The sequence below is a fragment of the Hippopotamus amphibius genome, chromosome 16 (genome assembly GCF_030028045.1).
Source record: "Hippopotamus amphibius kiboko isolate mHipAmp2 chromosome 16, mHipAmp2.hap2, whole genome shotgun sequence".
Lineage (NCBI taxonomy): Eukaryota > Metazoa > Chordata > Mammalia > Artiodactyla > Hippopotamidae > Hippopotamus > Hippopotamus amphibius.
Window position 1 is genome coordinate 63,591,738 of NC_080201.1, and position 245,768 is coordinate 63,837,505.

The following is a 245,768-nucleotide window of genomic DNA, read 5'->3' on the forward strand; positions in this document are numbered from 1 at the left end:
CTGGCTGCTGTAACAAATACCATCACCTTGGTGACTTAGAACAACATCAATGTATTCTCTCACAATTCCAGAGGCCAGAAGTCCAAATTCAAGGTGGCAGGGTGGGGGCGGAGGTGGGGGAGGCACTGTCCAGAAGCTCTGGGGGAGAGTCTGTTCCTCGCCTTTTGCAGCTTCTGGGAGCTCCAGCCGTTCCTCGATCTGGGGCTGCATCGTCCCTGCCTCTGCCCTCAACTCCCTCATCGCCTCTTATGGACTCTTGTTGGATTTAGGGTCCACCTGGATAATCTAGGACAATCTCATCTCGAGAGCCCTAATTACATCTGCAAAGAACCTTTTTCCAATAGCCCCATTCACAGGTACTGGGGGTTAGTACCTGGACGTATCTTTTAGGGGGAGGCACCACCATTCAACCTGCTACAGAGACCCAGCCTTGGGATGATGGTGGTAATTGTCAGACTGTCGTCCTGCAGAAGGAATCTTGACGATGTCACCGAACTCAAAGCCTGCCTCGCCCCTGGGCTTCTGCTTCTGTGTGAAGGTCAGCTCAGCTTACATCCTTTAAGTATGTCTTCCCATCAGCAGCCCAAGGCATCCGGACAGAATTCCCAAGTCCCAAAAGGCTGTGTGAAGGATTTAACCCCAACTTGGTTTCTGTTTGTGAAGAGTCCACCCCCTGAAGCATCCGCCTTTCACACTGGGCTCCTGAGTCAGTTTATTACTTTACCACCATCTCCTCTCTGGGATTCCGTGGCTTTGGGTTTTGTTTTGCACTGTTTTGTTTGAGATGGGTTTTTATCATCTTCCATCTGTCTGAAGGTTGTAGCTAGGTTTGTAGACCACCTCAAAGCCTTCGGAGAAGCAGGCAGGGATTCGGTTGATTTGTGAGTCAACGTTTGTGGTCCTTGGGGTTTCTCAGTTTCGGAAAGGAAGCGGATTTGGGTTGTGAAGGTTTGTGGTTAGAATTAGCCCTGAGCCACAGTGCATACATCTACATAACAGACAAATCCCCGCGTGGTCAGCTGTTCTCATGGGCATTTAGATCTCTAACGCTCCCCCCAAAAAGAGAGTGGGTTCTAGAAACAGACTTTGAATTCCAAGTCCTCTTCTTGCTAAAACTCCCCCCAAGTTTTGTTTTGTTTTTTTTAAGCAGATTGTGGGGAGTTTGTGATTTTAAAAATCTGTTCGTTTTAGTTGATTTGCTTGCAAGCAACACTGGTGAAGCTGACACCCTTTTTTTTTTTAAACTTATAAAAAAAATATTTTGGGGCCTCGACACTCGGCATGTAGGATCTTAGTTTCCTGACCAGGGATCAAACCCGCGCCCCCTACAGTGGAAGCATGGAGTCCTAACCCCTGGACTGCCAGGGAAGTCCCTGAAGCTGATTCCTCTTCATTTAAGCAGAAAGGAATGGATGGGAAGTATATTAGGGGTGCTAAGGAAGCAGATTTTGAAAAGGAGAGTGTGGTAGGCAGAAAAGTGGGTCCCCCGCCAAAGATGTCCACATCCTAATCCCTGGAATCCTGTTACGTTACATGGAAAAGGGGAGTTAAGGTGGATGATGGCATTAAAGTTCCTAATCAGTTGACTTTAAAGGAGGGAGATGACCCCAGATTATCTGGATGGGCCACGCGATATCACAAGTCTTAAAAACAGGAGACGGAGGCAGAAGAGGGAGAAACAGAGAGTCGGCAGCGTGAGAAGGACCTGGTCTGCCTGCCGTTGCCGGCTCTGCAGATGAAGGGGCCACGGCCAAGGAATGCAGGCGCCTCTAGAAGCTGCAAAAGTAAGGAAGCGGATTCTCCCCTGGAGCCTCCAGAAGGAACCACACCTGTCCACTCCTTTTTCTTTTTTTAATTTTATTGGCGTACAGTTGATTTACAATGTTGTGTTTCAGGTGTACAGCAAAGTGATTCAGTTTTATATGTATATACACACACACATATATTCATTCTTTTTCAGATATTTTTCTCATATAGGTTATCACAGTATATAGAGTTCCCTGTGCTATACAGCAGGTCCTGGGTGGTTATTTATCTTATATATAGCAGTGTGGTTATGTCAGTCCCAAGCTCCTCATTTACCCCTCCCCCTCCCACCACCACCTTTCCCCTTGTTTCTTGATGTCTGTAACTCTATATCTGTTTTGTAAATAAGTTCATTTGTATTATTTTTTATTAGATTCCACATATGAGTGATACCATATATTTCTTTCTCTCAGACCTGTTCCCTCGATTTCAGCCCAAAGGTACCCATTTCAGGTCCCTCCAAGGCCCCCCACAGCATGGCACCGGCGAGGGGGGATGGGGTGGGGGTGGGGCAGGCAGCCACACAGAAGTCAGGCTTTTGGAGCCTAATCCGGGGTTGACATCCATCCCCTTTGCCCTATTCTGTTTGCTAGACATGAGTCTCTAGGTCCAGCCCACAGAGTGAGAAGACGCCAGGCACAAACGGGGAGATGGGGTCCATACAAAGTTGTCTGCCAGGGCCAGGTCACCCCACACTGTGTCCTTTGGCTGCTTTCCATCTGATGCGGTAACAGAGGTAAAACTCACCGTGCTTATGAAGCGTTTGGGGCATCTTTAGTTCCTCCTCCACGGCTTCCCCCCCCCACCCCTCCCCCACCCCCGGCACTGGTGGCATTTGCGACAGGATCATTCTGTCGTCCTGTGTATCGTAGGATGTGGAGCAGCATCCCTGGCCTCCACAATTATCTCAAATGTTACATTTTTTGTTGTTGATACTGTTATCTTGGTTACTGAGCTTTGCGATGTCCCCCTCGATGCTGTGCGCACGCGGGAGTGTCAGCCCTGTCTCTAACATGGAAGACGCCCAGACTTCAACGACTGCACCTTTCGTCTCTAAAAGTCTGAACTATTTTTTTTTGGCTGCCCTGCACAGCATGCAGGATCTTAGTTCCCCAACCAGGGATCGAACCCATGCCCCCTGCAGTGGAAGCATGGAGCCCTGACCACTGCACCACCAGGGAAGTCCCCAAAAGCCTGAACTTCTGAGCGGTTTACTGCACTATTTAAACCAATGACCCAGTTTCCTAAACGCAATAACTATAAGGTCTTTCTGTTCAGCTCACTGGCACTTCCCCCGCCAACCCCGGGCCCTCCCCCCCTCCACACACACACACACACACACACACACACAGAGGATGAAAATAAAAGCTATGAATCAGTATTAACTTTTTTATTCTTAGTATTAAAGATCAAGTTTGAGCGTCTATGGCTGAAATCCCTGCAGGAGCTGGAGGGAAGGTCGTGATCCCAGGCATCCTGGTTCCTCAGTGGTTCCTCCCCTGTGCTGTCCCTGGCACGACTCGGAGGTAAAAGGCCAGATCTGAGTCCAGTCTATTCCTGGGGGGGCATCCCCAGCACCTCACCAGGGTCTGGCACACGGAAGGTCCACCGGCAAGGAATGCACAGCCGCCACCTGATGAGGTAGTCAGGTCATTCTGCAGAGTTTACAGCTGCAGAAACCAGGGCTCAGAGAAGAGACTGGAGGCGTGCAAGGTACCACAGTGGACCATGAACTCAAGCATGAGACAGCTTGCCCACTGGCCATCCAGTCCCTGACATGGCCCACACCAGAGGGAGCTGGTGCCGCCCCCCCCAAAGTTCCTGGCTTGGATTCCCAAAGGAGGCATCTGATGGCCCAGCTCACCTGCTGGCAGCAGGATGCACTGTACCTGCCAGCCCCTGGGTCAGGTGCTCACCTGTTGTCCAATCCACTGTGGCCAGAAAAGAGCCAGTACTGCCACCTAGAGGGTGCTGCTGGCATGGCAGCCACCACTCCTTGGCCAATACTGCCACCTAGAGGGTGCTGCGAGCATGGCAGCCAGCTTTGGTTGGTTGCTGCTTGATCCCAGTGACTCTGTCTCCCTGATGGCTTTCACACCTGCCCCCAGAGGTTATTTGTGGAGGGGCTGTCCCCTCTCAGAGGACCCAAGGGGCATCTCCAAGCCCACCAGGCGAGCACTTTCAGCCCAGAGTTTCCAGGCTACCTCCTCATCCTCAGCTTCCGGGGCTGGAGCCTTCTCTTTGAGTCCATCAAAGTACTTTCCAGAAATGCCCTCCAATTCCTCCGCTACGGCCAGGTAGGTGCTGGGCTGGGCCGCCAGCTGGGGGCTCTTGACCAGCAACCAGAAGATGGGCCCTGCAATCGGCCCACAGAGAGTTCAGCCCACACATTCAGAGAGGAAGATACAGAAAGCCCACCTCCACCCCAGGTTGCCCAGGGCCCACCAAGACCAGAAGTTTCTCTAGAGTCCCAGAGAGCTCACCTCCAGGCCTCTGCCCCTCTGGTTCCCTACACCAGGAGTTCCCTTCCTTGGCACTGCCCAGACAAATAATTCCAGATGCAGGGACCAGCTTGAAAGCTGCCTCCTCCAGGAAGCCCTTCTGGCTTTTCCCAGGCAAATGGAAGGTCCCCCTCCTCTATGTCAGCCCCAAGTCTTCACCCCACCCGATCTTCCTTTAAAATAAATTTTTTGTATTGAATGTCTCCAGTGCCAACCTCAGCTTAAGACCCGTGATACCTAGCCCCCACCGACTAACGGCTTTTCAGGATGATAAACACTAGCTATAAAGCTCAAATTATTTATTCAGCCTAAATCTGAATAACTGCCTGACCCTTTTAAGGGAGGTCTCATCTAATCCTCCCCACTGTGAGACAGGTACTACTACAACCCTCGCTTTGCAAATAAGTAAAGAGGTTCAAAGAGAAGTCACTTTGCTGGGTGGCCCAGCTAGTTTGGGGTGAAACTGGAGTTACCCCAAGCATGGCCGGACTCCAGGAAGTCCGCTCCATGACCTCCACCTCTGAAACAGGCTCATCAAACAGGCTCTGGCCTGTTTCCCCAGGGCTATTTTGAGGCTGGCAGACTGGGTAGACATAGTGAAAGTGACTCAGTAGCAGGGAAGATGCAGGGGAGGGGGCAGAGCAAAGCCCCCGAGATAGTTTCTGAGTGTGACGTTAATTTTATGTGTGAACTTGACAGGGCTAAGCAATGCCCAGAGAGCAGGTAAAACATTATTTCTGGGGTGTCTGTGAGGGTGTGAGAGCAGAAGAGCTTAACATTTGAATCAACAGACTATGTAAAATCCACCCTCACTAACGTGGGTGGGCACCATGCAATTAGTTGGGGGTGAGAACAGAACAAAAAGGTGGAGAAAGGGCGGCTTCTCTTTCTCTCCTTGAGCCGGGACATCCATCTCCCCTTGCCCTCAGACACTGGCGCTCCTGCCCTTCCGACTCGGACTGGGATTTACACCATCAGTTCTCCTGGTCCTCAGGCCTTTATACCGCCAGTTTCCCTGGGCCTCTGGCCTACAGATCAGGTCCCAGGACTTCTCAGCCCCCAGACACATGAGCCAATCCCTCCTAATAAATCTCTCTAAATAGCTACGCATATCTTATTGGTTCTGTTTCTCTGGAAAACCCTAACACACTGAGGGAGGGTCCTGCGCCCCAAGCTGGGAGGACAGAGGGTCAGTTAAGGGACCCCGGACTGGGAGAGGACTTACCGAGTGTGAAGCTGGAGAAGGTGGAGCTGTGCATGCCCGTGTGTCTGCCCAGCTCTGTCCTGGCCACGCCAGGGTGCAAGGCATTGACAGTCACGCCCGTGCCTGGGAAGACAAGGGGAAAGTGAGGCAGGCACGTCAGTTTCACCCCTTACCAGGAAGGCTGAGGCAACCCACCCTAGGGTGAATCCACGCTGCCCTCTTGCTCTGAGACCTCCACATCAGTGGTTTCATCTTGCAAGGCAATTCTGTCTCACGGCTGCCCAGGGCGGAGCCTCTGAACCTGAGTGTGTAACAATCACCCGGAGGGCTTGAGAAGCCCGGACCACTGGGCTCCACCCCCCAGAGTCTGAAGCAGTGGGTCAGGGTGGGGGTCTGAGATGCTGCAGTTATGACAAACACCCAGGTGAGCTGGAACTGCTGGCCCACAGACCCTCTTTGAGAAGCAAAGGCAAAGGGCAGACTTTTCAACTTCACCGCGATGGACGCTGAGGTTGGATCATTCTTTATCCTGTGCCTTGTAGGATGTTGAGCAGCACCCCTGACCACTGGACGCCAGAAACATCCCCAACCCGCCCCGCTCCCCAAACTGACGGCCAAAAATGTCTCCAGATACTGCCAAAGGGTCACTGGTCCAGAGCACCAAAGGCTCAGATGCCTGTCCAGGATGCGCAGAGAATGCTGGGATTGATTAGTGATGTCTGCCTCAGGCACCAGTGGGGAGTGAGGTGGTAAGTGTGTCATATGTTTGCCTACCCTGTCCTGGAGCCAATGCTTGACCTCCCACCCACCCAGGGTCACAGCAGGACTGTTTCAGGCTCGGACCTAAAGGAAAGGGGAGACGAGCGAGGCTCGCCACACACACCTTGCAGCCGCCGGCTCAGCTCCTTGGTGAAGAGCACAGTGGCCAGCTTGCTCTGGCAGTAGGCTGCCTTAGTGTTATACTTCTTCTTCTCCCAGTTCAAGTCCTCGAAGTCTATGTGCCCAGCAACATGGGCCAAGGACGAGAGGTTAATGATCCGTGAAGGAGCGGAGGCTTTCAGCTTGTCCAGCAGCAAGTTTGTCAAAAGAAAGTGACCTAGGCACATGAAAAGCTGTTCAACATCACTAATTATTAGAGAAATGCAAATCAAAACTACAATGAGGTATCACCTCACACCGGTTAGAATGGCCATCATCAGAAAATCTACAAACAGTAAATGCTGGAGAGGGTGTGGAGAAAAGGAAACGGTCTTGCACTGTTGGTGGGAATGTAAACTGGTACAGCCACTATGGAGAACAGTATGGAGGTTCCTTGAAAAACTAAAAATAGAGTTACCGTATGACCCAGCAATCCCACTACTGGGCATATACCCAGAGAACACCATAATTCAAAAAGACACATGCACTCCAATGTTCACTGCAGCACTATTTACAATAGCCAGGACATGGAAGCAACCGAAATGTCCATCAACAGATGAATGGATCAAGAAGATGTGGTACATACATACAATGGAATATTACTCAGCTGTAAAAAGGAATGAAATTGGGACATTTGTAGAGACATGGATGGACCTAGAGACTGTCGTACAGAGTGAAGTGAGTCAGAAAGAGAAAAACAAATATTGTATATTAACACATATATGTGGAATATAGAAAAATGGTACAAATCAACCAGTTTGCAAGGCAGAAACAGAGACACAGATGTAGAGAACAAACATATGGACACCAAGTGGGGAAAGTGGGGGTGGGGGGGGAATGAATTGGGAGATTGGGATTGCCATATATACATTACTAATAAGAAAAAAAAAATCAAATGGTACACTTTAAATATATGCAGATTATTGTGTGTCAACTGTATCTCAATAAAAGTTCTTAAAGAAAAAAAAAACAGAACAAAACAAAACAAACAAAAATAAAGTGACCTAAATGAAGGAAAACAAAAAGATAACTTTTACTGAATTCTTGTCCCATGCATAGGACTGTACTGAGACCATCACCTTACTGCATCCTCCCATAACCCATGTTTCTCAACAGGGTCCGACTCTGCCCCACCAGGGGACATCTGGCAACGTCTGGAGACTATTTTGACCATCACAACTGTGGACGGTAGAAGGAGTGCTACTGCCACCTAGTGGGTAGAGGCCAGGGATGCTGCTAAAAATCCTGCAATGCAGGAGTGCCCTGGTGTGGTCAGGATCCTGGGCTTTCACTGCTGCAGCCTCGGATTTACCCTCAGTGAGCAAACTGAGATCCCACAAACCATGTGGCATGGCCAAAAAAAATTAAAAAAAAAAAAAAAAAAAAAGTCCTGGACTTCCCTGGCGGTCCAGTGGTTAAGACTCCATGCTTCCAAGGCAAGGGGCGCAGGTTCAATCCCTGGTCGGGGAACTAAGATCCCACATGCCACATGCGTGGCCAAAAAATTAGCACAAAGCCCTGTGATAACCCTCTACAAGGTCAGCTGGAGAAGAGAATTTCTCTCTCCCCAAACCCTCTCTCCATTTCTCCTCCAGTGATAGAATTCTGGGTTATGCATGAGACTGCCTAGGGAAAGACTACATTTCCCAGACTCCCTTGCAGTTTCATCAGGTCACATGACTGAGTCCCAGCCAGCAGGGGGTGAAGGGTAGTCACATGTGTGTTGTGGGTAAATTATGTCAGCCCCCAAACCCCCCTAAAAAAAATATGCCCTACCCTCCAGTACCTCAGCATGTGACCTTCTTTGGAGAGAGGGTCTTTAGAGAGGTGATCAAGGTAAAATGAGGTCATTAGGGTGGGCCCTAATCCTATATGATTGGTGTCCACCCAACGTCCATCACCCTTACTAATGGGCTACAGATGCATTCAGGGTGATAGCAGATACACTGACACAGTGAGGGAAGGGCAGAGACGGAGGACAGACGAAGGGACAAAAGGCCAAGAGGCTGATGGAAGGTCCAAAGGACTGAGGGTCCAGCGATGAACAGGAGACTCCCTGAGCACGGCCGCCTGGCGCCTTAGAGAGTGGAGGAAGACCCCTCCCGGAGCCTGTGTCTGGCCCACGGAGGCTCCACTCACGTCCCCGGCCGATGCCACACGGCCCGCAGCCTCACCCAGGTAGTTAACGCCAAGCTGCATCTCAAAGCCATCCTCAGTGGTCCAGTGAGGGCACCGCATCACAGCTGCGTTGTTGATCAGGATGTGCACGTGCTCCTCCTCTGGAAGACAGGGGTGAGGACAAATTGTGACGCAGTCTTCCCCTCTGTAAAAGGGGTGATAACAGAATCTGCCGGGAAGAGCGGCTTCATTATTACCCATTCCACAAGCACTGTCTGTAGCCTAAGGGTCCACTGTCAGAGGAAAGGATAGAGAGGTGGTGTATATACGGTGGAATATTACTCAGCCATAAAAAAGAACAAAATAATGCCATCTGCAGCCACATGGATGGACCCAGAGATGGTCATACTGAGTGATGTCAGTCAGACAGAGAAGGACAAACACCATAGGATGTCATATGTGGAATCTAAAAAAACAAGTGATCTTATTTACAAAATAGAAATAGACTCACAGACATAGAAAACAAAGTTACGGTTACCAACGGGGAAGAGGGGGAGGGATAAATTAGGAGTTTGGGATTAAAATATACACACCACTATATATAAAATACATAACCAACAAGGACCTACTGTACACCACAGGGAACTATATTCAATATCTTGTAATAACCTATAATGGAAAAGAATCTAAAAAAGAATATGTGTGTGTGAGCATATGTATATATAACTGAATCACTTTGCTATACATCTGAAACTAACAAAATACTGTAAACCAACTACACTCCAATAAAAATTTAAACACACACACACACACACACACACACACAGGAATACCCTGGTTGTCCAGTGGTTAGGACTCCAAGCTCCGACTGCAGGAGGCACAGCTCAATCCCTGGTCAGGGAGCTAAGACCCCACAAGCCGCACGGTGGCCAAAAAAAACCCAAAAGACAAAAAACAACACACAAGCTAGCCACAAGAAAAGAAGAAAATAGTTCTGCCTGCAACGATCTCTAAGAGAGAACCAGGGAGAAAAAGCAAGGGGCAGCACCAGGTGTATAACAGGCTCCGCTTTGTACAAAAATGCCAAGAGGAGGTGTATCCCCTGTTTGCTTTATAAATGCATCAACGGTCCCCAAAAGGGCACACAAGAGGTGGAGCACTGAACACATCTGAGGACGGCATCCTGGGGCTGGTGGCAAGCTTGGCAGGAAGATGTTTTGCTGTATCCCTGTTTGCACTTTCTCAATATTTAATCCTACAAATGTTATTCCTGTTCAAAAATAAATAAATATGGAAGCGGTTCTGAGGCCACGTGATAGGAAGCAAAAAGAGTGAGTCGGCCGTCAATGTGATGGACGTGCAGAGAAATGCCAGCCTGATCCCTGGATTTGTGAAAGGAAACACCCAACAAAGAAGGCAGGAGTTCCTGGTACTCTGCACTAACCCTTAGTCACCTATTGTCACGGCCGGTCCCCCGCCCCGGCCCAGGTGCTCCTTGGAAGCAGAGCCTGAATCTGACTCATGTCTGTGTCCCCAGTGTCACCTGAGTCAGAGAGCCTCAGGAAATGTTGGCTGAATCAGTGTTTCTGCCCTTCTCCACCTGGCTAACTCTTCCTCCCTTCTTGGCCTCTGCTTCTTGTAGGATCCAAGCTCATACAGAAGGACTTAGTTTTCCTAGAGAGTAGGAGTCAGTTATCTTCTTCTGTAAAGCACCAGGCAGTAAATATTTTTGACTTTGCAGGCAATGTGGTCTGTCTCTACTGCACTCTGCCCTCACAGGACTAAAGCAGCCACAGACAATACGTAAACCAGTGGGCATGGCTGTGTGCCAGTAAAACTTTATGGGAATTAAAATCTGAATTCTGGGAACTCCCTGGTGGTCCAGTGTTTAGGACTCTGCACTTTCACTGCCAAGGGCATGGGTTCAATCCTTGGTCTGGGAACCAAGATCCCACAAGCCGTGCGGCTCGGCCAAAATAAAATAAAATAAAATCTGAATTCCATATAATGGTCATGTCTCATGAAATGTTATTCTTTTAATTTTCTTTCCCCCATGTAAAAATGAAAAATATGCAAACGTGAAAACGTCAGAAAAGAAAAAAACTCTAAAATCTTTCCCCAAAGGCTAAATGAAAACAGGCGGCGGCCAACACTGGGCTCTAGGACCTGCCTGGTATAACTTGCTCCTCACAGCCTGGCCGCCCAAGTCCTCGCCCCACAGGGCCAGCGTCCTCCCTCTCACCGTCAATGATCTTCGCCGCAAACTCTCGAATGGACTTAAGGGAGGCCAAGTCCAGCTGCCGGGCATTGACGTGGTGATTAAGGGTCTCCCCTCGAATTTCCTTGGCCGCCACCTCACACTTCTCCATGTCTCGACAGGCCAGAATGATGTTGCCTCCTGCAAGAGCCAGACAAAAAAAAATTTTTTATAAAAATTTTTTTTAAAATTTCCACTCATGGAGCAACCTAAACGTCCATCAAGAGAGGAATGGATAAAGAAGACGTGGTACACATATACAATGGAATATTATTCAGCCATAAAAAAAGAACAAAATAATGCCATTTGTGACAACATGGATGGACCTAGAGATGGTCATACTGAGCGAAGTAAGTCAGACAGAGAAAGACAAATATCATGTGACATCACTTGCATGTGGAATCTTTAAAAAAGGGTACAAAAGAACATATTTACAAAACAGAAGTAGAGTCATGGGTATAGAGAACAAACTTATGGTTACCAGGGGATAAGGGTGGGAGGGATAAACTGGGAGACTGGGAATGACATATACACACTACTACATATATTGATAAAATAGATAACTACTAAGGACCTGCTGTACAGCACACAGAACTCTACTGAACACTCTGTAATGGCCTATATGGGAAAAGCATCTAAAAAAGAGTAGATATATGTCTATGTATAACTGATTCACTTTGCTATACACCTGAAAGTAACACATTATAAATCAACTACACTCCAATAAAAATTTTTTTTAAATTAAAGAAAAAAAAAGATCCACTCCTAAGTATAGATACTCAAGATAAATGAAAACATAAGTCCACACAAAAAATGTGTACTCAAATGTACACAGCAGGGCTAGTCACAACAGCCAGAGGTGGAAACAACCAAATGTCCATCAAGGGATAAATGAATATTGGGGGGAGGGATAAACTGGGAGTTTGGGATTGACATGTACACACTACTATAAATAAAACAGATAACCAACAAGGACCTACTGTGTAGCACAGGGAACTCCACTCAATAATATGTAACAACCTAAATGGGAAAAGAACCTGAAAAAAAACAGATACATGTATATATACAACTGAATCAGTTAGCTGTACAGCTGAAACTAACACAACATTGTAAATCAACTATAGTCCGATATAAAATAAAAACAAAAAATGTATTTAAAAAAAAATTTTTAAGGGATGAATGAATAAGTAAAATGTGGTCTATCCATCAGTGGAATATTACTCAGCCATGAAAAGGAAAGAAATTCCAACGCATCTGCACCATGGATGAACCTCACGAATACGCTCAGTGAAAGAAGCTGGACACAAAAGGACACAGAGTGTATGATTCCATTTATCTGAAATGTCCAGAAGAGGCAAATTCACAGAAGACGATTAGTGGTTTCCTAGCTTTGGGCGGTGGGGTGGGGCGGGGTATTAAAAGCTGATGGCTGATGGCTTAGAGGACCCAGGTTTCATTTTGGGGTGATAAGTGTTCCAAAATGGAAAGTGATGACAATTGCACAATTCTCTGAATATACTAAAAGTCATCAACGTATATACCTTCAACGTGTGAATTAAATCTTAATACAGCTTTTAAAAAGAAAACCTTTCCAGGAATTCCCTGGGGGTCCAGTGGGTTAAGACTCTGCGCTTCCACTGTAGGCGGCAGGTTCAGTCCCTCGTTGGGGAACTAAGATCCTGCATGCTGAGCAGCACAGCCAACATTTTTAAAAAAATAATAATAATTTTTTTAAACTATTTTTTTCAAATTAGAAAAGTGAGCAGGAAGAGGGACTGAGGGGAGGATGGGCAGCAACAACGCCGACCGTGTGGGTACACAGGGGTCACCCCCCACAGCGGGACCCGCTGCTCCTGCACATCCGGCCGCCCCATCGCACGGTCCAGAGCAGGCTCATCGAGCCCCGCATCCGTCTGTCCTCCCAGCGAAGCCCAGCCCTCAGGACCATGGTGGGTGTGTCGGCCCAATTTCCCTTCTCACTTTTTCCTGGAAGGAGCACCTGTCCCTCCCTTGGTGGGGGTGGGGGGGCGGGGGCGGGGGGCTGCCCGTCACGGCCCCCACCGCTCTGACGTCGGGGTGAACAGGCAGCTCAGGCCTGGGCGGTCCATCAGGGACCCACTTACCGGCCACCACGACTCGACCAGCCCTAGAAGAGTTTCCGGGTTCCCCCAGCCCTCGCCCCTGCCCTGCCCCGGCCTCCCCATCCCAGCCAAGGCAGCACTGGTCTCCCAGTTGTTCAGACAAAAACCCTGACTCCTCCCTGTGTGCCTGGCCCCACAGGAAATCCCACTGACTCTAAGTTCAAAGCAGATCTCTGTGTCCTGAGGAGGGCACTTCTCCTCCGTAAGTCCAGCCTGACCATGAGAAAAATGTCAAAGAGACCCAAATTGAAGGGCGTTCTTTCTACAACATGTCTGACCAGGAAGCTTGGAAGAGCCTGAAGCCAACCATCGACCCCCTAATCTCTGACCCGGGCCCCGACCCAGCCATTAGGACTGAGTCCAACTACAGCAGGAAAGGGTGCAGCTGACGCAAAGAGAAAAACCCAAACCCAAACCTGCTCAGCGCCCACGGCCTCCTCTGAGACCCTGAACCGGCCCTTCCCTCCTCCAGGGACAGGAGGCGTTGGGGCTTAAGCCGGCTCGAGTTTGTTTCTGCCATTTGCAACCAAAAGAATTAGATGCCTTCACATCCCCGGGGAAATCAAACCATCGAGCGGCAGATCTTGCACCCCAGCCTCAGGGAGAGATGCAGGTGCCCAGCAGACCTCACCTCTTTTGGCCAGTTCCAAGGCGGTCTGCTTCCCGATGCCCGTGTTGGCGCCCGTCACAATGACTGTCTTCCCGGGAATGGTGGTCTTGCTGGGACAAGCCCCGCCGGCAACAAAGTCCCTGGAGGTAAGAGACGGCAGGTCAGTTCCGTCTCTCTGTGCTCTCCCACCACAGGTACCCTGACTGCTGTGATCTCAGGGAGATGACAGTTCTGAGCTTGTGTTCCCCCAACAGAAAGATGGAAATGTCATCACATAACTCCAAAGGACTGTTGCCACGTTACAGGTAAAGGTCTCAGCACGGCCTGGTGTGGAGGAGCCTGCACAACGAGACGATCGTTACTTTGTAAAGACCCCCTGTATTTCCTATGGCTGCTCTAACAAGTCACCACAAGCTCAGTGGGTTAAAACCATGCATCGGTATTTTCCTACAGTCTGCAGGTCAGAGTCCAAAGCGGGCCTCACTGGGATAAAATCGAGGTATCCGCAGAGCTGTGTTCCTTCTAGAGGCCCAAGGGAGAATTGAGAATTGTTCCCGTGCCTTTTCCAGATTCTAGGGGCCCCCAAATTCCTTGGCTAGTGGTCCCTTCCTCCATCTTCAAAGTCAGCAACGCAGCCTCTTCAAGTCCTGACTCTGATCCTTCGCCTCCCTCTAATAAGGACCGTTGTGGTGACGATGGACCCACCTGGACGACCCAGACCATCTCCCATCTCACGATCCTAATGACATCTGCAAAGTCCCCCTTGACAGGTTCTGGGAATGAGGACGTGCACATCCTGGGGGCCCTTATTCTGCTACTATGCCCATATTCCAGAGGCTAAACACTGGAAACAACCAAACGTCACCGACAGGAAAATGGCCACATAAGCAACGTCATCGCCACACAAGAGAAGGGCACTGTACAACACGGTAGCCACCAGCCACCAGAGGCTAATTTTTAATTTAAGTTAATTAAAAATAAATAGTCCTCCCCCCCACACCCAAGGCATGCAGTTTTCTCTCATTCTTCCCACACTGGCACTTTTTTTATGTTTAAGCTTTTTCAGAACTGACAGACATCAGCATGAATAAAAGTAAAAACAGCAGCCAATGGTTTTGTTTGGCCACATTACGTGGCTTGCAGGATCTTACTTCCCCAACCAGGGATTGAACCTGGCCTGGGCAGTAAAAGCACAGAGTCCTAACCACTAGACCACCAGGGAACCCCCCCGATTAATTTTATTATAAGGAAAAATTATTTCCATTTTCTAGAGCTTTCAAAAAAAAATGTGGTTAATATTTACAAAGCAGGGACTTCCCTGGTGGCGCAGTGGCTAAGAATCCACCTGCCAATGCAGGAGACACGGGTTCAATCCCTACTCCAGGAAGATCCCACATGCCGTGGAGCAACGAAGCCCATACACCACAACTACTGAGCCTGCGCTCCGGAGCCCGTGAGCCACAACTATTGAGCCTGTGTGCCGCAACTACTGAAGCTCATGTGCCTGAAGCCCATGCTCCGCAACAAGAGAAGCCACTGCATTGAGAAACCCACACATTGCAATGAAGAGTAGCCCCTGCTCGCCACAACCAGAGAAAGCCCGTGCCCAGCAACAAAGACCCAATGCAGCCAAAAATAAAAAATAATAATAAAATAAAAATCTTTTAAAAATAAATAAAATCACTGCTTTAAAAAAAAAAAAATCTGCCTGCCAATGCAGGGGACTGTACAGGTTCGAGCCCTGGTCTGAGAAGATCCCACATGCCGCAGAGCAACTAAGCGCGTGAGCCACAACTACTGAGCCCACGTGCTGCAATTACTGAAGCCTGCGAGCCTAGAGCCCGAGCTCCACAACAAGAGAAGCCACCACACTGAGAAGCCTGTGCACCGCAATGAAGAGTAGCCCCAGCTCACAACTAGAGAAAGCCTGCGCGCAGCAACAAAGACGAAATGTAGACAAATAAATAAATGCGACAATATAAAAAAAAATTTACAAAGCAGGAGTTTAATGATTATAAATGACAAGAAACCAGCCAGCTAAACAAAAAAGACTTCATCAGATCAAGAGGAACAAGTTCAAAATGAAGCCTCATCACAGAGCAGATAAACAAACCCAAAGGTATTTATTCAATGAGATCTACAGTCTATCTTTCAATCCCTTAAGGGGAAAAAGAAAAAAAGAAAGGTATTTCAATACTACAATCACCCTCTGGCCTAACTCCCAGCTACTCTCTTGTGTAATTAATAAAATACTTATTGCTAACCCTGAACACTTAACATGAGATCTACCCTCTTAACAAATTTTTAAGTGTACGATACAATATTGTTACCACAGCCATAACATGGTCATACTTTTAAGTGCTCAATAGTCACATGGTATATGGCTCTAACGGACACCGCAAATGTAAAAACATTTCAATGATCACAGAAAGTTCTACTGAACAGTGCTGCTATAGAATATCTGGTAGCTGTTTTTTGGTTGGGGGGTACTTTTATATTGAAGTATAGTTGACAGACAATATTATATAAGGCACCGGTGTACAATATAGTGATTTACAAATTTTGAAGCTTATATTCCATTTATATTTATTATAAAATATTGGCTATAATCCCCAGGTTGTACAATATATCCTTGCAGCTTATTTTATACCTAATAGTTTGTACCTCTCAGTCCCCTGTTTTGTCTTGTTATTATTAAGCAAATTAGCCTAGGAAAGACAAGAAAGAACTACAGTATGTCTATATCCCACGCGGTACGATCTTTTCATTTACTGAGTTGGACAATTCTAATTTGTTTCTCTAATTCTGGACAACGAGAGCTTGTGAAGTATACACTTTCCTTGCATCTGGGCCAGGACGTGACATATGGGACGTGCTCAATAAGTGTCTGCTGAACCAATGAATTAATCCATTAAAAGTCCGGAAGCAACTAGACCAAGATGCTTACCAGGGCCCGGATCCGCCCCTTTCTCTGGGTGACCTTGGGCCGTGACCTGCCCTCTCGGGGCCCAGGCTTGCCCCCGCACTCTCCAGGAGCACTGCTGGACGGCCGAGCTGGAGGATTCCTGGGTGGGCCAGGGGCCGGCGATCACCACCCGGCTTTCCCTCCCTCGTCCTTGCCCACCGGCCCGCCGTTACTGCGCCTGCGGGATCGGTACGTACTCACTTGAGCAGCACGGCGCCACCCACCGCCGTGCCCAGCACGGACAGCGGCAGAATGTAGCGGTTCATGCCGGGCAGGAGCGGGGGTCCAACCGCAGCCGGCCGCAGACCGGCGCCCTGGGTCCGTCCTAGGAGCGCGCCGCCTGGCATCCACGTGCGGAAGGGCAGGCGCAGCTGGAACCCGCGGCTTCCGGGAAGGGGCGGGGCTGGGGGGGGCGGGGATTCCAGGGGAGGGACCTATGGGGACGGGGCCGCGAGCGCAGCTGCAGATGGGAATGGTAGTTTCCGGGGCCGGGCCGTGGCCGTGGCCTCGGGGGCGGGGCCTACGCACAGTTCCAATAACTTCACACTCGCACTGCTGCTGGCGGGAGCCCAAGGTCCCAATCCTGCAGCTGCCGCTCTGGACTTCGGCCCTCTGTGTCTTTCAGATGTATCAGCCTGTTCCCTCATCTAAAACTATATGTGCCTTACAAACTACTTTGTATAAAATAAATAAGCTACAGGGATATATTGTACAACACAGGGACTATAGCCAATATTTTATAAAAACTTTAAACGGAACTTAATCTATAAAAATTTTGAATCGCTGTGTTGTACACCTGAAACTAATACAATGCTGTAAATCAACTATCCCTCAATAAAAATAAATAGGTATCATAAACGTCTGTGCTCCTCGTAGACTTTCTGGGACAATTTGGTGATCTCATTGCTCAGAATCCAAGACCTACTAGCCTGGGAGGTTCCCAAACTCCTGGGGGCCTGAGGGAGGAGGACACCAGGGTGTGTACACTCTGGGTCTAAAGAGGGGGGGGGACCTGGACTCCCAGGTCTGAGGGGGGTGGGGCTGGGGGCCTGGACTTCTGGGTCTGAGGAGAGGCCCACCCTAATTCAAAAGGACCTCATGTTAATTAATTACATCTGCAAAGACCCTATTTCCGAATGAGGTCACATTCTGAGATCTACTGCAGATTAGGATTTCAACATATGAATGTGGGGGGGGAGAGGGGAGAGGCAATTCAACCCATCCCACTTACAATACCCAAAAGCTGAAAGCAACCCAATTTTGTAGTCGATATACCCATCAACAGCTAAAAGAAAAAGTTATTTATAGTAAATTCATACAAAGGACTCTTAATAAAAAGGAATGAACTACTGGTATTTGCACAGTATATATGATTCCAGTTATGTGACAGTCTAGGAAAAACAAAACTATAGTGAGAGAATGAAGATCAGTGGTTACCAAGGGCAGAGGGCGTGGGGGAAGTGATTACTGCAAAAGGAAATTTGGGGGGGCTTGGAAAGAGTCTCTATCTTAATCACACTGGTGTTTACATACATGACGAAATACATTTGTCAAATCTCATCAGCATGTTCACTTAAAAATAGTGAATTTGGGGGACTTCCCTGGCAGTCCACTGGTTGGGACTGCGCACTTCCACTGCAGGGGGCATGGGTTCGATCCCTGGTCAGGGAACTAAGATCCCGCATGCCACACAGTGCAGCAAAAAAATTAAATTAAAAATATATATAGGGCTTCCTAGGGGGCGCAGTGGTTGACAATCCTCCTGCCAATGCAGGGGACACAGGTTGGATCCCTGCTCCAGGAAGATCCCACATGCCGCGGCGCAACTAAGCCCGTGCGCCACAACTATTGAGCCCATGTGCTGCAACTACTGAAGCCCACGTGCCTAGAGCCCATGCTCCTCAACAAGAGGAGCCACGGCAATGAGGAGCCCCCACACCACAATGAAGAGTAGCCCCCACCTACTGCAACTAAAAAGAAAGCCCGTGCACAGCAAAAAAGACCCAACACAGCCAATAAAATAAATAAATAAATAAATTTATTAAAAATATATTTTTTAAATTTATTTGTATATATAGTGAATTTTATTGTATGTAAATTATACTGTAGTAATGCAATAAAGCTGACGAAAAGAGAAAAAACACTGACAAGATTTTCATAATTTTGTTTTGGAAACCATTTGACCCCAAGTAACTCCTTTGATTTATGATGGGATCGGGTTTGCCAAAAACCCACAGACATACTTCAGAATACTTACGAAATGACAAGTATCTGACTGATGAATTGTTTCCAAATGTCCCAACAGGTTTTTTTTTTTTAACAAGACAAAACATGCTTATTTAGTTTAAACTGGTGAGTGAGGGCAGGACATGGCAGAAGTGTACAGGGCTGGGACGAGAGGGTCAGGGGTCAGCACAGCACTCAGAGTGAAGGAGCCAGAAGTCTTGGAGGTGGGCAGGTCTTATCACCAGCTCTCCTCGGAGCTACGTGAGGCTCAAGAGCCCCTGGGGGTTCCAGAGTCCTCACCAGTGAGGGAAGGCTTGTCCCCACAAGTCTAGGGAGGCCCTTTCCCCAGCAACATCAGGAACTCTTGGGGACAGGATGAAAGTACCAGGACAGCAAGCTCCAGGCTGGTCTCTAAGATGGGGATGTCCAGGGTGGAGAAAGATCTAGAAACTCAGAAGCATCACTTGGTTCCATCATCCAGAGGTGAAGAATACCAGTAGCAGAGTCCAAGTGGCTTATCAAGTGGAATAACCACACACACACACACACACACACACGCAAAATAAAAAGCAGAAGCAAAAGATAAAAACAACCCCAAAGCTGTCACAAACCACCATCTCATAGAGAGCAAACTAGTGGTTACCAGTGGTGGGGGGGGGGGGGTGTTGGCAGGGGCAATATAGGGGTCAGGGAGTGGGAGGTACAAAATGTTGGGTGTAAGATAGCTACAGGGATGTATTTCTTGTACAACATGGGGAATATAGTCAATATTTTGTAATAACTGCAAATGCAGCACAGCCTTTAAAAAATGTATTTTAAAAACTGTGTAAAAAATAAAGAAAATGGATGCAACTAGAGATTATCATACTAAGTGACCTAAGTCAGAAAGAGAAAGACAAATACCATATGATATCACTTAATACATGTGGAATCTAATATATGACACAAATGAACCTATCTATGAAACAGGAACAGAATCACAGACATAGAGAACAGACTGATGGTTGCCAAGGATGAGGTGGTTGGGGAAGGGATGGAGTGGGAGGTTGGGGTGAGCAGATGTAAGCTTTTATATATAGAATGGACAAACAACAAGGTCCTACTGTATAGCACAGGGAACTATATTCAATATCCTGTAATAAACCATAATGGAAAAGAATGTATTAAAAAATATATATATATATATATTCTTATATATATATATCTGAATCACTTTGCTATACAGCAGAAATTAACACAACAGTGTAAATCAACAATGCTTCAATTTAAATTTTTTAAATAAAATTAAATAAATTTAAATAAATACAATTTTTTAAAATAAATTAATTTTTTTAAAAAGTTTCCCATCTCGACGGCTTCAGCTCAGAGTTAGGCTCCACTGTCAAGGAAGCCCCTGCTCCCTGACCCAAATTGGCATAATTCTTAGTGGAGTCCTCAGAGGGACCCCAAGAGGAGGTATGTGGGGCAGATGCCAAGTCTCAAGCCATGTAATGGTTGGAGCCCCTGGACCCCACAAAGGGGTAGCTGCAGCATGGTATGCCCCCACCCAGCAACAAAAGGCCAGAGGCTGCCCAGCCCAGACAGAGGGAGGCTCCCAGCTCCTGCTTTGAGGTCTCAGTCAGCAGGGAGGGGTGGGCAGAAGTCCTGGATGATGGTGTGGGCTGTCCAGCCCACGGGGATCAGGGTCATGACCCCTGAGACAACAAAGATGATCCTGGAAGTGAGCACCAGATGGGCCTGGGAGTCCTTGTTCTCCACACAGGCAGTGCACTTGGCCCCAGCAAGGTAGACCAGCAGACTGAGCAAGGCCACAAGAAAGGTGATGACACAGAGGGCAGACACAGCCTGCAGGTCCTGGGGCAACAGTGCCAGCAGCAAGTCATATAATCCCTCCTGGACACAGGAAACATAACAGGGCACCCAAAGGGAAAGCAACAGCCAGGATCCAGGATCTGTGACTGGAGACTCAGCCTAGGAGTGAGGGAAGACTTCTCAGAGGAGGGGAAACCTAAATAGGGCTTTGAAGGATGAGTAGGAGTTCTTCAAGTGGATTAAGTGGAGAGAAACAACTAGACCAGTGTAACATATACATATACATAGGCTAGGAGTCATGAGGCAAGTTGCTTGGGATGGTAGGCAGTTCGTTTGAAGGGGTAGGCAGAGGGCAAGAGATGTGGCTGAAGAGAAGATTAAAAAACAAGCAATAATACCAGCTACTGTTTATTGAGTACCTAGTATATGACAAATATTTAATCTACACAACAAATCAAAGAGGGATTTCCCCGGTGGTCCAGCAGTTAAGACTCTGCGCTCCCAATGCAGGGAGCCCAGGTTTGATCCCTGGTCAGGGAACCAGATCCCGCATGCTGCAACTAAAGATCCCACACGCAGCAACAAAGATCCTAACTGCTGCAACTAAGACCTGGTGCAGCCAAATAAATAAATAAATATTAAAACAACAACAACAACAAGTCAAAGGATAGGTCTGCTGCTGGGGATGTAGCAGGGGTGGCTGGGTCTGGCAAGAGGTTTCTCCCTTTCCTGAGATTGCAGTAACCCAGGGCTCCTGGGCCATGGAGTGGGCAGCACCTGGGAAAGGGGAAGGTTCCATGGAGGCTGTACAAAACCCCAGGCATGGATCTAGACATATCTTGTTTCAAATTCCTGCTCCACCTTTTCTTAAGTGTATACCTTGAGCAGTGACTTCCCCTCTGTCAACTTCTGTCTCCTCTTACCCACCAAAATGACAGTTAGTATCCTTCACATGTAAAGAGCTCTTACCAATCAATAAGAAGAAAAAAGTCTCACCGCCACCCCCAACAGGGAGAGAGGGGAACATAGGCAAAGGATATGAGTGGCATTTTGCAAAGAAAGAAAGTCAACAAACACATGAAACTACTCAGCCTTACTGGGAATCAAAAAAACACTCATTAGGATAATAAGGTAATATTTTTACCTATCAGATTGCCAGGATCAAAGCAATGATAATACCCAGTGTTGGCAAAGATGTGGTAAAACAGGTACACATACCTGCTGGTGGGCGTGTCAATCAGTACAGCCTTCTGAAAAGACCGTTCAGTAATACATGGCAAAACCATCTGTGCCAATCTTTGACCAAGCCATGACCCTTGGAAGAATTTATGTTAAGAGAATAATTGGCCATTGGGAAAGAAACATACGTAAGAAAATGTTCCTCACAGCCCTGTCTCTCTGTAACAGTGAGACACTGGCACAAATAAAATCAACCTCTATGTCTATCAGAAAGAGAATGATCCTATTCTCTCAGATTCCTATTTCTACAGTCCTTCTAAAAAATTATTTAATGAGCACACACTGTGTCCCAAGCACTGAACTGGGAATTCGGCAACAAGTCAGACAAGGTCCCTTTCCTCACAGATCCCCTGATACTGACAGTAAAAGTTAATTCATCTATACGTGTTCCTGGACCGACTCTGTCTACAGCTTTATGAGGCTCAAATATTTAAGAACATCCAGAATTCCTTCATTAAATACCAATACGGGGGAGGGGGGAGGCAGGCTTATATATTAATGTGCATATTTTAAAAGCAAAAAAAAAAAAAAACTATAATCTTCTGCATGGGGTCTCTGCCAGGCAGGATGATGGGTGATTTTATTACTTTTTGCTTTTTATTCATCTGCATTTTCTTGTTCTGGAAAATGATTTATTCCTCATTCAGGTGAAAGCATCCATGAGGAACAGAGGGCAAAGGTACAAAGCACAAGCATTGCAACCCAAGTGTCCATGAGTGGGTGAATGGACTGACAAAACATAATACACACAGTGTAATATGATTCAGCCTTAAAAGGGAGGCAGGGCTGCCTAGGTGGCGCAGTGGTTAAGAATCCACCTGCCAATAGTGGGGACACGGGTTCAATCCCTGCTCCAGGGAGATCCCACATGCCGCGGAGCAACTAAGCCTGTGTGCCACAACTACTGAGCCCACGCGCCACAGCTACTGAAGCCCACACGCCTGGAGCCCATGCTCCGCAACAAGGGAAGCCACAGCAACAAGGAGCCACAACAAAGAGTAGCCCCCGCTCACTGCAACTAGAGAAAGCCCGTGTGCAGCAACGAAGACCCAACGCAGCCAATAAATAAATAAATAAATTTATTTAAAAAAATAAAAAAATAAAAGCTATGGAATCATTTTTAAAAAAAAGGGGGGGAGGCAAATTCTGACACAGGCTACAACATGGATGAACCTTGAGGACGTTATGCTAAGTGAAATGAGCCAGTCACAGAAAGACAAACAGTGTACAATTCCACTTATATGAGGTCCCTAGAGTCGTCAATGTCATAGAGACAGAAAGTAGAATAGTGGTTGCCAGGGGCTGGGGCGGTGGAGATATGGGGAGATGTTTTTTAATGTGGACAGAGTTTCAGTTTTGCAAGACAAAAAAAGTTCTGGAGATGGTGGTGGTGATGGCTGCACAACAGTGTGAATGCCATAAAACTGTACACTTAAAGATGGTTAAAATGGTAAATTTTATGGCATGTGTGGCTTACCACAATTAAAAATAAGGGAAAATTTTTATTTAAATACAAAATATGGATGCTGGCTCTCTCAACCTCAAATAAGGCATCCCCTCTCTGAGCCTTTTTCTTCTCTTCTATAAACTGGTCTCCTAATATCAACTACCTCTAGGGCAGAAGTTAACAAACTTTTTCTTTGAAGGGCCAAATAGCAAATAATTTCAGCTTTTTGGGTCATCTAGTCCCTGGTGGAACTACTCTGCCATTATAGCAGGAAAGCAGCCACAGACAACACACAAACGAATGAGCAGAACTGTGTTCCAATAAAACTTTGTTTACAAAAACAAGCGGCGGGCCACCGTTTGCTGGCCCCGTCAGAATCTGGAAGGATGGCAGAAAGCACGTCATGACAAAGACCTAACCCACACTAAATGCCAGAGCACTGATGGCTGCAATGTTATTATAAGCAGAACAACACATCCAAATTCCTTCCTCTGAGGACCTCCTACTTGATTCCCAGTCACACCCAAGGGGTTTCGAATATCTCTTCAGGCTACCAGGTACGCTATGCGCCCCTTCATCATTGTTGATGTTTTCATAAATTCCTGATAAACACTGGGCGCTGTCCCAGGTACTGAGGGAAATCTCCCCCATCAGAGGGCTTATCACACCCAAGTCATCCTCTCTGTCTCTGTCTCTGTCTCTCTCTCTCCCTCTCTCTGTATTTTCAGAGCCCCTAACTGTCATGTAAGAAACCCGTTTCACTACCTTGAACCTATCATGCTGGACACACAACACACAGGAAAGGTCAGATGGTGGAGGAGCCCTGAATGGTCCAAGCTCCAGCTGTTTGAGCCTTTCCAGCCAAGACACCACCCCAGCTTCCAATCCACCCCAGATGTCACCAAGTAGAGCAGAGATATGTCACCTCCACCAAGCCGTGTGCAGAGGGCAGACTCGTGAGCAACTGAATGTGGTTCTTGTCTGAAGCCACTAGGTCTTGGAATGATGTGATACGTGGCCCTAGTAACTGGAACAATTGATTGTTTGTTTGTTTAGTACAGGTGCTGGCTGCAGTACCTTCAAGCTCCGTGACTGGGAGGAAAGGAGGGGAAAAGGGAGGAGAGGCAGAGCATGGACAGGAGGGAAGGGTGGTGAGAAGGAAGGAAGACAGGAAAGGAGAGACTTGGTGAGAGTGCCTGGAGTAAGGCAGGCACCATGCAAGTAGCTGACCTCTCTGCTAGGATGCGGTGAGGGAGACTCTGAGAGTGTGTGAGAGGCAGAGGACCCTGCCGTACGAAGGCTAGGCAAGTTTTCTGCAGGAAGTGGTGTCAATCACAGTGACATGAACAGAAAGGATTTCCTCAGACCAGAAAGGAAGCTCCAGACTGTGGGATCAGTTTAAGCAAAAGATAGCACACAGGTATGTGCAGGTATTGTGGGAGCGTAGGCTGCGGGAGGAGCAGAAAGAATGAGGTTGGAGTGGTTGGAAGATGGAGCCAGATTACAGCTCAAATGCCAGGCTGAGAAGCTTGGCTTTAATTCAGAGGGTACTGGGGAGCCACGGAAGAGTAAGAGCCATGGAAGGTCACAAGAAGTTCTGTGTTTTAGGAATTTTGTTTCCAGGTGAGATGTAGAATATGGACTGGAGAGGGACATCAGGTATGTAGGAAGAGCAGCATTCAGCACCCATTAGGGAAAGTTGACTAGCTGTTCCTCCACCATCCATTCTTCCTTTCTTGTTCATAATATTAGATCCACTGGTTTATAGCTAGCCACGTGAGCACCTAGAACAAAGAATCATTTCCTGGCATCCTCTGCACCTAGCTGTGGCCATGTATCTAAGTTCTGACCAACAAGATGTGAGCAAAAAGAACATGTGTACTCAAAAGGAAAAGGCACTTCCCCCCTTTCTTCCTCTCTTCTGGCTGGAAGGCGGATCTGATGGCAGGACCTGAGGCAGCCATTTTGGACCATGAGGTGGAAGCCCTATTTTGGCAGAGCAATGAGATGGAAGGAGCCTGGGACCCTGATGATTTATGGAGCTGCCAAATAGGCCCTGGATCAACTGCAAGAAATAAACCTTCAACATGACTTAAGCCACTAATAGTCCAGGTTTTCTGTTAGAGCAGCAATCTTCCCCCTCTCAGAAAATGGCAACTCCACTCTTCCAATTGCCTAGAGTAAAACATGGAGCCATGCTTATCTCCTCTTTTTCTCTCACAACCTGCCAGCTCTTCCTTCAAAATATATCCAAAAATCTGACCGTGTCTCAGCATCTCCATTGCTACTATCTCTCACTGGATCAGTGTGAAAGCCTCCTAGCTGGTTTCCCTGCTTCCCCCTGTTCTCCACACAGAATTAGGGGATCCTTTTGAAACTTAATTGCCATTGGGGAACCATCTTGGTCATAATCATTTCAGGCAGGAAGTATCAATAGGTGCCAAAACTAATGAGTGGGACTTCCCTGGTGGTGCAGTGGTTAAGAATCCACCTGCCATTGCAGGGGACACAGGTTCAATGCCTACTCCAGGAAGATCCCACATGTTGTGGAGCAACTAAGCCCATGGGCCACAACTACTGAGCCCACGTGCCTAGAGCCTATGCTCTGCAACAAGAGAGGCCACCGCACGGAGAAGCCCAGGCACTGCAACAAAGAGTAGCCCCCACTCACCGCAACTAGAGAAAGCCCACGTGCAGCAACGAAGACCTGACATAACCAAAAAAATAAATAAATAAAATAAGTTAAAAAAAACACTAAAGAGTGAAAGTTTTATGACACACAGGATATTCACTTAGTCTCAAAATAGCTCTCCACAAGATACTTATTAATTACAGAGGAAAAAATGTACAGAAACAAATCACAGAGATTTTCTTTGTATGCTTTTGCAACTTTTCTACGGGTCTGAAATTATTTCAACACTCGACCAATGCAATATAGATGAACCTCAAAAATACTACGAGGTCACATATTTTATTATTCCACTTATATAAAATGTCCAGAACAAGCAAATCCACAGAGACAAAAAGCAAACGGTAATTTTCAGGGCCTGGGGGGAGGAAGGAATGGGGAGTAACTTCTGATGGGTATGGACTTTATTTGGAGGATGAAAATGTTTGGGAATTAGATGGAGATGACGGTTGCATAACATTGTCGATGTACTAAACCCTATTCAGTTGTTCAATTTAAGATAATTAATTTCAGGGACTTCCCTGGCAGTGCAGTGGTTAAGACTTCACCTTGCAATGCAGGGGGCACAGGTTCAATCCCTGGTCAGGGAGCTAGGATCCCACATGCCTCCAGGCCAAGCAATATTGTAACAAATTCAATAAAGACTTTAAAAATGGTCCACATCAAAAAAAAAATCTTAAAAACAAAAAAGATGGTTAGTTTCAAGTCAATTTTTTTTAAAAAGCTTGATGAAAACACTTCTATAGCACTGTCAGTTTCTCATCCTTACAATGACCCCGGGAACCCACAATCCACCCCCATCACCTTTCTGACTTCAAGTCCCACCCCTCTGTCCCCAGCACTGCTCCAGAAACACTAGCCTTCACCTCAGGACCTTTGCACTGGTCCTTGCCCCGGCCTGAAAATCTTTCCCTAGATATGTTCATACCTCACTCCCTCCAGGGCTTCACTCAAGTATCACGGTCTCAAGGAGGATTTCCCCAACCAATAAAACCCCCAAAGCACCTGCTGGACCTCCCTGGCCCTCTTCCCTGCTTTATCACCAGATTTACTTTTTTATTTTTTTCTCTACAGGAATGTAAATTCCATAAGGGCAGCTTTGGGGCCATTGAGTTCCCTGGCACCTAGAACAGTGCCTGGTGTAGAGTAGACACTTAATAAACATTTGTTGAATGAATGGATAAATATCCTGAATAAATGAACAGTCATCGGAAGCTTAGGACTGAGGCTGTCCGTTGCTCAAGATGTCAGAGCAGGCACTGGGATGCAGAGCTGTTTGTCTGCAGAACCAGCCCCTGTCACCACATGCGGATCCGGTCATTTAGTTATTGATTCATTCCTTTGTCTATTTTTCATCCATCAGCTGAGCACTGAGCTGCACGAAGCACTTTACACGTCTTTTCACACCTTATCTTCCCACCAGCCTTTACAGCAGGTACCAGGGCTTGTGCTCCTTTTAGCGAGGAAGAAATGAGAATAGAGACTTCCCTGGTGGTGCAGTGGTTAAGAATCTGCCTGCCCGGGGCGGGGGGCGGGGAGTCAAGGGAGGGAGGGAATACGGGGATATGTGTATAAAAACAGATGATTGAACTTGGTGTATCCCCAAAAAAATAATAAATAAATAAATAAAATTAAAAAAAGACAAGTATAGGCAAAAAAAAAAAAAAAAAAAAGAATCTGCCTGCCAATGCAGGGGACATGGGTTCGGTACCTGGTCCAGGAAGATCTCACATGCCACGGAGCAACTAAGCCCGTGCTCCACAACTAGAGAAAGCCGGCACACAGCAACAAAGACCCAATGCAGCCAATAAATAAATAAATAAATGTGGGGTTTTTTTAATTAAAAAAAAAAAGAACTGAGAATAATCTGAGAGTCACTTGCTCAGAGAGCAAAGTCACTCGCTCCAACCCAGCATCCAAACTCTAGTCTGTGTGGAGTCCTTTCGGAACACCACTGCCCCCTGGACCCAGCCCCCCAGCCTGGGAGCCAAGTGCCTGCAGCTTCAGGAGAGGAATCCGCCCTGGGTCCCTCCCGGAGAATAAACAGCTCGCCACCAGCCTCCCTCCTCCGGCCAGGCCAGTTCCCAGACTCGCCCGCCCAGTGTTTCTCCCTGCCCCCTGTCCAGGGCTCGCCAGTCTCAGAGCAACGTCAAGGAACAAACTTTCCTAAACCCTCAGGCCCTGGGAAGAACTCCTCTGAGCTTCCACACTGCCAGAGCAACCTCTGTTTACAGCACGTTTCAGGTAACCCACGTTTGAGTCACCTCCCCAGCCAGACAGGGAGCTTCTTGAGACTCAGGCTTAGGGCAGATCCATTTGAGTTGGAGTTTGGTCATCCTGTCCTTTGCAATTCTCATGGTCAACACCACCACCATGCCCATCCTCATAGCTGTCTCCAGTGTCATCTCCTCGGGCCAGCCACACCCCCACCTGCCCAGCCTCTGCATCTACCTGAAACCCTCTCTGTATTTCTGGCTCTGTCTTGAAATTTAGGTCAAGGCTCCCATGCCACCTCGTCAGAAAGGCCTTCCCTGACCACCAGAAGTGGCCACACCTACGTGCCACTCAGTCACTCCATCTCTTCACCTTTGTTTTACTTCCTGCACAACAATTATGACAATCTGAAAGTCTTATTCACGTGTGTGTGTCCCTACCTGTTTATCTTCTGTTTCCCCGCCACAACCAATAGAATGACAACACAAGGGCAGGGGTTTTGTCTGTTCAGCACTTAGAATGTGCTTGGCACACAGTAGATGCTTGAGTATTTGCTCTTTCATGACTTTGGGACTTTGCATGTGCTACTCCCCAAGCTTAGAATATCACTCCTGATCGAATCTTCCTTGATGAACTCCTATGCATCCTTCAGAACCCCATCCAGTTATCACTTAACCTGGGTAGTCTTCTTTTTTTTTTTTTTTTTTTTTAATTTATTTATTTATTGGCTGCGTTGGGTCTTTGTTGCTGCACACGGGCTTTCTCCAGTTGCTGCGAGCAGGGGCTACTCTTCATTGTGGTGCACAGGCTCCTCACTGTAGTGGCCTCCCTTGTTGTGGAGCACGGGCTCCAGGCGGGTGAGCTTCAATAGTTATGGCTCATGGGCTCAGTAGTTGTGGCTCACGGGCTCCAGAGCACAGGCTCAATAGCTGTGGAGCTCAGGCTTAGTTGCTCCATGGCACATGGAATCCCCCCAGGGCAGGGCTCGAACCCGTGTCCCCTGCATTAGCAGGCGGATTCTTTACCACTGCGCCACCTAGGAAGTCCTGGGTAGTCTTCTTTGACGGCCTCACATGCCCACCAGAAAGTTGGACTAAGGGTCTCCTCTGGGGCCACTCAGTGCCCTGTTACCACCTCCAGTAGTGCACTTGTCACAGTGAATTACTACCCTGGATACCAGCTACTGCAGGTGTCAGCACCCTGAAGGGTCCCTTCTTGAGGGCAAAGAATGAGGCACAATTAGGTCTCAGGGACCATTTATTGAGTGAACAAATTAATTAACAAATACGTAAGTAAATATATCTCCCCGAGACCCAGCTCCCATCTTATTTATATGCCCTGCCCCCAAAACCTGCCAGACCTGCGAACTTGACCTCCCTCCATGTCCTAAGAATTCATCAGCAAATCCTACATTCGGGGGACGGAGGTGCGGGGCATGCCTTGGGAGAGCACGATGAGGGAAGAGATGGGGTGGTTTCAGATATGACACACAGGGGATCTTAGCTTAACAAGCAGCAGTGAGAATTCTGTTTGGTTCCTGGGATCTCTCAATGGACAGAATAAACAGTCCAGTTCCCCAATGACCAAAACTATCCCAGTTCGGGGCCAGAGGCAAATTCAGACCCAGAGTCCGAAAGTTCACGCAATAAAAAGTGCTTTTGGCGGCGCGCTCCCCGCGCTGAACGCCTCCGCCCGGGACTTACTGAGTCAGCCTGTGCAGGGATGTGAGCCGCCACCGGCATTTGCGAACCACGTGTTACGGTTTGGAGAGAGGGAGGCGCCTCCTTCGTGGCCGGGGAAGGAGGAAGGAGGCCCTGGGCCCTGAACGCGGGCGGAGGCTCGAGTTTCGGTCTCACCTGCGGCTCCGGAGCACAAAGGAGCTGCGGTGGGTGGGGCCTGGGGGCGCCTGCGCTCCACCCGCCCTCCTCCCTCGGACCCCGGGTCCAGGCCCCCAGCCCTTGCTCCCTCAGACCCAGGGCTCCTGGCCCTTGAGTCCCAGTGAGTGTCCTCACAACACTTCTGTCCACCTGCACGTGAAGAAAGGGCCGGGCTCAGCCAGATCTGCCCTGGTCACGGCCCAGAGCCGTTGAGACTCGGCCTAGTGGCCTCCCCACTCCGAGCCCCTGTCTTCTCTATCACTGGGGTACCAGTCCCAGCCCTGCCTGCCTCACGGAGGGTGAAGGGTCTGCCCCTTCCCTCGGACCCCAAACCAAGCTGAGAAAACACTTGCGGCATAGATGTGCCAAGGACACGGAGAGGCAGAAGCTGGACGCAGAAGAGCACAGGACCCTCCCCCCGCGGCACGGAGGAGGGCAGCGACCACTCGCCCAGCAATGTCGCTGGGTCTCCGTGCCCAGCAGTGCCCAGCTCACCCGCTGGCTAGTCGGCCCTCCCCTCCATGGCTCAGGTAGCTCCTGGCCTGGAACACTCCTCCCTCATCTTCCAGACCACCTGGGGCTGCCAAACTCGTCCTTCAGGTTTAACTCTGGCCACACCGCCCCTCCTCCTCCAAGAAGCCTGCCCCGAGCCGCTGCGCGGCCACTTCTGGGCCCCGGAGGTACCCTTAGCATCTGCCATTATAGGACCTGTGGAAAGAAAGACCTCATCTATGTGGTTGCTAACACTTCTTCTGTAGCATTTTCTCATTGCCAGGTACTGTACTAAGAGCTCTCTATAACCTCCTTTAATTCTCCCAATGCTGTAATCCCCATTTTACAGTTGGGGGACTGGAGCACAGAGAGGTTAAGTAATTTGCTCAGGGTCACACAGCTAGAAAGGGGCCCAGATCATGAAGTGGTGGCACAGAGTCACAACATAGGATGCAGGGTCTCAACTGTATGGCCTGGGTTCAAACACCTCCATCACTTGCTAGCTGTGTGACTGTAGACAAATTACTCGAATATGCCTCAGTTTCTTCATGTATAAAACGGGGATAATCAAACCCGTTTCGTACAATGTTGTGAGGCTGATACAAACACACACACACACACACACACACACACACACACAGATATAACATACTCAGAAGAGGATGTAAGCACACAGTAAGTATTACCAAAATTATTAAGTGGCAAAGCCACGACTCAAACCCACAGTCACCTGGGCTCTTTGCCATCACACAATACCATATGATTCTCTCTCTTTCTGTCTGTTCTTTCCTCCCCATCAATCCAGGACAAGGATGTGCCTTCTCTGCTTTCCAGCCTCGCTTAGTATAGACTGTGGGGTCAACGTGTGTTCAATGAAGCAATAATGCATGAGTGCACCAAATGCAAAAATTCAGTAATTCAACAAATGTCATGTACGACGTGCAAGACCCTATTCTATATGCTGCAGATAGACTGGGGGACGGAATGTACAGTCTTTGTCTGCATGAAGTTTACATTCTAATGGGGGAGACTATACAAAATGAAAATACAGTGTGTTACAGGGTGATAAATGACCTGGAGAAAAACTAAGTGTTGGTCTGGGGGGAAGAGACTCTGAAGGAGGGAAGGGTCAGAGGTGCTGCCATGTTAAATAAGGTGGCCAGCCAGGCCTCCCTGAGGTGATGCCATCCGAACAAAGCCCTGCAGAAGGTGAGGGTCTTAGCCATGAGGATATGAGAAGAGCTTTCCAGGCAAAGGGTACAGCAAGTGCAAAGGCCCTGAGGCAGAATGGCATCTGAGTACTCAAGGAGCAAAGGAAGAGATGAGGTAGGGTACCGAAGGTCTTCTCTTTTATCCAGAGAAATGGGGAGCCCGCTGAAGGCTTCTGAGAGTGGAGTGACGTGAGCTGACTTCGGTTTCTATGGGGTCGGTGCATTGAGACTGGATCAGGGGAGGAAGAGAGCAGGGAGACCAGTCACTGCATGTATAACTTTGAGCAAGTCTCTGCGCCCTTGTGAGCCTCGGTTTCCTCATCTGTGAAATGGAGACAGCCCAACACTCACCTCACTGGGTTCGGGGAAGAAGCGGTGTGTATAACTCAGTTAGGGAGGACTACGGCACAGGGGAAGTCCTCCAAAGGAGACTTTTATGCCTGAGGAGACTGTTCATTTCTGTGATGCCCTTGGAGCTGTGCTGGGCATTGAGTCTTAGCTGTCATCGTCATCAGGAATTACTGAGGGATGTTTCCAAAGAAAGAGGGAAGGGCGTGGCTGGGGGCTGAGGGCGCCAGTGGAGAAGAGGAACTCCAGAGAGGAGGTGTGCACAGAGCAAGGATGGACACCAGCCCTGGAGACAGAAAGGCAGCCCCGGGTTCAAAGCCCACCCTTCCACACTGCCCACAAACAAGCAGCACCCAACTTTGCAGACACCAGGATAACTCAAAGGGGGTAATTCTGAAACGTGAAGGAGTGTGACATCAAGTTACTGTAGTTCTTGGTCTCCTGCTGTGATGGAGACAACCAGGGTTCTGGCTCCCCTGAGGACATCCCAGCCCCCACCCTGGGTCTGTCTGCCAGCCCCGCCCAGGGGCCACTCCAGCAGGGCTGCACCAGGTGAGTGCTCAGGTATGCGGAGGAGGGAGGGCCCAGGGAGCCAGCAGGAAGGAGAGGCCCGTGTCTGGAAGGGAGAGAAGAGCTCAGAGCCTCCCATCTGACAGAGCCTGAGCAGCAGGTGAGGAAGGGGCCCAGGTAAGACAGCTGGGTCCTAGTGAGGGGCTGGAGGTGGGGACCACTGGGTCTGGGGGCGGGAAGCAGGGGTCCAGACACAGGAAAGGCTGGGGGAACTAAACTCTAGGTCTGAAGAGCTAAGGGCTGGAAGACTGGATCCCAATACCTAAAGGATGACTAAGAGGTCACAGGGGTTGAAGAATTGGATGAATGTTTCTCTGGGGAGACGTGGGGTCAAAACCCTTTAGTTCCAAGGGACAAGGAGCTCTGAGTCTGGGCTCCTGGGTGCCTGTGAAGGTAAAGGCTGGGAGATGGGGAGACAGGATCCTTGCACAGAGAGAGGAAAATGGAGTACACATAGATTAGCGAGCTATGGGTCCCTGAGGAATGGGGGGTGGGGGGCAGTGTACTAGGTGTGAAGGAGGAGGGGCTGGGGGCCGGACCCCTGGGTCTGAGGGAGGAGGGGCTGGGGGCTTGGACCCCTGGGTCTGAGGGAGGAGGGGCTGGGGGCTTGGACCCCTGGGTCTGAGGGAGGAGGGGCTGGGGGCCTGGATTTCTGGTCTGAGGGAGGAGGGCCTGCAGGTCTAGATTCCTGGTCTGAGGGACAAGGCCCTGAGGGCCTGGACATCTGAATCAGAAGGAGGAGGGGCTGGAGGCCTGGATTCCTGTTCTGAGGGAGGAGGGGCTGAGGCCAGGACTCATAGGTCCTGCGACCAGGTCAGGCCTCACCTCTTCGCTGGCTTCCAGGGCTCCGGGTGGCAGGAGCTCCCAGTTCTTGGCGCCATGAGCACCACCGCTGGGTAAGTACCCCTGTCCAACAGCCCCCCCCCCCACCCCGGCCCCTCGCCCTCCCCCCATGCTTGCATGCACACCAGCAGGAGGCACTCCCAGCAGCGCAGGCCTGCACACTCTGAAGACCGTCTGAGCGGCCTCCTTCCTGCTCCCAAGTGGACAGACCTGGGTTCAAATCCAGGTGCCAACTTTCAGCAGCGGTGTGGCCCTGGCCAAAGGACATCACCTCTTCAAGCCTCAGTCCCTCGTCTGTGAAACAGGGCCAATTTTGAGAGCTTGACAGGGTAATGCAAATATAGGACTTAGCAGAGTATCTAACCAACACCAGGTGCTCAACTCGTGGGAACTGCCAGGCTATTGTCGTTCTCTTATTATTAAATATTGACTCTCTGCTAGAAACTCAGGGCTGTTTCTAACAAAGGGCCAAGTCTCCTGGAGTTGAGCAAAGAGAAGGACAAAGAGAGAAGCATGGGAATAGCTGTATGGGAGATGGAAGGGAATGAGTTCTCCAGCCCAGAGGTAATCAAATTATGGGGAGATTTGACTGACGAGAGCAGGATGAGGGGCAGAGGTTTGACTGAAAGGGTTTTTCATCCTTCATCTCTCATCCCCGACCCCAACCAAGCTCTGAGCTTCTGTTATTTCTGTGGACACGGGGACTCAGGAATTCTCGGAGAAACTGACCTTGAAAAGGAGGTGGAGGGCAAGAGACAGAGAAGGATTTGGCTGAAAAGAACCTGACCTGTGGGGGTAGGAGACGCAGAAGGTAACTTTCCATCTCCTCCCACTACTAATGCTATTGTAAAAAAAAAAAAAATCCCGTTTATTGGGAGTTCCCTGGCAGTCTAGTGGTTAGGATTTGGTACTTTCATTGCCATGGCTCAGGTTGAATCCCTGGTCAGGGAACTGACATCTTACAAGCCAAGCCAGTGCAGCAAAAAAAAAAAAAAAAAAAAAAAAAAAAAAAAAAGCCATTTATTGGGCAACTACTGTGTGTTAAGCTCTTTGCATCATCATCATCATCATAATAACAATCACTGAGGCTGCAAAACATTCCAACTGCATCATCTCATTGAATTTGCCCAAGAGCCCTACCAGACGCAGGCTATTAGGTAACTAACCCCTGTCTTACGGAAAGGGAAACTGAAGCAGGAGAGATTGTCTCCCACCCAGGGTCTTATAGCAAAGCAGTAGCTGACAGGGCATTCGAACCCAGGTCTGTATGACAGCAGAGACCACACTCCCCAGCACCACCCAGAACCACTGCCACACTTGTCTTATTGAAGTCCAGCTCTGACCCTGCCCTCCCCTGCTCAAAACCCTCCATGCCTCCCCACTGCGCTCACAAGCTCTACTTGGCACTCAAACCCCCGTGATCTGCCCCCGGTTCCCACCGCCCCTCTCACCTCTCTTTTCCTTCACTAGCCCAGAAGCTTCCCCAAAACGGAGTGCCAAGTCTATCTATGGTGAGTTTAGGGGCAAGAAAACCTCAGGGCAAGAGAAACTAGGTCTGAGGGAGGAGGTAACTGAGGACCTGAACTCCTGGATCTGATGGAGGAGGGGGCTGGCGGTCAGGACTCCTGGGTCTGGAGGGGAGGGGCTGGGGGTCTGGACTCCTGGGTCTGAGGGAGGAGGGGCCATTGGACTCCTGGGTCTGAGGGAGGAGGGGCCATTGGACTCCTGGGTCTTGGGGGAGAAGGGCTGGGGGCTGGGTCTTCTGCAAGCATTCTCTTCCCCAACAGAACAGAGGAAGCGTTACTCCACTGAGGTTATGGCCGACGTTTCCCACTATCCAGTCAATGTGAGTCTGGGGTGCCTGTTGCCACGGGGAATCTTGTGGGAGGAAAGGCAGGCCTGAGGAGATGCCGGTGTTGAAAGCAGTTGGACCTCCAAGCAGAAAGAACTTGGGAAACTCAGTGTGCTCACCTGCAAAGTGGACTTCTTCTGCCTTGCATCAGATGTAGGGACTCAGTGGAGGAACTCAGTGCCACTTGAATCTGCCCACTTTTCCTCTGCACCAGCTCTTGTGCGGGACAGTTGGATCTCAGAGACAAATCAGATGCAATCCTGGATGAGTAGGGGTCAGACAAGGTCCAGAGGTACCAGCAAAAGGTGCCAGGTGCTCTCATGGAGGCAGAGGTACTTAGAAGGATCTAGAAATAATATAGACCCTTCCCTGCCTTCCAGGGGTCTAGCTGGAGAGCCAGACCCAGGTGTTAGTCATTCAGATGGAAGACACACAAAGGGCACTGGGAGGAGGTGGAGCAGGGGATCCGGGAAGGCTTCCTGGAGGAGGTGTGGTTAGTCACAGGCTGGAAGGCTGATTCCAGGGGATTCTGAGCCCACCTGGCTTCACCCTGGGACTCACTGCTTTCTCCATGGCCCGTGCCAGCACCTGGTGACCTTCTGCCTGGGTGAGGAGGATGGTGTGCACACAGTGGAGGACGCCGCCCGCAAGCTGGCCCTCATGGACAGCCAAGGCCGCGTCTGGGCCCAGGACATGCTGTTGCAAGTGTCTCCCAAACACGTGGCACTGCTGGACCCGGTCTCCAAGGTGCCACGGGGCACATGGGTGGAAGGAGCGGCTGGTCTGAGCGGCCGGGGCATGGAGAGCCCAGGGACGTCAGGAATCTGAGTGTGAATCCTGACTCTTGCTCATCCCTCCTCTGGGAACTTTGGCAAGAGACCCCCCCCCTCTTTTTGAGGCTCGCTAGCCTCATCTAGGAAACAGGGGTGTTATCCCTAACCCTCGAAACTTGGGGGGGTGCCCTGCGCAGTGCCTGTACCTGCTGGCACTGCTGTCATCACTTAGGAGTATCCTTGGCTCTGGGCCTCAGTTTACCCACGGTGCCACCCCCCACCCCACAGGAGGAGCTGGAGTCGTACCCGCTGAGCGCCATCGTGCGCTGCGACACGGTGACACCGCCGGGCCAGAGCTGCTCACTGCTGCTGCTGGTGTGTCAGGAGCCCGAGCGCACGCAGCCCGACGTGCACTTCTTCCAGGGCCTGCGTCTGGGGGTGAGCGAGCCGGGTCAGGGCCGCAACCCCGGGTCGGGGCTGGGACCCTGCGGATTCCAGGGGCGGAGCTGGAACTGGGCGGAGTCCGGAGCCGGAGGCCCAGCGCGGGTGGGGGGCGGGACCGCTAAGATTGGGGGCAAGGTCTGCGGCCCAAGAGGCGTCAGGACCCGCGGAGGGGGCGTGACCCGGAGAGGAGTTCTGGAAGGGAGGGGCGTTTGGGGGCAGGTTGGACGTAGGGTCGGGAAAGAACGTGAGTGCGGAATGGAGACGGAGGCTAAGCGCTCGGACAGAAGGTGGACAGAACAGGGAAGTGAGGGTCCGGGGGAGCAGCCAGAACTAGGACGGGAGTGAGTGTGGTCTAGGGGCGAGGTGCCGCCTGGACGGGGCCCCCGTGGCTGGCGGAGTGGCCTAGGGCAGGGACAGTTTCAGGGCCTGGGTATGAGTCCGGGGCGTGGGCGCAGCGCGTTGGTGCTGACTGGACGTGGTCTGGGGCAGAGCCGAGGGGTGGATCCCGAGCGCCGCTTGGGCGGGCAGAGGGGGGTGGGGTCGTGGCCTGACGGCGTGATTGACAGGCGGAGTTGATCCGAGAGGACATCCAGGGGGCTCTGCTCAACTACCGCTCCGGCCGCGGGGAGCTCAGGGCGGCTGCGCTCAGGTAAGGGGGCTGGACTGGAAGCGGGGGGAGAAAGGACGAGGAGGTCTCTGGGGGGCCGGCTCCCCCTCTTTGGGCCTCAGTCTCCCCATCCGCGAAATCGGTTGGTACCACTAGCCTAGAGCGGAACGAGTTTTAAATGGAGTCAAACATACCCTGCTACAAGTCTTGTCTACACCAAGTGTACAACTCCCCTCGGTTTCTCCTCCCGTTGCCTCAGTTTCCCTCCAGAGAGGTGCTCCCCCCCCCAATATAGGGGATTTCTCCCTACCACTGTGAGCCTAGGTTTGACCCCTTTGGACTGAAGCCCCGAATTTCTCCCCTCCCTGGACCCCTCGCTGTGCCCAGACTCAGTTTCCCCTTCTTCCCCCGCAGGGCCACGCGAAAGGAGCTGCAGCGCCACCCCTCGCCCGCCGCCGAGACCGCACCCCTGCAGCACCGCCCTTCGGTCCGCGCCGCGATCAGCACGGTGGAGCCGGCCGCGGGCCGCGGGCGACCCCAGGCGGAGCCCATCCCAGAGGCGCAAGAGAAGCGAAGGCCCGGCCGGGCGGAGGTCTGCAGCAGCGCCGACCCAGCCTCTCGGGACCTGGACCCCCGCGGCCCGGACCTGGCCAGTCTGCAGGCGGAGCGGGAGGTGGTGAGCGAGGCGGGGCTAGGGCCAGAGGCGGGACCGGCGGCAGGTGTGAATCTTCCGTTGGGGGGCGGGGCTTGCTTCTGGGGACTTGGTCAGACTTCTTGCGCTGAGGCCGGCGGTGACAGAATGGGGGCAGAGTCAAGCATCAGGGGGCGTGGCCTGGCCTGAGTGTGCCTAAGCGCTCTTGGTTTGAGGGGGCTTGGACGGGGGGACGAGGGTCCGGGATTCAGGGGTCCCACGCATCCCCCTGCTCCGCCCCCCAGGACATCCTGAACCACGTGTTCGACGACGTGGAGAGCTTCATATTGAGGCTGCAGAAGTCCGCCGAGGCGACCCGAGTGCTGGAGCACCGAGAGCGCAGCCGCAGGACCCGGCACCGGGAGGCCGGGGGTGAGGGGGCGCCACCGAGTGGGAATCCTGAACACCCCCTCCCCGGCTCTCCCTGGCCACTCCCAAACATCCCCTCTCCCTTGAGCCTCCCCTTGCACGCCCTGCCCGTTTGACTCCCTATCGCGATCTCACTGGGTCTCCCGCTCTCTCTCTGACCCTGTCCGGCGCTGTCCTCGTGTCGCCCGTCACCGCGCCCGCCCCTCCGCCCACAGAGGGCCTCCTGACGCTGCGGGCTAAGCAGCCCTCAGAGGCCGAGTACACCGACGTGCTTCAGAAAATCAAGTACGCCTTCAGCCTGCTGGTGAGGACGCGTCCATCCCGGGGCGCCAGGGGGCGAGGGGAGTAGCAAACCTGACCTGCCCGCGCGCTAACCCCAGCACCTCCCCGGCTTCGCAGGCCCGGCTGCGCGGCAACATCGCCAACCCGTCCTCCGCGGAGCTGCTGCACTCCCTGTTCGCACCCCTGCAGATGGTGAGACACCCCCGGCCCTCGCCCTCAGGGCTGCCTGCGGCAGGAGGGTTCCACTCCAGGAAGGCCTGATAGCCTGCCCACTCCTGCGCCCCTGCCAGATTGTGGACACCTCGGGCGGCCCCCAGTTGGCGAGCGGCGTGCGGCGGCCGCATCTGACTTCCGAGGCTGTGGCGCTGCTGCGGGACAACGTCACCCAACGTGAAAACACGCTCTGGACCTCGCTGGGGGATGCCTGGACCCGCCCTGGGTGAGGGGCGGGGCTGGGACGCAGGGGGCGTGGTGGTTTAGGGCGGGGCTGGGAGGCTGCGGGCCTTGTGATGGGAGGAACAGGGCTGGGAAGCAGGAGGCGTGGTGGCTTGGGGCGGGGTTGGGAGGCAGGAGGCGTGGTGATTTAGGGGCGGGGCGGGGAGGGAGGGGCGGGGCTGTTGGAAAGACAGGTCTAGGAGGGAAGGTTAGTTGTGGGGCTTAGTTAGAGGGTCTCGCCAAAGAAATTGAAGTTCAGGTGGGACTAAGACAAATGCCAGGATCCGACTGGAGGAAAGACCAGCAGCTTTGCGTGTCCTGTGAAACAGTCTGCTGGGCCGTGCCCGTGGTTCTCTCCTAGGCACTCATATCAACTCCAGGCCCTGTCGTTATAATTTGTACCCAGGACCTGTCCTCTCAATCCCTCACCTTTCCCCAAGGAGTGTGTTGTTTTCTCTGTTTAAAAAAGTTGCAAAAATAAATCTTAAAGTTAGGTTTTTTTGGTAGCATGATTTAAAAAGAAGGAAGGAAGGAGGGGAGGGAGGGAGGAAGGAAGGAGGAAGGAATTCCCTGGCGGTCCAGGGGTTAGGACTCAGCGCTTTCACTGACGAGGGACCGGGTTCAATCCCTGGTCGGGGAACTGGCATCTCACAAGCTACGCAGCGTGGCCAAAAAATAGTAAACAACAACAACAATAATAATAATAATGATGACTGAACCAGAGCTAGAACCGGAATAAAAAGCAGGACTTAGAGCAACGGGGTGGACCCACAGGGCAAGGGCGGGCTTAGAGGAATGGGGCGGGGCTATACCGAAGGGGCAGGCTTAGGAAACTTGAAATGTGTTTTTGGAAAGGGGCCACAGTCTGTGCACTTGGAGGCTGAGAGCTTCAAGGGAGTAGGTGCAGAGCTAGATGCTGGGCTTAGGGGAAAGGGGCGGGTTGTGTGTAGCTAGAAACCCGGTTTGGAATCAGAGGTGAGATTCGGAGGACGGGGCGGAGCAAGAGTGGAGTCAGGGTATTTACAAATATAGTTGATGTCGTGGATGCAGCTTAGAGTCAGGCGCGGGGCTTGGCAAAAAAAAAGGCAAGTTTACAATTGTTGGGATACAACGAGGCTTAAGAAAAGAGGGAAAACTTCGTGAGGTTACTGACAGGGCCAAGTTGGAGGTCAGAGCAGGATCCCTGAGCCCTCGGCCCCTCCTTGGCCTCAGGATGGAGCTGCCCCTAGAGGAGGGACCTCCATACAGACCTGAGTTCTACAGCGGCTGGGAGCCCTCAGCCATGGACCCACAGGGCTGCGCCTGGGAGGACCCAGTAGAGAAGCAACTACAGCATGAGCGGCGGCGCTGGCAGGTGAGCCCTTAGCTTAAGCTTCCCCAGGTGACACAGAGGGGCCATGACTGGGAATTCTGGGGTGCAGGCCGGGCCCCACCTGACCTACTGCTCTCATCTCCTGCAGCAAAGCGCTCCCCAGGTCGCTGTCAATGGGTGAGTGTCAATGGGTGAGTGGAGTCCGTGGGGTCCAGGAGGGGTATGTCCTGGGGGCTCCCAGTGCTGACTCCTTTTCCCCTTTTTTCTTTTTCCTTTTGTCTTCCCGGCTCTTCGCAGGTGGGTGAGGTGGCGATGAGGCAGGGGCTGGGGCTGGGAGGGGGGGAGGATCAGGGAGGGAGGGAGTGGGGCCCAGAGTTCTGGGTCCAAGGGAGGAGGGAACTGGAGGCTCAGATTGCAGGGTCTAAGGGAGGAGGGTGCTGGGAGTGGGTAAAGTCTAAGAAGGATCCCTGGATCCCCAAAGGTCTAGAAGAAGGCAGTTTGGTTTCCCAGCGCCTGAGAAGCTCCCTGCCTGGGTCCCTGTGAGGACAGAGTCCTGGGTGTTGGAGAGAAGAGTCTGGGGAATTGAACATTTGGGTTTTGAAGAAGAGCTCGTCTGGTGCTTAGGACTTTGGAGATCCAGGGAAGTAGGCTTGCGACTTAAAGGGACAAGGGGCAAGTTTCCAGGAAAGTTATGAAGTGGTAGTATCTCTGGGCTCCTGAGAGAGGTAAAGGCTGGGAGGCTGGATCTTCGCTTTCCCAAGGTTCGAAAGCAATTGTCTCAGTCCCTGAACTTTTAAGCATTAAAATGTAGAGGAAATTAGAGCTTGAGATCTGGACTGCTAGGTTTCTGGAGGAGGAAAGAACTGGGGATGCAAGTTCATAGTTCCAACAAGCAATGGGGCTGCAGACTCTTGGGTCCTGAGGGAAGAAGGGCCTAGAGGAACCAGGATTCCCTGGGCAAGTCAGGGGCAGATGGGAGGGAAGCCATGGGGGATAAGAAGAAAACAAAGCAGCAGGTCTGGAGGAGCGGAAGGGGGTCTGGGTGAGGGCTCGGCAGAGTCTCGGCAGAGGCGGCGTGCTGGGGGCTGCCGGCCCCACACAGGGGGTGCCTCGGCCCTGAAGACCCCCCTCTCCCTTGCACAGGTAGGCCTGATTCGGGCTGAGGTGCCTTTTACTGGGGTGTCGGAGCTAAAAGTCTGCTCACCCTCCCCCCAGCTGCCTGGTCTAGCGGACCCCCCTCTCCCTGCGCTTCTAAATCTTGAGCTTGACACCCACAACTTTTAACTTTTTTTTTTTTTTTTTTGCACTTCAAGTGCTTTGTGGAGGGAAAATGGAAATAATAATAATCCCTCCCTAAAAGAGTGAGAGGTCTGTGAGGTTGTACAGGCTAGCAGTTAAGAGCTTACAGTCATGGGTGCACTCAGGTTCACAGCCAGCTGTGTGCAAGTAGAATGGAATAACTCAGGACATGAGCTCTGGGGCCAGCCTGCCTGGGGCCCAGTCTGACTACACCTCTTTCTTGCTCTGTGACGTTTACATCACTGTGTCACTTTATATCACTGTTCCTCTCCTCTGGTAAAATGAAGACCAATAATTGGGTCTCTGGGGGCAGAAAGGAAATAGGGGGTCCAAACTCATGGCTCTACCAAGGGTTGTCTCTAGTATCAAATCAATTAATACACGTAACAGACTTTGAACTGTGTCTGGCATGTAGTAAGTGCTGTGTGTTAACTGTTGTTTCTATTATGCTTATGATGTATCATTATACATGAGTCCAGTACGTAGTAGATGCTCAATAAATAGTAGCTGTCTCTAGCTGTATGATCTGGGGAAAGTGATTTTATTTCTCTGAGCCTGAATGTTCTCATCTATAAAATGGAGCTGATGCTAGTACTTATACCATGTGCTTACTGCATGGTGCCAGGCACGTACATAAGAAGCACAATACAGTAAAACCTTGGTTTGCGAGCATAATTCATTCTGGAAACATGCTTGTAATCCAAAGCACTTGTATTTCAAAGCAAATTTCCCCATAAGAAATAATGGTAACTCAGATGATTCGTTCCACAACCCAAAAATATTCATATAAAAATGATTACAATACTGTAATATAATACAAAATAATAAAGAAAATACAAAATATAAAGAAAAATAAACAAATTAACCTGCACTTACCTTTTAAAACCTTCATGGCTGGTGAGAGGGAGACAAGAGAGGAGGGTTATTGTGTAGGAGGACTTTCACTATCGCTAACGGAATCATTGCTGTCTGTTGGCTCAATGGAATCTTTTTCTTTTCGTGCAATTTTAGCAAGGAACCTATCCAATGACACTTGCTTTTGCCTCCTTTTGAGGATTTTGCGGAAATGTGACACTGCATTGTCGTTACACAGATTCATCGCTCGCACTGCTACAGGCTTATTGGGTGGTGCTTTTCTACAAAATTTTGCATTGTTTCCCACATTTCACACGTCTCCCTAATCTCATTTGAAGTGAGGTATTCCTCCGCCGTTTTCTCCTCCTTCTCTGCAGAGGAGATCTCCTCCATAACCTCTTGCTGTTGCTCGCGATGCGGATCCATCTGTTTGTCGGTGGTCAGCTCCATTGGCTGATCGTGTGACGTTTGGCATCACGTACTACTCGTATTGCAAGACACCGCTGGTTTATCAAATTAAAATTTATTAGAAATGTTTGCTCGTCTTGCGGAACACTCGCAGAACAAGTTACTCGCAATCCAAGGTTTTACTGTATATTCAAACTGGTATTCCAATTTCAAACCTCTGTTAACAGTATTAACCCGCCCCCCCCCCCCCCCCCGCCTTGATCCCTGCTTGGCTTTAACCCCAGCTGACACCAACACCCTACAGCCCAGCACAGGTTGGGGGGTAAGGCTGCCTCTTTACTCCCCAACCCTTCCCTTTCTCCTCAGTCACCAAGACCAGGAACCAGAAGCTGAGCCCCCGGGGCCAGAGCCGGCGGGAAAGTGGGTCCTAAGTAATTATGACTTCCAGGCGCGCAACAGCAGCGAGCTGCCCGTCAAGCAGTGGGACATACTAGAGGTCAGGGGAGTGGGGGGCGGCGGGGGGGGGGTGGTGGCTGAGGGGTTGGAGTTCACCCAGCTCTAGCTACAGACGCAGCCTCTGAACCCTCCCCTGTGCCTCTTCCAGGTCCTGGATGACCAGCGCAAGTGGTGGAAGGTTCGGGACCAGCGGGGGCAGGAGGGATATGTACCCTATAATATCCTGACACCCCACCCGGGGCCGCAGGGCGGCCGCAGCCTGGTGAGCCAGGGCCGACTCCTGGGTCTTGAGGGAAGAGGGGCTGGGGTCAGATCCTGGACCCTGGGAACAAGGGGCATGGGGGATAAGGGGTCAAAGTCACTGGCAGAGGAAGTGACTGGGGATTCAGAAATTTACCTCCAGGCGAAGGGACTGGGACTCAGTCCTTCTGATCCAGGTGCTCTCCGCTTTTTCCGCTCTTTAGGAGAATAGCACTCCCTTTCCCCCTCCACCACCAATGTCAGCCCCGGCTCCGACTCCCCCTCCCCCACCTGCGCCAGTCCTGGCTCCGGCTCCCCCTCCCCTACCAGCGCCGGCCCTGGCCCCGGCTCCCCGACCCCGACCACCGCAGACCCAGGCTCCGGCTCCGGCTCGGTCTCCCTGGGACAGCTGCGAAAGCCTCAACAACTCGGACTCTGGCAAGAAGGGTGAGTGGTGGGGGCACCCCTTCGAGCGAGCGGTCCTTGCCTCGCTTTCCAGGCAGAGAAACCGAGGCTCATAAAGAGTGAGCGGACTCCCGACCCATCACGAGGACGCTGGAGGTCCCCTGACCTTCTGGGCCCAGGGCCTTTCGCCCTGAGTCCGCCCTTCCCCCCGGTTTCCCGCCTGCAGAGAAGTTCTCCCAGATGCTCAGTATCAACGAGGAGCTGCAGGCACGCCTGGCCCAGGGCCTCACGGGCCCCATCCGCGCAGCCCCTGGGCCCCGCACCCCGGAGCCGCAGCTTAGCCCGCGCTCCAGCGCCTCAGAGGTCCGCGCCTGGCTGCAGGCCAAGGGCTTTAGTTCAGGGTGAGTGCGGCAGGTGCCGGCTAGGCCCCCTGAGATAACCTGCGCTAGAAGCGGAACGCTCTGATTGGCCCGGAGGGGGCGCGGCAGACCACGGGGGATCGGGATTGGTCCAAAGTGGGGGGGGGCCGGTCAGGCTGTGATTGGCATGCCTTTCCAGGCCCTGATTGGATTCTACGCGTAACCCCGCCCCCCCTGGAGCGCTACGATTGGTAGACGGGGATTCAGGAGTCTTCCGCAGCGGCCCCCCCATCCTTCGCCCAACCCCCCCCCCCCCCGTCCGGCTTGAGAGCTAGAGTGGTGCTCTGATTGGACAAAGGGCTGGGCGGGAGTCAAGTGGTTGGTGGGGCTGCGGAGGCTTGAGCCGTGATAGGCCGGCAGCCTTGACCTTGCCCTCGGGCCTCTGCTCAGGACCGTGGCCGCGGTGGGCGCGCTGACAGGCGCGCAGCTGTTCTCGCTGCAGAAGGAGAAGTTCCGGGCGCTGAGCCCCGAGGAGGGGGCGCGCGTGTACAGCCAGGTCACGGTGCGGCGCTCGCTGCTGGAGGTGAGCCGGGACGCTCGTCCCCGGGCCCGGACCCCGGAGGGCGCTGAGGGCTCGGACGCCAAGGTCCTGACTTCCGCCCCGCCCTCCAGGACGAAGAAAAAGTATCAGAGCTGGAGGCGGTGATGAAGAAGCAGAAGAAGAGGATGGAAGAGGAGGTGGGAACGGAAGTCATTTGATCCTTACTCGCCCCTCCGCTAAAAGTTTCGAGGCAGCCCCGCGAGAGAACGGACTCTGCAGACTGTCCCCACCCATGGAAGTAGATCCCTCCGGGGATCGCCGACCTGTTCCAGCCGCGGTCTTACCCCGTCCTTGCTGGAGTCTCCTGAGGGAGCGCTTGGAGTGGCCCAGAGCGGGCATAGACAATTTAGGGGAAGCCCTGTGCAATGTGGTAATGCTGCCCGGTCTATAAACAGCCTCCTCTCAGTAGGTGGTGTCAACTTCTGTCCCTTCTCCAACCGGGTACCAGCGGCCAGGAATCTGCCTCTCACCCCAGCTACAGCCTCCCAGAAAAGGAATACAGGAGATGTCCCCACTCTCTTTGGTTTCTTTTCCTGAATCCTCCTCTCCCTCCCTGGGGCTCCGACTCAGGCTTCCTCCTGACCTCCCAGCCGCCAGTCTATCCTCTAGTTCACTCCAGAGGGATCTTCTGAACACCCAATGTCCCAGTCCACCCCCTGCTCAAAACCCTTTCCTGGCTCCCCATCACCGTCTTAGCCCCATAGCCAGGTGTTTGAGGTCCTGAGTGGTTTTGTCCCTCTCTCTCCAACCTCATCTCTCACCTCCTTTGTGCCCCATGCATTCTGGTCCTGCCCTTTTCCACACACTCCCCAAAGCCCTTCAACCACTGGGGTTTTAACAACTGCTAGCTTCTGGTGGCTGGAACGAGTCTCCGCCTGTTGAACTCATATTCAGCTGTCCCGACCCAGTTCAAATACCCTCTTTAGAAAAGCCTGCCCTCATCCCCCAGGTTAGTCTGCCAGCATCCACTTCCACACCTTGTCCCTCACCTCCAGCCAGAGGTCCAGCTACAGAGAAGTGGCTGCCTCCTGAACATGTCACAGGCTTCCTGGCCATTCTTCATCCTGTGAGACAGCCTAACAGGAAGCTTCCTACCTCCTCAGGAACAACCAGTTCCTCTTCCCTCTGGCCAGCTAGCAACTTTTTCCCATCATCTGGGTGGCTGGAGAGGCTGGTTTGGGACTGGTTTTCTTTGGATCCCAACCTCGTTCATACTGGACGCTTCTCCTACTTCCCCAGAACGCCCCCTGACAGGCCCCGCTCCCCACCCCAACCAGTTCCTGCGGGCCTCTCCACCTGGAGCGCGGCCTCTATATGAGCCACCACATGGCGCCCTCCAAAATCAGACGGCAAGCGACCAGAGGCACAGCGCGGGGCCGCCAGGAGCTGATCCGCAGCCCGTTTAGCCCCCTCACGCCTCCTTCTAGAACCGGACGTATCGGCTCTCCAAGATCCCTCCCCACCTCAATCCCACCCTCTCCCCTGCTCACACACCTCCCTTGGCTCCCCATGTCCCACAGATAAAGTCCAAGCTCCAGTTCGGCATCTGAGGACCTGTGGCCGGCCAGGCTTACCAGCTTCTTGGGTGCAGTTCTCTGGTCCCCTCTTCCTGCCTCCACGCCTAGGTGCGTGCTGTTCGTTAAGCCCAGAATGCCCTTGGCCCTAGCAAGTGTCTAATCGTCCTTCAACCTCTCGCCTGGTGCCCCAGCCCGTTTCTAATCAAAGAACCACAGAGACAAGCAGTTCTCCAAAACAAAAGTTTTCCTCTGGGAATTCCCTAGGGGGGGTCCAGTGGTTAGGACTCTGTGCTTCCACTGCAGGGGGCACAGGTTTGATCCCTGGTTGGGGAACTAAGATCCCTCAGACCTCAGCCTGACAAAAAAAAAAAAGGCCTTACAAGGCCAGCCCTTACGTCTCCAGCCTCATCTCCTGCTACTTCCCTACGTTTCAGTCACATTTTTACCCCTTTGCCCACGCTGTTCTCATCCGGAAGACTCTTTCCTCAAATACCTACATGGCTCGTCACCTGACACCTTCAAGGATCTGCCTGTGCAGGCTTTCCAGTGAGGCCTGTTCTGACCACCCTATACAAAGTGTCACAGCCTGACATCTGTTGTTACAGTCAGTGGGGCCCCCGTTTTAGACCAATCCCTGTCCCCCGTGGGCTGCCACGCCCCGTCAGGGCCAATGAGAGCGCTGGGCCAGACATGGCTCCTGCACTCGCGCACACCCACCCGGACCCCCGCCGCCTGGCTTTCTCTCCGCCGCACCACCACCAGCAACACATTTTGTCACTGGATGCCTCATGCCTCTCCTCCTAAAATGTACCGGATCTTCACCTGCCTCATTCACTACTGTACCACCAACAGGTAGGCCAGGGCCTGGCAAGGAGAATAGCAGTGAAGGAGCGGGTGAAGGAACGAATGCCCCCAACTTAGGGGATGTGGCTCCTGCTCGGCTCCAGCCAACTGCTGCCGCGCGGGGCTGGACAGCGCACAGCCAGACGCCTATGTATTCACTTAAGTCCAAACCCCAGACTCTGATACGTGAACGACCCCAAATTTTACCTGTTGGCAACTGACTCAAATTTGATTTAAAAGCGGTGATGGCAAGACCCAAGCTCCTCGGCCCATATTCACAGCCCCTCCTCCCTCGCCCGCTGACCCTGCCTGCTCCGCACCAAGCCAACTTGTGGCCACGTGAGCCCTGGTTCGGGGCCCTGCTCCGACTGGCCACTCTTCCTGAAGCCCCTTCCCATCCCTCAGCAACCCCCCCCCCCCCATCACACACACATATACACACACACGGTCGAGTGGCCTGCTCACGGGCACCCACAGCCCCAGCACAGAAGCGGGAAGTGGCGCCCCACCTCCAGCCAAGGATGCAGTCACTCGGTGGCAACTTCACGACTTTTATTTGTGGTGCCTGTGCTTTGTCTCGAAAATACCTTCTCCCCCTGCCCCGGACGGTGGGCGGGGAGGGGGCAGCAAAAAATAGAAGACATCCCTCCCTATTGCACACGGACCCTATATACAGGCCCGCCTGGCCGAGGCCGGCGGGACTCTTGGCACATTCTCGGATCCCTGTTTAGGAGCGGGAGGAGTGACGAGGGTGGCATCACACGTGAGAGGGGGACCTCTGGGCAGCCACTCTTGTCCTGGTGCTTCTTGGTCCTCGGTTCCTTCCTGGTCCCACCTCCAGCCCCAGTCCCCCCTCAGCGACGTCCCCCTACCTGGCTCGGCCTCCCGCCTCCATCCTGGCCTCGGATGGCCCCCCTTGGCTCCTGGGGACTCTGCATTCCCCTCCCAGTCTGGAGGTCCCAAGGGGAGGTTATGGCTTCTCAGAGACTCCCCCGGGAGCCCTGTCACTCGTGTTCACGCAAGGGAAAGGGTGCGTGTGGCAGAAGCAGCTGTATAAATATGGGTGCGGGGGAAGGGCCTCCTCCAGAGTCACTTGGAGAGTTTGCTGATGACGCGAATCAGGGCTGCGTTCTCGTCCTTGAGCCGCTGGTTGTCAGCCCGGAGGTCGGACAGGGCCTGCGGGGTGGGACGGGTCAGCCGGGCGGCCCTGGGCAGGCGGCAGCCACCGCCCACCCCTCAGCTCCCAGTAACATTCACCTTCAGCTCCTCCTCCAGCTCCGCTGCCTTTCGCTCCAGGGCCCTGCGCTCCTGGAATAAACGGGGGAAGGTGAGGGCGAGGGACTGGGGGTCGGGGCAGGCCAGAGGTCAAGTATGGCTGAGAGAGGTCGGGAAAGGGCAAAGGAGCAGGTTAGGAGGTCCTTGTGGCCCTCTTCATCCACACCCGCATGGGCTTGTAAGGCTGGGGACACATCGGGCCCCACCCCAGCCACCCTTACTCACAAATCTCTCCAGCTCTAGAAGGGCAGGCCTCTCTGCAAATCGCTCCTGCCTCTGGTGGGGACAGAAAAAGAGCAGGGGTCAGAAAAGCATCCAAACTGCAACAGCCAGAAGGGGAAACCAGCAGCGGGGGGGCGGGGGAGAGGCCCCTGCTCAGGACCACAAGCCCAGCCCCTCTCGGGCCAGGCCCCGCCTCTGAGGCCCCAGCCCCGCCCCTAATCCCCCCTCATTGCCAGGGTCCTCCGCCTCCTGAGGGTCCTAGCCCACCACTCAGGCCCCTCCCCCGGCCGCTCTGGCCCCGCCTCCCAGCGATCCGGAGGCAGCCCTGGCACATCCGGCCAGTTCCCACCACCTCCAGGGCCTGGGCGTCCTCACCTGCGTGGCGCGCTCCAGCGCCACCTTGAGCTGCGCCAGCTGCAGCGTGGTCTCGGTCAGGGCCTCACGAAGTCGTTCGTTCTCACTGCGCAACTCTGCGTACAGCTGGGGGCCCCGGGAGGAGGGACACTGGGGTCAGCTTGTCGGCGGTCAGATTCGGCGTATGTGTGGGGGCGGGTGGGGGGGAGGTGAATGCGGCTCAGGCGAAGCCGGAAAGGAGCAGGATGCCCGGCTCGGTCAGGCAGAGCCACTAATTAGGGGGAGCAGGCAGCTACAGTAAAGCCAACTTGTGGGGGTGAGTTAATGGCATCATCATGGGGGTGGGGTCGCGAACCTTCCTGAAGCCTCCGTCAGCCTCTTCCGATTCCGGCTCCGGTTCTGGGTTGAGGTCCGGCTGCCTGCGGGATGAGGGGCCGCCCTCGGGAGTGCTGGGGTGGGGGCGAGGCGGGCGTCATGGGAGGCGCCGCGGCCCCACAGACAGCCCAAACCCTTCCTGCCCGCCCCGTACCTGGACTCTGGGCTGCGGTCGGCAGGCGCCGGCTCCGCCTCCTCCCCCTGTGGGCGGAGGTGGGTTCAGCCCGAGGCCGGGACGGGAGCTCGGCCCCACCCCCCGCCTGCCTCCAAGGCCCGCCCACAGCCCCCGCTCGCCCCGCCTGGGACCCCCCCTCACCTCCGCTGGTCCCCTCCGCTCCCTGCCCACTTTGCGGTGCTCCTTGGCGGCCTGTGGTCCCTGCCCTTGCCCGTCGGGCGCCTCTGCTGGGGGAGGGGCAGGAATCAGCCCAGTGACCCGTGGCGGGGTCCCCTCGGCAGGGTCAGGGTCCCTGTGCCCCACCCCCAGGAAAACGGGAAGACCGCAGCGGGAGGGATCCGGTCGGCCCAGGAGGACGACCTCCCAGAGACCAGACCTCACCTCTCTGGGCAGGGCCATCAGAGTCCTCGACCCCAGGGACTCGGGGTCGCCGGGAAGGGTCCTGTGGGAAAGGGGTACGGGGGTCAGAGGACAAGGGCATCTTGTACCACTCCCTGCCGGGTCACCGGACCCCTCTCACCAGGCCCTGTAGGCACGGCTTCTCTGGCTCTGGGGCCTTTCCTGCGGCCTTCTCTGCTTCTTTAAGGTCTGTCAGAGTCACACCCTGGCATGGAGAGGGGTCCAGGACTCAGGGCCCAGCCCCTTCAAGACACAGTCTAGGTCCCCCGGCCCCTCCTCCCTCAGACCCAGGGGTCCGGGCCCCCGGCCCCTCCTCCCTCAGACCCAGGGGTCCGGGCCCCCGGCCCCTCCTCCCTCAGACCCAGGGGTCCGGGCCCCCGGCCCCTCCTCCCTCAGACCCAGGGGTCCGGGCCCCCCGCCCCTCCTCCCTCAGACCCAGGGGTCCGGGCCCCCGGCCCCTCCTCCCTCAGACCCAGGGGTCCGGGCCCCCGGCCCCTCCTCCCTCAGACCCAGGGGTCCGGGCCCCCGGCCCTTCCTCCCTCAGACCCAGGGGTCCGGGCCCCCCGCCCCTCCTCCCTCAGACCCAGGGGTCCGGGCCCCCGGCCCCTCCTCCCTCAGACCCAGGGGTCCGGGCCCCCGGCCCCTCCTCCCTCAGACCCAGGGGTCCGGGCCCCCGGCCCCTCCTCCCTCAGACCCAGGGGTCCGGGCCCCCGGCCCCTCCTCCCTCAGACCCAGGGGTCCGGGCCCCCGGCCCCTCCTCCCTCAGACCCAGGGGTCCGGGCCCCCGGCCCCTCCTCCCTCAGACCCAGGGGTCCGGGCCCCCGGCCCCTCCTCCCTCAGACCCAGGGGTCCGGACCCCCGGCCCTTCCTCCCTCAGACCCAGGGGTCCGGGCCCCCCGCCCCTCCTCCCTCAGACCCAGGGGTCCGGGCCCCCGGCCCCTCCTCCCTCAGACCCAGGGGTCCGGGCCCCCGGCCCCTCCTCCCTCAGACCCAGGGGTCCGGGCCCCCGGCCCCTCCTCCCTCAGACCCAGGGGTCCGGGCCCCCGGCCCCTCCTCCCTCAGACGCAGGGGTCCGGGCCCCCGGCCCCTCCTCCCTCAGACCCAGGGGTCCGGGCCCCATCCCACACCTGTGTGGACCTCCGAGACTGGCGCATGAGGCGGGAGCGAGCTTTCCGCTGAGATTCAGACTCCTCATCCCGCACGGGCATCTGGTAGGACCTGAGTGAAGGGCCCTGACCTCAGAGAGGGTTCCCATCCCATGGATGACACCCTCGGGAGAGTCAGGTTCGGCCAGAGAACCTCAACACCGACGCTGGGACACACTCTCCCTTGGGAGCTACCCCACAAGCCCTGGGACTCCGGGGTGATGCAGTTGTCTCCCAGCTGGGGAGACAGTGGCTTCCCGCCCCCGGGCCTCTTCCCCTCACCTCCGGCGGTCCCGGGAGTCCGCTGGGGGCGCTGCAGAGGCTACGGGGACATTTGGCTTCACTGGGGACTCAGGCTCCGGAATCCTGGAGGGAGGAGTGGAGTTATCCAAGGGAGGAGGAGGCCTGGAGAGCTCAGACCTGTGTGAATTCATTCAATCAGCAAATATTACTCGAGCTCGTGCGACGTGGCAGGCACCAGACACACGGCAAGAAGCAAAAGAAATAAACTGTCTCTGCCCCGTGAGTCAAATCTGAACAGAAAAGATGCAAGCAAAAGAAACAATAACCACAGAAAGATCCGTGCATCTCATAATACATCAGGAGGATAAAGTACTCTGGAGAAAAAAAGACACAGCAAGGATGGGAGACCAGAGGTGTGCAAGCCCGGACGCTGGGGCAGGGAGCACAGTGGGGGGTGGGCCTCCCTGAGACACTGACGTTTAAACAGACCTGAGAGAGGGAGGAAGGCAGCCGTGTGGGTGTGAGGGGAGCCGCAGTGAAGGGCCCAGGCAGGAGCCAGCCGGTGTCAGAAAGGAGGGTAGGAGAGGGCGTGGGGGCCATGGGGGGCCGGATCACCGTGGCCTCGGAAGGTTCACTGTGCGCTTTTACTGGATGCACCAAAGGGGAAACTGAGGCCAAGCGTGGCGGGAGGCAGGCACCAGACCCCCGAGAGCAAAGGTGACAAGACAGGAACGCAGCCCGGCCCCCAGCCCGAGGGGCCCTGCCGTCAGACTCACGGGGCGGAGGACTCCGGCACCTGCTGGGAGGCGGTGGGGGTAATTCTGGCCGGACGGGGCTCCCTGGCCTGCGGAGAGAGGAGGGGGGCTACTCTCCTGGACGAGGCAGGGCCTGGCCCCCCGGCCCTCATCCCGCTCACCTGAGAGGAGGCCCCTTCCAGCCGCGAGGACGAGGCTGAGCGCTGCGGCCCAGCCCCTGCGGCGCCCTCGGCCCCCCGCCTCTCCGGGGGACCTAGGGCCCCAGAGCTCCCCGTCTTCTGGAGGCCAACGCGCCTGAAGAAGGGGGCCTCTGGAGGGGTCTGGAGAAGAGAAAGGTCTCAGTTACAGGGAAAGGGTCCTAGTTCTCAGGAACTTCAAGGGTTACCCTGAGAAGGACCACAACAGACGACAATGGGGGGGGGGGCCAGAAAAAGGCAGTCGGTTGTCCCAGAGGATTCTGGGAACTGCAGTCTTCACCCCACCTGCCCTGACACGAGGTTTCCAGGCTTTATAGCGCCCCCCAAGCCCCCAGGCCAGCGCGGCCTCCAGGCATCCCGACTCACCATGGGGCTCTTGGGGGTACAGGGTGGCGGGGAGGAGACCCCATTGAGCGTTCTGGATTCTGCAGGGGGTGGCTCTACAGTGTAGTAAGAGGGAGAAGTCACAAGAATTGGGCCAGCTGCCTCTGAGCACCAGCCCCTCCTCCCGCAGACCCAGGGTCCAGGCCCCCAACCCTCCTCCCTCAGACCCAGGGGTCCAGGACCCCAACCCTCCTCCCTCAGACCCAGGGGTCCAGGACCCCAACCCTCCTCCCTCAGACCCAGGGGTCCAGGACCCCAACCCTCCTCCCTCAGACCCAGGGGTCCAGGCCCCCAACCCTCCTCCCTCAGACCCAGGGGTCCAGGCCCCCAACCCTCCTCCCTCAGACCCAGGGGTCCAGGCCCCCAACCCTCCTCCCTCAGACCCAGGGGTCCAGGCCCCCAGCCCCTCCTCCCGCAGACCCAGGGGTCCAGGCCCCCAGCCCCTCCTCCCGCAGACCCAGGGGTCCAGGCCCCCAGCCCCTCCTCCCTCAGACCCAGGGGTCCAGGCCCCCAGCCCCTCCTCCCGCAGACCCAGGGGTCCAGGACCCTAGCCCACCTCTCTCCAGATTCAGGACCCCAGCCCCCAGCTCCTCACCTGAGAGGCAATCTTCTCCCTCATCCTCATCCCGGATGGGGGGCCCCCCTGCCCCCCCAGGCCGGCGCTCCTTGGACAGGTCCTGGAGGGAGATCTTCTCACGGCTGCTCAGACGACATACAGAACTCCTGGTGGGAAGGGGAGGGCGTTGGGGTCCAAGCCCTGGGGAGCCTCCAGCCCACCTGCCCCCCGGGCACCTCTCCCCTACCTTCGATGTCTGCTGCTGGAGGGTCCCTGGGGCTCCTGAGCCCTGCTCTGGGAGGCTTCCTTTTGGTTCCGAAGCTGCAAGGGGGAAGGGGGCTGCTGGGAGCAGCAGAACACGCAGGCCCTGCGGAGTCCCACGCACAGCTGTGCTGGGGGCGGGGCGGCACGGGGGGACTCGGACGATTCGTGGGCTCACTGAGTTTTCCTACACACGGTGCCCTGGTCTCAAGTGAGTCGTCCAGTACTCACAGGGCCTCCGGGCTTCCTGGCCTCCACCTCCCTGGGGCAACATGCCCACACTGCTCCCTGACCCCTCAGCACACCCAGACACGGGCCGCCAGGCCCCTGCTTCCGGCCTGCTCGCGGGCACAGGGCGGGGCGCAGTTCCGGGCCTGCCCTGTCCTCACACCTCGAAGCCTGCACAGCCGTTCCCCCGCCCCTGCTAGCAAACCTCGTGTGCTGCAGGTCTCCCTTCCCAGACACCCTCGGGCCTTGTCTGTGCCCCGCCTTTCAGAGGCCCGGCCTCCCCCACTAAACCCGCCCTCCAGGGCCCCGCGCCCCACTCTCCCACTGCTCCTCCCTGGCGTTCCAGCCCTTCAGGGTCTGCCCCTCTCCCGACCCGGGTACCACACAATCCCCCACCCCCGAGCCTCTGCACGGCTGCTCCCTCAACGGTGCGAGCCCTGGCCCCCGGGGAAGCTGCCTGAGTCCACCAAGCCGGAAGCACGACCATCTATCTCCCTCAACGTCGCCACAGCCAAGCTTTAAACAGAGGATCTGGCCCTGTCTACTTGCCGCTCACCAGAAGCTCCAGGTAGAGGGCCTGGCCCCCAGAAGGCCTCAAGAGACGCTTCCTGCTACCTAAGAGCGCTTCCTGTGTGCCAGGCAGGGTTCTGAATGCTTTTGTTTGGTTACACATATACCACTCATAGCATAATACATACTCCACGTAACAGCACACGTAACTCATAAAGTGCACATGCTATTATCCCCATTTTACAGATGAGGCAACTGAGGCCCAGAGAGGTTAAGTGATTGACCTGAGCTCACACAGCAAATCCATGGCAGAGCTGGGATTGAGACCCCAAGTCCACACCACCCACCCCTTCATTCTGCGTTTTTCCAGCAACAAGGCCCGGCCCAGTGCTGGTTGCAGGGCATCCCAGGGGTGACGAGGCCCCGCCCAAGCCTGGATAGACGACTCCCATCTGTATCCCAAGGTCCCCCTGGGCCCCAGGCCCCGCCTCCCCCTAGGGCCCGGCTGTGGCCCTCCTCATGGCTCCCCGCTGGGCAGCAGTCACCAACCGGGGAAGAGCAGGTCCCCAGGGATGTGGAGGCCCCCCCTCCCGGCTGTGGACAGAGACTCACGTCCTCCTGCTTCCGGGCCAGCTCCTCCAGCAGACTCAGCACCTCCTCGTCCGCCAGGTCACAGGGACGCTGCCCCTGAGTGGGGAGGGGGAGAAGGGCAGGTAAGGAGGAGGTGGGGGGCCCTCTCGCCCCCTCACCGGTCTCCCCACCCAGGCCTGGCCCTCACCGCGTGCGTCAGTGAGTCCATGCCACCACCGTGCTCCGCCAGCAGGCGGCAGGCGTCCTCCACGCCCCAGTGGGCCGCGGCGTGCAGCGGTGTCCAGCCGTCCCCGTCCCGCAGCTCTGGATCGTAGCCGGCCTGAAGGAGCAGCCTGGGGGCCAGGGAGGCTCAAGTCAAGGACCAGGACAGGGGCTCGGGGTCAAGGGCTGAGGTCGGCCAGCTGTGCTGTGGTGGCAGTACCAGCTGTGACAGTACCGAAAACAGTCCTGGGCCGGGGGTAAAGAGCCACAGCCCCGAGGCACCCCCTCCCAAAGTGACCCCCTCTGCCACTGGCTCTGACCCCTCCCTGGCCTAGCAGGGGGCCTCTGGAACCCTGCTCCTTGTACCTGCAGGGGTCAACTCTTTTGACCATCACCCCTGGCTGTGGGACAGCCCCAGAGGAGGTGGGGGCGGGGGTTCCCCAGCACCCAAGCCTCGGGAAAGGATGAGACCCCAGAAGCGGTGGCCTGGGGGCAACACTGTTCCAAGAACCCGCCAGCTCAGAGCAGCGGTTCTCAACCGGGACCATGTTGCCGCCTGGGGACATCTGGCCAACGTCTGGAGGTGCTTCTGGCTGTCACAACGTAGGGGTGCGTGCCAGAAGCATCCGTGGGTCAGTGCCAGGGATGCTGCTGAACACGCCACCGCGCGGAGGCCGGCCCCACAGCCAGGAACAATCTGGTCCAAATGCCACCAGTGCCAAGACGGAACCCCTGCTTAGACAATTCTCTCCCGGGAGAGGACCGCCACCTTAGATCACACCATCTGGCTAGAAGTCCAGGGCAATTCTGCAAACTCAGCTAAGAGTAGACACGCCTGCTTTTAGAGAACTGCATTCAGGTTCTGTGTCAGTGAGAAAGAGCTAAAGCAAAGTGGGAAAGACCGAGAGATGAGGTATCTTGTAAAGAACCGTTTTAAACAAAAGCTCCTCGGTGGGGCCCCAGAGCTCACTCTGCTGCAGCCACGCTGGGCGTCCCGCTCCTTCTCCAAGCACACGCCCACCTCGCCCGCCCTGCTGTTCTCTCTGCCCGGTGAGTGTTCTCGGGGCATCACAGCAATTCACGCGGCCAGTGTGGCCAGCGTGTGACCACCGCTTGGCGGTCACAAGCTCCTCACCAAATCTCGCAGAGGGACCCCCCCACCACACTCGCCTTCCCCTACTGCCCTGTTTATGTCCCTCTAGGCCAGTGGTTCTCAAGTGCGGACAACGCTGACCCCCAGGGGACACTGGGCAATGTCCAGAGATGTGCCTGGTCGTCATGGCTGCGGTGGGGTGTGGCTCCTGGCATCTTAGTGGGTGAAGGTCAGGGACGCTGCTCAATGTCCCACCATCAACAGGACAGGCCCCCAGGGTTATCCAGCCCCATGTCACCAGGGTGGAGGCTGAGGACCCCTCTCTGAGCACTCAGGGCCACGTGGGGTGACCTGCTTCCTCGGTCACTCATCTGTCTGTCTCCTCGACAAGGCTGCGAACTGCACATGGGCCCAGATCTGTCTCATTTGCCGCTGTACCCCCAGCACCTAAAAGACGGCCTGGCATACAGCTGGTGCTCAGTAAGTGTTGAGTGAAATGTAAACCTCTCCTCTGCCACTCATCTTTAATGAGGAGAATGTCAGTTACATTCTTCCAAAACTGCAGTCATAGATCTAGCTGTAAACCCATACTAAGAGGCGGAAATGAAATTATAGTCCATAAGTATCTCTAAGTCCAGAGCGTTTCAGTTCTACGGCAGAGAATGAGGCTGCCCATGAATACTGACACTCCTTCCCCCTTTAATAACGGCACCCAGCTTTCAGTGGGTCACCTGCCGAAGGGGAATCTCCCAGTCTCCCTCACAGCTAGGAATGGCCAGCTGAGTGGTGTTTGGCAAGTGGGATGTCAGTATTAAGTGTGTATACCACTTCTGAATTGTTCTTTTAAAAGAAAGGGACATTTGCTCCTTTTGCCCCCTCCTCCCTGCTGGCTGAGATGGAGATGCAATGGCAGGAGCTGAAGCAGCCACCTGAGACTCAGGAGTGGAAGCCATGGGCAGAAGATGGCACAGCCTCCAGGGCTGGGCACATCACTGGGACTGACCATGCACAGTGTCCCATCCTCCTTGCCACAGGGATCGGCCCTAGGATGAGCAGGTGTGCAAGGCAACCCAGTGAGTATGAGACCTAGGACTTCCACTGGAACTATGGAAAATGAGACACTCTACCTTTAAATTAGAGGAAGCAGCCAGGACTTGAGCCTGGAGTTGTTAGGGCTCTTCTTAAGTTCTTCACTGGAAAACCTTCCCTTTTTTTGTTTTTTCTTGGCTGCACCCCACAGCTTGCGGGATCTCAGTTCCCTGATCAGGGATTGAACCCAGGCCATAGCAATGAAAGCCAGGAATCCTAATCACTAGACCACCAGGGAGCTCCCCTGGATAACCTTTCTAAAAATTCATTAACAGAGCTGAGCAGAGACAAAGGGATTCATCTGAACTCCATTTACATACTAAATACAAAATATACCATCGCATAAGAGAGAGAGAAAATAAAGAGAGAGTAGGGGAGCCTCATGATAAGAAGTAGAACCAACTACTCCAACAGGAAGGGGTGGGGCAGTGAGAAATGGACAAGACCAAGGTGAGGAGGAGAGGAAGGGAGTACACACTACAATTTAAAATATATATGCACCAAATAACCTGGCCTTGAAATTCACAGCACAGAAGCTGACACAGCTACAGGATAAATCCACAATCACAGTGGGACATTTTACTACACCTCTCACAGCAAATGACGGAATAAGCAGATGGGAAAAAAAAATCACTAAGGATACAGAAGATTTAAATAGCATGAGTACAAAGTTGACCTAATAACCTACATAGGACGCTGTACTTGACAACACAATTCTTTTCCAGCTTACACAGACTGGGGTATAAAACAAACCTCCACAAATTTCAGAAATTTGGAACCATAGAGAACCCATTCTCAGACCACAGTGCAAGTAAGCCAGGAAGTGAGTATTGGGGTTCAGACCATGGAAATAAAGCAAATATTGCAATAAGTGAGTCACATGAATTTTTCAGTTTGCCAGTGCCTATCAAAGTTGTCTATTAAGTGTGCAACAGCATTATGTCTGAAAATAAAATAACAATGTACATATGGTAAAAAAAAAAATACTTTATTGCTAAAAAACGTTCACCATGATCTGACAACACAGGGTTGACACAAATCTTAAATTTGTGAAAAAAAAAACACTGTTGGTGAAGCACACTAAAATGAGGCCTGCCTGTAATGAAACTATGACTAGAAAAATCCCATGTATTTGGAAATTAACAACGCACTTCTAAATGATCCCTGGGTCAAGGAAAATTACAAGTTGGAAAATGTTTTAAATTGAAGGACAGTGAGAAGCCTGCACAACAAGACGTGTGGATGCAGCTAAGGCTGTTATGTAGAGGGAAATGCACGGCCTTAGGGACATAAATTAGAATAGGGCAGCAATGAACAAAACCCACAGGAAGGTGTAAGACAGTGAGAAGGAAGAGGCTGGCCCAGCGCAAGGGGCAGGGAGAGGAGGAAGGTCTGCACAAGCCTGGCTCACCTCATCACTTCGATGTAGCCCTTGGCGGCGGCCACATGCAGAGCAGAGGCCCCCGTGCGGGGATGCCGGGCCTCTGGCATGGCCCCCCCGTTCAGCCAGCACCTTGTGTCATGAAGCAGCAATTCCTCCTCGGCCCGTCTGGCTGCCCCGACATCCACACCTGCGAGGACGAGAAGGGGAAGTAGGTGGGACCCCCACCCCGAGATCCAGGAAGCACAGGGGGGCAGCTGGCCTGGTCCCTCTTCTCCACGTGCTCTTCAGAGTCTCAGAGGACCTGGACTAGTTCTGTCACTTCCCAACGGTGCTCCGTGCAGCCCTGGGCTCCACTAAGGGTTCTCCGAGTCACTGCTGGGGGCTGGGAGGCCGGAGGTACAGGAGTCTTACATCTTGTCTTTCCTGTCACTACTGATACAGTCCTTAACCCCGCATCTTCGTGTGTTCTGTCACGTTATCACTTTTATCACTCGTGAGTAGGATAAAGCCGGCAGAAAGCCACTAAACAGTGTCCGTACTACTGGGGCAATGGCGCCTTCCCACCCACTGCTGTTCCCCGCTGTCACCCGCACACTCCGGTGAGAGGCAAGCATGCCTCCTCACTCGCTGTAGCCAACTGGTTTCATGGAAAAGTGGCACTGCACTTACGGAAGCAAAAGGCAAGTTACGACCTTAAATATAAGTTGATCTTGGATCAAAACAGGCAGCCTTGTTGAGGCTGGAATATTACCTTTTGACGGTCGCTGAGAGTCTGTACTTTGCATGATATGAACTATTGAGACAGGTCAAAACGGTTTCTTCTAGGGAATGTGTGCTCTTTCTCCTGGGAAGTTTATTACTGTCTGCTATTTTTTCGATTGTGAAATTTCTCACTCGCCCTAGTGCTGCACAGAGCTGAGCCGTCCTGCTGAACAGCCGTCAGGAGCGTGCAGCTACGGAGCACCTGAACTGTGGCTACTGAGACGTGTTACAAATATAGAATACACCAGATTTCGAAGTGTAGAACAAAGGAATGTGTGGCAGCTCACGCATAGTTTTTCACACTGATTTCATATTGAAATGATAATGTCTTAGACATACTGGTTTAAGTAAAATATATTACTAAAATTATCTTCACCTGTTTTTATTTTTAAAACCACCTTACTTGGAAATCCTCGATCACACCTGTGATTCACTGGCTTTCCACTGGGCAAAGAACCCTGTGTCCGGCCACTCGGCTTACAGCAGTAGAAGGCAACAGAGGCAACGGTGTGCCCTGCCCTGGGGCCCCCGAGGTAACCACCATCACGAATTTCCTTTCATAAAGGGGAACTTGTTACATCCTTACTATAAGGTTGCAAATGCTGTCCCGGGGCTACACGTAGGACCCCAGAAATCAGCTCCGTCCAGGTCCAGCTGCGCACTGGTGCCACCCCATAGCACCTGCGGACTCGGACTAACCTCCAATGGGATCACCTTAGGGTGCCCTGGCTGGCGGGGACTCCCAGAGGCAGCTACTCCAGGAGTGTCTCGTCGGTTAGGGCCCATCCCGCAGGCCCAGGCTGGGATGGAGGCCAGGAGTGTGCTGGGGACTTGGGGACCTGCCCTCCCTCTCTCCTCCCCGACCTCCTTAAAGGGAATCACCTACATGCAATCCTATTATAGATGCAGGCGCCTGGCGGCGGCCGGGAAGGGAGGAGTTTGCCAACCTAGTATTCAGCAGCCACAGTTAGTACCCTGCACGTTCAAATGCATCCTCCTTCAGCTTTGCTTTTTGCCAAGATTTGCCTGGGGTGGTTTTTTTGGTTTGGTTTTGGTTTTTTTCCTTTTTGGGGCTGGGGGTGGGGCACAACAAGGCCCACAGGCTCTTAGTTCCCAGACCAGGGATGGAGCACGTGCCCCCCGCCGTGGGAGTGCGGACTCTGAACCACCAGACCCCCCAGGGAAGCTCCCGCCTGTGTTTATTGGCAGAGCTCTTGACAAAGGGGGCTGGCAAACTGGGGCCTGTGCCTGCAGGCCACCTATTTGGCTCACATAAAAAAATTTACCAATTTCACTATTTTAAGACGTACAATTCAATGGCTTTTCGGACATTAACAATGTGCAACCATCAGCCCTATCCGTACCCAAACCTTTTCATCACCCCGTTAAGCAGTCCTTCCGCAGCCCCTGGCAACCACCAATCTACTTCCTGTCACTGCGGATGTGCCTCTTCTGGGCGACCACCTGTGTTTGTAAATAAAGTTTTATTGGAACACGGCCACACCCACTCGTTTACACATCCTCCCCAGCTGTTTTCCCCAGCACAGCAGCAGGGTAGAGTGGTTGCAACATGACAGCATGTCCCACAAAGCCTAAAATATTTACTGCTTACAGACTTCCTCGGTGGTCCAGGGGTTAAGATGCCGAGCTTCCACTGCAAGGAGAACGGGTTCCGTCCCTGGTCAGGGAACTAAGATCCTGCAAGCCATGCGGCACAGCCAAAAACAAAAAAAAAAGTACTGCCTAAAACGTTTGGATCACTCCATTACATATTACTGAATGATCCGTTCTCCCTTTGGTGTTGGCCACTTCCTCTCAATACTGAGGAGTCGAGGTGGGAAGGCTCCACTGGAGGGCCTAGGAGTGACTACTGGACCACTGGGAATGAGGGTCTCCAGCTAAAATCCACGCTGTCCCGCTGGCTCCCACAGGGGCTGGGCTCACCGGCACCCCGCCGGCCAGAGATGGGTGCTGTGGCTCTGCCTGGCCAGCACTGGAACTGACCGTCAAAGCTGCCCACCTCTGAGAGTAACCGCCCCACTTCCGCTGTCCTGATGTTGGGATTCCACGTGGGATTGCTCCAGATGCTTCAGAAACACTTCACGTGTCCTTCCTGCCCAGTTCCAAGTCTCTGTGGGTCTGACCACGGCCCTCTGAGTGAAGTGGCCAGAGTGTCCTGTGCGGGACTGTGCCCAGGGACAGCAGGAACACCACCTGCAGCAGAGCTGTTGCTTGGACCTGTCGACATCCAGTCTCCCTCCTCCGTGATGACGTCCTCCTTTTCCTCACCTCTGCTTTCACCCGACGTGGTTCCAACAGGACGAAGCCCACTGCCCGGCTCCGCAGACGGCCACATCACCCGGCCTGACCATCCTCCTTGCCCCTGTGACTGGCTCAGGGGCAGGTCTGTGACCCAGGGGGCCCTAACAGCGTCAAGCAGAAGACTGTGGCTGGGACTGAGGAATTGAGTTCTAGTCCCACTGGGGTATCAGCCTGCACTGCCAGGAGACACGCTACGTATCATCACCTCATGGAGGGAACCCGCCTAAGAATGAAGTCAATGGAGAGCTCGGCAGAGTGGTGCAAGGATGCCCTGGACTTTGTACCCCTGGATCAAACCATGCCTAAAGTCCATGTAAGTCCTAGACCTCAGTTCCATAAAGCCCATAAATCATCTTCTTCTTTAAACTGTGGTAAAATACACAGATTCTGCCAACCACTCTCCACTGAGACTTCCGTATGAAGGCAAGCATCGTGGAGCTATGTTGCAGAGGTCTCCCGATTCCAGAGGCAGTGGCTGCAGTGGTCTTGGTGGCTGCGTCCCACCCACAGCAGCACAGCAGAGGCTCTTCCCAGTAGTACCGCAGGCTTTTGTGCCTGGTCAGTCCTACAAGACAACATCCCTCAACCTTCCCCTCGCCCCACACAAGGGGAGTATCAGCCGCTGTGAGAAGATGTGAGCTCTGGGCAGTTCCTGCAGAAACACACAGGATGTCCAGATCACTCACCCCCTGCTGGCCTCCAAGCACTGCCCTGCAGACTACTTTGTAACTACAAAGGGAGGACGATGCCTTCATGGTAGAGCCACCTGGGCGACCCCCCTGAACGAGGTTCACGGTGAACAGGGCAGACAGACAGAGCTTGTCTCCCGGAGGGACTTGCTGAGAAGTTTCTACCAAAAATGTGGAACTGAAGAAATAACCAGGTCCAGGCTGAGGGACCTGTGTGTGAAACAAGGGACCTGGCGGTGGGGGGGGGGAGGGCGGCAGGTCGCTAGGGCTGATCCAGGTGGCGGGAGCCCGAGGTGACACGCGGACCAGAGGACCAGGTGCAGGCAGGGACCAGGGGCAGGTCCACTCCCAGGGGAGAGGGAGGGAGTACAGGCAATTGTGCCAAAAAGTTGAAAAACCCCATGAGTCCTTATTTTATGATTCCATGTATACAAAACGTCCAGAATAGGCAAATCCAGAGACACAAAGTCAGTGAGTGATTTCCCAGGGCTGAGGGAGATGGGGGGGTCAGGGGTGACAGCTCAGGGGTGTGGGGTTTCTCTGGGGGTGACCAAAGCAATCTAAAATCAGTGTGGTGATGGATGCACCACATTTAGTGTGGATACACTGTAAACAACAACAAGAAACAAAACACCAGAGCGTACACTTCCCAAGGGTGAACTGTACACACTGAACTGTGTCTCCATAAAGCTGCTAAAAACCCCAGGTAAACCTCAGCGAAGGTCATGCGGGCGCTCACCGGACTGCTGTCAAAACCCGCGGCTGAGTCTGAAGTTGTTCAAGATGAAAACGCGGAGGAGAGGAGAGAGAAAGCCCCGGTTCCGCCTTTGCTTTGCTTCCCGCCTCCATCCACCTGAACCAAAGCAGGGCTCCCAGCCCTCAGCCGCCCACCTCAGCTCGCCCGCCAGCGCCGCCATGCCCTGCGTGGCTCCCACGGCCACCAGCACACAACCTGCCCGAGGGCGGGCCCTCGTCCCACCCAGCCAGAGCCAAGCCGGGTATCTGGGCGTCACCTCGGACGCCCCGGCATCTCTTCTTCGCTGGCCTCCCTGCACCTCCTACCCGCCAGACCCACCAGCCCTGTGCTCCCACCTTCTCATCCGCTGAGCCCCGCCCACACCCCACCAGGCGGCGCTGCCACCAGCCTCGCTCTGGGGACGAGACAGTCACAAGCACAGCCAGGCTCCAGAAGCGACAGCAGTGACCCAGGGCTCGGGTGGGGGGCTGGGTGAAGCAGCAGAGCCGTTTGCTGTCCCGCACGCGACCCGCCCCCACGCCCCCCACCCGCGGGTCAGCCAGGCAACGGCCGTCCCCACCCACGCTGCATACCAACCGGTCCCAGGTGCCTATTTTTAGGGGGGCGGGGGGAAGGTGAGAACCTGCTAGAAGCTACACACACTTCCCCTAGAAAAATGAGCATGGCCAGACACAGAGTTCAGGGGGTCCTGGGCCCCACAGTGAGGACCCTGGGGCTACCAGGCCCCCAGAAGCCTCTGCATTCCTCTACCCCCCTCCCCCCAGCAAAATTCCTGAGATGCCCTGCAACCTCACAGTAAGGGACCCCTGGACGAGCCTCCACCTCAACTTCCTCAGGCACGCAGAGGATAAAATGACACTTTGGGTCAACATTGGTCTGAGCTCTTATCCTGTGCCAAGCACTTCCTCCAATTACTCATTAAATGTTTCAAGCAACCCTGGGGGTAGGGACTCACACCTCCGCGTCCCGAGTAGGGACACGGAGGCACAGAGTCAGGGCCCTCGAAAACGGAGGGCCTGCCCCAGAGCAGCCACCGAGGCTCACCTCGGCGGGTGATCTCCGCCTTCAGCAGCCCCTCCATGGCATCGGACTCGGCCAGGTCCAGAGGCAGGTCCCCATCGCTGTTCACTGCTGCGATGTTGGCCCCGTGGCTCAGGAGGTACCTGGGGGCAGGACGAGGTCAGGGCGGAGGGGTCCGGGCCCCGCCCCCGTCAGGCCCCGCCCACCCTCCCCGCCTCACCTGGCAATGTCCAGGTAACCACAGGAGGCGGCCACATGCAGAGGCGTCCAGCCCTCGTTGTCCGCCTGGTTCACCGTGGCGCCCTGCTCCACCAGGAAGCGCACCACCTCCAGGTTCTCATCTATGCAGGCCTGGGGGCAGGACAGGGTGTCACCCTCATCCGGTGGTCCAGACTCCGCACGCGCGGCAGCCAGGACCCCGGCCGGGACCTCGAGACAGCTCCAGGGACAAGCGGCCCTGACATTCAAGGAGAAGACCCTGATGGTCCTGGAAGGCACCAACTCTGCCCCCAGAGGCCCCTCCAGCCACCCAGCTGTTTAAGAACCACCCCACCCGGCCCCCAGTGGTTAGGTTAGCATGAGAGGAGGAGCTGGACAGAGAAGAGAGGGGCTTCGCATCCAGGTGTGGGAATCCTGAACGGTGCTTGTTAGGTGAGAGGCAGCCCACAGTCACCACCGAAGGATGGGGCTTCCAGTGATGAACCAAAGGGAAGAGGCCCAGCCCCTCCTCCTTCAGACCCAGGGGTCCAAGCCCAGCCCCTCCTCCCTCAGATCCAACAGATACTCTACAAGAACTGACCATGGCCCTGCCTTGTACCCGGAGGGGAGACTGCTGGACCCCTGGGGCCCAAGGCTGTGCAGAGCTGGTAAAGTTACCAGATCCCTGGGAACCTGGGGCAGAGTGAGTGAGGGTCCCGGGCAGGACTCCTACACCAGGAGAGATGCTGAGTTAGTGTGTCCAGGGCCTGGGCCCTAGGAGATGCAGCTCCCCTGCCCTGAGGGCCTCCTAGGCACAAGGTGCTGCACTGAGCAGCTTCAACAGGCATCTTCCCCAGTTGTACGGCTGTCACAGTCCTGTTTGATGGAGGAAGAACCAAAGCTCCAGGAGACAAAGCCCTTACCCAAGCTGGCACACCACGTGGGGGCCAGAGAAGCGATTTAGCCCAGGGTGCATGCGAGCACTGGATGGGCATTGGGACCTGAGCAGGGGCTGAAGGACAGGAGTGGGCCTGGACTCACGGGCCCTCAGGGTAGCTTACCCTCCAGCTCCCTCACCTCTCCAAAACCGTCCATCTGGAGAAGGGGGAGGGAGCTACGAGGGCCAAGAGCATGAAGTCATGGAAACTCAGGCTGTGAAAGGGGGGCCACACGTGCCCTGGGAACGGGATGAACTCTGGGCTCCGTTTATTTCCACTCCGTTGTCATGGTGATGGGGGAGGGGGGCAAGGAGGGAGATGGGCCTTTCCCTTTCAAGGACCTGGCCGGGCATAGGCATCTGTGTGAAAGATGCCTGAGGCCTGGGCACCAGGGATCCAAGAATCCAGGCCCCCCCTCCTCCCTCAGACCCAGGAGTCCAGGCCCCCAGCCCCTCCTCCCTCAGACCCAGGAGCCCAGCCCCCCAGCCCCTCATCCCTCAGACCCAGGGGTCCAGACTCCCTCATCCTTCCCTGTTTAGACCTAAGAAACCTGGCTCACAGGCCACTAATTACAAAGTGATTTCAGGGAGGGGATAGAGTATACCAGCCTCATCAAGCAGTTGACAAAGCGACCTGAGGTAGGGGCTGAGGCTCGAGAACTCCTATGGACATGACCAGAGCAGCGAGCTGATGCCTGAGGACTTGGTCCATGCAGAACAGATACCACAGCTGCAGGGCTCACCCAGACAATGTGAGCAACTGTCCCAGTTTGCATGTCTGGGGGCTTTCTGGGACCTGGGACTTTCAATGCTAAAACCAGGCCAGTCTTGGGCAAATCAGCACGAGTTGGTCCCAGACACCCAGACCTGACCCAAACCCCAGCTCCCCCTGGCTTGCTGGCTGTGTGACCTGAGGCGGGGACTTCCTCTCTCTGAACTTGGGTACCCTAATCCTTCACGCCTCCTGCAAAGCCCAGGCAAGGGAGTTTATCAAGTGCTCGCCTGTACAGGGAGTGGGAGAGGGATCCCACCTGACAGGCCAGGCTGGGGTGGCCTCCTGCAGGGTCTGGGCCAAGGGAGAGGCTGGGGAATGGGGCTTGGATGAAAAGCAGGGTCAGGGGGCTTCCTAGGTGGCGCGGTGGTTAAGAATCTGCCTGCCAATGCAGGGGACACGGGTTTGATCCCTGCTCCAGGAAGATCCCACATGCCACGGAGCAACTAAGCCTCTGTGCCACAACTATTGAGCCTGCGCTTTAGAGCCCGTGAGCCACAACTATTGAGCCCATGCGCCACTGCAACTACTGAAGCCCACGTGCCTAGAGCCTGTGCTCCACAACAGGAGTAGCCATGGCAATGAGGAGACCGTGCACCACAACGATATAAATAAATAAATTTATGGGGGGTGGGGGAAGAAAAGCAGGGCCAGGAACCCCTTTGGGAAGGTTCGGAAGGGGGACAGTGAAACCTGAGGCCCCTTTCCTGGGTGTGCCACGCTCGGAGACCCTGCAAGGCCTCAAGAAGTGGGACCCTCCTCTAGATGGAAGAAAATGTCCCAGAGAACACTAGGACCTCTGCAGGGCACAGGCCTGGGGGTGGGGAAAGTGAAAGGAGGGAGGGGTAGCACTTGGACCAGGAGCTGCAACTCCCCAACTGGATGCCCACGGAGGTTCCTGAGGGGTGTTTTCCCTCCTTCGCCAGAGCCCTGCCAGGGAGGGGCCGACTACTGGCCCCATTAACAGATGACAAACTTGAGGCACAGAGGAAAAAGACACTAACTTAAGGCCACAACGTTGAGGAGCTGAGATCAGAACTCAGGACTATTCTACTTTGCTGAGCTGCCCTTATCCCCAGGAATCTAAGAAGTGGGCCTCTTCCTGCTCCTCCCCACTTCCCTGCCCCCTGTCAAGGTTTCCTTCCCAGGGTCCTCTCTGGGCCCCAAAGTAACCAAACCCTAAGGTTTCTGGCAGGGAAGAGAGGGTTGGGGACTGGACCAATTCGAGAAAACTGGAAGGGACGCAGCCTCAGGGATAGAGGGAGGGGGCAGAGGCTCTTCTATAGCTTGTGCCTCATGGTCCCACTGGAGAAAGAGTAGTGATAAAAGCACCCAGAACTAGGAGAACCCTGGTTGTAGGAAATATGCTGACCCTGGTTCACGAGAACCCTGGAGGCAGCAGTCAGAGTGTTTTGGAAAGGCATGGGGGCCCCGCTGCGGAAAGAGAGGAGTAACAGGGTTCTAGACCCCTTGGGAAGGTGATATGACAGGGGGCTGGGAGAGACGGCACAGGCTATGGGAGGAAGAAGCTGCCCAAATCCACAGCAGGAGATCCAGGCCGAAAACACAAGGTGACCAGAAGATAGAGAGGTGGCCCAAAGCCAAGAAGAGGTGGGTACTTTGAGTTTGCCCAGAAATAAAGGGTGATGATGCAGGCCTGGCCAAGGCAAGAGGAGAGGGAGAGGAGGTGCCTGGGGAAGAAGAAACATCCCTGAGAGAAGGCCTACAGTGGGAAACAAGAGGTGGCACAGGCCCCAGAAGGAGAATGAAGAGGGCATGAGAGTGAAGGGGGGCAGACGAGACAGCATGAGGTGACCCAGACAAGGGGAGCATCCACTTCAAGAATACAGAGCCGGAACTTCCCGGCTTCCCAGTGGTTAGGGCTCCGCACTTCCACTGCAGCGGGCACGGGATCCATCCCTGTCAGGGAACTAAAATCCCACATGATGCGTGACACGGCCAAAAAAAAGAATACAGAGCCTTGAAGGCAGGGGCTCGGGAAAGAGCATCCTTAGACAGCAACAGATGACCCAGACCAAGAACGAAAGAAGTGGCATGGAAGGCCCTGGGCCTAGCCAAAGACTTGGCCCAAACCAGAGACCAAGGGAGGAAGCAGCACAGGCCCAAGAAGGAGGATGCTGCTACTACAGGAGAGTGGTACCTGCCTGGAAGGGGGAAACGGCGGACACGGGTGGAGCTGGCAATGGCACAGACTCAGGCAAGAGGTCCAGCATGAGATGACAGAGTAAAGGTGGCACCGGTGGAGGTGGCACAGGCGAGACTAGGACAGAGCGCTCAAGGCCGGGACAGAGCAGCGCGAAGGGACAAGACGAGGCTGGACCAGACTGAGGCCGTCAGCAGTGGCTCGGGTCCAGGGAGAGGGCGGCGCAGGGTGGCAAAGACCAGGGTCAGTTCAAGCGACTCGGGATCGGAAGAAGGGAGCCGGAGATAGGTGGGACTGAAAACAGGGCCGGCACGGGATGGCAAGGGTCGGGGCAGCAGCGACGGCGCGGGCCGGGGCCGGCAGCGGCGACTCCGGACTGGGCAGGGAGGCTGCTCGAGGCGGCGCAGGTCCCCGGGAGGGGCCCGGGCGGGGGCGCTGACCTGGTGCAGGGCGCTGATGCCGTCGGCGTTGGTGGAGTCGAGCACCGCGCGGGCGGGCGGCGGGGCGGCGGGGTCGAGCTCGGCGCCCGGGCCCGGGTCGGCCGCGCGCAGCATCAGGCGCGCCTCGTCCAGGTCGCCGCCCGCGCAGGCCGCCAGGAACTCGGCGGCGCGCTCGAAGCGCACGGTGCGGGCGCGCCTCTCCCGGGGGCCCGGCTCGGCGCCCGCCCGCGCCCCCCACTGCCGCAGCTGCTCCCGCCGCCGCTCGCGGGCCGCCGCCGCCGCCGCCCCCGGGCCCGTCCCCGGGCCGTCCTCGCCCGACATCGCGCCGCCCGCCCGCCCGCGAACGAACGAGCGAGCGAGCGCCGAGCCCCCAGCCGCCGCCGCCGCCGCCGCCGCCCGCCAGCCCCCGGGCCGCCGGGAACTGCCGCCCGCCCCGCGCCGCCCGGCGCCGCCGAAGGATCTACCGGCCCCCGCCCGGCGCGTGACGTCAGCACGCTGCCCCGGGGTGCGCTGGGAAACGGAGTCCGCAGCCTGGAGAGGCTCACGGCGACCGCCTCGGGGAAGGCTGCAGGGAGGGGTGGGAAATGGAGTCCATAAGCGGAAACTGCTCTTGGCAACGTTCCGGCCGCCGTCTGCCCCGAGGCACGCTGGGAAATTCGCGGCTCCGAGGCCTCGAAATGCAGCAAGATGGAGAGGATGCTCCTGGGGGTACTGGGAAATGGAGTCCAAAGGCTACAGGTGTGCCCCGGGGCATGCTGGGAAGTTCACGGCCTCCAAGGGACGAGGACCTGGCCCCTGGGGACCTAGCAGGACATAGACTCGAGAGCGCGGGAATCCTAGAAGATATAGAACTAATTTCTCCCTACACCCTACCCGCTTTTCTCATACCACGTAATTTGTTTATTTTGAGTTAGTGTGCTCCTTTCAACTAGAAATAAGCCCCAAGAGGACGGGGATTTTTGTCTTCTCAGCGCCAAGAACTGAGCCTGATGAAATAGTGACGCGATGGGAAGTAGTATTTTGAATGAATGCATGCATGAATGAATGAAAGACCTCCCCAGGCGGTAGGAGACGCCAGGACACCGTGGGAAACTGAGTCCGCCACCCTTAAACCGAGACAGCCCGTGGGTGACCGCCCAGGGCATTCCGGGAAGTAAAGACTGCGGTACAAAGGTCACGGCAGCGGCCGCTGGGCACGCTGGAAAACGTAGTCCTCGGGGCCACGCCCTCAAAGGCACATGTGGTCCCAGGCAGAGACCCAGGGCACCCCAAGTCCCCGATGGAACCCCTGGATCACATCAGGAAAGGAACCCAAGAGGCGGGGTCTGCGATGACACCTCCTCCGGAGCCTGCACCGGCCCTCCCTGCTGCCGGCTAGCCCTCTGGGGCGTGGAGCACGCTGGGAAATGTAGTCCAGGCTGTGCATCCTCGCAAAGCACGCTGGGGTTTGTAGTCTAGGGCGAGGCGTTCGACTAGACGTGGGGGGCGAGTTGCCCCACATAGAGCACCGTCAAGCTCGAAATAATTCTCATCTTAAGTACCCTGCACTTAAAGCCTCACTGGGAAGGAGGCAGGCACTTTGAGACCGGAACAAACACCCATAAAAAGCGCAAAGAACGGCACTCAAGTCCAGAGGCGAGATTTCTTTTTTTCCCAAAGGATGTCGGAGCAGCCCTACCCACTCTGAAGTCCTTGGGCTTGCGTAAAGAAATAAACTGCACATCCCCTGAGGCCCGGAGACCCTCGGGGATGGACACAAAGGGGATAGCAGTTCCGGTGGCTCCTGGGGTGTGCAGTCCCTAAATCGCACACCCCCCTCGACGTACACACCCACCTCCTTCTCCGGGGAGCTTAAATTATGCTTACACTGTCGTGGTGCCTGTATTTATGTGTGTTTCTGTGCCTGTGCGTAACTGTGGTAACTGTGGGTATTGGTGATCACGTCTGTGGCTCGGCGTATGCTGTTTTTGGATGCTTGTGTTTATTGTGTCTGTAAGCCTTGGTGTAAATAGATCTACATTTTTGTGACTTTTCTTTATGGGAGACACAATTTGGGGGTATCTGCTCAACCCACACATCCTGCTATGGGACGTGCTCGCACCAGAAGTTCTACTCGCAATCTTTAGGTCGACTGCTATATGTAGACTTTAACCTCTACTTAAATTCTATCCTACTGCAATGGTTAAGAATTCCTGCTCTGGTTTAGGCAGTCCTGGATTTGATCCTGTCTCTGCCCACTTTCTAGCTCTGCGACCTGGGCTCAGTCTCCTTATCTCTTCTTCCTGGGTCTGCGACGGTGTACATGGCTTGTCTCATAGATGTTGGCTCTGTACAGGCACTTTTATATTCCACTCATTACAATTCTCTTCTGCCCTTCTCTTTTCCGTGATGAAGGTTTTTTCACTTCTCAAGCCTACTGTTTTCTCTCAATGCTAGCTGGAATTTTGATGCTGAACCTTGGAATTGCAGGCCCTCCTCATGGATGGTGAAAATAACCTCAGAAAGATAAGAAGATGTTCCCTTTCCCCCTGCAACAGGCAGAAAAACAGACATCATAAAGATGGTTCAAGTAAAGGGATGCATGGAGAACATTCACAAAGTATCAAGCTGACTCTCCCATTCTGTGAGAAAACAGGGGTAAGCATATTAGAAGTCAGTTCTGACTTCTGTTACTTCCACTGTCCTTGGAAGAGTTATTTGCACAAAGGAACCTTTTACATTTAAGAGAGAATTACATTGTGAAAGACATCTCATGGCTGACCTGCTTGTGACTGTCAACACACTGAAATATCCACTGTGTCCTTAAACTCATGCCACTGCGCTTTGAAATTGTCAGTCATCCCAAGAATGGCATCTTCCCAAATGTCATCCTTGGACATGGGCACGGAAAGAAGCCGTCCCCCAAAAGCAGTGTCAGGGGCCACGGTGCTTAGAGAAAAATGATTTTATCCTAGTGTCTAGAACCAGCTTTCCAGATTTTCCAGATCTGTTAACCTATGATCTCTGTTCCTACCCAATGACTTCTATATGCTTCTCTTTCTGCTCTTTCCCACGAGAAGGTTTTTTTTTTTTCCCTTTTTTTTTTTTAAAATTGCCACACCGTGTGTTTGTGGGCTCTTAGTTCCCCAACCAGGGATTGAACCTGGGCCCTCGGCTGTGAAAGCACCAAGTCCTAACCACTGGACTGCCAGGGAATTCCCTGGGAGGGTTTTTTCTAAATTATTAATATTACAACATCCCTGCTCCTTCTCCACCATTGTGGGTTAGTTAGGGAGGGAGAATTTGTCTTTGTGTTTATAGGATGCCAAACCACCCAAAGACACACCCAAGCCTGACTGATAGAGCTGGTCTGCCCCCAAAATGCTGCGCTACTGTCCTTGGGGGGTGGGGGAGTGTGTTCCCTGCCTGGGATCTCTATATGTGGGTTGGAGGAGACTGGGTCAGAGACAGCTAACTGCCTGCCCGGCACTCTTGCCTCCTTCCTCAAAAAGAGAAGCCTGCTTTTGCTTGGAGCAGCAAAGCACCCAGCCAGCTAAAGAGCAAGTAGGAGACCTAGTCATCTTTGCACTTAGGGTTGGCTGATAAGATGTAAGTGAGCATTGCTGGATGGGGCATCCAGAAAGGCTTTGGAAAGGGGTTTGATTCAGCTGAGAGGTGCACATTTCTGGCTTCTCATCTTCTGCTTTCTTGCTTCCTGGAAGCAGATGTGATGGCTCAGAGCTCCAGAAATCACATTGTGACCCATCTGTGACCTCACAGACAGAGGCAGAGCAGAAAGGCGGGAAGCGTCTCAGTTCCTGATGGCAGTTTTGGTTTGGGTTTTGTTTTTTTAGGTTTATCCACTTTTGGCTTTCTGTTTTGTCTTGTTTTCAAAAGCCACAGTGCCTTTATTTTTTCTCTTTCAGATTCTTTTCCCTTATAGGTTATTACATTTTTTTTTTTTTTTTTTTTTTTGGCTGTGCCCCACAGCTTGCGGGATCTTAGTTCCCCAACCAGGGATCGAACCTGGGCCCCTGGCAGTGGAAGCTCGGAGTCCTAACCACTGGACAGCCCTATTACAAAATATTGAGTAGAGTTCCCTGTGCTATACAGTAGGTCCTTGTTGGTTATCTGTTTTATATATAGTAGTGTGATCAGTGGCTTTTTTTTTCAGTCTGTTCCCAAGGTTGTGCAACCATCAGTACTGTCTAATTCCAGAACATTCTCATCACCCCCAAAAAGAAACACCTTTCCCTTTAGCCATTACCCACCCACCCCCACCGCCCATTCCTTCCTTCCCCTGAGTCCCTGGAGACCACTACTCTACTCCATGCCTCTATGGATTTGCCTTCTAGAAATTTCCCGTCAATGGAATCACACAATGTGTGGCCTTCTGTGTCTGGCTTCTTTCATTATGATTTGGAGACTCATCTGCACTGTGGCCTGTGTCAGCCTCATTGCTTTTACGATTGAATGGTATGCCCTCACAGCCATTCACCGCTGGATGGGCGTTTGGGCTGTTTCCACCTCTTGGCTCTCACGAGTCATGCTACTGCCAAGATTCCTGCACAAGTTTTTGAGAGCACAGAGATTTTCCGTTCTCTTGGGGCGGAATGGCAGGGTCCTGTGGTAACTCTATATGTAACTTTGTGAGGACCCACTGGACTGTTTCCCACAGCGGCCGCCCCATTTTACATTCCCGCCAGCTGTGTGTGAGGGTTCGACCTTTCACATCTTCGTCAGGACTCTTGAGGATTCCAATAATGACAGTCCAAAAACTCTATACATACGCTGCAGGGGGAGCATTTATTTCAAGCCACAGATGGGACGCACGCTCCAAGGGCTCCCGGGTGCCTGGGAGGGGGCAGCACCCAGCTCCTCACTTCCAGCGGCCTCCGACGCGGCCCTTCCCGGCCCCTTTCCGGCTGGAGGAGAAGAAGGGGTGTCAGGAAGGAGGGCCTCCATGACCCACCTCTGAGATGGGCCCCGGCTCTCACCTCAGGGAGTCTGTTCCCCCAAATCCCCGCCCTCCCCGCCCGAGGAAGAGGCTGGCAAGTGTCTGCTCATTGGGTTCACTGCCTGGGGTGGCGCGATTAGCGGTCTCAGGCCCACAGGCGGGTGGGAGTTGATGTCAGTGGGGAAGCTCAGGATGTTCGTGTTGGCGCTGATAAATGTTTATGGGTACAGGGACCGGGCGAAGGAAGGGTGAGTGATTGAGAGAGGGTCGGGGGTGCTGGGGTGAAAGACACAGAAAGATGGAAAATGCAACAGAGAGAGAAGATGAAGCGAAGGCAGAGGAGGTGGAGGGAGGGGAGGAGAGCAGGGAGACAGAGCAAGAACCAGGAAAAGCCGGGCTTCTCCGCCTCAGCAAGAGTGACAGTTGGGGGCGGGATCGCTCTGTGGTGGGGGCCGGGGGCCAGACACCAGTCGTGGACCAGCAGCCCTGGGCTCCACCCACCAGAGGCCCGTAGCATCCCCTCCCCAAACCTGTTCCAGACGCACCCAGATGTCCCCTGAGGTGGGGGGGCAAGATCACCCCTGCCCCCAGAACTAGCGATTTAGAGGGATGTACCAAAAGGGATTGAGACCCCAGAAGGGAGGTGGAGACGGAGAGAAAAGGACAGATTATGAGAATGCCCCAGAGAAAGAGGGACAAAGACAGAGCCCCCAAGAAGGGGTGGGGGACTGAAATTCACAAAGTGGGGAAGGAAGAGGGAAGGAAAGAGAGGCCCCGAGAGTTAGAGGGAGGGGTATGGGCTCAGGACCCCCAGTTCACACTTACAACTTCTGGGCATGGCTGATGCGATTGTACAGAACATTGATCTGCGGAGACAGGAGGGAGGTGCTGGCACAGCCAGAGGGACAGGCCTGCCCACCCCCTACCCAGCCATCCCCAGCCCAGGCCCCCACCCAGCCACCCCCAGCCCAGCCTGGCCTGGCCTCCAGCAGAGATGGGTCTCACCTCATATTTCTGCTGCTTCATCTTGGCCATCAGGTCAAACTTCTCGGACTCCAGCTGGTGGATCCAGTCCGACAGTTCCTGGGCCTTCTCCCTGGCAGGGCAGAAGGGCTGTCATGGAAGGCAGCCAGGCCATGCCCTGGGCCCAGAGAGGCTGAGGGAACTGTTCAAAGCCACACAGCAAGTCTCTGAGTTCGACATTATTGGTGCCGTTTTGTTAATATTCAAAGTGAATTGCAGCAGGGGTTTTTAAATCTCCGCCCACTTCTCCATATCCAAAACAGAGAGCTCACATTTCTCTCAGGGAGGATGATGGTATGATTGAGGGCCCAGGCCCTGGAGTCAGAAAGTCTTGGTTCAAATGCCAGCTTTGGAATTCTCTGATTTGTGACTATGGCCAAGTGACTCCCCCTAGGATCCTGTTTCCCTCTCCAGAAAAATGTAGAAATAAAATGGTGAAAGAAATGGCTGGTTGCCCACCCAATATCCCTTCTCCTTTTCTTCCTTAGATTTTTGCAATAGGCTCAGCTACAAAGCTACCCTCCTCAGCCTCCCTTCCAAGTAGGGTGGCCAGTGGGATGAAAGTAGGTCATTGGGTGGAGCTTCCAGGTAAGCCTTTGTGGGTCTTGCCTTTCAATTTCTTTCCGCTGCTTGGATGTGATGGCTGGAATTCCAGCAGTCACATTGGACCAGGAAGTGATTTTGAGGATGGAAATATTGGGCTAAAAGTAGTGGAGCAGAAAAATAGGATTTTGCATCTCTAATGATTTTGTAGAGTTGCCATACCAGCTACAGACTACAGATTTCTTCCATGTGAAAAAACAAACCTCTATGTTTTGAGCTGCTATAGTCAGATCTCGGTTATTAAAGGCCAAACTTATTCTGAACTGATAAAAATCTACTGCCTTGAGCTGTTATAGGATGAGAGAAAAGGTATAAAGTGCCTGGCACATAGTAAACACTCAATAAAGCTAGTGGTTACTATTCTTTTTATTCCTACTAGCATTCTTTGTTTTCTGTTGCCAGCAAATGGTTTTCAAATGCTCTCTCTTCCATGCTGTATTTTATCTTAAAATTTTATATACCATCATATGACCTCTCTCTAATAAATAAACCTTAAGTAACTTGAGCTTCTCCGAAAATATTGGTGGACCTAAATTATGAGCGGATGTGTGGTGGGGGAAGGAAAGAGGAGGAAAAAGGAACATTAGCGAAATGTTATTTAGTGCCAGGCCCTGCGATAACGTGACTGGGGAATGGAGGGCGCATCACCTGTGGTGGGCTGGAGCCAATTCTGTGCATGCGTTCCCAACTCCAAGTGCACGGTCCTCATGCTGATAGTTTGAAATCAGCAAAGTGGGAGCATCTACACCGTGGAAATGAGCAGATGCTAAGATGTGGGCTTTTAGGCCCTGGAGATCCACTTGTTGAGCATTTACCATCACACCACTTTGTAAAACAGTGATGAAGAGCACAGACTACCGCACCAAACTGCCTGGGTTTAAAATCCCCACTCTTCCACGTGGCGCTGTGCAACCCTGGAAAGGTTACTTAACCTCTCTGTGCCTAGGGTTGCTCTTTTTTTTTTTTTTTTTTTTTAATGTTTTGGCTGCTTTGCTTATCTGTAACCTGAGGGTGACAATAGTATAACAGTATCTCCCTCGTAGACCTGTAAGCCTCCACAGGGGCTGCTGCCGCCACCGTGACGACTGACCTCTCCCCTCTGTGACGCAGATTCTGCTACCATGGCCTCATTTACCAGTGAGGAAAGCAAGGCTCAGAGGAGGTGAACAACGTGCACAGGTTCACACAGCGTGGAGCCGGCACCGAGCCCCGCGCAAGTGGTTTCAGATGTTGAGCTCCAAATCCCATCACTGTGCCACCTCTGAGGTGATGGATGCTTCTGACTTTAAAGGCTGTGCCTGGGCCAGAAAGTGCCAACACGCACTTGAGGCCCCTGAAGGAAAGACCCTCCCTAGTCTTCCCTCAGCAGTGAGCTGCGAAGGGCGAGATAGAGCCCCATCTGGAAGAGATTTGGCTGGAAAAGTGTCACCAGTGCGTCTGGCTTTAATTCAGGTAAAAGATGGGGCCCATCTGGAGTTCCCAGGAGACATCACTAAGACAACAGAATCTCCTACATTTTGGTCAGACCTGTTGTCTGGCTTCTGCATTATCTCCCAGACTCTACAGGTCTTGTCACCCACAAAACGTGGGTCCTATATCAGTGAAACATTCCACAGGGGAGACTCCAGGGACCCAGAGAGGGAGAGACACTTGCCCAAAGTCAGACAGCACCAGGGCTTCCGCCCACTCGGGTCTGGGCCAGGGGTCCCCTTATCTGCCTGTCTCACACCCGGGCCCCTCCCGCCTACCGGAGCTGTTCCTCTCCCATGTGGTCGATGTTCAGAGGCTTTTTACGCTCAGACAGGATGCGCACTTTCATCTCACGCCCCGTCTGGCGCTTACCCCGCTTCTGTTCCGCCTGAGGGTTGGAAGGGGACATCGTGAGCTGGGGGCTGGATCCTCCAGATGTCTCCCCACCTCAGGACTAGGGTCTACGCTCCCAGCCACCATCTCCCCCAGGACCCCAGGAATCTAGGCCCCCAGCCCCTCCTCCCTCAGACCCAGGGATCTGGGCCCCCAGCCCCTCCTCCCTCAGAAACCAGAATTCTGGTCTCCCAGTCACTTCCTCCCTGGGAACCCAGACCTCAGGCCCCAGCAGGCTGAACTCACCTTGACCAGGTAACCCCCAAAATGGGCTCCCATGTTGGACAGAACCTTCTTCTTTTTGGCATCATCCTCAGCCCGCTTCTTGGCCTCTTCCTCTTCCTTCCTCATCTTCTCCTCCTGCGGGAAGAAAGGGGTTAATCCCTGGGCCTCCCTCCAGCCCCCTGGACTGAGAGGGGAGGGGGTCTGAGATGGGCACATGGGAGGTTCAGTGAAGCAGGGAGCAATCAGACCCAAGCAGGAGAGACAAGGTCAACCTCGGAACAGGCAAGGATGTAGATGCTCCCCTCCTGGCCCTTCCAGGCCTGGCTGTGTGACCACCTGCAGGTCCTTCCTCTTCTCTGGGCCTTTATGTCCCCTCCTCCCCAGGAAAAAATTAAACTGGGGGTGGGATGTGCTTACATTTTTCTGCATGCTCCAGCCTGAAATGACCAATGGTGATCTTTGTTGTGTGACCTCAGTGCAGACACGTATCCTCTCTGGGACTTAGTCGCCCTTAGTCTCATGAGAGGAGAATGACTGTCCTCAGAGGGTCAAGGAGGGTAACTGGTGATGGGAGGCTGGGGGACTTGGGGTAGTCAAGAGGCTCTTGGCCCTCAGCCTAAGGAAGGGGTTCTAGAATGCCTTCACTAAGGCATTACCACATCCAAAAAGTCTGCTTTACATGTTCCAGAATTAGCGGCTTGTCCAGACCAAAGCCCCCGCCCCGCCCCCCCCACTAGAGGGGCAGGTGAGGGGGGCTGTTGAGGACGGGCAGGTGAGGAGGGGCAGGTGAGGACGGGCAGGTGAGGTGGGGCAGGTGAGGAGGGGCAGGTGAGGTGGGGCAGGTGAGGAGGGGCAGGTGAGGACGGGCAGGTGAGGTGGGGCAGGTGAGGAGGGGCAGGTGAGGTGGGGCAGGTGAGGAGGGGCAGGTGAGGAGGGGCAGGTGAGGAGGGGCAGGTGAGGTGGGGCAGGTGAGGAGGGGCAGGTGAGGACGGGCAGGTGAGGAGGGGCAGGTGAGGAGGGGCAGGTGAGGAGGGGCAGGTGAGGACGGGCAGGTGAGGTGGGGCAGGTGAGGAGGGGCAGGTGAGGAGGGGCAGGTGAGGTGGGGCAGGTGAGGTGGGGCAGGTGAGGAGGGGCAGGTGAGGATGGGCAGGTGAGGACGGGCAGGTGAGGAGGGGCAGGTGAGGAGGGGCAGGTGAGGAGGGGCAGGTGAGGACGGGCAGGTGAGGTGGGGCAGGTGAGGAGGGGCAGGTGAGGAGGGGCAGGTGAGGACGGGCAGGTGAGGACGGGCAGGTGAGGACGGGCAGGTGAGGTGGGGCAGGTGAGGAGCGGCAGGTGAGGACGGGCAGGTGAGGTGGGGCAGGTGAGGAGGGGCAGGTGAGGTGGGGCAGGTGAGGAGGGGCAGGTGAGGACGGGCAGGTGAGGACGGGCAGGTGAGGAGGGGCAGGTGAGGAGGGGCAGGTGAGGACGGGCAGGTGAGGACGGGCAGGTGAGGTGGGGCAGGTGAGGAGGGGCAGGTGAGGAGGGGCAGGTGAGGACGGGCAGGTGAGGTGGGGCAGGTGAGGAGGGGCAGGTGAGGAGGGGCAGGTGAGGAGGGGCAGGTGAGGACGGGCAGGTGAGGACGGGCAGGTGAGGACGGGCAGGTGAGGTGGGGCAGGTGAGGAGCGGCAGGTGAGGACGGGCAGGTGAGGTGGGGCAGGTGAGGAGGGGCAGGTGAGGACGGGCAGGTGAGGACGGGCAGGTGAGGTGGGGCAGGTGAGGACGGGCAGGTGAGGACGGGCAGGTGAGGACGGGCAGGTGAGGTGGGGCAGGTGAGGAGGGGCAGGTGAGGAGGGGCAGGTGAGGACGGGCAGGTGAGGACGGGCAGGTGAGGTGGGGCAGGTGAGGACGGGCAGGTGAGGAGGGGCAGGTGAGGAGGGGCAGGTGAGGAGGGGCAGGTGAGGACGGGCAGGTGAGGAGGGGCAGGTGAGGAGGGGCAGGTGAGGACGGGCAGGTGAGGACGGGCAGGTGAGGTGGGGCAGGTGAGGACGGGCAGGTGAGGACGGGCAGGTGAGGTGGGGCAGGTGAGGAGGGGCAGGTGAGGACGGGCAGGTGAGGACGGGCAGGTGAGGTGGGGCAGGTGAGGACGGGCAGGTGAGGACGGGCAGGTGAGGAGGGGCAGGTGAGGAGGGGCAGGTGAGGTGGGGCAGGTGAGGACGGGCAGGTGAGGAGGGGCAGGTGAGGACGGGCAGGTGAGGACGGGCAGGTGAGGTGGGGCAGGTGAGGACGGGCAGGTGAGGACGGGCAGGTGAGGAGGGGCAGGTGAGGAGGGGCAGGTGAGGAGGGGCAGGTGAGGACAGGCAGGTGAGGTGGGGCAGGTGAGGACGGGCAGGTGAGGTGGGGCAGGTGAGGAGGGGCAGGTGAGGTGGGGCAGGTGAGGAGGGGCAGGTGAGGACAGGCAGGTGAGGTGGGGCAGGTGAGGAGGGGCAGGTGAGGAGGGGCAGGTGAGGAGGGGCAGGTGAGGACAGACAGGTGAGGTGGGGCAGGTGAGGTGGGGCAGGTGAGGACGGGCAGGTGAGGAGCGGCAGGTGAGGACGGGCAGGTGAGGAGGGGCAGGTGAGGTGGGGCAGTTGAGGAGGGGCAGGTGAGGACGGGCAGGTGAGGAGCGGCAGGTGAGGACGGGCAGGTGAGGAGGGGCAGGTGAGGTGGGGCAGGTGAGGAGGGGCAGGTGAGGAGGGCATGATGGGTTTTCACTTGCCCAGGATTCCCCACCTGAGTTTCCTCTCGCTGCTGTAATTTGCAGAGTGGCTTAAAACAATACAAGTTCATCAGCTTAGAGCTCTGCAGGTCAGATGTCCAAAATGGGTCTCGTGGGCTAAGTCAAGGTGTGGACAGGGCTGGGTCCTGGGGCATGCTCTAGGGGAGATCTACTCCCTCTGCTTTTCCAGCTTATATGGGCTGCCTGCATCCCTTGGCTCAGAGCCCCTACCTCCATCTTCAAAGGTCCTCCCACTTACAAGGACCTTGTGATAACATTGGGCTCACCCAGAAACGTAAGGAGAATCTCCCCATCTCAAGATCCTTAACTTAATCATCTCTACAAAGTCCCTTTTGCCATGTAGGTTCCCATGTTCATCGTCTCTGGGAATTAGGATGTGGATATCTTTGGGAGACCAGTCCTTTGCCTACCACACCACCTGATTCCTGTTCATTAAAAGTGGTTTGAGGGACTTCCCTAGTGGTCCAGTGGTTAAGACTCTATGCTCTCACTGCAGGGGGCATAGGTTCGATCCCTGGTCGGGGAACGGAGATCCCACATGCCGCAAGGCGCAGCCAAAAAAAAAAAAAGATTGGTTCGAGTGAGTCACTCAGTGCTAAGTCAGGTCATGTTTCCAAGGCCTAAACCAATGGGAGCATTCTAGCCACTCTCTCCCAACTAGCCAGCGATTCACTCCACAATGGACAGGTGAACAATCTGTAAACATCCCGAGATTTGTGCAGGAAACAGAGGAAAGAAGAGTTTAAGCCAGAACTGCTGGTGGCATGTGCCAACCCCACCTGGGAACTATCTAGTTTGCCTGGGATTGATGGGGCGCAGGATTTTCAGGGCTCAGACCAGGAAAGTGCCAGGCAAACCAGAATGAGTTGGTCACCCTCCTGGACACAGTGGCCACAGAAATATTGGCTAAGGGATAGGAAGAGAAAAGCTGCGTCTTTGTGATATTATTTGAGTCGCTTGATCCAGCTATGCCAGAAGCAAGCCATGCCCTAGACCTTTTAGTTATATGAGCCAATAAAGTTCTCTTTCTGCTAAGTTCAATTTGGGCTGGGGTTTCTGTTCCTCCCAACAGAAAGACCCTTCAATAATATAGCATGAGGACCTTCATGGGATCACAGAGAATATCACGAGTGGAAAACTGCAGTGTGCCGCTGAAAAAGTAACATCTGGGCTTCCGCGAGGAGGGGAAGCACCCACCACCAGCTTAGCCTGACGCTCGCGCTCCTTCTCGGTTCTGAAGCGCTGTTGCTCAGCTCTCTCTGCCCGGCGCCGCTCCTGGGGGAGGGAGAAGAATGAGGAGGTGCAGGGACCACCATGCACCCCCTTATCCCTTCCCAGGGTAGGTCAAGAGTGGCGATGGGCACCAATATGGGTACATTCTCAAAGTTTCAGCCTTGGGTCAGTACTGCGCGGGAACCATTCTCGCTATCCCCCAAGACCCAGAGGATGAAAGGAGGGGGGAGAATTGGCGGGACCCCACCTCCCCCGACTCACAATGCGCTCTTTCAGCGCCACGAGCTCCTCTTCCTCTTTCTTCCGCTGTTCAAAATGCACATCAATGAGTGTCTGCAGCTCCAGCAGATCTTTTTCCATGCGCTTCCTGTGGATGTCCTAGGGGACAGACGGTGGGAGCCCGGTCATTCGGTGGGAGCCCGGTCATTTCCAGGTGGTGCCCCGAGAAGGCGCCAACCTCTCAGCACTTCTGAGACGCCTCGGGGGTGGGGGGGCTCGGGGAGGGCCTCCACAGCAAGCGTTGGTGGGGCTGACAGTCAGCTGGGACAGACAGCTGCCATGCCCTGTGTTTCCAGCAGATGACAGCAAAGCCTCATGTTCTGACACTAGGGGGCTGTCAGGACACAATTCCAAAAGAAGGGGGTAGGAAACACACAAAAGGAAAAAGACAAAAACAAACAAAAAAGAGTGGGTAGGGAAGGGCGCCTATTCGCAACTTGCACCCTACAGGCTAGCAGACCCTCCTGGGGTAGGGTGTCTGTTACTTACATCGAAATCCACACGCTCCCCCTCTGGGATCTTTGGGGGGATCAGTGGAGGCACCACCGGCCGGCTGAGTGGACAGAAGAGAAGAAACACTGAGTAGTCTGACCTCCCTGCAGGGCCCCAGCAGCCACACTTGGGTCCTGAGCACCTGGAACGTGGCTGGTCAGGTCAGAGGGGCTGTCACTGAAATGCGCTCACTGGATTCCACAGACTAGGTTGGAACAGAAGAATGGAAGCTATTTCACTCACAACGTTTTATGTGGATTAATGCTGAAACTATAAGATTTCAACTGTAACAGGCTGAGTAAAATATGCTATTGAGATTAATTTTACCTGTTTCGTTTTACTTTTTAAAATGCTGCTAGTGGGACTTCCTAGGTGGCGCAGTGATTAAGAATCCGCCTGCCTATGCAGGGGACACAGGTTCGAGCCCTGCTCCGGGAAGATCCCACATGCCGTGGCGCAAATAAGCCCGTGCGCCACAACGACTGAGCCTGCGCTCTAGAGCCCGCGCTCCTCAACAAGAGAAGCCACTACAATGAGGAGCCCACGCACCACAATGGAGAGTAGCCCCTGCTCACCACAACTAGAGAAAGCCCACGTGCAGCAATGAAGACCCAACGCAGCCAAGAAATAGATAATAAATAAATAAATAAATTTATAAAATAAAATAAAATGCTGCTAGTAAAAAAAAAATGAAGTTACTACCCGTGTGGGTTGCATTGTATTTGCATTGGGTGGTGCTGCCCTTGTCTTTCCTCCCCCTGATTTCCTGCCTCAGGCCCTCCCACTTCTTGGAATTTTATCTTTCTTTGGTTTCTAAGACAGCACTTTTTTTTTTTTTTCTTTTTTTGGCCACCCCACACAGCTTGTAGGGTCTTAGTGCCCCGACCTGCGAGTGTGGAGTCCTAGCCACTGGACCTCCAGGGAAGGCCCTAAGACAGCACCTTCTTCTGATTTGCTTCCTACTTCTCTGCCTGTCCCATCTCTGCCTCCGGGTGAGAGTTTTGCCCTTTGGTTCATTCGTGATTAATGTCATTCACTCCCGAGACGTCAATGATCATCAATTACTAAGGAGTCACCAACGTTCTCTCCAGCCCAGACGCTCCCCCAAACCCCAGACTCCAGTTAACAGCTGCCTCCTGAACATTTCCTGCCTTTGCACACACAATGTGCCCCAACTGAGCTTATCAACCTAGGGGTCTCTCAGTCTATGGCCCCTTTCCACCCTAAGCCCTCTGTCCCAGCTTAGGCCTTTTCCCCTTGAAAACTCACCACGTCCCACATTTCCCTGGCCATGTCATGTGCCTGCATGCCCCAGGCCTTTACACATGCTGTTCACGCTGCCTGCAATGCCCTTTCCTTGATATATCCCACCCCTGAGACTGTCCCTCCTCCAACAAGCCTTCCCTGACACTGAAGCACACCTGTGCTTTCCTGTGCCCCGTGTTCTCACCCAGATTGGATCCTCTGCCCTCTCTACTCAAAACCCTTCCGTGGCTCCCCAGTGCCCTCTAGCCACAGTGAAATTCACACCACTGTCCACACAGGCCCAGAGAATTTCTGCTTCTCATGCTCAGATTGCTGCCTCCTTGCATCTCCAAGTTTTGGTCCCAATATCACACCCTCTGGGGGTCCTCTCCCCTCTATGAGCTTCTAAGGCCTCCACTGGTCTGCCTAGTTTGGATCTTCCTCATCCGAATGTCCCGTGTCTGCATCTGTTCCCTGAAAAACTGGGCTAGATCCAACCTCTGGACCTTGCACACATCACTCTGCTTCCCCATCTACAAGCTCCCTTCTTCCTCCTTCAGCTAGCAAGCTCCTCGTCCTTCAGGACTCAGCCTTACCTCCCCAGGGAGCATTTCTTGATTGCTTAGGGCACAGATAGGACCCTCTTCTGTGCTACCATCGCTGTATCTGGGCCTATTTCACCCACGGGACAGGCAGAGTCTGACTCTCGCCAAACACAGTGGGAAGTTCACCAGAAATGTTTGCAGAAAGAAGGAATCACTGTCCTTTTCTATGTTTCCATTTCCCCACTCTCCCTCTCTGCTTTCTTGCACCCTGTCTCTGGAGGTGGGGGATATATTTAAGAGGACGCCCACCCCCTAGGATCTCACCTTGGTTTGGGGCGCTCCTCTTCTGGTGGAGGGATACAAAAAGACAATTAGCAAGAGTTCCTTGGGTGGGCATGACACATTCAAGGAGGGACTCCCCCAAGCCTTGGTCCCCACAAGCCCAGTTCCCTTGTCCTGCAGCTCTGGGGGAGGAGTATGAGGGGAGGGGGAAGAGGATAAGGCAAATCGGGTGGCCATAAAGAAGGGAGAGGGTCACACGCATCAGATATACATTCAGAACTGGTGTGGGGATCCCCCGCCCCGCCCCCCACTTCTCTGGGAACCGAGGCGTCCGAACCCCCAGACCATAAGGAGGGAAAAAAGCAAACCTCCAGACCCTCGTTCTACACACCCAGAGCCCCTGCCCTCCTCCTAGCAGTGCAGGGAGGCCCCCAGCCCTCTCGTCACTCGTCCCTCGGTGACCCGCCGGAAGCTGTGTCCCCAGCCCCTTCCCCTCGGGGACACCCCGGAATCCGGACGCCCACCGCTAGCCCTTTCTGCAACCCAGGCCCCAACCTTTGAATGTATATGAAGGAGACAAGTAACAGACAGGCGAAGGTGCGAGGGGGTAGGGGTGCCTCTCCGCAAACACCCAACCCTTCTATAAGTATTCCTCCAAACTGGGGAAGAAGGCTTGGGTGTCGGTCCCTTTAAGAAGGAAGGGAACGGGTTAAAGCCGCTGCGAGGCTGTTTCCCTTCTTGGCACCAGAGGGCGTGAGAGCTCTCGGCGCTTAAAGGACCGGGCCTTGGGCAGGGTATGGGCGCGAGGAGCGAGTCATCGTGGAGATCAGGGCCCCGAGGACCCCCGAAATCGGTCTCAGGAAGCGAAGCAGCCGCGGTTACCTCGCTCAGCCAACGGCTCCGGCTCCTCGGGGGCTGGGGAGGGGGCAGGAGGAGAAGCGAGGATTTGGGGAGCCGGGGGAGGGGAGCAGCCACGCCCGGATGCGGGAAGGGGAGAGAGGGGAGAGAGGGGAGAGGCTGTTAAAGGAACTGAGGCCGGGGCCACCGAGATGCCCGTCCCCCGCCCGGCCTGCGCCCCGTGGACGAGCGTCCCCACCCCATCCAGCTCCCCCGGTCCTGCGTCCAGCTCCAGACCTGCGGAGTCCAGGGCCTCACCTTCCTCCTCCTCCTCAGCAGCCTCCTCTTCTGGAAGGGGTGGGGAGGAGAAGAGGAGGCATTAGGAGCCCAGCGGGGCCGGGACGGAAGGGGCTTCAGGTGGGGATCGGAGTGGGTGAGTGGGCAGAGACCCGGGTTCGGGTTCGAGTCTCGGGGACCCGTCTGGGCCTCAGCTGCAAATGGGCCCAATGAGCTTTTCGCTCGGGCTGTGCGAACCGGGAGGGTGGGCGTCGGGCAGGGTGGGCAAAGATCCGCCAGGGTGTCCCGACCCCTCCCTCCCAAGGCCAGCCCACTCTCCACTCACCTTCAGGCTGCTCCCTGAGCACCGCGGTGGGAAGGAAAGAGGGAGGGGAGGGTTAGACGCCTTGGAGGCGGGAGGTGTCTCCATCGCCCCAGGCCCCCAGCCCTCCCGCCGACATCACTCACTCTTCATATTCCTGCTCTTCGGCGTCGGACATCCTGGTGTCCTGGTGTGACCTACGTACAGCAGAGAACAGGAGGAGTTGGGGGGGGGTCCAGAAGGAGGAGGGGCTAGGACTCCTAAGTCTGAGGGAGGAGGGGCTGGGGGCCCGGACCCCTGGGTCTGAGGGAGGAGGGCTGGGGGCCTGGACCCCTGGGTCTGAGGGAGGAGGGCTGGGGGCCCGGACCCCTGGGTCTGAGGGAGGAGGGTGGGGGTCCGGACCCCTGGGTCTGAGGGAGGAGGGTGGGGAGGCCCCAACAACTAAAGGCCTGTGAAGGGCGGCGGGTGAAGACGCAGCACTGGGAGACGCCTGGGCAGAGCCCCAGGGCTGCAGCCCGCACCCCTCAGCACAGCTGTCCCCTTCTGTCTTCTGACAAGTCCTTAGGAACCTGATCTGAGCGGGGATTAGGGGAAGGTATGTGGGAAGGGACAGTGGCCTGAAGACAATAGCTGCCCCACCCCCAGGGTCTATTTCGGGGGGATGTCATACAGGGTGACACAGAGAACATTTCCTGAGACGTATTCAAGGACGGGGGGCGGTTCTAGGAGAATCCATCACACCCGCTGTCCTCTCCCACCTCCGGGCCCCCCTCCCCTTTGGCTGGTTATCTGCCCACCTGTCGCCTCCTTTCACCTTCACCCACGGCTGTGGAGGGGGCAGGACGCCTAACAGCAGCTTCTGTCCGCAGACCTCATCCTGACCCTTAAATACTAAGACCCCCCAATCTCTGAAATCCCCAAGGTGCCCAGGTTAAGAGACCCCCCAAAATCCCCATATCCACAGATTCCAATTTATGAATTCTGAAAACAAGTGAGTCCTCATATCTCCAGATTCTGAGGCCCCAGCTGTTGAGACTCCAGATCATGGGCACCCTTGACCCCCGAGGTCTTGACATCCCCTAAATTCTGAAACCTCAAGACTGTGAGATCCCCAAATCTGGATGCCTAAACTCAGGGGCCTGATTGATGATACCCCAAAATATAACACTACAAATTCTAATACCTCCAATCATGAGACCTCAGATTCTGCGACCTCCGTTCCTGAATCCCCAGATTCTGAGACACTGCTCCCCAGTCCTGACACCCAGACTGTCTGCCATCCAAGCTCAGGGACTCCCAATTTCTGAGATTCCCTCAGACTCAGACCTCCGAGGTCCTAAAGGGTTATCTTCTGAGACACCCAAACCCTGGCACTCCCAGCTTCTATAACCCCCAAATCCTAATACATTCCACTCCATCCCCAGTTCCTCTGAAGCCTGGCCCCCTCAAATTCTCAGACCTTCATTTTCATGCCCCCCGCCTCCATACCTCTCCTCTACACCGCCCACATTTCCCACACTTGCCCCCCTCCTCCAAGGACACCCCTAGAGATCACAGGGCCTGTTACCTGAGACTGGGTCTGCAGAGGCGTGAGCGCTGGGACAGAGTCTTGCAGGGCAAGCAGAAGCACCCCCGGTTTATAGCAGGAGGCTCAGCCCCGCCCCAGGGGAAGAGGGAGGGGGAGAGAATTCCTTTCCTCAAACTCTCAGCCCAGCTCAGAGGCTGCCCTGCCCCCACTCTGGCTCCACTTTCAGGATCGAGGCACCTCCTGGCTGTTCCAAGACCTCTCCCCCATCCGAAAAGCATTGTCCGGGAATCCCGGACTGGATCGGGCCACCCTCAGGCTCCCCACCTCCCAGAGCGCACGCACCCTATGCTCTGAAGCCCCTGGTTCAGCACACAGTAGGTCCTTGGAGGATGCTTATTGATGAAAGGGGTACAAGGGACCCTTTCTCGCTCCATGAGAGGGCCCCTTTCTCTGTCTCTCTCCTATATGCACCTCCCATACCCTGTTTATCTGTCTCTGTCCCCACTGTGACTCCCCGTCTGTTTCTCTGTGTGTCTGCCTCAGCTTCTCTGTCATAGCTTCTCTTCTCCCCTCCTCTGTCCCTGTCCATCTCTCCATCCCTCCTCCCCACCCCCATCCCTTTGTCTGCCACCAGGATTCCACCGTGGTGACAACAGGCGCTAAAGCGGGGAAGCAGGTGTGTGAGGGGGAGGGGGAGAGTGGTGTGTCAGGCCCGCAGGACCTCACACCCCCCACCTCCATCTGACACTGATCTTTTTTGGTATCCACTTCCCCTTCCCAGCCAAGCCACGACCTTGAACCCCTGGGGATTCCTCACCCCTCCGTGCCTCTCAATGTCTGCCTCTCTCCATGTTTTTGATTCTATGCATTTCTCAGGGGTCGACTTTGGGGCTCTCTTGGGTCTCTCTCTGCATCTCTGAGTTCTTCCCTCTGCTTGTCTCTTGGCCGGCTTTTCTCTCTGCATTTCTGTGCCTGTCTCTGCATATCTGGCTATTGGTGTCTGTGTCTCCAGGTCTCCCTGTGTTTGTCTGTGACTCGGTTTCCGTCTGTCTTTAGCTCTGTGTCTGTCTTTATCTTTCTAGCTCTTGTGTGTGTGTGTGTGGGGGGGGGTCTCTTTGTATCTGCAGTCCTCCCTCTGTAGGTCCTCATTTCCGTCTCTTCCAGAGTGAGGTCATCTCTGTGTCTCGTGTATATCTGTCTACTTCCCTTTTCTGTGCACTTTTCTTTCTCCTTTTTGTTTCTTTGTTTCTTTGTTTCTTTCTTTTATTTATTTATTTTGACTGTGCTGGGTCTTAGTTGCAGCACATGGGATCTTTAGTTGTGGCATGGATGCGGGATCCAGTTCTCCAACCAGGGATTGAACCCCGGCCCCCTGCATTGGGAGCGTGGAGCCTTACCCACTGGACCACCAGGGAAGTTCCCTGTGCACTTCTTTCTGTGAATCGCTGCCTGTTTCCCTCCCTCTGGGTCTCTGCCTGGCTCTCTCCCTGTGTCTCTGACTCAGTCTGTCTATGACTCCACGTGTCTGTCTTTGGGCCTTGGTGCACTCCCACGTGGAGACTCAGCTCTGTTCCTGATGTGCGCTGTGGATTTGGGGGAGCCCTGCCCTCAGTTCTTCTGCCTCTTTCACACCCAAGCCCCACCCCCCACCAATGGGTAGTAGTCACACAGCCACTCCCAGCACAGAGAGAAGCTTTATTCCTCGGGGCCATCCTCAGGGCCACGGCCAGGGCCGTGGGCAGGTCAGCTCAGCCCTCAAACTTTTTCTTGCGGCCTTCCATTCCACTCAGCGCATCGATGTTCTTGCGCCAGTCTCCCACCTCCCGGTTTTCCTGGAGGGACAGGTCACAGGTTAGGGCTAGGGTGTCTTCCTGGCCTACAGGCTCCCAAATTTATCTTCCACTTGGCCTCCCACCTGCTGGGCCACTCTGTTCTGGATGACCATCAGAGAGTCTTCTTCTGGAACACTTCTTGTCTCCTCAGATGATCCCTTCCAATTTGCCCCACTTCCTGTCTCCCTGCTGCATTTCTTGTCTCCTTCATGCTCTTCCTGTCTCCCTCCTGCACTTCCTGTCTCCTTCATGCTCTTCCTGTCTCCCTCCTGCACTTCCTGTCTCCTTCATGCTCTTCCTGTCTCCCTCACGCAGTCCTTTTCTCTCTCATGGACTTCCTGGAGATCTCATGCACTTCCTGACTCCTTGCTACTTCCATTCTCCTTAATGCACTTCCTGTCTTCCCCTTCTACATCCTGTCTCCCTCCTGCACTTCCTGTCTCCCTCCTGCACTTGCTGTGGAGGACCCTTACCAGATACTTCTCCCCACAACTCGAAGTGCCACCTGCCCTCAGGCTAGGCCCTACGATTTCTGCCCCCCGCCCAACACACACACACACATTCTCCCCTAAGCACGCCCTTTCCTGGACCTAGCCACACTCACCTTCTCTGTGTCCTCCTTCTTCACCTGCTTGAGGTGGGCCCGCAGGTCTAAGGACTCCTTGGCCCTGGCCCCCAGCAGTGCCTGCATCATGGCATCCGCAGAGATCCGCACTCTACGCAGAGTGGGCCGCTTAAACTTGCCCCGAAGGTCAAAGATCTTCTGGGTCAGATCTGCGATCTGGGGGCAGCCATTAAGGGAGGTGGAGACACTTCCCTCCACTTCCTGCTTGCCTCACTCTTCCACCCGACACTCCCCTCCTATACTGATCCATGCTCTCCCTAGCTCAGGCTCCTACCAACTTAGGAGCAAAACCCAGGCTCCCCGTCCTGGAACTGGAACCCAGTCTGCCCCAGCCTCATCTCTAAAAATTACTGACACATTCCAGGGCAGCTACATGCATCTCACAGTTCCCTGGCCCACACCTGAACTCACTGACCGACACTTGAGGCACCAGCCACACATTTTCACAAACGTATTTTCTGCTTTCCCACCTCCTGGCTTTTGCATGTGCTGTTCCCTCTGCCTGGAACAGCATTCCCTGACCGTATTGTACTCATCCTTCTGCCCTCTCCCTGCCAGGCTCAGAGAGTTGTCCTGAGTCTCCTGGTGTGTGCAACCAGAAGCAGTTGCAAGGGTCCAGACTGAGACCAGAGCCCCAGGCATCGCCCCTTACGGTGAAGGGACCCAGATGGCCCAGTGCCTCCCACCTCCGTGATGTTCTTAGTGACTTTCGCCTCCACGTCGTATCTCTCCTCATCCACCTTGTCCACGCGGGCATGGAGCTGTCGGCACAAGTCCTGGTGGAGGAATGCAGTGTGTGTGGTGATGGGAAGGCTGGGAATCTGGGCTCCTGGGGCCTAAGGGAGAAGGGGCTGCGGACCTGGACATCTGGTCCTGAAGGAGTAGATTGAAGCCAGACCCTGGGGAACTGCGAACAAAACAGAACTCCAGAGCCAGGTGTCCTGAGAAACTGGACTGGAGTGGGCTGGAGGAACCAGCCTCTGGGTTTTGAGATTGTGGGCAGCTGCAGGCCACATTTCTGAACTCCTGAGGGTAGGGATTGGGAGATTGGACCCGAAGGTCCTGAGCGGAAAGGGGGCTTACTAACTGTACCCCTGAGTCCTAAGGAATGCAAGATCCAACACCAGGAAATTCGGATCCCGGGCTGGGCAGGAGTCCCAGATTAGAGCCGGTACCTGCAGCTCCGCGAAGCCCAACCCGGCCAACTCCAGAGGCTGGCACCGCGTGCTCAGAGCACGCCCCTTCTCTCCTCGCCGCTCCTCTGCCTCTCGCTCCAGCTCCTGCTTCGCAATCTGCAGCATCAGGGTCTGGGGAGGGGACGCCAGGAACCACAGCACAGGTATCGGGATGAGGACAGTGCAGGATAGCCACCCACGCTGGGCCCCGCCCGCTAATCCCAGGCCTGCTCCCAGAGACACGCTCCCTCAAGGTTCATGTCCATCATTCCAAGGCCCCGCCCCTCCCTGGTAGGGCCTGCGGGCCGCAAAACTTCCCAGGTCCCGCCCACTTGCTCATCCGAAGCCCCACCCCAACTTCCAAATCCCGTCCCGTGAAGACACCCAGGCGCACTCCCCAGGTTCATCAGCACCTTCAGCTGCAGTTTTCTGGAGGCGGAGATCTTAGACTTTTTCTGCCGGAGTGAGACAGAGCAAGGAAGGGTGAGGGAGAAGGTTCCGAAGGAGGACGGCAGGAGGGGCTTCAGAACCCGCCCCCTTAAGCCAGGTACAAATTTAGTCCCGCCTCCAACTCCAGCCTTCTGTCTACGGGAAGCCACGCCCCTCATCCCCATCCACCAATCTGGTTCTCGGGCTAGGCACAGCCCCCGCCGTCTCTAAGCAATCTCATTTCCCACGGGCAGCGGGACTCCGCCCACAGGTAAGCTTTCACCAATCAGAGCCCGGCCCTCTGATAAACCCCGCCCCTGAAGCCCCCTTCATCCGCTTCGGCTCCGCCCACGACCAAAGTCCCTTTAAGGCCCTGGCTCCTCCTCTCCTCCCCAAGCTGCGGGTACCCTCCGAATCTGAATCCTGACCCTGCGAAGCCCCGCCCGGCCCCGCCCACCGCGCTGGCCCCGCCCTCACCTTGGCGTGCGGCTCGGTGGCGTAGGCGCGGTAATTGGCGGAGGAGCGGCGTCGAACAGGAGGCGGTGCGGGGCGCGGGTCCCCCGCCTGGGGTTGGGGGAACGCAGTCGAGTCACCACGAGGACCCCCCTCCCCAGGCCCTCTCCGTGCCTCCTTTCAGGGCTGCAGCGTCTCGCCCTAGAGCCCTCCCGGCAGCGACCTCCCCCGCCAGGTGGGTCCAGCCCACGCCCTCTCTCACCGCATCGCCGCTCCTGGAGGGAGAGAAACCAGGAAAGGGGGTTAATGTCGGGCCTGGGTCCTGTTCACGCCGTGTCCTGAGAGACCCCGGGGGCCCCTCTGACCCACACGTCCGGCCCACCAGCTCCCCCATCTCAGCTCCTAGGGGTCGGATTCCCAAACTCTCATTCCGACGCCCAGGAGTCCGGTCCCTACCTCCCTTCTCAGGCCGGGAGTCCCAGCTCGCAGCCCTCACCCCTCACGGGAACCCGGGAGATCACCCCCCACCCGCCACCGCCTCGGGCCTCAGGAGGGCAGGTTACCCGTCTTCACGCACCTGTCCGCCATGCTGAGTCTCAGGCCAGGAGTTGCGGGAGGCAGAGCAGGGGGCCAAGGGGCTCTTGGAGGGTCAGTGAGGGGGCGTCCCGAGTGACCTTGAAGGCCCCTGGGACTCCTGTCTCGTCCGGTCTGCTCAAGCCTCACTGAGGACACTGAGATAAAGGGCGAGGACAGAGACTAAATATATTGCTGCCCCCTCCTCCCCCTGCCCCGGATTCGAGATAACAGGGCGCGTGAGGGGTGGGGCGGGCCATGCTCCAGCTGGATCACCCCTCCACCTTGGCGGCCTGGGAATCCAGCCCCTCCTCCCTCCCACCTAGGAGTCCAGACCCCCAGCCCCTCCACCCGCAGACCCAGATGGGTGTCCAAGTCCCCACACCCCTCCTCCCTCAGATCCAGGAGTCCAGACCCCCAGCCCCTCTTCCCTCTGACAGGAGTCCGGACCCCCAGGTCCTCCACCCTCAGACCCAGGAGTCTAGGCCCCGCCCCCTCACTAAATTGCAATCTCCTTGAGGGCTGGAACTTTTTCACCCTGTTACGGTCAGTTTCAGTGCCCCAAACCTGTTAGCCAATCCATAAATTTTGATGATTTATTTGAGGATCCAGGTGTGGGGTGCCCAGGCTCTCAGCAGGCAGCACGGAGAAACTCACCCCTAGCCCGCTTGGAGACCCAGAAATCTGGTCTCCCGTCTCCTCTCTTGAACACTCCTGCCCCTCCCCTCTCCCAGCCCTGGAGACAGACTGAGGGCAGGAAAGACACACGGACCCATGAAGAGGACCTGGCTCTCTTTACTTGGACCACCAGAGTGTTGACCAGCCTGTGAGAGGTGACAGCCCCAGCCCCCAGTTAGGGATGGGACACTTGGGGACAAGGGGACCACACAGAGGGCCTGAGCCCCAGGGCTGGATCTCCAGGCTGCTTTTAGAGTCTCGGGAGTGGAATGTAGAACTCGTGAGAACAGTCTAGAATTCTAGGAATAAAATATAGAATCCCAGGAATGGAATCTGAAATGCTAGCGACACCTCTGGCGCTGAGAGAGACTGTTGAGAGTATAATTGAGTATTCTAGGGGTGCGTTCTGATTCTAGGACCCGACTTTAGAAGTTAGGGATGGGGGACTTGGTCTCTGGAGGTACAGGCAGACTCTCTGGTTTTGGGCTCTGACTCCCTGTGGGCGGAACTAAAGCCTCTGAGAGCGACGCCTGAGACTCTGAGGGCAGTTTGAGGGGTTCAGAGTGTGGGGTCCCGCCTTCAAGGGGCTGGGTCAGGTTCTCAGAGGGTGGGTTGGTTGCCTCACGGAGTGGGGCCAGGACTTCAGGGGGCAGAGTCCCAGATTCTGCAGCCGGGTGCTTGTGGCTGCAAGCAGAATCTCCCGCCTTGTAGAAGCGTGCGAAGGTCTCCGAGGGCCTGCCCCCCGGCTGTGGGGCAAATCCAGCCGACTGTGCTAGCTCCCGGACCCGGGTGGAGAACCCCTGCAGCTGCTCCTGCCGCAGGTCCACTAGGAACCTGGAACCAGGAAGCGGTGTGTTAGGGGACCTGGCATTCCGCCCCCAGCCTGGAAGTTCCCCACCCTGTTCTCCTGGCTCACTGGGCTAGTTCCACAATCAGGCGTCCTCCGGGGGCCACGCAGGCTCCGAGCTCAGGGCTGAGAAGATGGACCATCCTGCAGAGAGAAAAGGGGAGGGCTGAGGCTCAGCCTTTAAGGTCCCGAGGGAAGAGGGGGGCTGGGGACCTGGGCACTGATTGAGGAGGGTCTGGGGGCCTGGATTCCTGGGTCTGAGGGAGGAGGGTTTGGGGGAGGGAAATCTGGGAGCCTCCCAGGCCCTCTTACCCACAGGCCACGTAGAGAAGCTGAAACCGTCCCTTGTAGCAGCTCTTGTGGTGGAGGGTCTGGGCAGAACCGAGGGACAGGAAGTGGACAGTGAAGGATTTCAGGGCAGGGGCTGCTGGGGAAGGGAAGATTAGCAGGGTTAGGCAGACAGACAAAGCCTGGAGATGACTCTCCTTGTCCGTCTTCAAGCCCTTTTCATATTTTCTCTCAGGTGGATTCTCGGAAAATTCTGGGAAGATTGGCCTGGCAGGCAGAGACCCATTTTACAGACCAGGCAACTGAGATTCAAGAGAAGAAAAGAGAGTGGGTGGCCCTTGGCCACATAAGACATCCATTCACCCGGGAGGGCCAAGGGGTTGGGTAGAAGGAGACACCATCAGATTAGGAAGGGAGTGGGGGGCTCCAGCGTGAGCTGGGACGCAGCACTTTGTTAAAATGGTCTCAGCCTCAGACTTCTGCAGGTAGGATTAGAATTCTACCACTGGGATTTAGAATGCTAATAATGGTGTCAGGATTTAGGAAAGGCAGAGAAACTCAAAGAGAACAGGGAAACATAGACCAGATATCGGGAAGGGGATGTCATTTGCCCAGGCTATAGGGACCATATCAGTCCATACTTGGACTTGAAATACTTGGAGCCTGAAGCCCGGGACGGGGGTCCGGGTCCCACTCTCTCCCAGACATGAACACCCGAGCCTCACTTCCCATCTCAAGGGAGAAGGCTGAGTCGGTCGCTTACCAGGCTCCGGGCTTGCGTCCGCGTCGCCTGGCACCTGCTCGGCTTCTCCCTGGGCGGCTCCCGGGCGCCCCCAGGCGGCCACCTCTCGGAACAGCTGCGTCACGTTGTGCTGAGTGATCTCGCCCGCGGTCTTCGGGGGACAGGGGGCGTGGCCGGGTGCCGGACTAGGACCGCGGGGCCGGGGTGGCAGGGCGGAGGTTTGGGGTACGCCACCCTCACCACTCCCCCACCCCCAGAGCTAGCGTCTGGCGGGCAGACTTAGATTTCAGGGCTGGGCCTAGGAAGCGGAGGGCGGGGTGGGGGCATAGGGGGCGGGGCCTGGACAGCGGAGGGCGGGGCCTCCCCTCTCCCCCCACCCCCACCCGCCACAGCACCTCCACCCGCGAACCTTGACCGGCTGCCCGTTGCTGGTCCTCAGGAGGGTCTCGTCGTCCGCTTCAATGCCGAAGGCCACGAAGGGCCCCGTGGCGATGTCCCCCCAGTACCCGCGCACTGCTACGCGCTCCCCACGCTGGGAAACCAGAGAGAGGAGACGGGTGAGGTCGATGTTGGGGACCCCGGCTCCTGGGCCCCCGAAAAGCAGCAGCAGCAGCAGCCAGGGCAGGGCGTGGACACGCACGTGGCTCAGGAGGCGACCGGACGCCAGGGTGCGGTTGGGCAAGTGATAGGCACTGGAGTCTCTGAGTTCAAAGGCGACGCCTGTGTCCCTCCAGCGCCGGAACTCAGTGGTGTGGATGCCTCGGGCCTGGGAGGGGGCGGGGGGGCGGGAGGGCAAGCAAAGAGGCCTCAGTGAGCCTGGTGTTTTGATCCCAGGACCTGCTCCCAAAGACCCAGGCTTCTGGCCCCCCCCCCCCCCGCCCCGCAGCTTCCTCAGGCCCCAGCCCCGCCTCCTTCACACTCGCAGCGGGGACCCCGGCCGCCTCCTCCCGGCCCTCACCCCGCGGTCGTGCAGCTTCATGTGCAGGTCCCAGTCGCTGACACCACGCCGGGCGTCGTACCGCGAGCCCAGGTAGTGGCGCAGCCTCGAGTCCCACAGGCGGCTCATGGGGAAAGCCTCGGGCCCCTGCTCCCCTCCGGCCCAGAAACGGAACACGGCCTCCAGGGCATCGCGCTCGCGGAACTGCGCGGCCAGGCCCCGCGGAGAGAGATCGAGGGAGACAGGGGCTGCAGGGGCGGCGGCCTCTCCTACCTAACCCTTCCCTCCCTCCCAGGGCGTGGGAACTATTGAAGAAGCTGAACCTCCGAGAGCAGAAGCCACCCCCTGGGCCATATCCCACCGTGGGAGCCAGGGAGCCCTCAGGCCCATCAATCTACGCAGTCCCTTTTGGACTGCCCGTCCCCATTCTTCCTGCCGCCACCCGGATTCCCGGCAGCGACGGTCGCAGGCCCAGCGGTGGCACCTTGAGGGCGCCCAGGCTGAGCCAGGGCAACTGCTCCGCCAGGCGGTCGGGCTCCGGGACCAGGTGAGCCAGGCGGTCGGCCTGGGCGCGCACGAAGGCGGCGACAGGGGGGCGCAGCAACGCGTTCCCCCACACCTCCAGGAAGGTCTCGCTCTTCTCTGCGGGGAGGGGGGAGAAAATCAGTTGGGGGAGCAGAGGAGTGAGCCCGGAAATGAGCAAACTCCCCACCCATCCTGATAGCTAGAACACAAAGAATAACTTACACCTCACCTAGGTCTCCTCGCCTATTCCTTCCCACCGCCGCAGGTAACCCCAAACCCCAATCCTGAATTCCGTGTTTAAGTTTCCCTTGCCTTAAAAAAGAAAAGATTGTAGATATAGATATATAGACATAGAGAGGTTTTAAGAGATTTCAATATATAGACGGAGATGAAGATTTATGTGTGCTAAAGTGTTAGTGTTAAATTGCTTCATTTTAGTTAAGAATCTTATAGGAGAGAGCCATATATCTTTAGTTGTACACACACATATATCTACATCCATACATAAGTTGTTTCATTTTAGTTGTTTAAGAACCTTATAAGAGAGAACGATATACCTTTAGTTAGATTAGGTAAAATTAGTCCAAGTTTAAGAGCCTTTTACGAGGTGCACTAAGAAATCTGTGCAATGTCTTCTGAAAGCCCTGGGCTATTAATGACACCTACAGTCCATACAGCCTGCCTGAGTCTGGACTCTGCTCTAGGCACTAACCTGCAGTTTATGTTACTGGGAAATAATCAATTTCCCTCCCAAATCTTCTTTCTCCCCCTCCTCCTGAGATTATAATCTCACTTCCAAAGCTGCTTCTTCCAGGCAGATTCCCTGGGGTTCACACCTCTAACTAGTGGTGAATCAGGCCTGAGGGAGGCTTGGGGCAGGACTGAGCTCAGTTCAGTCAACCCCTCCCCACATCTGGGGGACTCACTACCTCTCAGGAAGCCCCTTGATGTCTTTTGGGCTTCTCCATCGCTAGGAGGTTTTCAATGCTTACCCTGTGTCATGCACAGTTCTGAGATTTTTATGTGGATTTCCCCCTGGAATTCTCTAAAAGATTCTAGGAAGTATTATTTTTTAGCCCCATTTCAAAGGTGGGAAAAGCTCTAAGGCTACCAAACGGGTGAGCAAGTGATGAAATAGGGAACAACGTCCAAAATGTTTAATTGCACCACTGAAATGCTAGAATTCCTGCAGGGAGGGGGAAGGGGCTGGGGGCCAGATTGCCTGGGTCTTTGCTGACCTTGTAGCCCCATCTTCTTAGGATCCTCCAGGGCTAGGCTGAAGATCAGCATGTGTCGGGCTACAGCTTCCAGATTATTCTCCAGCACATAAAACTGGAAGGATGGATGGGGAAGAATGATTCTGAGATCTGTGTCCCTGCCTCCTAAGAGACCCAGGAGTGGGAAAACTCAACCCCCTTCTTCCACAGGACCCAGGAGACCTCTACACCAGCCCCACTCCTTCAAACACAGGAGTGTGGGCCCTCAGAACCCTCCTCCCCATCACTACTCAGGAGACCCGATCCTTAGGCTCTTCTTCTCACTTCAAACCAGGAGTCCCCAACCTCAGCCCCTTCCTTCCCCAGGACCTAGGAGTCTGGGTCCCCAGCTCCCTCCTCCCTCAAGGACTCAGGAATCTGTGCTCTTATCTTCATCCCCCTCCTTCCAGGACCCCATAATCCCAGCTCACGTGGAACCTCCTTTGAGGCCAAAGAGCCGCCCGGGCCAGGGTCCGTAGCAGGTGCCGCCCATCCACGGACCCCAACAGCAGCACATTTAGCTCGGGGGTCCCGTGCTCTGTATCGGCCTGAGAGTCTGGGCCCACAGGAGGACCTGACAGGAAGAAAGCGGGCTAGGGTTGGTGGTCTGGAGAGAGCCTCCTGCAGCCACACCCCACCCCCAGCACGATAGACTACGACTCCCAGCAGGACTTGCACTCCTGATCTCGGTTTTAAAGGGAGCTGTGCCTCTATGCATTCTGGAACTCGTAGTCCGAAAAAGTATCTAGACTGTCCACTGGGGACGCCCCCTGCCCCCCGCCCTTGGAGCCTCAGAGAACGTTAGCGCGCTGTCTGCCAGGCTGTGAAGGCAGCCGCTGTGTCGGGTGATTTGTGGTCCTGAGTGGGGGGACTCACTCTCAGCCTGCAGGTCCACCGCTGGGGACAGGCCCCACCAGGACACAGAGCCGAAGCCCGTGCCCGAGCCCGCCGGCGTGGTCATCGTCCTGCAGGACAAATAACCTGGGAATCCCCAAACATCGTGTCTGCATTGCCCACCCATTCCCCTCTCACCTCCTCTGCCTTCTTTCCCCTTTCACATCCCCCTCACCTTTATCCTTCCAAATAACCCGAGACACCCCCTCCCTCCCAGGTCGGTGCCGCACCGACGTCAAAAGCCCCTCCACAACTGCCGCTCATAGTCCCCGCCTTTTCAATCAGTTGTCCAATGGGAGTGTGCGGGCTGGCACCTCCGCGATCAACTGACCAATGAGAGCGAGGGAGACACGCAGGCTGAGAATTTTTGGCCAATGAGAGTGCTAAGGGCCGACTACAACCATTTGTGGGAATCCTAGGCGTGGGACGCGGTTGTCATGACGACGGCGCTGGCGGAGAAGGGGCGGGACCGGAAGAGGCTGGGGCGGAGCCTGGGGCGGTCCAATTTTTTTGGAAGCTAGAGGCCTGGGCTCATTCAAATTTAGGGAGGTCGGAACAGAGGGCCTTCCCCTGGTGGTCCAGTGGCTGAGACTCTGTGCTCCCAATGCAAGGGGGCCTGGGTTCATCCCTGGTCAGGGAACTAGATCCCACATTTTGCAATTAAGACCTGGCACAGCCAAATCAATTTAAAAAAAAAAAAGAATGGAACAGAATCTTGATAAACCCAAATTAAACTGAGGTGGCCTGGACTCTAAACTATAGACCTCTATGTCCCCATTTCCCCTCACACCCTGGCTCTACCACACAGCGCTTCTCACCAGGTGAGAAACACAGAGAAGTGCTGGGGCCGGCTAGCACGGGCCTCTCGTTAAATTTTCAGGAATTTTTTGACCTGGTTGTTACACACAATCATTACTAAAAGTTAAACTTTTTACTAAGTTAATTACCAAAAATTAAATTCCAATAAAATAAACCCATTAAAATACAGGCAATCATACTCAAAACTCATCACTTCCTATTTTATTATATTTTACTAGTATTGATGATCTTAAGGTTATTTACAATTATTGCACCTGTAGGAAGGAAGTGCTATTTTAATGCAATAGCTTAAAAAATGAAATTGGCAAACTACGACCATGGGCTATTTTTGCAAATAAAGTTTTATTAGAACAACGGCCAGGATTAAGATAAGGCAGAGTGGTCCAAGCGAAGGGTCAGATCCTGTCTTTAAATTTTTTATATTTTATATATTTTTCCATCTTGTATTTCTTTTTTGCATTAGTTTTGAATTTTTAAAAAATATTGCATTAAAATACTATCTATCTTGATTACCAGGTGCTTTAGTTTTGGGGGCTTTGTTTTTGTTTTTGTTTTGGTTTTGCCTTAAATTTTGGGACCTTCATTCTGCTCTGGGAAATACTATATGGTGGTGTGGTAGTAGGCATCTCTTCCCAACTCTATATTCAGTGACTTCACATTGGTGGCTTGAAATCAGCCATGATGGGAGTATTTACCCCATGGAAAGGGGCAAACTACACACCAGGGCTTCAGGTAGTTGGTAACAGCACACCTCAGGAACCACACCAGTCCTCTGTTGTCTCCGGGTCTATATGGCTTGTGTTTTTGTTTGTTTGTTTGTTTGGCTGTGGTGGGTCTTAGCTGCGGCACACAGGATCTTTTAGTTGCAGCATGCGAACTCTTAGTTGAGGCATGTGGGATCTAGTTCCCTGACTAGGGATGAAACTCGGGCCCCCTGCACTGGAAGCGTGGAGTCTTAGCCACTGAACCACCATGGAAGTCCCTATATGGCTTGTATTGTTCCCTCTAACATTCTTCCCTTCTCCCGCTGGAAAAGTCCAACTCATCTTTTCAACCCTCGCTGGGCATCTTCCTGAGTTCTGCTCCTGCCTCTCAGCAGATGGCCACTGTAGTGACCCTGTGACTCCCAGAACTTCATATTTGGGGTTGAGCACGCTTGAGTACATGGCTTTTGGTGCCAGACGTGGCTGGGTTTACACCTTGTCCCGTCACTTGCTGGCTAAGAGGCCTCAGCCCGATGACTTAACCTGTCTGTGAGTTCCACAAGGGCAGGGACTCCAGTGAGACACATCTCCAGATCATCCCCAGTGCCCAGCCCTGGGCACAGCATCCAAGGAATTTTGACTCTGCACCTCTTCTCCTCACCCAGCTACATGAACTTAGACAAATCAGTCATCCTTTCTGTGCCTCAGTTTCCTGCTCTGTGAAATGGGAAAGGTAACACACAGTTAGCAGGAGTGTGGTAGATTGAAAGGAGGTCCACCTGCCTGCTGAGGACAGTTCTCGGCACTTGAAAGGAAGTGAAGGCTGAGATTTCAGCAGTCCCTCCAGGAGTGGGCCAGTCAACCCTGGGGCCCTCCTGAGTCAGCCTTCAGCCTACTAGAGCCCCAGATCCTGACTTTCCCCAGTGAGGCTTAAAACCTTTCATCCCCATCACCACCACTCCCCAAAAGACTTCCTCCACGGAGGAGCCAGAGTAATCTTAAAAGTAAACCAAGCCATGCCACTTCCCTCTAAAACCTTCTTGAGGACTCTCACTGCAGGTTGATACAATTCCAGTTCCTTAGCTTCACCTCCTAGTTCCTATATGATCAGGCTCTTGGCTGTGTCTCTTAAATCACGCCCCCACCCCCACCCCTGTACCTCCCCCTTCATGCTCCTCTCCAGCCACACTGGCCCCTGGCTCTTTTGAGAATACATCAAGCCTGTTCTTGCCCCAGGGCCTTGGCAAGGAACTTGGGGTTCCCTCTGTCTGGAATTTCCTTCTCCCTCATCTGTGTGTGTGTGTGTGTGTATGTATGTGTGTGTTAAAATATACAAAATATGAAGCTTACTATTAATGACATTCAGAGTATGGTGCAAAAATCACCACTATCTAGTTTCAGAAATTTCTCATCGCTCCATAAGGAGACCCCCCACTGCCCATCTCTCCCTCTCCTTAGTCCCTGGAAACCACCACTTTTTTCCTCTATGGATTTTCCTATTGTAGATAGTTCATATAGATGGAATCATACAATACGTGGCCTTTTATGTCTGGCTTCTTTCACTTAAAATCGTGTTTTCAAGGTTCATCTATGCTACAGCATGATCCAGTACTTTATTCATTTTTATGACTGCATCATATTCCACTGTATTTCCCCTTCATCTATGGAAGCCTCTTGCCTTCGTCATTCAAATCACAGCCTAAGGACTTCCCTGGTTGTCCAGTAGCTAAGGCTTCGTGCTCCCAATGCAGGGGGCCCAGGTTCAATCCCTGGTCAGGGAATTAGATCCCACATGCCGCAGCTAAGAGTTCTCATGCCGCAGCTAAGAGTTCTCCTGCCACAACTAAAGATTCCACATGCCACAGTGAAGATCCTGCATGTCACAGCTAAGACCCAGCATAGCCAAATAAATAAACATTTTTTAAAAATCATGCCACTTAAAACAAACAAATAGGGACTTCCTAGGTGGCGCAGTGGTTAAGAATCCACCTGCCAATGCAGGGTACACAGGTTTGAACCCTGCTCCGGGAAGATCCCACATGCCGCGGAGCAACTAAGCTCTGTGCACCACAACTACTGAGTCTGCGTTCTAGAGCCTATGAGTCACAAGTATTGAACCCGTGTGCCACAACTACTGAAGCCTGTGCACCTAGAGCCTGTGCTCCGCAACAAGAGAAGCCACCACGATGAGGAGCCCGTGCACCACAATGAAGAGTAGCCCGCGCTCACTGCAGCTAGAGAAAGCCCGTGTGCAGCAACGAAGACCCAACAAAGACCCAGCCGATAAAAATTAATTAATTTAAAAAAATAAAACAAAGAAACAAATCAAGCCTAAACACTACTTCATCACGGAAGCTGTCCCTGACAACTCTTTTAAGATGATCTCAGCCCTTACTGGTTTCCTTCCCAGTTTGGTTGCCTTTTTTAATGGTTTTATACTTCTTTCTCATTTGTCTGCTTACTTGTGGAGACATGGACCCAGGGACCCCAATGTCATCATCTAACTCTGAACAGATTCAGTCCCTGGATTTAGAGAAGGACTTTCTGGCTGTATGATCCTGAGCAGGTCATGTGAATTTCCTGAAGCACAGTTTCCTCATTTGTCCACTGGGAATAATAACTGTCGGTTTCATTAGGTTGCTGTGGGGGTTATTATCAAAAGTAGTGGCAGTAACAGTAATAATATTGATAGGAATATTGATACATAGTACTGTCTTTATAAAGATGCCCCCCACTCACTCACACATGAGAAATTACTGCATTCCTTTGGAGAAATTTTTTAAATCTCACGGACCTCACATCCTAGGTAACTGACCAGATTTCCTTTTTCCCATTGGCTACCAGGAAGCTCAGGGGTAAGTTTATACTCTGTCCCTTTCCATAGCATGTGGGGGTACTTGTTGGCTCATTTACCACTTTACCTGATGCTCAGAGAGCTCTCTTGCCAAATGTTATGGACCTTTGTTCGTCACTTGAAATTCTGTCTGGCATGAGATGGGGGAGAAGCCAATGAAATGATCACCTTTCCTAGACACAGACTGAGAGAAAGAATTTGTTGAAAAAAGAATGAGGTGTAGCTGAAACTACTGTCTCTCCTTGAGGAAATCTTGCCCTTTCTCTCATTCTCTGGGGATTTCATTCCCAGACTCTGCATATCTACTTTGTTTCCTTGATGATAATAAGTTGCTTGGAAGTAAAGTCTAGATTTGCATCTATTCGGGGGTTCCCAGCATCCAGCAGAAGCTGGCTCACAGAAGACCTTGGGGAATATAGAATGGGTGGATGATACAAAGAAGACAGAAGGGGAGGGAGGGAAATATGGGTAAGAAAGTCTATGTAAATCATGGGTGAGGGGGGAGATAAACTCATGAATAACTAAGTGAATTCTCATTGACTCCTCACAGTAAATGTGCAGTAGGTGTTACTCTTATCACGATTTCTTCTGATGAGGAAACTGAAGCTTGGAGGGGTGAGTGAATGAATAAGTGAAGGAGTGAGAGGGAGGGTGAGTGGGTGAAAGGATGGATGGATGAGTGGGTGGGTGAGTTTCCATGTGTGTTTCCAGGATAGGCAGCCCTGTCCCTGCTCTTGTGTGATCCCGCCCCTGGAGGGTCCCTCCTGGGTTCCCAGCCCCCACCCCTGCCCATCCCCATCAAGGAGCACCGGTCCAGGCCAGCAAAGTTGCTGAGTGTTTATTTGGTCCCAGCAGTGGTGCAGGAATCAGACTGGGGACAGAAGTGGGTGATCCTGTTCAGAAAAAGGGGCGTTGGGAGCCAAGGGAATAGGAGGCTGGGATCACTGATTGTCAAAGCAGAGGGCGGGACCCTGGGGTGGGGCGTGCCCAGACCGCTCCCCTCCCCCAGGGGTCCCTGGGGCTTCTGGGTATGTGCCGTACTGGGGGAGTTGGCAAGTTATCATGATTGGCATAATGGAGGGGAGGGGGGGAGAAGGCAGGACTGGGTAGAGTTGGGTGGGGGTGGCAGTTCATGTTCAGAGAAGGCTTAAACGTGGGCATGGGCATGGAATCTGGCCAGGAGTCTGGGGTCAGGGGCTGGAGGGTGGGGATCAGGGTGCGGGCGGTGGCCTCACTCGGTCAGGGGGCCGCAGCGAGTGCCACTGGGCGATGGGCCGCCGCGGGTTGGCCAGCATGTCCGCCCAGTGCCGCAGCCCAGCCCCCCCGGCGGCCGCCCCTACAGCCACCCTCCCGATGGCCTCATTCTTGCCCAGCTTGTCATAGTCCAGCACAGTCAGCTCCACCTGGACCTTCTGGGGTGGGCAGGGGAGGAAGAGGAGACAGAGCGGGGAAAGGAGGCAACAGGAGGGATTGGGGTATCATCGCTAAGGAGACGCTCTCCCTCACAACCAGAGTTCTGGGGGGGGGGCCTTGCTAGGCCCCCGGCTAAGGCTTCCTCTGGAGCTTGGATTGGGGAGGGGGGCAGAGGACGCTGCGGCTGCTTAGAGGGATGCGCTGGAGCCTTCCTGGGATCAGATTTCAAGAGATAAATCCTCAGGACCCTGGTTGCTCAGGAGCTGTGAGGAGGCTCCTTAAGGAGCAGCCTCGTAAGGGGGCAAATCTTCAAGACTGTTAAATGGGGGGGGGAGCCAGGCCTTAGGGGAAGTCTCTTTTTCTCAGTAACTTGAGCTCCTGAGGGCACCACACACCCCTGTCTTGCTTGGGGGCGGGGTTTCCTGGTCCTCATAGGGAGAAACTGAGATTGAGGACACAATCAGACCCCCCAAGACCTGGCTTCTAGGGGTTGCTAAGGAGTCTCCCTTCCCTTAGCAACAGGGGTTTCTAAGGGCCTGGGACTCTGGGGGAAGGGCTGCTCTGGCAGGGGCTATGGGCAGGTCTGAGCTCACCTGGACCTGGTCACAGGGCACCTCGAAGCTGAAGGCCTCGTTGTAATAGGGGTTCAGAGTGTTCTTCTTGATGGTCGTTTTCTTCTTCCGCACCTTTTTGCCGCCCTGCAGCAGGTGGACCTTGACATACGGATCTGGGGAGAAGAAGGAGGAATCTTATAACCCCCTCACTCTGCTGAGTCCAAGGGGATCAGACTGAGGGGAATGCATGAGACTCTTCTTTGGAACAATATAGAGACACCCCACGGACCCCTCAGGTCTCCCTATCTCTGTGTCAAATAGGATCTAAATCCTCCATGGCAGTCTGGACCTCCCTCTCCCCTACGGGCCCCGCGGGGCCCAGAAACTGACAGAATCTTAGCCAGAGAACCTCCCCCTCCCACCACCACCACCATTTCCTTGCTTCACACACCTGACAGCCCTGCCACATCCATCTTCTTCAGGTTTTTAGCCTCCAGGACGATGACAGTGAGCTTCCCGGCCGTGGGGACATAGCGGAGGGAGAAGCAGATGTCGCCTAGTTTCTCCTGCTAGAAGATGGAGAGGGACCCGTCACGGAAACCTTGGATCCGCATCCAACCCCTTTACGACCTTTCTTCCCTCCCCCTCGTCTTGGAATGGTATGGTGCAGAGTGAAGACCCCCGGTGGTACAGTCCGGGTGGTAGTGTCGAGGGGAGCCGTCCATCTACCAGGCGAGACCTGGGAGCTAGTCCTCTGCAGCAGGTGGAAGGGTGGAGCCTGTGATCTGATTGGCCCGGGGTTGCGGTGGGCGGGCCCAGCCGTGGGACCATGGTCATGCGCGCTCACCTCCTCCCAAGGAGCCGCCTGCAGCTCCCGCCAGGCCAGCACTGGCCGCCCCAGGTCCACGGAGCTCATGGGGACCCGCACCTCCCCGATGGCGTCGTTGCGGGAGAAGCGGTCAAAGTCGTACACCGCCATGACCAGTACCCTGCCCCCCAGCTCCACGTAGGGGACCTGGGTGAGGGGTGGGCGCAAAGAAAGCACAAGGTGAGAGTAGGAAGTGGGACCCAGCATATCCAGGTGGAAGGCGATGAGTGGGGGCAGCAAGGGTCCCAAGGAACAGATGGGGGGGCTGTCCATGGACCCCCAATGGGACAGCCCAAGGACCAACGCGGCAGTCCAGTAGTGGCCCCAAAGGGACAACACAGGGTCCAGTGGAATAGTGCCTAGAGCTGGTAGCTGCCACCAGTAAAAGCTGAAGAGATCAGTCCCCAGTGTCCCAGAGACTGGGCACAGGCAGCTGGGCACAAAGCACTGAGGCCACGAGCTCACCTTGAAGGCAAAATTCTCCCCGAAGTGGGGGTTCAGCGTCTGCCGATGCACCCTGGTCTCATGCCGCCTCCGTTTGTCTGGCAGCAGGTAAACCCGCACGTAGGGGTCAGAGGAGCCACCGAGGTCCAAGGCTGCCAATCCCTCAGCTTGCACGATGCCTACCAGCAGCTGTACAGTGATGAGGGGACCCTAGTCTTAGCTTCCCTTCTGCAGCTTCCTCCAAGAAGGGGATAGAACCCCTGGGGCCCTCCCGTCCAGAGCATCCCCCCTCCTCCACACCCACCTGGCCACTCTGGAAATCATAATCCAGTGAGTACTGTAGTCGTCCTAGTTCATGCTTCTCTGCCACCTGCTGCCCTGGCCCAGATGGTGTTGGCTCCAGCTCCTCCACCTCTGGCTGCACCTTAGGGAGCCAGGGGCAAGGACAGGTGAACTCTTCCCCTGATAGTGATATCTTCCCACGCCCAGAAGCCAAGGGAGACTCACAGATCCCTTGGGCTATATATGAACACTAGCAAGCTAAGCAGAGTCGGTGTTTGATTAGTGATGTCTGTCACAGGCAGGGACTAGCCATGGCAACACACAGTGTGGTATCTTTGTCAATGTTTGATTAGTGATGTCTGCTATGGGTGGGACATAGATGTGGTGATGGCACATGCAGTGTGCTTGTCATGCCTAGACTAGAAGAACATGCTCTGACAGTGTCTCATTGCCTACAGGATGGATGCAAATTTTAGTTCACACATTAATGGATGTATTGGGGTGATTGTCCAAATTGCCACGTTGATGAGTGATCTTCCCACAGGAAAACATGGAGGAGAAGTGGCATATTTATTGTGTATTTGCCATCCTAAACTAGAACAACAAAGTCAGAAGTCTTCTTAATCTAAGCCACTGATTTTCAAAATGTATGAGTCAGAATTCCCCTGAGGAGTGTGGTAAAATGCCTTCACTTCAGAGATTCTGATTCAGTAGGTCTGGCACAAGATCCAGGATTTGCATTTCAACAAGTACCCAAGGTGATTCTGATGCTGATGGTCTTTGGAGTCACTGGCTTAGGGGAGAGGGATGGAGACTGGATACCAGGACCCTAAAGGGCATTCCTTATGGGTAATAATTATAACAGCTATTTTTGTTGAAAAGGAAGGAGAGGAAATACTAGTTATGGTCCACAAACTTGAGGCTCAGAGACAGACAGTGACTTTCCCAAGGTCACAGAGCTGGTTGCCCTGGGCTGGAAACCTAGGACTCTCTGGCTCCCAGGCAAGCCTCAATTTGCTCTGCATTCAGAGGCCTGTGCTCAGATACTTACACCTCTAGCTTTCCACATCAGTGGCCTCTTCCAATTCATGTTTGCTTCAACCTCTCAAGGCTGTCATACAGCCTCCTCCCTTGTCTCCTTGCCCCAGACCTGTCCTCCACACGGGTTCCGGGGGATTCATCCTAAAGCCCACGTGAACTTGTCCCTCTCCCGCTCAAAACTTCTGTGGCTCCCAGTCACCCAGTACATGGGTACTGCTGAGCTCTCCAGAAGCCTCACCCTAGAGCACAGGATATTTGTACTCTATACCCTAGCTATTGTGAAAAATGACTCTTTGTTCTCTAAATATTCCTCAGAATCTGGATTCCAGGCCTCAACACTTTCTCTGCCTTTGAGGTAGAATGTCCTTCTCTGCTCTCAGTTAATTCTGAGTTCCTTTGGGTCTCAACAGAGAAATCACCTCCTCCAGCAGGCCTTCTCAGACCCCCAGGCTGTCAGGTGGTTTCTCTGTGCTCCCATATGCCCTGTACTGCCTCTAATATGGCACAAACCACCCTGTATTGTGAATGTCTGTGTAAGCATCTGATTTCCCCATCAGACTGCAGGTTCTTGTGACTGTCTGGTCCATCTCCAGGTCCCCAGGTCCAGTTTAGCGCTAGCCACACAGGGATGATGAGCAAATAAGGTGGGTGTAGGAGGGGCAGAGCAGGGGTTGAGGCTGCTGGGCCATCGAGAGGAGTAAGGGTGCAGGAAGGAGCAGGGCTGAGGGGCTGGGCCAGGCCACACCTTATCTATGTAACTCCGGCCCAGCACCTTCACTTCCTGAAGGTGGACCTGGGCTTGAGCCTGGCTCTTCTTGCCCATCCGCCTCCGACAACGCTTCCGGTAGAGACAGAAACAGCAGCTGAAGACAAGGAAGCCTGAGACCAGCACGATGGTGGCCAGAGCCCATGGGGGCACTGCAGAGGACATGGAAACAGCAAGCATTGAAGCCCTGCGAAACGAGCCGGCTGATTCATTCTGGATAACACGTGTTAGCTGAAATCCTGGCCCTGTTTTTCCTCCAGCCATTTCCATTCCATTTTAATCCCATGTTTTCCTTCCAGCTGATCTCACATATAAAACCATTTGAAGCCCTAAAGCAGGATGACACCATCTAGATTTTCTTGCCTATTAGTTCCACTTCCTCTTCTATCCCCATTCTAATTTATCTGCTCAACCTCTGTGCTTTTAGAAGGCTTAACCCCTCCCTGAGCCTGTTTTCCTATCTTTAAAAGAAGGGAGAGGTGGACGTTCCAATTCACCAATCCAAGGTTCCATTCCATTCCACACCCCTTGATTTGGTTCTCGATTTTCTTGCAAACCTGTTCCTTTTCATTTCATTTAGATTCCAGTTCAGGATTCCGACTATGATCTCCCCCGTATTTTCCAGCCCGCCAGCCTGAACACACCCGTTCGAATCCCGCCCCTGGGAATCCTGGCCGGGCTTCCCCTCCGCTCCATCCCGGGTCTCGCTCACCAGGGCTGTGGCTGATGCGACTCGAGTCAGGAGGCGTGTCGGGCGCTGGAGGCCCGGGTGTTGGGGGCTCCGGGAACATGGCGGCGGGGTCTTACTGTTCTTTCTGCGAAGACACCCAAAAGCCCTAGCCCCCCACACCCACGCGGTGCTTCCATTGAACCAGCCGAACAATAAAAGAACTCCAACTCCCATCGGCACCCTGGGCGGCAGGCCGTAGGGGACTCGGCCAGCCGCCGCGAGGCATGCTGGGGGTTGTAGTTTCAGGCTTCCTGCGACGGAGGGCGGTGGCCGGGGAGTGGATTCCGGGACCAAGTTCAATCCCAAGGGTCCCCCCATCCCTTCAAGGCCTCCAGGAATCCAATCCCGCTGACTTCTGTCCCTTCCTTGCACTTCCCCGGGGCCTGAACCAGAAGTGGGTGAAGGCAGGCGTGGGGACCAACCCACCGGTTTGCCCAGAGCAACGGCTGGCTCCGCTCCTGCTGGGTGAAGGTACTTCTGGTTGCCCCGGCAACGGCGTGTTGCCAGGACAACGGGCGGAGCTGACGCACAGAAGCCGAGTCCCAGGGGGGCAAGCTGGTTCGGTGCCCCGTCCCGCCTGGGACCCCCGACCCAGATACCAGGGACAAGACAAGGTGGGGAGGACGCGGCCTTGCCCGTCCGTCTGTCCACGCGCCCACAGCTCGCTCCTCCCTCCACATCTGGCCCTGGAAGTGAAGACTCAGGCTGCCCTCCCTCTCCCACTGTTGCTGGGAATGTAGGGGGCGGGCGGCTGCCCCACTGCCTTGGCTGGGCCCCCACATCTTTTTCAGCCTGTTTGTCTCTCCCGCGCACCCCGAGCTCTGTCTTCACACCTGTCCTCGTGACAGCCTCGGCCTCCATTCCTCCCTCGACTCCAAATCAAGGTCTTCCCTATTTCCGTCCGTCTCCCAGTCGGCTTCTCGCCTCTCCTCCGTCTGGGTTGTCTGGCCTCTGCCTGTTGTCTGGTCCCTGCCTGTTGTCTGGTTCCAGTGTACCGGGGTCTCGCACCCTCTCCCCCTGCCTGCTCCTCCCTTCCCTCTGGCTCTTTGTCTCCACACCCGTCTCTAAATCCCATTCTCCCCGTTTCAGGCTCCAGCCCTCCCATTCCATCTGTTGGTCTCTCCCTGTGTCCCCCCCCCCACACACACACACACACCCCGTCTCTCTAGGATGGGAATGAGGATGGGGCTCAGGGAGGGGGTCCCAGCGGCTCCTACCTGCTCAGCGGCTAGACAGGACCCTCCAGGGAGACGCCCAGGCGCCTGCCCGGCCCGGACCCCGCCCCCGCACGCGGGTGGCTGGCGCTGTCCTGGGTGCTGATCGTCGAGCACTTTGGGGAGCTGGCGAGGCCGAACGGAGCCGGCCCGGGGTGTGTATATATGCGTGTGCTTGTGTGTGAGTATGTGTATATGTGTGTGGGAGTGTGTGTGTGTGCGCGCGTGCGTGTTCTGAGGTGGAGAGCCTGCCCCGCCCTGCCCCTCGCCCCGCCCCCAGCCTGGAACCCTGGATATTTACGCTGGTCCGGAGGATTTTCTGCCTTCTAGTCCAGATCCCTAGCATCCAGCCGCCTCTCCCCCACTCCAGCCCCCAGGACTACTCACAGAACCAAGCGCCAGAATATCGGGTTCTAGGACCCAGAAGACCCTCTCCGGAAACCCAGGTATTCAGATATCCAGGCAGGAGACTAAGCGTGAAATTCTCCTGCACAACTGCTCCAGACTTCACTCCACCCTCTAAGTTCCCCTAAGGCCAGGCCCAGAAGGCAAGCCCCCGTGCTCCTAGCTCCAGGGAACCGAGTCCACACTGCCCAGACCCTAGACCTTTTCAGAGAGGCTCAACTGTCCAAACCTACATTTTTCACGTGCAAATTGTGAGTCCCTTTGGTTTCCTCCCTAGGACGTTGGCCTCAGTACCTAAACATCAGGAACCCACCCCAATATTATTTCCAGACCCAGAAATCCACTGGAGCAAGTGTCTCTGGGGAGATAGTGATTTAATAAATTATGGGATAAAAGAAAAAAATATGTACAGGCAGTGGGGTGCAAGGAAACCTCAGATCCTCAAAGACTGATTTCTGGAGTAAAAGATGGGCAAGATCCTGCCTGCCCCTGCTCCTTGGGTGGCCAGAATTCTGGACCCTCATTACTTCCTTTCTTCCTCAGAATTCAGCTTGTTTCCTTGAGACCCTGCAGCCTGCTCCTCCCTCAAAAAAACAAAACAAACAACAAAAAAAAAAAAACCCCAAGAAAATCCCACCCCTCTCCTTCTTCAAGGAACTGGAAATCCAGGCTCTGGGCTCCCACCTGACCTCTCTCCCCCTCCGGAAAGCAGGAGTTTAGGCTGCCAGTCCCCTCTTCCTGCAGGGCCCAGGAATCTGGGACCCCAGCCCTCTGCTGTCCCAGGGGTCCAGGTATCTGGGCTAAAGTAGGGATGCAGAATTTGAGTCTAATTGGGCTAGCGTCCCAGCCCTCCCCCGGCTTAGGCCTCTGTAGCAGCGACATTCTCAAAAAGCAGGTTCTCATACATGACCTCCTCCTCAGCGGGCGCTGGGGATGGCTGTTGCAGAAACCGAAGGATGCACCAGTGCAGGAACACATACTGGGCCTGGGGATGAAGCATGGGCAGGTGAGGGGTGCCCTCCTGAGCCTCGGCCTGCTATCCTCTGGGGCCCCACCCCACCCCACCCACCCTGTGCCCGAGGATTCCCATCACCTCAGTCTGCACCATCAGTGGCCGGCTTTCTCGCATCTTCTTCACGTAGCTGAAGGGCCCAATGAAACCCTCACACTCCAGCTGCCGCAGCAGGACATCCAAAGCAATGAGGGTGCCCGTGCGGCCCACACCAGCACTAGGCAGGGACAAGAAGGGGTCAGACCATGGGGGGGGGGTCTCGGCTGACTGGGGGGATCTGTCTTTGGAGCAACCAGGGGTCAGGGTATTCAGCGAAGCTATTCTGGAGGATACAGTGTAAGTGGGGGTTACTAAATTAAGTAGGAAGTTATAACAAATGACTATGCTCTGAGTTCTATCTATCTGCTAGGCCCTGTTCCAGGTGCCTGTGAGCTTTTTTCACTCCTCCCACTCCTAAGTGGTAGGAACTATTAGTTGAGAAGGCCCATTTTACAGATGGGGCAATGGAGGCTGAACGAGGGGAAGTCGATTGTCCCAGGCCACTCAACTAGTACGTGACAGAGCTAGGGTTCACATATGGGAAGATGAATTCCCAAGCTGGTCATTTTTTTAAATTTTAAACATAAAATTAATCTTTAAAAAAAAATTTATTTTGGACGCACTGTGCTGCTTGCAGGATCTTAGTTCCCCGACCAGGGATTGAACCCGGGCCCCCTGCGGTGGAAGCACCAAGTTCTAACCACCGGATCGCCAGGCAAGTCCCCAAATAAACCATTTTAAAGTGAACAATCAGTGGCATTTAGTACATTCACTACATTGTGTGACAGCCACTGCTATCTAGTTCCAAAAGACTTTCATTCCCCCAAAGAAGACCCCTATACCCATTAACCAGTTACTCCCCATCCCCCATCCCTCCCAGCCCCAGTTGCCAGCCACCAATCTGTGGATTTACCTATTCCAAATATTTCATCTAAACAGACCCATGCAATACGTGGCCTTTCCTGCCTGGCTTCTCTCACTCGGCATACTGCTTTTGAGGTCCATCCATGTGGTCCCATGAATCAGTGGTTCATAACTTTCTGTGGTTCAAGCTAACAGCCTTGACCACTAGGGCAAGACTCCCCTCTGCGCTTGGGGGAACTGGTGACAGGGCCGGTGTCAGGACACAGCTCAGCAGAGAGGTTAGGAACTCCACCCTGGGCATCAGCTCAGCCATTCACTACAGACCGTGAACCCAGGGACTTAAGCTTTCTGACTCGGTTTCCCCTTTGGTCCCGAGGCTGCACGGAGGATCAGCAGACCGTGCCTGTGAAGTACAGGATGTGGCCCGTCACTGCCGACCAGCATGGAAACCAAAGCCCCCACTCCAGAGGCTGTCTGTCCCTCTGGAGTAAGCCCCTTCCTCATCCCTCACATTTACACTTAGGGAAGTCTCACCTGCAGAGGCTGCAGCACAAATATCGGGAAGGAAATTACGGGGTGAGGCCCAGCACGCGAGCCCAGGGAGGTGGTTTGCTGTTGGTGGTGGTGGTGCTGGTGTTGGCCATGCCACATGACTCGTGGGAGCTTGGTTCCCCAACCAGGGAATGAACCTGGGCCCGGTAGTGAAAGTGCCGTGCCCTAACCACTGGACCGCCAAGAGTTCCCCCAAGGAGGTGTTTAAATGTTTCTTGAAACCTTTGGCTGCTTCTCCCTCCTGCTCTTCACCCCTTCCTCCCTCCTTCTCCCCACACATGCCTCCTCCTTTACCTCTTTTTCTTTCTTTCTCGTCTCTTCACCTTTATCCTCATTCTTAGCCTACATCAACACCCCTTCACCTTCTGCCTCCATCTTCTCCATCCCCTCCCCATCTCTTCTACCTCTTCTAGAAGTTTCTAAGGACTCAGATAACCTGGTTTCTGAATCCCAAGGGGGCGGTTCCCTCACAGGGAGAGGGCTCTGGCCAGTCCTCACCTGCAGTGCACAATGGGGGGGCCTCCCCCCACGGTCTGGTCCAGCCACTGCCGGAGCATCTTCCAGAAGGCCAGCAAGGGGTCTGGGGAGTGGGGGACGCCGTGGTCTGGCCAGGTCACATAGTGGAACTGATGCACGGATAAAGTCTCCTGCTCTTGCATCTGGTGGGTGGGGGGTGTTTGGGGAGCTCAGGACCCAGGGGACTGATTTCTGACTGGTGGGGCATTCCTGGGGCACACTGCGGTCCCTTGTGCGGGGGACAGAACATAGACTTTATGGGGGGTTGTGGGGAGGGGGCTGCCTGGAATATCATGGGGGAGGAATTGAGGGTCAAGGTGGGGCTGATCGGTGGGGTAGGGGCTTACATGCCGGAGCTTCAGGTTTCGTACTGTCCAGTTCTCCATCACCTCCTCATCCACCAGGGTCACTTGTAGGTGCCCATGGGTGCAGGGCTGGGCATCTAGAGGCCAGTAATTCTCACACTTCACCTGGGGGAAGACTGGGTTGGTCAGAGTAAAGGAGGCCCCTGAGAACCTACCCCGATGCCCCTCCGCAGGGTGGCTCTCGTATTCAGTGCCGGGGGAACCCCCCTCCCCCGCCCTGGTGACCAGGGGGGACCCACGGGCAGCCGGGTGTAGATTCATCCCAACCAGGAGGACTCCTCCTTCCCAAGGTCCTTGAGATCAGCTTCACCCTGTATGTGGACCCGTGGCTGGACTGGGGGAGATGGGAAGGTTGGGGTCATGGTGGAGGGAATCAGTGAGGTCTGGATCAAGGTCTACCCTGGGATCGGTTCTGGGGCAGGGTCACGGGCTTCAGGGATCAGCACCCAGGACCAGGTCTCCTCTCACCCGGCCGGACTCCACGCAGTTGGTCAGCATGACCAGGGTGTGGCTCTGCTGCTCCCACACCAGGCGCCAGAAGTCGCCCACGGTCTGGGGAAGGGGGCCCTGGGTTGCAATGAACTCCTGGGGGCTCCAGAGACCCTGGTTGAGGAAAGCAGGCGGGTCATGTCCTCCCTCCCTCTGGCCCTCATCTCCCGAGGCTCACTCAGCATCCTCCCGGCTCCCGACCACAGCCTTACAGGGATGAAGCTGGCGTTGATGTACTCGGAGCCTGGCTCCCCAGGGAGGGGCTTGAGGGGCACGCGGGACCAGTCATCTAGGGGAAGAGGCCAGCATTAGCGATGCAGAGCGGGGGGCGGGAGAGCGGGGACAGAGGTCACGCCCAGGTGCACACAGACACAGGGAGCTGGGAGAGGGGCCGAGGGACCTCGGCTGGGAGGAGCCAGCCAGGGGGCTCCCAGCTGACAGGGACCAGGAGCTTTGTCCCTCACCGCGAATAAGGGGGGAGTAAAGGGCGAGGGCCAGGCTTGAGGTGTTGACAAAGTCATGGCTGAGCACAAAGTCAGCAGAGGCTTACGACTCACAGGGCAGCACATTTCTGTAACGATTCTTGGCGCTGTTCTCCGGAGCTGAGGCCACTGTCTGGGACTGCCTGTGGTCCTCCAGGGCCAGTTGCTGGGGGTGGGGGGAGCGGAGGGGTTCATGGACGCTGGATTTTTCTCTGCCCTCCCCCAAGGATACCCATGTTGCTCCCTCTGTCTTCCTAAGTGCCACCCCCTCACCCCTTGCACCCACAGAACTAGGACGAGTGTGTGCACCATCCCTGAGGGGCATCTGGGAGGATGGGTGGGAGGACCGGGACAGGAGAGGTAGGCAAGAGAGGAGGGGTCAGGGGAAAACCAGGGTATTGCTTTAGGACTGACCCATGGGCCTGTCACTAGGGTAAGAGTTCAGTGAGTCAAGAAGGTGGATAACCATGGCTGAGAATTTCTGCATGAGCCAACCAAGCAAGCATCCCTGCTTCTGTTCAATCCCAAAAGGGTGGAAAGGTCTGGGTGGGCTTGTGGGGCTCAGCTCAGCCCCCCCCTGTTCTCACCCCACCTGGTACTCCTTGGCAAAGCCACGGCAGCTGTCCTTCTCATTGTTCCTGACGTGAGTGGCAAACTCTTCAGCCAGGATGTCCCGTGGGATGCTGTCGGGGCTGGGGGGGGGGGCAAATAGTTTAACCTCCTTTAACCTTGCGCTCTTGGGATGGAAAAAAAAAAAGAGGGTTTTGTTTTGTTTTTTAAGTCCCTAGGACTTATTTATCTTTTAAGTGGAAGTTTATACCTTTTGACCACCTTCACCCATTTCACCCTCCTGATCTGCCTCTGGAAACCACCGATCTGTTCTCTGTATCTATGAGTTCGAGGTTTTTAAAATTTTCATTTTGGCTGCACCACACGGTTTGCAGGATCTTAGTCCCCCCACCAGGGATCGAACCTGGGCCCCTGGCAGTGAAAACACCGAGTCCTAACCACTGGACCCCCCAGGGAATTCCCTCGAGTGTTTATTCAGATTCCACATATAAGTGATATCATACAATATCTGTCTTTCTCTCTCTGACTTATCTCACTTAGCATAATGCCCTCAAGGTCCATCCCTGTTGTCACAAATGGCCTTATTTCATTCTTTTTTCACAGCTGAATAATATTCCATTGTATATAAATACCACATCTTCTTTATCCATTCCTCTGTGGATGGACGTTTAGGGTGTCACCCTATCTTGGCTACTGTGGATAATGCTGCTATGAACAGGGGAGGTGCAGATATCGTTTCAAGTTAGTGATTTTGTTTCTGATTCAGTAATTCCACTTGTGGGTATATACCAAAAGAAATGAAAGCAAGATCTCAGATATTTTACACTCATGCTCATAGCAGTATTATTGACAATAGCTAAAAAGTGGAAACAAGCCAAGTGTCCACGGATAGACGAACGGATAAAGAAGATGTGGTCAATCCATACGACGGAACATGATTCATCCTTAGGAAGGAAGGGCATTCCGACACAGATGGCAATATGGGTGAACCTGGAGGGCATTATGCTGAGTGAAAAGGGCCAGTCACAAGAGGACAAATAAAAGGACAAATACGATTCCCCTTATATGAGGCACCTGGAGTCATCAAATTCATGCAACCAGAACATAGAAGGGTAGTTTCCAGGGGCTGGGAGATGGGGGAAATGGGGAGTTAGTGTTTAATGGGTACAGAGTTTCAGTTTTGCAAGATGAAAAGAGTTTTACGGGGAATTCCCTGGCTGTCCAGTGGTTAGGACTCTAAGCTTTCACTGCCGAGGGTGCAGGTTCAATCCCTGGTCGGGGAACTAGGATCTGACAAGCCATATGGTGTGGCCAAAATAAATAAATAAATAAATAAAGTTGTTTTCTTTTTTTAAAACAGTTCTATGGATGGATGGTGGTGACAGTTGCACAACAGTGTGAATGGACCGAATGCCACCGAACTGCCCACTTAAAAATGGTTGAGGTGGTAAATTTTAGGTTATCTATTTTTATACCGCAATCAAAATTTGTTCTGACTCAAAAAAAAGGAAAAAGTGCTTCTTCTCCCATTTCGGCCACGACCCTTCTCTGGGCCCCAATTCCCCGCAGCCCTCGCTAGCCAGGGTTCTTTCCTCTCTGCTGTGTCTCTCCTGTCCCCTCTTTCCCTTTTGTGTGTAAACATGCTAATGTTGCTTTTGTATTAAAAAAAGAATCCTTGACCTCCTGTGGCTCCAGCTCCAGCTCTCTGCCCCTCCTCTCCTTACAGTGTCATGTTAGACGCACAGTCTTGACTCAGTTTTGAGACCCTGGTTGGAGCCTCCTCAGCTCTCCCTCTTCTTTTGGGTGATTGATTTTCCCTTTCTTTCTTTCGTTTTCTTTCTTTCTTTCTTTTCTTTCTTTCCTTCTTTCTTTCATTTTTACATTCTTATCTATTTATTTGGCCACGCCAAGGGTCTTGTGGAGAGATCCCCAACCAGGGGTTGAACCCAGGCCCCGGCAGTGAAAGCCCGGAATGTTAACCACTGCACCGCCAGGGATTTCCCCAGTTCTCCTTCTTGAGAAGCTGATTAAATCCACACCCTCATCACCTCCCCTTTCGGGATCTCACACTCTGGGCCACCATCCATCTGCTGGAATCCCTGACAGGAACAGAGGACAGCTCCTGTGCCTCAGAGTCCACTGAAATGATTCAAACTAAACCTGTTTGCCTTGGATCACCCATTTCTCCCTGCAGAAACCCCAATAAAGCCTCTTCCTCAGGTGTCCCCCCACCTCCCAGCCAACCTGGTGCTTCTCTGCGTGGCCCTGCCCGGGGTAATGTGTAATCCCTCTCTTGGGATCTATGACTGTGATGAACTGTCTTTGAATGCTGTCTGTTTCCAGATCCACTGGCCTTATCACACCTAAACACTAATAAGACCTATGAAAACACCCCTTCACGTTCACACTTCTCACGCAGGCCGGCTTTCTCTGCTTGCTTCCCACCTGTCACCGTGGCCTGATGCCTACACCACGACTCCAGGGCAACAAGGACTTTTTTCAAAGTCCCCTCTCTTATTTGCCTCCTTATCACCAATTCCGGAGCCTGCCTCTCAGTCCATCTTTCACATGAGTGTTCGGCAGCCTTCAGCGCCTTTGACCTCACCCTCCTTTTCTCCAGATCCACCCTCTTCCTGAACACCCTCTCCTGGTTTGCACCATCACCGCCTCTCTGGCTGCTGTGGGGAGCTGCCCTGAACAGGGGTCCTGGTTTCCGTAGTTGCCCCCAACAAGGGCCTTGGTCTCCAGGACATAGCCCTGGGAGCTGCCTTACTGTAAGGGCTTGCCTAGGCAAGCATAGCTCTCTGTCCCGCCACCCCTGACCTTTGAGTAAGTGCTTAAACAAACAGCATGTGATCCCCTGGGCTGCACGATGTGCGCCCACAGGTCTGTGATCTCGCTAGTACATCTAGAAACAATCAACAGGAGGTCTTATGCTCGCTACGGTAGATGGTTATGGGAAAAACACTTTGTTCTCTACAGTAAGAATCATTTTTCTGTTAGCCTTGTTGTCAATGACTCCTCTGATCTAATCTGTATAAAAAGCCACTGTAAAATAAAGACGTTTGTCAGTTGCCTATGAGCTTCTGGCCCTCTCGACCCCATCTTTTGTGTGTCTGTCTGTCTGTCTTTCTTAGCCGCGTCGTGTTTGCCTAAGGACCTGATCGATCTTGCCGGCAGGCTCCGGCAAGTGGCGCCCGAACAGGGACCTGAAGGAACACGGTGACGGCCGCTGCCCAGGTAAAAAGCGGTACCCGAGAAAAAGCCGTTAAGGTAAGTGTGTGGGCAGGGAGAGTATTGTCGAGAGTAAGAAATTATGGGGCAAGGTAATAGTAAACAGCTGTTTGTATCTTTGTTAAAGACTATGCTAAATGACCGCGGAGTTCATGTAAATAAAGCACAATTAGAAAAATTTCTATCTTTTGTTGAAGAAGTCTGTCCTTGGTTTCCTGAAGAAGGACCTGTAAATAGTAATACTTGGGGAAAGGTGGGAGAACGGTTGAGAGATTATTATTCTGTTCATGGTCCTAGTAAAGTACCTATAGATGCATTTTCCTTATGGACCTTATACGAGATTGTTTAGATCCCACTCACGAAAATCTGAAACTAGAATCTAAGCTAAAAAATGGCTCTTCAGGGATTGAATCGGGGATTCCCCAGCTTTCAGCGCCGCCTGCTGATCCTTTACAGGTAGGTATAAATAATGATGATGAATTAAGTGAGGGGGAGCAATTGGATTTAGAAGATCAGGCGGCTCATTATCATGACAGGGAGCCTCCATGGGAGGTCCTCATGGGATTGGAACAGTCCCCTCAAAGAACTAATTCGGAAAAATTAGGTTTTAATTTACAACAAATACGAGACTTACTGCAGGAAATAAGTCAGAGACTACCTAAGGCAATTATTGATGATTTAAGTAAGCAACATTCTTCTGAGCAACCTCCCTCTGTGATCGCAGGACTAGATCCTCCTCGAAACACTGTGATGAACTCTGGTGTGAATGTGTGTGTGAGTGAGCGCCCTGGTTCGTCCTCGTTCCAGGGCGATTGTGTGGCTCCACGGCCTTCGTGGCTACGGAGTCCGAGTGGGCCCTAACCTGCGGTTCCGTGGTGACCTCATATGGCTCAGGGCGGTATCTGTCTCTGGGGGACCCAGTCCCTCTCTACGAGTCAGATTCAAGTGGGACTCTACACCACCCGCCAAAGCTAAGAGGCACCTAAGTTCCCCACGGGGACACGGCCAGGTGGGCACCTGAGTGGTCTTCTCCTTGGAGGGGATACCCATCCTTGTTTGTCTTTGTGTCACTGACACAGGGGGGAATTGGTTACTGATTTGATTTAGCAATTGTGCATGTCCAAATGGCCCTTTTGCCCTAGGGCCCTCCACCAAAATTTTCTTAAAATTTTAAGGCTCACTCACCCCTTCCGTCAGCTGACTCTTTGAGCCGACTTACTGAGAAATTAGATTCTCCCCCAAAGACTTGCCCCTTTTGCCAGACAGATCTGCAGGATTTGTGCTGATATCGGCCCATCTTATGTACAAGGGATCACTTTGGCTGCTGCCCTACAAGGAAAATCTATCAATGAAGTTTTATATCAGCAGCTTAGGAAAGGCAAGTCCCAGGGGCAACCACGCGTCCCTGGCCCTCCGGGAAGTTGTTACGCTTGTGGTCCAATGGGTCATCGAATAGCACAATGCCCACAGCGTTCTAAACAACCACAGGAAGGGGGGCCTAGTTTGTGCCCCAGATGTAAGAAGGGAAAACACGGGGCCAAGGATTGTCGATCTAAGACAGATATCAATAGGAAAACCCTGCCACTGCTGCAGGGAACCTGGGTGAGGGGCCAGCCCCAGGCCCCAAAACAATGTTATGGGGCAATGCAGAGCCCAGCCCTGCCAGGAATGAATCACAATTACAAAGAAGGACTGTTAGGGAATTGTTCAGAGCCACCCCAGGAAGCGCAGGACTGGACCTCCGTTCCTCCGCCTACACAGTATTAACTCCTGAGATGGGCATGCAGGCCCTACCAACTGGTGTCTTTGGTCCTTTGCCTGAGGCAACTGTAGGCTTACTTCTAGGACGAAGCAGTGTCACCATGAAAGGGTTACATGTGGCACCTGGTGTGATTGATTCAGACTACACAGGAGAAATAAAAATTATGGCTCATTCTCCTCAAACAATTACTACAATTCAACCTCAACACAGAATTGCTCAATTAATTCTTTTACCCCTTGTGAAAACTGGAATTTCTCGTTCCTCTAGACAACGAGACCAACAGGGATTTGGGTCTTCCGACGCCTATTGGCTACAAGCCATAGGAAAAGATCGACCTGAATTAACTTTGTTAATTAATGAAAAAAGATTTAAGGGAATATTGGATACAGGTGCTGATATTTCTGTGATTTCTCAGCAATTCTGGCCTAAATCTTGGCCCAAGCAAGTGGCTATATCCACCCTACAGGGAATAGGGCAAATGACTAATCCTGAAAAGAGTTCCGCTCTCTTAACCTGGAAAGATGCCGACGGGCATGAAGGTCAGTTCCAACCATATATTCTCCCTGAATTACCTGTTAATTTGTGGGGAAGAGACATTATGTCTCACATGGGAGTATACATATATAGCCCCAACAAAACGGTGACTAATCAGATGATGAATCAAGGATTGTTGCCCTGTCAAGGATTAGGTATTGCATCACAGGGGCCTAAAGAGCCAGTACAACCTGAAGTAAGACCTCATCGAGCCGGTCTGGGGTATTTTTAGGAGGGACCATTGATTCTCCTGTGACTCATGCGGATTCCATTGTTTGGAAAACTGGGGAACCAGTATGGGTCGATCAATGGCCCCTTAGTGCTGAAAAAATAGAAGCTGCTACACAACTGGTGCAGGAACAGTTAAATAGTGGTCATATAGTCCCCTCTACCTCTCCTTGGAATTCTCCTATATTTGTGATCAAGAAAAAATCTGGAAAATGGAGGTTATTACAGGATCTTAGAAAAGTTAATGAAACCATGGAAATTATGGGTCCCTTACAGCCAGGATTGCCTTCTCCAATGGCTATTCCTAAGGACACATTTAAGATTATCATTGATTTAAAAGATTGTTTTTTCACTATTCCTCTGGCTCCACAAGACTGTAAGCACTTTGCTTTCAGTGTTCCTTCTATAAATCTGAAAGAGCCAATGAAAAGATATCAATGGCGTGTCTTACCTCAAGGCATGGCTAATAGCCCAACCTTATGTCAAAAATTTGTGGCACAAGCCTTACAGGCAGTCAGGCAGAAGTATCCTCAGCTATATCTTGTTCATTACATGGATGATATTCTTTTGGCTTATAAATCTGAAGGCATATTACTGTCTGCTTTTGCAGATATGAAAGGAGACTTAGAACGCTTTGGTCTTATAATTTCTCAAGAAAAAATACAGCGTTTTCCTCCTTTTGCATACTTGGGTTTTCGTTTAGAAGGAGAACATTTTCATACTCAGAAAATTGAAATCCGTAAAGATAAATTATCCACATTGAATGATTTTCAGAAATTATTGGGAGATATAAATTGGATACGTCCATATTTGAAGCTTACCACAGGAGAGCTTAAACCTGTCCTTGATATCTTAAAGGGAGATCCAGATCCTACATCTCCTAGAGCAATAACAGAAGAAGGCCAAAAGGCCTTGGCAAAAGTTGAAGCAGCACTGAGTGCTCAAAAGGCCTCATACTGTGACTATACAAAAGAATGGGGTCTTTATGTTTTAGCTACATCACACACTCCAACCGCTGTGTTATATCAAAATGGTCCACTGCTATGGTTGCACCTTCCAACATCCCCTTCAAGAGTCTTAACCCCTTATCATGAATTAGTAGCCACCCTGATTGCTATGGGGCGCACTGACTCTGTTCGTTACTTAGGAAGGGATCCTCATTTCATCTGTGTTCCTTTCTCTAAGTTACAGCAAGAATGGTTGATGCAATTCAGTGACATTTGGGCTGCATCATTAGCTAATTATTCTGGCAAAATTGATAATCATTATCCCTCAGACAAATTGTTGCAGTTTGCTACATTGCATCAATTCCTTTTTCCATCAAAGGTAAGTTCACAACCACTTAATGATGCAGTTCTGATTTTCACTGACGGTTCCTCCAATGGAATCGCAGCATTTTCCATTAATAACCATGTAACATCCTGGAATACAGGATGTTCTTCCGCTCAAGAAGTAGAATTGCAAGCAGTGTATACTGCCCTAAAGAGAAGCAAGAATGAAAATGTTAACCTATATTCAGATAGTCATTATATACTCAGAGCATTAAATGCAATAGAAACAGTTCCTTTCATAGGAACCACAAATTCATTAATTCAACAGTTATTCAGGGAAATTCAAAAAATAATTAGGACTCGAACTGCAAAATGTTATTTTGGGCATATTCGTGCTCATTCAGGTCTATCAGGCCCTCTTGCAGAAGGCAATAATAAGGTTGATCTTGCTACACAAATATTTACTACTGCAGAATTAACCCCTGAAGAATTAGCTGTTCAATCACATAAATTACATCATCAAAATAGTAACAGTTTAAGACTGCAATTTAAAATCTCCAGAGAGGCTGCTAGACAAATTGTAAAACAGTGTGATACATGCCCACATTTAATTTCTGTTCCCCATTTGGGAGTAAACCCCCGTGGGCTCTTACTTAATCACATCTGGCAAATGGATGTAACTCATATTGCAGAATTTGGAAAACAGAAATATGTTCATGTTACTATAGATACTTTTTCTGGCTTCATTCATGCTACGCTTCAGCCAGGAGAAGCTAGTAAACATTGCATTGCACATTGTTTACGGTGTTTTGCCATTATGGGCCAACCTAAGGAGATTAAAACTGACAATGGCCCAGGCTACACAGGTAAGAACTTCCAAACATTCTGTAAGCAACTGTGCATACTGCACAAAACAGGAATTCCTTATAATCCACAGGGTCAAGGTATTGTGGAAAGAGCACATCAAACGCTTAAAAATCAACTTTTTAAAATAAAAAGGGGGGAATTATACCCCTGGACGCCACAGAATTATCTTAATCATGCTTTATTTGTTTTAAATTTTTTGCAATTAGATATTCAGGGTCATTCTGCAGCACAAAGACTGTGGAATCCAAATTGTTCCCAAAAGCCATTAGTAAAATGGAAAGATCCCCTTACTAACAACTGGCATGGGCCAGATCCAGTCCTCATATGGGGACGAGGACATGTTTGTGTATTTCCTCAGGATGCCGAAACGCCGCGCTGGCTGCCAGAGAGGCTGGTACGGACGGCAGAGAAAATCCCTGGTGAATCAGGTGAGAGGATTGACTCTGCAGGAGAGGAATCATCCACCCACGGAGGAACAGCTGAGAGCCTTTGTGACTGAAGCACAGCGCCTCTCCGGATCTGTCGATGTCTCACCTCCTAAAAACAATAATTCTATGGTTCTATTGCTCAATTTGTTAACCCTTTTCACTCAATTGCCTCTCACTTACAGAGGGAACTTACTGGGCTTATGTTCCTGATCCTCCTATCTTACAACCTGTTGGTTGGGAATTTCAAATCATTCCTGTATATACAAATGATACTGAACTTTTAGGAAGTTTATCTGATAATCATATTCGGCCTATTGCCAAGAGATTTAATTACACTGGAATGAGTGATCAATTACCTATTTGCTTTTCTTGGAAAACAAATAAGTCAGGATGCATTTCTATTGATCGTATGACCTATTGGGATCATAATTCAAGCATATGGTTGACTGGTTCTGGGTTGACAGATGGAATAGGGATCCCTCAACGTAAACATGGAATGGGACCCTCTGATATTCCATTTTGTGAGTGGACAGTTCGCCGCAAAGGAATTGCTGTTCCTTGGAAGCAGTGCCGTGGTGAGGTTGCCTCCGTATATAACATAACAGGATCATCAGAGATGTTGTGGGACTGGTCTCCAGTTACACCCCCTAACTCAGGAGGCACCATTCGACCATTTGTTTCCAGAATCTGGAATATTGGTGGTCCTCGAGTTTTTCAGACTGAACTTTGGAGACTCACGGCAGCCATGAATAAAAAGGCTTCCATTTTACGAATTGGTACCCAATATTTGCGGTTTAAGTACATCCGCTCGTGGAATAACACATGTCATTATCCCAGAGCTTGTGTTCCAACGCCTTTTGCCTTATTAGTTGGGGAAATAAATATTAGTTTTCATGATTACCCTGGGGGGAGAAAATATTATGTTAATTGTGTTGATTGCTCATTGACTAATTGTGTTAGAGGATTAGTAGAAGGAAGGCAAATAATAGTGCTTCGACAGCCTGCTTTTATAATGCTTCCTGTTTATATTAATGAAACTTGGTATGATGAGAAAGGATTGGAATTATGGAAAAATGTTGAAAAAGCTTTAATGCGTTCCCGTAGAGCAATAGGATTAATTATTTTAGGAATTATATCTTTAATAACTCTCATTACCACTGCTACTATGGCTGCTATCTCTTTATCAGAAACAGTGCATACAGCCACTTTTGTAGATAAATTGGCGAAAGATGTTTCTACGGCTTTGGGAACTCAGGAGAATATTGATCAAAAATTAGAGAAACGTTTGAATGCTCTTTATGATGTTGTCATGTATTGGGGAGATGAAATTCAAGGGTTAAAGCTAAGAGGACAATTACGGTGTCACAGCAATTATAATTGGATTTGTGTCACCCCAAAGCAATATAATATTAGTATGACGACTTGGGAAAGGGTGAAAAATCATCTGCAAGGAATATGGTTTAACAGTAATATTTCTTTGGACTTGGCATCTTTGCATAAGGAGATATTAAACATACAAGATGCTCCTCCACCTGATGAGGATTTGGGAAAAAGAGCAGAAAATTTCATACAAGAATTTCTGAAACACGTCCCTTCTTTAAAACATTTTAAATATTTAGGTTTTACTGTTATTGGCCTACTAATCTTGTTTTTTATTATTTTGGCACTTATCCCGTGTTTTATGAGAATGTTAATGCAGCGCCTGTGGGCTATCAAGGCTGCAGTCCACGGGGCTCACGTGCGTTTGCAGGAGCACAGGAATGTGCTCTTTTCAAGATAAAGAAGGGGGAGCTGCAGGGAGCTGTCCTGAACAGGGGTCCCGGTTTCCGTAGTTGCCCCCAACAAGGGCCTTGGTCTCCAGGACATAGCCCTGGGAGCTGCCTTACTGTAAGGGCTTGCCTAGGCAAGCATAGCTCTCTGTCCCGCCACCCCTGACCTTTGAGTAAGTGCTTAAACAAACAGCATGTGATCCCCTGGGCTGCACGATGTGCGCCCACAGGTCTGTGATCTCGCTAGTACACCTAGAAACAATCAACAGGAGGTCTTATGCTCGCTACGGTAGATGGTTATGGGAAAAACACATTGTTCTCTACAGTAAGAATCATTTTTCTGTTAGCCTTGTTGTCAATGACTCCTCTGATCTAATCTGTATAAAAAGCCACTGTAAAATAAAGACTTTGTCAGTTGCCTATGAGCTTCTGGCCCTCTCGACCCCATCTTTTGTGTGTCTGTCTGTCTGTCTCTCTTAGCCGCGTCGTGTTTGCCTAAGGACCTGACCGATTTTGCCGGCAGGCTCCGGCAGGCTGCTGCTTTTGCATCTCCTCGGTGGGCCCCTGGTCCTCTGCCCATCCTAAAAGGTGGGCGTTCCCAGGAGTCTGTCCTCAAGCCCGCCTTTCTCACTGGACACACACGTCTTACAGGGTCTGTCCACTTCCTAGCTTCCCTTTCCATCCGTTCATCTGCAATTTTTGAATCTCCGTCTCCAGTCCTTACTTCTCCCCCTCCTGAGCCTCAGACCTGTTTTCCCACCTGCCTCCTGGAATCTCCACCTGTGTGTCCTCGAGGGTCTTCGCTGGGACATCCAAACTCACACGTTGAGCTTGAGGATGGCAAAATGCTCAACGTACAGGTGGGGCCAGACTTGGAATCCAGTTGGTACAGTGATTTGCTGCAGATGCCGTATAATGGCACAGGGTAAGGAGGAAGGGTCACTGGGTGAGTGGGGCGGCACGCCGGCCAGCACAGAGCCTATGGCGGGGAAAGTGGACACCGTCGTATTTACTCTCCTAATGCCCCTGCCTCTGATGGCCGCGCCCTCAGGTTACACCTCTTTCTTTTGTGTCTAGGCCATCACAGCTAGTCTCCCAACTTCGCTTAATTCCCTGGTCCGTCTCGCCTCTATTGGTCCCTTGGGAATGTTCTAACAGAGAGAGTTGACTATCATTGACCCAGCCTAAAGGGGACTCAGAGTAATGAAGACATTTGCACACATGTCCTCTTGAACCACAGAACGCTTTATCCAAAGGCCCATTCAGCACTGTCTTCACTTGCACGTCCAACAAGCATCTCAAACTCAGTGTGTCCACCACTGAGCTCCCGATACTTTCCCCCAAACCTGCTCCTCCCCTCCCCCCAACAGTCATTCCATCTCAAGTCATGGTGTTCCGGCCTTCCTGGGCTCAGGCTACATTCCTTGGGGACATCCTCGAGCTCTCTCTGAATCCACACATCCATTCTTTAACCAGATCTGCTGCTTAACCACTCAAACGACATCTTGAATCTGATCCCCTCTAACCATCTCCTGCTCCCAGACATAACCACCTCTTGTTTGGATTATTACTGACGTCTTCCTTTGCTTCCTGTTTTTGCCTTTGCTTCTTAAAAATGTGAGATTCTGTCACAGGTCTATTCAAAACCTCCAAAAACTGCCATCTCAGGATAAAACCAAAGTCCTCACTCTTGTCTATAAGGTTCTACCTGATCTGATCTCACCTGGTAACTCTCTGACCTCACTTCCTACCCACCTTGCCTTATCCACTCTGCTCAGCCTCCGAGACACATTACCTTCTCCAAATACGCCAGGTGTGTGACTGCCTTGGGGCCTTTGCCCTTCTTGGTCCCTCTGCCTGGAATGCATATTCTCCAGATGGGCACAGGGCTCTTCCCCTACTTGCTTCAGATCTGTCCTCAAATGACTTTCTCTTAGTCATCTTCTTAGTAAGGCTTCTCCTGGACACTTTATTTAAAATATTCCTCTACCCTTCCTACCCCCACCTCTTGCTTTATTTGTCTCCAAGTAAGCATCACATTTTTTATCATCTTGGTTTTGTTTTTTGTTTGTGGGTTTTTTCCTTTTGTTCTGTTGCTGTTGTTTGGCTGTGCCACATGGCTTGCGGGATTTTAGTTCCCTGACCAGGAATTGAATCAGTGCCCCCTGTAGTGGAAGCACGGAGTCCTAACCACTGGACTGCCAGGGAACTCCCAATCATCTTGTTTATTAATGGCTCCTTGTGCTAGAAGGTAAGCTCCACAAGAGAAGGAATCTTTGTTTCAGTCACTGTTTCCTTGGCACCTAGAACAGTGCCTGACACTTACCGGGCTTTAGTGAATGTCTTATTGGATGAATGATTGGAAGTCCCAGAGCTGAGGATGAGAGAGATTCCACAGCCACTGGCCCAGGCTGCTTAGGGAGTGGGCCCTGGTGAAAGCATCTCCATCCCTGCTGCAAGGGGGATCTGAGGCTTGTGTGGGTGGACTCCCTGGTCCTGCCCTCTGACCCATCCAGTGACCAGCCGGATTTGACCTGAGAGTGAGTGTGTCGGATGCTCCCCAAACCCGCTCACCTGCACACCAGATCCCAGGGTGCTGGTTGCTTCTCTCTCTTCTTATGCCTGGGAAAAGAACATGCAGATGAAAGGCTCAGGGAGCAGGGCCGGAACCGGGGAGCCCCCTCCTTCCTCTGCCCCCACGGCCCAGGTGCCTGGCGTGTCTGGCGCTGAGTCTCACCTCCTCTTCAGGAAGAAAACCAGCAGGCCCACCAGGATGAGAAACAGGAGGACGCCGACTGTGACTCCGGCGACAACCCCTGGGGGAAGGAGGCACGGGGGGCTTTCTGAGCCTGGGTCCGCTCTCCTGCTGTCCCACCTCCCCTACCTCTGTCCTCAGACAGACTGTGATCAGAAGGCTTATATGGTAGGTTCGAGGGCAGAGGAGGGAAAGGAGAAAGCTTCTGGATAGAGCCCCACCTCCCACCCAAACTTTGGCCCCCAGGCGCTCAGCTCCCAAGGAGCCTGATCCAAAGACATCACTTTCTCAAGTGACCTGGTTGTTAGAGAGTGGCTCTCCCTCAACTTGGCCTAGACTAGTGCTTCTCAGCGAGGGCGATTTTTCTTTTTCTTTCTCCTTTTTTTTTTTTTTTGGCTGTGCTGTGTCTTCAGTGCGGCACCCCGACTCTCTAGTTGGGGCACAAGGGCTTAGCTGTGGCATGTGGGATCTTAGTTTCCTGACCAAGGATGGAACCCTGGTCCCTGCATTGGGAGCTCGGAGTCTTACCCACTGGACCACCAAGGAAGTCCCTCAGCAAGGGTGATTTTGCCCCCCAGGTGATATCAGGCAATGTCTGGAGACACTTTTGGTTGTTTCAGCTGTGGCGGTGGTGCCTCGGGCATCTAGCGGGTGGAGGCCGCGGACACTGTTCGACATACTACAATGTCCAGGACAGCCCCTCCCCCACCACAAAGAGTGATCCAGTCCAAGATCCAGGAGGAACTGTCTTCTCAGAGACCCTTTCTGCTACACAAGAGAATCCTGGGACTTCCATGGTGGTCCAGTGGGTAAGACTCTGTGCTCCCAATGCAGGGGCCCAGTCTGATCCCTGGTCGGGGAACTAGATTCCGCATGCATGCCACAACGAACACCCAGCGCAGCCTGAATACATAAGTAAACAACAACAACAACAAACAAGAACCCTGGACAGTGGGACCCACTGAGCCCAGTTTGGAGACGCATCCACTTGTCAGTACACAAACCTACCAGTGTAGGAGGGGACAGCACAGAAATATGACAGCCAGGAAGTGCGGGTCCCCGGGGGTCATCTCAGATGCAGGCAGCTACCCCATCACACTCACACATAGTCCTCATGTAATAAACACTGGCCTTATTTTGCCACTTTCAGTAACATCAGTCCCCACTTGTCAAGCACACGTCACGAAATGGGACGGGAGGGGAGGGAACCAGCACTTACTGAGCTGTTCCGGATGCACCTCAGTTCTCTGACCTTGTCCCCATTCAGAGGAGGAAACTGGGGCCCAGTTTTGAGACCCTACTGTCTTATCAGCCTGTGTCTTATTTATTTATATTTTTTGGTCATGCTGAGAGGCTTGTGGGATCTTAGTTCCCCAACCAGGGATCGAATCCAGGCCATCGGCAGTGAAAGCGCAGAGTCCTAACCACTGGACCGCCAAGGAATTCCCAGCCTGTTTCTTTTAGGATGAGTCTTCTGACAAATGTGTTTCCAAAGTACCCAGTGAATCTGCACCTTCCCCACGCCTAAGGACCATCGCCTTGACAGTAGGGCTCGGCTAACTGTTCTTTCCAGGTTCCTGTCCCCGTGGGGCTCTGTTCACCTGTGTTCCCAGTGTGGCAGGTCACGGAGGCAGACCGGGCCCTCATTCCATCCCAGACGGTCATGACGGTGGCTGAGTACGACTGAGCGGGCCTGAGTCCTGACACCTTCACGCCCCTCCCACAGGAGGAGTTGTCCTGGGAGGTCTGCTGCCTGCCCACTTCCAACTCAAAGGCCTCATAGCCTCCTCGGGGGCAGGACCAGGTCAGGATGACCCCATGGTCCCCCGAGGCACTGATGCAGGAGGTGATGGTGACGGGATCCGGGGCTGTGTGGGCGGAAAGGGGAATCGGTCGGCTCCATCCAAGGGGGCTTTCCACCTCCGCGCTCCCCACCTGTCAGGCCAGTGTTCTGAGAACCAGCTCACCCCTTCCTTCCCCCAAACCAAAGTACCCCTTCATCCCTCATTTTCTGTTGTCCCCAGATGGACATGCCCACTTAAACTACAATTCCCATGAGCCCTCAGACTTTGTGTCACTGCAGCTGATGACGTCATGGCCTGATGGGATTTGGAGTCCACTCACCCCTCACTGCCCCCAGATCTGACCTAAGCCCCCACCAGGTAAAAGCGGGGCCCATCTCACCTGTGGATGCCTGGAGACTCTGTGTGGAACTGATTACACTGTTGCTCTCTGCCCGGACGCTGAAGTTGTACAGAGTTCCGGGTTCCAGGGCCTCCACCTTATACCAAGTCTCATTGGTCCTGCCCGTCTGGTTGTCCTGATGTCCTTGGGGATCTCGTTCCCTCTGGGGATGCCCTCCACCGGCCCACTGGACCCAGTATGCATAGAACTGAGAGTGGGGGTCTGTGGGGGCCTCCCACCGCAGGGTGACTGAGTTGTTGGTCTGAGTTTCATTTCGCAGGTGCATGACCTCATTGGGAGCTGAAAAATGAGAACAGAGGCTGAAGGAGCTGGATCCGCAAGGACCCCCATGGCGGAGCCTCCCCCTCCTCAGAGCAATGCAGAGGTGCCCAGCCACGGGATGGGCCTACTTACTAAGGAGTGTGGACCATGCAAAAGCAGCCTGGTGGGGACCAAGACTGCCCAGACCCTCTGCCCTGTGTCCACAGCCCTGGGTCCCACCCATCACGTTCCCCTACGTTGTCTCTCACAAGCTGCCCAAGGAAAAGAACCGTCTCACTTCTGGAGAGACGTATCAACTTTCTAGATGGAGCTGTTGACATTGGTCTTCATAAGCCCAAACAGCCAAAGACTAATGAGTTTCAGGCTCTGTCTCTCAAGAGCAGACCTCGTTTCTGGGATTGTTTTGGTCCCTCTCATACTTGGGACCTTCCATGTGTAGGCTCTCTTGGTTCAGCTAATTCAGCAGGACAAGCTGTGGACCACTGTCTAGCTGAAGACGTAGTTAGTTTCTGAGAGGTAGGTGCTGCTTTGTCCCCAAAGACAGACCCCATAATTGGAAAGTCCTGGTTGCTGAGGACAGACACCCCTTAGGAAGTAGACCTACAAGTTCAAGATCCAGTGGGGCTGGAGAGAGTCACCAAGTATAGTTCATCTCCCAGGAAGCCCCCAAAGTCTCCCCATGTCTCCTTCCCCCATCCCAAGAGTGCTGGGTCCAGAACTGGATTGTGTCTCAACAGTGGCCCCTGTGGGGGTCCTGGTGTCACTGCTGACCCTGTTCTTCTCTGCCCGGATGGTGAAGGTGTACAGGCTCCAGCATGATCTGGTATCTGGGGTGTTATGGGTCCCAGGGACAAGAATGCCCTCCTCCTGACTATCTCCAGTCCATAATGATTTCTGCCACATCTTAGCATCTATACCAGTTACTGTCTGAATAACCCATGGCTTGTTCATTTACACATGTGATGGTTAATTTTACAGGTTAACTTGGCTAAACCGTGGTGCCCTGCCCACTTCCAACTCAAAGGCCTCATAGCCTCCTCGGGGGCAGGACCAGGTCAGGATGACCCCATGGTCCCCCGAGGCACTGATGCAGGAGGTGATGGTGACGGGATCCGGGGCTGTGTGGAGGGGACAAGAGGAATCGGTCGGCTCCATCCAAGGGGGCTTTCCACCTCCCCGCTCCCCACCTGTCAGGCCAGTGTTCTGAGAACCAGCTCACCCCTTCCTTCCCCCAAACCAAAGTACCCCTTCATCCCTCATTTTCTGTTGTCCCCAGATGGACATGCCCACTTAAACTACAATTCCCATGAGCCCTCAGACTTTGTGTCACTGCAGCTGATGACGTCATGGCCTGATGGGATTTGGAGTCCACTCACCCCTCACTGCCCCCAGATCTGACCTAAGCCCCCACCAGGTAAAAGCGGGGCCCATCTCACCTGTGGATGCCTGGAGACTCTGTGTGGAACTGTTTACACTGTTGCTCTCTGCCCAGACGCTGAAGTTGTACAGAGTTCCGGGTTCCAGGGCCTCCACCTCATACCAAGTCTCATTGGTCCTGCCCGTCTGGTTGTCCTGATGTCCTTGGGGATCTCGTTCCCTCTGGGGATGCCCTCCACCGGCCCACTGGACCCAGTATGCATAGAACTGAGAGTGGGGGTCTGTGGGGGCCTCCCACCGCAGGGTGACTGAGTTGTTGGTCTGAGTTTCATTTCGCAGGTGCATGACCTCATTGGGAGCTGAAAAATGAGAACAGAGGCTGAAGGAGCTGGATCCGCAAGGACCCCCATGGCGGAGCCTCCCCCTCCTCAGAGCAATGCAGAGGTGCCCAGCCACGGGATGGGCCTACTTACTAAGGAGTGTGGACCATGCAAAAGCAGCCTGGTGGGGACCAAGACTGCCCAGACCCTCTGCCCTGTGTCCACAGCCCTGGGTCCCACCCATCACGTTCCCCTACGTTGTCTCTCACAAGCTGCCCAAGGAAAAGAACCGTCTCACTTCTGGAGAGACGTATCAACTTTCTAGATGGAGCTGTTGACATTGGTCTTCATAAGCCCAAACAGCCAAAGACTAATGAGTTTCAGGCTCTGTCTCTCAAGAGCAGACCTCGTTTCTGGGATTGTTTTGGTCCCTCTCATACTTGGGACCTTCCATGTGTAGGCTCTCTTGGTTCAGCTAATTCAGCAGGACAAGCTGTGGACCACTGTCTAGCTGAAGACTTAGTTTCTGAGAGGTAGGTGCTGCTTTGTCCCCAAAGACAGACCCCATAATTGGAAAGTCCTGGTTGCTGAGGACAGACACCCCTTAGGAAGTAGACCTACAAGTTCAAGATCCAGTGGGGCTGGAGAGAGTCACCAAGTATAGTTCATCTCCCAGGAAGCCCCCAAAGTCTCCCCATGTCTCCTTCCCCCATCCCAAGAGTGCTGGGTCCAGAACTGGATTGTGTCTCAACAGTGGCCCCTGTGGGGGTCCTGGTGTCACTGTTGACCCCGTTCTTCTCTGCCCGGATGGTGAAGGTGTACAGGCTCCAGCATGATCTGGTATCTGGGGTGTTATGGGTCCCAGGGACAAGAATGCCCTCCTCCTGACTATCTCCAGTCCATAATGATTTCTGCCACATCTTAGCATCTATACCAGTTACTGTCTGAATAACCCATGGATTGTTCATTTACACATGTGATGGTTAATTTTACAGGTTAACTTGGCTAAACCGTGGTGCCCAGTTGTTTGGCCAAACATCAGTCTAGATAGATGTTGCTGTGAGCTACATTTTAGAAGTGATCAACATTTTAAAATTTTTTTAAAATTTTTGTTGAAGTATAGTTGCTGTACAATATTATATGTTATAGGTGTACTACATAGTAATTCATGATTTTCAAGGGTTAAACTTCATTTATAGTTATAATAAAATATTGGCTATAGTCCCTGTGTTGTACAATATATACCTGTAGTTTATTTTATACCTAATAGTTTATATTTCTTACTCTCTTTCATCTATTATGTCCCTCCCGCTATCTTTCCCCCGTTCTCCACCCCCCAAAAAGAGAAACACTTCCTAGCAATGGAACCTGCAGAGACCTGGGTGCCAGCAGCACTAGCTCTTCTGGACAGGTGAGTGTCCAGGTATGGCCACATCTTTCCTGTGGACCAAGGCAAGTGGGTCTGACCCAGTGAGACTAAAGAGATGTCTCCATTCTCTTTGGCTGAGCCCAGAGGAGGAGCCATCTTTGCGGCTTCGTAACCTCTCACTGAAAAGGAGTGGGCAAGTGGAATTCCCTGGCAGTGCAGTGGTTAAGACTCCGCACTCACAATGCAAGGGACACAGGTTTGATGCCTGGTCAGGGAAATAAGATCCAAAATGCTGTGATGTGTGGCAAAACAAAACAAAACAAAACAAAACAAAAAGGAGAGAGAGAATGGGCATGAACACGTCTCGCCTGTGGACTGGCTGAGGTTCTGCCTGCAGTCAGGTACTCTGTTCTCTTCTCCCAACACAGAGCATTTGTAAAAAGTCCCAGTTTGTATGAATTCTAATCGAACCAGACCTCAGGTAATGTGCTTTTTGCCCCTACATGTTCCTGGTTGCTCAGGAGAATGGAGGATACTCCCTACTATTATGATCTGTATTCCAGGGAGTCCTGCACACTGATCGATCCCAACTCACAAACCCATGGGCATTCTCTCTTCACCTCATGCACATCGTGACCGAAAGAGACACAGGGCTGGGGAACATGCTTGTTCTCCTGTCAAAACTCCACCACAGTCTATCACCGACAAGTCAAGAAAATTAAAACACGAAAGGCAGCTGTCTCTCACCTGTGCTGGCATTAAGAGTCTCCGGGGAGCAACGGACTCCATTCTGTTCTGCCCACACAGAAAATTCATACAAGCACCCTGGTTTCAGGGCATCCACTCTGATACTGGTATTGGTAGTGTTTTGGGACCCAGCTACATCACCGTTACCACTCCATCGGACCCAGAACATGTAGCCAGGAGGGTCAGGGTCTTCAGGCACCTCCCACTTCAGGGTGATGGAGCTGGTGGTCCAGGCCTCCACAGTAAGGTTCCTGACGGGGTTGAGGGCTGAGAAATTAGGAAGAAGGATCTGGTGTCAGCAGGGGAGTAGACAGAGCAACCATCACTGGGCATTTCTGACCCTCAAAGTAAGTTCCCAGGCCCGCCTCAACTACTGGTCCAGGAGATTCTAGTCCAGGGGAAGCACTGATCAAGACCAGTGCTTCCCAAACTTCAACATGCATACACATCACTGGGGGTATTGTGGACATTCAGCTTCTGACTCGGGAGGTCTGGGGAGGGTGGGGGGACCGAGATTCTGCATTTACACCCAGCTCTCAGGGGATCCTCATGCTGTCCATCCATGGACCATTCCTGAGCACCAAGGATCTAGACCCACACTTTCCTGTAGACCTTCTATAACGATGGAAATGTTTTCCCAGTGTCCAGTATGGTAGACACCAACCCAGTGGGAGCCTGACAGGGTGCCTGGGAGCCCCTCAACAGGGCTCCTGAGCACATGACATGGGGAACTAAATTGGCAATTTCATGCAATTTTAGCAAACTTAGATTTAAATAGCCACACGGCCAGGGGCTACCATACTGGACAGTGGAGGTCTAGAGCAGGGGAGCTGTCCACGTCAGGGTGACGGAGCTCATGGTCTGAGCCTCCACCCTCAGGACTGTGACACAGTGGGAACTAGGAGAAAAAGAGTCAGAGGGTCAGAGTGTCCACATTCCTCAGAACCTAATCCCCCCGGAGCTCAGGTAATGGGCTTCTACTCCTACACATCCCGGGTTGCTCAGGAAGATACTCCCGAATATTATGGTCTGTATTCTAGACAGTCCTGGACACTGACTGAGCCCAACTGAAAGCCCCATGGATATTCTTTCTGCATCAAGTGCACATCGTGACCCAAAGGGACACTGGGCTGGCTGGGGAGTGCGCCATGTTCTCCTGTCAAGTCTCCACCAGCATCTATTACCTCCTATGATAGAACAGAAGGAGGAAGGAAGGAAGGAAGGAAGGAAGGAAGGAAGGAAGGAAAGGAAGGAAGGAAGGAAGGAAGGAAAGGAAGGAAGGAAGGAAGGAAAGGAAGGAAGGAAGGAAGAGAAAGGAAGAAGAGAAGAAAACTAAAAAGAAAAGGAAAGAAATAAAGGAAGGATGGATGGATGGATGGATGGATGGAAGGAAGAAAGAAAGAAAGGAAGAAAGAGTATGAATGGCAGCTGCCTCTCACCTGTGCTGGCATTAAGAGTCTCCAGGGAGCTACTGACTCCATTCTTTTCTGCCCACACAGAAAATTCATACAAGCACCCTGGTTTCAGGGCATCCACTCTGATACTGGTATTGGTAGTGTTTTGACACCAGGTTGCATCACCGTCACCAGTCCACCGGACCCAGTACGTGTAGCCCTGAGGGGCAGGGTCTTCAGGCACCTCCCACTTCAGGGTGATGGAGCAGCTGGTCCAGGCCTCCACAGTCAGGTTCCTGACGGGGTTGGGGGCTGTGAAATTAGGAAGAAGGATCTGGTGTCAGCAGGGGAGTAGATCAGGGGACCGTCACTGGGCATTTCTGACCCACAAAGTAAGTTCCCAGGCCCGCCTCAACTTCTGGTCCAGGAGATTCTGGTCCAGGAGAAGCACTGGTCAAGACCAGTGCTTCCCAAACTTCAACATGCACACACAACCCTGGGGATCCTGTGGAAATGCAGGTTCTGACTCGGGAGGTCTGGGCAGGGTGGGGGGGAACGAGATTCTGCATTTACACTTAGCTCTCAGGGCATCCTGAGGCTGTCCATACATGGACCATTCCTGAGCAGCAAGGATCTAGACGCACGCTTTCCCATAGACCTTCTGTAAAGATGGAAATGCTTTCCCACTAGCCAATATGGTAGATACCAACCCAATGGGAGGCTAGAGGGTGGCTGGGAGCCCCTCAACAGAGCTCCTGAGCACATGACATGGGGATCTAAATTGGCAATTTCATGCAATTTTAACAAACTTAAATTTAAATAGCCACACGGCCAGGGGCTACCATACTGGACAGCGGAGGTCTAGAGCAGGGGAGCTGTCCACGTCAGGGTGACGGAGCTCACGGTCTGAGCCTCCACCCTCAGGACTGTGACACAGTGGGAACTAGGAGAAAAAGAGTCAGAGGGTCAGAGTGTCCACATTCCTCAGAACCTAATCCCCCCGGAGCTCAGGTAATGGGCTTCTACTCCTACACATCCCAGGGTGCTCAGGAAGATACTCCCGAATATTATGGTCTGTATTCTAGACAGTCCTGGACACTGACTGAGCCCAACTGAAAGCCCCATGGATATTCTTTCTGCATCAAGTGCACATCGTGACCCAAAGGGACACTGGGCTGGCTGGGGAGTGCGCCATGTTCTCCTGTCAAGTCTCCACCAGCATCTATCACCTCCTATTATAGAACAGAATAAGGAAGGAAGGAAGGGAGGAAGGAAGGAAGGAAGGAAGGAAGGAAGGAAGGAAGGAAGGAAGGAAGGAAAGAAAGACAGAAAGAGAGAGAGAGAGAAAGAGAGAGGGGAGAAAGAAAGAAAGAAAGAAAGAGAGAGAGAGAAAGAGAGAGGGGAGAAAGAAAGAAAGAAAGAAAGAGAGAGAGAAAGAAAGAAAGAAAGAAAGAAAGAAAGAAAGAAAGAAAGAAAGAAAGAAAGAAAGAAAGAAAAGAAAAGAAAAGAAAAGAAAAGAAAAGAAAAGAAAAGAAAAGAAAAGAAAGGAAAGGAAAGGAAGGAAGGAAGGAAGGAAGAAGGGAAGAAAGAAAACAAAAGAAAAAGGAAAGAAAGGAAAGGAAAGGAAAGAAATAAAGGAAGGAAGGATGGATGGATGGAAGGAAGGAAGAAAGAAAGGAAGAAAGAGTATGAATGGCAGCTGCCTCTCACCTGTGCTGGCATTAAGAGTCTCCGGGGAGCTGCTGACTCCATTCTTTTCTGCCCACACAGAAAATTCATACAAGCACCCTGGTTTCAGGGCATCCACTCTGACACTGGTATTGGTAGTGTTTTGAGGCCCAGCTGCAACACCGTCACCAGTCCACCGGACCCAGTACGTGTAGCCCTGAGGGTCAGGGTCTTCAGGCACCGCCCACTTCAGGGTGATGGAGCTGGTGGTCCAGGCCTCCACAGTCAGGTTCCTGACGGGGTTGAGGGCTGAGAAATTAGGAAGAAGGATCTGGTGTCAGCAGGGGAGTAGATCAGGGGGACCGTCACTGGGCATTTCTGAACCTCAAAGTAAGTTTCCAGGCCTGCCTCAACTTCTGGTCCATGAGATTGTAGTCCAGGACAAGCACTGGTCAAGACTAGTGCTTCTGACTTCCTAGGTGGCACAGTGGTAAAGAATCCACCTGCCAATGCAGGGGACACAGGTTTGAGCCCTGCCCTGGGAAGATTCCACATGCCATGGAGCAACTAAGCCCGTGCGCCACAACTATTGAGCCTGTGCTCTAGAGCCCGTGAGCCACAACTACTGAGCCCATGTGCCGCAACTACTGAAGCCCACGCACCTAGGGCCTGTGCTCCACAACAAGGGAAGCCACTGCAATGAGGAGCCTGTGCACCACAATGAAGAGTAGCCCCCGCTCTCAGCAACTAGAGAAAAGCCTGTATGCAGCAACGAAGACCCAACGCAGCCAATAAATAAAATAAATAAATAAATTTAAGAAAAAAAGTCTCCTGTTTTTTTTTTTTTAAAAAAAAAGACCAGTGCTTCCCAAACTTCAACATGCATACACATCACTGGGGGTATTGTGGACATTCAGCTTCTGACTCAGGAGGTCTGGGCAGGGTGGGGGGACCGAGATTCTGCATTTACACCCAGCTCTCAGGGGATCCTCATGCTGTCCATCCATGGACCATTCCTGTGCAGCAAGGATCTAGACCCACACTTTCCCGGAGACCTTCTATAACGATGGAAATGTTTTCCCAGTGTCCAGTATGGTAGACACCAACCCAATGGGAGGCTGACAGGGTGCCTGGGAGCCCCTCAACAGGGCTCCTGAGCATATGACATGGGGAACTAAATTGGCAATTTCATGCAATTTTAGCAAACTTAAATTTAAATAGCCACACGGCCAGGGGCTACCATACTGGACAGTGGAGGTCTAGAGCAGGGGAGCTGTCCACGTCAGGGTGACGGAGGTCACTGTCTGAGCCTCCACCCTCAGGACTGTGACACAGTGGGAACTAGCAGAAAAAGAGTCAGAGGGTCAGAGTGTCCACATTCCACAGAACCTAAACCCCCAGAGCTCAGGTAATGGGCTTCTACTCCTACACATCCCAGGGTGCTCAGGAAGATACTCCCGAATATTATGGTCTGTATTCTAGACAGTCCTGGACACTGACTGGGCCCAACTGAAAGCCCCATGGATATTCTTTCTGCATCAAGTGCACATCGTGACCCAAAGGGACACTGGGCTGGCTGGGGAGTGCGCCATGTTCTCCTGTCAAGTCTCCACCAGCATCTATCACCTCCTATTATAGAACAGAAAAAGGAAGGAAGGGAGGAAGGAAGGAAGGAAGGAAAGAAAGACAGAAAGAGAGAGAGAGAGAAAGAGAGAGAGGGAGAAAGAAAGAAAGAAAGAAAGAAGGGAAGGAAGGAAGGAAGGAAGGAAGGAAGGAAGGAAGGAAGGAAGGAAGAAAGAAAAGAAAAGAAAGAAAGGAAGGAAGGAAGGAAGGAAGAAAGGAAGGAAGGAAGGAAGGAAGGAAGAAGGGAAGAAAGAAAACAAAAGAAAAAGGAAAGAAAGGAAAGGAAAGGAAAGAAATAAAGGAAGGAAGGATGGATGGATGGATGGAAGGAAGGAAGAAAGAAAGGAAGAAAGAGTATGAATGGCAGCTGCCTCTCACCTGTGCTGGCATTAAGAGTCTCCGGGGAGCTGCTGACTCCATTCTTTTCTGCCCACACAGAAAATTCATACAAGCACCCTGGTTTCAGGGCATCCACTCTGACACTGGTATTGGTAGTGTTTTGAGGCCCAGCTGCAACACCGTCACCACTCCATTGGACCCAGTACGTGTAGCCCTGAGAGTCTGGGTCTTCAGGCACCGCCCACTTCAGGGTGATGGAGCTGGTGGTCCAGGCCTCCACAGTAAGGTTCCTGACGGGGTTGAGGGCTGAGAAATTAGGAAGAAGGATCTGGTGTCAGCAGGGGAGTAGACAGAGGGACCATCACTGGGCATTTCTGACCCACAAAGTAAGTTCCCAGGCCCGCCTCAACTACTGGTCCATGAGATTCTAGTCTAGGAGAAGCACTGGTCAAGACCAGTGCTTCCCAAACTTCAACATGCATACACATCACTGGGGGTATTGTGGACATTCAGCTTCTGACTCAGGAGGTCTGGGCAGGGTGGGGGGACCGAGATTCTGCATTTACACCCAGCTCTCAGGGGATCCTCATGCTGTCCATCCATGGACCATTCCTGCGCAGCAAGGATCTAGACCCACACTTTCCTGGAGACCTTCTATAACGATGGAAATGTTTTCCCAGTGTCCAGTATGGTAGACACCAACCCAATGGGAGGCTGACAGGGTGCCTGGGAGCCCCTTAACAGGGCTCCTGAGCATATGACATGGGGAACTAAATTGGCAATTTCACGCAATTTTAGCAAACTTAAATTTAAATAGCCACACATGACCAGGCGCTACCATACTGGACAGTGGAGGTCTAGAGCAGGGGAGCTGTCCATGTCAGGGTGACAGAGCTCACGGTCTGAGCCTCCACCCTCAGGACTGTGACACAGTGGGAACTAGCAGAAAAAGAGTCAGAGAGTCAGAGTGTCCACATTCCACAGAACCTAATCCCCCTAGAGCTCAGGTAATGGGTCACTACCCCTACACATCCCTGGTTGCTCAGGAAGATACTTCCAGATATTATGGTCTGTATTCTAGGGAGTTCTGGACACTGATTGATCCCAACTCACAACCCCGTAGATATCCTTTCTTCATCTCGTGCACATCGTGACCCAAAGGGACACTGGGCTGGCTGGGGAGTGCACCATGCACCATGTTCTCCTGTCAAGTCTCCACCAGTATCTATCACCTCCTATTATAGAACAGAAGAAGGAAGGGAGGAAGGAAGGAAGGAAGGAAGAGAAAGGAAGAAGGGAAGAAAGAAAACAAAAAAGAAAAGGAAAGAAAGGAAAGGAAACAAATAAAGGAAGGAAGGAAGGAAGGATGGAAGGATGGATGGACAGACGAAAGAAAGAAAGGAAAGAAAGAAAGAAAAAGAAAGAAAGAAAGAAAGAAAGAAGGAAGGAAGGAAGGAAGGAAGGAAGGAAGGAAGGAAGGAAGGAAGGAAAGAAAGAAAGAGAAAGAAAGAAAGAAAGAAAGAAAGAAAGAAAGAAAGAAAGAAAGAAAGAAAGGAAGGAAGAAAGAAAGGAAGAAAGGAAAGAAAGAAAGAAAGAAAGGAAGGAAGAAAGGAAGAAAGATAGAAAGAAAGAAAGAAAGAAAAAGAAAGAAAGAAAGAAAGAAAGAAAGAAAGAAAGAAAGAAAAAGAAAGAAAGAAAGAAGGAAAGAAGGAAAGAAAAAGAAAGGAAGAAAGAGAGAGAAAGGAAAGAAAGAAAGGAAGGAAGAAAGAATATGAATGTCAGCTGCCTCTCACCTGTGCTGGCATTAAGAGTCTCCGGGGAGCTGCTGACTCCATTCTTTTCTGCCCACACAGAAAATTCATACAAGCACCCTGGTTTCAGGGCATCCACTCTGATACTGGTATTGGCAGTGTTTTGAGGCCCAGCTGCATCACCGTCACCAGTCCACCGGACCCCGTACGTGTAGCCCTGAGGGGCAGGGTCTTCAGGCACCTCCCACTTCAGGGTGATGGAGCTGCTGGTCGAGGCCTCCACAGTCAGGTTCCTGACGGGGTTGGGGGCTGTGAAATTAGGAAAAAGGAACTCGTGTCAGCAGGGGAGTAGATCAGGGGACCGTCACTGGGCATTTCTGACCCTCAAAGTAAGTTCCCAGGCCCGCCTCAACTTCTGGTCCAGGAGATTCTGGTCCAGGAGAAGCACTGGTCAAGACCAGTGCTTCCCAAACTTCAACATGCATACACAACCCTGGGGATCCTGTGGAAATGCAGGTTCTGACTTGGGAGGTCTGGGCAGGGTGGGGGGGAACGAGATTCTGCATTTACACTCAGCTCTCAGGGCATCCTGAGGCTGTCCATACATGGACCATTCCTGAGCAGCAAGGATCTAGACCCACGCTTTCCCATAGACCTTCTGTAACGATGGAAATGTTTTCCCACTATCCAATATGGTAGATACCAACCCAATGGGAGGCTGACAGGGTGCCTGGGAGCCCCTCAACAGAGCTCCTGAGCATATGACATGGGGAACTAAATTGGCAATTTCATGCAATTTTAGCAAACTTAAATTTAAATAGCCACACATGACCAGGCGCTACCATACTGGACAGTGGAGGTCTAGAGCAGGGGAGCTGTCCATGTCAGGGTGACAGAGCTCACGGTCTGAGCCTCCACCCTCAGGACTGTGACACAGTGGGAACTAGCAGAAAAAGAGTCAGAGGGTCAGAGTGTCCACATTCCACAGTACCTAACCCCCCCATTGCTGAGGTAATGGGCTTCTACCCCTACATATCCCTGGTTGCTCAGGAAGATACTCCCGAATATTATGGTCTGTATTCTCGACAGTCCTGGACACTGACTGATCCTAACTCAAAGTCCCGTGGATATTCTTTCTTCATGTCATGCACATCGTGACCCAAAGGGACACTGGGCTGGCTGGGGAGTGCGCCATGTTCTCCTGTCAACACTCCACCACAGTCTATCACTGACAATTGAAGTAAATTAAAACAAGAATGGCGGCTGTCTCTCACCTGTGCTGGCATTGTAAGGCACCCCAGAGCTATTGACTGCATTCTTTTCTGCCCACACAACAAATTGATACAAGCACCCTGGTTTCAGGGCATCCACTCTGACACTGGTATTGGTAGTGTTTTGAGGCCCAGCTGTAACACCATCACCAGTCCACCGGACCCAGTACGTGTAGCGCTGAGGGTCAGGGTCTTCAGGCACCGCCCACTTCAGGGTGATGGAGCTGGTGGTCCAGGCCTCCACAGTAAGGTTTCTGACGGGGTTGAGGGCTGTGAAATTAGGAAAAAGGAACTCGTGTCAGCGGTGGAGTAGATCAGAGGGACCGTCACTGGGCATTTCTGACCCTCAAAGTAAGTTCCCAGGCCCGCCTCAACTTCTGGTAAAGGAGATTTTGGTCCAAGAGAAGCACTGGTCAAGATCAGTGCTTCCCAAACTTCAGCATGCATACACATCTCCGGGGATCCTGTGGAAATGCAGGTTCTGAGTCAGGAGGTCTGGGATGGGACCGAGATTCTGCATTTACACTCAGCTCTCAGGGGATCCTGAAGCTGCCCATACATGGGTCACAGCTGAGTAGCAAGGATCTAGACCCGTGCTTTACAGTACACCTTCTTCAACAATGCTGGTCCAGGCTGCTATAGCCAGGTTCCTGACAGGGTTGGGGGCATAGAATTGGGAAGATGGGTCTGAGCAGGGGAGTAGATCAGTACCGTCCCTTCCACTACCCCCATCTCTTGTCCCTATTCTAGAAAGGACCATTCCCATGGGCATCTGACATGGATCACTGTGTCCTCCATGGAGACCTCCCCCAGAAGCTCACAGGAGTCGAGGTGCAACAGCTTTGTGTGGGCAGTGAACTCAGGCAGGGGTCACTCACCAGCCGCCCTGGCCCCTGTACAGCTGCACAGGCCCTGCAGAGAGCCCAGAGGGGGAAAATTAGACTCTGAGCCTCACTTCCTTCCATCCAGGTGACACTGCCAGCCAGCCACACTCCCAAACTCTATCTGGACCCTGTGAGTCACAGTGCCAGAGGGACAGGAGGAACACAGCACAGTATCTCCTCCCCCAGACTGGGCTCTGACAAAGGTCACCCCCAACGACCTTCTATCTTTTCTGGGTGTGTATGTGTTTGGTGGGGGGAGGGGGGGGAGCTGGGCAGGAGCAGAGTTCCAGGGACCCAGGAGCTGGGGTTGGCTTCACCGATAAGGCAGGGAGATAAACTGAATGGTTTCACTTCCCATAAAATACAGCCTTGGAAGCCTAAGGGCAGGGATCAACAAACTGGAAATGAAGCAAGATGCTGAGGCTGGGGGCCAGGAGTCAGACACCCAGTCTGAAGGAGGAGGCTGGGGGCTTGGACCCCTGGGTCTGAGGGAGGAGGAGATGGGGGTCTGGAAGCCCTGGGACTGAAGGAGGAGGGGATGGGGATGGGACTCCGGAGTCCGAGGGAGGAGGCTGGGGGCCTGGATCCCTGGGTCTTTGTAAGCACACCTGATTCTTGCCAATAACCAGCGTTTACTCCCTCAGCAGACACAGCAATACCTTAAGAGCTCAGGTGTAAGACTCCTCGCCAACTTCCCCCAACGTAGAAGCCTGTTTCCTCTTCCAGGGAATTATCAGCCCCTCCCCCCGCAGGAACCCCGTCTGGGACCCCAGCATTCTCTTCCCTCAAACCCAGGAGTGGCTCCCCCACCCACCCTGCTCCCTGAGACCCCTGCTCCCCCGGGTCTGGGAACACTCACCAGCAGCACCAGGCTCCCCCAGACCCTGAGGCGCCCGCTAGCCCAGGTCATATCTCCAGACACTGCCGAGGGACCCAGGTGTCCCAGCACGGGACCTTCCACCTGCTGGACTTTCAACGCAAGAATATCCCTTTCCCAGTCCAACGGTGAGGCCACAGGTCAGGGCGGGAAGGGAGGAGGAGGAAGTGCAGGTTTCCAGCCCGAGAGCTCCTGGCCCCGCCCCGCCCCTCCGCCTCAGTCCTCGCCTCCCTCCGCTAGGCTGCCCCTGGCCCTGGGGTCTCCCCTCCAGCCCCGCCTCTCCTCGCTTTCTCTCGGGCGCGCGGTCAAGGAGCGGCTTCCCGCTGCTGCGTGTATGCGCCGCGCAGGTCCCAGATGTTCGGAGCGGGAGGGGCGCCGGGAGAAAGATGTTCATCCCCCAGGTGGACAGTTCCGCATCAGGTGGACAGTTCCGCACCAGGTGGGGCTGCACTCTCCCGTCCCGCCTTCGGACTCTGCCCCTGGAAGCGCGCGCGGGCCCTTCTGCTGTCCCTGCCTTCCGCCAGCGCGGACAGCTCTCGCCAGAGGAGCCCAGTACGTTCCTGCCTTCTGGCCTTTGTACACCGAGGTCTGCCCGCCAGATACCCCTTGCTGCTCCTCCTTCAGGATTCGTGGACCACCCTGGGGCGGACCTGCCTTCTTAGCCCGGTCAGAACCCTGCACTGTCTCTGCAACACACTCCAGGCCGTCTGATTTTGCAGATCCATGTGCCACATTCTACCTGGGCCCTTGAGCAAGTGGCTTCAATTCGAAGTGACTCAGATTCCGAATCTACCAAAATGGGCACAATCCCTTGTAAATATGCTGCAAGGAATGAAGGCGTTCCTATCAAGTCTTAGAACAGTGCCTGGCCCTTTGAAACCATTTGATAAACCGTAGCCACATTTATCTTTGGTTCATCCGTAGGGCGCCCGTGTCTGGAAGGCCTTTTCGGGGTATCTTTGTTGCCTTACTGATGATACACTCGGGCTGCCTTGATTTCCCACAGAGTCTGCCAGCGAAGAGTGGGTACCAGTCACAGGTCTGTGTAATCTGGAGCCTCATCCAACCTCTCGGGGTCTCTTCCTCTTGTTTTTGACATGTAATTTAAAATACTATCTACCAGGACTTCCTAGGTGGCGCAGTGGTTGGGAGTCCGCCTGCCAATGCAGAGGACATGAGTTCGATCCCTGCTCCAGGAAGATCCCACATGCTGCGGAGCAACTAAGCCCGTGTGCCAAAAAAAGAATAAAGGATATTCAGTGATTAAAAAAAAACTATAAAAAAAATACTATCTACCTCAGATACACAGCTGCAACCCGCTTTGGCCAGTTCTGGAGCCCTGGATATCTCAAGTTTCCCTCTTTAGAAAAAAGAATTGAGCTTTACCATCTCAGTGGACTTTGATTGGAAAGGGTAGAAGTATCTCTGTGCTTCTTACTATGTATCAAAGGGTTTGGAGAACCTTGCTTGACTAGAGGGTTTGGAGAACCTTGCTTGACTAGAGGCATTTTCCTGATTGATGAAAAAAAACAAAAACAAAACATTTATTCTCACCTACCCCCGTTAGGTTTTTCATTGTAGTATGCAGTGCTTGATAAAAATAAAACTTTAAAAATAACTATCTACTTCCAAAAGTTGTGGTGAATCATGTTGAGGTAATACATGTGAGTTATCTTTTACTGTGGATGAAATTCCCTCAAGACTTCATGGCTTAAACAGCCATAAACGTGTACTGTCTCTCAGGGCCCATGTGCTAGGAGTCCAGTGGTGGCCTGGCTGGGTGGATCTGGCTCAGGGTTTCTCGGGAGGCTGCAGTCAGGATATTGGCCTGGGCTGCATTTATCTGAAGGCTCTGCTGGGGCTGGAGAATCCACTTCCCTGGGGGTTCCCTCACACGGCTGCTGGCAGGAAGACTTAGTTTTGTTTTGGTTTTTTTTTTTTTGGTTTTTTTTTTTTTGTTCTTCAGTAACTTTATTTTTTTAATCTCTTTATTGGAATATAATTGCTTTACACTTTTGTACCAGCTTTTGAGGTACACCAAAGTGAATCAGCTGTATTTATACATATATCCCCATATCCCCTTCCTCCCACGACTCCCTCCCACCTTCCCTGTCCTGGCCCTCTAAGGCATCTTTTCAAGTTTTTTTTTTTGGGGGGGGGGTACACCAGGTTCAATCATCTGTTTTTATACACATAAGACTTAGTTCTTCATGGTGAATCTTGCGTGTCCTCGCAACATGGATGCCAGCTTCCCCCAGAGGGAATGATCCAGGAGAGAGAGAAGCTGCCGTGTCTTTATGGCCTCATGAATTCACAGCTATTCATTACCCTGGTCTTCAGTGTGGGAGGGGACAGCACAGAAATATGACAGCCAGGAAGTGCGGGTCCCCGGGGGTCATCTCAGATGCAGGCAGCTACCCCATCACACTCGCACATAGTCCTCATGTAATAAACACTGGCCTTGTTTTGCCACTTTTAGTAACATCAGTCCCCACTTGTCAAGCACACGTCACGAAATGGGACGGAAGGAGAGGGAATCAGCACTTATTGAGCTGTTCTGGGTACACCTCAGTTCTCTGACCTTGTCCCCATTCAGAAGAAGGAGCTGGGGCCCAGTTTTGAGACCCTACTGTCTCCTCAGTCTGTTTCTTTTCTTTTCTTTCTTTTGGCTGTGCCACACGCTTGTGGGACCTTAGTCCCCCAACCAGGGATTGAACCCAAGTCCCCTGCAGTGGAATTGCGGAGTCTCAACCACTGGATTGCCAGGGAATTTCCAGCCTGTTTCTTTTAGGATGAGTACTGACAAATGTGTTTGCAAGGACCAGCGAATCTGCACCTTCCCCACACCTAAGGACCATCGCTTTGACAGTAGGGCTCGGCTGTTCTTTCCAGGTTCCTGTCCCCGTGGGGCTCTGCTCACCTGCACCCCCAGTGCGGCAGGTCACAGAGGCAGACTGGGCCCTCATTCCATCCCAGACGGTTGTGATGGTGGCTGAGTAGGACTGAGCGGGCCTGAGTCCTGACACCCTCACGCCCCTCCCACAGGAAGCATTGTTCTGGGAGTCCCACTGCCTGCCCACTTCCAACTCAAAGGCCTCATAGCCTCCTCGGGGGCAGGACCAGGTCAGGATGACCCTGTGGCCCCCCGAGGCACTGATGCAGGTGATGGTGACGGGGTCCGGGTCTGTGTGGGCGGAAAGGGGAATCGGTCGGCTCCATCCAAGGGGGCTTTCCACCTCCGCGCTCCCCACCTGTCAGGCCAGTGTTCTGAGAACCAGCTCACCCCTTCCTTCCCCCAAACCAAAGTACCCCTTCATCCCTCATTTTCTGTTGTCCCCAGATGGACATGCCCACTTAAACTACAACTCCCATGAGCCCTTGGACTCTGGGTCACTGCAGCTCAAGAAGTCATGACCCCATGGCCTGATGGGATTTGGAGTCTACTCACCTCTTACTGCCCTCAGGTCTGATCTAAGTTACTACCTGGCCCTTTACAGGAAAAGTTGACTGGTCCATGAACTACTTATTTTCAGCTGCACTTTAAGGTTCACAGCAAAAGTGAGTGGAAGGTACAAGGGCTTCCCATATACCCCCTGCCCCCCGTCATGCATAGTCTCCCCCATAGACAACATCCCCAAAGAGGTACATTTGTTACCATTGATGGACACGACAATCACCCAACGTCCGTACTCGATTCCTTTTCATGGCTGAATAATACTCCACTCTACAGACAGGTGACAATTTGTTTCTCCCCAGCTGATGGACATTCAGGTTTCCACATCTGGGGCTGTTAAAAATAACACTGCCTGAATATTCACACTGTATTTCAGTTCTGTGGAGTATACCCCCAGGAGGGGCCGAACTCTCTTTTCACAGACTCTGTGACTATCCTCTCCCTAGCCCGCTCCAGCCACCAACTTTGTCCCCTGCTCCACCACCAGCTCACAACCCCCCTTCAATCTTCCCAGGAGTGTCTCACTAGTTTTGCTGCTCTGTGGCCATCCGTCTCTCTGCTCCATGCTTTCCTTCCTCGTGTGGTTCAAGACCTGAAGCCCTGTTTGTTCACCATCTTGAAACAATTCCCTGCCTGCCTTCAGGTGTTTACCCAGCACCTACAACTTCCTGCAGGTGGGACCACAGGCTGAACCAGTACCGGGGACTCCAAGGGCAAACAGCCTCTTCCGGTCCTGGCCAAGCTCGCGCTGCGGTGAGGAGACAGACTGGGAAGGTAACCACAGAGTGACATGAAATGGGCTGTAATGGTGAGAGCACCAAGGAAGCATCTGTCTGTTGGGGGAGGCGATGTCGGGCCTGAGTCCGTGCAAGCGCAGGACTTGGTCAACTGAAAAGTTGCGTTGAGAATTCATCACAGGGGAGAGCCCACGTCAGGGCTAAGAGGGAGGAGAGGGCTGGGGCAATCTGGGGGCATTTCAGTGTGACCAGAACTCTGTGTGGGAACGGGACTGCAGGGAGTGACCTTGAATCTATAGTCAGCCTGCAGGGTGGTGAACACATGGAAGCTGGGAGAGGAATGCTTCCTGGATCAGGCAAGGAAGCTCTGTGCTCTTTTCTCACACCTTTGCCCTGTGTGCCTCTTCCATCTGGCTATTCCTGAGTTACACCCTATGATAAACCAGTGATCTAGTAAGCAAAATGGTTTTCTGAGTTCTGTGAGCAGCTCTAACAAATCAAGCCAACCGAAGGAGGGGATCTTGGGAACCTCTGATTTATAGTTGGTCAGGAGCACAGGTTAACAATCTGGGCTTGTGATTGGAGTGTGAAGTAGGGGGTGGGGGTAAAAAGGGGCAGACTTGCAGGACTGAGTCCTTAACCTGTGGGACAGTGTCAGAATTGTGTTGACTTGTAGGATACCCAGCTGGTGTTGGAGACTTGCTTGCCGGTGTGGGGAGCAAGCCCTACACTGGAATTGAGTGCAGAGTCATAATTGTTTATCATAATGAAACTCTGAAGGATAAACAACAGGGTCCTACTGTATAGCGCACAGAACTATATTCAGTATCCTATGATAAACCATAATGGAAAAGAATATTAAAAAGAGTGTATGGGGCTTCCTAGGTGGCGCAGTGGTTAAGTATCCTCCTGCCAATGCAGGGGACACAGGTTCCAGCCCTGCTCCAGGAAGATCCCACATGCCACGGAGCAGCTAAGCCCGTGCACCACAACTATTGAGCCTGTGCTCTAGAGCCTGTGAGCCACAACTATTGAGCCCATGTGCTGCAACTACTGAAGCCCACACGCCTAGAGCCCGTGCTCTGCAACAAGAGAAGCCACAGCAATGAGGAGCCCACACACCACAACGAAGAGTAGCCTCCACTCACTGCAACTAAAGAAAGCCCGCACACAGCAAAAAAGACCCAACAAAGCCAATAAAATAAATAAATTTATAAAAAAAAAGTGTATGTATACATATATGTGTGTTTGTGTGTAACTGAATCACTTTGCTGTATAGCATAAATTAACACAGCACTGTAAATCAACTATACTTCAATTTAAAAAAAAGAAAATTAAAAGAAAAAAGAAAAAAAAAGAAACACTGAAAACAACCCAAATGATTAGAAACACCAACATTTAAAGATGAATTATGGGGAATTCCCTGGCAGTGCAGTGGTTAGGACTCGGTGCTTTCAATGCCAGGGCCTGGGTTCAGTTCCTGGTCAGGGAACTAAGATCCCGCAAGCTGTGCAGAGTGGACCAAAAAAAAAAAAAAAGATGAATTATGCTAGTGGTTGCCTCGGGCTGGAAGGGATGGGTGATTTGTAAAAGGTGCAAGATCTCTTTTTGGGGTGATGAAGATGCCCTAAGATTGATTGTGGTGATAGCTGCACAACTGAATAAACTAAAAACCGCACGCACACTTTAAGTGGGCAGTTGGGTGGTATATGAAGAGCATCTCGATAAAGCTGCGATCAGAACATATTTTTCAGGAATTGAACATAAATGCCTTCACAAAGAAGAACATGGTCACAGCACAGTGATTACAGACTACAATGCTGTATTATAAACTTCAAAGTTGTTAAGAGATTAGATCTTAATTGGTCCCACCACAAGAAATGGTTGTTATGCGATGCCATAGAGGTGCTAGCTAACATTACCAGGGTAATCATACTGTGACATACCAATGTATCAAGTCAACACTAGTACACATTAAAGGTACACAGTGTTATATGTCAATTATATCTCAATTTAAAAAAACAGAACATGCGGTTCAGACAGATGGAGGCTGGAAACACAGCTCCTTAGCACTTATCCCTTGGGTAAGGTTGTTTTGGGGGGCCTTTAGGAGGGGAGAGGGTGCTCACTTTATTCTCCCCCAGTTAGTCTGTCATGAGCCTCTCACCCCTAATGGCTGACAGAGTGATGAGGACCTGGGCAGCGTAGCAGCTAGACATGACCACCAAGTGGGTGTGGGGCTGAAGGAAGGCATGCCAGGCCAATGTAGCATCTGAGATTGTGAAGAGCAGAGCACCCCCACCCAGAACACCTGCCTCATCTGGCCTGAGGCCTTCCTCTGTGGTGAGTGGGGATCCTGGCCTGAAGGTGTGGCAAGGACTAAAAAACAAGGGAGGACTCTGAGAGTCCTTAAAAGCACATTTTGGATGTAGAAGTCTCCTCTCTGTTGTAAGAGTCCCTAAAAATCATCATGGATGTTGAAGTTCCCTCTCTGCTATGAGTCCCTAAAAAAATGACATTATGGATGTAGAAGTCTCCTCTCTGCTATAAGAGTCCCTAAAAAAATCACATCATGGATGTAGAAGTCTCCTCTCTGCTTTAAGAGTCCCAAAAATCACATCATGGATGTATGTTTCCCCTCTGCTATAAGAGTCCCTTAAACACATCATGGATATAGAAGTCTCCTCTCTGCTATAAAAGTCCATAAAAGCACATCATGTCTGTAGAAATTGAACAGGGATGGAGAGCAGCTCTTCCTGTCCTCACACGCAAAACCTGAGGCCCAGAGAGGCAGTGGGCTGCCCAGGTCACAGCCAGGACAAGGGCCACACCCAGGTTCTTTCTTCTTTAGTACTCTATTCCCACTGTGTTGCTACCTACCCCTTCCTCCAACTACCCTCTTGACTTCCCTCATCTCCTCAACCCTCTCCTCTCCTGATATCGTGATTGTAGTCAGTTGAACTGTGGCCCCCAAAGAGAAATGCCCAAATCCTAAGCCCCAGTACCTATAGATGTGATGTTATTTAGCAATAGGGTCTTTGGAGATGTAATTAAGGATGTCAAGATGAGATCATTTAGGTCTACCCTAAATCCAAGATGATCTCGAGATCCTTAATCCAACAACTGGGCCCTAAATCCAACAACTGCTGTCCTCAGGAGAAGACAGATTCACAGAAGAATACCATGTGAAATGTGACTGGGGCCAACAGGAGCTGGAAGACTCAGGAAGGACCCTTCCCTAAAGACCTGGAGGGAGGGCACCCCTGCTAACACATGATTTTGAACTTCTGGCCTCCAGAACCATGAGAGACTAAATTTCTGTTGTTTTAAGTCACCTAATTTATGGTAATTTGCGAGAGCAGCCATGGGAAACTAACACATTGAACAGTCTCCTCCTGGCCTCAGATGTGTAAAATCCTCATCTGTACAATGGGTATAAAGAATCCCCACCGTCATCAAAGGACCCTGGAGGGGGGTGTTATTCCATATCCCCTAAGCCTTGGGTACCAGGACTGGTCCACAGAGAGTCTGCTGTGGGTACAGTTAACAACACTGCGCTGTACACATCAAAACGTGTTCCGAGGATAGATCTCACAGCAAGTGTTCAATGCACAACACTGAATGCACTTAATGTCACTGAATCATCCACTTAAAACTGGCTAAAACGGTAAATTTTGTGGGGGAAAAAAAAAGAAAATGAACCATTTGCTGTTACTGTGACCACCCCTCCCCAAATAACGCAGATGTCGCCGTTTCAAAGCCCACTTTACTTGGGTAACAGAAAAATAAATCAGGGCCAAAGGGAAGGGGCAGACACACGTGGAGACCATGTGGGATCACAGAAGCAGGCGGGGGGGCTGGGACGGGCCCAGGATGGGTTGAGGGGTCTGGAATCTGGAATCAGAACCAAGGAAAGGCGGTGGAAACTCAGTAGTGGATTCGGAATTCCAGAAACGGTTCTGTGTCTCTAGATGGACCGGCACCAGCAGATGGGAGTCTGGGGACCTGGCTCCCACTCCCAAGGGTGTTTCTCTGGCCTCACTGGTCTGGGGGTCCCAGGTCCTTGCAGGACGAGAGGGGGTGGACGTCTGCCTGCCTCGGCCCCTAGTTGGACTTGAGCCTGGGGCTCTGGAAGGCTGACAGGCCTATGAGGACCTGGGCAGCATAATAGGTGGTCATGATCACCAGGTGGGCATGGGGCAGGGGATAGGCGAAGGTGTTCCAGGCCAGCACAGCATCCGAAAGCGTGAAGAGCAGGGCACCCCAGCCGGCACTCCCGCCCCTGGCCAGGCCACGCCACAGCATAGCGGCCAGGACCAGGGAGTAAGCCGTCAGGGGCAGGACCATGTCGGGCGGGAGGTGCCAAAGCAGGAAACCATGATACGGGATGGAAACCAGGAGGACAGGCAGCAGGAGGCCAGGCTTCAGGGGAGTAAGGCCAAACGCCCAGATGTAGAGCAGGTGGGCCATGGCGAAGGCAGCCATACCTGGAGGAGACACGGGGGGGGGGGAGCCTGCTAAGCCTCCTGCTTCCTGGCATCACTTTGTTGCCCTCAGAGCCTGAGGGCGAGGACTGTCCCCAAGCACCCGCTCCCACCCTGGCCACACCACTCCATCTGCCGGGATTGCAATGCCGGCTTCCTTGGTGGTCCCCTTTCTTCCTGTTCTCGGCACCAGGATGACCTAAACACACACACTGCGTTCCATCCTTACTCTGCTCAGAACCAACACCCCACCCTGCTCAGCCCCTAGTTGGCTTCACTCACCAGGCACACCCAGTCCAGGGCTTCTACACTTGCTGCCCCTCTGTCTGGAAGCGGCTTCCTTGGAAGGGCACCTGGCTGGTACCCAGCCCCCTTGAAGACATTACCTTCTCAGCAAGGCTGCCCTTGACCAGCGTACTCAGGACTGTAACCCCTGAACACTCATGCAGCCTGAGGCAATGCTGCCCATGCCCTTGTGGAAGGAGAGCTCCGCGGGGGATGAGGTTTGGGTGTGTCTCCCTCACTGCCATCTGTTCCTGAGTGTCCTCTGCATTCCAACCGGCTCAAGCACTCAGCAGACACTCTACTGGGGAGTCACCCCCTGCACCCCGCCCCACCCCCACCCAAGGGGTCCAAAAGGGACAACACAACACAGCCCCTCTCACCGTAGAGGAAGGCCTCAGGCCAGACGAGGCAACAGTCCCCCACGGCTGAGCACAGAAGGGCCCCCTGCAGGAGCAAGCTGTAGCTCCCGCCGGGGTGCACAGTCCGCAGGAACACCGCCAGGTGGAGGATGGGTAGGCACTTGATCAGGGCACCGACCCAGGACGGCTGGTTCTCAGGGCTCCAGAAGAGGAAGTAGATGGCACAGGTGAGGAAGAACGGGATCAGCCACCTGCCCACATGCTTCAGGGGACGAAGGGGGCCGCTGAGCTCCTGGAACCCAGCCCAGCCCCCAGACCCTGGGACCAGGCTCCAAGAACCCTCCTGGCCTTGGTCTCAGCCAGCTCCCAGCCCTCGGGGGTCAGGCCCCAACCAGCCAGGAGTTGGGGGTCGGGGCTTCCACCTCACCCCGACCCAGGGACGCCAGCCATGCTGTCCCGTGCAGGAGGGCAACTGCACAGGGACCAGGACGACCAGCCTCATAGAACCCCGCCCCCCACTTCCTCCAGGTCACTGGGTCCCCAGGAGCCCAGGCCCAGCTCCCCCCCCCCCCCCCTCAGTGGCTCTCACGTGAGCTGAGAAGCAAGGTTTTCCAGGCAGCCCCTCTTTCCGGGAGTCCATGTCAGCCTGTGACCCCCCTAAAATGGCCTGCATGTAGGCACTGGTGGCTTTAGGGGTGGAGGGGACAGCGTGTGGTTACACGTTAACCCGAGGAGCGTCCTGTGGACTCTGGGACTGATAACAGGGCCCAGGGGGATGCTGTCCCCGCCCTGGGGGTAGCCCTGCCTGGCACCTGCCGATAAGGTACCCCTTTGGACCCAGAGGCCTCTCCTCCTCCACAGCCCCCTGCCCCTGGCTTCCTCCCCACCTGGGGAGCCATGGCTGCCAACACCCCTCCCATTGTGCTGTGCCTGGCAGGTCAGAAGGGCACAGGGTGCAGAATTCCAACGTCCTCCCCTTCACGAGTATAGGGGGAAGGGCAGGGGGCCATCGCCAGAGTCCTGGCACAGGCGGGCAGCCTCCTTTCTCCCCTTGCGGTCCTCGACCCTGGCCTTCCCTTGGGAGCCCGCACCACCCTCGGTGCCTCCACCACAAACGCCTGCTGAAGCAACAAGAACTGAACCAGGAGGCCACCGCTGCTGTGCCGGCCCTCAGCTCCAGGAAGGCTGCGCCCGCGCGTCCGCCAGCGCACCTGGTACGTTCTTCACCTCTCCGTCGGAAGGCCAGGACCCGCTGGGCACCCACCTGTCTGGCTTGGTTGGCTGCCCCCAACCACCACCGCGCCACCAAGGGGAACGGGCTCAGGGGGTGCGGCTCCTGCAACATGGCTGGGCAGGGGAGCGGGCACCAAGTCCCACATGAGGCCGAGCAGCGCTCAGCTCTTCCAGGAAACCCTTCCCGGTCTGAGCAGAAGCTACCCCCACCAGCAGAGCAAGGAGGCCGAGGACCCAAATTCCACACTCCGAGGGTCCCACGCCAGAGGCCATGGTGTGGGCACAGCTCAGGCTCCCCAACCCCACGTCCCAGAACTCAAGGTCTGAGCAGCAGGAGTCTTCAACTGTCTTCCTTTATTTGTTTATATTTGCAATATGAAACAGAAGCTCAGCACGAACACACGCACACTCACGCCAGCCTGGGGAGAGGGAGCTGGGACAAGGTCACTTGGCAGCTGGGCTGGACCCCAGACCCTCGGGAGCAGGAGGGGGACCCCAGCCAGACCCCCGCCCAGAGTCCGTGGGAGATGAGGGGTTCTCAGGGAGTGCGCCAGGGCCCCGAAAGAATGTCACTGGGGAGGACCCCTGGGACCAAGACCCCTCGCTCCCTCCCACAGAGCTGGCTAGGCCAGGTGGAGGGGCTTTCAGCTCCCAGCCTGGGTCAAAGTGCAGGGTCCGGGGCAAGAGGGTTCGGGCAAAGGCACGACCCCGACTCGGGTCCTCCCCCAAGGTGGCCCTGAGCTGACAGGTCGAGTGTGGGTGTGGACATCTGCACCGGAGGGCGGGGGCGTGGGGGGAGGGGAGGGTGGGTGGCAGCCTCAGGACCCCCCCCACCGCAGCCCCCGTGGGACAGGGTAAAGGCCCAAGCCACCGCCGCCCAGCCCGGCTTCCTTCTGGCTCCCCACCTGCCCACGCTCTCCTCCCTCAAGATATATATATATATATATATATATATATAATATATATAATATAGGTCTCTCTCGCTCGCTCTCTCTCCTTTCTCTCTATTCGACTCTTATCTTTATTCTAGGAGACAAAACTCCGTGATTTCTTTTCTCAGTGCACATGGGGGTGGGGTGGGGGTCTGTCTCCCTGGCACCAGCCTCCTGGGAGTCCAGAGAGGACACGGCGTGGGTGGGGTGGGGATGGGGCGATGGGGCGACAGGGCCGCGGCGGACCCCGCCCTGCCCCCACCCGGACAGGGTCCACGTGGAGTGTGGAGGATTGGGCCGCCACCACCGGGACCAGGCCGTTACCTGGGAACCGAGAGGAAGACCTGTGTGAGGAGCCCGCTGCCCCATGACGTCCCCGTCCGCCCAGCCCCAGCAACCCCTGCCCCCGGCCCTACCACTCACTGGGAGCCCGGGGACGCCGGCCCTCCCGGGGCAGAGCCATTGGGCATCGGGAGCGGCTCAAGGGCCAGGGCACTGTTGGCGGAGAGGGACAGCATGGAGAGATCAGCCCCCCCCACCGCCCCCATAACAGCAGCTGCCCTGTGAGGCTGTACCACACTCACCTCTGGCTCCGGGGCAGCCCCGAGGACTCTGGGCTCTTCTCCCCCTCCATGGTCTGGGGGGTCTGGTGGGCCCTGGGGACCGGGACAGAGGTAGCAGGGTCTCTGGTTGCCCTGCTGGGGAATCCGTGGGGCTGCCGTCACTGCGCGCTCATCCCTCGGCCCCCCACCAGCGTAAGCAGGGAAGCAGGGCACGGCGCCGGGGGCCCCTCACAGCCAAAGACCCCTGCGAGCTGCCCACCAGCAGGAGCAGCTCAAGGTCCGCAGGACACGCGCTCTGCACACTCTTTGCCCTCGTCCGTTCCTACGGGGCCTTCCCCCCCCAGGGCTGAGCACAGGGCCCTGGGTTCCAGGATCCTCTCTTGTGACCACGTCTGGGCACAGATACAGCCCTAGACCTTCCGTGGCCACGAGACGCTGAGGCATGGCGCACACCTGCGGGGGAGGGGGGTCCTGCAAGGGCCACTTGGAGTAGCTCCAGGGCAGGGACAACCCAGGGACCAGGCTTTACCCGCCTCCCCAGATTCTCCCCTTCCTGGCCCCCCAGCAGCTGCTCCCTAGCCAGTTACCTGTCCAAGGAGCTGGGGGCGGAGTGCATCCCTCTGAGGGGGGTCTGGAGGTCCCCAACACGGACCAGGGCCTGGCAGGGGGCTGCGCAGAGGACAGCGGCCCAGAGGTGTGAGACGCAGCGCGCTTAGCACCAGCCTCGCTCCTCAGGACCAGATGTGGACGAGGCCGGGGCAAGGTGGGAGGGCGGAGGGTGAGGTGGGCAGAGTGGGGGTGGGCAGGGAGCAGCTCACCCAAGGGCTCCGCGACGTTGCTGCCGTCTGCGGCTTCCTGAGGTGCGGAGGGCGCGGCGGGATCCTGAGACCTAAGAGGCAAGAGAAGGAACCCAAGGGGCAGGTGGGGGCGCTGCTGGAGCCCAAGGCAACCAGGCCCCGGGCACCCCCCTCTAGGGCTCACCTGAGCTGCAGGGTATCGGGGGCTGCAGGGCCAGCCGGACGCGGAGCAGGGAGGTCTGGGGCCACCCCGCGGGGCTCCTGTGGGGCAGGGGGCCCAGAGTGTGGCTCCTTCTCCTTGCAGTCCTGGGGGCCGGTCGGGGCATCCGTAGGCACTGGGTCAAAGGTAGCTGTCCAGCCAGGGCCTGGAAGAGGGAGAGCAGAGCAGGGGTGAGCACAGCGGCAGACAGCCCGGTGTACCCGCCCAAGCCCCGCCCTGCACATTCACCCACCCGCAGGCTGGGGGCCGGGGCCGGGGTAAGAGGGGGGCCCAGCCCTGCCACGGGCTGCCCGGCCGTCACCATCCTCCTCCTCCTCCTCCTCCTCCTCCTCGTCGTCCTCCTCGTCCTCGCTGTCTGTGCTGCCTCTGCTCCTGCCCCAGGAATGCCTGTCCGTCAGCCACTGTGCTGGGCAGAGGGAGGGCACCCCACCCCGCCCCCCCAACCCCACCAGGGCTGGCCGCAGGCGCACGACGGGAAGGAACCAAAGGGACGGAGGGGAGGGGGCAGCGGGGAAGAGCCTTGGAGAGAAAGCCCACGTTCCACGGCAGTGGGAAGGCAGGTGGGAACTCGAGCGCCCTCTGGAAAGAGCGTGGCCATCCGCACGGGGCGGAAAAGCCTCACCTAGCCCCTCAGCAGGAACAGAGGGCCCCTCCCACCACCTGCACAGCCCTCTCAGGGAAGGCTGACGCCACACTCTTCCTCCAACTACAGCCTCGGGTCGACGTCTGTCACCGCCGTATCCTCAGCTGAGAGCAACGTCCAGCAGTGCAGCCGCTCTAAACGTGACAGCTGAGGGCTGACTAACGTGTGACGCGTCACCATGTCCAGTGGGGAACTCTAAGCAAACGTGGAGGCTTATAAAATGCTGTTCCACCGTCACGGACTGCCGGGACCGAAGGGGCTCGTCTGCGTCGTAAAAAACGAGCCGGACGCTTGGCAGACAGGGTAGAGGGAGCTTCCTGAACCTGGAAACCTGGGAGGGCTTCTCCAGAACCCACAACCCATGCCACACGCAACAGGGAGACCCGATGTCCCCCCCGATCAGGGATGGGACATGGGCCTGCTCTTCCCACTTAGAAAAGAAGAAGCAAAACTATCCCTAAATGCGGAAAACGTAATCTTGTATATAGAAACCTTAGGAATCCTCTAAAACTGTTAGAACAAGCAAGTTTTGCAAGAATGCAGAATACAAGATCAAGGTACAAAAAAACGTGTATTTTTATACACTTATGACAATTTCAAAACGACTTTGAGAAAACAATTCCACTCAGAATTGCATCAAAAAGAATAAAATGCTTAGGAATAAATTTAACAAAAGCAGCATAAAACTTATACTGTGAAAACTACAAAACACTGTTAAAAGTAATGAAGACCTAAATAAATGTAAAGACACCCCATGTTCACAGACGGGGAGACAAAATACTGTTAAAATGGTAACACTCCCTGAACTGCCCTATAGATTCAAGGCAATACCCTCAGAATCCCAGCTGGCTTCTTCGTTGAAGTTGAAAAACATCCTAAAATTCACCTGGAATCTCAAGGAACCCAGAACGCTCAACACAACTTCAAACAGAAGAACAAACTAGACGCTCACATTTCCGACTTCAGAACTCACTATGATGGAAGAGTAAGCAAGGGTGGCCCCACCAGAGAGAGACGTACAGACCAATGGACCAGAAGAGCGGCCAGAAATAAATTCTTGCACGTACGGTCAAAAGATTTTTGACGAAGGTGCCAAGACCATCCAGGGGGGAGTCTCTTCAACAAGTGATGCTGGGACACCAGCATTTCCACACACAGAAGAATGAAGTTGGACCCCCACTTCACACCACATCTAAAAAACTAGCTCAAGACAGATCAAACACCTAAACGCTAAGAGCTGACGTTATAAAACTCTTAGAAGAAAACACAGGGATGAATCACGACCCTGCATGTGGCAATGACACCCATAAGTGCAAATCAACTTGGCAGTCACACAACGGCACACCCAGCAGATGGCAAGTGACACACAACCACATCTACCCGAGGGACGGGCCTCACATGTTGGAAGAAAGAGGCAAAATCTATAGGCTAAGAGGTCGGGAGAATGTCCCCTGCGGAGGGTGGACGTCAGTGGCATGGGGGTACAGGACTGCTTCCGCTCCCTCCTCTGGGTGCTGGCGAAGGGATGGCCACGGGGCCAGACACTTACGACTCAGCTACCTGTCTGTATCCCAGCCACACATCAATTCAAAAGTTAAAACACTTCAACCCTCAAATCAGAAGCCACAGGGGTCAAGCTGAAGGCCCTCAGTTGGAATTCAGGCTGGCAAGTCTATGCCGCCCAAATGCATTTAGTCAGTGATTTGGGGGCCAGCCAGTACAAGAAAAAATAATGCACTGCTTGTACACAGAGCTGGTCACAGCTTACTGATCAGCAGCACACTGGGACTATAAGGAGGGACAATCACCATGTCCCATTTCACGGGAACAGGGGAAAGAGCTGACAGGACACCTTACTGCCCTTCTAGGAAGGACATGTGCCTGAGAGCTACTGAGGGGAAGAGCAGAGTAGAGGGAAGAGGGGTGCAGATAATGGTTCCATTCGCACCTGGACCAAGCTGTACCTGAAGGACCCACCCACTGTTCCAATCTCACACAAGCAGTTATTCTATTCCTTTTGTAGCTGAACGCCTCTGAATTGGGTTTTTACCACTCAAAATTGAAACTGCCCCCAAATAATACACATACTACACTCTCCTTATTTTGCTCACTCACGCCAGCTGGTGAAAACCATTTCAGGTGGGCCCTGTGGCCCTGCTGTGCTCGGAAACCTGCAGCAGGGGGGCAGGAAGGGGACTCACCGCACGCCTGGGGGCTGGCCCAGGTGCGCCCCCCTGGCCAGCTGGCCGCCCTGCCAGGCGCCATCTTCCCCATCAGACTCCCCAGAGCCCTGGCCTTCTTCCCCGTCGTCTTCCTCCTCCTCGTCATCATCAAACTGCTGGATCCGGTCCTTATAGCATATCTCAAGCAGGTTGGCATTGGGCTGCGGGGGCAGGGGCAGGGGGTGAGGGGGGGGGACTGCAGGCAGTCCCCCACCACCAGGAGAGGTCGGGGCAGCACTCACGTTGTCATCGTCGGCATTGAGGGAGAAGGTGATGTTGGCCGTCTTGTCAAAAGGTGCACTGCAGGAGAAGCACAGGGGCTGTGAGGGGAGGCGTGAGCCACCTCCTCTCTCCTCCCCTCACTGGACGACCCTCGCTCTCCTCAGGCCCTGAACCAGCAAATGCACCTCCTCGCTAAAGCTGACCTGTAACCCCCAATCAACCCTGGCAGCACCCTCCGTCAGCATGGACGTCTGCAGAGTGGAGAGAAGTGAGTCGCTTAAGCGGCACGTTTCCCGCCAAGCAAGGTCCCACAAGATGGGGTCAGGCCCCACCTAAGACTACTGAACCTTGTTCCCTTTGTTGTAAAATAAAGGACACAGAACCTAGCTGGACGGGTTGTTTCTAGGGGTTGAGATCATGTTCTGGTGAGATATTTATTACTAGGCACATATTTCCCCCAGGCGACATATTTCCCCCAAGCTCACTGTTCACAGTGACGTCACGGATACAGCCTCCCACGGGCTGCCCCACACAAAGCATCATCCCAGCCCCGAGAGGGTCCGTCTGGACCAAAAGAATCAGCCTTGGAGCCGAACCAACACCGCTGCTGCGTGGGCCCCACCGCCAGCCTGCGCAGGACCCAGGTGGGGCGAGCGATCCTAGGGACCCTAAGGAGCGTGGTGTTCACCATCTCCACCCTCCACCCTCGGGGCCCACGTCTGCCCACACCCATCTCTGCTTGATTCTCTCTTTCTGAAAGCCTCATGGACGTGCAATGCCTGGGTTAAGGAATTAAATCCATGCATCTGAAATACTGACACAAATTGTGGAAAGAGGTTTGTCAATGTATACTCCTACCCACAGCCTCCTACTCGTTTTGTTTGCATCCTGCACCCCCATTTTCTCCTGGTGCGCCAGTCAGCCCTCCTCCTGTTCCATGGAAAGAGCACTCTGCATCTATAGCAAGGTCCAGGCTCCACCCCACATGGTAAGGATGCTCCCCAGGTTGTCATCTGTCTCTGATTCAGGAAGTACGTGAACAATCCCTGAGTGCCGACTCAGCACCAGCTGTAGTCCAAGCACGTGACAGACGGAGTCACAACCACCACCAGGGGAGGTGTTCTCATCTCACAGGGAGGGAGCAGTCTGTGGGCACAGCAACCAGAGCCCTGCGAGGAGCATCTTCAGGCCTGAGGTTGTAAAGACGTTCATCCATTTTCTCTTCCAGAATGCTTCATGGTTTTGGTTTTCTTTTTACATTTGAAGCTTTTAACCTCTCTGGAATTTATTTTAACAAGGTAACACAATTTCATCCCAAAAGAGCAGCTGGCCGTGCCGAGGCCATTCACCCAGGGTCACCATCCCCGCCAACATGAGTGGTATCTTCCTTGGCCAGTGTCCTCTCCAGGGGCCTCCCAGCACCGGGCAAAGCAGCAGCAGACACAAATCTCACTTGAGTCCTTCCTACAGGGTCTCCGTCTGTCTGTGGGCATGACAACCCACAACTGACCTTCTGACAGTAACTGGCGAGTACCCTGGGGTGAGTGACAGCGCCAAGCCTCCATCTCCCTGGCTTCAAATGGGCGCCTGAGCCCTGAGCAGAAGGTGGTCACGGCACGTAACTGGGCAACACGCTGCCCATGATGAAACGGACAAGGCCAGGGCCCCGCCCCCACATGAAGCCACTATGGGGCCAGCCGGGCCTTTCTCTGTCATCACCCAACTCAGGAACACCCCCACGGCACGCCTGTCAGTGGTTGTTTCACTTTTCCTCAGGCGTCACGGACTCATCTTCTGCTCTGACAGCACTGGCTGCGCCAGCCACTGAGCATGGTCCCCAGAGCCTGGCGTGAGTCCACAGGCAGCTGCTCTGCTCCCACCCCGGCCCAGTCACCGCTTCAGACTCTCTCGCCTCCTGCCCTTCCCTTCACTATCTACCCGTTGCTGTTGCAAGGCTGCTCCTGAAACGGACAAAATACTAATAAAACTTTTAACTTTTTCTCCCACTGTTAAAGCAACAGATGCCTGTGGCAGAAAACTCGGACCTTAAAGGAGAAAGTTCACAAAGGGAGTACGAGGAGTGATATCTAAGTGTTGTACAACAAATACAAATAACCAGAACTGACCACTGAAAAACAATCTCTCCTGTGGCCCCGAGGCCTCTGCAGTGGAGGAGAGGCAGACCAGGTCTCAGTCTGCGAGGGTCTGTCCCACGTACTGCACGCAGCCCAGTTCCGCACAGCCAGCCCCCACGTCCCAGGAAGCCCACACACCTCCTGCCTGGTCCTCAACAAGGGAGGAGAGGGCCCAAGACGGGCTGCCCTCCAGGCTGAGCCCAGTATGGGGCTGGGTGGGCAGCGGGGACACGGGGAAGACATGGGGAGGACGGCGGGAGGAGCGTGCCATGGGCGTGCACGCTGACTCACTGCCGCATGTCCCTCCTGTCACACAGCCACGTGGGCCTCGCCTGACCCTGGCCTTGCACGGGGGCACTCACTTCACGCTCTCCTCCTGCTCCCCAAACTCCTCGTCGTTGAAGCCAAAGTGGTCGATGAAGGCTGAGGTCATGCGCTGCATCTGGAAGTCCATGAAGGCCTGCCGGCGGCGGGGGTTGGGGGCAGCAGTCAGGGCCGGGTGTCCAGAACAGCCTCCCCTCCCCTGTCCGGCCCCATCCGCACCTGCTGCAGCACTGCCTCCTCTGGGAAGTTGAACTCCTTGAGCCTGTCGTCCTCGTCATCACTGGAGGAGTGCAGGTGGTGGGTGTTCACCTGGACAGGGGGCGGGCAGGGGTCAGGGCCTGCAGAGTCCCGTAGAGGACGCGGGCCAGCCGGGGCTGAGGGAAGGGGCATCCTGGCTGGACCAGGAGGAGGGAAACAGGTGAGGGCTGACATGGGCGCACGTGGCACAGGGGGCTCACCAGGTCCACCGTGTTCTTCTTGTTGGTCTCTGCTAGGGGTCCCGCCACAAACGCCTCCCATCGCTCCCGCTGCTCCTCTGGCAGCTCTGCTCAGAGGGAGGGGCGGGTGTGAGGACCTGGCGTCCTGGGCCCCACCCTCCTCCGCCCTTGAGCCAGCCCCCGCCCTCACCCTTCAGCAGCTGCCCCAGCTGCTCGGCGTTGGGCCCCTTCTCCGAGTTCTGCATCAGGGCATTGGCCACTCTCGTCAAGTGGCCCATGTAGCCTTTCCGAGGGCCCCCTGCGGACCTGGACAAGAAGGAAACCACGGCTGGACACAGGCCCACCACACCTGCCCTGCCCTGCCCTGCCCTCCCTGCAGGAAGACTTGCTCACTGGACGCGGTCGTTCTCCTCCCAGGAGGTCAGGATACGCTCCACCAGGCGGCACTGCTGCAGCAGCTGTGGGGGAGCAGCGAGGGGCTGGTGCGGGGGCAGGTGGGACCAAGGCTGTGCCCACCACCTCAGCCTGCATCCAGGCCCCTGGTCTTTCCGCAAGGAGCACGTGTGCACACACACACGCTCCTCCTCTGCTCACCCGGGAATGCCCTCTGCCTGTTCGATGCCCACTCAGCCTACAGAGGAAACGCCAAAGCCACTCCACCCGCCTCCCACTCCTGCCTGTCCAAACCCCCGGGGCCCCTCACTGGTCAGCTCCTCCCTGAGGCCCCAGGCGACATCCAGAAACGCACCTCCATTAGCATGGTGGCCATCACCCTGGGAGAACTCTTCCTGGTCCCCCAGGACACCCACTGCCCCCCGAGGTCACCACGCCACTCATCCCAACCCCTACACATCACCCTCTATCTTCCAAGACTCTCAACCGAAGGAAGACGCTAAGCCCCCAGCTTCCGGCACACGAATGGCCTGACTGCATGACAGGCGGGAGGCAGATCTGGGGCAGAGCCCACCCCAGAGATCAAAGGGAGACCTGGGAGCCCCAGCTCACATGTTTCACGACAGGGTTCTGGGCAGGAGTAGCAGAGCTGTCATCGGGAGGGGGCCCAGAGCTCAGCATGGTGCTCACACACACCTCCACTTGGGCGTGCAAGAAGTTGTTGAACACGTAGTGGAAGAAGAGGTCCTGGGGGGTAAGGGGCACAGGCTGGCTCTGAGCAGCCCCCACCCAGTCCCCGCCCTCCCCATGCAGCCGACCTCCTGTTCCCCAGCTGGTGCCCCCTCCCCCCACCGCGCTTTGTCCCTCGTACCAGCAGGGTGTTGGGCACATCCAGGGCCAGGAGCTCCTGGGTCAGGGCTGCATCGTTGGCGCTCAGGGCGCTGGCCAGCAGCTTGACCACATGCAACCGTGTGTTGCCCAGCGGCGGGGCCAGGCTGCCCCACGTTGTGCGCAGCGGCTCCAGCTGCAGGCGTGGGAAAGGCTCAGGTCCTGCGCCTGCACGGCCCTGACCGCGGGGCTGCCCTCCCTGCCACCCACACCCCCCAGCGCCCTGCCCACCTCAGGCGGCTCCAGCAGGAGCTGGTGGAAGCGGGCAAGCCGCGGGCGCAGGGCGTGCAGCGCACCCACGCTGGACGCAGCGCTGTCCAGGGTGGCCTGGGCCAGCAGCTCCAGCTGCCCATCCACGCTGCTGAAGAAGGTATTCACAGTCACAGACTCGGAGCTGCAACAAGGACGGCGGAGGGCAGCGTGAACCACCCAGACAGCCTGTGCACACGCATGTGTGTGTACACGGGGGCACGTGTTGAGCAGGCCTGGGAGGGAGGGAGAAGCTGCTGCCCCTGGGAGCCCGGGACCCTAGAGGCAGCGACCTGCCCAAGCAGCCTGCATCCCAAAGGCCAGCTCAAAGCTACAGGCAGTCTGCTCAGCCGGGTTCCTCGGCTGCCAGCAAGGAACAGGAGGACTCCTTTCTGGGGCCCCGGGACCCCCTCCCCTGCGGCGAAGGGCGTGGCCCCGGGGCTGCCTGGGGAGGGGCCGCCTCTCACCTGGGCCTGCGGGGCTCCAGCAGTGTCAGCAGAACCTGGATCCCGCTCACAAGGACGGACTGGCTCTGTGGCCCCTCCAGCATGTTGCTCAGGAGCTGCTCAATCGTCTCCTGCCTGCGGCGGGGTGGTGGGCGTCAGGGAGATGGGCCCCGGGAAGGCTCCCCCTTCCCCCGGGCCCGGGTGCCGCCCACAAACCCACTTCTCCAGGGTGGCCAGCAGCTGGTCCGGCTCCGGGCTGTCCTGCACTTGGATCATCTGCTCCCGACTCAGGCGGATGATGTCGCACAGGGACTGGGACGCGTTGGAATGTTGCTGGGGGTGGGGGAGAGAGAGCTGACACCTGGCCGCGTCCTGGCGTCAGGAAGCCCCATGAGCTGGAGACTGGGCACTCTCCCTTGAGAACAGAGGGTGGTACAGACCCCAGGACACAAGTGCCAGGGGAGAATGTAAGGCACCCAACACTGGGAAGGGAGAGACAGCAGAGAGAAAGGGAAACCAAAGAAGACTTCCTGGAAAAGGAGACACCCCATACAAACTCCACACCATACACAGCAGCCAAAGCAGGGAACACCCTGAGCGTCCACCAGCTGGTGAGTGGACAAGCACTCACGGTCTATCCATAGAGTGAAACGTTCCTCGGCCTTAGGAAAAGATGATGCACTGACACACACTACGACACGTGTGAACACAGACAACTTGGTGCTAAGGCAAAGAGGCCAGTCACGGAAGACCCTGAACCACGCAATCCACTTGTATGAAGCGTCCAGAACCAGCAGACCCAGAGACAGAAAGCAAACTGCTGGTTGATGAGGCCAAGCGACTACGAGAAGGATGGGGAGTGGCAGCTAATGGGTGCTGGGCTTCCTTTGTGGAGTGATGAAAAATAAAATCAACACGGGGAGGGCTGCACAACCTGTGAACATCCTAAAAGCCACCGAATCCTATATTTTAAATGGGTGAGTCATATGGCAGGTATTAAAGCTACTGGAAGGTAAACAAAGAGAAGCACAAGCAGAGCTCCGAGTCTAACCCACAGGCAGCTGCCAGGGCCCACCCACACAGACCGCCAACCCATGTGGCCCAACCAGCCCCTCACAGGTGCCCTGCTACCAGGCCCACGGCAGATGCCCCGCTGCCACAAAGGCCAGGACAGTCGTCGCTCTCCCAGGCCAGGCACTGGCTGAGTACCTGGTGCTGAGTACCTGCGCCTGCGGACCCCTGCGCTGCAAGCCAGTGGGCTGGCAGGACAGACGTGGGCCCCCAGGTGGCTCCTCTGAAGGACTGGCGGAGCTGGTCCAGGCACAAGAGACAGGAAGAGCCGCTAGACCACAGAGCCAGCAACAGAGAGGAGAAGGAGAGGGGCCCCTGGGTAGAGCAGCAGCAAGGGACAAGGCAGAGGACCCTCTTCAGAGCCTTAACCCCTCAAGGGAGGATGGGTCAAGTTCCTGGTTCCTGAGACGTGTTCCATGTGTGCAAACCCCTTTTCTGTTCTCAGCAGGAGCCCCCCGCCCAAATACACACACAGTTCCGGAGGCTTCCTTTTCTCATCCACTCGTTTAAGAAGGAAGGGGGGGACAAAGCTGGAGCAGGGCAGAGGCCGGCAACACCAGGCGGGTGGGCTGCACTCACACTGTCGTCCTTCGACGGGTGGATCTGCTCAATGAGCCGCTGGACGATCTTCTCCTCATTGAGCCACTGGGGGCAAGAAGGTGGGGCTCCACTCACTGACCCCGCCCCTGCCGCCCCGCCCCCGCCGGCTGTCCCACCCAGCACTCACGTTGACCACGTCCTGCCTCAGCTGCGGCCTCTCCACGCAGGTGAGGAGGCGCAGCAGGAGGTCCATGATGGCTGAGGTGCCGATGTGCTGCAGCAGCAGGTCCACAAAGTCGTCCTTCTTTCTCAGGAAGGACACGAGCTGGGGACACAGGCACCGGCAGGTCAGCACAGGACCCAGGCCCACGCCCGCCCGCCGCCCACCTCAGGGCACTAGGCACCTCGTCCGTCTTGCGGTTGATGAGGACGCCCATGACTTTGCTGAAGAAGCTGGCCAGCAGCGGGTTGAGGCTGCCGCTGCTCTGCAAGAAGCCGTAAAGCCGGTGCAGGAGGGACTCGTCTGCACCCAGCGCGTCGTTGATCTGGGGCACATCCGACGTCAGGATCTCGCAGGCCACGCTCGGGTATCTGACACACCCAGAAAAGGCTGGGGAGGGCACGCGGGGGGCGGAGGCCGAGCCGCCCAGTCGCAGTCCATTCATGCTCCCCCCACCCATCCCACCCAGGCAGTGTGTGGCCTCCTGAGCCTGGACCTGACCCCCTACCAATACCTCTACCCCCAACCCTCCAGTCTGACCCAGGCCCACCCCTGATGACCTTTCTGAACTCCAACCTCATCCCCTCATCACCTTCTCCAGACAGGGAGAGGCCTGCCCTGCGCAGTGTGCTACCCAGAAGACCACAACCTGCTCCAGCTCTGCCCTGTAAACTGTACAGCCCCTGGGAAGCAGGCTCCTTGGGGCAGGGCAGGGCCCCGGGGGCAGCCAACCACAGATCAGAATGGAAGCTCCCTGCTACGGTGAGCAAAAGCCCAGTCCACAGGGCCACTGGACATGCTCGAGTTTGGTGGACCGGGGAACAGAGGTCAGGCAAACAAAGCAAAGGAAGGAGAAGACACACATGGGGGCAGGTAACTGAGAGATGAACACTGGGGACAAAGGAACCCCAGAGGTCCCCACCGTGCACCAGGCCCCGCACTAAGCAGCTGGCACCACCTCACTGAGCCCCCACTTCACAAAGGGAAGCTGAGGAGAAGCAGTCACCCACTCCCCGCCTGGCTCAAGGCCTCCAGGGACAGAAGATGCAGAGCTCATAAGGACCGCCTGTGTGTCCACAGTGCGAGAGGCGAGGGAGAGGACGACACCAGGGAACCAGGAGGACTGTCCAGCACAGACTATGCAGGGTTTGAGAAAGGCAGCAGAGACCAGGACAGACAGAAGCCCCCCGTTATGAACAGAATTCCCATCGAACCCCCAACAGGGCCCTGCCCGCTCTGCCCACCTCCCTGGCACGCCCGAGGGCCCTAGGATGGGAGGGAGGGGCAGAAGAGTATGGGGGAGGGGCACAGCCACACACCCTCAGTGCCTGGCACCACGCTGGGCACTGGGGATGTGGGGGGTGAGGGGACAGGCCTCGTGCTGCCCACATTCCAAAAAGGGAACAAAAATCCAACTCAATAAACCGTGGAAATAAAGCGGGGGTGGGGTGTTGGGCCAATGAAACAGACGGCCCACACGCGGCGCCCCTAACGGCTGTAGGAGGGGCCTCGGGTGCGTCCCGCTCCCTCCATCCGGAGGGTGTCTGGGGAGTCCCGTACCAAAAACGGGGGTCCACAATACGCACAAGTCGGGGGGTCCCATCGTGGGGACTCAATGGGGCGGGGCTCACTTGTAGCGCAGCCGCTCCTCGCCGCTGGCTGGAGGCTCCTGGGTGACCCAGGCCACCATGGCCTGCAGGTGCGGTGGCTGCAGCAGAAAGTCCAGCAGCTTGCGGTTGACGACCTTGCACTCCTGCAGCACGTCCTCCTCATCCAGCAGCTCGGGCAGGCTCAGGTCCTCTCGCTCCAGCAGCGTGTCGAGGTGCGAGCTCGTGTGCAGGTCAAACTTCCAAAACATGGCGCCCTGCGGGCAGGGGCTGTCACACGTGGGCTCCAACCCCGCCTGCCTCCCTCCACCTCCCAGCCTGCGAGGGCCACCCTATGGGTGACTGTCCTGCCCACTGCCCAGCCCCCTGGCCTGGGGAAGACCCCCAGGTGTGACCACACACAGGGCCCATGGAAAACAGCCCCAAGACTGTGCGTGGAGCCACCATGAGCCTATCCCCCAGGGCCTTTGTCCACTGACCCCATGTTGAGGCTGGAACAGTGCTCATCCTGGAACCTCTGGCAACAGACTCACTTCCACCCGCATTTGCCGAACAAACTAAAATGCCCATGACAGCCAGCCCGGCTGCCACCCAGCCCAGCAATCTCCATGCTGTGTGCAGGGTGTGCAGCGGGCACAGAGGGAGGGAGGTCTGTGATGTCTCCAGGCTGTGCCGGTTGCCTGGACACCACACACACACACACACACACACACACACACACACACACACGCCTGACCCCCTGCCTGTGCTACCACAGGAAGAGAAAACGTTTGGGGGGGATGGGGGTGGTGGCTCCCAAATTAGCCACTCCTGGGGGCCAAAAGGAACCACGACAGGGAACCACCTTAGCAAGGAGGATGGCAAAGCCAGCACCCACCACCTGGAGGATGGCAGCCGGCTGGCCAGCATTGGAGACCCTGCACACTTAGCTGTGGCCCACACCACCCGGCACTGACCTCAGGCGCACCTCATGTGGAGCACTGACAGGTGCCAGGTGGATCCAAGCCCCTGACGCACGTGAACTTGGCTGCTCCTCTGAAGATTTCTACAGGCTCCCAGCATAGACCACCGGGTGAAGACCCACCCTGAGCTGGCCGCCAGCTCCCAGGCCACTCGTTGCCCCTCGGGTCACCCATGCACTGGGCGCTGTGCCTATGGCCCCTAGACGGGGCTGTGGTCACCCCACCGTACAGCAGGCAACCACACCCGGGTAAGCTGGGCCCCCTGAGCACCGCGCAGACACTGACCAGAGCGCACGCACGTCACCCGCCTCGTGAAGACCACCTGGGGCAGAGGCCACTGAAGACAGACCCAGAGGCCAGGATGCTCCTCCCAGCACCTCCCAGACACACACACCAGTCCCTCTCCTACAAAGCCCTCCCTTGGCGTCTCTGCCCCACACCATCCCCACCACCGAGAGCAGGCCTGCCAGTCAGGGCACCCGCTCAGAGGAGAAAGACACTCAACTCAGGAAGCAGCTGGGGCTGAAAGTGGGGCAGAGCCAGGCAGCACACGTGGCCACGGGCAGTGACTGGCCTTCTGACCCTCTGTTCCTTCAAGACATGGCCAGCACCCAGCGCTTGCTTCCAGCCTCCTCGGGAGCCTCACTTATCTCCTCCCTGCCCCCAGGGTGACCTCTCAGTAACTGGGAACCAGTGGCTCTAAATCTGCAGCAATCCTGCCGGGACTCGTGTCTGTTCCTAAGCTCTGGCAGCCTACGGCTGGAGGTGGAGTGAAGGAGCCACAACTTCAGGAGACAGCAGCAGACACCTCTGGGAGCCCCCCACCCAGGATCTCCTGTGCCCCAGCACTCACCATCCCAGTCCTGCCTGAGTCTGCACACAAGGCTCTCTCATACCTGCCTTGGCCGACCCAATTCCACGTGTTGGCCGAACCCAGGCCATGTCCCCTGGTACCGCCATGTCCTCTGGTACCACCCTGGTCCCCAAACAAGCTCTGGCCCGGCTCCTCACACATCACCCCGGGACTGCCACTTCAGGGTGCATCTCCTCCACAGCCTGCAGCCCCGAGAAGCCTCCTGTGTGACATCACTGCTCTCAGCCCTAGGCCTCTGGGTCTGCAGGAGTGGGGGCATTCTATGGAAAACACGCCAGACACAAGAGGTGGACAAACAATGTTAGCTGCACCCCGACACCATTCCCAGGCCCACACAACCATGATCTCAACCTACTCTTACAATCGCCCCCAAGGAAGAAACCGATGACCCCATTTTACAGGTGAGGAAACTGAGGTACACCAAGGTCTGGGGGCTGGTGAACTGTGGAGTTGGCGCCCAAGCCCCAGGAGGTAACTTCTCAGAGTGCAGGGGCCTTGTCCCACTCACTGGAGCCCAGCCACCGCCCATAAATACTCACAAAACAAGTGAGTGAGCTCAGGCCCAAGTTGGTGCCAGCACTGGCTCTGCCCTGGCTACAGCCTTCCCTAACCTGGCTCTCATCAGCTGACACCTCCAGGGAGCTGAAGGCCAGCTCTTTCCTGGTCCCTGTGGGGCTCAGTGGGTCACTAAGCTCCAAATCTAGCACTTACTCGCTGGACATCTCTGAGTTCAGGGAGGAAGGCTGGGTCCAGGTTCCCCGCAGCCCCACCTCTGTCCACCAGCTGTGTGACACGTCCAGACCTGTACAGCACTTGTACTGCATGTGCCCTGATGAGCTGGTGGACAATGCAGAGAGAACCTTCCTCGCTGGGCTGCCGTGAGCACCCTGGACAGCACCCAGCACAGAACCTGGCACGTGATACAGGCTCAGAAACATTGGCTGAAAGATACCCCACATTTTCCCACGGACACTGCTCCTGAGGCAGGAGGCTGACAGACCTGTCAGGGCATCAGTAAAGGGAACCGCTCCCACCCTGCCTCCCCCCAGCCACCCTCAGAGGCTCCCTATAAGCTACAAACACAGGTGAGGTGGGGTGGGGTGGGGATGACCACCAGGGCAGGCAGGCTGGGGAGGGAGGAAGGAGTGGGCTGAACCAGGTGCTGACTGTGGGTCCCCGTGTTGGAGTGAGGACCACTGTTCCAAAAGGAAATCAGGCAGCGCCCCCTACTTTGCAAGTGCTCAGAAACCCTCCTTTGCACAAGGGCAATTCCCCACTTCAGCCCAGCTCCCAAATGTCTGAGGGACCCTTCCACGATCCTCTTCCCTTCAAGAGACAGCTGGGTCTGGATGGGTCTCCTGAGTCGGGTGGACCTGGGACTAGAATCACTTCAAGGGGCAGCCACGGCCTGGGTCCGAGGGACAAGGAGCTTGCCACGGCAAGAACGCCACCTCTTTCTACACCACAGACTTCCGTTCAGTGATGAGGAGACTAGAGAGGTCAAAAGGCCACCCAGGTGGCATGAATGAAGCCAATCACCAAAGACCACATGTCGCCTATCTCCATTTACACGAAACATCCAGAAAAGGCAAATCCATAGAGACAGAAAGTGGATTAGCGGTTTTCAGGAGCTGGTGGACGTGGGGGGGTGGGGGGGGGGTGGAACAACTGCTAGCAGGTATGGGGTTTCCTTTTGGGAAAAGGATGTTCTAAAAAAAAAAAAGTTCTAAAATCAACGGTATACAATTTTATCAATTATACCTCAATTTTAAAAATCCATTGTGGTGACTAATGGTTGCACAATTCTGTGAATAGACTAGAAACTGTCAAACTGTGCACTTTAAATGGGTAAGTCATATACAGTATGCGAATTACATTTCAACAAAAAAACCGTTATCAAAAACAAACAAAACCAAAGCTGCCTGAGGCTACAGTGACAGGGCCAGGCCTTGGCTTTGCTCTGTGTCCAAGATGCCCTGAGCTGACAAGCCGCCAGGGCAGAGCTGAGGCTGAGGCTTGTCAGGTCCTCCCTCCCCACCCTCACTGCCAAGGCTGTCCCTGAGCTAAGCAGGCCCCCCAGAGCTGGGGGACAGGGCCCTGCCAACCCCTGCAGAGAACCTATGCACCTGCAGGGCACTGTATCTCTAATCAAGACACTGGGTACAGCACTGTTATTATTCCCATTTCGGAGCTGAGAAGATGGGAACCTGCAGGGGTCGAGCCAAGCAGAACCAGGACTCAGCACCCTCTCCAGACCAGAGGAGGAGATTTTCAAGGCTGAGGCACTCCCACACACTTCCAAAGCACCTGGATAGAGGGCACAGGCTACGTTCCTCCCACCTCCACCCTCCCACCTGCTTCAGACAGCAGGGAGGACTTCCTTCCCAAAGCTGGCTTAATGGAGAACAGAGTGCGGTGCGGAGGGCTAGCAGGTGTGTGGAGTGTGGACTGCAGGGCCCTCAGAAACCAGGTGGCCCCTTAAATTCTCAGAACCTGGGACATCCCTGGTGGGGCAGTGGTTAAGAATCTGCCTGCCAATGCAGGGAACTCTTAGTTCTGGAAGATCCCACATGCCGTGGGAGCAACTAAGCCCATGCGCCACAACTACTGAGCCTGCATTCTAGAGCCCTAGAGCCACAACTACTGAGCATGTGTGCCACAACTACTGAAGCCCACCACCTAGAGCCCGTGCTGCGCAACAAGAGAAGCCACTGCAATGAGAAGCCCGAGCACTACAATGAAGAGTAGCCTCTGCTTGCTGCAACTAGAGAAAGCCCGTGCACAGCAACGAAGACCCAACGTAGCCATAAATAAAGAAATAAATAAATAAATTCATTAAAAAACAAAACCATATACTTCAATTAAAAAAAAAAAACCTCTCAGAACCTCAGGTCCCTCCTCCGAAAATCAGAAGAGGCTGCACAGATCAGATGCAGTCAAGCGGTAGTCAGTAACCTACAAACATCAGTTCTCAACCTCTACACAGGACAAAGATGCAGATATAGGAGAAGCAGAAAAAAGAAAACACAAAAAAGAGAAAAACCCTTTCCCTGACCACAAACTCTCAATTCACTGTGGCCTCAAGTCCTGACAGTCAATCCCACGCTCCATTTAATGGAACTTCCTGGAAGCCCTGGAACTAGACAGGAGAGGTGGGTGTTGTTCTCTTTAGGGGGGTGAACATGGGTCGGGCACTTGGCATCCAAATGCCTTGTTTCCTCATCTGTGAAACGGGGACACAGCCATCAGGAAGGGCCATGTTATGAGAACAGCTGGGTCAGGCCGGCGGTCCTGACACAGCAGGTGCTCAGCAGGTGTTGGCCCTTCCTATCTGTCCGTGACGCCGGGGTAAAGCCCGGATGCTTCTGAGCAGGAGAGAAGGAGCAGCCACTACCCAGGGTGTTGGCGCTAAAAACAAAGACCTGAGGAAACGCCCCATTTGCCTGAGAGACTGAGGTCACTCAAGTACTTTGGTGGGCACCACACACCCCGCTGCCCCCACTCTTTGCAACTTTCAGCAAACGTCAAGAAAACGGAAGTGACTACCACTGGTTTTTAGCGACCGTTTGAAAACCATGACTCTGGCTGCAAACGGAAGAAGGGGAAACTGTAAATGAGAAAGGAAGCCATTAAAAACGAAAACTACCTCTCTCCCCGCCAGCTCTGCACCATCGCCCCGCGTTTCCGGCTCTGACGCGCTGTTCTCAGGCCTCCGACACCAGCTGCCCCTCTCAGGCGCCTTCCAGCCCCTGGCCCTGCCTAGGCTCCTACAGGGCCCGACGACAGCTCCCACAGAGCGTCCCCGCTGCTGCCACCATCGGTCCACACACAGCCCCGCCTGCCAGGGAGCCCGTGGGCTGATCCTTTATCGGCCACCCCGTCACCGCCTGCCCTGGCCCTGAAGCACCCGGAAGTGGAGGTCAAGTGTGCAGAGGTGTTTGGGAGGGCCTTGGGGCAGCCACCTGAGATGCCCGAGGCTCAGCACAGACTCCAACACTGGGAGAGGCCATCCCAGGCCTGCTGGCGCTGCTGCCCTCGGCCACCACAGGCCCCCTAAGGAGACAGCCGCCAGGCAAGGCCCAGGAGGGAAGAACCCGCTGCTGGCTGGCCAGCCCCCAGCCCCCTGCACGGCCCAGCAGGTCAGAGGACAGCGAGACCACCGCCCTCTAACTACCCCCAATCCGTCCGCTCTCAGCCAAATCTGAAATGACATGGGGGTGGGGGACTTCCAATTCCAGGAACGGGACCATGGTAACAGCAGGACCCAACACAGACCCAGCAAGGTAAGCGGCAGGACACCCATTTGGAAGGAGGGGCCACAGAGGCCAGAGAATGAGACGGGCTTGGCCAAGGCCACGTGGGACGATGGGCTGGGACCTTCCCGTGGCTCAGGAAAGCTGGGGGCAGGGGGGGCCGTTAGGGGCACCATCTCCTCCCTCTGGCCCCGACTACACTCGCTCAGGAGAGATGGCAGCTCTGGTCCAACCCAGGGGATGGAACAATTAGGAAACAGAAGAGAATGGAATACCTGGCCAAAGACTGAGGAGGGCCCTGAAAGCTCTCATTCAGGGCCATCTCCTAGATCAGTCACGGGTTCTAAGGGGAAAAGAGCAACGAAGATTTTGAAATAGCCCTTGGAAAACAGAGGGGTGGAATGTAAGTGTTACAGGGTGATCCAAAGTCAGAAAGGCCTGAGTTCCAATTCTGCCTCTCCAAACTCCAACCTCTGGGGCCTTAGGCAAGCGCGCTCACTCCACTGAGCCTCAGTCTCTTCCCTGAGAGACACCCCGCGGTCACTGTAAGAATGCACTTCCCATGGGAAGATCCACAAAACCAAAGCTGGAGGGAAACCGTGGTTCAGCCTGGAAAGGAAGGTGTGTCCCCACCCCCTAGGTGCTAAGCCTGCCCAAGTGCCCTTCAGGAGCAGGGATGCCGGGCAGGCTTCTCATTTCCACCAAGGTGTCCAGGCCTCTCTCACCTCATCTCCTGCTGCAACCCGCATGGCGCTTAACACTCCTGCCACACCTGACTGCTCTTCTGTGCCCTCGCCTCTGCCCTGGCTCGGCTGCTCCCTCTGCCTTCCCTCCAGCTCTTTGAGCTTGACTAGCTAGCTCCTCCTGGGTCCTTCAGGCTTCAGCACAGACACCACTTCCTCCAGGAAGCCTCCCCTGACTGCGTTAGAGGCCTGCTCCACACTTCCACAGCTTCCGTGGTCACACTATGACGGCATCTGAGTGCTCCGTGACAGGACTTGCCTGTTCGGTCACGTGCCTCCCACAGCAAGATGCCAATTTCCCAGGACCCAGCATAAGGCCAGGCCCATAGCTAAAGATACTTGTCTCTCTCTCTCTCTTTTTTTTTTAATTTATTTTTTTGTTTACGTATAATTGAATCACAATATTGTACTAATTTCTGCTGTATAGCAAAGTGACTGAGTTATACATATACACATTCTTTTTCATGTTCTTCCCCACTACGGTTTATGCCAGGATACTGAATACCGTAGGGCCTTGCTGTTTTAGAGATACCTCTTGAATTAATGAAAACTGGAGTCCAGAGTGGGCTGCGGGGAAACCAGCAGATTCTCTCTTACTGAAAAGAAACAGTAGATATCCCAACAAAACTAACTACCAAAAACACAAAAGTAAATGAAAATGAAAGTACACAACTCAGAACACACAGCCACTCACGGTACCAAGAGAGCAAAGAAGCCGCAACTATACAACACCCAGGCAAGAACGCAGGGTTTCTCCCCAGCAGCACTACCGACAACTGCGGCTGGAAAACACCGTGCTGCGGGGGGCTGCCCTCTGCACTGGAGGAAGCTGAGCAGCACCCCGGCCTCCACCCCCCAGATGCCAGTAACATCCCCTGAGCTGTAACAACTCAAGAAAGATGTCTCCCACCGTTAGTAAACGTCCCCTTGGGGGATACCATCGCCCCCAGTTGAGAACCACTGCAATAGATAATCCCCACCTAAACAGTAACCCTAAAAGCACCTCCTGTGCCTTGCTTTCTGCTACAGACGTCTACAAACAGCATACTGATCCCCAGAACCACCCTGAGGAGGGCGTGATGTCAGCACCACTCTACACCCCACTAAAGTTTCTTTACAACTCTGAAGCCCGTCCCACACCTGACAACACCTCTTCCTTTCCAGAAACATCCCACCTTTCAGGCTCGTGTTACCGGTAATGACTGTGTCCTCAGCACAGACACACAGGTGTGTAAAATATCGAGCAAGAGAGACCCTAACGGGTCACGTTCAAGGGCCCGGACAAGCAGCCTGACCAAGGTAGTCCGCCCCCTCCCTCCCAGCACATCTGCACCACAGGCGCACAGACGACTCCTGGGCTCCCACCTTCACATATCTGCACGTGCTGTTCCATCCGGAAGGCCCTTCTTCCCACTTTCCATCTGTCAACTCCTACTCATCCTTCCTAGACAGAAAAAGCTACCCGCTGAGCCAGTCTCACCAGTCCCTCCGCTCTGTGGCCTCCACAGTGCCCTGAGTGACCTCTCTCACTACACCAGCCACTGTGACTGTCCGGCTCTGCCTGTTTCCCCCAGGCAGGGCATGAGCGGGTCCCTCCCTCCCACGGTGCCCAGCGCCAGGTCCTCCCGCTGCCCTCAGCAGGCCTCAGCTCACAGAAAGGGGACAGAGCGGTGGCTGCTCCACAGAAGGCCGGCTCCCTGCCCTCCTCACGGCCAGACGGCAGGGCAGGGAGCCGCGGTCAGGGCGCAGGCAAAGCCCCACCACCCTCGTCTCCTGAGCCCAAGGGTGAGAGTCGGAGGCGGGCATCGGGAAGGAGGGGGGGAGGCGGAGAAAGGGAGGGCGAGGGGCGTTCTGGGGAAGGGTCGGAGGGGGAGTGGGCGAGAGGAATCCGAGAGTGGGGGCGCAGTCGCGGGGGGATGGGGGGTCAGAGGCAGAAAGCACCGGGACACTAGAGAGGGCACCCGCGGCTTCAGAGGAGCTGAAGTCAGGGTAGGCAGGGGATGCGGAAAAGGGGGAAAAGGAGACACAGAGGCAGGGGAGTGGGCCTGAGAGGGGAAGGAAGGGTGGTCTGGACGCGGAGAGACGAGGACACGTGGGGGACTGAGGGGCAGAGACTTAGTGGGGCTGAGGGGAGAGGCGAGCAGACGTGGGGGGCTGAGGGGAGAGACGAGGAGACCTGGGGGGCTGACGGGAGAGACGAGGGGAGAGACGAGGAGACCTGGGGGCTCACGGGAGAGAGGAGGAGACCTGGGGCGCCTGAGGGGAGAGACCTGAGGTGCGGAGCCACCATGGACGAGGTGCAGGGTCCGACAAAGAAGACGTGGGGCGACTCGAGGGGTACCTGGGCGGGGCACTCGGGGGAGGAGAGGGTGACTCGGTGCCTGGACTGCGGGGAGGGTCCCGGGGCGGCCCGCTCACCTGCGCGGGGGGGCGGCGGCTCCTCGCACTCGGGGCTCATCGGGGCGCCCCCCCCGCCCCGCCGCCGGCGGCTCCGGCCCCTCCTCAGGGGCCCGGTATACGGGGGCGGGGGGCGGCGGCCGGATCTGGCGCTGGCGCCGGGGCTCGCGCACGCGTCTCGGGCCTGGGGGGGGGGTCCCTCGCGCTCCGAGTTGCAGAGTTTCGGGCGTCAGCGCCGGTCGGGCTGGGGCGGGGGTCCGGGACCCGCAGGTGAGGTGGCCGAGGGGGGCTGGCCGGGTCGCGAGGCCCGCGCAGGCCCTCTGCTGAGAAGTCGCCCCGGTTTCGCCGGCCCGGCGCCCCGCCGGAAAGAAAGGGCCGGTCACGGAAGGTGTCCTAGGCCGTAGTCCGAACAGGCCGCAGTGCTGAGCAACGGCTGACGGAAGCCGAGGCCCACTTCCTCCACCGCCCCCTTCCCCAAACCCGCGAGGTCCCCGAGCTTTGCAGGCGGCTTCAAGGCCTCCGACGCCCGGCTCAGTCCGCCACTATCCCACAATCCCCCTAGCAGTGGGGCACGCAGGAGGCCCCGCCCTCCCGCCGCCGTCTCGGTGCGCAGGTGTGCGGAGGCCGCGCGCCCGGGCCCTGCAGTGCGCGTGCGCGCTGGGCCAGCCGCCGCGGGCCACGCCCAGCCAGAATAACTCCGCCTCAAATGCGCTTGCGCCGCGTTGTGCCAACGGTCTCTCCCGGAGTAAACCCAGGCAACCCAATGCGCAGGCCCCACTGCACGGTAGGGCGAAGTTTCTCTGCGACTCCGTTCCAAAGTCTACAGGAAATCCTGCTCCAGGATTTCTCTATCTCCTCGCTTCCTTTGGAAATCCGCTTGCTGTCTCCTCCAATCACATTCCTGCTTTGGTTCCGGGGTCGGCTCCTGAGGAATCCACCTCGGGTTTTCTCTCCAACCCCGGCCAGGCGCTTTTGTCCCGCCGCGATCTCTCTCGATGCTTTCCTTCTCTGTACCTCGGGCTGATTTCAGTCCCACTTCTAGGCCTTTGCCCTGGCCATGTCTTTACGGTTGCCAGCTGCTACAGAAAACATCCTCTAACAACATCGACTGGAAGGGTTCTCCTAGACTTTGTGTCCATGTTCTTTAAGGTCCCATCTGGCTCTGAGCCTCAGTTTCCTCAATTTTCAGAGCCTCCTCTTGCCATGTTACATAGGCCCACTGAAAGAATCAGCAATGTAAGTGCTTGTAAGGACTCAGCTTTTTTTTTTTAACTCGCAGATTTACTTTTTCCACTTCAGGGACATGTTTACTGAGTCCTAATCGAGTTCGCTATTTCAAGGATGTCAGTTTTGCATTCACAAATGCAAAATTCTGTTCGCTTCTAATGGCTCTAATGTGTGTCATTTCTACCTGCAGCTGATGACTACCACATGTCAGTAATTTCATTTTACAGCCGTGTCTCTGGTCCTTGCTATTTCCAGTGTATTTGTTGCATGTGGTGTTCTCAGCTACTGCTGAGTGACAGGCAACCACAACCTATCATGTTCACAGCTTAGGGCTGCGTGTGTGAAGGTCGGTGAGGCTCATTCTGTTCCCCATGTCTCTCATACTCTGGGTGCCAATGGACATCCCAGGGCACCATCTCATACGAAAGGCAGAGGCACCTCAGATCAAGCCCAATTGTGTTAGCACATTTCAAGTCTCAGGTTGCCTCACATCTGCCACCATGCATTGGTGAAAGCAAGTCACAGGGTCAAGCCCAAAGTCATGGGGCAGGCACCTACACCCCACCCATGGCTGGTGAGGAAGTGTGCTTATCTCATGGAGGTGCAATGAGAGGGAGCAGATATTTGTTGAACCACCTAATTTATTCATTACCACAGTCCTCAATTTGTTTGCTTAAGTTTGCCAGTCTTACCTTCTCATCTTTGAGGTCCTGTTTAAAAATAGGCCCAGGTTCCTACTGTTATACAGCTTGAAGCAATTGTGAGGCATTTCCTTCTGTTCCTTGAATCATCTTCTACACCAGGTTCTTTTGTCGTTTATGCAGCATTTTGCTTGCTTTTCTTCCCCAATATGATTGCACAGTTGCCACACTGTTTTAACACACAAACTCAGGAACTGAGGGGCAGGGGGTTAGCCATATTCAATCACCAAATGGAACCTGAGAAGCTGACAAAGTCAATCTCCAAGAACCTGGGAAGCTGCCGGGGCTTAGGACTGAAGTTGGGTCTCTACTTTGTCGAACTCGCAGGCCGGCAATGCTGTTACTTGTATTAGAATTGGAGGGAGCTTCTTAAGGTGTTTGGTGGGAGCACTCATTCCCCATTGCTCACATTTCCACATGGAGAAAATTACATTGCTTACTGTCTCTTCTGGCCTCTCCACCCCTTCCAGAGGCTGAGGAATGATTTACCGGGTTGGCTCAGCCCTCCAGCTTCCCTCTTCTTGGAGCCAGCCCGCCCAGTGTTCTGACCTGCTGCCTGCACCCAAGGGGAAGGACTGTGCTTCTCCAGTACTGCCTGTGCCCAGACAGACAACTACATCTAACGCTGGGTGAAGTGGGAGCAAGACCAATGCTGCTTTCTCGGATCTGCTCTAAAAGCAATACACGTGATATCTTATCTCCAATTCTTGGATCCTGCAGCTACCTTTCAATTTATCCTGAATTTGGGAAGGGGAGTGAAAAAATAATCATTCCTTCCCGTAAAATTAAATTCCACAGGAGTGGAATTAGTCTGGCATTCAATGGGCCTAGGAAACTAGGGTATAGGGAGGAGGGGCATGGCTTTGAAATTGGCCCAGGTCTAAATTTTGGCTATGAATTTGACCAGGGATCAACCACCCTGGGCTCAGCTTCCTCGTCTGAAACATACCACCTGTCAGGACTCTTGGCTGTAAATGAAAGCTCCTCTGGCTAAACTGAAAAGGAATTTGTTAAAGGAGGTGAGGCAGTTTCCCTCTGTCCCCTGCAGGTCCCCCAATCTCGGAGTCGGCTGGAGAAAAGGCTTAGCGCTTCCCTATCGGGACGAAGCCCACACCCAACCTCGGGCCAGCCCTGGGCACCCAGAGTGGCCTCTATTCCTGGCGCAGGCAGTGCCCTCGGGCACCTGCTCCTGCCTTGTGCAGCAGCGCTTGGAGAGCGGCACACAGCGAGCTCTGATTGGCAGAGCTGAAGCCACGTGATGCGCCCCCGCACGGCATGCTGGGAAAGAACTTGGATTCCGCCTTAGGCATGGCAGCGTTGGGGTCTGATGCTGAGGTTCCTCAACGCAGGAGCAGGTAGCAGAGACGGTGGGGGCCAGAGAGGAGGGCTCGCTCTCCAGAGAGGCTAGAGGGATGAAAGAAGACAATGGCTCTGGCCTTGAGAGCAACAATTTTTTTATTCCCAGGTTCCGCCTGCTGCTGTTCCAAGGCTCCCAGGTCCCCTAAGGTCGTGCCCTCCTCCCCAACCAAGGCACTCTCCAGGGGAGGTGACAAAGGTGGCAGTGGAGGAGGTGGAGGAGGAGAAACACCTATACTGGAAGAGCAGTGTGGACACGAGAAGGGGGAATGGAGTGAGAGTGCGTGAAAGGTGGGGTCCAAGGAGCCAGTGCCTTTTTCAGAGCCCCTCCAGCGGGCTGAGCAGAGACGGGCTGACACGCCCCGGCACGGCTCCAACAAGGCCCTGCTCTCCTTTGGGAGAGGGCTTCATGGGTGAGGGGGAGGCAGGAGGCCTGGGATTCCCACGAAGAGGGGGAGAGAAGCCCCCGGGTTTCACCGATCCATGCTGTCGTCCGTCGGGGTAGAGAAACAGGTCTGTAGCAACTTTTCGCAGAACTCCAGCTCCTCCTGGATTGGGGTGCGAGATCGGCAGCCCTGAGTGCAGAGGCCAGGCCCTGCCTACGCTAGCTCTGCACCCAGAAACGGCTCGCCTTCCCTCCCGCCCACCACCTAAGAAGCTTCCTGTCTCACCCTACTGGTCTGTGCTCACATCAGCCCCCTCCAGCTCTTTCTAACTCCCAGAAATGACCAGCCCCTACTAATCCCTACTTAAAACGCCTTCCATGGATACAAACTCCAGACACCAAGAAAGAAGCACTGATAGATTGGAGCACATAAACCTAAAAGGTATATGTATAGCAAAAAAATGCCAGAAGCAAAAATGAAAGAAAAACAACAATTTGGGGTGAAAAATATTTGCAACTCATCAGAAATGGCTAACATACTTAATACTTCAAGAGCTTTAATGAATCAGTTGCAAAACCACCATCCATTAGATAAATGGGCAAAGGATATGAATGAGTAGTTCACAAAAAAGGAAAAATGCACTCAGGGTACAAATGCAAATGTAAACTCAACTGGGATATGACTTTTCACCAATCAGCTTGAAGAAAGGTCAAATGGCTTGAGATACCCTGTCCTGGCCAGGATGTGGGAAAGTTGAGCACCCTCATGGCTGGAGTGTCAACTGGTTCAACTTCTATGGAGACCAACTTGACAACAGCTAAGGACATGGCCCTTAAACCCTGTAACTTCATCTTTAACCTACCTTAACCCAGCCTTTCCCTTTCTAGAAATTGTTCTATAGACATACTCATACATATAAAGTAACTTGTGTAAAAGGTCATTCTTTTAGCAGAGTTGGTAGTGGTGAAAGAGTGGCAAAAAAACTCCAAGAGGATAGAGCCATAGGCACCGACAGGAAACGCACTCCTGGAGATGTTAGGAAAGGGAATATGGCAAGAGCAGAATAGAGGCCAGGATAGGCCGAATTTACAAAAAATGAAGAGAGGGAGAAGAAAACGGATATGCACATCTCCTTGAATGTGCACAGAATATCTTAGGAAGGCCACAAGAGGAACTGGGTGGGTAGGGTCGGGGTAGGAGGGAAACTTTTCACTATTTACCCTCTTGAGCATCTTGAATTTTGAACCACGTGACTCTGGGACATTCAAAAAGCACTAGTGAAATTTAATTTAACTCTATACAGGGCCACAAAAATACCTACAAAAGAGGACGGGCTAAATCATGATGTAGTCACTTTAGAGAATACTATGCAATTATAATACTGAATTACACTGAAATTGAAGCAGACCTCTATTTACATATCTGGAAAGAGTTCTAAGATGCAGATACACAGACACGTAGGGGAGAAAGAAGGCCACGTGAAAACAGAGGCAGAGATCGGAGTGGTGGATGTATCAAAAAGCCAAGGAACGTCAAGGATTGCCAGCAACTACTAGAAGCTGGAAGAGGCGAGGAAAGATTCTTCCCTAGAACCTTCAGAGGGAGCACAGCCCTGCTGACACCTTGACTTCAGACTTTTAGTCCCCAGAACTGTGAGAGAATACATTTCTGTGTTAAGCCCTCCAGTGTGTGGTACTCTGTTACAGCAGCTCTAGGAATTAAATGCACCACCTTACTTAAAATATCACAGCCCACCATTTTCTAACCCCTCACTGGTTTAATGTTTCTTCACTGTAGCTCTAACTCCCTCATGTCATATTATACAAAACAGTATATGTTAAATTACATATATACACATATTACACTTGCATGTGTATATAGATATGAGTTTATAAATACATATTTGTGTGTATGTTTGTCTACATGTTTATCTGTTACCCCATGAGCCCCATGAGAACCAAGGCTGTAACCCTTTGCCCCTCACCAAGTCCCCAGTGCCCAGGTCGGGGCCTGGGACATGGGTGACCTGCCCCTGATGGAAAAATGAAGGTTTCCACAGGTGTATACATATGTCAAAACTTCTCACATTGCACACTTTAAATATAGGTAAATTATAGCTCAATAAAGCTGTTAAAACAATCTTTTTAAAACAAAAAAAATGGCATGTTGGCCAGTTCACATGCTTCCCTCACCAGGTTGGTCCCCATGGTCTGGTACCAGGGTCTGGCACACCAGAGGCCCAGGGAACGAACGCGTGGACACATCAGGCCAGGACGGCCGCGACCACAGGCCAGCCCAGGGCCGGGGTGCCCCCTGCTGCCCACAGGCACACATCGCCACAGGTTCCTGTGGCAAGGTCGGGGCGAGCCCTGTGCCTCTCCCAGTCTCCCCGCTCCTCACACCCAGCGCCCAGCACCCCTCTGTAAAGGCCTGACAGCGTCCATACAGGAATGATCTCAGCAGAATGGACGTCCCAAGAGGGCCGCAGGTTTGCTGTGTCCGGCTTTGCTGAAGCGCCAGTGTCTCAGCAGTGCTAAAACGGCTGAATAAATTACTGAGGCACAGTTAGCTACATCACTCAATCACCGAAACAGGTAAATAACTCCTGAATATATGATTAGCTGCTCTTTATCACTTATTTGTTACTTATTGATTTAATTAACTGAGCTGTTGTTTCTCACTTGTTACTTAGTATCTATATAATTAAATATCTAATGAATTGTTACCACTGGTTTATCTGTTTATCTAGTGAGTTATTCATTGCTCATTATTTATCACTTATTATCTGTTATCTAATTAAATAGCTAATGTGTTGTTATTTATCACATATTTGTTACTTACCTATTTAATCAAATATTTAACTGGTTGCTATTTATCATTTCTTGTTATTTATCAAGCTAATAAATACTTAAGTATTTGAATGATATGTAAATAATGATACTAAATAACTTGGATAATAATGAAATGAATTTGGGGGACTTCCCTGGTGGTCCAATGGTTTAAGACCCTGAGCTTCCACTGCAGGGGACACATTTTCGATCCCTGGTTGGGGAACCAAGATCCCACAAGCTGGCCAAAAAAAAGATTTTGTTAACTCTTTAACTCTTGAAACCCCGAGCTTTTGGTTCTCCTTGCCGTCCCCCTGGTGCTAACACAGCACAAGGCACGTGGAAGGGGGGCAGTCAATGTTCGCGGGATGACGACTACAGAAACATACAAATTGAAAAGAGAATGTAAACAAAAGCATGGGCGAACAGACCACAGAGGCCTGGAACGCAGGTACCAGGCTGGCCCCTCCTGCAAAACCCAGGCTGGGTCCCCTGGCAGCCCCCCACCCCCACCCCCCCACCAACAGTACCTGGTACTCCTCGTGCTGCTGCAGCAGTTGGCACCGGTGCCGCAGAAGCTCCTCCAGGCCCAGCTCGGGCTCCCGGCACTCCCGCACGCCCTGGGGGAAGTCTGTCACCAAGCTGCGGGGACAGGAGAGCAATCTGTGGGACCTCGCTCTGCACAGCCCCCGCCACCACAGGAGCCTGGGCAAGCCGCTCCCGGACCCTGGGCCTCAGTTTCCCCATCTGCAACGTGCACTTCACTCCTGCCCCCACCCCACCTCAGGGACTTTGATGAGACTTGTACAAACAGGGCACTTGGCAGAGCGCCCAGCCTGGAGCTGACCCCACGTGAGAGTTGCTGCCTGTTCGCTCAGCTGCTCCATCCTGTCGTGTGTAAGACTCTAACTTGCTTGTACTTTGTGTGTGGGGTGGGGGAGTATGAGCGTAAGAAAGACTCTCCCCCTCCTCCCCAGGCGGTTGTGTCAGCCTCCTAAGTGGAGGAAACGGAGGCTCGGGGGTGGGGGGGGGTCGACACCGTGATTCCTGCTCCTCTCTGACCCTAAACCCTTTATCCCCTATGGGGGCCGGTCCTCTTGGGCCCCAGCGCACCTGCACAGGGCTCCAAGCACATGCTCATGGAAGGGACTGTGTTCTGTCCGGACGAGGGCCACCAGCTGCTGGACCATGCCCATGGAGCACAGGGTCCCTGGGGAAGGGCCACGGTCAGAGGGGCAGTCCCTTCTCCCGTGCATTCCCCCCCAGGAACCACCCCAGCTCCCTGCCCTGGCTGCCCCACCTTTGTGCTCAGGGTGGCCCACCAGCAGGTTCTGCAGCAGGAACGCCGACTTGACCTTGAGCTTTTGCACTTGCTGCTGCATGGCCCGCATCAACACGGAGAAGCCGTCCAGGCGGAGGAACTGCAGCAGCCCGGCCTCCTGCTCCCGGACCAGGCCTGGGGAGGAGGTCACAGTCACCACCGCCACCATTGTCGTCACCACCATCATCCCCATCACCACCGTATCACCGATGTCATCATCGTTACCACCCCACCACTACCATCACCACCATAAACACCACAATCATTGCCGTCAGGACCATCACCCTCATCATCACCAGTATCACCATCAGTATCACCACCATCATCACCACCACCAAAATCACCATCGATTTCTATGCGCCCGAGCTTCACAAGCATTACCTTTAAGTATTTTTAATTGAGATGTAATTCCACAGGTTGTACAATTTACCTTTGTAAAGTATACAATTCAGTGGTTTTTAGTATGTTCACAAGGTTGGCTGACCATAACTGTCTAACTCCAGAACATTTTCAGCACTCCCAAAAGGAACCCCATACCTGTTAGCAGTCCCTCCCCCAACCGGCAACCACTAGTCCGCTTTCCATATCTATGAATTTGCCTATTCCGGACATTTCTATAAATGGAATTATACACCATGCGGTCTTTTGTGGTTGGCTTCTTTCATTCAGCATGTCTTCCAGGCTCATCCAAGTTACAGCATGAATCAATCAATACTCCATGCTTTTTTTTTTTTTAATATTTATCTATTTATTTTTGGCTGCAGTGGGTCTTTGTTGCTGTGCCCAGGGTTTTCTTTACTTGCAGCAAGTAGGGGCTACTCTTTGTTGCAGTGCACAGGCTTCTCATTGTGGTGGCTTCTCTTGTTGCAGAATATGGGCTCTAGGAGCACAGGCTTCAGTAGTTGTGGCTCACAGGCCCTAAGGCGCAGGCTCAGTAGTTGTGGTGCATGGGCTTAGTTGCTCCTTGGCATGTGGGATCTTCCCAGAGCAGGGATTGAGCCTGTGCTCCCTGTACTGGCAGGTGGATTCTTAACCACTGTGCCACCAGGGAAGTCCCAATACTTCATGCCTTTTAATGGCTGAATAGTATCCCATTGTATGAATATGCTACATTTTGTTTATCCATCCATCCACTGATGGGAACATTATCTCTTTTTAATCCTCAAAACCACCCTAGAAGGTGAGTGACCTAGGAATCCCATTTTACTGATGAGGAAACTAAGACCCAGAGAGCCAGACTACATCGTGAGGGTGATGGGACTCTGGAAGGCCTTCAAGGATGAAAGAACCAGCCTTCAGGGTGCACATCCGAGCAGGCGCCTGCTCTTGGGCAGGGTCTAGGCCAGGACAGATGGGGGAGCCCCCAGAAACGCTTGGCCACTAAATACCTGATGCGTGGCAAGTGCCACTGAGGACCTGAGTTGTTAATCTCATTGGAGTTTAATTCATTTCGATTTAGGTTAAAAAAGTGAAGCAGTGTTACAATATGTTCCCATTAAGCTCAACTTTGTCCCCTCACTAGAACTATACTCCACGCTGACCGCTGAAAATTCAGCCTGAGTTGAGATGTGCTCTACGTGTAGGATGTACACGAGGTTTCAAAGATGTAGTGTGAAAAAAAAAGATGTAGAGTATCTTGTTAATATTCCCTATAATGACAGGCTGAAATGATAATAATTTGGATATATGGGGTTAAATAAAATATGACTCAATTTAAAAGGACCAGAGGATAGACGTGCCAACCTTGCACCTCCATTAGGCAGGGCAGCCCACTGGCTCCGCCTTCCCGACGTATCTAGGAGCAACCAATCCCCCCCGCCAGGGCTGCTCCACTGGGCACAGCGGGCACGTGGGGCCAGATCATTCTGTGTCCTGGGGGCCGCCCTGTGCGCTGCAGGATGCTGAGCAGCGTCCCTGGGCTCAGCCCACTAGGCACCCGCAGCCTGAGATGCACCTCCCCGGAGACTCCCTCCTCCCCCCACCTCCTCCGCAGTTCTCACTCACACTCCTCCATCGCACCCTCTCTTGGTCTGCGGCTGGAGGGTGAACCTCTGTGAACCTCTGTGCACCAGGCAGTCAGGAAGACCGACCACACAAAGGGCTCCCAGCACCAGGGCTGGCCCGTCCTAAGCACTTTCCAAATGGCAGCTGCCACACAATGGCGTACCCTGCAGCCACCCCTACCCCCCCAGAAAGAAGACACTGAATTGTACACTTTAAAATAGGTATGTGAATTTTACATCAATGTTTAAAAAGATAAAAGCCTCAGCCATAAGAAAAAATGAAATTTGGTCACTTGCAACAACATGGATGGACTTGGAGGTATTACACTTAGTAAATAAGGCAGACAGAGAAAGACAAATATGGAATCTTATTGCTTATATGTGGAACCTAAAAAATAAGACAAACTATTGAATATAACAAAAAAGAAGCAGACTCACAGATGTAGAGAGCAAACCAGTGATGACCAGTGAGGAGAGCGAAGGGGGAAGGGACAAGACAGGGGTGGGTTTTAAGAGGTACAAAAAAAAAAAAAAAAAGATAAAGGGATTTGTATTGATAGTTCCTGTAGCCCTGCCTGTGTCCTGGGCTGCATTCTCCGGAGAAGCCAGATGCCACGTTGTAAGGACACTCAAGCCGCCTCCAAGGGGACCCCCATGACAAGGAGTGGTCAGGGCCCCAAATGTCAACAGTGCCCAGACCAAGAGCCCTGAGGGGCCTAAAAGCACTCATCTTGGGCCTGGTCCTCTGTCGTGAGGGTCTGGCTCTCTGACCATCGGGGGGCGTGGCAGGCTCCAAGCTCTGTTCCCAGCACCCAGCAGAGCCCCGACAGGTACTGGGGATAAACGAACACAACACACGAGGCCCCTCTCCCTCTGCCCCGGAGCAGATCCGTGGGCTGGCCCTGGGGACCGGAACCCCTCCCCGGCAGTCCCCAGGACACTCACAGGAGATGGCGAAGAGGGCCTTGACGCGCACGGAGTCGCAGGGGTCCCGATCCAGCAGGCGCAGCAGCTTGCGCAGGGCGCCAAGGCCCAGCACCTGCTCCTGGATGGCCGCCACGTTCTGGCTGCACGTGCCGATGAGCTGCGCCGCCCGCCACCGCAGCCCCGCGGGCCCCGCCTCCAGGTAGCGGCCCACCAGCAGGTGCATGCCGGACAGCTGGCAGAAGTCTGTGTGGAGAGAGGGGAGCAGGCAGGCCAGGTGTGATGGGCTGAGTTGTGCTCCCCCTAAATTTACATTGAAGGCCTAACCCTCAGGGCCTCAGAATGTGACTCTATCTGGAGACAGCACTTTTAAAGAGGTGATTAAGGTGACATGATGTCACAGGATGGGGCCTAATCCAATATGACTGGTGCCCTTATAAAAAGAGATTAGGGCACAGACATGCACAGAGAGACGACCGCATGAGGACATAGCGAGAAGACCCCCGTATACAAGCCAAGGAGAAGGGCCTCAGAAGAAACCAACCCTCGGACTTCCAGCCTCCGGAACTGTGAGAGAATAGATTTCTGTTGTTTAAGTCCCCAGTCTGTGGTGCTTTGTTACAGCAGCCCAAATGGACAAATACACTAGGTGAGGCAGAGGTGAGCCTGCCTCCAAGGGCTGGCTCTCTCCAAGCATCCAATTGTGGGTCCCACCAAGGCTAGTGTGTCTCAACAATGTCAGCATTTGGCAGGACAGGGTCCCAGCCTCCAGCCCACTAAATGCCAGTTCTAACCCAGTCTTCATGACAATCAGAACATCCCCTAAGGGAGAAGACTACACCACGCTTGGGACTTCCCTGGTGGCGCAGTGGGTTAGACTCTGTGCTAACAATGCAGGGGGCCCGGGTTCAATCCTTGGGAACCAAATCCCACATGCATGCCACAACTGAGAGTTTGCATGCCACAACTAAGGAGCCCACCTGCCGCAACTAAGACCTAGTGCAACCAAATAAATTTTTTTTAAAGTTCTTAAAAAAAAAAACAGAACACACCACACCAGACGTCCACAAACTGTAGCCCAACACCTGTTTTCTGTATTGGTGAGTTCTGAAGAACTTTTTGAGTTCTTCAAAAAGTTAAATATAGACTTACCATGTGACCAAAAAGCATCAAAAGCAGAAACTTGAACAGATGCCTGTACACCACTGATGTCCAGAACAGACAAATCCACACCATCTACAACCACCCCACACCCCTCCAAGTGGAAGCGACCACTCATCCTTCTATTGGCTTCTCGGCATTTAGAATAAAACCCACAGCACCAGTCTTCGCCCGTGAGCCCCTGTATGCCCAGCGTCCCTTCCTTGCCCTCACCCCTCATTCACTCCACTCTGCTGTGCTGGCCTCACTGCTGTTCCTACACAGGTTCCCACCTCAGGGCCTTTGCACTGGTCGTTCCCTCTGCCTTGAATGCTTTTTCCAGAAGCTAATCCTATGACTCACACCCTCACTTCAAGTCCCTGATCAAATGTCACCCCTCAGGGAGGGTTCCTCTGACTACCCCATCCAGGACCACCTCCTGTCTCTCACAGTCTCTTACTCTAGGGAGTGGCAATGGACTCCCAGCAGACTAGGGTGAAACGGTCCGTTTCAGAGACCTTCTGGGAGGTGGTGGACTGAACCCGGTGCCATCACTGCTCCTGATGGCAAGTGGACGAAGCAGGGAGGGACAGAGCAGTCACACCCAGGGCCCGAGTCGGAGCCAGACTGGAGGGGTGAGGCTGGGAGGCGGGGGAGGAGGCTGGTTGTGTGGTCCCTGAGACAAAGGACAAGGGCTGGGCTGCAGCAGGACCTGGGGCTGAGGAGGAGGAAGCAAGAGACAGAAGGGAGACCAGGAGGCAGAAGGCGCAGGACCTTGGTGGCCGGGGGCAAGCCACGCCAGGCCTGGCTTTACCTGCAGCATTGTCCATGTTCTCACACAGGTCGGCCAGCAGCTCCAGGGCCCCTTCGCGCTCTTGCTGGTCAGCGGCCAGTTCAGCCTCGCCCGCGGAGGGGGGCATGGGCTGGGACAGCACTCGGAGGCAGTTCTTCATCTGCTCCACCTCTTCCCGCTGGCCCCGGAAGGCGGCCGACATGGCCTCCTGCAGCCACTGGCGCCTCTGGGAGGTGAGGCGGGATGGGGAGGTGGGGGAAAGAAGCAAAGCTTATCAATCATCAACTCAGGAGTAACAGCCATTAACAATAACAGCCAGCATCTGAGAGCCGAGTGTCCTTCAATCAACAGGTGTGCACCGGGCACCTTTTCTAGGGACAGACTCCTTCCCAGACACTAGATCCACGGAGAGACCGGCTGTGGGGCAGGGGAGAAACAGAGGGGTCAGGGACACCTAGGCTTTTGTCCTGAACAGCTAGAAGGCGACGGGGATGACTGCAAGAGGAGCAGGTATGCAGTGAGAGGGCTAGAGATTAGAGCTCATTTTGGAACTTGTTAAGTTTCAGGGATCCACGACACACCGAGGGCAAACCAGTGAGTCGGCCGCCTGAAGTTCAGGGAGGAGGTCCAGCCTGGATCTGGATTTCTCAGCCTCCACTCCACTGACACTGAGCTCGACTGTTCTGTGGTGGGGGGTCATCCTGTACCCTGTAGGATGCCGAGCAGCATCCCTGGCTTCTATTCACTAGATGCCAGCAGCGCTGCCCCCACTCCTCACTCCCACCCCCCCACCAATGTGTGATGCCCAAGAATGTCTCCGCCCATTGCCAAATGTGGTTAAAACCGCCCCCCCCGGAGAGAACTACTGGCCTAGAGATAGAAATTTGAGAGTCATCGGAGTAAAACCTCAACCCAACATGAGATCACACAGGAAGAGAGTCCTGGTGTGCTCCACCATGAAGAGGCTGGAGAATGAGGACAAACAAACAGAGGAGATGGGGAAGAAGAGCCAGTGAGTGGGATGAAAACCAGAAAACCACGTTGCTCCCAGAAGCCAAATGAAGAAAGAGCTCAGAGGCTTCCTAGGTGGTGCAGTGGTTAAGAATCTGCCCGCCAATACAGGGGACACAGGTTCTATCCCTGCTCCAGGAAGATCCCACGTGCCATGGAGCAGCTAAGCCCGTGCGTCACAACTACTGAGCCTGCCCTTTAGAGCCCATGAGCCACAACTAATGAGACTATGCACCGCAACTACTGAAGCCCCCAGGCCTAGAGCCTGTGCTTGGCAACAAGAGAAGCCATGGCAATGAGGAGCACCGGCTCACCAAAACTAGAGAAAGCCCGTGTGCAGCAACGAAGACCCAACGCAGCCAATAAATAAATAGAAAGAGCTCAAGAGGAGAGAGTAGCAATCAAATGCTGCTAGTAGTCAAATAAGCATTGAGAACTGGCCGCTGGTTTTTTTTTTTTTTTTTTAAGATGGGCAGGCTCCATGTTAAGTGTTCATATGAAGGCTCTGTATTCTCAGTCCTGGATAAATTCGGGCAAGATGTTAATCTTTCCATGCCTGTTTCCTACCTCATGGTCCTAGAGGTTCAATGACATCACGGATACAACTGAATTAGCACTATATTTTGTATACTATAATTGTCATCGCCAACTAAACACCATGTATAACAAATATGGCTATTAATCTCCAAAACAACCTTCCGTGATTGAAGTATTACTGTTATTCCCACTTCACAGATGAGAAAATGGAGGCACAGGAAAGTGTGACCTGGCCAAGGTCCCACAGTCAGCCATCCACAAAGCCTTAAGTCACACCTGAGTGGTCTGTCCACAGAGCCTGTGCTCTTCATGAGAATATACTGCTGCCTTCAGGAGCACTGCCTGTGTGCCAGGCGCTGCGTTGAGCCCTGCTTCCACTGGAACCTCAGAACTACCTTGTGAAGTACTCCTATTATTCTTATCATCAACATCAACTTGAGACTGAAGAACCTGAGGCTCAGAAAGATGAAGTAATATACCCAAGGTCACACAGCTGTACGATGCTGAACCCAGGTCTGCCTGGCTCTGGAGAGTCCTTGCTTTTTCTTTTTACCATGAGGCTACTCTGCCTCCCAGCACAGCGCAGGGATTCAGGGATCTGACCTTCAGTCTATAGTAACCCTGTCAGCAAAAATAGTCTCCTATGCCTTCACACCGGACTCCCGCCCCTCCCCAGATATCTCTATCCCCACACCCCTCACCCCAGCTTCTTGGGTCCCCACCCTTTACCTCCTCACTCATGGGTTCTGGAGGGGGCTCTGGCTCTTGAGAGCCCGCCGTGATGGCCATCTGCAGCAACCCTTGGAGGTTTCGCGAGGGCGGGGGATGGCCCGAGCCGCCCGCCGAGGAGCCGCTGCTCCCTGACGAACAACCCTGAGAGGCTGGCGGTAGAGCCAGGGGAAGGCGGCTGCCCCCGGAGCCTTGGTCCGACATGGGCTGTTTCCGAAGAAGAGAAGAATGTGTTGGGGTAGGGGATGGTCACCGCTGAGGTAGCTCCGGCGTCCTGACGAGACGACTCCTGGGGGTCTGCTGAGAAGGTGGCGTTTTAGGGGAGCTCCGCGGCCCCCCATGACCCCAAGCCACTCTGCCCACACCCCCTTTAACCACAGCCCTCTTTTCTTCCCGCATACCGACAGGACCCTTCCCCAAAGTCACAAGTCCCTCCTTCCTCCCTAGCAACAGGCCCCACCCACTCTCCCTAGCAACCCCCTCCTCCATCTCCACCGCAGTCTTTCCCGTCTCTTAGCAACCCCGCTGTCCAGCCTTCAGAGCAACAAGCCCTCCCTTTGGTCTCCCTAGTATCAAGTCTCCTCCCTCCTCTCCGAAGAGAGGAGCCAGAGCGGGGCGGACCTCACCTCCCCGGCCCTCGTGTCGCCGCCGCTACTAAAGACAAGCTCGCCCACACCTGACTATGCTGGGCGCCGCCATATTGACCGGAAACACGCAGGTCTCTCCCGGAAGTTCCCGGCGCTGACACCAGCTTAGGGCGGTACCTGGGCGTGAGGCCACTTCTCCCTGTTCCGAAGTCCTTCCCACCTGGGAAACTGCGCTCAGCCCGGCCCCTCACCTAGGCCACGCCCCTGGCGCGCACGCTCTAGCCTAAGCCCCGCCCCCTGCCCGGATCCCGCCCCTAATGAGGCGCACCTCCTCATCCTCATTACAAGCTCCACCCTTGCCCTCTTGTAGGCCCCGCCCCCCGGCCTGGCTCTGTCTCGGCTAGACCCGGTCCATACCCATTACCCCCGTCCCAGTTCTAAATTCTGCCCCGCCCAGCCACTCTAGGCTCCGCCCCTGTTCTAGGCCTTTCACCCGCTCGCCGCTAAACCCCGCCCCTGTGCCGGGGCGCCCGCCGCTCCCCTCGAAGCCCCGCCCCCTTCCTGGCCCCGCCCCACCCTGTGGTTGCTAGTAGCGTGGGTCCCGTACCCTCCGGGCCAGGTCCCCCTCCAGCTGGGCCCCGATTCCGTCTTTTCCTGGAACCCTGGGTTCTCACCCCTGATACCTGGCCCAGGCAGAGTTTGGCCTGTCCCACCCCACTCTTGGCCTCCATTTCTTCTTGGGTCGCAGGAGGCTGTGCGTTTTCCCCACTGCAGCACCTGTGCGGACCCCTCTTCTCACCCAGCGTCTCCCTCACGGGATCTTCCCTGGGTCTTGCCAGGTGCAGAGGAAGTGACTTTTGAAGCCTGTAAGTAAAATGCCCGGGCAAAGTGGTTTAAGCGGCTCGAGGCCTCCCTGCACCCGATTTGGGGCTCAGGTCTGGGAATGTGCCTGGTCTTTGGAGGTGTTTGCTTTGGGCTGGGCTTAGAGAAATCCTAGTTCCAGTCTTCAGTAAGAGGCCCTCACACTCCAGGAAAAGATTGTACTCAACTTTAGTGGGGTCCACAGTCGCAGATATGTTGAGCACACTGCTGGGTCTGGGATGTGCTGGGTGATCTTTTGGACACAGGTGGAAAGACCAAACATAAGCCGTGTGTGTGTGTGTGTGTCCGTGTGTGTGGTGTTTGTAGCATTGAGGCGGATATCTATCAGACCAGCGTCTGGGCCCCTGTACTCTATAGTATTCATTTCCTATTGCTGCTGTTAACAAATTACCAAAAACTTGGTGGCTCAAAGCAACAGGGATTTAGGGGCTTCCCTGGTGGTGCAGTGGTTAAGAATCCTTCTGCCAATGCAGGGGACACAGTTTCAAGCCCTGGTCCGGGAAGATCCCACATGCTGTGGAGCAACTAAGCCCATGCACCACAGCTACTGAGCCTGTGCTCTGGAGCCTGCAAGCCACAACTATTGAGCCCACATGCTGCAGCTACTGAAGCCTGCGTGGCTAGAGCCCGTGTTCCACAACATGAGAAGTCCATGCACCACAAAAAAGAGTAGTCCCTGCTTGCCATAACTGAAGAAAGCCCGCATGCAGCAACGAAGACCCAACTCAGCCAATAAATAAATAAATAAATTCATTAAAAAAAAAACCCAAAACCCACAGATTTATTAGCTTACAGCTCAGGAGCCCGAAATGGGTCTCACTGAGTTAAAATACCTAAAATCAAGGTGCCGGCAGGGTTGTGCTTCTTCTGGAGGCTCCAGGGAAGAATCTGTCTCCTGGCCTTTCCCAGCTTCTAGAGGCAGCCCCGATCCTTGGATTGTAGCTGTTTCATTTTGGCTTCTGTTTCTTTCCTTATCCCATCTCCTCCTCTTAACTCTGATCCTCCTGCCTCCCCCTCATAAGAACTCTTGTGATTACATTTAGGGCCCACCCAAATAACCAAGGTAATCTCCCCAGTCTAAGATTTTCAACTCCATCACATCTACGAAGACGCTTTTGCTGTGTAAGGTGACATATTAACAGGTTCTGGGAATAAGGTTGTGGATATCTTTGGGGGTCTATTATTCAGCCTACTATACCTACATGCACGTATGTACAAGTTCATCTGTCTATAATTCTGTTTACATATATTATTATACACAATGCCATATAATATATATGTATGTGTAACATGTAATTGTATATAACATTTCATATGTGAACATATGTGTGATATAATGGTAGCCTAGATGAAAACTCCCCAAGTACCCTCTAAAAGCCATACAACGACCTATAAGAAGGGTGATCACATAATTTTCCACTTTCTTTAGCAAGACACTTGACACCTGAGAGTGAAAACAGACCCTATTAATAATTACAGAATAAAAGACATAAACCAGGACATATGGTTATCCTTTTTTTTTTTTTTGCCCATGCCATGCGGTTTGCAGGATCTTAGTTCCCTAACCAGGGCCCCAGCAGTGAAAGCGCTGAGTCCTAACCACTGGACCACCAAGTCTCTAGTCATCCTGCTTCTAAGGCCCAATTTGATCTGCTTCCCCACCTCATTTCCTCTCACTGCCCCCTCCACTGTTCCCCTCCAGCCACACTGGCCCCTTCAATCTTCCCATAACACACCAGGCACACTCCTGCCACAGGGCCTTTGCACTGCTGTTTCCTCTGCCTGGAAGGCTCCTGGCACTTTATTTACATGGCTCTGACCCTCATTTTCCTTCAGTGTCCCTTCACTGAGGAGGCCTTTCTTGGCACTGTAGTGAAAATCATGTAGAGGGACTTCCCTGGTGGTCCAGTGGGTAAGACTCTGTGCTCCCAATGCAGGGGGCTCAGTTTCCATCCCTGGTCGGGCAACTAGATCCCGCATTCATACCACACAGCTAAGAGTCCTCATGCTGCAACTAAAAGATCCTGCATGCCACAACAAAGATCTCGTGTGCTGCAACTAAGAGCCAGCACAGCCAAAATAAATAATTTTTTTAAATCATATAGAAAATCATTCAATAAATACTTTCTGCCCCCCCCCTTTATTTTCCTCTTTATCACTGATCACAGATCTGTAATATACCATATATTTTGTGGTTTTTTTGTTTTGTTTCCTTTGTTTTGTTTTTTGGCCCTGTAGCTTGTGGGATGTTAGCTCCCCAACCAGGGATCAAACTCGTGCCTCCTGCAGTGGAAGCGTGGACTCTTAACCCCTGGACCACCAGGGAAGTCCCAACATACCATGTATTTCGATTGTTTTCCTTGTTTGTCACCAGCCTCATCCACTGCAGTGAGAGCATCATAGGACAGGGACCTTTGTTGATTTGGTTCCCTGCTGTCCCCTCAACACTGGGAACAGTGTCTGGCTCAGATGTGGCACTGAGTATAGATTCATGGAACAAAAGTGGTTGACTAGGAGACTGAAGGTTCATGGGTACATTCTATAGGTGACTTGGGGATTAAATGGGTGCCTAACACCTTTGGGTATCTGATCTAGGGGAACCCCAGTTCATGAGGAAATCTAGCTGTGCGCAGGTCCATGGATGAGCTATAGTGGGGACATACAATTATATAGGAGTCCACGTGAAGATCTAAGGGATCCAATAGTGGGCACAGAGAATAGACAGGGGCCTAAAAAAATACACAGGGACCTCAAGGGGGTCTGGAAGTTCCTCTGTAGGCGGATCGTGGATCCTAAATGGAGGTGTGGATCTAAGATGACCTAAAAACAGGCACCCTAGGCTGTGGGTGGATATGGGGCTCTGACACTAGTGGGGAAAGGAGACCTGGGTGGGCAACTTGGGGGTCTGGGGTAACAGAGATGAGCCTTGGGTCAGCAATTCCTCAAGTTCTTTCCCTCTCTCTGCTTCTGTCTCCTTTCTTCTCCCTCCCTCCAATCTGTCCCATCTCCCCCCAGCATCTAGCCCTTCACCTGTGTGTACCCCCCATCTTTTGCGGTTCCCACCTCCATCCCTTTTTGTTGCGCTCCCTTTCTACATCTCTCTGTCTCTCTCCAGCTCTCCCTCTACATGTCTCTCTGTTTTGTTCCTCCCCACTTGTCCCTTTCCACCTCTCTCTCCCACTTTTCTCCTGCTCTCTGGCCCTCCATCCTTCCCCTACCATCTTGCCCCTATGCCTCACCTTTACATCTTGCCCCTCTCTGTCCCCAACCTTCTATTTTTGTCCATTTTTCTCCCCTATCTCTCTCTCAATCTGCAGCTGTCTCTCTCAGCTTTCCCCTCCATTACTCTAGGTCTCTCCGCATCTCTGGCTCTGTTTTCTCTGTTCATCTCTCTTCCCATCTGTCTCTCCATATCTCTCTACTTCTGTCCCCCCCCCCCCCACTGTCTCTCCAATTCTCTTTCCCTTCATCTCGGTCTCTATTTCTATCTCTGGTTTTCTCCATCTCTCTGTCTCTCCCCATCACCTTCTCTCCTTTTCTCCATGTCTCTGTCTGTCAGACCTGTCTCTCTGACCCCTGTCTCTGACCTCCCTGCTCTCCTTCGATCTCTTCTGTCTCTGCCTGTCTCTGGCCACCTGTGTGTTCCCCCATCTCCCTCTCTTGCTCCAGCCCTATTTCTGGTGGTCTCTACCTCCCTTGCCATCTGTCTATTTCCCCGACTTCTGTCAGACTTCATCTCCCTTTGTGTAGCTCCAGCTCCTGTTTGCTCCGCATCTCCCTCCATCGTCTCTCCTGCATCCCTCCGTCCCTCCCAGCATCCCTCCATCCCTCCCAGCATCCTCCCACCTCCTCTCCATCCCTCCAGCTCCCAGGCCCGCCCCCTGCCCCCGCTACCCCTCCCCCCTCCGAAAGGGTTAACTTTGGGGAAGGGCCCGGAGTCCCCGGATGGTGATGTCAGCGTGCCGGAGAGAAAGGACGAGGTGGCGGGGGGAGGCGGAGAGGAGGAGGAGGCGGAGGAGAGAGGGCGCGTGGGGGGGCGGGGGGGACCTCGGCCTGCAGCATCCGCCGGCCCGCACCTCAGACCCCCCCCGGCGGGGGGAGGCGCAGGAAGGGGGGGGCCGGCCAGGGACGGGCTGGGGAGGGGGGGCCGCGCAGCCCCCCCGGGCCATGCTGACTCCCGGGGCCTGACCCCCCCGGGCCAGCCCCCCCTCCCCCAGCTCCGCGGCCCGCCGACTGGGGGGGCCCAGCCCAGCCCCCTGGGGACCCCCGGAGAGGTGGGGGGCAGCCGGGGGGGCCGGGACGGAGCGGTCGCCGGCCCCCACCGGAGGGACGGGGCGACCGGCCGCAGGGGGGGTGGCCGGGGGGCCGGTCGGGCCGGGACCAAGGGCATCATGTCGTCCGGGGGCAAAGAGGGAGGCGGGGGCTCCCCCGCCTACCACCTCCCGCACCCACACCCACACCCACCCCAGCACGCCCAATATGTGGGCCCCTATCGGCTGGAGAAGACGCTGGGCAAAGGACAGACAGGTCAGCCAGGGGAGGGGACACCTGGGGCGGGGGCGCGGGAGATGGGGGGCAGAGGGCGGGACTCGTGGGTATTCAAAGGGCAAGCGCTGGCTGCCCAGACCCCTGAGTCCCTCTCAGAGAAGAGGCTTGGGGTCCAGACTGCCAAGTCCCTAGGATGGAGGGGGCTGAGAGCCAGACTCTGGGGTCCTGGGGAGGAGGAGACTGGGGGCATGGCCTCCTGGGGGAGGTGCTAGGTCCCAAAGGCTCCCATTCTTTGGGGGCAGAGGCTGGGGGGCTCCCGGGCCACAGTGGGAAAGGGACCTCGGCGGGCAGCCAGGGTCCGGCCGGCAGCTGAGGACCTTGGTGCAGTACAGCCGCAGGCTGGGGTGAGGTGCCGGGATGGGGGTGCACCTCGGGAAGCTGCTTCTGTCTGCACTGTCCTCTGGCCTAGAAGGGCCCCTGTTGGAGTGACAGGGGGACTGAGGCTGGGACAATGGGGTCTACGGCATTCTTCCCCTTCTCCAGCATGCTGGCTCCGGGTGGGGACCGGGAATGGAGAGGTGGAAAGGTGAATGCAAGAGGCAGATGCCTCAGGAGTGGCTGTAGAATGGGGAGGGGGGGTCACCTTTCACTATTGCTGCCAGGTGGGAGGTGGGTGGGTGTAAAACAGGGGCTAAGCACCTGTGTCCTGGGCCAGATGTTCAGGATCGGGTCCCAGATCTCTACGAAGCTGAGGGCCAGGGCTGGGAGAGGGTCAGACTCCATATCTTAGTGCAAAAGTGTGAAGGTGTTGCTGACCTGCATTCCTGAGTTACGGGGGAAGAAGGGGCCATGGGCCTGGACTTGGGGGTCTGAGGGAGGAGGGGCTGGGGGCTTGGACTCTTGGATGTAAGGGAGGAAGGGCTGGGAGCTTGGACTCTTGAGTCTAAAGGAGGAGGGGGCTGGGGGGCTGCAAGCCTGGGTCTGTGGCTTTGGGGCTTACCCTGGGGCAGTGGGGATACCCTTGGGATGTGCACGCTCCCAGCTACAGCTGCTATTAAAAGAAGATCAAGGAAGGGAATTGAGAGGTCAGAGTTTGAGAGGAAGTGGAGGAGGATGTCTGGGAAGAGGGCAGGATGGGCAATCATAAGATTATATTCCTTGGGAGACATGGTGTCGCCAGAAGATTAAAGGGCAAAGAATTCAAGGAAGTGATGGGGAGAGAGAGAGAGAGGGAGGGTTGTTTGAAGGAGGCGGACTGGGGGAGACAAAACTGTCGGGACTCAGTGAGGCAAGAATATGTGGCGACGTGAACTCTGATCAAGGGTGGCTGTGGAGGGAGGGGGAGGCATGTAGGTGGATGGACAATCAGAAGGAACAGAATTGGGCAACAGGGAACGGGAGGAGGATTGCGTTGGGTGGGAATGGCGGCTGTCAGCCCGCAGGAGTTCAGGTCAGGGTAATCCTGGCCACCGTTAAACAGCCAGCAGGGGAAGGAGGAGGAAACAGGGTGGCAAGAGGGGCTTAGGAGCCAGAGGTGGGGAGAATGCCCCGGGAGCATACCCCACATTTTCAATCCCACTCCCCCAGGTCTGGTTAAACTTGGGGTCCACTGCATCACGGGCCAGAAGGTCGCCATCAAGATCGTGAACCGGGAGAAGCTGTCTGAGTCGGTGCTGATGAAGGTGTGTTTTCTGTGTGCTGGGGAGAGAAGGGGCCCCTTTGGGGCTGGGGGCAGGGAAGGAGGCAAGGCTGACCTCCATTCCTTGTCCCCCAGGTGGAGCGGGAGATTGCCATCCTGAAGCTCATTGAGCACCCACACGTCCTCAAGCTCCACGACGTCTACGAGAACAAGAAATATTTGTAGGTATTTATAGACACCCATGCGCCCGCCCCAAGTTCCTAGGGTGGGACATTTCCAGAAACAAGGGATGGAGGGGCCAGGGGAAACGTGAGCTCTGCTGGCTGGGCCACCAAAGGCCTAGTCCCTTCCCTACGGCACAGGGACAGCCCTGCCCCCAGCCCCACCCCCACCCCCGCCCCCCCCACACACGCATAATCCTTCTTGCTCCCACCCTGACCTGGCCTGAGGCTAACGTCTGATTGTGCCCCAGCAACAGGGCAGCTAAGCCTGAGCCATCCCCAGTGAGGGACAGAAGCTGATCCTCCCCTTTCCTCTCCAGCCCCAGTCCCCGGCCCTACGGCGCTGCAGGGAACACTCAGTAGTGTGTAATCTGGATGACCTCAGCCAGACCCAGCTGGCTAAGGGCAGATCCCCTTCCCACCTGCTAGGGCAACAGGGCCTGGCAAAGCCCCAGGCCCAGGGACTCCTGCCTCTTCCCAGACCCCTTCTCTGCAGCATTGGAGGCTTCCTTCCTCCCTCGGCATAACTCTGGGTGCTGTGACTGGACACCCCAACAATGGGTCTCCTTAGGAGTTCTACGTCTGTATCTCAAAGTCGATTACCCCCCCTTAGGATGGGGGCGGGGTCCAGCTGTCAGGGCTCCAGACAATAGGCCTTTGTCTGGACTCCGGTGACCCAAGGGACAGCTGGACTTGGCAGCGGGAGAGGGGACAACCCCCTACCCCCACCACACAGTCCCCAGCATGAACTGACTCCAGCACCCATTGGATGCTAGGGTGGATTTCTCCAGGAAGGATGCTGGCTGGCCCCCAGTGCTCATGGGAATTGTCGTCCTCAGGCTTCCCCAGGTGTGGTGGCAGGGAGGGGCTGTTGTCACCGATTGGTGGAGCTGTCACTCTCGCTCCACCATCCTTGTGGGGAGGGAGGGCCCATGGGAGTCTGTGCTTCACAGAGGAACCTCAGCCTTCAAAAGAGCGCATAGCAGTTGAGCTTTGGTTTTCCAGGGGCTGATGGGAGTTCGAGGTGTAGCCTCCCAGAGCCTGATGGGATTTGGAGTCTTGAGACTCCAGGTGGCTGATGGGAATTAGGAGTCTCTGTGTCCCAGAGGCTCGTGGGAGTTGGGAGTTTTTAACCGCTCAGGAGCTGAAGGGAGTTGTAGTCTTTTACTTCACAGAAACTGACTTAGATTGGTGCACGAGGCCATCGTTTTTGGCAAGAATTAATGAGAATTCGAGTTTCTTCATCCCAGAGGCTTATGGGAATGCTTGGCTTCCCAGGGGCTAATGGGAGTGGGTGGGGGTGGGGGGGGGTCTTTATTTCCCAGAGTCCTGTGAGAATTGGGGGGGTCTCTTTCATCCAAGTGCTAATAGAGTTGCCCCATCTCCCGAAACAACTAGGAATCTCAGTACTAACACTCCTTAAGTTGACATGGGAGCCTGAGCTGTCCGGGGCTGATGGGAACTGAATTTTGGCTTCCCGGAGGCTGACGGGAATTAGTGTCTCTTTCTCTCAAGGACTGATGGGAATTGGCGTCTTTACCTCCCAGGGGCTGATGGGAGTTGCAGTCTTTACCTCGCGAATGTTGACCGTTGAATTGGTACACCCTGCAAATATCATTGCCCAGGAATAGATTAGAATTCCACCATCTGCATGCCAGAAGCTAATAAGAATGAAAACCTTGGCTTCCCAGAGAATGATGGAAATATGGGACTTTATTTCCTAGGGGCCTTTGAGAATTGGGATCTCTGACCTCCAGGTGCTGATGGAATTGCCTTATCTCCTGAGGACAGCTAGTCAAAGTGTGGACCCCTGAAGCTGACATGCTGACAAGGGCTAATGGAAATTGGGTTTCTGTTTCCTAGAAGCTAATGAGAATTGGAGTCTCCTCCTCACAGGGACTCATGCAAATTGAGAGTCTCTGCCTCCAGGGGCCAGTGGGATTGAGGTCTTGTGTTTTTGGAAGAGGGAGACCAGGCTCTTTGGTCCTCCACATGCCCCTTCCAGCCCTCTGCCCCCTCCATGTCCCCCAGGTACCTGGTTCTGGAGCACGTGTCTGGAGGTGAGCTGTTCGACTACCTGGTAAAGAAGGGGAGACTGACCCCCAAGGAGGCCCGGAAGTTCTTCCGTCAGATAGTGTCGGCGCTGGACTTCTGCCATAGCTACTCCATCTGGTGAGGGGGCAGCTTGAGGGGAGGCCAGGATGAGCGCTGCCCAGAAGGCAGGCCTTTGGGAGCACATAGCAGGCTGACTGGAAGCCAGGGTGCTGCAGCCCCCAAGCAAATTCTTTACCCCCTTTTTCAAAATTGAGATATAACTCACACATCATAGGGAATTCCCTGGTGGTCCAGTGGTTAGGACTCCGTGCTTCCACTGCAGGGGCACAGGTTTGATCCCTGGTGGGGGAACTGAGATCTCGCAAGTCATGTGGCATGGCCAAAACACAAAACCAAACAGAGAAAAACAACAACCAAAAAAACCTCACACATCAGAAAATTCATCCCTTTAAAGCACACAATTCAGTAGTTTTTAGCATGTTTACAATGCTGTGCATCACTACTATGTAATTTTATAACATTTTCATCACCCCAAAAATCATTACCCCAGACCCATTAAGCAGTCACCTCTCCCCACCCCCAGCCCTGGGTTACCACTAATCTACTTTCTGTCTCTGTGGACTTAGGTTTTCTGGACATTTCCTATCCATGGAATCATACTATACGTGGTCTTTTGTGGCTGGCTTCCTTCACTTAGCAAAATGTTTTCAAGCTTCATCCATGTTGTAGTGTGTATGCATCAATACCTCATTCCTTTTCATGACTGAGTAATATTCCATTGTATGGACATGCCATGTTTTGTTTATCCATCCACCAGGTGATGGATATATTGTTTGTTTTTTCTTTCTGGCTGTTGTGAATAATGAACATTCGGGTACAAGTTTTGGCGTATGCCTGTGTTTTAAAGTCTCTTGGGTGTATACCTAGGATTAGAATTTTTGGATTATATGGGAACTCTCTGTTTTATTTTATTTTTTAATTTTTGGGCCACACTGTGCGGCTTGTGGGGTTTTTGTTCACCAACCAGAGATTGAACCTGGGCCCTCGGCAGTGAGAGCTCGGCGTCCTAACCATTGGACCACCAGGGAATTATGGGAACTCAATGTTTAGCCTTTTAAAGAAGTGCCAGATTGTTTTCCAAAGCAGCTGTATCATTCAGCATCCCCACCAGCAGTCTCTGAGGGTTCCAATCTCTTGCCAACTCTTGTTATTATCTGACTTTTTGATTATACCTCTCCTTGAGGGGGTGAAGTGGTGTCTCATTGGGGTTTTGCTGTGCATTTCCCTGATGGCTAATGATGTAGAACATCTTTTCATGCGCTTATTGGACATTTGTACATCTTCCTTGGAGAAATGTCTGTTCAGATCCTTTGCCTATTTTTAATTGAGTTATTTGCCTTTCTCTTACTGAGTTGTAAGAGTTCTTTCTTCTAGGAACAAGGGATGACTCTAGGAATAACTCCTAAGAGTTACTTATTCTAAGAAAAAATCTTTCATCAAACATATATTTTTCAAGTAATTTCTCCCAGTTTGTGACATGCTTTTGCATTTTTATAAGACTCTTGTGAAAAGCAAAAGTTTTACGTTTTGATGAATTCCAGTTTGTTGATTTTTTTCCTTTTACAATTCATGCTTTTTCTGTCCTATTTAAGAAATATTTGCCCAGGGACTTCCCTGGTGGTCCAGTGGTTAAGACTCCACACTTTCCCTGCAGTGGGCGTGAGTTCAATCCCTGGTCAGGGAACTAAGATCAAGCATGCTGCACAGTGTGGCCAAAAAAAAAAAAGAGAGAGAGAGAAAGAAAGAAGGAAAGAAAAAATTTTGCCCAACTTAAGGTCACTAAGGATGCCTCCTATGTTTTCTTCTAGAAGTTGTATAGTTTTAGGCCTGAGAGCCATTTCAAACTAATTTTTGTATATGGTGTGGGGTAAAGGGTGAGGGTCATTTTTATGTTTACAAATAAATGTCCAGATGAAAAGATCTTCCTTTTCTCATTGAATTGCTTTCGGTCTAAAAACAAGATATTCAATATGCATCATTTTAATGATTAATTAAGGTGCAAAATAGATGCCTCCAGTTCATCTTTCAGCCTCATCTGTTTGCACACCTCCCTCTCTGGGATGGGGATTGGAGATGGGGTGAAGATCAGGGTGGAGGGGCTGAGACCTGGGAGTAAAGCTTGGTGATGAAAAGGCAGCCCATTTACTTGTCAACACTTCCCTGTTGACAAGTGTCAAGACTCTGACATTAAAAACACTGGCCTCCAGAGGGCGATAGGCAACAGATTTAACTTGTGTGACCCACTTAAGGACCATAGAACTTTCCGCCTGACCTCCCCCCAGACATTAACCCTTACATCCTGAGGAGTTTGTACCGGGGGGCAGGGGGCGTAGGGAAGAACCAGTGATGGACTTGGGATGGCAGTATTGTTTTAATTATGCACTACTGAAATAGTATCAGCCCTGCTTACCTCAAGATATCTCACTTCGCACATATTCAAATATTTGTGGATAAAATAATACGCCATCCGGGGTCTCCTAAAAAGCATCCTGTGGGGGAAGGAGAGCATATGTAGGGGTATAGATAAGAGAATACTTGCTCTGAATTGATAATGGATGAAGCTAGTGGGTGGGTGCATGGGGCTTCCTATGTTTTTGTCTCTACTTAGGGGCATGCTTGAAAATGTCCCTGATTAGAAGTTTCCAGACATGTCCCCCTCTGAGAAATAGTGAATGTGGCCTCGGCTTCCAGGAACAGGGCAGAGGCAGAGGCCTGAGCCCCCCTGTCCTGTCTCAGCCACAGAGACCTGAAGCCTGAGAACCTGCTTTTGGATGAGAAAAACAACATCCGCATCGCAGACTTCGGCATGGCGTCCCTGCAGGTGGGGGACAGCCTCCTGGAGACCAGCTGTGGGTGAGTGGGGGCCTGGCCTCCTACGGCCCCAGGGAGGGGGGGTAGAAGCTGGCCAGAGGCTCAACACCACCTCTCTCCCTCAGGTCCCCCCACTATGCGTGTCCAGAGGTGATTAAGGTGAGCAAGGGGCAGGTGGAGGGGAGAGAGGAGCAGGGGGAGCCTGGAGAGATGAACTTCACAGCTGGTCCTTCTCCCTTGCAGGGGGAAAAATACGACGGCCGCCGGGCGGACATGTGGAGCTGTGGAGTCATCCTCTTCGCCCTGCTTGTGGTAAGGCACTCCTTGCCTCTCCTGCCTGCTGGAAGTACAGGACATTTACTTCTATCCTCACCTCAGGGGTTGTCTCCCAAATATTTAAGTGGTACCAGGAAGGTGGGGGTATTCACCAACAGAGCAAAATCCTGGGGGGACCCCTCTCTGTGCCTGGAGCTAACCGTTCAGTTGCAGAACTGTGAGACAGCCCCGGGAAAAGGATGGGGCAGCCAGAAGGACTTGGAGCACTTGGGAGAGTGGCTGTTTACTAACCGATCCTATTACAGTATTGTAATGATTAACAGAACCAGACAAGGGCATATCAGCCCGGCTTCTACCACAGGGCCTTTGCACCTGCTCTTCTCATCCCTGCCAGCCCAGTTGCTCACCTAGTTAATACTAGACTTCTTTTAGCTCTCAGCTCAATTGTCTCAGTTCCAGGAAGCCTCCCCTTGCCCCCCTCATTCCCTGCATGAGGTCAAATTTCCTTGTGGTAGGCTATCTCCTTCCTGGCAGCCAGCACAGTTGTCACTGTGTGTCTGACTCCTTGAGGGATATCTCTTTGTGCTTTCCCCTCCTCTTCCAGGCATCCTAAAGCCTGGATAATTTCACCTCCAGATCCTCCATGAATTACATCTGCAGAGACCCTATTTGTAAACACGGTCACATTCTGAGGTTCTAGGTACACATGAATTTGAGGGGGTACCACTCCACTTGCTACACTGCCAGATTCCCATAGGCCTCGCTCAGCCTAGTCTGGTCTGTGCTCCAGTGTCACCTCCGTCACTCTGTCACTCTATAGCTGCCTGCTCCCTTACCAGCTTCTTCCACTCTGGGGTGGTGTGAGCTGTAGGAGGGCAAGGGCTTGCTTTGTTCACTGCTAGATCCCTGACCTGTAATGGACGTTCACTTTTTGTTGAATGGATGAAGATTACCCCTCCCTAAACTGGGGAGAAGCATGTTTTTTTTAATTGATTTATTTTGCCACGACTTGCGGGATCTTAGTTCCCAGACCGGGGATTGAACCTGGGCCATGGCAGTGAAAGCCCCAAATGCTAACCACTAGGCCACCAGGGAAGTCCCCAGGGAGAAGCATGTTTTTAAAGGACGGCCTCCAAGCTGCGATTCAGGCTTTTTTTTTTTTTTAATTTATTTTTGGCTGCATCGGGTCTTCATTGCTGCACACAGGCTTTCTCTAGTTGCGGCGAGCAGGGGCTACTCTTCGTTGCAGTGTGCGGGCTTCTCAGTGCGGTGGCTTCTCTTGTTGCGGAGCAGAGGTTCTAGGCATGCGGGCTTCCGTAGTTGTGGCACACGGGCTCAGTAGTTGTGGTGCACGGGCTTAGTTGCTCTGCGGCATGTGGGGTCTTCCTGCACCAGGGATTGAACCCGTGTCCCCTGCACTGGCAGGTAGATTCTTAACCACTGTACCGCCACCAGGGAAGTCCTGACCCCAGCCTCTTAAGTGTTGGAGCCACACTGCCCATTGTCAAATCCCTGCCCTGCCACTTCAGAGCTAGAGGGTCTTGGACAAATTGCTGGATGCATCAGTGCCTCGGTTTCCCCATCTGCGAAGTGGAGATAGTAATAGCTCCCTACCTCCTGGGGCTTGCGCGGGGGGGGGGGCTCAGTGTGTCAGTGTGTGTGAGGCGCTTAGGCACTCGCCTGGCATATCGTAAGCTCTGTGTGTGAAGGGTCTGTTATTTCTCACTCAGGGGGCTCTGCCCTTCGACGATGACAACCTCCGGCAGCTGCTGGAGAAGGTGAAACGGGGTGTCTTCCACATGCCCCACTTCATTCCTCCGGACTGCCAGAGCCTCCTGAGGGGGATGATCGAAGTGGAGCCCGAGAAAAGACTCAGCGTGAGTTGGGGGGACGGGGATGGAGAGACAGTGGGTGGTGGGGACAGAATCCCTAGGGGAGCCATGAGGATGGAGTTCCAGGACCTGCCCGTCAGTCCCTGGGATGACGGCAGGGAGGGGGATCGCTGGCTAAGCCCCAGCCCGGGGTAATTTAGAATGCCAACCTGGCACTGCAAACTGGAGAGGGGACTCCCCCCCGCAAATCCCACAGCGGGAGGGCGCATGCGCACACCGGCCCTTCTGAGGCGACGCGGAGCGGGGGCAGGATGCCACTGCGCATGCGGGACCCATATCCCGGCCGGTCCAGGATAGGCAGACTGCGCCGCACGGCGGCCACTAGGGGGAGACGTGAGCCCTCATCCTGCCGAGAGGAGGGGGTACATTAGGGACCCCCCCGGAACGCCACCCAGTCAACTTTAATTGCGCGCTTACTGTGTTCAAACGACCTCACTTCTGCTTCTCTACGATCCATGCGCATCACAGCTGGAGCAAATTCAGAAACATCCCTGGTACTTGTGAGTATGGGGCAACTGGACACCTGGGTCCTTGGGGGAGGAAGAGGGCCCCAGATATCTAGGGTCCCCAAAGCAGGAGAGCCGGGTAGGAGGCTCGGGGGCAGGATGCCGAGCGTCTTGAATGAGGAGGGGCTCGGGACTCGAACTTCTGGGTCCTGGGGGAGGAAGACAGAGGTAGAGGAGGGGCTGGGGCCAGGACTCCCGGGCCTGGGCTCCTGGGTGTGGGGGGCAGGGGCTGGGGCCCGAACTCCTGGGTTCCCAAGAAAGGAGCAGGCTGGAACCCGGGACCCCTGAGTCTCTGCTGAAGGAGACGCCCAGTTCCCTGTGATTCTTCTCCTCCCCAGGGGCGGGAAACACGAGCCAGACCCGTGCCTGGAGCCAGCCCCAGGCCGCCGGGTGGCCATGCGGAGCCTGCCATCAAACGGAGAGCTGGACCCTGATGTCCTGGAAAGCATGGCTTCACTGGGCTGCTTCAGGGACCGCGAGCGGCTGCACCGCGAGCTGCGCAGCGAGGAGTAAGACCCCCACGCTGACACAGGAGCCGGCGGGTGGGGGGCGGGGTGGACACCAGGAGGGGGTGGTAGGGCCAGTGGGAAAAAGAAACGATGCTGAAGTGTATTAACAGGTGCTGCGGCCGACGTAGTGCCTCACACACAGGGCTTACATGGAGTAAGTGCTCAGATGTTAGTATAACTATTATCACTGAGCGAAGCGAGGCTGAGATGTGCACTGACACAAAGGGACCAACCCTGCTGATACCTAGGAGAATGGAGCCGTAGAGAGAAAGACTGAGTGGACTGAAACCCACAGAGCCACAGACACAGAGAGGAGAGGAGACCACCTCTGGGACCTGACCTCTGACCCCAGTGCTCTCCTACCCCCCCCCCCACACAGGGAGAACCAAGAGAAGATGATATATTACCTGCTTCTGGATCGGAAGGAGCGGTATCCCAGCTGTGAGGACCAGGACCTGCCTCCCCGGAATGATGCTGGTGAGGAGGGCAAGGCTGGGCGTCCCGGCCGGACTCCTGAGGGAAGGAGAGTCTGCAGGCCTTGAGCGTCTGAGTTTAGACTCCCTGACTTTTTCTGTGACCTTTGTTAAACCCCTCTGCACTCTGAGCCTCAGTTTCCCCATCTGTATGAGTGCCCCATACAGCTGGACCAGCGCATCTTTTGACTGGGTTGAAACTCTTGGCCCTCAGACCCGCCTCGGAAGCGTGTGGATTCCCCTATGCTGAGCCGTCACGGGAAGCGGCGGCCGGAGCGGAAGTCCATGGAAGTCCTGAGCATCACGGATGCCGGGGGTGGTGGCTCCCCGGTGCCCACCCGAAGGGCCCTGGAGATGGCCCAGCACAGCCAGAGGTTGGAGCCCCTCCCCCTCCAGTGGGATCCACAGCCCTGGGTAGAGAGCGAGTACAGGGCTCTAACCCCATACCCACCTCAAAGGTGCTGTGTGATTGGAACAAGTTGCCTCCCCTCTCTGGGTCCCATTTCCTCATCTTGGAGGAGTGTGGAAGGGAGAGGACATCTGAGCCTTCTGAAACCCTCCTACCTGATTTTTTTTTTTCTTAATCTGTCCTGAAAACAGATCTCGTAGTGTCAGCGGAGCCTCCACTGGTCTGTCGTCCAGCCCTCTGAGCAGCCCAAGGGTAAGGCCAGGTCCCAGATGGATTGAAAAGGGATAAGGGGGTGAAGACACTGTGGAGCAAAGATAGAGCAGCAGAAACTGCAATTCCCATGAAGTCTTGGCATGTTGCCTCCTTGCCCCTAAACGGCCAAAGACACAAGGCCTCATGAGTATTTTAGTCCATTGGCCATTTCCCACCTTCACAGGATTGGGTTTTCCGTGTGTCTGAAGGGTTCCATTTATTCATTTAACAAAAGGTAGTTGAGCTCCTGGTGTGTACAAGTCACTGCTGGGTTTACAGCCAGTAAGCATGATCGAAAAAGTACCCCTCGCCCCCAGCGGTGGGCGTTGGGGGGAAATAAACGGACTACAAATTCCAGCATGCTTTGGGGTGTACCTCTGTGAGTGTGTGCTAGTGGGGCTCCTGGAGAGGTGGGGAGGTGGGGAATGGTCGTCCACCCCCTGACCGGACTCCACTTCCCTGCAGAGTCCAGTCTTTTCCTTCTCGCCGGAGCCCGCTGGCGATGAGGCCCGGGGTGGGGGCTCACCGACTTCCAAAACGCAGACGCTGCCTTCTCGGGGCCCCAGGGGTGGGGGCGCCGGGGAGCACCCCCCGCCCCCCAGTGCCCGCTCCACACCCCTGCCCGGCCCCCCAGGCTCACCACGCTCCTCCGGGGGGACCCCCTTGCCCTCACCCCTGCACACGCCGCGCGCCAGCCCCACTGGGACCCCGGGGACAACACCGCCCCCCAGCCCCGGCGGCGGCGTTGGGGGAGCCGCCTGGAGGAGTCGTCTCAACTCCATCCGCAACAGCTTCCTGGGCTCCCCACGCTTTCACCGGCGCAAGATGCAGGGTATGGGGGTCCTTTGAGGGTGAAGGGGCTGGGGACACGGACTCCTGGGTCCTAATGTGGGGGGTGGGAGCTGAGGTCTAACATCTGGGGCCCCAGGAAGGAAGAGACTGGGGGACTGGACGCACACATCCTAGGGGAAGATGCTGTAGTGAGCGGAGATTCAGGTGTTGGGGAGAGAAGAGGTGGGGCCTCCAACGCTGGAGGAGGAGCTCATGTGAAAGACACGCCTCTTCCGTGCTCTGGGTCACTTTCCCATTGGCTCATGGCTAACAAGCCCCACCCCCTGGAAGGCGTGGCCTAATCAGGGGCCCACCCCTGGAAGGAACATCTTGCAGCCTGCCATTTGGGGTTTGGCTGCTGGGTCGTGACTAGACTCTGGTGTCTGGAACCCCTGGTTGGAGGCCATTGCTGGCCTGTGTGCTGGACATCAGGATGATGGACACGTGTTGACCATGCTCTCCCCTCCCCAGTTCCCACTGCCGAGGAGATGTCCAGTTTGACGCCGGAGTCCTCTCCAGAGTGAGTCTGACAGGGAGGGGACGAGGGGATGGAAAGGGGATTCATTCCCTTTGCCCCCTCCCAACTGGCCTCCAACCGTCCCCTCCCACTCAGGCTGGCAAAACGCTCCTGGTTCGGGAACTTCATCTCCTTGGACAAAGAAGAACAGATATTCCTCGTGCTAAAGGATAAACCTCTCAGCAGCATCAAAGCGGACATCGTCCATGCCTTCCTGTCGGTGAGGGGCCTGGGTGCCCACGCCCCCTGGCCGCCGCAGAGCTACAAATCCCAGCAGCCTCTGGGGTTCACCGCCTTCCTGCGGGCCTGCGTTCCACCTGGGGCTCGTGGGATGCGTAGTTTTCCAGCCAGAGTTGGGTTTGGCCATGGTGGGGGCATGGAGGCAGGAGAGGTTTATGACGCCCTGGGGCCTGGAAGTGGTGAAAGAGGATCCTAAATTACAATTCCTCACACATTAGCGTCCACCGAGGACTGGTGAGTTGCCGTTCCTCTACCACAAGGTCTGAGGTTGGCAAAAGGACCTACTTTTCCCAGTGGACTCTAGGGCTGTCCACTGGGTCCTGTGGTTCTTTGCTTTAGGGGTTCATGGGACTTAAAGTTTCTGAGACAGATGTGACGTTAGCCAGCGTTTGTGGAGGAAGGAAGGAGTTTGTTTCATGTGGCCCTGGAGCCTGGGGCTGGCACCAGATAGGAGAGGCCTTATTACCTTGGGATCCAGTTGTTCCATCCTTCCTCTGATGCCCTGTTTATAGGACAGAGAAAACTACAAATCCCAGCGGGCAGTGGGGCCTCCCAATCCCTTTTCTGTGACTCTTTCTCCCTGGTGGCTGAGGGGACTGGTAATTCCTTGGGCAGAGCTGGGCATAGGGCTGCTTATCCATTCCCTGGAGTCAGGTCGCTGAAATCACCCCCTCCTTTTGTCCCCCGCGTCTCTCAGATCCCCAGCCTGAGTCACAGTGTGCTGTCACAGACCAGCTTCAGGGCTGAGTACAAGGCCAGCGGTGGCCCCTCCGTCTTCCAGAAGCCCGTCCGCTTCCAGGTGGACATCAGCTCCTCTGAGGGTCCAGAGCCCTCCCCCCGCCGGGACGGCAGTGGTGGTGGTGGCATCTACTCTGTCACCTTTACTCTCATCTCCGGTAAGTTTCCCTTGACACGCTGCCCCCAGCCTGGGGTGTGGGATGCTCAAGAGAGCTGAGATAGGGTAGCAGCCCAGGAGGGCAGCAAGGGGGAGGAGGAGATGGTGCTGACTCTCTGAGCCCCCTCCTCTCCCAGACCCCCCACATCCTGTCCTTCACAACATGCCAAGTGCTTTATGTGCACGACTTCCTCGAAGCTTCTCAGCAGCCTTTGAGGTTTCCCAAAGAAGAAAACTGCATCCTAAAGAGGTAAATTAACTTCACCAGAGTCACACTGCAGACCATGACAGAGCTGGGGCTCAGCCTAGGCCTCCTGATCTCAAAGCACTAGTTTAAGACTGTGGTGCAGGAAAAAGAAAAAGAAAAAAACAAAAAAAAAAAGGCTGTGGTGCAGTGGTACACTGCTGTCAGGTCTCATTCCTACACCCAGAGCAGACATCACCAATAGATCACAGCACTTCTTTCTGCTGAGCTCTGCTGCAGGCAGCCACAACCAATCAAGGGTTGGCACAAGAGATGAAAACCACAGAAATGCCTTGCTTCTAATTCTACTTGGTTCCTGAGTCCTGATAACAAGAGTTTGGATAGTGAGGAATACCTGTGTTTGCTGTCCTTGCCACCAACCTTAACATGGCACAGCTGGGAAATGAGCTTGCTCCTAGAGTTTTTAACCAAGATGCTATGGGACATGGGGAATTACATCACCAAAATGAACTATGGTTCTTTGCTTCTTTAAAGACTAACGTGCGGAACTTTCTCAACCTTAAGATTTCTTTCTCCTCCCATTTGTTTTTCTTACATTTCTGGGTCTTCATGGCCTCAACTAGAACCCATTTAAATCAAAAACAACACGTCATTATTTTAAGTCGCACCTTTCTTAGCCCCATTTGCAAACCATGGCTTTATGCCCAGCCCCAGTGGGGGGATTTTGAGGCGGGGAGAAGTCTTTTGCTAGGTGGAGGGACTGGTTCCACAGGGTGGGAGTGCCTTCCCTGCCCCCATCCCCAGGTCAGTCTTAGTGATGAAAAAATTAATCAGTCCATCTAAAAAAAAAAAGAAAATTTTATTTAAGACAAACTGAGGATTGTAACTGAGGAGCAGCCTCTCAGAAAGCCTTAGGTGATCAAATATCTGTCCCTTGATAACAAAGGTGGTTGCTTACTTGCCCTGAGTCCATCCCATCCCTTGATGTTGAGTTTTAATAGCTAAGTTATTTCCCTTTAGCAGGGGTACTAGTAAGATGTCTGGCATGGACTAAAGGTCAATTCCAAGTTGTCCACTAGGACTTATGCCAATTTTATCTTGCGTGTTCATTCTGCATGTTCATGACTAGGCAGTAAATAAGACCTCAACTAATGAAACTAGGATTTAATATCCACTGAAATGTAATCTTTTTCTTTCTAAAATTACCCTCGTTTCTACCAAACATAGCCAAATTAAGACTAATTTCTTTGCAAAATAAGTCTGGTTAATTGACCACATACACCGTTTCATTTATTTGTTTATTTTTATTTTCTGGCCGCGCTACATGGTTTATGGGATCTTAGTTCCCCCATCAGGGATCAAACCCAAGTCCATGGCAGTGAAAGCCCGTGTCCTAACCATCTGACTGCCAGGGAATTCCAAACATAACCTGTTTTAAATTGGCTGTGCTGAAACTTTTCATAAGGAATCTCAGATTGAACTTTTTTTTTTAAGAGTATAGTTAATTTACAATGCCATGTTAGTTTCAGGTGTATAGCAAAGTGATTCAGTGATACATACACCCATATTCATTCTCAGATTGAACTTTTCAAAAACCTCTAGAGGCCAGGAAATCCACACCAAAGGTGTGTCACAGATTCCACCTGAGATAGCAGTATATTTGGGTGAATTCCTCTCTTTTTGAGTTCTCTAAAATACCTTGAGATTCTTGCACCTGTCGAGAGATGGTCTCCCTTCTCTACCTGAGAAAGCTGCTGGGAAACTGAACGTTTCCAAATCCTGGAGGCAACAGGTAGAGAGCAAAGGTAAATATTTCAGTTCTGCTTACAAATGGATAATTTTACCAAATTGCTGTAAGTCATAATTAGCTTGAGGGGAAGGGTTTCCTTATATCTCAAAAATACAGATTAAAACCAGCAATATTTCAAACACAACCCCCAAGTTATAACCATATTCATTAGTTCTCTCAGTCCTCTGTGACTAATTCTTTTTTTTTAATTAATTAATTTATTTATTTATTTTATTGGCTGTGTTGGATCTCCTTTTTGCTGTCCGCGGGCTTTCTTTAGTTGCAGTGAGTGGGGGCTACTTTTCATTGTGGTGCGCGGGCTCCTCATTGCCGTGGCTTCTCTTGTTGCGGAGCATGGGCTCTAGGCGCATGGGCTTCAGTAGTTGCAGCACATGGGCTCAGTAGTTGTGGCTCATGGACTCTAAAGCGCAGGCTCAATAGTTGTGGCACATGGGCTTAGTTGCTTCGCGGCATGTGGGATCTTCCTGGAGCAGGGATTGAACCCGTGTCCCCTGCATTGGCAGGTGGATTCTCAACCACTGCACCACCTAGGAAGCCCCTCTGTGACTAATTCTTGATCTTAATCTTCATTAACAGTTTTATGAAGCCACCAGGTTTTCCATTAGGATTCTCTAATTTCTTACCCAGTTCAGCAGTGTGATCTGAAAGTTATAAGAAACCTGTACTTGTCAAAAAAGTCCTTTCTATGAATCTTCTTGAAGATGAAGCATTTTTTTGCAAAAGCATCAGGGTACAGCAATAACTGTCTGTAAATGACAAGAGACTTAAAGAGTCAAGGTTAAAGACCTGATTCCAATGCAATTGACAAATGAACTTTGTTACTGCTGTGATATACAACATTTTAAGATAATTACCAGAATTATGACTGATAACATTTTATCAGGACATGCCAGATTTTTGGGAATTCCAGATACTTTCTAGTATATATATATTCATAATAGGAATTCCATATACTTTCTAGTATATATATATTAATAACACTTAACTATACAATACAACCTAAGAAGTTTTATCACCTCTCATTTGACAGTGCTTCCCACGTAATTTAATATACCAAATATACCTAAGTAGTTTAATATTTCTCTCTCTGAGATGCTCCAGGGGCCCTCTCTGAAGCATCCCAAAGTTAGCTAGAGGTCAAAAGAACTTCGATTAGAATTTGATATTTGAAAACTTTGTCAAAATATCAAAAAGATTTCCAAACACTTGGTCAAATAGGATCATGGTTCGCTGTATTCACCTAACCAAAGTCACAAAAAAGATTCAAAAGCAAGTACAGGGACTTCCCTAGGGGTGCGGTGGTTAAGAATCCGCCTGCCAATGCAGGGGACACAGGTTTGATCCCTGGTCCAGGAAGATTCCACATGCCGCGGAGCAACGAAGCCCGTGAGCCACAAATATGGAGCCTGTGCGCTAGAGCCCATGAGCCACAACTACTGAGCCCACGTGCCACAACTACTGAAACCCATGTGCCTAGAGCCCATGCTCCACAACAAGAGAAGCCACTTCAATCAGAAGCCCAAGCACCACAACGAAGAGTAGCCCCCGCTTACCGCAACTAGAGAAAGCCAGTGCACAGCAATGAAGACCCAACTCAGCCAATAAATAAATAATAAATTAATTTATTTATTTAAAAAAAGCAAGTATGGAAAATTATAACAGATTATGGGCTAAAGAAACTTTACAATCTGTTTTCAAAAGCAGATCAATATTTTAAGAAAACTTTGTCCTCTTAATAGAGAGAAAACCAGATTCAGGTTTTGTAACACTTTAATATTAAAATTCATTTGTGGGAATTCCCTGGCAGTCCAGTGGTTAGGACTCAGCACTTTCACTGCCGAGGGCCTGGGTTTGATCCCTGGTCAGGGAACTAAGATCCCACAAGTCACACGGTGTGGCCATAAATATGTAAATAAACATATATATAATTCATGTATTAAATTAAATTCAGTGTACTCTTAGCCAGTCCTGAACATCCACAAAACATTTTCCTTGGGGTTTCTTTTCCCTTAAAAAAATGTGTTTCCATTCCTCATACAGTGTTTTACTGAAAACACACCTTCCACTTTCCTTGCATACTGAAATGTTTATTTTACCAGCTTTAGTTACATACGTATAATTCTTTTTTTTTTCACATACGTATAATTCTTAAGCTTAAAACTCCGTTTCTAGCACGAACTAAGAAGTAAGCAATTGGGCTTCCTTGGTGGCGCAGTGGTTAAGAATCCACTTGCTAATACAGGGGACACGGGTTCCAGCCCTGGTCCCGGAAGATCCCACATGCCGTGGAGCAACTAAGCCCGTGCGCCACAACTACTGAGCCTGCTCTCTAGAGCCTGCAAGCCACAACTATTAAGCCAGTGTGCCACAACTACTGAAGCCCATGCGCCTAGAGCCTGTGCTCCTCAACAAGGGAAGCCACCACAATGAGAAGCCCATGCACCACAACGAAGAATAGCCCCCGCTCGCGGCAACTAGAGAAAGAGAAAGCCTGCGTGCAGCAACAAAGACCCAACGCAACCAATAAGTAAAAAGATTACTTTTAAAAAAAATAAATAAGCAATTATGAACTTTTACATTAGCATCCCATAGTTAGCAAACTTAAACTGTGTATAGTTTCTAGGAAACGTATGTTTTTTTCCACAGAAAATGTCTTACTGTGGCATCAACCACATTTATTAATAGTCTCTGTAAAAGGAAGCCTATATTCAGTAGTTAATGTTATCTTATTTGGAAAGGATCTAGATATTCAATGGATTCCCATTGTTTAACTTAATTTAGCAAAAGTCCATAAAGTTTTTTTTTAAATTTATCTATTTATTTTTGGCTGCGTTGGGCCTTCGCTGCTGTGTACAGGTTTTCTCTAGTTGTGAAGAGCGGAGGCTACTCTTCGTTGTGGTGCGCAGGCTTATTGCGGTGGCCTCTCTTGTTGTGGAGCACAGGCTCTAGGCACACGGTAGTTGTGGTGCACGGGCTTAGTTGCTCCACAGCATGTGGGATCTTCCTGGACCAGGGATTGAACCCCTGTCCCCTGCTTTGGCAGGCGGATTCTTAACCACTGCGCCACCTGGGAAGTCCCTTTCATAAAACTTCAAGTTATCAAAATCTGGAGAGACTGCTTTAGATGGACATTCCCAAAACATAATTATTCCTAAAGAGTTTACCTAAAAGCACTTATCTCATTTATGTCTATTTATTTACTTAAAAGTTTCATCATGTCTAGTTATTTTTCTTGCTGACTAACTTTGTAACAGGAATAATATCTTATTTATTTGATTTCTAGTAAACCTGGGTAGAATAAAAGTATTACACTTAATGTTGATGACTCTAAAAACATGTCTGTATTCATTAATGCAACAAGCTTAAGCTAATTTAATACCAGGTATTAATGCTGTACTGAATATTTCCCAGTTCATGCAAACCTTAAAGTCACTGGGGTTAGTTTCTTTTCTATTTCTGATCATTTATAGACGTGCCTAATTTCCTTTAAGCCAGTTAAACAGAACTCATTTACAAATCAATTTTGGCAGTGACACAGGTTTTCAACGCACTTATATAGATGCATACAAACACACAAACAGACACCCCGTAGTTTCCATTCCAGAACTTCTGCCATGAATCAGTTACAATAATGTAAAACCCATCAGTTCCCAAAGAGGTTGGATTCAGATTACCTATCTCCCTTTTGATCTTTCTTTCTATAAGAGTTACCTTTCCTGAAATTTGCACCTGCCATCAAAAAGATGGCAGAATTAAGAGTTCCTGGAGGAGACCAGGTAGAATATTTGCGTATGAAAGGCATAGGAGGAGAAAGGCAAGTTCTCCTAGAAGGACTTTGTTCTCTTAAGGCCAGAATTTTTTTTTTTTCTGAATACTTACAAGCCTCCTAAGATAAATAGGGAAGGTCTTGGGAGTGGTAAAAGGATTGGTGGGCGTTTGGATTGTTTCTGGAGCTGCACCTCTGGTCCTGTAACAACTAGATTTGTAAAACAAGGACAGTTGTTTTTAACTCCTTAAAGAATTGGGTGGACACCTCTACAGTATCAAAGGACTGATGTACCTGTTCAGCTATGTTGGAATGTTTTACTTTACTTTATCTAGCTTGGGGAGGACCCCACCCCCGCCCGCCAAATTCCTATGAAGCTGGGAATTTCATCTGTGGCCAGTTTAGTCAGACCCGTGGCCTCCCATCTTGGTAATCCACCTACAGACACTTTGAGCATCCGCCATGGGTTTAAGAACTTCTTTAACTATGGCCCTCAGTTCAGCCTTTGATCTGAAGAGGCTCACCTACAGCCTCAGGTGGTCCCATTTCTAAAGGTCCCCTTTAATGGCATCTTCAGAGTGGAAAGGCACTTCAGACAGAGGATTACTAGAATGAATACTCAAATAAAGGAGGATAGAAGGGAGCACTAGTTAACGTTTTCGGTATATTATTGACCGTTCACTAGCCTTCTGCAGCAAATCTTTCAATGAGGCTTTTTTTTTTTTTTGGCCGCACCATGTGGCTTGCGGGATCTTAGCTTCCTAACCAGGGTTCGAACCCGGGGCCCCTGCAGTGAAAGCGCCGAGGCCTAACCACTGGACTGCCAGGGAAGTCCCTCAATGAGGCTATTTTGGAAATTTGAGGACTTTGGGGACTTCTGTATATGAATGAAAATAGGAAAAGAAGATGAGGGCTCTCTAAAATTTTACGCTTTAGAAGTTTTTCCAATTGAAAAGACCTTAGAAGCTGGAGCTATACATATTTTTCCCTGCTAACCTAATTTTTAAAAAATGAAAAATTACCACCGTTGTTTCCAGTAGACCCTGCAGGCAGAGGTCCAGGAGACTGCAGGCTTTAACTGCACATGAAAAGTCAGTTTGGGGATGCTGAAAGTAACCCATCTTGGCCATTGTGGCACAGGATTTCCTTTAATTCCCAGTGAAGTCATTGTAAGCAAGCATAAGCCCAGCTGATATTCCCATTGGTGGCTGCCTGCACAGGAGCTGTTTGGCCTTTGAGGCACAATTTCCTGTTATTAATTTCATAGCTTAATTCCGATGTGAAATATGATCTACAACGATGTTCTGAGAGCAGTGTGGTGGCCTGCGTGTACACTGCTTCTGAGTCCAGCTCCCCAAGGAGCTCCCCGTGGATTAGTTCAGCTCTCTTACACGCCTTGGTTTCTCCCTGCAACAGCCCGCAACCGTCACAGGTGCTTGGAGCACGAGGCCATCAGCCTCTGCTGCCCACCCCCAACCCCCACAAGCAGCATTCACTTCATGGCTATAGTGGGTGGCCTCCCTTTTTCTTTTTTTTTTTTTTTTTTTTTTTTTTTGGCACACGGGCTTAGTTGCTCCGTGGCATGTGGGATCTTCCTGGAGCTGGAATCGAACCCGTGACCTCTGCATTGGCAGGCAGATTCTTAACCATTGCGCCACCTAGGAAGCCCTCCCTTTTTCTTAAGAGCTGAATAATTCGGTCTCTTGTTTCACTAGCACAAGTTTTGTTCAGACCATATAGCAGCGTGCTTTTGTTTTTCAATTCAAGCCAAATTTATTTTTTTAGTTTATTTTCTAATTTTTGGCCCTCGCCGGGCACTGTGTGGGATCTTAGTTCCCCGACCAGGGATCGAACCTACACCCCCTTGCAGTGGAAGCCAAGGGGTCTTAACCACTGGACCACCAGGGAAGTCCTCAGTTCAAACCAAAGTTCACAAAAACCCAGCCACCTATGTTTCCTGGGGCCTCTTGCCCAGACCCCCCAGGCCCTGCCTAAGGAATACACTGGTGCCCCTTAAGACTTCAAGTCTTAAGTGAAGACAGCTCGAATACAGTTTTCAGGATCATCACGCTAACAATGAGAGCCAGGTGTCAGGAGAACTCGTCAGAACACCTGAGGAGTACCGAGAAGCCAGTGGGGCCCCACGGGCCCATGCTGGTACTCAGTGTCGGTTGCGGTAGACCCCAGGTGCCCTCTGGTGTGTGTCTCTCATATCCTGCCCACTACACCATGCGTGGCGGTGAAAAAATCAATCTGAGAAAAAAATGGGAAATGTTATTCGCGCCAAGCTGAGGATTATAACCCGGGAACAGCTGCTCCAAAAGCTCCAAAAACTGTTCCGCCCATTAGAGGTCATAGCGCAGTTATGTACATTTTTTGAGACGGAAGTCTGTACATTAAATGACGTGTTATTGACAGTTTATGCAGTCCAGGTGCAAAGCGAGTAGTGGGTCATGGGTCATCGTGGCCCCTGAGGAGGTTAAGGAGGTTACTCCTAAGTAGCTGTGGTTAATGCAGCTGCACAGCGCACGCCAAAGGGGAAGGAGGCCCAGATGGGCGGAGAAAAGTTTTCTGCTTGAATCTTCTCGTCTTGCGGTAAAGGACAGATGCTGTTTCCTCAGTCTGTTTCCCTGCCCCTTCTAGGTCCCAGCCGTCGGTTCAAGCGGGTTGTGGAGACCATCCAGGCTCAGCTGCTGAGCACTCACGACCAGCCCTCCGTGCAGGCCCTGGCAGGTGGGAGGCACCTCAGGGCCCCCGTGGGGCGGAGGGGAGACTTCGTGGTGGCCACGTGCCGCGGGGGTTGTTACCGGCAAGGCTTCCGCTGTGGGGCAGCAGGGCCCACCTGCAGTGCTGGGAACGGGTTCCTGGAGAGGCTGGGGCCTGAACTCCAAGGGAACCAGGCCGTCCCGGGAGGGGCACTCCAGGGGTCCCCAAGGGGATGACGGGTCTCTGTGTCGAAGGTAGCGGAGCTTCTGCCAAAAGAGGCTCCTGAACTGTGTTCTTGGAGGAGGGTTACCAGCCATCCCAGTTTGCTTGGGACCGAGAGGTTCCCAGGATGCCAGACATTCAGTGAAAAACCAGCACAATCTGGTCACCCTCTCTGCACATGCTGAGACTCTTCTGGCTCTGCTGGGTCTAGATTTCAAGGACGCAGGCCTCCCCTGGGAGTGGGTGAGGTCTGTGCTCCAGAGGGGAGGCGCTTCCCTGTGCCCACCAGCCTCCCGGTTGTGGGGATTGGAATTCCCTAGCAACCAGGGAGCAGCAAGGCCAAGGTCGCAAACAACAAACTCCATGGTTCACAACATCAATTTATTATCATAACAGTCCTGGAAGTCAAAGATCCCACACAAACTAACCGGGCTAACACCAAGGCTCCCAGCTGAAGGGCCGCACTAGTAGGGAGCTGGAGAAACTCTGCTCTCTGTTAATCTGGTTCCCCAGAGCAACCAGAAGCCAGGAAGGCCCCCTGAACCTCTAGTCTCCGTTGCCAAGGAAAGCTGGCCTTGACAACCAGATTTCCTAAAAGGGCACGCCTTCAAAGACTGTAGGACTCAGACACCCAGGGCCAGAGCCACGTGCCTTATAAGGGGAGTGGGGCAGTGCAGGGACCTCAGAGTCCGCCCCAAAGAGGGGGAGTCCCATTGGTTGCTATGGCAACAAGGCTTCTAGCAGTCAGTGTCTCTTAAGGGGCTGGTCTCTGCCTATAGAAACTGCTGCATGACCACTGGCAACCAGCACTGCTACTACAGTCCCCTAGTCTGGGGCACTCAGGCCCCACAGAAAGGTGACCCCAGTCATGCAGGCTCAGCTGGGAGAGCCCAAGACCCCCAACCTGCTGTGGGCTCCCCTGGCCCCATTACCAAGGCTCCCTAACAACCAGTAAGGGGGAAGGCAAGGGGCCCTTTAGCCATGATCTGGGGATGCAGACAGTGCTGTAACCAGAGTCTCTGAGGATGTCTCCTGAGCTGGGCCGGCCAGGTCTCCCTGGGGCTTGGCCCAGTTTCCAAAGCCTTAGGGTTGGGGGCGCCTGGGATGCATGCCCTGTCGGTCTAGGGAAGCCAGGCCTGGTTGCTGGCGTGTGTGACCCCTGGCAGCCACCTCCCCTGCCGGAGCACGTCCCTGGGGGTCGGTACCCTTGGGGTTCCTGAAGCCAGGCCGCTTCCTCCCCGACAGACGAGAAGAACGGCACCCAGACCCGGCCTGCCGGGACCCCGCCCCGAAGCCTGCAGCCGCCGCCGGGCCGCCCAGACCCAGAGCTGACCAGCTCTCCCCGCCGAGGCCCCCCTAAGGACAAGAAGCTCCCGGCCACCAATGGGACCCCCCTGCCCTGACCCCAGGGGGCCGGGGAAGGAGGGCCACCCCCTCCACCCCCCTTCCCTGCCCCCCAACTGTGAATCTGTAAATAGGGCCCCAGGAGTAGGTAGGGAGGGGGGAGACACAAGAAACCCGGCCTTGCCCTGCAGGGATAGGGCTCAGGGGCCGTGCCCAACGGGGGGTGGTTCTGGGGGGACTGGGGGTGGGGGAGCTGTTACTATTTTATTTATTGATTAATTTATTATTTTATTTATTGATCAATCTCTCTGCGGGGAGGGGTGGGGTAGGGATGGGGGCTTGTTGGGATGGCTTAGCAGATCCGGACAGACAGGGCCATCTGTCCTTGTGTCCCCAACTCCCCCTTCCTGGGCCCCCCTCCCCTGGTCCTCTCCCTTCCCCCACGACCTTCTGTACGGATTTGCTCTGCGGAAGGAATTCTGATTTCGCGTGATCCTGCCTGCGTCCGTGTCTCTGATTCCGCCGGCGGCAAAAAAAAAGAATAGTTAATAATAATAATAATAATAAATATCCTTGATCAGGGATGGCTGGCTGGCCTTGGCCTCTCGCTTCCTGGGTGGCCCTGGTTGCAGGGGCGGAACCAGACGTCAGGGACAGGAGGTGTGAAGATGCTGCGCTGACCAGTTGTTCAGAGCTGGACATGCAGGGAGATGGGGGAGGCCGGCGGGAGGCTGAGGCTGCCAGGGACCTGCTGGAGACACCGGGTGCAGCTGTGCAGGCTGGAGAAGTCCACGGCAAAGAGGCCGAAGAGGATGAACAGCGTCATGGCGACGGCCCACTCACAGGCCGCGGAGATTGAGCGCAGTGAGCAAGCGTGGAGGACGACCACTGTACAGCAGGGTCAAGGGCGCAGCACCATAGGGAGGATCCAGGAGCCCAGCTGGGTGGCCGGTGACCTTGGACAGGCTGAGCCCATCCATCTCTGGGTACCCTCTTGTGACATGTCTACCCTGTCCTGAGTGGAACGACCCCTCTGGCTGGACACCCTCCTCGGCAACTCCCAGACCCTGTCGAAGGGATGCCCTCAAATTCCCATCTCTGTCTCAAGCTGTTTCCCACGTTTTCCCTTCCACGTCTCCCCAGTTTGCACTGCGTTCCCCATATCCCAGAACCAGGCTCTCATCTTCCCATCTGCCTCCCCTGGCCCCACGAAGGCTCTGCCATCTCCCCACGTGCCAGGGCCAACCGGCCGCCACTGCGTCTACCTCCAAGCACGCGGGACTTCCTAAGGATGCTTCCATGCCACCCACCAGCCTCAGGCTGTGCTTGCAGCTTCCTCCCCCCGCCCAGGGCCCACAGGCCCCTGCTGCGCACTCCCAAATAGAATCTCACCTTCTCCCCAAATCTCTTCCTCTTTCTGGGTGCCCCCACCTCCAGGACAACACCATTCACTCCTGCACCCAAGCAGACCTTTGGGAACCTCCTTCGCACCCTCCCTCCTCATCCCCATGGCCAGCTGGTCACCCCAAGTCTTGTCCTGTGTGCCTTGCCCATCTCTTTCTGGCTTGACATCTCTAGTGGTCAGCCCTGTCCCTTCTCCGGCTCCACAGTCCCAGCTCTTTAAAACGTCTCTGTAACCACTGGCCAACCCATCCTCTAAGCTCCAGCCTGGCGGAGAGGCCTCTGGTTTTCTGGGACCACCCCCCACCCACCCACTGGAGCACTCTTCCTCCTCCTCCTCTCTGGCTCCAACTCACCCCTCCTAAATCAGATTAGACATTATTTCATTCAAGGATTTTTAGACAGTGAATAAGGCCAACACCATCCACTAGCCCCATCAATCCTAGAACAAGGAAGTACTTACACCAGAACTGACCTCGTACCTCCCCCCTCACAAGCTTTCCGTGGCTCCCTATTGCCTTTGGACGGAAGCCCAAGCCTGTCATCCCTCACTTTAGCGCTGAAAATCCTCATCTCTGGCCCTGCCAGCAGCCTCATCTCCCCTGGACTGGTTTTCCCACCCTCCTCACATGCCTGCGGTGTCCGTCCCTCCCCCCACCCCCAACCTCCCAACCCAGGCCAAAAGCAGCTGTTTCTGCAAGACCAGCTTAAAATACACCAGGTCTCAGACCCCACTTTGCAGCCTTCCAGCCCTTCCCATACTCAGCTGACCATCTTATGGTTCTATCCCCGCCTTCCCACAGCCAAGGGACATCAGAGCCCCACAGAATGACGATCTTGTGGCCAAACTGATTATCAGCACAGGTGGGATTTTGAAAGGGGCCACCTAGAGCTCATTGCCAACAGCGCGCTGCAGAGGACAGATGTTGGTTCCACAGCTACAGCTGAAGGCTGAGCTAGCTCAGAAGCCAGCCCTTCCTACCCATCTCACGGGATTCAGTTTGCTGCTCTGGGAAAGAGGACTGCCACCTCCATTTTGCTGGGAACATGGATCCAATTTTCCAAAGGGATCCACTGAATGCAGCCAGCCCAGGGCCCCCGCTGGGTTCCCTCCAGCTTCTTCTGAATGCCAACGACCTCTGGCCTCCCCTTCCGTCGTCCCCACGGGGGGCAGCAGTCCCCAAGGCTTGAGCATGCAGCCCCTTCTCAGAGCACTCCGCTTGTCAGTAGTCATCATCATTCTGATAAAAGCAGCTCCATTCTACAGATATAGAAACCGAGGCTCAGAGAATGGTTTGGCTCGCCCAGAGGTGTGGTGAGCCACTGGGTTCTGGGGTGACTCAAAAACGGGTTGGAATCGAGGCTCCACCCAGAGGCATGCTGGTAAATGTGTAACAACTGGCTCTGGTTTGTAGCATTTGTCAGTTTCTTGGCAGTTTCAAGCTATCCCTAACAGGACATCACTGCATATGGAGCTGGGAAGAGTTATACAGACAGCTCAGGAGACCCTGTGCCAGCTGCCTCCAGCCCACCACTAGCTCTTAGCCAGCACGATGCCCAGCACGGAGCAGGTACCCCTAACGGACTGTCGTCGTTGGTTTCTCGTTCTCTCACTGTTTACTGGCCACTCGCTATGTGCCAGGCACCGATCTAAGCACCTCACCTGTGTCATCTCCTGCATTCCTCACATCCCTTATTATCATCCACATTTGATAGACGAGGAAACGGAGGCACTGAGAAGTTGAGAAACCAGAGGAGTGCACCCCTTTCCCAGCTAGTGTGTGGAGGTGGTGGGATTCGACCCCAGGCAGCGTGATCCCGGAGCTGGGACCTGCTGACCACTCCGCCGTAATCCTGCACGGAGACCAAGGCTGAGAAAGGAAGGGACACCCACCACAGCACAGAGCAGACCCACCCCAACGAGGAAGTGCCCCCAACCCCTCTGCCGGGGCCCCAGGAAGGATACTGGCCACCATGAGGACGGTGCAAATGCTGCAGAGGACCAGACGGAGTGGCCTGATCCAGGGATCCCCAGGCTGGGGCAGGTTCTTCATCCTACAGGAGAGAAGGAGCTGCAGCCAGAAGTGGACAATTCCCACGAAGAAGGCGAAGAAGGCCCCCGTCAGGTGTACGATCCGCTGGTTCTTTTCCTGGGAGGAGAAGGGAGCGGAGTTGAGGGGCAGACCTGTGGGCGGGGAGGGCCACGATGCCATGTGGGGAGGGAGCAGGACCCGCTCCCTGGACTGTGCTTGAAAACTGCCATATTATTGATTAGGTGCCTTGGCTATTGTCAGCTCCACGAGGGCAGGCATTTAAATCTGCTGTTCACTGCGGGGGCCTCCATCCCTAGAACAGTGCCTGGCATGTAGTAGCGCCTCATAAAATGTTAGCGGAATAAATAATTCATTCTCAGTCGGGGTGGGAGAGAGCAGATTATTGCCACCAAGGGGGTAAAAATTGGTTCTTGGAGGGCGAAAAAAATCTTAAATATTACAATGGTTTGTGGCTTACAGATATAGTATATATTATATGAACATTTCTAAATATTAAAAATTTCATGAGGGGAAGGGATGATTAGGAGAAAATGTCTGAAAAAGTCTTCTGGGGAACTCCCTGGTGGTCCATTGGTTAGGACTCCGGGCTTCCACCGCAGGGGGCACAGGTTCCATCCCTGGTCAGGAACTAAGATCCTGAGGGTGGGCTATAATAATTAAAGGAAAAGAAAGGTTAATGAACACATGGACGCGTGAATGATTTGCTATGCAAATGTGATGTGGAATTTTTATTAAGTTGGAGGCAGCCCCTTGTCTAAATACCCTGCGGCTTCCCTGGCCTTTTGGCAGGAGAGGTTTGGCATCAGAGACAGTATAGAAAAATAACATGACAAGATAAATCAATAAGATTTCTCCTGTCACTTGTGTATTTCTTTTACAAATAGCTAATCAACTTTGCGGTTAAGAATGTGGGCTTCTAGAGTCTAGGAATCTGGGTTCATCTCTGACCTCCACGCACCCGGTGATAAATAAGTCTGTAGGCTTTGACCAAGAAGGACCTCCCTGGAGTTCTTGTGGAGTCAAATTAAAATAAACCTGCACAGTGTAAAGCATGGTGCTTGCTACAGAGTGAGCACTCCATCCTATGACAAAATAAAAATAAGAGAACTCAAATATTTCATCATCAAATGGCACTGAATTACCCCAAACTCCTGGGGGTCAACGGAATGATTACAAAGGGCCTCCCAGGCGGCCCCTATCCAGAGAGCAGAACTCACTCCCTCCAAGGCCCGAGAACCACAGGAGAAATACAAGTCCCAGGAGGCCGTGCGGGGACCAGTCCCCTCCCCACCAGAAGCCTTCGCCCCTGGGGGATGCTGGGAGTTGTAGTCCCAGACTCTGGCAGGACAGTACCAGCGCCGGCCTATTCCGCCTCACCTGGAAGTTGCCCACTACGGAGGTGCCCAGTGCACAGAGGAGCCCCGTCCACAGGATCAGCTGGCTAAGCCACTTTGCGACCCCCCAGTCCCGAAGCTGGTGGTAACGGAGGATGCAGATCCAGGCGGCTGGGAGGAGAGGGAAGTGGGCGGGAGACCCGAGCCCCAGGCTGCTGGGTATGGGGTGGGGGTGGGGCGGGTGGAAGAGCCTGGGGGTCCTGGGGAAGAGCCAAGTCCCGGATTTGGGGGCGGAGGAGGCTGGGGGCCGGGGCCGCCTTGGCTGGGTGGGGCTAGCACCGAACGAAAGATGCTCGAGAGTATTTACCCAAAGCAGCTCCGAGGTTGAGCACCTGGCTGAAGATGCAGCTCTGAGGGGGGCGATTTCCACACTGACTGGGGGAGAGAAGGGGTCATCCTGTAGCTCCTCAATCCAGGGCCCCCTTCTTTCCTCCCTTCGGACCCCCTACCCCCACCCCAAGCGCCATAACTACCTGATATAGGGGAAGCCTTCTGTGAGGTTCACAGCCTTATTGGCCACAGCGATCGAAAACCTGAGGTCGGGGAAACGTCAAAGTGAGTAGAGGGCGATCAGAGACACTTTTTTTTTTTTTCTGTTTCACGCAGAAACCCGGACTTCTAGCTCTCTCTCCCTCAGATCCAGGAGGCCAGTCCCCAGTCCCTCCTTCCTCAGACCCAGGTGTCCAGACCTCCCAGCCCCTCCTCCTTCAGACTCAGGGGTCCAGGTCCCCCCAGCCCCTCCGCCCTCAAACTCAGGGGTTCGGGGGCCCCCAGCCCCGCCTCCCTCAGACCCAGGAATCCAGGCCCCCAGCCCCACCTCCCTCAGACCCAGGGGTCTAGCACCCCAGCCCCTCCTCCCTCAGACCCAGGGGTTCAGTCCCCCAGCCCCTCCTCCCTCAGACCCAGGAGTCCAGGCCCCCAGCCTCTCCTCCCTCAGACCCAGGGGTCCGGGCCCCCACCCCTCCTCCCTCAGACCCAGGGGTTCAGTCCCCCAGCCCCTCCTCCCTCAGACCCAGGGGTCCAGGCCCCCAGCCCTCCTCCCTCAGACTCAGGAGTTCAGTCCCCCAGCCCCTCCTCCCTCAGACTCAGGGGTTCAGTCCCCCGGCCCCTCCTCCCTCAGACTCAGGGGTCCAGGCCCCCAGCCCCTCCTCCCTCAGACTCAGGAGTTCAGTCCCCCAGCCCCTCCTCCCTCAGACCCAGGAGTCCGGGCCCCCAGCCTCTCCTCCCTCAGACCCAGGGGTCCAGGCCCCCAGCCCCTCCTCCCTCAGACCCAGGGGTCCAGGCCCCCAGCCCCTCCTCCCTCAGACTCAGGAGTTCAGTCCCCCAGCCCCTCCTCCCTCAGACTCAGGAGTTCAGTCCCCCAGCCCCTCCTCCCTCAGACCCAGGAGTCCAGGCCCCCAGCCCCTCCTCCCTCAGACCCAGGAGTCCAGGCCCCCAGCCTCTCCTCCCTCAGACCCAGGGGTCCGGGCCCCCACCCCTCCTCCCTCAGACCCAGGGGTCCAGGCCCCCAGCCCTCCTCCCTCAGACTCAGGAGTTCAGTCCCCCAGCCCCTCCTCCCTCAGACTCAGGGGTTCAGTCCCCCGGCCCCTCCTCCCTCAGACTCAGGGGTCCAGGCCCCCAGCCCCTCCTCCCTCAGACTCAGGAGTCCAGGCCCCCAGCCCCTCCTCCCTCAGACTCAGGAGTTCAGTCCCCCAGCCCCTCCTCCCTCAGACTCAGGAGTTCAGTCCCCCAGCCCCTCCTCCCTCAGACCCAGGAGTCCAGGCCCCCAGCCCCTCCTCCCTCAGACTCAGGAGTTCAGTCCCCCAGCCCCTCCTCCCTCAGACTCAGGAGTTCAGTCCCCCAGCCCCTCCTCCCTCAGACCCAGGGGTCCAGGCCCCCAGCCCCTCCTCCCTCAGACTCAGGAGTTCAGTCCCCCAGCCCCTCCTCCCTCAGACTCAGGAGTTCAGTCCCCCAGCCCCTCCTCCCTCAGACCCAGGAGTCCAGGCCCCCAGCCCCTCCTCCCTCAGACCCAGGAGTCCAGGCCCCCAGCCTCTCCTCCCTCAGACCCAGGGGTCCGGGCCCCCACCCCTCCTCCCTCAGACCCAGGGGTTCAGTCCCCAGCCCCTCCTCCCTCAGACCCAAGGGTCCAGGCCCCCAACCCCTCCTCCCTCAGACTCAGGAGTTCAGTCCCCCGGCCCCACCTCCCTCAGACCCAGGGGTCTAGCACCCCAACCCCTCCTCCCTCAGACTCAGGAGTTCAGTCCCCCAGCCCCTCCTCCCTCAGACTCAGGGGTTCAGTCCCCCGGCCCCTCCTCCCTCAGACCCAGGGGTCCGGGCCCCCAGCCCCTCCTCCCTCAGACGCAGGCATCCCTCCTGCCCTGACACTCACACGGTCCAGATGCCAGCAATAGCCCAGAAGGCCAGGAAGGCAGGCAGCAGGGACAGGTATCCCCACATGCTGGGGTCTGCAGGGAAGGCGAGGGGCAGGGACCTAGGTTACGACTTTCTCTCTCTGACTCTTTCTCTCCTCTCTGTCTCTCACTCTGAGGTGAGCAACGAGCCCTGAGGGTCCAGGTGTGTCCTATGGTGGCCACCGCCCCTGAGGCCCCCATTGGCTCCCAGGCATAAGTAATGGGCAAGGGTCCAGTCTAGTGACACCAGGGTCTGCTTGGGGGCATATTACCTATCTTTTGCACAGTCCTGAATGCTGCTCTCCTAGTTTCTCTTCGCTGTCCTGCCCGCACCCAGCTTCTGAGTCTCTCGCAGCCCCTCCCTCCACTTCCAGCCTCTGGGCTTCCCCTGGTTGCTCACCTGTCCGGAGGCCCTCTGGCTCCCTCTGTCCCGGGACTGGGGCTGCGTGAGAGGTTTGGGGAAGAGGGCTGGGTTGTGAGGTGGGGCTGTCCGCGTTCCAGCAGAACCAAAGTCCACGATCGAATGCCTGCAGGACACTGTCAGGGCCGAGAGTATGACCTCCATGCTCTCCGGGACCTCACCCCCAAACTGCCACTTCCAGTCTCAGAACCGAGCAGCCAGCCCTTTAGCTTCCAGGGGCCCCCAGCTTCCTTCCTCCAGCTTTGTAGCTTTAATGTTCAAACTGCCAGTCCTTGTCCTCCCCGAGACCCAGAAATCTGAGCCTCTCGCTCTCTCCACCCTTCCTCCCTCGGGGACCCAGAAGTCCAGGCCTCCAGTCCCTTCCAGAACTCATGCAGTTGTTTCTAGTCCCTGAAGTCCATCCTCTCAGCTGTTACCTGCTTGGGGACCAAGAATGCAGACCTGCAGGCGTCTGCCCTCGGAGTGCGGTTTCTGTCCTGAGGCGGTTGGGTGTGGGACTCTGGTGACCCTGCCTCCTCCCCGCACCGGCTTTCCCCTCTCCCTTCCTCCATATCGAGCTGGAGTTCCCCACAGGCTGGGCCTGCGTGGGAAGGGCGATCTTGGTGATGATATGGCCAACGGAAAAACGTCCCTCCCAGAAAGTGACTTCTTCCTCTACCCTGACTGTTTTCTTCTCTCTCGCACAGAACAAGCCTCAACTTCCTGGCTTCTTCCCCTCCTGGTACTCAGGCGTTTGGGTCCCGGACCCCTCCTGCTTCCGCAGGACCCAGGAGTCCAAGCCCGAGCCCCTCCTCCCTCAGACGCAGGGAGGGTCTCCTCCCTCAGACCCAGAAGTTCCAGCCCCTTCTTCCCTCAGCTCCCCACCTCTTTTTTATTAATTGAAGTAAAATTCGCATGAGATTAACCATTTTATTTTATTTTATTCTATTTTATTTATTTTTCGCTGCTCCCTGTGGCTTGTGGGATCTCAGTTCTTGCACCAGCGATTGAACCCACACGCCCTGCAGTGAGAGCGCCAAGTCCTAACCACTGGACTGCAAGGGACGTCCCTAACCATTTTAAATGATACAGTTCAGGGCATTTAGCACATTCACAGTGTTGTGCAACCAACACCTCTATCAAAGTTCCAGAACTTTTTCTTCACCCCAGAAGGAAACCCTGTACCTATTAAGAAGACACTCCAATTCCCTTCTCCCCCACCCCCCACCCTGCCAGCTCTTGGCCATAACCAAAGTGCTTTCTGTCTCTATAGATTTGTCTATTATGGGCATTTCATATACATGGACTCACACGTGTGCCTTTTCGTGTCTGGCTTCTGTGACTGAGCAGATGTTTTTGAGGTTCATCCATGGTGTAGCATGTGTCAGTGCTTCCTGCCTTTTCATGGCAAAATAATATTCCATCAGTACCACCCATGTGGGGACTCAGGGGTCTAAGGCCTGCTTTTTTCTTCCTCTGCACTGCAGGATTTCCAGTGCCCCAGCAACTAGGGCTTTCAGCTCTCAGATTCCTTGAGAGTAACGATGAGAAAGCAGAGCAACAGACAGACAGACACTGTGAATGTTTCTTGAAGGTGGAGGCTCAGTGACCAATCAAGAATGAGATCTCTCGGGACTTCCCTGACGGTCCAGTGGTTAAGACTCTTAGCTTCCGCTGCAGGGGCCGTGGGTTTGATCCCTGATTGGGGAACTAAGATCCCTCATCCTGCACGGTGTGGCTAAAATTAACAAAAAAAAAAAGAATGAGATCTCTGCCCTCTGCAGGCTCCCAGCCTGGAGGGCAGACAGACATACACCCATCATTAGAACACAAGATGTTATAATGAAGGGAGCACCGTGCGTGGGGGCTCCAGAAGAGGAAGTGGCTAACGAGCAATGGTGGCCCGTGTGTGTTTGGTTGTGGGGGAAGTTTAGGAAAGTCTCACGAGCCACGCTTAGGGGATGCATGCAAGCTGCAGGAAGGCCTTCTCAGTAGAGTCCAGGTGGTTCCTGAAACCTGTCCCCTGAAGGTCGAGTGCCTTTGTCTTGTCGACTAAAATAGACATGCACGACCTGAGAGCTGTGAGTTTCAGTTTTATTTGGGGACGTGCTGAGGACGGTGGCCCACGAGAGAGCCTCTCCGAGAGCTCCGAGGAGCTGCTCCGAAGAGATGGGACAGAGGGAGCATCTATGTGATTCTGGAGAACGGGTACGTGCAACCCAACACACATCTCCGGGGAAGCTCGCTGCTAGTCTAGAGGAACAGATACCTTAGTTAATGACTTGAGTGCTGGTCTATGTAGGAGAAGTAAGAAATTGGATTTATAAAATTTTCTCCTGAAAATATCTCTCTGAAGGCCTGTTGTGCCAGTGTTCCCAGAGCACAGAGGGCCTCATTCCTGATCCCTGCCTTGAGTACCCTTCAGGGTGTGTTGGAGGTGAGTGACTCTGGTGGCTAAAGACTCAGTCCTGTAGAGCCAGGGGGAGAGCGACGTGCCTTAGTTGGCAGTGCCCTCTCATGGTCATAAACTCAGCCAAGGTTTGGGAGGCATTTTAAGACCATTTTGTCCCGTGGTGCTGGGAATGCTCATTCCTGGGTTCGGCCAGGATTTCGTTGATAAGCCACTCAATGTCCTATTCCTGGACTAGGCCCTGTTCACAGTAGCCAAAGGCCTCTGGACCACCTATCTTATGAGTCTGTTATGGTCCAGGAAATGATTCTCTCTTGCTGCTTCTTCCCATATCTGGAGCTACACGATTATAATCATTAATTTCATATAGAACTAGATATTTGGTCATCATTTCTATCACAGGCTCAGTCACATGTTTGATAATGCAAGACACAAAAATCTTATAAAATAGGCAGAATGTAAGTAATACAGCTAGTAGCATGAATAGGGTTATAAGTAAATATTTAAGCCAAGGACTTCCATTAGTATATCTCCAGGTCATCTGAGCCGGTTTGTTCTATACTAATCGCTGTCTTAAAGGTATTGATCTACTGGCATCATTCATAAGGCACCCAGGCCAATTTCATAGTGTTATTAGGCTGATAATCCCTAGTATGGTTTAATTTCTGCCAACATAAGGGGGGGCACCCTTAAACTTATAGCCTGGTGTTAACCGTGTAAATCTACCCCATACCTGAGGGAGCTTATATTCTTGGAAATTTAGCTCATTGCTTTGGTTGCGCTTGAGTAACTTTAAAAGGAAATTCATATTTATAGCCATGGTGAGAGCAAGTATGTATTGATTGAGATTCCCTCTACTAATGTTAGTAGTGGCCCAAACAGACCTATAACTTCTTTCTTCCAGGATAAATTTCCTACGGGACATCCAATTAGATCCTTGAAGAGGAGAAATTGACCAAGGCAACCTAGTAGTACAATTGGTTTGATGTCTAAACTGTATAGGATTGTGTTCAAGATAGAAAAACATTTGATTTCTGCAGAAGTCCAAGAAGTCAAGAAAACACCGTAAAGAATCACACAGCTCAGCTCTGGCATCTTGGGATAGCTGTGTACTTCTAATGCCTTCTTCTCATCCTGGTGGGGGTGTAGTTTTTCCTCTTTTTGAGCATCGTTTTAAGATGAGTTGAGGTCAGCAGTACTCTGTAGACCAGTCCAGTGCAGGGCGCCCTTTCTAAGTGGGAAATATGAATCCAAGGGTCAATGCCCTTCAGTTTCACTGTGAGTGAGCTAGTTAAGAGTAACTGATGGAACTTCCCAGGTGGTCCAGTGGTTAAGACTTCACCTTTCAATGCAGGGGGTGCGGGTCCCATCCCTAGTTGGGGAGCTAAGATCCCACATGCCTTGGGGCCAAAACACCAAAGCATAAAACAGAAGCAATATTGTAATAAATTCAATACAGACTTGAAAAAAAATGGTCCACATTTATAAGAAAAAAAAAAGAGCAACTGTTAAGGGACCTTCCATCTAGGCTGGAGAGAGTCCTTTAAATAATGTCTTTTCCAGTATGCATAATCCCCGGGTTGTAGATTATGGGGTGTCAGATCTTCACCCAAGGATAGATTACTGCAATAAGCGTTAGAAACAAACTTGGAATGTCGTTTTTAATAATTCAGTTAAACTTTACAATAATGTAACATAGTAACAAAGCCATTTGGGAAGTGGGTCTTAGGCAGTGAATACACTAGAACCCAATAACCACCAAAACATAACCTTTTCCACTCTAAAATTACCCTCATTTCTACCAAATATCGCCAAGTTGAGACCAATTTGTTTACAAAAGAAGTCTGGTTTCAGAAAACTTAGCCTGATTATTTACATAAGTGATATTGATTATATAGACTCTTTGAAATTTGGCTGTGCTGGAACTTTTCATACGGAATCTCAGACTGAATTTTTAAAAGGTCAGGAAAGGGCTTCCTGGTGGCACAGTGGTTAGGAATCCACCTGCCAATGCAGGGCACACAGGTTTGATCCCTGGTCTGGGAAGATCTCACACGCCACAGAGCAGCTAAGCCCATGAGCCACAACTATTGAGCCCACGTGCCACAACTACTGAAGCCCACGCCCCTAGGGCCTGTGCTCCGCAACAAGAGAAGCCACTACAATGAGGAGCGTGCTCACCACAACGAAGAGCAGCCCCCTCTCTCAGCAACTAGAGAAGGCCCATGTGCAGCAACAAAGACCCAACGCAGCCAATAAATAAAATGAATAAATAAAATAATAAAATTAAAATTAAAATTAAAAGGTCAGGAAAGCCACGTCAAGGGCTTGTCACAGCTTCCACCTGCAATATCTATAGATGTGGATGAATTCCTCTCCTCTCAGAGTTCCCAGAAACGTCATGAGATTTCTGCATCTGTCAAGAGGTGGCCAATCTTATTCACCTGATAAGGCTGCTGAGAACCTAAAAGTTTCCAATTTCTGGATAAATCTTTCAATTCTGCTTACAGAGCGATAATTTATCAAATTGCTGTAAGTCATAATTAGCTCGAGAACGATTTCCTTATATCTGGAAAACACAGATTAAAAGCCAGTTTAAAATAAAAAACATAAAAACTGTGATCACATTCATCAGTTCACTTAGACCTACGTAACTAATCGTTGTTGATCTTTTGTTAGAAGCCATCAAGTCAGCAGGTTTTCCACTAGAATTCTTGACTTTCTTACCCAGGTCAGCAATACGATCTGAAATTTACCAGAAACCTGTACTTGTCAAAAAGCACTTTCTAAGAATCTTCTTGAAGATGGAGCATTTTTGCAAAGTACAACTGTCTGTGAATGACAAAAGACTTCAAAAGGCATGAATAAAGATCTGATTACAAGGCAATTGACAAAGAAGCCTGGTTACTGCTGTGACATACAACATTTTAAGACAATAACTAGAATTATGACTGATAGGGACTTCCCTGGTGGCCAGTGGTTAAGAATCCACCTGTCAATGCAGGGGACACGGGTTTGATCCCTGCTGCAGGAAGATCCCACATGCTGAGGAGCAACCAAGCTGGTGCACCAAAAAAAAAACAACAAAAAACAAAACCAGTGCAGCCAATAAATAAAAATAAATAAATAAGTTTATTTAAAAAATAGAATTATGATTGATAACATTTTATCAAGACATACCAGGTTTTTAGGAATTCCATATAATTTCTAGAATATCTACATTAATAACATTTACCCATGCAGTCTAACCTAGAAAGTTTTATCACTACTCATTTGACAATGCTTCCCATATAATTGAACATACCAGATAATCCTAATTATTTTAATATTTCTCTCTTTGATAAGAAGAGAAAATAATTCTCTTGAGATAGTCCAGGGGCATTTTGGAAAACCTCAAAGCTGGAGGTCAAATGAACGTCAATTATAATTTGATCTTTGGAAAGTTTGCCAAAAATATCAAAAAATTTTACAACACGATCAAATAGGATCATAGGTCACTGTGAAATAACACTTACTCACTTAACCAAGTGACCATAAAAGATTTCAAAGGCAAATACAGAAATGTTATAATAGATTACTTAAAAGGCAAAGAAACTTTACAGTCTGTTCTCAAAATCAGATCAAACTTTGTCCTAAAAGAGAGAAAACTGATTTCAGGGTTTGCACTACTCTACCTTTAATACTGAAATTCATCTACTCAATTAAATTTATTCTAATCTGAGTCAATCCTGACCACACATAGGATTTCTTTCTAAAGATTCTCTTTTTTCACCCAAACTTTGCATTTCTATTTCTTTTTTTTTCTTTTTTCTTTTTTTTTTCGGCACCACATGGCTTGTGGGATCTTAATTTCCCAAGCAGGGATCAAACCTGGGCCCCGGCAGTGAAAGCTCAGAGTCCTAACCACTGGACTGCCAGGGAATTCCCAGCCCACCCAGTGTCTTTTGACTGAGCAAATCCCAGTGTCTTTCCACCAGGCTCCCCCAGGATCTTTCAACTGGGGAGCCAGGTACCTGCTATCACCACCAAGTAAAATTCAGGGTCACCAAACATTAATCAGAAGATCCAAGAATGAGGAGAGGGTCACTCAAATTCGTCTGGACTCACCCAGGGCACAAGGGGCCCTACTGGCACCAAGGTTCCAGATCCTCATGGAGTTCAGGTGAAGGAGAGAAATCTGCTCTGGGTCCTTCTGTTGTCACCAAAACTGTCTACTGAAATAAAAACACACTACATGAGAGCCTTGAGTTTCAGTTTTATTTGGGACTTACAGAGGACTGTAGTCCGAGAGACAGCCTCTCAGAGAGCTCTGAGGAACTTCTCCGATATCAGCATCTACACGATTTTGGAGAAGGGGTGCATGCAACCCAGCACACATCTCCGTGGAAGGTTGTTGCTAGTCCAGAGGAACAGATACCTTTGTTAATGACTTGAGTGCTGATCTACGTAGGAGAAGATGCAAGAAATTGGGTTCATAAAATTTTCTCCTGAAAATATCTCTCTGCAAGCCTGTTCTGCCAGTTTTCCCAGAGCACAGAGAGCCTTATTCCTGATCCCTGCCTTGAACACCCTTCAGGGTGTGTTGAAGGTGAGTGACTCTGGTGACTAATGACTCAGTCCTGTAGAGCCAGGTGGAGAGCGACATTGCTTAGTGGGCAGTCTGCTGGGTTAAGGAATGTGAGGTCCACTAGGAGAAATAAGCCAGGACCCGAAGCTCTCAATTGCCATAAAGGGCTTGGATGTTATCCTGAGGGTACTGGGGAGCCATGGAAGGTTCTTGAGCAGGGAAGACCAAAAGGAGCTGACACTGGTGGTGTGTAGACACTAAAGAGATGTAATGATAATAACTGTTAACCCATATTTCTTGCTTTTTTTTTTAATTTAATTTTATTTTATTTTTTGGCTGTGCCATGTGGCATGCGGGATGTTGCTTTCCCAGCCAGGGATTGAACCCAAGGCCCCTGCAGTGGAAGCGCAGAGTCCTAACCACTGGACTGCCAGGGAAGTCCCATTAACTGTTAACCCATCCTTGGTGTCAGGCCCTACTCTATGCGCTCCACATGGATTAACTCACTAATTCTCATGACAGCCCTGAGGGGTCACTGCCATAGTTATGGACCAGATTCTCTAATCCTCATGAAAGTAGAATTCCTGGTTTCTGGACTCACTTCTACATGCCAAACACACACACACACACACACACACACACACACACACACACACACACACACACACACACACACACACAGAGCTCAGTAACCCTAAGGAAAAAGCACCTGGAATAATTCCAAACATCACACATCTAAGTGATACCCCAGAAGATCCAGAGCTTTCAACTCGGAAAGATGAGATCGAAACCCACCTCTGCCACTTAAGAGCTGGGTGCCCATAGAGTGTCCTACTACAGCTGCTGTAACAAAGTACCACAAACTTAGTGGCTGAAGACCACACAAATTTATTAGCTTCTGGTTCTGGAGGGCAGAAGTCTGAAATGGGTCTTATGGGCTGAAGTCAAGGTGTAAGCAGGGCTGCAGTCCTTCTGGAGGCTCCAGGGGAGAAATCATTTCCGAGTCTTTTCCAGCTTCTAGAGGTGCCTGCATCCCTGGGCTCGTGGCCCCTGCCTCCCTCTGCATGGTGGGGTGTGCTTCTATCGTCACACCCCTTCTCTGACTCTGACAGTGACCCCTCTTTCACTTGTGAGGACTCTGTGATTATCTTGGGCTCACCCAGATAATCCAGGAGCAGCTCTCCATCTTAAGACCCTTAATTCAATCTCATCTGCAAAGTGCCTTTTGGCACGTAAGGTACCGCCGGCTGACACATGTCCTGGAGGTGAAGATGTAGACGTCTTTGGGATGGGGGGAGGCGTTATTCTGCTCCCACAGTGCCCTTGGGCAGCGGTGGGGGTGTCTCAGTTTCCTCAATCTGTAAAATGGGGCACATCGTACCCCGCGGGAGTCTGACTGTCTGGGTTTGGGTCACCACCTCTGCCTCGTGCTGAGTGTAACCTGCAGCAAATGTTTTACCTCCCTGAACCTTTATTTTCTCATCTGTGAAATGGAGATAAGAGTAACTACAGCAGGTGAGACTTCCCTGGTGGTCCATGGATTAAGCATCCGTCTTCAATGCAGAGGATGCTGTTTCGATCCCTGGTCCAGGAACTAAGATCCCACTTGTGGCAGAGCAACTGAGCCCACGAGCCGCAGCACCGCAACTAGAGAGCCGCAACTACTGAGTCTGCATGCCGCAACTAAGACCTGACGCAGCCAAAAATAAATAAATATTAAAAAAAAAAAATGTAACCACAGCAGAGGGCCATAGTGTAGAATTGTGGAGCCAACCTGCCTAAAACACTCAGAGCACGTCTGACATGCATGTGTTTCTTTTTTTCTTCTTCTTTTTGGCCATGCTGCACGGCTTGTGGGATCTTAGTCCCCTGACCAGGGATTGAACCTGGGCCACCCGCGCAATGAGAGCGCAGAGTCCTAACCACTGGACGGCCAGGGAATTCCCTGATGTGTGTGTGTTTCCAAGAGGTCGCTGCTGTTCGTGTTGCTTTTAGCTGGGGGTTCGTGCTGAGAATCAAGTGAAAACAGAAAGCGTGGCCCTCCTTTGATGGGTGTGTGTGGTACGTGGCTGTAGCTCCATGCAGGATGCTAGGTAGTTTAGCTGCAAGTAGCAGAAGGTGGAGTCAGAGCTCCTGGGAATTTTGTTTTGTTCCATTTGCCATTTAGCAGATACTGACTGAGGACCAGCGGTGTGCCAGGCACTGCTCTAGATGCTGGAGATACAGCCGTGAACAAGCAGACGACAACTGCCCTGGTAGAGTGAAGCTCCAGCAATTTCTCTCCCCTCTCCCAGCCCACCCCCCACCCCGACCCCTGCCCCAAATGCCACCCCCACCCCCACTCCCGGCAGTGCCCTCCTCTCATTTTTAGGGGCCACTGTTTCAGTGATGGCTCAGCATCTTCCTCTTGAATCCTTCCTTCCTTCTTTCAGTAAACATTTCCCTGAGGTCTCTGGGTTCCCAGGCCAGATCCGACCCAGCCCCTGTCCTCGAGAGGGGCCCTGTGTGCAGGGGGGTTGTGTGTCCTAGTGGACGTCACACTGGGCCCTGAAGGAGCCCAGGGGAAGGAGGGCTGGGTGCTACCTGCTGCTCATCCTGCCAGGAACAGCGTTTCTCCTACCTTGCCCCAGCTGTGCTTGTGCCTGTCTGATTCCTGCTCCTCCTTCAAAAGGAAATAACGATGCCAACCCCCAGGTGACCCTAGACAAGACTCCCCCCTTCCCTGCTCTGGGCCTTGGTACCCACCTCCCTGCATGGGCACAAAGGCTAGGCTTACTGGTGTCCCTGTGGTGGCTGTATGACATCCTCAGGACATCCCTGAGAGGACCGAGGGGAGGAGGGCTCCAGCCTGGTGGGCTATTTACAATTTGGGAATCAGCCTCCTCCCACTTGCAGGCTGGGGGCCTGGAATCTTCTGGATCCTTCCAGACGCTGGGGCTGCTAGCCTGGCTCAGCCAAGGGGAAGAGGTCATGGTCTTCCTCTTGGTGAGATGATATTGCAATTTCAATTTTAGGAAATTGCTTCTGCCTGGTGGTAGAAATTGTTTTCCCCCGAAAAGGGAACTTCCCAGGGGTAGGGGATGTAGGATTCTAGGGATCTCTGTTTTCTTTCTTTCTTTTTTTTTTAAATAAATTTATTTATTGATTTTATTTTATTTTTGGCTATGTTGGGTCTTTCTTGCTGCACGCAGGCTTTCTCTAGTTGTAACAATCGGGGCTACTCTGTCATGGTGCACCGTCTTCTCACCATGGTGGCTTCTCTTCTAGAGCATGGGCTCTAGGCACACGGGCTTCCGTAGTTGTGGAGTGTGGGCTCAGTAGTGGTGGCTCAGGGGCTCTAGAGTGCAGGCTCAGTAATTGTGGCTCCTCGGCATGTGGGATCTTCCCGGACCAAGGCTCGAACCCGTATCCCCCGCATTGGCAGGTGGATTCTTAACCACTGTGCCACCGGGGAAGCCCGGATCTCTGTTTTCTCATCTGTAAAAGCAAGGATCATCGTGGTGCCTCCTTCATGAGTTTCAATAGTGAGTCCAGGACTTGGCCAGGCCCTGGCATGGCCCCCATCCCTGTACTAAGTTATTGGTTGGGGGCTGCCCGAAAAGAACCTCGAATCAAAAAAAAAAAAAAAAAAAAAAAATGGTGATTGCAGGTACTGCAGCTGGGGACTGTCAGTCAAAGACATCCCTCACAGCTGAGCAAGTTATTTCTTGAAGAGCGATCCACCTTGGCTACCATACTAGCCCAATGTTACTGTGGGGAGCTGGGGTCAGAACCAAGGTCTGTCTTGTTCTAAAATCTGGTTCTTCCTCCTACAGAGTTGGTGGGAAAGTAAACTGGTGCAGCCGCTGTGGAGAACAGTATGGAGGTTCATTAAAAAACTAAGAATAGAGCTACTGTATTATCCTGAAATCCCCTCCTGGGAGTATATCTGGAGAAAACCATAATTCAAAAAGACATATGCATCCCAATGTTCATAGCAGCACTATTTACAATAGCCAAGACATGGAAGCACCAACGTGTCCATCAACAGATGAATGCATGAAGATGTGGTACATACGCACAATAGAATATTACTCGGCCATAAAAAGAATGAAATAAAGCCATTTGCAGCAACACAGACGGACGGACGGACTTAGAGATTATGATACTAAGTAAGCCAGAGAGAGAAAGACAGAGATATCATATGTTATTGCTTATATGCAGAATCGAAAAAAATGATACAAATGAACTTCCTTATACAACAGAAATGGGCCCACAGAAATAGAAAATAAACTTTTGGTTACCAATGGGGAAAGGGGGGGAGGGATAAATTAGGAGTTTGGGATTAACATATAATACACACTACTATATATAAAATCGATAACCAACAAGGACCTACTGTGTAGTACAGGCAATTATACAATATAACCTATAAGGGAAAATAATCTGAAAAAATTATATATATATATATATTCTTGGTAAAAGAATATATATATAATATATATATATAAATTGAATCACTGTTGTACACCTGAAACTAACACAACATTGTAAATCAACTGTACTTCAATAAAAGAAAATAAAATCTGATTCTTTCCATTGTGTCATGTAAATCCCCATTCGCATATCCATCCAACCCAACTTCCACCCAACCCATCCATTCATCTGTGCACATGTTCTTGCCTTTATGCATTTATCCAACTAGTTATTTACCTACTCACCCACCTACTTGCCTATCTATCCAACCATCATTTGTTCAGATACGCTTCTAGCTCTCCAAATCTCCATCCATCCATTCAACTGTCCATTCATCCCCCCATATGTTCTTTCATTCTTTAATCTGTTCAATCAATTCTCTCTTCCTATTTATCCTACAATCCATCCATCAGTCCAATCATCCACTTTCCTATTGATCCAATCCCCTTAATCAACCATCTGTATTAGCTTCCTATGGCTGCTGTAACAAATTCCCACAAACCTGGTGGCATAAAACAACAGAGCAGAGTAAGGGGATGGCTGGGGTGGGTGGGCGACTCCAGCCAGGGCTGTCGAGAAAGGTCTCCCTGCGGAAGTGACATTGCAGCAAAGACCTGGAGCAGGTGAGAGAGTGAACCCTGTGGATGTCAGTGGGCAGGGCTCTCCTGGCAAAGAGAACAGCAGGGAAAGACCTGGAGATATTTGGGATTTTCAGCTTCCAACAAGGAAGCTGATGGGACTATCACAGAGCAAGCAATGGGAAGAATAGTTAGTGACAAAATCAAAGGAAGAATGGAGGCCATTGTAAGGACGTCAGATTTTAATCTAGGTGTGTATTCATTGCAATACACATTTGTCATCTCACATGGCTTCTGTGGCTCAGGAATTCAGGAGTGGCTTAGCTGGGTGGTTCTGGCTTGGGGCTTTTCTTGAGGTGGCTGTCAAGCTATGGATGGGACATTATCCTCTGAAGGCTGGGGTTGTCACTTACATGACTGCCAGATTTGGTTCCTCTCTGGCTGTTGGCACGAGGCCTCAAGTTCCTTGCCCTTGCCTCGTGGATTTCTCCAAAAGGTGGCAGCAATGATCTCTTGACGTGGCGCTGAGTTCCCCTAGAGGAGTGAGTGATCCCAGAGAGGATGGTGTCTTTAATAACCTAGCCATGGACATGCCATCATTTCTGCAATAGCCTGTTGGTTACACAGCTCAGCCCTGTTCAATGGGGAAGAAGCTACACAAGGGCATGAATCCCAGGGAGGGGGTGGGTGCAGAATGAAGATCATATTGGGAGCTGGCTACCAGGATATGAGTCCATTGTAGAATTTGGAGCGTGATGTTGACAATGATATAGATAGACACAGATACATAGATAGATATGTACATGCATGTGTGCATATGCACAGGTTGTATATCTATATATAGACATAGGAATATGTATATAAATTAACTCACAGTGCGTAGTACTTGTATTTTATTCTATTATTACATACATTTCATTATTACACAAGTGATACATGAAAACAGAGAGACAACTCCCCACCAACCACTTTTTTCCCCCAGCTTTATTTAGGTACAACTGACACACAAAAATTATGTATATTCAAGGTGTACAACACGATGCTCTGATGTATGTACACACTGTGAAGTGATCACTGTAATTAACACATCTACCACCTCACATAGTTACCCTCTTTGTGTGTGTGGTGAGAACACTTGTGACCTACTCTCTTAGCAAATTTCAAAGGTACAATGTTTTATAATTAACTGTAGTCACCACGCTGTACATTAGACCCCCAGAACTTATTCATTTTATAATTGGAAGTTTGTACCCTTTAACCAACCCGCTCTTCTCCTTCTCCCTGTAACCACCCTTCCACTCTTTGTTTCTGTGAGTTTGACTCGGTTTTGGATTCTACACATAAATGAGGTCATGCAGTATTTGTCTTTCTGTGCCTGTCTTTTCTCACTTAGCAAAATGTGCTCCTGGTTCATCCATGTTGTTGCAAACGACAGGTTTTCCTCCCTCCTCATAGCTGAAAGATATTGCATTGTATACATACACATTTTCTATATCCATTCACATGTCCACGGACAGTTAGGTTGTTTCCATGTCTTCGTTATTGTCAATTACGCTGCAATAAACTTGGGAGTACAGATGTCTCATTGTGATGGAGATTTCATTTGGATATATATCCAGAAGTGGGATTGCTGGATCACATGATAATTCTATTTCTAATTTTTTGAGGAAATTCCACATTGCTTTTCACAACGGCTGCACCAATTTACATTCCTGCCAACAGTGTCTGGGGTTTCCCTTTTCTCCACATCCTCCTCCCAATCATTTGATTTATACATACATAGAAATAGATATTCCTTTCCCCTCAGAATATGATCATCCTGAATTTGCTGTCTTAGAGCAGGCTTTCCCACTTAATAAGTCACGTGCCACCTTGAGAGTTACCAAGCCCACGGTATCCCTCCAGCAAGTGAATGTCTGCAACAAGGTGTCTTCCAGGGTGTGATTCTCAAACCTTCTGGAACATCCCAACCACAGGTCTGGGTGATTCTGATTTAGGAGGTGGGGGGGTGGGTCAGAGATCCTGCTTGATGCTGCTGGTCCAGGCTACACTTTGGGAAGCAACATCCTGAAATTATGACTTATTAAATACTCCACCAGGCTCTCTAGAGGCGGAACTGTTAGGGGGAACACTGACTGAAACCGCCTGCCCTTGCCAGGCAAAGACAGTCACAACTTGCATGAGTTATTTTACCACAGGAGATCCTGGGGAGGAACATGGAACTCACAAGCCACCACCAACCAGAAGAATACAGGAAAGGTCAAGAGGAGAAAGGAGACACCAGTCCACATGTCCTACCAACCCCCCAGAATCCTCCCCACTGGAGTCCATCTTGGCTGAGTGATGCACTTGCCAGCAGGAAAAACCTTGAGTCAGAGCAATTGCCCAGAGACAACCCGGAAACTACCCCATCACCGTAAAACCCGAGATTGGGAGCCACGTGGCAGAGCAGTCCTCCTGGGTTCCCTCACCCTCCTGCTCGAAGCCTGGCGCCCCTTCCCAATAAAGTCTCTTGCTTTGTCAGCACGTGTGTCTCCTCGGACGATTCATCTCCGAATGTCAGACAAGGGCCCCCTCTCGGGACTGGAAGGGGTCCCCCTTCCTGCAATAGAACCTTTGAATCTATATATATTTTCAAACATTCTCGAGGTGATTATTATTTTCTTTCTTTTTGTCCTTCGGTGGGGTTTCTTTCTTTTTTCTTTGGGAGGGTGGGGGTGGCATACAAATTCTGCAAGGACAAAGAAAAAGATAAACTCAAAGGGCCAACATCACTGGAACAAAGAGTTACCCTTATCAGTCTGTCACACAGCAACCCTTGCAATATCTCTGAGCCTTCCCAAGCACATGCCTTGCTCCTTTCCTGTCCCATATAAAAATAAAAGGTATTCATCCCCCTGGAAACATGCAGACCCTACCCAGTCAGCAGGTAACTTGCAAGTCCCTTTGTTCCCTGGCTATAAATACAGGCAAGCAACCCATGCTCACTGTGGACTCTCCCTGGCTACCTGCAAGTCGGCCTGCTGTTCCGGCAGCGTCCCTGCTCTTTAATAAATCCTGTCTTCTTTACATTCTGCCTTACGTCTGGAAATTCTTTTCCAACCCGTGCTGGGACCACGACAATAATGTCATATTTGCCATTTTAACCATGTTATTTATTCATTTATTTATTTATTTTTGGCCACACCTTGGGGCATGCGGGACCTCCCCACCAGGGACCGAACCTGCTTCCCCTGCAGTGGCAGGCGGAGTCTTCACCACGGGGCCACCAGGGAAGCCCCATTTTAGCCCTCGTAAAGTGTACAATTCAACGGCATCATGCATGTGTACGATGTTTTGCAACCATCACCACTCTCCAGTTCCAGAACTTCTTCACCCAAGGCATGCAGCATCTTAGTTCCCTGACCAGGGTTGGAACCCATGCCCCCTGCAGTGGAAGCACGGAGCCCCAACCGCTGGACCGCCAGGGAATTCCCTGGATCTGCTTTTTGTCTCTCTGGATTTACCTATTCTGGATATTTCATAGAG

At 53.6% G+C, this 245,768-nt stretch overlaps 13 protein-coding genes, 1 long non-coding RNA gene and 1 pseudogene across 33 annotated transcripts; 3 read left to right on the forward strand and 12 right to left on the reverse strand.

Moving 5' to 3' along the window:
- Window positions 1-3,187: 3,187 nt before the first annotated feature.
- On the reverse strand, window positions 3,188-16,894 carry RDH13 (retinol dehydrogenase 13). Of its 6 annotated transcripts, none has more exons than XM_057713069.1 (7): window positions 16,722-16,894; window positions 13,577-13,695; window positions 10,790-10,945; window positions 8,604-8,708; window positions 6,395-6,607; window positions 5,533-5,634; window positions 3,188-4,162 (listed from the first exon to the last, which is right to left on the reverse strand). In XM_057713069.1, the coding sequence occupies exons 1-7, from the start codon at window positions 16,865-16,867 to the stop codon at window positions 3,918-3,920; spliced, it is 1,086 nt and encodes a 361-aa protein (XP_057569052.1). In that variant the 5' UTR covers window positions 16,868-16,894; the 3' UTR covers window positions 3,188-3,917. The 6 variants fall into 6 exon arrangements, with proteins under 6 accessions (XP_057569052.1, XP_057569054.1, XP_057569053.1 ...); XM_057713071.1 differs by having other exon boundaries at window positions 13,577-13,894; window positions 16,722-16,857; XM_057713070.1 differs by having other exon boundaries at window positions 16,718-16,856.
- A 550-nt stretch (window positions 16,895-17,444) lies between these two features.
- Window positions 17,445-29,889, reverse strand: LOC130838191 (claudin-6-like; annotated as a pseudogene).
- Window positions 29,890-32,936: 3,047 nt separating this feature from the next.
- Window positions 32,937-45,399, forward strand: EPS8L1 (EPS8 like 1). The gene is made up of 20 exons (XM_057711869.1): window positions 32,937-33,038; window positions 33,489-33,541; window positions 34,959-34,999; window positions 35,276-35,334; window positions 35,926-36,087; window positions 36,402-36,551; window positions 37,124-37,206; window positions 37,579-37,840; window positions 38,101-38,227; window positions 38,440-38,528; window positions 38,624-38,698; window positions 38,797-38,945; window positions 40,154-40,295; window positions 40,402-40,430; window positions 43,182-43,311; window positions 43,420-43,533; window positions 43,736-43,958; window positions 44,143-44,317; window positions 44,726-44,858; window positions 44,948-45,399. The coding sequence occupies exons 1-20, from the start codon at window positions 32,952-32,954 to the stop codon at window positions 45,032-45,034; spliced, it is 2,370 nt and encodes a 789-aa protein (XP_057567852.1). The 5' UTR covers window positions 32,937-32,951; the 3' UTR covers window positions 45,035-45,399.
- Window positions 45,400-47,773: 2,374 nt separating this feature from the next.
- Window positions 47,774-69,086, reverse strand: PPP1R12C (protein phosphatase 1 regulatory subunit 12C). 3 transcript variants are annotated; one of them, XM_057711270.1, is made up of 22 exons: window positions 68,735-69,086; window positions 64,444-64,574; window positions 64,248-64,366; window positions 58,701-58,860; window positions 55,094-55,238; window positions 54,928-55,002; window positions 53,564-53,637; window positions 53,356-53,483; window positions 52,743-52,816; window positions 52,341-52,499; window positions 52,201-52,268; window positions 51,464-51,601; window positions 51,164-51,254; window positions 50,158-50,241; window positions 50,019-50,079; window positions 49,779-49,864; window positions 49,617-49,663; window positions 49,443-49,536; window positions 49,109-49,213; window positions 48,737-48,787; window positions 48,494-48,544; window positions 47,774-48,412 (listed from the first exon to the last, which is right to left on the reverse strand). In XM_057711270.1, exons 1-22 carry the CDS (start codon window positions 69,053-69,055, stop codon window positions 48,326-48,328), a joined length of 2,349 nt encoding a protein of 782 aa, XP_057567253.1. In that variant the 5' UTR covers window positions 69,056-69,086; the 3' UTR covers window positions 47,774-48,325. The 3 variants fall into 3 exon arrangements, with proteins under 3 accessions (XP_057567253.1, XP_057567254.1, XP_057567255.1); XM_057711271.1 differs by having other exon boundaries at window positions 49,779-49,861; window positions 68,735-69,085; XM_057711272.1 differs by having other exon boundaries at window positions 51,464-51,547; window positions 68,735-69,079.
- Window positions 69,087-73,503: 4,417 nt separating this feature from the next.
- Window positions 73,504-87,273, reverse strand: TNNT1 (troponin T1, slow skeletal type). Of its 2 annotated transcripts, XM_057711274.1 has the most exons (14): window positions 87,218-87,273; window positions 85,797-85,847; window positions 85,675-85,688; window positions 85,371-85,400; window positions 85,098-85,130; window positions 84,258-84,279; window positions 82,141-82,204; window positions 81,634-81,750; window positions 81,337-81,414; window positions 77,406-77,519; window positions 77,045-77,154; window positions 74,676-74,766; window positions 74,496-74,536; window positions 73,504-73,638 (listed from the first exon to the last, which is right to left on the reverse strand). In XM_057711274.1, exons 2-14 carry the CDS (start codon window positions 85,826-85,828, stop codon window positions 73,593-73,595), a joined length of 792 nt encoding a protein of 263 aa, XP_057567257.1. In that variant the 5' UTR covers window positions 85,829-85,847; window positions 87,218-87,273; the 3' UTR covers window positions 73,504-73,592. The 2 variants fall into 2 exon arrangements, with proteins under 2 accessions (XP_057567257.1, XP_057567258.1); XM_057711275.1 differs by lacking the exon at window positions 85,098-85,130.
- Window positions 87,274-88,853: 1,580 nt separating this feature from the next.
- LOC130838341 (troponin I, cardiac muscle) lies at window positions 88,854-94,970 on the reverse strand. Its single transcript, XM_057711276.1, has 12 exons — window positions 94,842-94,970; window positions 94,103-94,217; window positions 93,860-93,934; window positions 93,569-93,777; window positions 92,270-92,423; window positions 91,955-91,967; window positions 91,717-91,803; window positions 91,224-91,265; window positions 90,811-90,942; window positions 90,322-90,411; window positions 89,615-89,791; window positions 88,854-89,010 (listed from the first exon to the last, which is right to left on the reverse strand). Exons 3-12 carry the CDS (start codon window positions 93,931-93,933, stop codon window positions 88,927-88,929), a joined length of 1,062 nt encoding a protein of 353 aa, XP_057567259.1. The 5' UTR covers window position 93,934; window positions 94,103-94,217; window positions 94,842-94,970; the 3' UTR covers window positions 88,854-88,926.
- A 1,406-nt stretch (window positions 94,971-96,376) lies between these two features.
- On the reverse strand, window positions 96,377-98,533 carry LOC130838342 (dynein axonemal assembly factor 3-like). The gene is made up of 5 exons (XM_057711277.1): window positions 98,415-98,533; window positions 97,970-98,112; window positions 97,521-97,614; window positions 96,505-96,594; window positions 96,377-96,399 (listed from the first exon to the last, which is right to left on the reverse strand). Exons 1-4 carry the CDS (start codon window positions 98,497-98,499, stop codon window positions 96,512-96,514), a joined length of 405 nt encoding a protein of 134 aa, XP_057567260.1. The 5' UTR covers window positions 98,500-98,533; the 3' UTR covers window positions 96,377-96,399; window positions 96,505-96,511.
- Window positions 98,534-103,631: 5,098 nt separating this feature from the next.
- SYT5 (synaptotagmin 5) lies at window positions 103,632-110,337 on the reverse strand. The gene is made up of 9 exons (XM_057712279.1): window positions 110,125-110,337; window positions 108,890-108,992; window positions 108,157-108,329; window positions 106,393-106,512; window positions 106,110-106,277; window positions 105,624-105,791; window positions 105,228-105,345; window positions 104,816-104,949; window positions 103,632-104,221 (listed from the first exon to the last, which is right to left on the reverse strand). The coding sequence occupies exons 2-9, from the start codon at window positions 108,966-108,968 to the stop codon at window positions 104,021-104,023; spliced, it is 1,161 nt and encodes a 386-aa protein (XP_057568262.1). The 5' UTR covers window positions 108,969-108,992; window positions 110,125-110,337; the 3' UTR covers window positions 103,632-104,020.
- Window positions 110,338-111,385: 1,048 nt separating this feature from the next.
- PTPRH (protein tyrosine phosphatase receptor type H) lies at window positions 111,386-144,382 on the reverse strand. The gene is made up of 20 exons (XM_057710926.1): window positions 144,332-144,382; window positions 143,467-143,500; window positions 142,592-142,858; window positions 141,360-141,626; window positions 139,606-139,872; window positions 137,647-137,913; window positions 135,982-136,248; window positions 134,543-134,809; window positions 132,166-132,465; window positions 129,865-130,131; window positions 128,246-128,324; window positions 128,083-128,130; window positions 115,438-115,528; window positions 114,921-115,011; window positions 114,576-114,652; window positions 114,343-114,477; window positions 113,857-113,979; window positions 113,492-113,652; window positions 111,620-111,755; window positions 111,386-111,511 (listed from the first exon to the last, which is right to left on the reverse strand). The coding sequence occupies exons 1-20, from the start codon at window positions 144,380-144,382 to the stop codon at window positions 111,386-111,388; spliced, it is 3,321 nt and encodes a 1,106-aa protein (XP_057566909.1).
- A 7,907-nt stretch (window positions 144,383-152,289) lies between these two features.
- Window positions 152,290-155,956, reverse strand: TMEM86B (transmembrane protein 86B). Its single transcript, XM_057711121.1, has 3 exons — window positions 154,258-155,956; window positions 153,690-153,930; window positions 152,290-153,027 (listed from the first exon to the last, which is right to left on the reverse strand). Exons 1-3 carry the CDS (start codon window positions 154,339-154,341, stop codon window positions 152,645-152,647), a joined length of 708 nt encoding a protein of 235 aa, XP_057567104.1. The 5' UTR covers window positions 154,342-155,956; the 3' UTR covers window positions 152,290-152,644.
- A 62-nt stretch (window positions 155,957-156,018) lies between these two features.
- Window positions 156,019-178,621, reverse strand: PPP6R1 (protein phosphatase 6 regulatory subunit 1). Of its 10 annotated transcripts, none has more exons than XM_057711113.1 (24): window positions 178,061-178,621; window positions 168,835-169,067; window positions 167,388-167,574; window positions 167,171-167,308; window positions 167,023-167,088; window positions 165,593-165,705; window positions 165,394-165,507; window positions 164,909-165,071; window positions 164,661-164,813; window positions 164,402-164,536; window positions 163,790-163,854; window positions 163,587-163,702; window positions 163,418-163,503; window positions 163,179-163,268; window positions 162,998-163,095; window positions 160,521-160,578; window positions 160,258-160,439; window positions 157,646-157,785; window positions 157,378-157,558; window positions 157,215-157,285; window positions 156,984-157,065; window positions 156,418-156,531; window positions 156,257-156,328; window positions 156,019-156,157 (listed from the first exon to the last, which is right to left on the reverse strand). In XM_057711113.1, the coding sequence occupies exons 2-24, from the start codon at window positions 169,059-169,061 to the stop codon at window positions 156,154-156,156; spliced, it is 2,655 nt and encodes an 884-aa protein (XP_057567096.1). In that variant the 5' UTR covers window positions 169,062-169,067; window positions 178,061-178,621; the 3' UTR covers window positions 156,019-156,153. The 10 variants fall into 10 exon arrangements, with proteins under 10 accessions (XP_057567096.1, XP_057567095.1, XP_057567097.1 ...); XM_057711112.1 differs by lacking the exon at window positions 178,061-178,621 and adding an exon at window positions 175,625-175,646 and having other exon boundaries at window positions 157,646-157,779; XM_057711114.1 differs by lacking the exon at window positions 178,061-178,621 and adding an exon at window positions 175,625-175,645 and having other exon boundaries at window positions 156,418-156,489.
- Window positions 177,284-181,556, forward strand: LOC130838270 (uncharacterized). Its single transcript, XR_009049647.1, has 3 exons — window positions 177,284-177,427; window positions 180,438-181,322; window positions 181,433-181,556. It is a non-coding gene; the product is annotated as an uncharacterized LOC130838270 (long non-coding RNA).
- Window positions 181,407-193,714, reverse strand: HSPBP1 (HSPA (Hsp70) binding protein 1). 2 transcript variants are annotated; one of them, XM_057711120.1, is made up of 8 exons: window positions 193,622-193,714; window positions 192,996-193,295; window positions 190,740-190,944; window positions 188,807-189,031; window positions 185,838-185,993; window positions 185,651-185,747; window positions 185,068-185,179; window positions 181,407-181,871 (listed from the first exon to the last, which is right to left on the reverse strand). In XM_057711120.1, exons 2-8 carry the CDS (start codon window positions 193,197-193,199, stop codon window positions 181,797-181,799), a joined length of 1,074 nt encoding a protein of 357 aa, XP_057567103.1. In that variant the 5' UTR covers window positions 193,200-193,295; window positions 193,622-193,714; the 3' UTR covers window positions 181,407-181,796. The 2 variants fall into 2 exon arrangements, with proteins under 2 accessions (XP_057567103.1, XP_057567102.1); XM_057711119.1 differs by having other exon boundaries at window positions 192,996-193,292; window positions 193,622-193,700.
- A 5,141-nt stretch (window positions 193,715-198,855) lies between these two features.
- On the forward strand, window positions 198,856-222,650 carry BRSK1 (BR serine/threonine kinase 1). Its single transcript, XM_057712006.1, has 19 exons — window positions 198,856-198,991; window positions 200,540-200,634; window positions 200,727-200,812; window positions 202,844-202,984; window positions 205,664-205,780; window positions 205,864-205,897; window positions 205,982-206,050; window positions 207,745-207,891; window positions 208,375-208,406; window positions 208,751-208,921; window positions 209,301-209,398; window positions 209,609-209,768; window positions 209,995-210,055; window positions 210,521-210,887; window positions 211,358-211,406; window positions 211,500-211,623; window positions 212,341-212,539; window positions 220,963-221,052; window positions 222,493-222,650. Exons 1-19 carry the CDS (start codon window positions 198,856-198,858, stop codon window positions 222,648-222,650), a joined length of 2,334 nt encoding a protein of 777 aa, XP_057567989.1.
- A 253-nt stretch (window positions 222,651-222,903) lies between these two features.
- TMEM150B (transmembrane protein 150B) lies at window positions 222,904-231,108 on the reverse strand. 2 transcript variants are annotated; one of them, XM_057712250.1, is made up of 8 exons: window positions 230,668-231,108; window positions 230,231-230,367; window positions 229,809-229,884; window positions 227,914-227,973; window positions 227,748-227,815; window positions 227,424-227,551; window positions 225,959-226,142; window positions 222,904-223,479 (listed from the first exon to the last, which is right to left on the reverse strand). In XM_057712250.1, the coding sequence occupies exons 3-8, from the start codon at window positions 229,874-229,876 to the stop codon at window positions 223,280-223,282; spliced, it is 708 nt and encodes a 235-aa protein (XP_057568233.1). In that variant the 5' UTR covers window positions 229,877-229,884; window positions 230,231-230,367; window positions 230,668-231,108; the 3' UTR covers window positions 222,904-223,279. The 2 variants fall into 2 exon arrangements, with proteins under 2 accessions (XP_057568233.1, XP_057568232.1); XM_057712249.1 differs by having other exon boundaries at window positions 230,231-231,108.
- Window positions 231,109-245,768: the final 14,660 nt, after the last annotated feature.

What these genes read in the sequence shown, in the direction of transcription:
- RDH13 (XM_057713069.1), bottom strand. Translation starts at nt 16,867, where the DNA reads ATGCCAGGCGGCGCGCTCCTAGGACGGACCCAGGGCGCCGGTCTGCGG. An exon ending in GGTGGCGCCGTGCTGCTCAA is followed by an intron (nt 13,696 to 16,721) that starts GTGAGTACGTAC and finishes TCTTACCTCCAG; the next exon opens with GGACTTTGTTGCCGGCGGGG. An exon ending in CTTCTCCAGCTTCACACTCG is followed by an intron (nt 4,163 to 5,532) that starts GTAAGTCCTCTC and finishes GGCCGATTGCAG; the next exon opens with GGCCCATCTTCTGGTTGCTG.
- EPS8L1 (XM_057711869.1), top strand. Translation starts at nt 32,952, where the DNA reads ATGTTTCTCTGGGGAGACGTGGGGTCAAAACCCTTTAGTTCCAAGGGA. An exon ending in GAGTGCCAAGTCTATCTATG is followed by an intron (nt 35,000 to 35,275) that starts GTGAGTTTAGGG and finishes CTTCCCCAACAG; the next exon opens with AACAGAGGAAGCGTTACTCC. An exon ending in CTCAGGGCGGCTGCGCTCAG is followed by an intron (nt 37,207 to 37,578) that starts GTAAGGGGGCTG and finishes CTTCCCCCGCAG; the next exon opens with GGCCACGCGAAAGGAGCTGC.
- PPP1R12C (XM_057711270.1), bottom strand. Translation starts at nt 69,055, where the DNA reads ATGTCGGGCGAGGACGGCCCGGGGACGGGCCCGGGGGCGGCGGCGGCG. An exon ending in GCATCAGCGCCCTGCACCAG is followed by an intron (nt 64,575 to 68,734) that starts GTCAGCGCCCCC and finishes TCCTGCCCCCAG; the next exon opens with GCCTGCATAGATGAGAACCT. An exon ending in GGTTACCTGGACATTGCCAG is followed by an intron (nt 64,367 to 64,443) that starts GTGAGGCGGGGA and finishes TCCTGCCCCCAG; the next exon opens with GTACCTCCTGAGCCACGGGG.
- TNNT1 (XM_057711274.1), bottom strand. Translation starts at nt 85,828, where the DNA reads ATGTCCGACGCCGAAGAGCAGGAATATGAAGA. An exon ending in AGCGTCAGGCTAAGCTGGTG is followed by an intron (nt 77,520 to 81,336) that starts GTGGGTGCTTCC and finishes TTCTTCCCGCAG; the next exon opens with GAGGAGAAGATGAGGAAGGA. An exon ending in TGAAGCAGCAGAAATATGAG is followed by an intron (nt 74,537 to 74,675) that starts GTGAGACCCATC and finishes CTGTCTCCGCAG; the next exon opens with ATCAATGTTCTGTACAATCG.
- LOC130838341 (XM_057711276.1), bottom strand. Translation starts at nt 93,933, where the DNA reads ATGGTCCATCTTCTCAGCCCTGAGCTCGGAGCCTGCGTGGCCCCCGGA. An exon ending in CCAGAAAACTGCAGCTGAAG is followed by an intron (nt 90,943 to 91,223) that starts GTGCTGATGAAC and finishes TCCCCTCCCCAG; the next exon opens with ACCCTGATGCTGCAGATTGC. An exon ending in AGAAGGAGGACACAGAGAAG is followed by an intron (nt 89,011 to 89,614) that starts GTGAGTGTGGCT and finishes CTGTCCCTCCAG; the next exon opens with GAAAACCGGGAGGTGGGAGA.
- LOC130838342 (XM_057711277.1), bottom strand. Translation starts at nt 98,499, where the DNA reads ATGACCACGCCGGCGGGCTCGGGCACGGGCTTCGGCTCTGTGTCCTGG. An exon ending in GGTGGACCTGCAGGCTGAGA is followed by an intron (nt 98,113 to 98,414) that starts GTGAGTCCCCCC and finishes TCTTCCTGTCAG; the next exon opens with GTCCTCCTGTGGGCCCAGAC. An exon ending in TAAGAAGATGGGGCTACAAG is followed by an intron (nt 96,595 to 97,520) that starts GTCAGCAAAGAC and finishes TTCTTTTTTAAG; the next exon opens with GCAAGGGAAACTTAAACACG.
- SYT5 (XM_057712279.1), bottom strand. Translation starts at nt 108,968, where the DNA reads ATGTTCCCGGAGCCCCCAACACCCGGGCCTCCAGCGCCCGACACGCCT. An exon ending in ATGATTTCCAGAGTGGCCAG is followed by an intron (nt 106,278 to 106,392) that starts GTGGGTGTGGAG and finishes ATCACTGTACAG; the next exon opens with CTGCTGGTAGGCATCGTGCA. An exon ending in TGCCCTGTGACCAGGTCCAG is followed by an intron (nt 104,222 to 104,815) that starts GTGAGCTCAGAC and finishes TGCCCACCCCAG; the next exon opens with AAGGTCCAGGTGGAGCTGAC.
- PTPRH (XM_057710926.1), bottom strand. Translation starts at nt 144,382, where the DNA reads ATGACCTGGGCTAGCGGGCGCCTCAGGGTCTGGGGGAGCCTGGTGCTG. An exon ending in TACAGGGGCCAGGGCGGCTG is followed by an intron (nt 142,859 to 143,466) that starts GTGAGTGACCCC and finishes CTAATTTCACAG; the next exon opens with CCCTCAACCCCGTCAGAAAC. An exon ending in TCAACGCCAGCTTCATCCCT is followed by an intron (nt 114,478 to 114,575) that starts GTAAGGCTGTGG and finishes TTCCTCAACCAG; the next exon opens with GGTCTCTGGAGCCCCCAGGA.
- TMEM86B (XM_057711121.1), bottom strand. Translation starts at nt 154,341, where the DNA reads ATGCAGGCCATTTTAGGGGGGTCACAGGCTGACATGGACTCCCGGAAA. An exon ending in AACCTTGCTTCTCAGCTCAC is followed by an intron (nt 153,931 to 154,257) that starts GTGAGAGCCACT and finishes CGTCCCCTGAAG; the next exon opens with CATGTGGGCAGGTGGCTGAT. An exon ending in GCCTGAGGCCTTCCTCTACG is followed by an intron (nt 153,028 to 153,689) that starts GTGAGAGGGGCT and finishes TGTCTCCTCCAG; the next exon opens with GTATGGCTGCCTTCGCCATG.
- PPP6R1 (XM_057711113.1), bottom strand. Translation starts at nt 169,061, where the DNA reads ATGTTTTGGAAGTTTGACCTGCACACGAGCTCGCACCTCGACACGCTG. An exon ending in TCAACCGCAAGACGGACGAG is followed by an intron (nt 167,309 to 167,387) that starts GTGCCTAGTGCC and finishes CTGTGTCCCCAG; the next exon opens with CTCGTGTCCTTCCTGAGAAA. An exon ending in ACCCGTCGAAGGACGACAGT is followed by an intron (nt 165,706 to 167,022) that starts GTGAGTGCAGCC and finishes CCCCACCCCCAG; the next exon opens with CAACATTCCAACGCGTCCCA.
- HSPBP1 (XM_057711120.1), bottom strand. Translation starts at nt 193,199, where the DNA reads ATGTCGGACCAAGGCTCCGGGGGCAGCCGCCTTCCCCTGGCTCTACCG. An exon ending in GAACATGGACAATGCTGCAG is followed by an intron (nt 189,032 to 190,739) that starts GTAAAGCCAGGC and finishes CTCTCCACACAG; the next exon opens with ACTTCTGCCAGCTGTCCGGC. An exon ending in GTGCTTGGAGCCCTGTGCAG is followed by an intron (nt 185,180 to 185,650) that starts GTGCGCTGGGGC and finishes CTGTCCCCGCAG; the next exon opens with CTTGGTGACAGACTTCCCCC.
- BRSK1 (XM_057712006.1), top strand. Translation starts at nt 198,856, where the DNA reads ATGTCGTCCGGGGGCAAAGAGGGAGGCGGGGGCTCCCCCGCCTACCAC. An exon ending in CAGAAACATCCCTGGTACTT is followed by an intron (nt 208,407 to 208,750) that starts GTGAGTATGGGG and finishes TCTCCTCCCCAG; the next exon opens with GGGCGGGAAACACGAGCCAG. An exon ending in CTCCGTGCAGGCCCTGGCAG is followed by an intron (nt 221,053 to 222,492) that starts GTGGGAGGCACC and finishes CCTCCCCGACAG; the next exon opens with ACGAGAAGAACGGCACCCAG.
- TMEM150B (XM_057712250.1), bottom strand. Translation starts at nt 229,876, where the DNA reads ATGTGGGGATACCTGTCCCTGCTGCCTGCCTTCCTGGCCTTCTGGGCT. An exon ending in GAAGGCTTCCCCTATATCAG is followed by an intron (nt 227,816 to 227,913) that starts GTAGTTATGGCG and finishes TCTCTCCCCCAG; the next exon opens with TCAGTGTGGAAATCGCCCCC. An exon ending in CCGTAGTGGGCAACTTCCAG is followed by an intron (nt 226,143 to 227,423) that starts GTGAGGCGGAAT and finishes TTCTCCTCCCAG; the next exon opens with GAAAAGAACCAGCGGATCGT.